Source organism: Mobula birostris, chromosome 6 (genome assembly GCF_030028105.1).
Source record: "Mobula birostris isolate sMobBir1 chromosome 6, sMobBir1.hap1, whole genome shotgun sequence".
Lineage (NCBI taxonomy): Eukaryota > Metazoa > Chordata > Chondrichthyes > Myliobatiformes > Myliobatidae > Mobula > Mobula birostris.
The window spans coordinates 130,373,210-130,616,777 of NC_092375.1; the positions used below are offsets into that span (position 1 = coordinate 130,373,210).

The following is a 243,568-nucleotide window of genomic DNA, read 5'->3' on the forward strand; positions in this document are numbered from 1 at the left end:
GATTCAGTGGTGAGAATGTCAGATGGCCATCAAAAGCAGATTGATCTCCAGTGCTCAGAAGACACTGACTGAGCAGGAGATTCCCAAGTCAAATTAATATTGACTGAATCATGCAGTGTAAGAAGACATATTGCATTGTTCAATGCATTCAGTGTAATCTGTCCACAGTTAAATATTTTTGAAAAGCAAACAACACATTGGAAGTCTAATCGCTTTTGCCATAACATTTTTTTGCTTGTATGAAAGCAAATGGCTAAAGTGAGCTATTGCCTGGGGACTTAGAGAAATTAATTGGCATTTCAAAATCATTCTGATCAAAGCAGTGACCCTGATTCATGCATAACTTTACTTGGCAAACTAGTTACACATTCACTAAGATTTGACTCTAATAGTCTAACACTATCAAATTACAAGGTGACAAAAAGGTTTCTGTGCCTCCTCTAATTTATATCAACATCTGCTGGATGGAAACGATTAATGGTAATTTATAGCACAACATTGGGCTTGCCAACTCTGCAAGTTTTGTCACATGACCTTCCTTCTTTAAACACCCTGCCTTGTCAAATAATGCATTTTCTCATCTCCAATTTTTCAGTCACTAATAAACAAAAATTCTTCAGAAGATGAAAACTTGTACTTTAGTTGTCCATGACATTGCAACATAATCCCCAGGTTGCTTGCAGCAGGCTTCAAATATTAACCTTTTCATGTCCAGACATTCCAAGGCTATTTTGAAGGTTTGAGAACCCAATAAAACATGGAAACAGGGATCTTATTTTTTGAAATTCAGAATGAAAACCCTGGATGACACTTCTGCTGCACAAGTGATGACACTTCTCTCAGTGGGTGAGCATCTGGGGGACAGTGACCACCACCCCCTGGCCTTCAGCATTATCATGGAAAAGGATAGAATCAGAGAGGACAGGAAAATTTTTAATTGGGAAGGGCAAATTATGAGGCTATAAGGCTAGAACTTGAGGGTGTGAATTGGGATGATGTTTTTGCAGGGAAATGTACTATGGACATGTGGTCGATGTTTAGAGATATCTTGCAGGATGTTAAGGGTAAATTTGTCCTGGTGAGGAAGATAAAGAATGGTAGGGTGAAGGAACCATGGGTGACAAGTGAGGTAGAAAATCTAGTCAGGTAGAAGAAGGCAGCATACCTTTTAGGAAGCAAGGATCAGATGGGTCTATTGAGGAATATAGGGTAGCAAGAAAGGAGCTTAAGAAGGGGCTGAGAAGAGCAAGAAGGGGGAATGAGAAGGCCTTGGCGAGTAGGGTAAAGGAAAACCCCAAGGCATTCTTCAATTATGTGAAGAACAAAAGGATGACAGGAGTGAAGGTAGGACCGATTAGAGATAAAGGTGGGAAGATGTGCCTGGAGGCTGTGGAAGTGAGAGAGGTCCTCAATGAATACTTCTCTTCAGTATTCACCAATGAGAGGGAACTTGATGACGGTGAGGACAATATGAGTGAGGTTGATGTTCCGGAGCATGTTGATATTAAGGCAGAGGAGGTGTTGGAGTTATTAAAATACATTAGGATGGATAAGTCTCTGGGGCCTGAAAGAATACATTAGGATGGATAAGTCTCTGGGGCTAGGATCTTTATGTCCTCGTTGTCTATGGGAATGGTACCGGAGGATTGGAGGGAGGTGAATGTTGTCCCCTTGTTCAAAAAAGGTAGTAGGGATAGTCCGGGTAATTATAGACCAGTGAGCCTTACGTCTGTGGTGGGAAAGCTGTTGGAAAAGATTCTTAGAGATAGGATCTATGGGCATTTAGAGAATCATGGTTTGATCAGGGACAGCCAGCATGGCTTTGTGAAGGGCAGATCGTGTCTAACAAGCCTGATAAGAGTTCTTTGAGAAGTTGACCAGGCATATAGATGAGGGTACTGCAGTGGATGTGATCTATATGGATATAAGTAAGGCATTTGACAAGGTTCCACATGGTAGGCTTATTCAGAAAGTCAGAAGGCATGGGATCCAGGGAAGTTTGGCCAGGTGGATTCAGAATTGGCTTGCCTGCAGAAGGCAGAGGGTCGTGGTGGAGGGAGTACATTCGGATTGGAGGATTGTGACTAGTGGTGTCCCACAAGGATCGGTTCTGGGACCCCTACTTCTTGTGATTTTTATTAACGACCTGGATGTGGGGGTAGAAGGGTGGGTTGGCAAGTTTGCAGACAACACAACCACAAAACCACGGTGATTGGTCTGGTCAGAGGGGATGACGAGACGGCCTACAGGGACGAGGTCTAGCACCTGGCCGCGTGGTGTGCCGACAACAACCTGGCCCTTAACACCCAGAAGACCAAGGAGATCATTGTGGACTTCAGGCATGCCAGGAGTCACACTCACGTCCCCATCTACATCAACGGAACTGTAGTGGAGCGTGTATCAAGCTTCAAATTCCTTGGTGTCCACATTTCCGAAGATCTCACCTAGTCCCTGAACTCCTCCATCCTGATCAAAAAGGCGCAACAGCGCCTTTATTTCCTGCAGAGCATGAAGAAAGCTCACCTCTGTCCCAGGATATGGACAGACTTTTACCGCTGTACCATTGAGAGCATACTCACCAACTGCATCTCAGTGTGGTATGGCCATTGTCCCATATCGGACTGCAAAGCACTCCAGCATGTGGTGAAAACTGCCCAGCGGATTATTGGCGCCTAATTGCCCACCATTGAGAACACCTACCACGAAAGCTGCCTGGGCAGGGTGTAAAGCATTGTCAGGGATGCATCTCACCATAACCATGGACTTTTTACTCTCCTCCCATTCAGTAGGCGCTACAGGAGCCTCCACTCCCACACCAGCAGGCACAGGGAGAGCTTCTTCCCTGAGGCCGTGACACTGCTGAACCTCACATCACAGCGCTAAGCAGTATTGCACCCATATTGTACTGTCTCAGTACTTATATATTTGTGTACTGTAGCACTTTTTTTATTCACAGTTATTTTGTAAATAACACTATTCTTTGCATTTCTGGTCAGATGCTAAATGCATTTCATTGGCTTTGTATCTGTACTCGGCACAATAACATTAAAGTTGAATCTAATCTAATCTAATCTAAACAAAGGTTGGTGGTGTTATGGATAGTGTAGAGGATTGTCGAAAGTTGCAGAGAGACATTGATAGGTTGCAGAAGTGGGCTGAGAAGTGGCAGATGGAGTTCAACCCAGAGAAGTGTGAGGTGGTACACTTTGGAAGGACAAATTCCAAGGCAGAGTACAAAGTAAATTGCAGGATACTTGGTAGTGTGGAGAAGCAGAGGGATCTGGGGGTACTTGTCCACAGATCCCTGAAAGTTGTCTCACAGGTAGATAGGGTAGTTAAGAAAGCTTATGGGGTGTTAGCTTTCATAAGTCGAGGGATAGAGTTTAAGAGTCGCGAGGTAATGATGCAGCTCTATAAAACTCTGGTTAGGCCACACCTGTGTCCAGTTCTGGTCACCTCACTATAGGAAGAATGTGGAAGCATTAGAAAGGGTACAGAGGAGATTTACCAGGATGCTGCCTGGTTTAGGGAGTATGGATTATGATCAGAGATTAAGGGAGCTAGGGCTTTACTTTGGAGAGAAGGAGGATGAGAGGAGGCATGATAGAGGTATACAAGATATTAAGAGGAATAGATAGAGTGGATATCTTCCCCAGAGCACCACTGCTCAATACAAGGGAACATGGCTTTAAGGTAAGGGGTGGGAAGTCCGAGGGGGATATTAGAGGAAGGTTTTTTACTCAGAGAGTGGTTGGTGCATGGAATACACTGCCTGAGTCAGTGGTGGAGGCAGATACACTGGTGAAATTTAAGAAACTACTAGACAGGTATATGGAGAAATTTAAGGTGGGGAGTTATATGGGAGGCAGGGTTTGAGGGTCGGCACAACAATGTGGGCCGAAAGGCCTGTACTGTGCTGTACTATTCTATGTTCTATGTTCTATAACCCAGAAACATGAGAGTAATGTACTAGCTGGCATGAATAAATACCACAAAGTTAGAACTATTCACACCAATCTATACAGTATTACAAATAACAAGCTGAAAATGGCTAAGATAATCTGATGTTGGCTGACCGATAAATGTTAGCTAGGACATTGTGGAAAACATAGCTGCTCTTATTGGCCATATCGCCCCTTGTGTTATCTTCCCAACTGAAAGCTGGCATCTCTAAAAGTGTAGGTTTTTGGTTATTGTCCTGGTGGTGTCAAACTGGACTTTCCCCTTATATTTCTAAATTAGAATTTCAACCATAAACTTGTTATACATCTATTGAGGTTATCCACTCTTCATACCAGTTTTGGCAGTAGTACAGTTGTGGTAGTGTAAGGAGGAATAAAAAAAAATCCTGCATTAACGTAAGACTCTTCCCAACTTTTAGGACATTTGGAAATGTTCAGGTAGTGAAATAGATGAATAAGACAGCTATGTTTTCAAGATCCTGTTGATCATTTAATCTATGTTTGGCTTTCTTGGTTAAATTACTTAATGTTGACAAGGGGGCAATAGAACATAGCGATGTTCTTCTAATAGCAACTAGAACTAGAACTAGACTAGAACTAGAGGTCATGGGTTAAAGGTGAAAGGTAAATGTTTAAAGGGAACTTATTCACTCAGAGGGTCATGAAAGTGTGGAATGAGCTGCCAGTAGATGTGGATTTGATTTCAACACTTAAGAGAAATTTGGATAGGTACATGGATGGGAGGGGTATGGAGGGCTATGTTCTGGGTGCAGATCAATGGGACTAGGCAGATTAAGGGTTTGGCACAGACTAGATGGGCCAAAGAACCTGTTTTTATGCTGTAGTGTTCTATGACTCTAATCTCTCTTACCCCTTGAACAGAGAGTGATTTGATTAAATATTTAAATTTCTCTGAATCAAATGCAGTAATTCCACACTTAGTTAAGATAGCAAACTCAAGGCTTACCATATGAAGATGCACTGTCATCTACCCAATGTACTCCTCAATATTTATCTCTGAAAATGGAAATATTTTACGTCCCCAAGTCCCGACTAGACACGCCACAGAGTCAGTACCGTAGATGTACTGAGGGCCAGCACTTTTGCGTGCATTTATCACTATAAATATCAGGAGATACAGGACTCCTGTGAAAGGACTTGTTGGGATCACGGAACATCAGATGTTGCTTCACTACTGGACTCTTCAAGGAACCTAGCAATGCACCATGAACATCCTCGTTTACCCTGTGGTTACATTAGAAAATTTGGTTACTAAATCAGACAAGTTAGGTCTAATGAAGTTCAATAAAATTATTAATTTTAATAGAAATGAGTGGCTAGAGAGAAGATATTCCATATGAACCCACATGTTTGAATTTTTTATTTAAATGTTCTTAATCACTTTAAATTGTTTCTGGTGTTGTTAGGCATTTCAATTTTCTAGAAGATCTTTAATAACTTGAAGTTCTACTTGCAAGCTCAACACCAGACTCCTTGAAAGGACACTCCATTCTGAGCTCTGCCACATCAAGAAATGACCAAGCGAACAGAGGAAAGATCCAAGGGCATTTTCACAGCCCCTTGAGCAATATTCCCATTGATTCATGGGAATTTCTGGCCCATAAGCACCTAAAATGGAGGAAGAGGTTTTAGGATGGTGTTAAGAACCTCAAATTGATATGTCAGCAGCACGGAGAAGCCCAGCATAAACAGTACACCATCTCACATACAAGATAGTAGCTACTTACTATCTTCTATTGTCAAGTACCTACTGCCTAACTGTGGCAGAGTTTGTGGGACGCATATTAGTTTCATGGGCCATGTCAAAAGCAACTGAGCAGGAATGGCTACAAATCATCCTTGAACATGAAGAACCACCTCAGAAGACTTGAGTATCAGTGGACAGCTCTTACAAGAAAAAGTATGGAAGAATACAACTTCTATTTTTGTAACCTTTGACCTTAGTGACTTGCGGATGGATTTCATGGTTACATATCCTTCCTCGCCCACTTCAGATCTACAGCTAGACTTCCTCTGTGTTGCAGGCAATGACCTGAGCCCTATTTTTTGTGCTGATTCACTAGACATGCAACCATACTTGAAGGCCTTGATCTCTTCAGCTGTTAAGTGAAGAGCCAGGATGAGGAGAAAGCTGCAAGTTGACCTTTGGCCTAACAACTAGAGGAAAACTATTGAAGGGACATTGAGAGGGAGCAGTGAGGAAATGGTGATCTCTGAAGGCATCAAACATTCAGGCAGCAGAACAGACAGGTCTCACTAATATAGTGATAGAGGTCAACTAAACTGCAAAACCCACAACCCTGAATAAACAGTGGGCCTTTGGGCTTTCTGGATGTTAAACATTTACTTAGATGACACAGTTGGGGGCATTGTCAGCATTTCAGAATTTCAGAATCTTTATTAAAAAAATAAATTCTAAAAGATTTATAGACTTTAGGTTAATCTCTTTAGAGCAGTGAAGGATAAGGACAGATTTATTAGGGTACGTTACTTAGAATGAATAAGAGTTTTGAGAGCATAGATAAGATTGAATTATTTCTATTGGCAGAAGAACTTGTTATCAGAAGATATGGATTAAAGATAATTGATTTTTAAAAAGGAAAAAAAACTATCTGAAGAACAACTTTTATGCAGCAAAGTGTTATTATCTGGCATGTACTGCCTGAAATAGTAGTGGAAGATAGGATCTCAGGAACAAGAGAAGGCAATTTAACCTCTCAAGGATATTCTACCATTCACTCTGCTGATCTGTAAATATCTATTTTTCCTATAATCCTATAATACCTTAGCGTACTAAAAATCTATTTGAGATTTTAAATGATCTGGCATCAACTAGTCTGCAGAACTGGGTTTCAAACTTTTGACATCCTTTTCAGAAATTTTGCTCAGGAAAATGCTGCCTCTGTTGCATATTTGAGTCCATGTCCCTGAGCTTTCAATTAAATAATTTCTCATATTGATCCATCAACATCCTTCTAGCATAGCCAATCAAATCATATTTAAACCTCCTAACTTCCAAGGACTATCACCTTTGTTTTTCTGGTTTCTTATTCTAATTTTTTCCACATAGTTCCAGTGAAATAGTTAATATATCCTTCCTCAGAAATTGTGTCCAAAACTGCTTTGAATAATCCATGTGTGATCTACAGAGCGTTGTATGGCTACAGTAAAACTTTGACTTGCTACACCTCAGTGCCCTAAAAACAAAATCCAATGCTCCAGAAGAAGGGTCTCAACCTGAAATATTAACAGTCCATTTCCCACTATAGATGCTGCTTGACCTGCTGAGTCCCAGCAATTTGTGATCACTAACGCATTCCTTCCTCTGGTTCCCTTCCTCACCCAATTCCCTTTATCCCAAAGTTCACTGTCTTCTATCAGATTCCATCTTCTTCAGTGCCTTTTCACTTCTACCCATCACCTCCCAGCTTCTTGCTTCAGTCCAACTCCCCCTTTCCCACCTGCTATTCTTCGCCCCTCACCTGGATTCCCCTATATCTGCCAGCTCTTGCTCCACACCCTCTGCTCATCTTTTTATACTGGTTATCTCCCCTCTTTCTTTCTTTCTAGTGCTGAAGAAGGGTCTCAACCTGGAGCATCGCCTGTCCATTTCCTTCCACAGATACTGCTTGACCTTCTAAGCTCCCCAAGCACTTCATGCGTCACTCAGTTTGGCTTGTATTCTGCAATTGTCCAAGATGGTTTTACTGTATCTAAATCTCCAAGTCACTTTGAAACCCCACTGTTTCCAACCTTTGGCCATTCAGAAGGAGTTCTATTCCTTTTTTTTAAGTCCAAAGAAAATGGCTTCACATTGCCTTCATTGAATCCATTCCCCGCAGATTTGCTATTCATTCAAACTGCATTGTAATTCTAACTCCATTGTAACTGCATTACTGTTCAGTCTGCATGACTTCCAATGCCACATACCTTGGTGGCATTTACAGATCTGGATACTTTGCATTCTAGTAATCACCTGAACTGTGGTGAACGGTTGTAGGCCCAACAACAAGTCTGTGAGAAATTATTAATCACATGCTGCCAATTTATCAACAAAGCCCACTTTGTGCCTCCTGCTGCTGCTCAGCCAGCCTTCTGGCCAGGGTAATAATTTGACTTTATTAAAGAGCTTCAATGTTAGCTGACAGTCTCAGAGGGACTCTATCAAATGCCTTCTGAAAGTCCATATGATTAATATCCAAAGACACTCTTCTGACCACTATTTCAAATATATATTCAGAACATGAGGTGCTTGTAATTTTACCAAGTCCTTCCCAGAGCAACGTTGATTATTTTTAAAGTGTTAGCTGCTCTGAAGAAAATACCCAACTTCAAATGGGAATTTTTTGAAAAGAAAACACTTGCAGACCTAGGAGGAGAAAGCAGGTGTATGGGGCTATTTGTACCCATTACTAATTTCACCAATCCTCCAAGGTCTTAATGCACTGTGGTGGAGAATGTGCTGAGCTGAGAATTAACATCTAGGAACAATTGAGAGAGTGGGGGTGGAGGAAGAGGTGCAGCAACAGTAAAAACTACAGAAAAGAAGTATTTCAATTCACAAACCTCTTGTCATTTAGGCTGATTGCAGAATTGAGCAGACAAGGCTCATTAAAAACATTCGTGCTCTGCCAAGATTCATCGAGAGTTTGCAGCATAATTCAAGAGGATAATCATTTCTGCGTGAAGCGTTAAGTCTTTTTTGTTTGGTATTTTGTTCTGGTTTTAATTTTGATTGGACTCCTGATTAAGTGATTACGCAGGCTGCTGTGGTGCAAAGATCTGTAAATTGGCTGTTTTGTGTGAAGTCTTACAAATTCTGTTCCAAGCACAGTCCTAATCCAAGTGTGAGAAAAGTGCTGGCAAAGTAGTTCATCATTTATCAGTAGTCAGTTGCATTTTTTTTGAGCTTATGTTTTAAAGATGTAAAAATCTAGTAGCCGCGAAGAAAGAGTGGGGGTTGGAAAACTGGGGGAGCAGGAGCTTTAACTCCAAGTGCCAGCGCTGAGAGGGTTTAAAATAATGTAGGAAATGAATGATAGAAAAACTAATGCTGAAAGAAAAAAAGGGAACTCTTTTAAATTGTTAATTATATGCATTTATTACCTTCTAATTCTCATCAGTTTTTCTTTTAAATCTGTTGATATTTTTTACTTAACTTTAACATATTTTTGTTGTCAACGGTGACAACTGTGGTTGAGTTGCTGCTGCTCCTAAATATATTTCAAGTCTCACTCTAGTACTCAACATTTCTGGTGCCGTACTGAAATCATACTATAATGCCACTGGGAGACTAAACTGAGATTAATGGCCCTCCACTCTGTCCTGTCCCACGTAGAAAACGATGCCTCATATGTACGTCAGGTTGCTGATCATTGACGTCAGCTCAGCATTTAACATGATCATACCTCAGAGGCTGGTGGATAAACTGTCCTCGTTGGAACACTAGTGGAACTGCAAATTAATTAAAATGGAATTGGACACTGGATCAACTGTTTCAGTCATTCCACAAAATGAACTTGAACAGCATTTCAAAGATACTGAACAAAAGCTTACAGATATCAACTAATACCCTATACTGAAGAAAAGAAAACTCCTGTGGGAATGATATGCGTAACAGTGATATACAACAACCAACAAGCCATATTGGGCTTGTATGTGGTAAAAACAGGGAGGCCAGTATTGTGAGATGTGATTGGCTGGAGACAACTACAACTTGATGGGAGGTCCATGCATCATTTACATGCCACATCCCCTGCAATAAATTCAACTGAAAGAGAATTAAGACAGGTACTGGATGAGGCCACAGCGGTGTTCAAAGGTGGCATTGGAAAACTCAAACATATCTTTGTTGTTTACATGATGCATTGTGGGTTATATGTAAAAGTACATAAATGGCATACATTACACTGCCACGTCATATGTGGACACCCCACCTAAAGTAAAATGAAAGCTAAGACCTGTTCTCCCGGGCTCACGCCTTTTTCTTCCAATTAGTTATATGCTTTAGAGTTACAAAACATAACATCTTTGATTTTTTCTGCACATAAATCCTGGTGTTCGAGAATGTCAACTCTCATTCTTTATTATACTGATTTTACCTTGATCGCATCACGTTGCTTTCCTGTATTAGCTCACACCAAGTCCCATTGACCATCTGCTCACTGCTGTAGAATGGTTCCAGATAAGTAACACTTCAGTTTTAAAGAGCTGATCTTGAGTCTATACGTTCTTTTTTGGCTTTTCCTTCCCTACCTCTCAATCCACCCTGCAATCCACTGTGATATCTATGCTTCTGCAGTCTAGCTCATGCACAATTTTAATTAGTGCTTGATTGGCTACGGACCTTCAACTGCCAAAACATTTAGTTGTATAAGCCTGTTCCAGAATATTTTTTCTTTCTTCTGTCTCTTTCAAAATACTCCTTAAAATCCACTTTTAAAGCAGGCTTTCAGTCACTTTTCTTAACATGTGGCTTGTTGTTAGACTTCACCATTCATGACTTGTTTTTTTTCCTTTCTATCTAGAAGCTTTCGTAAAAATGCAAGTTGTATTGCACAATATGTTGCCTCTTGGAAAGATGAACCTTTTAATGTCATTTCTTTCATAAAGGTTCTCAATGATAATCCCCCATGGGGAACATCTATCAAAAGCCAGGTTCAGGAGGTAACTGCTAAATTAACCACACTCTGCAAGCCTCACAGACCATTGGGGCAGAACTTAAAACCTAAAACCACATACAACTGTGCAAGAGTTCTTCTTCTTCTACATCTGGCTGTTTAGACGCATCTATGCGTATTACAGCCCTCCGCAGGATGTATAATTAATTATAGAACTTCAAGGAAATCAAATTCTCGAATACAACCTAGTCTCACGTATAAACTGAATGATAGACTCTTCAATCAGATGTTGATTCTCTTGATGGCCAAACAAAGATTTAATAGAAAACCAAAATAAATTAAGTCAGATAGCCTCTTGAACAACACGCTTCTTTCAATTTTGTATCGATTACAGCTCAGCAAAACATGCTGGACTGTCTCTGGACTACCACAGTCACATAATCCAGTGGGATGTTTTCCTATTATCTTTAAATAATAGTTTAGCCCACAATGCCCCTACCTAAGTCTTGTAAATTTCACCATATCTCTACAACTTAAAAGGTAACAGTCTGAGACCTTTTTAACTAGTGGGTGACTAGAAAAATAATGCCTGCCCCTTAATTCATTTTTCCAATCCTCCGGCCACTTCTTCTCTATACCTTTTTTAATCCTACTTTTCAATTCTGCTCTGCCTAGGGGAACTCTAATTTCTACTTGCCTGCTCTGTAAGGAAGACTTTGCAATGCCATCCACAATTTCATTTCCCTCCACCCCAGCATGCCCAGGTATCCATGAAAATCTAACTGCACAACCCATCTTCCCTACTCTAAACAACACTAAGAGAATCTCAATAACTAGGTCAGGACGAGCTTTTGATTTATTCCCTTTTATAGCCTCTAAGGCAGCAGCAGAAGCTGAACAGATGTTAACCCTACGTGGTCGAGGGTCTTCTATCCACCATAAGGCCCAGAGGATTGCTCATAATTCTGTTGCAAAGACAGGAACACCATCTGAAACCCGGTGACCAATCTTAACTCCAAGTTGAGACACATACATCCCAAATCCTGCCCTACTGCTCTCTGGGTCCACTGAGCCATCAGTAAAAATCATCAGATAAGATCCCCATTTATTATTTAAATACTCATTTATGATCAACGCTGATGAAATTGCACTGCTTCCTTGAAGCTGAAAAAGGAGGAATAGGTCTACTTCTGGTTCTGGAAAGAGCCAAAAAGGAATGGATGGCAAGCAAATTTGGTCAACTATGTCTTCCTCAGTCAGTTTCAATTTCACAGCCCAGTTATTAACCAAATCTAAAAATGGGTATCTTTTAATTTTACTTTGGTGCTCCAACTTCCCCTGCAAAAGACACTTTGATGGACAGCTGTGATTGAATCCATTTAGTTTTACCCAATACTGCAGGCCCAACTGAATTCGTCTTAAATGCAGAGGCACTTCTCCCATCTCCACACATAATGCCGGGACTGATGTTGTTCTAAAGGCTCCACAACAGAGTCTAAGTGCTTTGAACTGCACAGTGTCTTAGTTTTCCAAGCACTGCCGTAGCAGCTGAACCATAAGCAATACAACCATAATCTATATCTGATCTAATCATAGCTAGATATATTAAGTACATAGTTTCCCGCCCTGCTCCCCAGTTGCATCCAGCAAAATTTCTCATAACATTTAAAACTTTCTCACACTTTCCAATTGTTTTATCTATATGAACCCTCCAAGTAAGTCTTTCATCAAACCAGACACCTAAAAACTTGAATACCTTGACTCTTTCTAGTGGAGAATCATATAGACACAATTCACAATCAGGAATCTTTCTTCTAAAGCCAGAAATCATATAGATTAGATCATTAGATTAGATTACGAGGACACGCAGTCCTCTTTTATTGTCATTTAGTAATGCATACATTAAGAAATGATACAATTTGTTCCTCCAGAATGATATCACAGAAACACAAGACAAACCAAGTCTGAAAAAAACTGACAAAAAACACATAATTATAGCATATAGTTACAACAGTGCAAAGCAATACCGTAATTCGATAGAAGAACAGACCATGGGCACGGAAAAAAAAATCTCAAAGTCTCTCGAAAGTCCCATCATCTCACGCAGACGGTAGAAGGAACAAAAACTCTCTTCCTGCCATGAGCTTCCAGCGCCGCAAACTTGCCGATGCAGCACCCTGGAAGCACCCCAACAACAGCCAACTCTTGAGTCCGTCCGAAAACTTCGAGCCTCCGACCAGCCCTCCAATACTGAGCACCGAGCACCATCTCTGCCAAGTGCTTCGACCCCGGCCCCGGCAACAAGCAGTAGGCAAAGCCGAGGATTTGGGGCCTTCCCCTCCGGAGATTCTCGATCGCACAGTAGCAGTGGCAGTGAAATGGGCATTTCAGAAGTTTCTCCAGATGTTCCTCCGTGCTTCTCACAGCTGTCCACATCAAATCAGGATTGTGCACGGCATCCCACTTCACAAATACGACATCATCCTGAGCGGCCGCGCACACTGCGTTGTGCCGCCATCTTTTCCTCCCTCCTATATTTGGACTTAGAAGCAGAAATGCTGAAACCCCATTTATGAGCCCAGTTTTCAACTCATCTTAAAGCCTTTTGTACCTGCCTTAATACATACTTGATGTTTCTTCCTCTTTTCCAGATTGCATCATCGTCTGCAAACAAAGATTTGCCACATCCTGTCCCTACCTGATCAAAGATATCATTTATCAAAGCCAGGTTCAGGAGGTAACTGCTAAATTAACCACACTCTGCAAGCCTTGCAGACCAATGGGGCAGAACTTAAAACCTAAAACCACATTCAGCTGTGCAAGAGTTCTCTGTGGCCCACCTTCAGTGGTTCTGTGTGGTCCTGCTGCTCCTCAGTAATTGGTCAGAATAAAGGGTTATATCTGAATGATTCAGACAAAGCAAGCAACAGGCATTACAGCCTTGTGTGACCATCAAAGCAGGCCATAGTCTTATGCACACTTGCTTTATAGCACTTAAGTCTCCTTTTAAATGTACCATTCAAATAAGCACTTTTTTCCCTGAGCCATCAGAAAGTTTAGGTGCCTTAAGAAGAATACTGGAGACATTGAGTTTTTTGCAAGGTGGACGGGTGTGCTGGAAACCCAGAGGAGTGACAGTGAAACAAGGGAGCACCACGGTCAGTGATGTTTATTTTTATTTAGAGATACCGTATGAAAACAGGCCCTTTAAGTCCAATGAGCCCACACTGCCCAGTTACACCTGTGTATCCAATTAACCTTTTAATCCGTATGTCTTTGGAATGTGGGAGGAAGCCCACACTGTCATTGGCAAACGTACAGTTCACACTCCTTATAGGTAGCAGCGGAATTGAACCCGGATCACTGGCACTGTAACAGTATTACTCTTAGCACTACTCTGGCAACCCCAAGTTGCAGCAGGGTCTGTGGAGAGGAGAAAGTGACACATAAGACGCTGAGGCCGTGAGAGTAAATGGAGCATGGGAGAGGAAGTTATGTCAGAGAAAAAAGGTGGAATTAATAGCAAATATTGAAATTCAAGAGCTTGAACAGGAAAATATTGAATAAAGAAAAATGTAAAATAAAGCATATTTCATATAAACAGCTCTTGAAAGTGTTTCAAACTGTTAATCCGGCCTTCCTTCTGAAAACACTGTACTACTGGTATCGACCAATCATAAGGCTCACAGTTTAGTCAATAGCCGGTTGTAAAACTTAATTAAATATTAAAAGAAAATCCTAACCAGCTTCACTGGGGAGTCATTGAGTATTCTCTCATTTGATGGGAAGGTGCAGTCACTTACTTCTCTGTGAGAATCAAAAACTTCTGAACTGCAAACTTGGTCTTTCTTTGAAGCAATAGATGAAACACTTGTGAAATGTTCTTGCCCTCATAATATCTGAGTTACACACACAAAATTCTGGAGGAAATCAGCAGATCAGGCAACATCTATGGAAATTAATGAACAGTCAACATTTTGGGCCAAGACCCTTCTTCAGGACTGGAATGGAAGGGGGAAGATGCCTGAATAAAGAGGTGGTGGGAGGGGAAGGAAGATAGCTAGAAGGTGATATGTGAAGCTAGGTGGGTGGGAAAGGTAAAGGGCTGGAGAAGAAGGAATCTGATTGGGGAGGAGAGTGGACAGTGAGAGAAGGAGAAGAAGGAAGGTCCATCGGGGGGAGGTGATAGGTAGGTGAGGAGAGGAAGAGGTCAGATTGGGGAATAGAAAAAGAGGAAAGGGGGAAGAAAAAAATTACTGGAAGGAGAAACTGATGTTCATGCCATCAGGTTGCATGCCACCTATAAGGAATATGAAGATTTGCTCCTCCACCATGAGAGTGGCTTCATCATAGCAAAAGAGGAGGCCATGGACTGATATGTTGGAACGGGAATGAGGAGAGGAATTAAAATGGTTGGCCACTGGGAAATTCCGCTTTTGGTGGATGGAGCAGAGGCGCTCAATAAAGTGGACCCCCAACTTATGTTGGGTCTCACCAATGTATGAGAGTCTGCATTGGGAGCAGCGGTTACACTAGACAACCCCAACAGATTCACAGGCAAAATGTTGCCTCACCTGGAAGGACAATATGGGGCCCTGAATGGAGGTGAGGAAGAAGGTGAATGGGCAAGTGTAGCATTTCTGTTGCTTGCAGGTATATGTGCCCAATGGGAGGTTAGTGAGAAAGTAGGAATGGATATCATGAAGTGAGTGATCCTTGCGGAAAGTGAAGGGGGGGGTTGGTAAAGATGTGTTTGGTTGTAGGATGCTATTGAAGATGGCGGAAGCCATGGAGGATGATGTGTTGGATACAGAGGCTCATGGGGTGCTAGGTAAGGACAACAGGAACCCTATCCCTGTTAAGGCAGCAAGAAAATGGGGTGAGCGCAGATGTTCAGGAAATGGAGGAGATGTGGATGAAGGCAGCATTGATGGCGGAGGATGGAAACACCATTCTTTGAAGAAAGAAGATATCTTTGATGTTTTGCAAAAGAAAGCCTCATCCTGGGAACAGATGTGGTGGACATGAAGGAACTGAGAAAAGGGAATCACAACACGAGTCCTGCCGAGGGGTTTCAGCCCAAAACATCAACTGCACTTTTTTCCATAGATGCTGTCTGGCCTACTGAGTTCCTCCAGCATTTTGTGTGTGTTACTGAGAAAAGGGAATAGCATTTTTACCGAGACATGATAGGAAGAAGTATAGTCAAGATAGCCAAGGGAATTGGTAGGTTTATGAAAGATGGTGGTAGACCAGTTTGTCTCCAGAGATGGATTCAGAGGGATGAGAAAGGGGAGAGAGGTGTCCAGAACTGGACCAACTGAATTTAAGTACAGAGTAGAAGTTGGAGGCAAAGTTGATGAAATTGACAAACTTAGATGGGTGCATGAAGCAGCACCAACGCAGTCTGCAATGTAGCAAAGGAAGAGTTGGGGAGCTTTACCAGGGAAGACTTGGAATGTGGATTGCTTTAGGCCGCCAACAAAAAGGCAGGCAAAGTTGCGTCTCATGTGGTGTCCTGAGTCATTGAATTCTGAGTTCTTGTTTTCTGCTAGGTCAAAACCCGAAACATTGACTTCCCAGAAATTCCAGGGCAACTGGTCTATATGAACCATCAGTTCTACTATTCTTTCAAGTCAGACATTACCTTGACTTATACACTTAATGACAGTTCCTGTATTATTGTAGGGTCATAACCCTGGAGATTCATGTCATAATGTAGCAACACAAGGCTGTATTCACTTACAATGTAGATACAGTAGTTCAAGATGATGGCTCACCACTAATGTTTCAAGGACAACTGGATATAGGCAGGGCCTGTTGGTTCCACACATTGTGCAGAAATTATATTTTTAAAGAGAAGATATTTTGGCCAGAGTAATGCTCAGTTGGGAGTTGGTGGGACAAACCCTCAATGTGGCCTTCTACAAGCATATGTTATTGCAAAGTCAAATCAAGCAGGGACATGATTAATGTTTTCATGGCTCCGACGACTCAAAGGAGCCAGATGGATTCAAACTCTGGACCATTCGTCTTGAAGTCTGGTACTGATGCCACTGCACCACCAGCAGCAAACACCACCAGGCAGCTGACTATAATCAAGCGCTCGCAATACTGCATGATGCCCTCTCCAAACAAGAAACAGTCCATCCTGACGCATTTCAAATCATAGTCAGGGACTTCAACTAGGCTTAAATGAAGAAAACCCTGTCCAATTACCATCAGCATATAACCTGTAGCACCAGAAGTCCCAGCTCGAGACCACTGTTTTATTAAGATAAGGAATGCCTACCGTTCCATGCCCAGACTGCATTTCAGTAAATCAGATCACTTGACTTTCCTTTCTCCTACTTGCATAGAGGCAGAGACTAAACAGCAAAGCTCCAGAAATTAGGACAACAAAGGAGTGGTCACAGGAGACAGAGGATCGGCTACAGGATTGCTGTGAGTCAGTGGATCTGGACTGTCTTCAAGGACTCATCTGTGGATCTGAATGAATACACTATTGTTGTCATGGACTTTATTTAAACAGTTGTAGGCAAGCGTGTCTCCATAAAATCATTCAGAGTCTTCTCCAACCAGAACCCTGGATAAACCATGAGATCCGCTATCTGCTGAGATTCAGATCAGAGGCATTCAAGTCTCGTGAGTAAGACAAGGGATCTTGATACGATCTCCGGAAAGCCACAGTCTCTCACAGGCTAAATGACAATTCCGGACTAAACTTAAATCAATGAAGAATGCTTGAGAGTTATGACAGGGCTTGAATACTATCACCTCTTATAAATATAAATCAAGTGACATAGGCAACAACAGGGCTTTACTTCCAGATCAGCTCAACGCTTTCTATGCTCGCTTTGACATCAAAACATGGAGGAACAATTACGAACTCCCACAGCCCCCATAAATCCTGTGATTTTAGTCTGTGAGATGGATGTGTGAGCAGCCTTCAGGAGGGTAAACACCAGGAAATTGTCAGCCCAGATGGGGTACCTGGCCAAGTACCAAAAACCTGCGCTGACCAATTGGCTGGAATGTTCACTGAGTTCTTTAACTTTTCGCTTCAGCAGTCTGAGGTACCCTCCTGCTTCAAGCGGGCTTCAAGTATACCAGTTCCTAAGAAGAACATGATAACCTATCTCAATGACTGGCATTTCAGTAGCATCCACAGTGAAAAAGTGTTTTGAGAGGTTGGTGATGAAACTTATCAACTTCTGCCCAAGAAGCAACTTGAATCCACTCCAGTTTGCCTGCCAAAGCAACAGGTCCACAGCAGGTGCCATCTCATTGGCTCTTCATTCAATCCTAGAACAGCAACGATGCATACATCAGGATGCTTTTGATCAAATACAGCTCAGCACTTAACACCATCATCCCCTCAAAACTAATCAATAAGCTCCAAGACCTTGGCCTCAATACCTCCTTGTGCAATTGGATCCTCAATTTCTTCACTTGCATACCCCAGTCAGTTTTGATTGGGAACAACATCTCCTCCACAAACTTCATGAGCACAGGTGCACCACAAAGCTGTGTTCTCAGCCCCTGCTCTACTCGCTTTACACTTATGAATGCGTGGCTAAGTATAGCTCCAAAGCCATATCCGAGTTTGCTGATGACACCACTGTGTAGGCTGAATCAAAGGTGGTGATGAATCAGTGTAAAGGAGGGAGATTGAAAACCTGACTGAGTGATGCCATAACATCAACCTCTCACTCAGTGTCAGCAAGACCAAGGAGCTGGTTATTGACTTCAGGAAACCAGAGGTTCATAAGCCAGTCTTCATCAGAGGATCAGAGGTGGAGAGGGTCAGCAACTTTAAATTCCTCAGTGTTGTTATTACAAAGGACCTGTCCTGGGCCCAGCATGTAAGTGCAGTTATGAAGAAAGCACAGCAGCACCTCTACTTCCTTTGGAATTTGTGAAGATTTGGCATGATATTTAAAACTTTGACAAACTTCTATAGATGTGCGGTGGAGAGTATTTGACTGGCTGCATCACTGCCTGGTATGGGAACACCAATGCCCTTGAACTGAAAATCTGACAAAAGGTAGTGGATTCATCCCACTGTAAAAACACCCTGCCCACCACTGAGCACATCTACACAAAACAGTTTTACAAGAAAGCATCATCCACCATCAGGGAACCCCACCTTCCAGGACATGCTCTCTTCTTGCTGCTGCCCTCAGGAAGAAAGTACAGGAGCCTTAGGACTTGCACCACCAGCTTCAGGAACAGTTATCACCTGTCAACCATCAGGCACTTGAACCAAAGCGAAAAACTTCACTAAACTCCATTTGCCCCATCATTGAAATGTTCTCACAACCTGTGGACTCACTTTCAAGGATTCTTCATCTCATGTTTTTGCTATTTATTGCTTATTTCTTTCACTTCGTATTTGTAATTTGTTGTCTTTTGTGCGCTGGTTGAATGCCCAAGTCAGTGTGGTCTTTCATCGATTCTGTTATTGTTATGTTCTGTTTTTATGAATTTATTGAGTATGTCCGCAAAAAAAAGAATCTCAGGATTGTATATGGTGACATATAGTGTACTCTGATAGTAAATTTACTTTCAACTTTGAAATAATCTCTTCATTCCTTCAAGTATTACCAGAAAAAGGTTAGTAGCAGTTATTCCCACACATATATACCCACTGCGACAGTTTAGATACTTCAATCAAAGCCTAAAATTTGCTATTTATTTTAAGAAATAGATTACTTCAGCTCCCTTAATGTCACAGCTCCAATGGTTACCTATTCCAATCCAAGATGGTAGATGCATCAGCTGAAAGTAGTTTTCGAACTACATTCTGCATGACATTATACCATAGTTAAAAATAGAACTCCCGTGCTTTTTGACACAAATTGAAGTTCAGGCCAAAGAAGACATACATCAGACATGGGTTTTAAGGCACAGTAAAGGAGAAAAAATAAAAACTAAGTTTAAGGATGGAATTCCAGATCTTAGGATGATGATATCTTAAGGCATGGTCACCAATAACAGAATAATAGAAATCAGGGGTGGATGAGCCTAAGGTTGGAGGGACATGGAGATCAGACACGGAGTGTTCTGATTCAGGTGATTGTTGCAGAGATAGAGATTTGAACACAAGGATTGGAACTGTTGACCTCAGAACCACTGCAGGTCTCCAAGCCCAGGAGTAATGACTCAATGAAACTTGGTACTAGAGGTTGGAAGGAGAGTTATGAATCAACTAGAGTTGGTAAAGTATGCAGGTGGGGAAGCTTTCCACGTGACCATTGGAATAAGTCAAAACCGGAATCAATAAAAGGGTTCAATGAGATGTTCAGCAGCAAATGACTTGAGGCAGGTGTAAAGACTTCATATTATGAATGAGTCTTGGAGAGGAGCTGGCTAATAGAAGTTCAGATCAGGCTGGCTCTCAGGTTTACACCCTCCTGGTCTTGTGAAAACTTTTAACTGCCACCGGCTCCTAAATCAGTAATCTGCTAGGCTTTGGATTCCAACTAAGTGATCAAATGGTCATGAGAATCGTAACTGCAACAGCACAACTCAACTCCCCCAGTTGATAATGAATTACAGTTCTCACCTCTGGCTCACTCTGCAGCCACCTTTCTCCATGCCCTTCCCATTGCTTCCTCAAGAGTCAATACGAGTTACGAGATGTAAATACCACTGTCTGGCAAGCAGCCTGATTGGACAGTGGCCAGGTTTGCTGATCTATCTTGCAGAAATCAGAGAAAGATGCCACTGACCTGTGGGGCACATAAAGCAAGGTATTAAATAAAGACAAGGCACTCAATAAACAGTACTAGAATGCTGAAGGTAATATATTTCATCACTGTGGGAGCCATGACTTGCTATGTGCAGTCACATTTTTTACTGGGCTGAGTAGAATCCTATGGGAATGAATGGGAAGTACCATGTTCTGGTCCAAAGGAATTTTATTCATCAAAGAAATGTTTGCATTTGTGCAGTCCTTTGGATGACCTTGGCACATTGCAAAATACTTAGAGCCAATCAATTACTTTTTTTTTGATGTGTAATTACTGCTGTAATGCAGGAAGCACTGGAGCCAACAAATGATCACAGAGAAATATCAAGAATAACGTGGACAGTCTGTGCCACCAGTCCATTGATCCCCTACTTGAACTTCCAGCCCGTTCTTCCTCATTTCAATGTAATGCTGCATTCCCTCTGACACATTGGTATGTCCACCCTCCAGTAAATATATCTATACAGTTTTAATTTCAACCACATCCTTTTAAAGAGTATCACTGTTGTAGTAGTTTTTCATTCACAATTAGATGCCAGGAACATCAACATGATGACATTGCTAACAAGCCTCACTCTATGTCAAATGATTACAGGGTTAAGACCATACAAAGATCCTCTGGCGATGATCTTTGCATCATCAATGGGGACGGGAGAGGTTCCGGAGGACTGGAGGGTTGCAGTAATTGTTCCATTATTCAAGAAAGGGTGTAGAGGTAGCCCAGGAAATTATAGACCAGTGAGTCTTACTTCAATGGTTGGTAAGTTGATGGAGAAGATCCCGAGAGGCAGGGTTTATGAACATTTGGAGAGGCATAATATGATTAGGAATAGTCAACATGGCTTTGTGAAAGGCAGGTCATGCCATTGGACACTCAAAGCAGCTGTGCAGGTTGACTCTGTGGTTAAGAAGGCGTACGGTGTATTGGCCTTCATCAATCATGGAATTGAATTTAGGAACCGAGAGGTAATGTTGCAGCTATATAGGACCCTGGTCAGACCCCACTTTGAGTACTGTGCTCAATTCTGGTTGACTCACTGCAAGGAAATGTGGAAACCATAGGAAGGGTGCAGAGGAGGTTTACAAGGATGTTGCCTGGATTGAGGAGCATGCCTTATGAGAATAAGTTGAGTGAACTCAGCCATTTCTCCTTGGAGTGACGGAGGATGAGAGGTGGCCTGATAGAAGTGTATAAGATGATGAAAGGTATTGATCGTATGGATAGTCAGAGGCTTTTTCCCGGCTGAAATGGCTAGCATGAGAGGGCAGTTTTAAGGTTCTTGGAAGTGAGTACAGAGGAGATGTCAGGGGTAAGTTTTTTAGGCAGAGAGTGGTGAGTGCTTGGAATGGGCTGCTGGTGATGGTGGTGGAGGCGGATACAATAGAGTCTTTTAAGAGACTCCTGGACAGGCACATGGAGCTCAGAAAAATAGAGGGCTATGGGTAACCCTAGGTAATTGCTAAGGTAAGGACATGTTTGGCACAGCTTTGGGGGCCAAATGGCCTGTATTGTGCTGTAGGCTTTCTATGTTTCTATGTTTCTAAAACCCTTAATCCAACCTGACACGACTGCATAAATGTATTACTCAAGTTGCAAACATAGTATTGTTTCCTCAGTCACTTATGCTGATTCACATGGCCATGAAATCAAGCTTCACTTTTACTACGTGGGCTATGTCCTTCTCCTAACATCTCCTTTAGTCCCATCACACAAGAAATCTGAAGCCTTGCAAATGATAAAGACAGATACTACTGATCTTGTAATTAACTGGTGACTGAAAAGAATTTGCATTCTGCTTTTATGGGACCCCACGATTGTTTGCATCATATTTATATACTGTCTTTAACCAGGTGGGACATTTGGAGGGAGGAGGCAGGGGAGGTTGGAAAAACATCCATACAGTTCTGAAATAGAAAAGTCTATGCTGTTGGAAATTAGATTAATCCATAGTAGAGCAATTTTTATGCACATGTTTGGGTATCTTCCATTAAGAATCTTTCTCCATTATTCAGCAGGATTTTAGTTTTCTCTTACTCATCATTTCTGGTGTAAAACCCATTCAAATGATATCCACAGAAGTACAATCAGTAAAATTAACTGGTGGTAAATTGTCATTCCCACAGCTCTAACAAGTGATGGTTTTTAATTACCAACGGAACAGCCAGGTTTTGCTAACCCAGATGCCCCTGAAACTATGCTACATAAAGGGTGAATAGTTAAACTGTTCTGTTTGTTTCCCCATAGACTCTTGCAATCTTAAAATCACATTGATTCCTCTTCTCAGTGAGGTCAGGGTTGGGTCTGCTCTCATATCCCAGCTTCAGAATCATTCCCAGTGCCCCTGCTAAGCTAAAGATAGATCTTAAAGATTAGCTTTATTTGTCATATGTACATCAAAACATAGAGTGAACTGCATCATTTGTGTCAAATCAGATCAGCAACGATCGTGCTGGAGGTAACCCGCAAGTGTTGCCACTCTCCTGGCGCCAACATAGCATGCCTACAACTTACCATCCCTAACCATACACCTTTAGAATGTGTGAGGAAACTGGAGCACCCAGAGGAAAGCCACACAGTCATGGAGAGAACGTATAATCTCCTTACAGACAGTGGCAGGAATTGAACCAATATCAGTTGTCACTAACGTTATAAAGTAATTGTGTTGACCTCTATGCTACTATGTCACCCACATCTGGGGCACACACATCATCCTACAATCTGTTCCTCGTTGTTGCACTAGAGAGCTCACCCAATCTCCATGCTCAGGGAGAGATGATTTTGTCTGCCTTCCCTTTAGCCACAAGAGCAGGTGGAGCAGGCTAAGGTATCTGCCAGAGTTGACCAAAATGTAGGTATTCATGTCCTTACAGGGGCCTGGCTAGTTTTCTGGCAGTCACTATTCTCAAGCAGCCTCTGAGCTCCTTGCGAGCGTTCTCACAACACTCTCCCGCTGCCGCAACACCCATCCGTTTATCTGTAGCTGGAAATGTCAGTGTGGTCGGTGTCAGTACTGCAGCAGAAGGCATCACTTATGCAAGTGGAATCTCAGAGCTTTAGACTTGGGTTTCTATGGCAACTGGTGCAGTAATGAAAACTGAGGATGTGCAAGTGTTGCGAACTGAACAAATGCAGGATCTCAGGGGGTTGTGGAGGGTTACAGAAATGTGTTTGGGGGAGTGTGGGTGTGTGGAGAATAATCCCACAGAATGAGCATTATTATATCAGTGCATGGCTGAACTGCATGCCAAAGTAGGTCAGCTAGCAGGACTTGGAATGAACTGTGATTTATGGAGTGGGGTTTCGGATTAGTTTACGTTTACAAAAGTGGTGGGTGGGAGGTCTGCCAGAAGAGCATTCCGCAAGCTTTCCAGTGAATAACGCAGCATTACAACCCATCACTACAACAGATAAACAGAAGGTTTCTGAAATATAAACTACTGCCAGTGTCACCCAGTGATTTACATGGCCCAGTATCATGCAACAGTTCATTCCTAGTCCACTAATCCATCAAATCCCTGCTCTGTTCTATTTACACAAGGCACTGAATCACAAGCTCGCTTATGCAAACTGTCGCCATTTTGACTTAAATCCAATTGTCATCCACTTCCAACTAAAGAAAATAGGGTCACAAGGAGATTTCAAATCCCTTTTTCCTAAACTGATGTCTGATTGAAAACACTGGAATGAAATGATTAAGGGAGACCAAGATCTCCAATGATTAAATGCGAGGCTTTGGTGCCATCATGTGGTGAAATCATGGAATAGCAACAGCATCAAATACAACATTTATTCAAATAGCAGATTATTGTTCTCTTTTGGATTATCTTTTTGAGTTTTACATTGCACTTGAGTTTCAGAGGAGAAAAATATGGTCATCTGATGCAATAAATCATTCAGGGACGATGCACATAACAGCATCGAAACCTCAGCAAGACGCAGGTTATTCCTCAAAAAAGATGAAATTTCATTACAAGCACAACATTGGATTGGCAAAACTAGAGAAGACTTTTGCAGGTGTTATAACCTGAGAATCTGCTTTACAGCCAGTGGAATACTTCTGAAGAGTCGTCATTTTTGTAATATTAGAATTTGAACAATCCTCTTAACAGAATTTTTAAAATGCTGATTGTGTAATAAGTATTTCCCAGAGCACTGGGAGGGACAATTTGCAGTGCCAAAGCTACTGACATTCTTTCTCTAATTTCATCACAAACTATGTGCTGTGGATTCAGTTTTGCAAGAAAACTTGCTCTGATTACTCTGGGTGGTTCACTCATGGGAAAACCAAAGGATAAACCACTGCTGAATTCTTGTCGGCAAAATCTAGCCTCTGATGCATTGCTCACTGTTTTGGCAAGAGAGGTGGCAAACATTACACTGTAGATTAAGTAAGGGTGAATTGATTAACCAATAATTTCCTGGAAATGTTACACTGTTAAATCCAAGAAATCCATTTTAAAATGAATTTAAATAGAGTAATTGTGTACTAAACATTACTCTCAGATTAGCTGCAGCTTTCAAAGTGTTTTTTTACTGCTTTGTGAGAAGATTACTTAACATCTGGACCATAGCCCTTAGCAACTTCTGAACTCAAGATAGTCAAATTATTGATCCTTTGAAAGATAATGATTATTTTAGTTACAGACCACAATCAGGCATTTTAAAATAATTTTTGTTACGTTTGAGAATCAAAAGTAAATGAACTCTCCAATGGCTCTGAGATTAGTCTCTTCCAAAGTTATCAAACAAAAAAGTGTGAGAAACAGTTTATGCTGAAACAGTCAGTATTTTCAAAGGATAGATTTAATTGCCAAATGATTGTTGGGCGTCAGGTATTGCTCAGTGCACTAATCTTTTAGTTTGAAGTTATGGGCTCAAATCCTACTTCAGATACTCTAAAACAAAAACAAGACTGAGACCCATTACTAAAAGTACAAGGCTACGTAGTCATAGTGAGCTATTTCTGAGACAGGCAGATTTGGGCAGCCACCTCAGAGCACTGGAGAAATGCCACCAACTGCATAAAATCCCGCAAACTGACTGGAAGGGCAAACAAAGCAAACACTAGCAACCTCTCCTTGGCAAATATTCTTAGCACCAAGGCCCTAATTACACTCAGTCTACTCCAAAAGGCATAATATATTACCCACACACCCAACATCAGACTCCTGAAATGGGCACTCCATACTGAGCTCTGCTACGAGAAGAAAATTCAATGAATTTCCCCAAAGATTTCATGAAATATCGGTACCACCTCAGGGGATGGTCCATGATCAAAATGGAGAACAAGCATTCAGGATGACACTAAGAACTTCACTCAAGCCCATGCATCAAGATCACGCAGATGCCCATGGTAAGTGGCAGAATGAGCTTAGCACTTCCCAAACTACACACTTTCTCATCCCTTCCCTGTCCTTATGGACCTCCAACTTGCACGTGGCAGTGTCTGTGGACATTACATTGGCCTTATTAGCCACCTCAGAATGAAGTGAAAATAGGTCATCCTCAGTGCTGAGGGACTGACAAAAGAAAGGAGGAAGTCTGCTGGAGAACCAGCATTCTCGAGGCACAAAGAGGATTTTCTACAGAGGTGGGGATGGTGGCCAGAGATTGCATGGAATGAAGGGCTGTAGATATAAGGAGGCACACATTGGGTTTATTCTCATTGGAGCAAAGGAGGCTGAGGTGTGACCTTAGAGAGATTTATAAAATCTGAGGGCATAGATAAGGTCACAGTTTCTCTGTCCTCCAGGATAGGGGAGTAGAAACTTGAAGGCATAGGTTAAAGGTGAGGGGGGGATTTAAAAGGGGACTTGAGGTGCATGATTTTCACACAGATTGGGGAAAAGGTATATGTCTTAAGACATATGAGCAGAATTAAGCCATACGTCCCATCGAGTCTGCTCAATGCTGTGTGGAATGAGCTGCCAGAGGAAGAGGTAGAGGTGGTACAATTACAATGTTTAAAGGACATGGGATAAGTATAGAGATAGGGGAGTTTTGTAAGGATATTGTCCAAATGCAGGCAAGTGGGACTTGCTCAAGAAGGCACCTGGGTCAGCATAAACGAGTTGGGCCAAAGGGTCCATTTCCATATTGTATGACTCCATGAGTGCTGCAGTGCCTGAAATGCTATCTTGTTATGCGTAAGCACTGACTTGAAAAATCTGCGGCACAATTTCAAAGGACAGCAACTTTATCCTGGTCAATATTTAAGTTTTCACCAACATCACTAATAAAATCAAGGGTCTAATGTCAGGTGACTGGCCTGAAACATCAGTTCTCTTTCTCTCTCCACAGAATCTCTGTGAACTGTGTGTTTCTAGTATTTTCTGTTTTTATTATTAGGTCATAATCATTATGTGTTTTAAGAGAGTTTAGATCAAGTTTGGGGTGTATGGGGTGTCAGGGAGGGGGTCGCACCTCTGTTGGGGGAATATATCACGTCCTTTTCAAGGCGGTTAGTCCACCTTTGGTCCCCACCTGGCACTCAGCTCTCACCTGTGCCTCCTCGTAGCTGTTCGCATGTGACAGCGGCCACACCCCGGGCAACGGCTTCGACAAGCCGGCTAAACCAGGTTAGGGTAGCTGATGGGTCTCAAACCCTCGGTGAGATAGGGAGATGTCTATCCCAGCATGTGAAGACAGACTCCGGCGGATTGAGCGGAGTCAAGGCTCTGAGTCCCAGTCCAAGTCAAGGCTCCGAGTCCAGTCAAGGCTTCATGTCCCATCAAGGCTTCAGGTCCAAGTCCGTCTCCATGTCAAGTTTCCGTGCCTCTGTCTTGGACTTGGATCCGCTTCCTTCACTTCCTCAGCCGTCCATTACAACAGAACAAACCAGCCAAACACGGACCCAGCCGACATAGACACTGTCTTACAAACTCTCGCTCACCAGAGTCCCCTCCTCCCAAACCCCCCCCCCCCGCCCAGGTCGTCGGTAATCCGGGCAAACCTGTTAGATCACCTGGAGGCTCCCATTGAGGTGGGGGGGAGGGTGTACTGTCATGGTCCGGTCCGTTAACTACTCATTTCAGTTAATTTCCTTTTCCCTGTGTTCCACCGATTAGGGCACCTGATCTTCATCCGAACCAGCAGGATAAAAACCCCGTCTTACAGCTACTAGCAGCTGGTCCGTCACCGTAGCCAGGGTGGCGAAGAATGTTCCGAGCCACCAAGAATAAGGGACCATCTTCATGAGCTTCTCCGTGTCAAGGTACATCTTGTCTGTTGTTGTTTGTTTTTGTCATCTTGTATCCAGCTGAGTGTTGCCAGCCGTTTTGCCGCTGCTCCGAGCCGGGATGCGAGTGGTCCACCATTGTTTTGTTTTGAAGGCTCCGAGTCCCAGTCCAAGTCAAGGCTCCGAGTCCAGTCAAGGTTTCAGGTCCAAGTCATATCCTGGTCTGTCTCCATGTCAAGTCTTCGTGCCTGTGTCCTGCACTTGGGTCCGTTTCCTCAGCCATCCATTGCAACCCTACTGGAAACATCCTCTCCACATCCACTGTATCCAGACATTTCAATATTCGCTAGGCTTCAATGAGATCCCTTCTCATTCTTCTAAGCTCCAGTGAGAACAGATCCAGAGCTATCAAACGCTCCTTATAGGTTAACCCTATCATCCGTCATCCCCAGGATCATTCTCGTAAGCCTCCCCTGGACCCGCTGCAATGCCAGTAGATACTTCCTTAGGTAAGGGGCCCAAAACTGTTCTCCTACTGTGGTCTCACCAAGCCTCAGCATTACATCCTTGCTTTTATGTTTTTGTATTTTCAAAATGAATGCTATCATTGTATTTGCCTTCCTTACTACCAACTTAACCTGCAGGTTTACCTTTGGGAATCCCATACTAGGACTCCCAAGTCCTTTGTACCTCTGATTTCAGACTTCTGTCTCCATTGAGAAAATGGTCTATACCTTTATTTCTTCGAACAACATGCTTGACCATATGGTTCCTTTGCACTGTATTCTATCTGCCTCTACTTTGTCCATTTTGTCCAAATCCTTTTGTAGACTCTGCTTCCTGCTACCTGCCCCTCCACTTATCTTTGTATGTTCCGCAAACTTGGTCACAAAACCATCAATTTCACCATCCAGATCATTAACATATAGTATGAAAAATAGTAGACCCTCCTGCAGAACCTCACTAGTCCAACAGGTTCAGGCAAGATCTCCCCTCAAGGAAACCATGCTGTTTTTATCAGGTGTTTCATCCTTAATAGTGGATTTCAACATCTTCCTAACCACTGAAGTCAGGCTAAACGGCAATTTCTTGTCATTTGCTTCTCTCCCTTCCTAAGGAGTGAAACGACTAGTTGTTCTTGAAAGATTACTACTAATGCCTCCTTAATCTTTTCAGCTACCTTTTTCAAAACCGTGAGGTGTCATCGTCTGGTCCAGGTGATTTATCTACCTTTAGATCTTTCAGCTTCCTAAGTACCTTCTGTTTAGTAATAGCAACTACACTCACTTCTGCCCCTTGACACTCTCCAATTTCTGGCACACTGCTAGTGTCTTCCACAATGAAGACTGACACAAACTAAGTCTGTCATTTCTTTGTCCACCATTCTACTCTCCATTGTTATTTTCAATGTCCACTCTTTCCTCTCTTTTAATCTTCATATATCTGAAGAAAATTTTGGTATCCTCTTTTATATTACTGGGTAGCTTACCTTGATAATGCATCTTTTCTCCTCACTGTTTTTTGATTGCTTTCTGTCAGCTTTTTTAAAAATCCCAATGCTATACCTGCCTCCAAGCTTTTCCAATATTTCAAACCTTCTCTTTTACTTTTATGCTATCCTTGACATCCCTTATCAGTCACAGATGCCGCATTTTACCTTTAGGATGCTTTTCCTTTGTGGTGAAATGATCCTGCATCTTCTGAATTGCTCCCAGAAGCTCCAGGGTTCCTTCCAAGCAGCTGTGGCCAGCTCCTCTCCCATACCTCTGAAGTGACCTTAACTTAACTGTAATGCCAATGCATCTGATTTTAGCTTCTCTCTCTCAAACTGCAGGGTAAATTTTCACTACCTCCTAAGGGTTCCTTTACCTTAAGCTCTCTAATCTAATCTGATTCATTGCACAACAACAAATCCAAAATTTCTTTTCTCTGGTGGGCTCAAACAGAAGCTGCCCTAAAAAGCCATCTCATAGGCATTTTACAAATTCCTTCTCTTGGGATTCAATGCCAACCTGATTTCCTCACCCGGTACTTCTTTGAACTGTGGGAGGAAACCAGAGTACCCAGAGAAAACCCACACATTCCATGGGGAGGATATACAGAGGCTCCTTACCGAGGACACCAGGATTGAACTCCAAATTCCTATGTAGTAGCATCATGCTAACCACCACAATATTGTGGTGCCTAACTTATTAGATTCTCCCTACTTGTCACACTTGCAGTCACACCCTCTTTTCTCTGGCCACAAACCTAATTTGAAGTGGCTCATCTAAAGGGTGTGACTACCTCTTGAAACACAGCATCCCAATAACTCCTGATGTGTTGCAGTGTTTGAAGCTTAGATTCCAGGCCATCAACTTTGAGCCCAAGTCCCTTGAGCAACCAACATTTCTTGCAGATGTGGTCACTATAAACTACAATCGGCTCCACCAGCTCACACGTCATGCAGTTACAACACATCACCAGATCCTGCATCCCTACTTTATTTAATGAGTTGTAATTTGGTGTCTTTTTATTTAATTACTATGCTATCAGTAACCTCATTTAAGTGTCAACTATAAGCTGGCTAAGCAATTAGTCCATTTTAAGGAAGAAAGTTTAAGTGCCTTAGCTGGTCCTCTCTGAAGTTTCTCATGCCAAAGCCTCAAAGTCCCACTCTGACACAGGACCACTCCTATAGTGGCTGCTCCATTGTTCTTCTTCTTCTTCTTCATTAATGTTTAATGGCGATTGGCAGACCAACATAAGGTGCATAACCACCATCTACTGAGCATCATTCAAGCACACCAAATGCTTTTGCTCTAGAAAGGTTTCCTCCACCATCCCTTTCACATTTGTGTCACTACAACCTCACATAGTACTATGAGCATTAAATTCCCTTGACCATTAGCTAAAAAAAACTTCTTCAATAGGTTTCAAAGGTACATTTGATGTCAGAGAAATGTATACAATATACATCCTGTAATTCATCTTCTACACTGACATCCACAAAAACAGGATTGCCCCAAAAAAAGAATGACAATTAAATGTTACAACCCCAAAGCCCCCCCAACACCCCCTCCCATGCATAAGCAGCAGCAGAGCAATGACCCCCTTTCCCACCAGCAAAAAAGCATCTGCACCCTTCACCAAGCACTCAAGTGTGCAGCAAAGCATCAATAAAGACACAGATTTGCAGTACCCCAAAGACTACTTGTTCACCCGGTAATTCGACATACCACAGGCTCCCTCTCTCCCTAATAAGGGAAAAAAAGGGGTCCCCGTTTCACAGCGGGAGAGAAGACATGACAAAACAACCTGCTGACTTATGGTGTTAAAAGTCTGTTGCGTCGCTTTTTCCGAGCTCTGTGCCTAAAGGACTCGGGTCTCTAGGTACACAGCCAGCAGCCAGCTTGCTGCTTTCAATCTTCTGTGTACTCCCATGACACATCAGGCAGCGGCACCGGCCTCAAATCAGCCCATCTCCAGAGCCACGAAAATCCAGTACCCAGCACCAATGTTAGTCTTGCAGGCCGCGTGCTTGGCATATCGAAAAGTGGCTGGTAATGAGGCCCTGAGAGCGGGTCCCATTTCCGCAAAGAACTGAAGTCAGTGTGTAACTCCAGGTCAGGGTCTTCAAAAGAATGCTGGAAAGGAAAAAAAAAACATTTTAAAGATAGAAATAGAGCTGTTTCCAAAGATTCAAGCAAAGGAGTCGCCATTAGGCACCACCATCCTAAGCTGCGTCCCTCCTGCATTTCATTGTAGGATTAAAAAAAGGAAGGGAAAAAAGAAAAGGGAAAAAACATTAACAACCCTTCTCTGATCATTAGCTAACAAATTTCTAGTATTCCGTTGTAAAAAATTTGATTTCTGGTGGCAACTACAGCTGAACAGCTACAGCCATGGAAAATACAGTAAGCAACATCATTTCAAGGCAATTAAAAAATCTATAGCTACTCAAAGTTGATGAATCTCGGACAGCAGTCTCTGGTCGCAAGTGCTGTTCCCCTTTAAGACAACAAAAGAGAAGGAGCTGCGCTGGATTAAAAGTTCATTTAAGGAGAAGAAGGTTCCAACTTCCATTACTATCTGAGCAACACACACAAAATGCTGGTAGAACACAACAGGCCAGGCAGCATCTATAGGAAGAGGTACAGTCGACGTTTCGGGCCGAGACTCTTCCTGGGTGTCAACATCGCTGAGGATCTATCCTGGACCCAACATACTAATACAGTTACAAAGAAGGTATGACAGCAGCTGTACCTCATTAGGATTTGGTATGTGTAATGTATGCATCTATTTCTTTTAGAGCAATGACCCCCCCCCAAGCACTATATACTGATCTGTTGTCTACACGTGTGCATTGTTTTCTCTCCCTCTCTCTCTCTTTAACTCTCTCTCTCTCTCTCTCTCTCACACTGCAATGTGAATACACCAGTTTAAGCCATCACCTGTATGCATGCTTTTATTTAATGTATATGTAGTTGTGTACAGGCACAACAAATTGGCGCCAAGTACGAACCTGAATGTCAGAAAAATTCACCAACAGTTATGGGACAAAACTGCGAGAGTTAAACAGCAAGAGAAGGCCATCAGAGATGCTAACAAATGCGTGAGTACAGTGCATAGTAACAGTGAAAGACACGCTGAAAATAACGTGGCAATGGCTTCAGTCAGGAAAGTTGTCAAATTTGATAGCACCAATGAAGGCTAGGAGTCATATATCGAGATGGTTTAACTGTATTGTAACGCATACATCGTGGAGGAGCAAAAGAAAACCCCTACACTTCTTAGTTTAATGGATGCAAGTATATACAGTCTTTTACACGACCTGATAACCCCTGAAAAGCCAGCAAGCCAGCCATTCAACAAAGTTGTTGCAATTTTAGAAAATCAGTTGAGCTCTAAACTGCTGGCAATAGCTGAGAAACTTAGATTTTACATAAAAGCACCAGTCAAAAGATGAAAGCATTTCTGAATACATTGCAGAACTACGCAACCTCTCCCAGTACTGTGACTTTGGAAATGGATTTTCTGATACATTAATGGATAGGCTTGAATGTGGCATGAATAGTCAAAACACTCAGAAGATGCTATTATCAAAAAGAGACCTAACCTTAGAATGGGCATTGATTAGTGCAATATCATTAGAGACTGCAGCAAAGGATGCAACAGAACTACAGAAAATGAGGTTAGAATGTGAAATGCAAAAAATGCCCCAGAATGCTGCAAAAAGCCAAAGATGTTATTGATGTGGCAAATCCTCCCATGATATAAATGACTGTTGGCTCAAAGAAAAAGTCTGCAGAAGGTGTCACAGACAAGGTCACATAGTGAGAGCATGCAAGGCAGACAAAAAGCTCAACCGAGTATAAGTCTCAAACACAAAACTAAGCAAATGCATAATGTTACTGAATGTAAAACATAGTCAGAAAACACAGAGTCCGACAAAGGTGAACTGCCATGCCTAGAATTGCATAGTATAACTGAAACAGATCACAAAATCATCTGGATCACAATAGATGTGTCCAGTGTAAAACAGAGAATGGAGCTGGATGCAGGGTCAACTTTGTCCATAATTCCAGAGGCTGACTACAACAGACTGCTTTCTAAGATACCATTAGAGAAGACCTCAGTAATGCTAAACACTTACACAGGTGAAAAGTGTCTTTTAAAGGCAAACTGAAAGCGGAGGCCAAGCACAACAGTTACAGCTTGAAAAGTGGAGGCCAGCACTTTTCCGATGTGAAGGGCTGAGACAAATCCAACTAGACTCACACTCAATCAGAGCTCTCAGTGTGACTTCAACAGGCAACAGCAGCCCAAATGGTAGCACTAACCAGAGACTGGCATAACTGCTTAATCCTAGTGAGAAGGTGTTTGAAAAGGGGACTGGTAAACTCAAAGGCGTGAAGGTCAGAATTGAACTGGATTTAACAGCAACATCAAGATTCCATAAAGCATATCCAGTGCCTTAGGCACTATGTCCTAAAGTGGATGCTGAACTACAGAGCTTGGAGGTGCCTGGAATTCTCTCCAAGACTAAGTGGAGCAATTGGGTCACGCCCATTATCCCAGTGCTCAAGAAAGGGAAGGCTGAAGCCATTCGCATATGTGTGGATTTCAAGGTGAGTATCAACCCAGTGCTGTGTACTGTGCAGTATCCCCTACCATAAACAGAGGTTTATCAAAGATTGACTTGTTACAAGCCTATCTGCAAATGGGGATTGAGGAGTCAAGTAGGAAGTTCTTCACAATCAACACTCACAAGGGATTATTCCAGTATAATTGTCTCATCTTTAGCGTCAGCAGTTTGGCACAGTGCAATGGACCAAGTGCTCCACGATATCACAGGAACACAATGTTATCTTGATGACATCATCGTGACTGGCAAAAATGATGAAGAGCACCTCCAGAACCTTGGAAAAGTGCTTACCAGGCTGAGTGAGTATGGTCTCCCATGCAAAGTGAGAAATATGAGTTTTTCAAGAATGAAATTTCATATTGTGGACAAGCATGGCTTACATAAGTCACAAGAGAAGACTGCAGCAGTGCTACAGACACCTAAACCCAAAAATCTGTCACAACTCAGGTCATACTTTGGCCTTATAAACTGCTACCATCATTTTTTTCCAAACATTGCTGCAGTGCTGCACCCATTGAGCCTACTGTTACAGACAGGAGGAAAGTGGGAATGGTCAGAAAGATGTGAAAGGAAGGAAATAAAGAGACTAATAACATCTGATGAAATGCTCACCAATTATGAACCAGCCCTGCCCATCAGGCTGGAGCGCAATGCATCCCCTTAAGACATTGGAGCCGTTTTGTCACACTCTATGAAAGTCAGATCTGAAAACCTGATTGCATTTGCTTCAAGATCACTGATGAACACAGAACGTAACTATGCACAGATTGACCAAGAGGCCCTTAGTCTAGTATGGGGAATAAAGAAGTTCCACCACTACCTCTAAGGACAAAAGTTTACACTTGTGACAGATCACCAGCACCTTGTGTCCATTTTCAATCCCAGGAAGGGAATTTCAGTGACGACTGCTACCTGGTTACAACATTGGGCACTATTCCACTCTTAGACATAGAGTTCAAGGTTACCAGTGCTGATGACTCGTCACGACTTTTCTCTTCAGTTGCCAATAGTGGAAGACTTCATACTGTGACCTAGCAGAAGTGTTCCACACCACATTGATGGACCAATTGCCAGAAACAAACTCTGAAATACAAAGAGAAACAAGAAGTGAACTGACATTGTTAAAAGTCTATGAAATCATCATGCAGGGATGGCCAGCTTGTAGTAACCCTATGCTTCCAGAGTTCTCAGCAAGATGAGACTAACAGTTGGTATGTCAAAGAATGCTGATGTGTGGATCTGGTGTTGTGGTTCCCTCCAAACCGCACAACAGAGTGTTGGAAAATCTGCATGAAGGACACTTGGGTACAGTCAAGATGAAAAGTCTCGCCTGGAGCTATATGTGGTGGCCAGGAATAGATAAATAAATTGAAGACTTGGCCAAAAGCTGTTCAGGATGCCAAAAAGTTCAAAATGCACCCCCACAGGCACCATTACACCCATGAGAATGGCTGTCATCACCATGGCAAAGAGTATATATTGACTTTGGTGGGCCATTCATGGACTCCATTTTTCTGATTGCTGTGGATGCTCATTTGAAGTGGCCAGAGTTATACCAATGAAGTCAACCACCTCACCAAAGACTGTCTCTGCTCTGGGGAATATCTTTGCCAGAAATGGCTTACCAGAACAAATTGTGAGTGTCAACATACCACAAGGCACGTCAGAAGAATTCCAACTGTTCATGAAGAAATATGGCATCAGACATTTCAAGCCAGCTCCTCACCAACCAGCAATGAATGGTTAGCTGAAAGGTCTATTCAAACATTCAGGAAATCCATTAAAGCGATGGACAAAGAGGACATTTCTCTGCAGCACAAGGTGGACATCTTCCTTCTTGTGTATCTGAACTCTGTTCATGCAATGACAAATCAAGTACCTGCAATGCAGGAATCTGAGGTCTCACAAAGACCTCCTGAAACCAGACATATGGAGAGAAGTGCAGAACAAACAGTTCAGCCAGTTGCCAAGTGAAGCAGCAAGGAACTTCAAGATTGGACAGGAAATCCTAGTGCATGATTACTGAGAAGACAGGTGGACACCCGATGGCATAGCTACAGGAATGGGACCACTGATGTACACAGTGGATATTGGAGATTAGAAATGGAGACGTCATGTGGACCAGGTACAGAATGCTCAACTGAAGAACACACCTAAATCAACTACATTCCACAAGGCAGACATATTACAGTCACTGGACTGACCTCTCAGTGATGATGTCACTGACAGCAATGTGACACTGGAAACTGAGAACGTTGTCTTAGACAAGACACCTGCCAAACCTGATGCCACTCCACAGGTCCAGAAGCGTGACAAGAATGTTATCATTGACAAGACATCTGTCGAATCTGATGCCACTCGTCCAGAGGTACTATCCTGAAAGAAACAGAGTGCTGCCCAGAAGACTAAATCTTTGGAACTTTGAAGTTAGTTATGGACTGTAATTGTGAAAGCATATGTATTTGGAACATGGGTTTATGAAAGGGAAATTGAATGTTTTGTACACATACAGTTTTATGTTGCATTAATCTAAAGGTGGGGAGTGTAATGTGTGGATCTATTTCTCTTAGAGCAATGACACCCCCCCCACCCACCCTCTAGCACTACATATTGATCTGTCGTCTATGCATGCACGTTGTTTTCTCTCTTTCTTGCTGCAATGTGAATGCACCAGTTGAAATCATCTCCCTTGTGCATGCTTTTATTTAATATATATGTAGTTGTGCACAGACACAACAGTATGTCACCAAGGACACTTGCAAATTCATAGAGATGTACCCTGGAGAGCATACTAACTGACTGCGTCACCGTCTGGTGATGGGGTCACCACAGCAAAGGTTCAAAATAAGCTGCAGAAAGTTATAAACTCAGTCAGCTCCACCATGGGCATCCAGGACATCTTCAAGGAGTGATGCCTCAGAAAGGTGGCATCCATCATTAAGGAACCCAATCACCCAGGACATGCCCTCGTCTCATTGCTACCATCAGTTTTTATTATCATGTATTGCAATCTATGCTGCCACATAACCACAAATTTCATGACATATGCCAGTAATATTAAGCCCAATTCTGTTCTGATTAAAAAGAAAAGAAAAAGTCAAAGAAAAAGATAAAGGAAAGAAATGAAAAACATTAACAACCCTCCTTTGAAGTCTAAATATTATCTATCCCTCGATGGAGAGCACCATTAGTAACTTCTAGAGTTAAGTCTTTTCTCTCTAGATGTTTTTCTGTAGATTTTAATATAATTTTGTTTTTTTCTGTCCTACTTTTAGTTTGTGATGTACAGTTTACCACATCCATCATGAAAGTAACAAATTTTAGTTTATTAACAACCAATGAATCCTTTGTTATAAAACATGCACATTACACATTGACATTAATCTATCTGCATTTTGGATATTAATAGGTCCCATTGAAACTGCCTTCTGTATCCTCCGAAGAGCCTCTGTGTTTGAAATGCCCATTTCTACCCAAGCACCCTGCACTTCCTTATATATATATATATAGGACACTCTGCATAAGCAGAGCTATGTTCTCCGTCACAATTGCTAAATTTTGGCCAAATACCTTCTCTGCAATTACCATAATCATGTTCTCCACCACACCTATTACACCGCTTTTTACTCTTATACGCAGCTGCTACATTACCAATCTTCTGGCACTGAAAATATCTCAGAGGGACAACACATAGAATCAAACTGTATAACTCACATAGCCTGTTAACCCTTTCAGGCAACTTTTTTCCATCAAACTCAATCAACACCAATAAGCTACCTGTTCTTACTCCATCACAAAACTCTTTTAAACATTTAGTGTCTATAGCTCTTCCCCCAACCAAATTATTTTTAACTTGGTCCATTGATAAATCTAGAGGCACTCCCATAATCCTAAAGCCTCTCATTCTTGCTTCTGTAAAGTGAAACTCACCAGCAATGATACTTGCTGTTTTATGTCCCATGGTTATTCATAGAAGTTAACCATATTTTTAAAAAATCTCAGCTAAGGTAGGATTTAATAACTTCTGATATTCCAGAGGAAACAATCCAATTTTGTCCAACCTCTGATCCAAGCAGTATCCTAGCAAAGCTCACTGGAACCATCTCCAAAGCTTCCACATCCTTTCTTACAATGAGATAAGTATGACTCCACGCAATTCTCCAAGTGCAGCTGACAAATGTTTTATACAACTGTAACATGACTTTCTGACCCGTACTCTATACCTCTAGTGAGGAAGCATGGCTTCTTTACTGCTCTGACTGCTTGTGTTGCCATTTTCAAGGAAGTTATAGACTTGGACATCAAGATCCCTATGTACATCAAGGATGTTATTAACTGAATACTTTTCCCTTACCTTGACCTCCTGAACTGCAACACCCCACATGTGTCTGGATTCAATTCCATCTACTACTGCTTTGCCCGTAAATGTAACTGATTTATATACTGCTGCGTCTTTTGATTTACCTTCTTCACTGTCCACAACTCCACCAATTTTTAGTGTTGTCTGCAAACATATCAACCAATTCATCTAAATTTTTGTCCAAGTCATTATTGTATTACAAAGAACAGAGGTCCAAGCACCATTCTCTGTGGAACATCACTGGTCACAGACCTTCAGCCAGAATAACACCTTTCCATCACTACCCTCAACTTTCTATGGGAAAGACAATTCTAAATCCATCTACCAATTCACCATTTATCTTAATCTTCACGGTCAACTTACCATGAGAGATATTGTCAAATGCCTTATTGAAGTCCAATACTCACTGCCCTAGTCTCATCAAAAAGCTCAACCAAGTTTGTAAAATATGACCTGCCCCATACAAAGCCATGTTGACCATCCCTAATTAATCTATGTTCTTCCAAATTTGAGTTAATCCCATCCAGCTTCACTTGCCTATAATTTCCTGGATGTCCCTATTTACCTTCTTTGGTTACTTCTCAGTCCTCTGTGACCTCATCTGTGGTTTTAGAGGATACAAATATTTTCATCAAAGCCCCTGCAATCTCCTGTCTAGCCTATTTCAATAACCTGGAATAGATTCATTTAAACCCCAAGGATTTATCCATCTAAATTTTCTTCAAGAGATACAATCCCATCTCCTTCTTGGGTGGTTTCAAGAGGTGGTTGAATGATAATCTAAATGGTACTCACACTTTTCTTTAAAGCATAAATGTAAGATGGGGGAAGGACTGTTTGAGGGAAGTCCCATGTAGTTGAAGGCATAAGTGCCAATGGTGGAGCAAAGGAAATGTGGGAAATCTAAACCAATACAACTGGAAGATTGTAGAGAAATTGAAGGGTTGTGAATTTCTTGATCTGTACGAAACCATGAACCTTTAACGATACTTGAGGTATCATTGGGAAAACTTTAGTAGCAGTCAATCCTAAGAAAAGAGTAGTAGTGAATCATTTTATTTTAAAAATACAGCCTACAATTTGACATTTGTTCAATGACATTACTGATGGCCATGAGCTATGAGAGGGAAAAATCCAAATTCTAAATTACTGTCCACTGACTCCTGGTGACAAAAGGGGTGCATGCATAGAGATCCAATATTTAGAATATCAGGTTTGCTTGTGATGGATCCATAGTTAAAAAAAACTACTGAGACATTATCAGATTTGCACTGGAAGGATGGCCACTTATATGAAGCCACATACACTCACAGAGTTTTAGCACTGCAACTACTTTTTCTATGTGCATGTAGGGTTAAATTGACCTTAGAGTAGGTTAAAAGGTTGACACAACATCGTGGACCAAAGGGGCTGTACTGTGCTGTAATGTTCTATGTTTTATAGATGTTCTATAGCTCTGTCACCTTTATAGGCTATAAGTATCATTCCAAACATTTCATACGACATTGAAGGTTTGGCAATGCCAATTAATGTTCGTGGGGGTGACAGACACTAAATCATTATCTACAGTATGTCCTGAGATGAGATGACCAGCTTTGGCAAATGCAGTTTTGCCTTTGTACTTTATTCATTGGCAAGTCGTGAAAGGGTATTTTCTAACAAATTGGTCTGGTGCCAGGTTCAAATACCCTTCCACAGCTTCTGCAGAACATTTATTTTCTAAATGGTAAGAAACTAGAATTGGTGAAGAATACAACAATTTAGGAATTAGGGCTCAGAAACTACACACTTTCAGATAGAAAGAAAAAAATAACTTAAAAGAGAAATAGACACAGATAGCAGAGCTGCTGTCTCATTGCTCCGATGGGAACTGGGTTCAGGTTCAATTCTGAACTCCTACGCTTTTATGCACATTCTTCTGTGACTGTGCGTTTCCTTTGGGTGTTACATTTTCATCCCACATCTCAAAAATATGCAAGTTGGTCAGTTAATTAGCCACTGTAATTTTCCTCTAGTGAGAAGTTAAATGGTAAGATCTGTGGGGAACTAATGAGAATGTGGGAAGAATAAAAAATAGGATTAGTGTAGCACTCTAGTATATATGTAAATTTCCTGCAGTGTGCATGTGTAGGATCTGGGTGGGTGGAGGAAGTTGACGGGAATGTGGGGAGAATAAAATGGGATAGGGTAGGATTAATATAAGAATGAATGTTTGACGGTTGTTTTGTACTTGATAGGCTGAAGGGCCTGTTTTCATGCTGTATCTCTTCATGGCTCTAAAAGAGAGCACTGGATTCTTCCACATTGAGATTAACTAACAGACTTATTGCCTGGCCTTGAGAGCCTTTTAATATCTTCACATGTATCCACTTCAGTAATATCATAAAGCCTTCTATCACAGAAGCTTTCTGTAGATGTGTGGCCTGAAGATTCCCCAGCATACAACCAGCGCATCAGTCAGACAGAAGGGTGGAGCCCACATTGCGTGAGGACTTGAAAAAACCCTTTACTTTATGAAATGATCTGGAAATTACAGTGATGTGATATATTTAAGAAGTTAGGTTAAGAAGAACCTCATAGGAAAAAATGTAAACACACATGACTGTTCTGTTGCACTTTGTTCTTTCACAGTTCCCACTTTCTTAGTACAATAATGTAAGAGGTGGCAGGGAAGCATCACTCTCTTTGTAGATCTCGATTGTCTACAGAAGGCATCTCAAGGCACTATAGAAATGCTACAAGGTTATCTCCACCAAACCCGCCAAACCTACCATAAGGATAAACAAGGCAAGTTCAGCATCCTTTCCAGAATATCATGCCCAGCATTACTCTGTCAGCTACACCGGATGGGTCACGATGTTTGCATGCTGATGAGCCAAGCTCCTGCAGTAGGCTGTCTGTTCCAAGGTCTGCCTTGGGAATTACCAGACAGACAGAAAAAAAGATTCAAGGATGCACTAAAAGCTTCTACATGGAGATGCAACATGTCCACCATCTTTTGGGAATCTCTGGTCCATACTCAAGGTGGAGAAGGAACCTTTGTGGTACTTGAAAGTGAGCAGATAGGATGTGGAGTCAGTTCAGCTTTGAGGTGAATGAAGTTATCCATGCTGGTCCACGAGCCATAACTGTTCCTGAACTTGGTGGCCACGCTGTTCTGTATTTCATTTTGTGCTGTTCTGTGCAAGCTGCTTGTTTTCCGCTTATGCGTGGGTTACTCTTGAAGATAAGAGATAGGAGAATTGTGTGTCAACCAATTAGGATGGTTGGATTAAGGGGAGGTTTCTCTGGTGAGTGACACTAAGATTGGGCTTGGGGCTTTTGTTAGAGAGAGATGAAGAGAGAAGATGCCGGAGAGAAGAGGTCGTAGGGTTCGACCTGGAGCGGGGCTGTGATTCGACAAAGCCCATGGTGATCAGTGGATGATTGGCGATGGGGAAACCGTGAGCCTCAACTTGAGCACATTAGACTGTTTTATTAAAATGGGCCCCTTTTTTTGTTCTTTCTTCACTAACCCTTTAGTCAAATTAAGAATTATAAAGATAAATCGTTTAATAGAATACAGTGACTGTCTGTTATTTTGTGGCACTCATTCGTAACAGGTTAATAAATTACTCAGCATCCCCACAAACAGGGGGCTTTGGTTGGGCTAACACCTCAATCTCACACGTTTGGCAGGACCAGGGATTGTCTCTGCTAGACTTATGCAGCCGAAGGAACCGGAGTGTTTCATACCCTATGATGTGGTGGAATTTTCCTGTGATGGGCTGGACTATATCCACCACTTTTGGTCAAATTTTCCATTCCTAAGTATTGCTTTTTCATACCAGTCTGTGAAGCAACCAGCTAGGATACTCGCCACCATGCATCTATAGAGTTTTGTCAAAGTTTTAGATGACATGCTGAATCTATGAAAACTTCTGAGAAAGTAGAGGCGCTACGCATCACAACACAACTACTACCCATCCATGGGCCCTGTCAGCCAGCCCCTGCCCCATCTATGCAAGAGTCCATGTCCCACATCAGCCTCATCTTAGATCTTGCAAAACTGGATTGCAAGTAAGTCATCCTCAATTTCAAGAAGAAGGGAGTCTAACATTATGATCTGTGTTTGTAGTTAGACCAGAACACAGGGTTCAGCTACGTATGACTTATTTTAGATCAAATTTACAATTCATGCTGTCATTGACATTGGCTTCTTAGTTATTTTAACCTGTACTTTTAAAGAATGTTGGAAACTTTGATAAATGTTAACTATTGTAAAAAACTTAATTGTTCACTTAAACTTGTGTTTACCAAAGACTAGGCAGAGAACAACGTTATGTTTTGTATCTCCAGAATCTAATCAAAAGAATAACATAGGAGCTGGGAATACTCATGTACTTAGTTTTCTTCCAGTGAGACACTCACATATGACATGGTGGTGTAATGATGTATGCAATTGTAGCCCCCCTGGCCAGCCTCAGGGTCGCTCGGCTCGCTGCCGTCTAGGGAAACAGCCCTCGGCCCCGCCAAACTGGGTAATTAGTTTGTGTGGATGCTGTGTGATGTACCCCACCCCGTCCAAATAACAGACAATACACCAGATACGATTAAATGATTTACAGTTTATAGATATTACTGGAACTATATAATTAATAGAGAATAAAATATAAAAGGAAAATAAAAGACACCACACTTATCAAAGTTCAATCTCTTCATGCACAAATAGTTGGAGCTCAGGACCCTTCTTCTTCACCCTTCGACCCCTCGGACCACCTCGACCGGCCGCCTGGGACCAACAGCGGTGGTCGACCAGATACTCCACGCAAGTCCGTCTCCGTCTCCTCTCCTCGCCGAACGCCCTGCTCGGGGTCCGACCCCGTTAGCAGACTCACAGCACCTGTTCCATCCTCTGTCTCTCTCTCCCGCCTTCTGCCCCAAAACCCCACGCATACAATATCTTACAGACAGACCAAAAGCACAATAACTATTCCCAATTGGTTCGTAACATATTCTTATCACACTCTAACCCAAAACAAGCTGCTAGCGCAAGAACTTTCTCAGCGTTTAACATAACAAAGATGCATTCCCAAGTATAACATAACAAAGAAGCCATTTTAATTAGCCTACGCAGTAACATAAAAGACGAAACCCCCTTACACAATTCACATTATTTTACAGATAACACATAATGAATAATGTAATAAACAAAGGACGCTTAATAAAACAATATATTTACAATATTACTCAAATATTTATGAAATATTAAATACACTAAAGAGAAGCCAATAATTTGCATTTGTTTATGGTGCCTTTTATCATGCCTAGATATCTTAAAGCCCAAACTCAGCATTTATGTCACACACAGCAAGATCAAAAAATTGCTACAATAAATTGAAATGAAAAGAAAACCTTTCTGATCATGATGATATGATAAATATTGACCAGCACTCTGGGAACAAAACTGCCTTTCTCCTTTCATAAAGGCAATGCGATCCATTTCACCCAAATGAGAGGAGAGCTATAGCTGAAGCTCCATCCAACAGACAGCTACTCCAGTAATGCCTTTCCCAAAGATTTCTCATATATTGTAAATCAACAGACTGATAGAGTGTTCCTGTATCTTTTAGGAAACCACAAAACCCCTTACCAACAACTTCCTGTTCATTGCATGTAACAAGCGCAAAATTTACACTTAGTTCTATTCGGGTAGCTCCTCCAAATTCCCATAAAAGTTGCTGGTGAACACAGCAGGCCAGGCAGCATCTATAGGAAGAGGTAGGATGCTGCCTGGCCTGCTGCGTTCACCAGCAACTTTTATGTGGGTTGCTTGAAATTTCAGCATCTGCAGATTTCCTCGTGTTTGCGTCCTCCAAATTCCTCCTGATCCTTTGCCCAGCAAGCCAAACTTTCCCCAAGCCACCCTCCACTGCTATGCACATCTGCTGAGTCATGAACTCACATCTTTGTTTCATATTTCACCCGCCTCCATTCAAATACTTTTATCCTGCCCATAAGATCAACTTCCAACTCTCTCCTTATATAATTCTCACTAAACTGTCAAGCACTTATCATCTCTTCCTGATCACTATGCAACTAATGTTATAAAATTTCCCTCACATCGGACAGTAAACCTCTTTGTTATCAAATGTGCCTTCATCATCTCCTCTTCAAAAAAGCTTGCCTTAAATCATCCCAGCAGCTTCACCCCACCGCTAGCCAAACTCTTTGAACATGTTAAAATCTAAGAAACTAGATGTTGGAAATCTAAAAGGAAAACAGAAAATGGTGGAAACATTCAGCAGACAAGGCCGCATTTATGGAAGGAAAAGCAGTTAACAGTTTCAGATCAAAGATCCAATATCAAAATTGGAAATGGTTTGAAAATGTTGTTGGTTCCCAAACCAGTAACTAGGTTCCTTGCAACTTTCCATCAGTCTATCTAGTTAGGATTCCACCACCCCAAGCTGCCATGCACGGCATTATCACTCCGCAGTCTCCTGCAACATTATGCCTATCCCTCTCCGAAATCATTGGGATTAGCCTCAGTTAGGCTAAAATAAATCTCAATTTCCAACCTAATGCAGTATTGGTCTGTATTTTTTTAAACTTCATTTAATTTCCCATGACACTGAAACCAAATGTGCCTGTCACTTTAAGAATGTTGACCTGGGTGGAAGATTTCAGCAAGTGTTTGCAGATCTAAATTAAGTCACAGTTTCAGTGAAAGAAGCAAGAAAAAACATAACAATATGAAGTAGGCTTTATGGTCAAATAAATATAGCTTCAAATCTTTAGGAGCTATTTTAGTGAACAGCCACTAAATGATTGCTATTCTAAAAATACTTATGCTAGTGTGCAATTTTGTTCCTAGTTTCCAAATAGCATGATTTAAATTGCTTGCAGGTGTCAAAGAAGATGCCTGAACTGTATAACGTAATTTTTCTTGCATATCTAATCCCAGCTAACCCTATAGATCAGTCTGGTCCCTGAACCCTCCCTATGTTCTCCCACCTAATTCTGTAGTTTTTCATCTTCCATTTCCCCTAGGCCTTTATCACGTAAGGGCCCATGCACCCTAACCTTGGATGCAGCAGACAGCTTCCCAAAAGCTGATGCATTATCCAACTCCAATAATCATGATTACTAGGCTGACCTAATAACCCCGCCACCCCTCACAATGACCCAACCCTGTCTTCCGTAACATCAAACATTTGGGTGACACTGACATGCACCCTCCCCGGGCCCTGATCAAGCCTCTGACAACTAGACCTGTTATGTTTTGTAACTCCAGAAACTAATCAAAATAAAAACTCGGGAGCCAGGATATTTGCCTACTTAGCTTTTCATTTTTTTTAGTGAGGCACTCACATATGATGTGGTGGCATAATGAATTATGCCATTCACGTACTTCTTACATATAACCCATAATTAATTATGTAAACAAACAAAGAATGCTTAATCAAACAATATAATTACAATATTACTCAAACATTACTGACATATTAAATACACTGCACACCTCCCTGCTTAGCTATAAACATCAATCCAATATGGAATGCATCTGAAATCAAATCAAATATGTAATGTATTACTCTGAGATGGTTGGAACAACCAACCGGCTGACATTTTTTATAAAACTGCATAATAATGTAGCTGAGAGATTTGATGCAGTTTAAAAGCAAAGGGTAGTCACACCAAATATGGATTTGATTTAATTTTTTACTGTTTCCCACATCAGTTGCTCCAACAGCAGCTAGACAGTTTACGTGCCCTCACTGTCAACTAGAATCGGACTGTATGTGCGTGTGTGTACACATACACACACACACACACACACACACACACACACACACACATATATATACAATTACTATACAGACATCCACACCATAGTAAATTTTAAATTGCCCCTTCAGGCCTAAAGATTTAATTGCTATGCAGGATTTCCTATTCTTGTTGGTTAACATCTTTTCTGACAAGGGATTCACTCTGCTTGGTAGGTGCGATTTGTGGGGATAAAACAATCTGGGCAACACCCACAAAATTCTGGAGGAACTCAGCAGGTCAGACAGCATCTATCGAAATGAATAAAGAGTCGACGTTTTGGGCCGACGCCCTTCTTTGGTTCTGGGTCCCCCTCCGTGGTGGTTGTTGGAGTTGACGCTGGGACTGTAGGAAGTGGTTCTGACAGCTCTTGACACCTTTCTTCTCTACCAATTAACTCTGCTCTCCTCAACTGATCAACGTGTCAACTCCAGATGTCAACAGACAAACTTTCCACTGTGCAGGAGAGAGAATCTTTGCAAGTACCCACTTTTGATCACTGCTGTCCAGGAGTGAAACCTCAAACATCCTGGTTTGAGGATCCCTCGATTTGACTCAGCTATTTGTCCTCCTGAAGAGGTTCAAGCATGAGCGCGAGGGACAGCCCAGGAGCAGTTTAGTAGGTGATTTGTGGATTGTGGAGTGTGCCATATTGCAATATGCAAAGAAGAAATTAGTGAACTGATTCAGTGTAGAGCCTTCTGATGACATTGCTGGCAGTGCTTTCTTTAGACTCTGGACAAACTTTCCGCCAAGCCATTTGTAGATGGGTTGTATGCTGCAGATGTAATATGTCTTATTCCGTTCTTTTCCAAGACTGAAACTGTTCCACAACAAACTGTAGTTCATTGTCACTGACCAAGTGTTCTGGAACACCAGTCCTTGAGAAGAGGTTTCTCCACACATCCGCGGTGTGCAAGACTGTAGTGGAAACTATTGGGAACATTTCTAGCCACTTTGTAGCTGCATCTACTGCTACCAAGAAATTTGTGCTCATGAATGTCTGGCAAAATCCACATGAATCCTCTGCCAAGGCAATACAGGCTATTCACAGGGATGGAGAAGCTCTTGGCATCTTCTGGACATGTTGGCATCCCAAACAGTGCATGGCAAGCCGTTTGATCTGCTGATCTACTCCAGGCCACCAGACAAAGTCTCAACTCAATGCCTTCACTTTAACCATGCCTCAGTGATCAGTGTGTAGCTCCTCCAACACTTGGATGGTACAACTCTCAATCCCCACATAAACCACCCTCCCCAACTGTCAAGGGCAAGTTCATCACAGCACTAGTAAAAATGGGGGCACTGGAATTTCTGCTGCACATTCCAGCCATTTTGCGTTGCCATGTAGACCTGAGCCAGGGCGAGGTCTTTTCTGGTTTCCCAATGGATCATCTCTGCTGTAATAGGGAGACTTTCAATTTGCATTCGGAAGAATATGTCAAGAGGAGTGCCCCCTTTTGTAAATTTTTCAGATATTTCCTTTTCCAAAGGTAAATGGGACAGCATCAGCATTCCATGATTAGTTGTCCGCTTGAATTTGACCTTTTAATTGTGTCCACCAAGAGACAGCGCTCGTCTCTGCATTCAAACTGCTGCTGCTAGTGGAGCACCCTTCTGGGGATTGAAAATGGACACTGGAGGCTGACGATCAGTAACGAGTTTAAACTCTCTCCCATACAGGTACTGATTGAAATGTTTTACACCTCAACCAGACTCAAGGCCTCTCTGTCAATTTATGCATAATTTTATTCTGCAGCCGTAAGGGAACTTGATACAAAGGCTTTGGGTGTTACGAGACATTCCCAACCGCACCGGCTTCCGAGAATAAGATGCTCTAGCTCTCCAGAGTACAAATAGCTGGTGTGGCCCCTTTAAGGGTTCAGGATGGTCCTGCTAATTGGCAATCATGTCTTGGGTGCCAAGAACTGAGAATTTAAAAAGCGCCTGAACTGAGGTTCAGTGCTCAATTGTAAGCTGAACTAGAGATATCGTCTAGCGTCTTGATTTTGATCAGTTTCCGGTCCAGCTTTATACCGTGTCTTGATTCCAGTCTTGGATACTCCAGCACTTGGGTCTAAATCATTCTCATCAAGGTCTCTCATCACAATAGGACATTCCTTTCCATTATTCATAATCTGTAACATGACTGCTGCTATAGCATAAGGCAAGGAGTCATAGGCAAGCTTCGCTGGATGATATGGATCGTAATGTGTGAGTACAGTGTCTGACATCACCATTTCCCTTGCCTCTTGGAAAGCCACTTCACACTGCTTTGTTCATTGCTGATCTGTAGTAATGAGTTCAAGGGGTGGAGCATAGTAGCCAGATTTGGCAGGAACCTGTTTTAGCAATTTAAAGATCCTAAGAAGGACCATAACTGTGACACATCCTTTGGCCTTGGCATCCACCACTGCTTGAGTTTTCTTCGCACACATATGTAATTCTTGTATGTCAATAGTCTGACCAGAGTAAGTGATGATTGGTTTAAAGAATTCACACTTATCAGCTCATGCTTTGAGGCCATAATCTTCTAATCTTTTTAACACTGTCTTGAGATTTTGGTAATGTTCCTCGTCATTCTCACAGGTAACAATGATGTCATCCAGGTAATACTGAGTAGCTGGACAGCCTTGTAACACATAATCCATAGCTTTCTGCCAGTGTGCAGGTGCAGATGCTCCTCCAACAATAAGCCTATCATAGTGATAAAGCCTTTTGTGAGTGTTTATGGAAAGAAACACTTTGAACTCTTCTTCCATCTCCATCTGTAGGTAGGCATTAACTCAGTCCACTTTGCTGAAGTGTTCTCATCCAGAAAGGTTTGCAAAGATATCCTCTATCCTGGGCAGACAGTACTGATGTACTTTCAGTACTGGATTTTAAAATCATCACAAATCCTGACAGACCCATCCTTGTTCGTGAATGAGACCAACAGCATTGACCATGGGCTCCACTCAACCTGCATGCAATCTAGCTCACTAGCTATTTTATCATGGATGGTACAAGGAACTGGACAGGCTTTGTAAAACCGGGTGTGCCATTTCACTTAACACTACTTTACCTTTGATATCATTACGTTTTCCAATTCCATCCTTGAATACTGCTGTGGGATCATCCATTACCTGTCTTAATTTGCTTTCAGTTGACTCTACTGCAGGAGATGTGGCATGTAAGTGGTCCATGGATCTCCAATCAAGATGTATTTGTCTCAGCCAATCACAGCCCCACAATGCTGGCCTTCCTGTTTTCACCACATTCAATGTGGCTTGTTGGTTGTATATTTCACTGTTATAATTGCCATTCCCACAGGAGTTACCTTCCTCCAGTATAAGTTCTTAGTGGGATATCTGCAGGCTTCAGTTCAGTATATTTGAAATGCCATTCAAACTAATTTTTGAAAGACTGAAACAATCAAGCAAGTGTCCATTTCCATTTTAATTAATTTTCTGTTCACTTCTGTTGTAAGCCATGTTGTTTGTCTCTTGTTAGTTTTCACAATTTAAATCCCAAGGCTACACAGTCCATTATCACTTTTATCATGATCAGATTTTTCATCAACAGCGTGCAGATTAGTGCTCTTTTTGAAAATGCAACTTGACTTTTTATCTTTCTCTCTTCCCTGTGCAGTCCATTTATTTTTGTCTGCCTGACATGCTCTTTGTATGTGTCCTACTTTGTTCTATTTTCTGCAAGTTTCACCTTTAAATGTGCATTGGTCTGGTGAATGTGAACCCCTGTCACAACGGTAACACAATTTATTCAGCCAGGAAGGTTTCTAGTTAGACGTTGAAATTTTGTTGACGCTCACTTTCATTTGTGATTACTGATTCAGCAACTTCAACAATGATTTTCACTGAGTTGTGCTTCAATTAAGAGACAATTTTGAATGCTTTCTTGTAAGATTCCACAAACTAAATGATATCTCAGTGCATCATTAAGCCCATCACTGAACTGACAACGCTCAGATAATTTCTTCTATTCACCAACATAGCTGAAATGGATGTCCCATTCCTTTTGATTCACTTATGAAACCTAAAGCGTTCAATGATTAACAGTGGTTTTGGTTCTAAATGTTCCTGCATTGCATTCTTGATATCATTAAAGCTCATTTCTGCTGGCTTGGTTAGAGCAGTTAAACTTCTAAGAAAACTGCATGCTTTTCAACGTATTGCACTCACTAACACTGGCACTCATTTTTCATCCGCTATTTCATTTGCTTCAAAATACTGCTCAATTAGTTCAAAATCATTATCCAGTTATCTGTTGTCCAATCAAAAGTGTCTATCTTTTCAATGTAACCAGTAATTTTTACTTTTTAATTTTATTATTATTATCACCTGGAACTCAGTGTTTATGAACCTATGGCTGTACTTGTTGCTTTTTAATTTCATCCGTTTTCTGCCTTTTTTTTTAAATCAAACATCTCTCTGCCCTTCTGAAGAAAAACAAGTTGTGCTGCAACAGGTAGGCAGTTGTCTCGGGTTCATTTTAAAACTTCCTCATCACCACTGTTATGTTTTGTAATTCCAAACACTCAGGAGCTGGGATATTTGTCTATTTTGTTTGTTTTTTTTATCAGCTCACTTATGACTTTGTGGCATAATGATGTATGCCATGTATGTACTTCTTACACATAACCTGTAATGAATTATGTAAATAAACAAAGAATGCTTAATCAAATATTTAGAATATTAGTTAAATATTACTGAAAAATTAAATATATTCCAGGCTGCTCTTCCCCAAAGATCTGGACTCAGTCCCAGGTATCAAGTTTCCAATTACACTATAAGAATGTTCAATCACAACCGATGTTTGCATAGTGAGACCACAATTGAATCAGTTCTCAGCCATTCTAAGGAGTAAAATTGTAAGAACATAAAACACTCGAGTAGGAATGGGCTAATTGATTTCTAAAGTCTACTTTGCCATTCAACAAGATCATGGTTGCTCTGCTACTTCAACACCAGTTCACTGCACAATCTCCAAATCTCTAGAATACCTCTAATACCTAGAAACCCATTCATCTCTATTTTAAATGAAATCAACGACTGAGCCCTCTGGTGGAAAATCGCTGAGATTCTGAACCCTTTGAGTTGAAGAAATTTATCCTCATTTCAGTCCCAAATGGCCTACCCTTTTTTTTTATTTTGTGGCTATCACTGTTTGTTCCAGACTTTCAGCATCCAGCCTATCAATCTCTCTAACTATTAAATCTCAATGAGGTCACCCCTCATCTTTCTCACCACTAGAAATTACAGCCCTGGCTTTCCCTATTTCTGCTCGAAGCTGCTGTTTAACCAGTCTGGTGAATTTTTGCTGCATTCTCTCCTTTTGATAAGGGATCAAAATTTTGAACAATTCTCACCAAGTTGCACCAAGCCCCATTTACTGTAAGTATAGTAAGACAGCTTTACCCTTATACTTAAAATCTTTAGCAATAAGGGCAAACATACCTGACTGTGTGCTGTATCCAAGCTTTCATGCCTCTCTACATCACTGAAGACCCTAATCCCAGTTCTACCACACTGCACACTGGCAAATTTCAGCAATTTCCCTGAAGCCTTAACATCCTTCTTTCAGGATATTACATGAAATTTATAATAAGTTATCAGGGAACTGACTTTTCATTAATACTAATCAGTGGATGTGATTCTCTGTGCAAGTGATTACCCTGCACTTTGGGTGAACAAAGAAAACAAAATGAACAGAGGCTCAGGATCCCTACATAATTTCAGAAAGCAGAATTATCTCTTGGCCTGATGACAAGAAGTTGTTAATGATCTCTCCTGCACAACCAGCAACTCAAAACATTTCCCTAGCAGAGTAATTGAATTTCTGACACTTCCATTTGTCTATGTCTCATTGCTGCTGTGCTTGCACAAACACAGGTCATCTCCCAGCACAACAGGCATATCTTAATTTCGTTCCATGTTTTCATCATAACTGTTAAACAAAAATCCTGATGCGCTTGAGGACTCCAAGATGCAAATATTGCACAGTCACACTTCAATAAATTTCCAGACTGTGAACTTTCATTGTAATAAATCACATATTTTTCTTTAGAATTATTTTCCCTCTCTGTCTTGATTGCAAACCCACAGACACATGTGCATGTTAGCATGCACACGAAACATTCAAAATAATTTAGTCCTGTAATTAAATTAAATTGACATATGTTAAATATATTGCACATTCATGTTTCTCATTTCAAAATATTGGTTATAATATGAGTTACTTTAACATATTATTTTCTTACGTGTTCTCAATAGCAAATCTGTAAACAGGCTATGCCTCTGCTGATTTTAGTATTGTATCGTCTTTTCAGTCCTTACATACAGATAATGTCATTGCTAGGATTACTTTTTCTCCTATGTAGAAATTTGTATACAGGAATCAATATGATACTCAAGGGTGACAGTTGAAACCTATGAACAAGTTATTAAATGGAAGTAAATGAAGTTTGAGCAGCTTTCAGATGAAGTATTAAACCAAGATTGGGAACACTCGGCAGATCAGGCGGCATCTGTGAAAAGAGAAAGATAATATTCTGATAGAAGGTCCCAAATGTGCAACAGAGACCCTGTTTCTCTTTCCACAGACGCTGCTGACTTTCTGAGTATTTCCAGCATTTAAAAAAAATTTATTTCTAACATCCAGCATCTACAGTTGTCTGATTTACTTACAGTGGCAAGCAAAAGTTTGGGCATCCCTAGTCAAGATTTCTGTTACTGCTTTATTACCATCTTTTACAGTTTCAAAATAACAAAAAAGGAAAAGGGCCTGAAGCAAAAGTTTGGGCACCCTGCATGGTCAGTGCTTAGTAACAACCTCTTTGGCAAATATCACAGCTTGTAAATGATTTTTGTGGCCAGCTAAGGGTCTTTCAATTTTTGTTTGGGGGATTTTTGCCCATTCTTCCTTGCAAAAGGCTTCTAGTTCTGTGAGATTCTTGGGCTGTCTTGCATGCACTGCTCTTTTGAGGTCTATCCACAGATTTTAGATGAAGTTTAGGTTGGGGGACTGTGAGGGCCATGGCAAAACCTTCAGCTTGTGCCTCTTGAGGTCGTCCATTGTGGATTTTGAGGTGTGCTTAGGATCATCATCCTGTTGTAGAAGCCATCCTCTTTTCACCGTCAGCTTTTTTTTACAGATGGTGTGATGCTTGCTTTCAGAATTTGCTGGTATTTAATTGAATTCATTCTTCCCTCCACCAGTAAAATGTTCCCCATGCCACCGGCTGCAACACAAGCCCAAAGCATGATCGATCCACCCCCATGCTTAACAGTTGGACAGGTGTACTTCCAACAGTGTATTGAATGTGCAAAGAGTTTAGTGCTGTTTAGCTCTCACAAGCACCCAAAAGAGTTGAATTAATAGTACTCAGTTCTAACTTTCTGATACGCCATTCAGAAACTTAGTGCATTTCATATTTTCTTAAGGCATTGGAGACCACTCAGTTCACTGAGTCTATGCTACAGTTCAGAACAATTCAATCAATTAAATTCCCTCATTTTTTCCTCTCATATTCCCTCATTCTCCAGATTCCCTCATCTATTTTCTCTCATATCCCCACCAACAGTACACCAATTCTTCAACCAAACATCTGCAGCACAAGTAATTTGAAAAAATTAATTTATCTACTGACCAGCTCATCTTTGAGAGGTGAAAGAACTCTAGAGTATTTGGAGGAAACCATGCAGTTACAGAAAGAATGTGCAAACTCTATATAGATAGCGGCACAGACTTAGGATGCTGAATGCAGAAGCACTGCGCATTTATTATTAAAGTGTATATGTAGTATACAACCCAGAGATTCATCTTCTGCAGCCACGAAACAAAGAAACCCAGAGAACCCATTCAAAGAAAAACATCAAACCCCACCCCCATGTGCAAAAAAAAGAACAAATTGTGCAAACAGCAAAAAAAAGACCGAAAACACAGAATATAAAACATCAAAATACTAAGTCATCAAAACAGTCCAGAAATACTCAGTTTCAGCACAGTTTAGTTCAATCCAGCGCTGTGTCGTTCATTGAGTGCAGGCCGCAGAGCCGGTCCACCCCGATCAAAATCGCATAAAATAACAACAAAAAAAGGAGCAACCAGAAGCACATCATTTATATGAAAAACAGAGTCCAATCCTCAAACTGCTTCGATTAAACCTTGCCCAAAACCTAAGACTCTGGCACCATCCTCTGGCAGCAATGAGTGAGAGGGAGGGAGAGACCGATAGAACACAGACACCTTCCTCCAGGAGCAGTAAGTGAGAGTGAGAGAGAGACTGGTCACTTACAGGCAGATGGTGCTAAACACTCGCCTGCCTTCTGTTCTCGTCCTCACTGAGTTAAATCTTCCTCAACACTTTAATCAGCAAGATGGATGGGAAATGGAGTTGATCATGAGCTTGCACCCCGACTTCAGGCTTCTTGGCCTCCTAGCTGCACAATTCACTCGAAACCTCACCCAGCTCCCTTGGAGACAGCAAAGTGCTAGAATGCTCAATTGGCCTGAAAGAACACCAACAAAATGTAGATCACAGGTTCCAATAGTAGCAGAATCATATTTGAAAGAAGTAAAGGAAGTAAAAGAATTGTTTTGTGAACTGTCTGAAGGATGTCAGCTTTGGTCACATAGTTTGCTGGCACCAAAAGGCTATCTTATTGTTTTCCAGACAAAACTATAAATGTGATTAAGAGAGCACTAAGGATATTTTGCTGTTGCAGCTATGACTACATTATTTGTAGTGTGGACCATGTTGTCCCAAAATGCATATGTTAGCAATGACACAACCGAGACAATTCTTTGATGATAGAAACTGTCAATAAAGTATCCATAATGTACAGAAGGTCAGAATCAGAATCAGGTTTATTATCACCAGCCTGTGTCATGAAATTTGTTAACTTAGCGGCAGCAGTTCAACGCAATACGTAATATGGAAGAAGAAGAAAAACATAATGAAATAAAATAATAATAAATAAATAAATAAATCAATTTACAGTATACATATACTGAATAGATTAAAATTGTGCAAAAAAACTGAAATAATTGTATATTAACAAGAGATACTGTCGTGTTCACGGGTTCAATGTCCATTTAGGAAACAGATGGCAGAGGGGAAGAAGCTGTTCCTGAATTGCTGAGTGTGCCTTCAGGCTTCTATACCTCCTACCTGATGGTAACAGTGAGAAAAGGGCATGCCCTGGGTGCTGGAGGTCCTTAATAATGGACACTGCCTTTCTGAGACACCGCTCCTTGAAGATGTCCTGGGTACTTTGTAGGTTAGTACCCAAGATGGAGCCGACTAAATTTACAACCCTCTGCAGCTTCTTTTGGTCCTGTTCAGTAGCACCCCCCCCCCGCCCCATACCAGACAGTGATGCAGCCTGTCAGAATGCTCTCCACATTACATCTATAGAAGTTTCTGAGTGAATTTGTTGACATACCAAATCTCTTCAGCAACTCCTAATGAAGTATAGTGCCTTCTTTATAACTACATCGATAAGTTGGGACCAGGTTAGATCCTCAGAGATCTTGACACCCAGGAACTTGAAACTGCTCACTCTCTCCACTTCCGAACCCTCTAAGAGGATTGGTATGTGTTCCTTCATCTTACTCTTCCAGAAAGCCACAATCTCCTCTTTCATCTTACTGACTTTGAGTGCAAGTTTGTTACTGTGACACCACTCCACTAGTTGGCATATCTCACTTCTGTACGCCTTCTTGTCTCCATTTGAGATTCTACCAAGAGTGGTTGTATCATCAGCAAATTTATAGATGGTATTTGTGCTATGCCTAGCCATACAGTCATGGGTATAGAGAGTAGAGCAGTGGGCTACGCACACACCCCTGAGGTGCACCAGTGTTGATCGTCAGCGAGGAGTAGATATTATTACCAATCTGCACAGATTATGGTCTTCCAGTTAGGAAGTCGAGGATCCAATTGCAGAGGGAGGTACAGAGGCCCAGGTTCTGTAACTTCTCAATCAGGATTGTGGGAATGATGGTGTTAAATGCTGAGCTATAGTCAATGAACAGCATCCTGACATAGGTGTTTGTATTGTCCAGGTGGTCTAAGGCCGTGTGAAAAGCCATTGAGATTGCATCTGCTGTTGACCTATTGTAGTGATAGGCAAATTGCAATGGGTCTAGGTCCTTGTTGAGGCAGGAGTTCAGTCTAGTATGGCCAGATTTGGGAACAGCTTCTTTCCAACTGTGATAAGACTGCTGAACGGATCCTGACCCGGATCTGGACCGTACCCTTCAAATATCCAGAACCGCCTCTCAGTTTTTTTGCACTACCTTACTTCCCATTTTTTTATTTTCTATTTATGATTTATAATTTAATTTTTTAATATTTACTAATTTTAACTATTTTTAATATTTAATATTTGTAATCCAGGGAATGGGAAGCGCAGAATCAAATATCGCTGTGATGATTGTACATTCTAGTACCAATTGTTTGGCGACAATAAAGTATAAAGTATAAAGTATAGTCATGACCAACCTTTCAAAGCTTTTCATCACTGTAGATGTGAGTGCTACATAAGAACATAAGAAAAGGAGCAGGAGTAGGCCATCCAGCCCATTGAGCCCGCCCCGCCATTCAATAACATCATGGCTGATCTGTCCATAAACTCAGCTCCATCTACCTGCCTTTTCCCCATAACCTTTAATTTCCCTACTATGTAAAAACCTATCTAACTGTATCTTAAATATATTTAGTGAGGAAGCCTCAACTGCTTCCCTGGGCACAGAATTCCACAGATTCACCACTCTCTGGGAAAAAACAGTTTCTCCTCATCTCTGTCCTAAATCTTCTCCCCTGAATCTTCAGGTAATGTCTCCTAGTTCTAGTTTCACCTACCAATGGAAACAACTTTCCTACTTCTATTTAATCTATTCCTTTCAAAATTTTGTCATGTTTCTATAAGATCCTCTCTCTTTCTTCTGAACTCCAAGGAGTATAGTCCCAGGCGACTCAATCTCGCCTCGTAGGTTAACCCCTTCATCCCTGGAATCAACCTGGTGAACCTCCTCTGCACTGCCTCCAAAGCCAGTATATCCCTCCTCAAGTATGGAGACCAGAACTGCACACAGTACTCCAGGTGCAGCCTCACCAGTACCCTATGTAGTTGCAGCATGACCTCTCTGCTCTTGAATTCAATCCCTCTAGCAATGAAGGCCAACATTCCATTTGCCTTCTTAATAACCTGTTGTACCTGCAAGCCAACTTTTTGCTACGGGGAAATAGTCATTAAAACAGCTCACATTATTCTTCTTTGACACTGGTGTAATTGTTGCCTTTTTGAAGCAAGTGGGAACTTCTGCCTGTAGTAGTGAGAGGTTGAAAATGTCCTTAACTACTCTCGCCAGTTGGTTGGCATAAGTTTTCAGAGCCTTGCCAGGTACTCCATCGGCACCTTCTGCCTTGCCAGGGTTCACCCTCTTTAAAGGCAGCCTAACATCGGACTCTAAGACAGGTCTCTGATAATCCAGAATTTTTAGGACTTTTTTCTGCGGGACTACCAGATAATTTGGATCCCTGGACTCTACTCCTATTTCTCCAATACATATTTCAACATATCAAAATGCTGGAGGAACTCAGCAGCTCAGGCAGCATCTACGGAGAGGAGTATTCCAGATACTGCCTCCAACATTTTGTATGTATTGCTCTGGATTTCCAGCATCTCGTGTTTACACATATGTTTCATTTGTTACATGTTACATAATAGCATCATACATTTTCCTGAGGATCCAGTGAAGCCAGAAATCAAACCTGATGAGTTTCCAGCTTGCAAGTCTCAGTTTGCACTTTGAACAGCTGCACACTGACTGACACACACAGTTCACTTGCCAGCCCTGCTGGCATAGGGATTTGCAGAGAGCCAGAACTTAATGTACTAGTTAGTGAGCCAGGCACTGAACAGCTGGGATTTCTAAACAATCAGGTACTGGATAGTCAGTACATCTTATATTAAATGGCCATCATAGCTATCTTGCAGCTTTTGGACAGCAGGTTTAAATTTTTGTAAAGAGTGTTCTACTCTTATCTGTTACTATTTTTACTTGGGAGATATGAGGGTACCTAAGTGATACTTGATGAGTTTTAAATCACACAAATGTTTCATCATTAAAATAATTTACTTCTATCTTCCTGAATTTACGTTTTTTGCTGAACCTTCCATTGTACCTCTGGTACCTTCAGACCTTCTCCTTTATGAATTCCTAAATATTTTTAACAAATACTTATAATCTGCAACTTATATTCATAAGTCTATATTTAACACATTGAGCATGGATTCCTCCTTGATGCTGCAGGATCATACTGAGAGAGTGCTACAATAGGTTTTGATTGACACAGTAAATAAACCACCTTCTATCCTTTCAAATGGAGATAAAAGTTTCTGTGGCAATATTTCGAGGATATACAGGGAATACTTCTTGACTTTCTGGCCAACATTTGTCATTCACCATCAGTCCATAACAACATTGCTTTTTTTGATGCCAGACTATATGTGATGCAGTTGCAACATTTTTAATATTATTATTCTGACTATACGGGTGATGATTCAAAAATCATTAAATTATCGTGGAATGTCCCGAGTTTCTGATAGGACATAGAATAGTAAGCACAGGAACAGCCCTTCGGCACAAGGATATGCTGAATTGAACTCATCCATTTTGCCTACACATGATTCATATCCCTCCATTCCCGGCATATCCATGTGCCAATCTAAAAGCCTCCTGAATGTCACTATTATATCTATTTCCACTATCAACCCTGACACCAAATAAATCACTTACCGCACAAACCTGAATACACTTTTATTCCTGTCATTTTCCTTACTCTGCAAGCATCATACTCCAATTCCTTTGCTGCTTAATACTTAATTACTCTTCCCTTAAAACTGATAATTTTTAAAACTGCATTTTAAGTATTATATAACTATATTGAATGTTTGGTATTCTGAATCCAATGGACATGTGACCATTCAGTACAAAGAAATGTTTATCTATACATGTTTCACATGTTACTTTACCTTCATACATAGATCATCCCCTGATTAGGACAGTGTTCTGTTTCTAAGAAATGCTGTTAACCTGGACAATTCATAAGTTAGAAATAAAGCTCCTTAGCAGTATAGAGAAATAAAATCATAGACCAGCCAACAGCAATGTGTGGTTAAACCAGGGCATTCAACTCAACCATTCTGATTTCTCTGCAAGATATTGTTATTGATATTGTTGCAGGAAAACTATTATCCAAATTCTTATTTTTTTGCACAGTGCTTGCTTGTCAGTCTGTGTGTAATTCTTCATTGACTTTGCTGTATCTCTTTGTTCTACTGTGAATGCCTGCAAGAAAATGAATCTCAGGGTAGTATATGGTGACATATACTACCTATGACTGCGTTCCTGTACATGGTTCTAACTCCATAATCAAGTTCGCAGATGAGACCACGGTGATTGGCCTGATCAGAGGGAATGACGAGACGGCCTACAGGGACAAGGTCCAGCACCTGGCCACATGGTGTGCCGACAACAACCTGGCCCTTAACACCCAGAAGACCAAGGGGATCATTGTGGACTTCAGGCATGCCAGGAGCCACACTCACGTCCCCATCTACAAAAATGGAGCTGTAGTGGAGCATGTATCAAGCTTCAGATTCCTTGGTGTCCACATTTCTGAGGATCTCACCTGGTCCCTGAACTCCTTCATCCTGATCAAAAAGCCACAACAGCGCCTTTATTTCCTGCGGAGCATCAAGAAAGCTCACCTCTGTCCCAAGATACAGATGGACTTTTACCGCTGTACCACTGAGAGCATACTCACCAACTGCATCTCAGTGTGGTATGGCAATTGTCCCGTATCGGACTGCAAAGCACTCCAGCGTGTGGCGAAAACTGCCCAGTGGATTATCGGCACCTGATTGCCCACCATTGAGAACATTACCATAAATGCTGCCTGGGCAGGGTGAAAAGCATTATCAAGGATGCATCTCACCCTAACCATGGACTTTTTACTCTCCTCCCATCCGGTAGGTGCTACAGGAGCCTCCACTCCTGCACTAGCAGGCACAGGAAGAGCTTCTTCCCTGAGGCTGTGACTCTGCTGAACCTCACATCACAGCGCTAAGCAGTATGGCACCCATAATGTACTGTCTCAGTACTTTTACATTTGTATGCTGGAGCACTTACTTTTTATTTGCAGTTATTTTGTAAATAACACTATTCTTTGCATATCTGGTCAGATGCTAACTGCATTTCATTGGCTTTGTGTCTGTACTCGGCACAATAACAATAAAGTTGAATCTAATCTAATATACTGTACATAGAGTACTTTGCTAATAAGTTTGCTTTGAACCTTGGAACTCAGCAATGTCTGTACTCTGCATGATATAAAGGACTGGTTTGTTTCATTCATGGTAGAAGCTTCCTACAGCCCCACAGCAACTAACAAATCTATCCCATTGGCTTCCAAAATGCTTGTTGACATGTACAAGCTGTACACAGGTCAGGCATTTGTAACCTGTGGTGTGCACAAAATGGAATGTATCATTACACAATCATGCTTTGCTTTGTAAATCTAGGTTGTGAATCTCATCTTAAGTGACTCAAGTCTTCTTCTGTCTTTGATTTATTACCCATGCTGTGCTCTCTTCAGTTAGAAGTTAAAGCACAGTTGAGAATTTCTCCAAACATACAATTACAAAGAAAAAAAGCAGCAGGGGAATAAAATCCAACCCTTTGAGGCTGTTCCATGTTCAATATCATCTAATTCAATACCCTGCTCCTGTTTGACTCTTGATCTCTTTAGCCTTAGATTCTTCTTGAATAAATTTAATGTTTTACCTTCAACAGCTCTGTGTAGAGTGTTAGAGTGAGTTTTTGGGTAGATGATTCATTTACACTTAAGTGACGCTGGCCACCAGTCTTCTATTTGACAAAGTACTGTGGACTAAGTTCACAACAATGCATTTCCTAAAAGCTGTGAATACCAGACACTGCTGATGCCGTAGTTTTGAAGACAGCCTTATTTGTACTTTATAAATATTAATTGTCCTCTATGTTAGCACGTAAAATACCAAATAAATGTATTGTGGATTTGACTTGCACTCCTAAAGGCTGTGAGTACCAACCCAGACATGTTGGCGTCAGGAGGAAAGGATGAAGTCAGAAGGTGTGATGTTTTGTATGTAGCTTCAAAAGCAAGCATTGCCTATGCATTATCTATAACTTTGCAAGTAGCGATTGCCTTTTGTGTTTAGCATATAAATAGCAAGCCCACATTGGGCTAGCAGACCTTTCTACCGAAAGCGTCTCCATCCGTATGATGCCTGCTGTACGTTGTTGTGTCAAATAAAGAAGCTGCTTTGTATCTACCAGTGACTCTGTCTCTCCAGTGATTTCATCCATGCCACAACATAGAGCACCAGACATTCACCATTCTCCTGATCTCAATATTAAATGGCTTACCCTTACGCTCACTCCTAGTTCTGGGCCCTCTTGCTCATTTACTGTTTCTAGGTTACTCAGTATTATTAGAATTTTGTGGGTTTCTATGCGATTGGAGTACAAATATCAATGAGATTTTACGTTTATACATTTCATTTCTTGCATGCTGAGCATGCTGATAAAATGTTTAATATGTTAGTCCTGTGCTGTGTTACGTAGTCGGCAACAATGAAATATAGAATTGAGTCAGGTTTTATAAACAAACATAAACATTTATTAAACTCTGCTCAACAATAGTGAAAAGTAAACAAACGACTAACTTAACCCAAAGTTAACGGCTATATGGAAATTAATAAATAGCCAAGTTCTGGAACAGTTCTTAAAGTGGTAAATTCGAACGCAGTCTTAAAGTGGTAAATTTGAAAGTCCAAGTGATTTATACAGTCAGTAAGGAGAGACTTCCCTGAAAACTGATTTCTTCGAAGACTTGACGTTACTGCTGATGCCAGCCAAGAAATGCCTTGTCCAAAGAATTCACGACAAAGGAAATAAAACGGCTTAAAGGAACTGACCTTTTTCCTGGAGGGTGAACACTGCACAAACCTTCCTGATCTTGCAGGGGTTATCTCAGATGCAGGCCACTATTCCTGAACAAAGATTCAATAAGGTTGATCCTTTAAAAAACCGCTGAACGACACCAACTTTACACAACCCTTCAGGTTCCCGTACTTTGGTAAGGACTTCAGTCTTCAATACTAGACTGTAAAGGTAAATCAAATGTGCAACAAACAAGAACTGGCAGCGATTGGCGAAACTGCCGGCACAACGTTTTTGCACCTGACAATAGAAAGAAAAAAACTCCACTGTCAAGTCAAACTGGAGTTTCTAGAAAGTATTGGGACCTAGAGGCAAAAGAAAATAAAATTTAAAAGCAATAGCAAGAATCTAGTGATAGACTGGATGGAACCCACTGCCTGAGTGCTGCTTCTGCCCGGAATATTGGGTGGACCCCGCAGCATCCCAGCGGCAGTGCGGGGGTAGCGTTGGAATCTGCAGTAAGATGCTGAGCTTTAAATAACTTGAGAGACTGTTTCATGGAAAAGAGCACTGCTGTCACTGCGTTTTGGGTTAGTGCTAGCTTCACGTCACGGGGATCATCGCGTGCAGGAACTTCTGGGAAATGGCATGAGTTTTAAGAAGAGCTCGGGAACTTTCGGGAAGGGTTGCCTGATTTGAAAACATAACGGTCTATTAGGGAGCAGAGACCCTGCAGGTCAAATCCGTCAACAAAGTCTGGAGAGGCAGCCAGTTTTTTCACCTAATGACTAATGACTAATGTCTAATGGCTAATGGCTAATGGCTAATGGTTGATGGAACTAATGGAACTATCAAACTGCTGCACTTGCAAAAAATAAAAGGAGGAAAAAGGAAAAGTTGTTTGGTCATTGAGTGGAATCCAGTTAAAAAATCTTCGGGTAGATGCATTCAATCTCTTTCAAGTGGGAAAGCTGCACATGTTCAAAGAAGAAAAAGAAATCCGACTTGACAGTGAAAAAAATGGTTGACTGGGAAACTGGAGGACCAGGAAACAGAAATCCTGGAGCTTTGAGCTGGAACAGCAGGAGCAATAACCTGGATCCCTGAAAAAGGAAGAGAATCAAGTTAAGGTAAAACAACATCAAAGCATCACTAAAAAGTTGTACTTAACTTCTCACCTGTGAACATCCTGCAGAGGAAATCAAACATGGCTGATCAAGCTATTGGGAAATCAGTTGAGCAACTCAAGGTAGAGAGAATGACAGCAAAAAGATTATTTTCTTGCCTAGTCAACAGTATTACCAGGACCTATGAAGACATGTCTGAAGAGGAGCTCAGAGTCAGTTTCAATAAACTCACAATAGAAGCCGAGAAAGCCATGGAAGCCAATGATGATGTGGAGGCCGGATCATTGCAGAACTGGAGGCGGAGCTGAACAGAGAGGAAGTAGCTGTGTTAACTGAACAGCAAAAAGCCAACCTGGCAAAGACAGCAAATGAGTGTGAGTTGAAACTAAAGGAGGTCAGAAGCCCAATCCAGGAGACTCTTTGGACCAGCTTTGGAAATGTTGAATTGTTCACAGCACTACAAGCAGCAGAGGATGAATGTGAAAACGTCGCTGCTGTACAACCTGATGGCAACCAGGAGGCGTGTGACTTCATGTCTAACCACCAGGAAGGACTGGTAAAGACAGCAAAGGAGGTGCATGGTCAGTGGAAATGATGGATCCCTGCAGGGGATCAGAAGGACCTTCAGAGTCATCTAAAGGGGCTGGAACTCCACATCGCGAAGTTGGTTTCCAAGAAGGCCCACTTCATACAGGCAAGGAAAAAGGAGGATGCTGAAATACTGACCCCGATGGCGTGGGCTTTTCCTCCAATTTTCCCACGCCAGCCATCAGATTGAAATCGACGGCCCTTCCCAAGTTTACTGGCAGCAAACGTCATTTTCACAGGTGAGGAAAGGACTGAGAAGCACTCCAGAGGCAGGGAGAGCCGACCGGATCAAGAGGGGTGAAAAAGGTTCAACTACTGGACAGTCTTGATGACAAAATCAGAAGAGACCTTCGCCTCACTACTTATAACACTGCAGATGACATCTTCCATGTTCTAGAAAACCGCTATGGAAATCAAACTTGCATTGCTATTGAAATAGTGGAAAAGTTACAGAAAATGCCAGCTGTCAGAAATCATCAGTCACGGAAAATAGTGGAATTAATTCAAGCTGTGGAGAAGGCACTTCAAGACTTGAGTGACCTTGGAGACACGGATGCTGTCAAAAAGCCGCTGGTGACAAAATCAATTGAAAGTAAACTTCCAGAAACTCTCAAAAAGAAATGGCTGGTCTATGTCACTGACAAGAGAAATGCTGTGGCACCAGATAATCGGTTTGACTGTCTCTTGGAATTCCTCAAAGGGCAAGAGAGCACATATGAGCAGCTCGAGCAACTGAGGGATGAAGAGCCAAGTAGAAGAGAAACCAGGGCTGAGCCAAGACATGCCAGAACCAAGTCACCAAGTCAGGCGACGACCATGCAGGGTGTGTAGTCTGCGGTAATGGAAAGCACAAAAGGGAGCTCTATTTTTGCAAACAGTTTCGAGCACTAAAGCTACCAGAGAAAAAGGCTGCATTAAGAAAGTTGGGGGCATGCAAGAGGTGTCTCGAGGTTCATGATGACAGTTTATACTGCAAACCTGCCTATCTGTGTAAAAACCAAGACTGCAAGGATGAGCATACTCCTGAGCATCATTACTATCTGTGCCCCAATGCTGAAATAAAGAAAAGTAGCGCAGGTCAGAAAAAGAGCAGATTTGGTCCAGAGGAAGATAAAGGCAGGAAGAAATATACAGAGGATCAAGAGGAGTTCTTCAGCAAACTTTCACCAGAATTGGCCAAACAATGCCGCGATGTATTTTCAAACATTGTATCCAGAGCCTTCAGCACTGTGAAAGATAAACCGGGCCTTCTGACAGAAAGTGGATTGCAAGAGCTGCCAGTGATTATGATGCTTCTCGGGGTCACAGCTAATGCTGGGCAAAAAATTGGGACGTTAATTGACTTGGCTTCAGACTCCAATTATGTAACCCACAAGGCTGCAAGCAGACTGAACCTCAGAAGTGAGGAAATCACTCTTGTCATCCATGGAGTTGGGGAGATGAAGGTTCAGGTGGAGACAAAGCGGTACCTTCTAAAAATCAGAGTAAACACTCCCAAGGGCACTCTCAAATCACACCAATTGGTTTGTTATGGACTGGACAGCATTGCAAATATCCACAAGTATGTGACACTGAAGCAACTGCAGAAACTCTTCCCAGACATACCGCTTGATGAACTTGTGAGACCCAGAGAAATAAATTTACTCATAAGCCAAAGAGAAGGTCAGCTAGCACCTCAGAGAGCCAGAGCTGTTGGAGACCTCGTGCTGTGGGACGGACCACTGGGGAAGACAGTCAGAGGAGCACATCCTGATCTCTTTGAGGAGCTGTCTGTGTCGGCCCACATGTCCAAGACACATTTTGCAAGGTCAATGAGAACAGCTGCTGCAAAGTATGAGGAGCTCACCAGCAGAGTCCCAGAGCAACTTCCACCAAACAAACAGGATGGCATCAAGCTCCAGGAGTCAGGTACTTCAAGCACCAACCAGGACTTCCTAGAGTGGTGGAAGTGGGATAGTATTGGCGCAGGATGCGAGCCAAAATTCAGGGGTTGCCGCTGCGGAAACTGCCAGCTGGGTGACACAGGAATGACTCTTGCTGAGGAGAGGGAACTTGAAGTTGTAAGAAGAAGCCTCACCTATGTCACAGGTGACTGCCACAGCAAGGAACCACATTGGCACGCCAGATATCCTTGGTTAGAAGATCCAGCTTCCTTGTCAAACAATAAAAGAACAGTCGAGGCTACATTTCTCAGGATGGAAAAGCAAATAGCCAAAGAACCCAAGTGGAAAGCTGCCTACACTGCTCAAGTGCATGACATGGTCGATCGAAGGGCTGCAATGAAATTGTCCAAAGGCATGGTCATCAACTGGAACGGGCCAGTCTGGTTTGTGAGTCACCTTATTGCTCCGAACCTGCACTCTGTCATGTCCCCAGTGAGACTCGTGTGGAACAGCAGCCAAAAGTTCAGAGGCGTCAGCTTGAACGACCTGCTAATGAAAGGTCCAGATGTCCTCAACCAGATCCACACTGTCCTACTCAGATTCAGGGGTAGAGTATATGCTGCTCTGGGTGACATAAAAAAGATGTACAATTCGGTTTGGTTGGAAGACCGAGAAGAGCACCTGCATAGATTCCTCTGGTGAGACTCTGAGGACGAGGAGCTGGGGGAATATGCAATCACAAGAGTGAACATTGGAGATAAACCATCAGGGTGCATTGCGCAGCTAGCAATGCGCGAAACTGCTAACCTCCCTCCTTTCACCCACCTCAAAGAGGAGCGGCAGGTACTCCACCACAACAGCTATGTTGATGACATTCTCACATCCCACAACAACCTTGACCTGCTGAAATCCATCACAGCAAATGTGGAGCAGATCCTGAAGGCTGGAGGTTTCGAGCTCAAGCCTTGGGTCTTTTCTGGGCAAAGTGGGAGGAAGGAGTACAATGACAAGCTGGAGAAGTCCAAGACAGAAACCATGGTCTTGCCAAACCAAATGTGCGATGGTGACAACAAGGCACTTGGCCTGGGCTACACAGTAGAGGAGGACAAGCTCCATGTCATGATTGCAATCAATTTCTTGAAGAGGAAGGAAAAAATTAGACTTGGCCAAGACCTTCTACAAGAACAAATCAGGAACCAGACGCCAAACCCCCTGACACGAAGATAACTGCTCAGCCAAGTATCAGGGCTGTATGACCCAGTTGGCCTGGTAACTCCTGCTAAGTAGAAGGGAGCTTTTCTAGTATGAAGGGTGTTCTAAGAGGCAAAGGGTGAAAGGTGTCCAGTCAAAGACACATGGGGCATAGCACTCTCAGATGGCCTCAGAGAGGATACAATTAAGCTCTTCGAGGAGTACGTTCAACTTGGCAAGGTAAAATTCACCAGGGCACTGACTCCTCCATGCTTCACTAAGGAACCCTGGGCAATCATGTTCTCTAATGGAAGCAAGCATGCCTATGGAGCAGTGATGTACCTAAGGTGGAACTTGGACCAGGGCTCAATCGTCAGGCTGGCGGGATCTAAAGCCAAATTAGCTCCCTTGGATCACAAAGGTGATGCTGTCAAAGCAGAGATGTGTGGAGCAGTGTTTCCCGCACGCCTGAGAAAGTACACTGAGCTGCACAGCCAAATCCAAGTTGGGAGGTGATACCATTTCGTTGATAGCCAAACAGTCCTTGGTGCAGTACAGCGAGAAAGCTATGGCTATCACACATTCTTTGCACATAGGATCAGACAGATTCAAAACAGCACAGGGATCCAGGACTGGTGGTGGATTCCTGGTCCGCAAAATATTGCTGATGTAATCACCAGAGGAGCCAGCCCTCAAGACCTGGATGAAGACTCAGAGCGGCAAAATGGGCCAAAGTTTTTGAGTTTGCCAGTGAATGAGTGGCTGATGAAATCAGCCAAAGAACTAGCAGCCACTGCCAGGGAAAGCATCAACAAGTTGCAAAAGAAGGCATTTGTTGCGGCTTTGACAAGGGCCAAGGCAAAGAAACAAGAACCAGCACAAAAACAGTACCAGGTCAAAACAGAACAATGGAAACCGCCTGCAGCGTCAGCCATCCGAAGCCTTGCGGACATCAAGCGGTTCAGTGTTCTAACTCGACTAGTCTAAACAGTTGCATTGATCTGGAGAGCAGCAGGCAGGAGTCATCTCAGTAAGGGAATGAGAAGATACTCTAAGGGACATTTTTCTAGCAGCACAAGAGGGCGCAACCTTCCCAAGCACCACTACAGTCAGGCTGGTAGTCTACAAAAACCAAGACTCTGGGCTGTTGGTTTGCGGTGGCCGAGTACTAATCTTCAAAGGAGATCAAGTTGGTGTCCCCATCTTGCCCTATGGTGCCTGGGTGTCCACACTGTTAACTCGGGAGGCCCACAGTGAGAGTCATGACGGAGTGGTTGGAACTTGGCTCAATATGAGAAGAAAGGCATGGGTCATAAGGGGAAGGAAAATTGCCCAAAAAGTTGTCGATGGCTGCATGCTCTGCAGGAAGGCAAAAGCAAGGAAATATCAACAAGTAATGGGTGACTTGCTGCCAGAAAGAACTGAACCTGCTGCACCATTCCAGTTCACAACGGTGGACCTCTTCGGACCCTACCAAGTAAAAGATGATGTCAAGAAGAGAGTAACACTGAAAGTCTGGGCAGTGGTCTTTTGCTGCATAGCCAGCAGAGCCATCCACACAGAGTTGGTAAACACCCTATCAACCGATCAAAGGTTCACAGCAATCGGGGACATCCAAGAAAGCTCTGGTCAGATCCAGACACCAATTTCATTGGATCAAAACCAGTCTTGGAGGAGCTGTACTAGTTCTTGGACGGCCTGAACGAAGCAACCCTGCAGGAGACCGCGGCAAAAAATGGAACGGAGTGGATGTGGAAAATCCATCTGCCTGATTCTCCACACAAGAATGATGCTGCAGAAGCCGTTGTACGCATTGTAAAGGGAGCAATCCAGAGTCTTGGGAAGGAATCTGAGCTCAGTTACCAGCGAGTTCCAGACAACTGTTCACATAGCAGCCAACCTTGCCAATGAGCACCCAATTGATGCCAGGTACAGAGCCGGGAAGACTGCATTCAGTATGTCACACCCAACACTCTTCTACTCAGTCAAGCATCTCAAAGTGGGGATTTCAAAACCTTTGACTTTTCCAGCTACCCCTACAAAAGACTCCGAGCAATGCAGTCAGAGGTGACCAAGTTCTGGAGGTGCTGGAGCCAACTCGCTGGTCCCAGTTTGTTTGTCAGGAGCAAGTGGCATACTGCACAGAGAAACATCTGGTTACGCGACCAAAATGCACTGAGAGGACATTTCAAGCTTGGCAGAGTCGTCAATACTAATCCAGACAGCAAAGGCATCGTGAGGGACGTCAACGTCAGGATCTTCCCAAGCTACAGAGTTCCTGTGACAAGAACTCTGAAAGTAACAACAAGGCATCCAATCTCTGATGGGAAAAAAGACAGGATCCAAGCCACCACCCTTCACAGGGACGTCAGGTGGTTGGTTGTCTTACTACCTGCTGAGGAACAGATGGAAAGTCAAGTCAACAATACATCATAAGAACACCGAACTGGGACCACCAAGTTTGTCTTTGAAGCTGGCAATCTCCCCACTGTTTCCATGGGAAGATCGAGTGGGAGGTGTCAAGTCAAACTAGAGTTTCTAGAAAGTATAGGACCTAGAGGCAAAAGAAAATAAAATTTAAAAGTAATAGCAAGAATCCACTGATAGACCGGATGAAACCCACTGCCTGAGCACTGCTTCTGCCCGGAACATTGGGGGGACCCCGCAGCATCCCAGCGGCAGTCCGGGAGCAGCATTGGAATCTGCGGTAAGATGCTGAACTTTAAATAACTTTAGAGACTGTTTCATGGAAGAGAGCACTGCTGTCACTGCATTTTGGGTTAGCACTAGCTTCACGCCACGGGGTTCATTGCTTGCAGGCGCTTCTGGGAAATGGCGCAAAGTTAAAGAGAGCTCGGGAACCTTTGGAAAGGGTCGCTTGGTTTGAAAACATAACGGTCTATTAGGGAGTGGAGACTGTGCAGGTCAAATCCGTCTACAAATTCTGGAGAGGCAGCCAGTTTTTTCACCTAATGACTAATAACTAATGACTAATGTCTAATGGCTAATGGTTGACGGAACTAATGGAACTATCAAACTGCTGCACTTGGCGAAAAATAAAAAGGAGGAAAAAGGAAAAGTTGTTTGGTCATTGAGTGGAATCCAGTTAAAAAACCTTCGGGTAGACACATTCAATCTCTTTCAAGTGGGAAAGCTGCCCATGTTCAAAGAAGAAAAAGAAATCCGACTTGACATCCACTTTAAAATGAAACTGCGTCATGAGACGAATACGCAGCAAAACTAACTAACCAATTAACTGATAAACTAACTGTGTGGCAACAGGGGTTTCCCCTTTATATACCTGTGGGAACATGCCATCACGTGACCTCACACCGGTGAGAAAATTACATCATGTGACCTCACACTGGCAGGAAGATGACATCACCCCACCATCACAAGACAATTACATCATGCTCACAAGATACTCAATTACATCATGGTCACAAGATATGCATGAGGTATGTAACAGCTGATTAAAAAAAGTGCACATCCTATTGCACCAAATAATCATACAATCTTTGAATTCAGAATATCAATTATTGGATTAATCACAATGGAGATGGTGAAAGCTGTTAAAGGAAACAAGGGTATAAATGTTAAAGAGGATATATAATAGCAATGGACTAACAGAGCATAAGAGACACTGCTTACAAATGACTAAACACCACATGCTTTAATAAAATTTCACTGCTTGAAAGGTACAAGAAACTGCTGAACATGCACAACCAGTAGTTATCTCTAAACTACTGTACCAATTTACAGCTAAACTGTGATACTGCAATTCATGTGACCACATTGCTTCTCGATTTATGGTCTGCTTCTCAGACCATAAGAAATTATTTTTCAGCTAAGAGTACAGATCAGCACATAATTTAAATCTCATCTCTTGCAAAGATTCCTTCTGCAGCTCAGACCTGAGTTCATATCAAAATTAGTGGCTCAGGGCTGACACAAATCCCAAGGGATTGAGGGAAACTAAAAATTGCATCCACACACTTTGTAAAATTTGTGAACATAAATTAACTGCTCGTGAAGGATAGTTCAAAAGGATAGACAATAGAGATACGATGATACAGTGATTAATTGTCACGTACCTTGTGATGGGAATAAAGAACCAGCAGATATGGAAAACACTTTGGAGTCCAGTATTGCTATAAATTAATACTATTTATTAGTAACTACGCAATACAGTAATATAAATGTAGATAAATCAAACAGGTTAGCAATGATTATATATATAAGTAAGTAAGTATATCAGTGTGTGGAAATAGATGTATGAAAAAACCAAGCTTCTTTAAGTCTAGGGGTAAAAAGATACAGTCTTACGATGTTGAGTAAAGTTCAGTTCAGTTCAGTTCAGTTCGTGGTATTGAGTTGAGTAGTGATGGAGAGAAAGAGAGGGAAAGATCTGAATCTTCAGGTGAGCTGACGCCATCGATCTTCTCGTCCTTCGAAATCCTTTAAAAGTCACCGACTATGACTTTAACAAAGGGGACCGGTTTTCTGTGGTGGAGCTATCCCCCAGGCGGGGGTGGACACATGGACAACTCCCCACCAGTCAACCCCTTTCCTCTTTTCACTGAAAGAGAGATGGATTGATCCGCCTGATTGATCTTCCAAAACCCACTTTCTCTGCGGGCACAACAATGCTCATTCAGTGTCCAAACATGTGTCTGAGGTCTATCATCTGACCTCCTATTTTATTTTCCCGTGCTGAGCATCAACTGTCATTTAAATAACTGCCTTCCTCTCTCTGTGAAAGAAATGCAAGCACGCAAAAGTCCTTGAGAAGTATCAACAACCCGCCGAAAATCATAACATCGGTGTCCATTAAATACCGCTGCCTTCGGTCACCATAGCAACTTACAAGCTGCTTGGTGCTGTCTCCAACTCAGCAGAAATCTAAAAGTTAACCAGTTCTTTCTCATTCCTCAAAGTGACAGTCCAACAGTTAGTCTTCGTCTCTCTCTCTCTCTCTCTCTCTCTCCCTTTTCAAAAGCACAGTTAATAGAGGTACTTGAGCACAGTTCATAGGGGTCACTCAGGATCCCGTCACAGTAATAAATTCCTGTAACTTGCATTTGCATCTGCTTCAAACTAAAATACAAGATTAATATACTCAGCCTCTGGCTGACAAATGAATCCAAGTCTTTTAGCATTGGGTCTTCAGCACAAAACTAGCATAAACCCACAAAAAACAATATCCCAAAAATGTTTTGTGTGAGAAATAAATGTTATTGCCCTTAATGCAGTTTTTCTAAGGATCAAATGGAAGTTTTGAGAGGAAGTCTCAACTATGAGTTTCAATATAATTAGCTTGCTCTGTTAATTTGAACAGTCTGAAAACAAAGTACAAAGTAGAACTGAATAGAACTGTAGACTGTAAATCAGGAAAAAATCAATTTAGCCCAGATATCAATGCTGAACCTTATGCTCAATGTGACAAACCTCATCCTTAATTTAGTTATATTGATAGAGCACTGCAGCACAGGAACAGGCCTTTGGCCCATCTAGTCTGTGCTGAACTATTATTTTACTTAGTTCCATTGGCTCACACCTGGACCATAGCTCTCCATACCTCTCCCATCGATATACTTATCCAAACTTCTCTTAAACGTTGCAAATGAAGCTGCATCCACCACTTCCACTGGCAGCTCATTCCACACTTCCACCTTCCCCTAAGAGAAGAAGTTGTCCCTGAGGTTTCCCTTAAATAATTCAACTTTCACACTTAACCATAAACCTCTCGTTCTAGTTTCACCCAACATCAGTGGAAAAAGCCAGCTTGCTTTTAACCAATCTATATCCCTCATAATTTTGTATACCTCTATTAAATCTCCCCTCATTCTCCTGTGTTCGAGGGAATAAAGTCCAAACCTTGTCAACCTCAGGTCCTCAAGTCCCAGCAACATCCTTCTAAATGTTCTTCATACTTTTTCAATCCTATTGATATCTTTCCTGTAGGTAGGTGACCAGAAATGCACACAATAAACCAAATCTGGCCTCACCAATGTCTTATACAACTTCAACATCCCAGTTCCTGTCCTCAATACTTTGATTAATGAAGGCCAATTGCCAAAAGCTCTCTTTATGATCCCATTGCTGTGGTATTAAATTTTGTTTAAATATTAGATGAAAGCCTGACCAATTCCAAGTGATACTTTAGCTCTTTATGAGTTCACAGCATCTAGGTTGTCTGTAAAAGTTCAACAGTGTAGGCTTGTTAAATGCTTGTTAATAGTGGATGTATTCTTACCCTATAGATTTGTTAACACAAGGAATTCTGCAGATGCTGGAAATTCAAGCAACACACATCAAAGTTGCTGGTGAACACAGCAGGCCGGGCAGCATCTCTAGGAAGAGGTACAATCAATGTTTCAGGCTGAGACCCTTTGTCAGGACTAACTGAAGGAAGAGCTAGTAAGAGATTTGAAAGTGGGAGGGGGAGGGGGAGATCCAAAATGATAGGAGAAGACAGGAGGGGGAGGCATGGAGCCAAGAGCTGGACAGGTGATTGGCAAAAGGGATATGAGAGAATCATGGGACAGGAGGCCCAGGGAGAAGGAAAGGGGGGGAAGAGGGGAAAAACCCAGAGGATGGGCAAGGGGTATAGTCAGAGGGACAGAGGGAGAAAAAGGAGAGTGAGAGAAAGAATGTGTGTATATAAATAAATAACAGATGGGGTATGAGGGGGAGGTGGGGCATTAGCAGAAGTTTGATAAGTCAATGTTCATGCCATCAGGTTGGAGGCTACCCAGATGGAATATAAGGTGTTGTTCCTCCAACATGAGTGTTGGCTTCATCTTTACAGTAGAGGAGGCCGTGGATAGACATGTCAGAATGGGAATGGGATGTGGAATTAGAATGCATGGCCACTGGGAGATCCTGCTTTCTCTGGCGGACAGAGCGTAGGTGTTCAGCAAAACGATCTCCCAGTCTGCGTCGGGTCTCGCCAATATATAGAGGGCCACATCGGGAGCACCGGATGCAGTATGTCACCCCAGCCGACTCACAGGTGATGTGTCGTCTCACCTGGAAGGACTGTATGGGGCCCTGAATGATGTTAAGCGAGGAAGTGTAAGGCATGTGTAGCACTTGTTCCACTTACAAGGATAAGTGCCAGGAGGGAACCGCTTACAAGGATAAGTGCCAGGAGAGACTTTTTTACCCCCCTTCCCCCCTTTCCTTCTCCCTGGACCTCCTGTCCCATGATTCTCTCATATCCCTTTTGCCAATCGCCTGTCCAGCTCTTGGCTCCATCCCCCGCCCCCCCGTCTTCTCCTATCATTTTGGATCTCCCCCTCCCCCTCCCACTTTCAAATCTCTTACTAGCTCTTCCTTCAGTTAGTCCCGACGAAGGGTCTTGGCCCAAAACGTTGACTGTACCTCTTCCCAGAGATGCTGCCTGGCAATGTTTGCTAATAGCCTCTGGATTCTTTCTTAGCCTCAGGCACTCATGGCATGAGAACAAAGGAGTGAAGAATTTATCTGTCTCTGTGGCTACGCCCACACTAGACTGGATAAATCCGTAACCGAAGCTTTTTCTCTTCGTTTTGACCCTCCTTCCATAATGAAACGGCGTTTTCCTCCCCTGAAAATGGAGCTTTTCTAAAACGTTCTCCAGAGTGTTTAAATCTGAAATGCCGGTTGGGCGTTGTAGTGTGTACGGGGTAAATGGAGGTTTTAAAAAACCTGTCGTCCCTTTCATTGGTGAAGAGACTGTGGCTGTAGGAAATGTTTCCAGGGTGACCCCTCTGTGGGAGTGGGGAAGATGTTGGTGGGGCTACCTGGGGGTCTGTTTGTCCCCATATATGTAGCTATTGTAGTGGCTGTGAGGCTGGTATTGTGGCGGTGAAAAGTACTGGCGGGGAGCCATTATATTCCTCATCATTGCAAATCCCTCTGCAACAGAGTTAGTCAGTTTTTCAATGTTTGTAGTCAGCCGGGTCAGACTGTCCGTGAACTCCCTGTCAGTTGCCCCAATACGTTCCAGTATTTGTTTTTTCAGTTTTAAGCCCTCCTGTGCAAGAGCCAACAGCTGTCTGTCATTTGGCAATTTCCTTTTAAGTTTTTCTAGTCTACTGGACAAACACGCACCAAGTATACTGTTTCATCTTCGCTTGTTTTTTGTAGATGTATCCCTTATTTATTGGGGCACCTTTCGCTCAGTTCTTGGGACTTTGCCTGGACCAATGATCGCGATTGATAGGTGCCTAGGACAGACCCAGAATGATTTCCCGAGTCAGAATTCAGAGTTCCCCACCACAAAGGTGACAATCAAGTGGCGGCTGAGAATCGTGAGCTCTGAAATCTTTGTAACTTACTACATAGCAATTAGTGTGGTTTATTTGTGCTTTCTGTTTTATGATAATAAATCAAGCCTTAAGATATTTTGTTGTGCTTGTATGCTTATTACCGCATTTCCTGGACACTTGATTTGGTGTGGGTCTGATCACCAAGCCCATTACACCAATTTACCTCTGATGCCACTTTGAAGGAATTATGGATCTATTTTTTCTTTTTTCTACTGCACTTCTCAGTGTCTTACCATTCACTGTCTATGTCCTACCCTGGCTTGTCCTCCCAAACTATACCTCACATTATCTGCCTTAAATTCCATCTGCCATTTTTCAGCATGTTTTTCCAGCTGGTCGCAGTCCACTATGCCCCCATTCTTGGTGTTGTTCTGTAAATTTGCAAATCCAGGTTTCCATATTATCATTCAAATCATTAATATACTGTAGAACATAAAAAACAATGTACCCAGTAGTGATCCTTGTGACACACTTCTAGTCATAGGTCTTCATTCAGAAAGGCAACCATCTATTACCACTCCCTGGATTCTCCCACTAAGCCAATGTTGAATCCGAATGACTACTTCATCCTGAATGCCAAGCAACTGAACCTTCTGGAGCATGCTCCCATCCGGACTTTGTCAAAAGCCTTGCTAAAGTCCATGAGGACAACATCCAAGATATTTCATCCAAGTTAATTGATTTAAAGAAGACGGTGGCGTGACGACCGCGTGCGCGGCCTCTCTGGTGATGAATATCTGTTATCTGTCAAGTAGGGGACCGTACACAATTCTGATTTGATGGAGACGGACGTGAGAGTACAGAGGAACATCTGGAAAACTTCTGAAATGCCCGCTTCGCTGCCCCTGCTACTGTGTGGTAACCGGAATCTCCAGAACAGAAGGCCCCGAAGCCTTGGTTTTGCTTGTTTCAGTGGCCGGGGCTAGGTTGAAGGCGCTCGGGAGGCTGTATCGGAGGGGCTGGTCGGAGGCTCGAAGTTTTCAGATGGATGGACTTAGTATCGGTTGTGGTCGGCTGCTTCCAAGGTATCGGCAAGTTGATGGTGCCTGGAGGTTTATGGCAGGGAGTTTCTCCCTTTTGCCGCCTGCTATCGGGGACTTTGACTTTTTTTTTACCGTGCCCATTGTTTGTTCTTCATCAAATTATGGTATTGCTTTGCACTGTTGTAACTATATGTTATAATTATGTGGTTCTGTCAGTGTTAGTCTTTGGTTTGTCCTGTTTTCTGTGATATCACTCTGGAGAAACATTGTTTCATTTCTTAATGCATGTATGCATTTCTAAATGACAATAAAAGAGGACTGAGTGTTCTCATAATCTAATCTAATTACAGCATGGCTTAAAACCCTTACTGAAGTGCCATTGCCCAGGGGCACTCAGTACTAGTTCCATGAAAGATCACGGGGCCATGACATTCAGTCATACACAAGGATCAAGTAGTCACATGCAGTAAAATGGGCATGGCACAAGGAAACCTGCACTAAGTCTTTTCCACAGTGATTTCCTGTCATTACCAATTCTAGAGGAAGTATGAAGGCAGACTGAGGATAGAAGTTTTAACTGGTGGGATTTGGTGGGAAAGGTGACTGAGTGAACAGACCAGTGGGATGAAGGAGAGAATTGTGGGAGTTGGAGGGAGGATGTGATTATGAGTACTGTTGTACGGGGAAGATAATTGAAATGGGAGACAACCACAAGGTGGAGCTTGAGGACTCTGCTGTGGAGATAATTAAGGTGATGATAAGCGAGGTCCTAAGAACATGAACAGCAAGAATTGGGAGTTTTGGACTGATCATTAGCAAAGAAAACTTAAATAAGGTACCTATCTTCCAGAAGATGGATGTTTTAGGCTCCCAGCAATGGCCCAGGTAGGGCTGGGAAGCAAACCTCGAATTTCCAGTTTCACAGGTCCTCAGAATGTGAGGCCTGTGCCACCTGCGTTGCTTGTTTTTTGTGGAACAATTTTCAACAAATGGGGTCAAAACTGGTGCCGCATGCTGAGAGACAAAACCGAGCATGCTCTCTCTGTGTAACGATGAGGACCTGCATGTAATTTCCAGAAGTTTTCGATCAATACCCGAAATATTCAACTGTACTCGTCAACTGAGTTTTATAAATTTTCCATCATGTGACTCAAAAGTACTGCATTACATAATGGAATTTCTATGTTCTGAATGTCCATCCATTCAAACACTTGCATGTTAGACTCCGATCGCTTACCTGACAGTTTTCTCTTTCCTGAGGGAGGGAATCGCAGGTGGCTCAGCAATTCCTTTGCAACTATTTCAATAATAATAAATCCATTACTAAGCATGGTCTCTAAGGGTAGCTAAACAAATATTCTATATGCTTAGAGTAACTTATCTAAATTAAACCTTTGTGCCTAAATGAGCCACAATGCTTTTTCTGTATTTTTTTGTAAATTCTAGTGATATATTTACTTGTGCCTCTTTATCTCTTTGCTCTTCTAATCCACGTGATCATGGATTCTTCAAATTGAAAAGCATTTAAATTCTCTAATTTGAAGTCACAAGCATCATCAAAGACCCCTACCATCTAGGCCATGCTATCTTCTCACTGCTGCCATCAGTAAGAAGGTGCAGGTGCTTCAGGATGGACACCACCAGACTCAGGAATGGTTGCTACCCTTCAAAAATCAGGCTCTGGAACCAGAGGGGATAACATCACTCAACTTCATTTGCCTCATCACTGAACTGTTCCTCCAACCTATGGACTCACTTTCAAGAATTCTTAATTTCATGTTCTCAATATTTATTGCTTATTGTTTTTTTTTCTTTCGGATTTTTTACAGTTTATTGTTCTTTGTACATCGGTTGTTTGTCCTGTTAGGTGCGATCTTTCATTGATTCTATTGTGATTATTGGATTCAATGTGTATGGCCACAAGAAAATAAATCACAGAGTTGTATACAGTGACATATATTTACTTAGGTAGTAAATTTACTTTGAACTTTGAACAAGAGGTTGCAGATATTGGAATCTAAAGCAAAAAAAAAACAAACTGCTGGAGAACACGAGTCAGACAGTCTCTAAAAAGGCAGAGATAGTCAATATCTCAGGTCGAGGTCTGCATCTGGTTTGAATGCTATGGGGTGATAGTCAATAAAAAGAGGTGAGGTCTATATTGAAATTCATTTCCTAAATATCACACCAATTCTGCAAGGTTATTATGCTGTCCTGTAATTTATAAGCACTTCTTCGGTGTTAACAGAATTATTTAGTATCAGTTGCAAATTTAGTTCCAATCCCAGGGTCCAAATAGTTCAAGTAAATGTTTAAATATAGTGATCACTGTACTAATACTTGCAAAATTAAAAACACAGACACGAGGAAATCTGCAGATGCTGGAAATTCAAGCAACACACAAAAAATGCTGGTGAACGCAACAGGCCAGGCAGCATCTATAGGAAGAGGTACAGTCGACGTTTCGGGCCGGGACCCTTCGTCAGGACTAACTGAAAGAAGAGATAGTAAGAGATTTGAAAGTGGGAGGGGGAGATCCAAAATGATAGGAGAAGACAGGAGGGGAGGGGTGGATCTAAGAGCTGGAGCAGGGAGAGGACCATGGGACCGGGGAGCCTGGGGAGAAAGAGAAGGGGAGAGGAGAGCCCGGAGGGTGGAGAGCAGGCAAGGTGTTATAGTCAGAGGGACAGAGGGAGAAAAAAGAGAGAGAGAGAAAAATGGGGGAAAAATTTAAAAATATATTTTAAAAATATATTAAGTAAATAAACAAGGGATGGGGTGTGAAGGGGGGAAGGGCATTAGCAGAAGTTTGAGAAGTCAGTATTCATGCCATCAGGTTGGAGACTACCCAGATGGAATATAAGGTGTTGTTCCTCCAACCTGAGTGTGGCTTCATCTTGACAGTAGATGAGGCTGTGGATAGACATATCCTTCATCAACTCTGCTCTCAGAAAGAGGCTTCCCTTCCTCCACCATCAACTCTGCTCTCAAACGCATCTCTCCCATTTCACGCACATCTGCTCTCACCCCATCCTCCCGCCACCCCACTCAGAATAGGGTTCCCCTTGTCCTAACCTACCACCCCACCAGCCTCCGGGTCCAACATATAATTCTTCGTAACTTCCGCCACCTCCAACGGGATCCCACCACCAAGCACATCTTTCCCTCCCCACCTCTTTCTGCTTTCCGCAGGGATAGCTCCATACGTGACTCCTTTGTCCATTCGTCCCCCCCCCATCCCTTCCCACCGATCTCCCTCCCGGCTCCTGGCACTTATCCTTGTAAGCAGAACAAGGGCTACACATGCCCTTACACTTCCTCCCTCGCACCATTCAGGGCCCCAGACAGACCTTCCAGGTGAGGCGAAACTTCACCTGCGAGTCCACTGGGGTGATATACTGTTTCCGGTGCACGCTCTGTCCGCCAGAGAAAACAGGATCTCCCAGTGGCCACACATTTTAATTCCACATCCCATTCCCATTCTGATATGTCTATCCACAGCCTCCTCTACTGCCAAGATGAAGCCACACTCAGGTTGGAGGAACAACACCTTATATTCCAACTGGGTAGCCTCCAACCTGATGGCATGAACATTGACTTCTCAAACTTCTGTTAATGTCCCTCCTCCCCTTCACACCCCATCCCTTATTTATTTATTTAATGTATTATTAATATATTTTTAATTTCCCCCCCTTTTTTTCTCTCTCTCGTTTTTCTCCCTCTGTCCCTCTCACTATTACTCCTTGCCTGCTCTCCACCCCTCGGGCTCCCCTCCCCCCCTCTCTTTCTCCCCAGACTTCCCGTCCCATGATCCTCTCCCTTCTCCAGCTCTTGGCTCCATCCCCCCCCCCCCGTCTTCTCCTATCATTTTGGATCTCCCCCTCCCCCTCCCACTTTCAAATCTCTTACTCACTCTTCCTTCAGTTAGTCCTGACGAAGGGTCTCGGCCCGAAACATCGACTGTACCTCTTCCTATAGATGCTGCCTGGCCTGCTGCGTTCACCATCAACTTTGATGTGTATAATACTTGCAAAATCCCTGTTTCCATATTTTAATAATCTAAGCAGCCACCCTTAAATCCTACTTTTTTCTCTTACATAATTGATGAGAATTTATTTTGCTACTTATCCTCACCTCCACAGTAACAAATCTTCCATGCTGAAATATTTTGAAGATTTTTTGGAAATGCATTACAGCTTTAATATTGTGAAAAGTATTTAATAAGGTTGAACAAGCACAACTCTTTCTTTTGAAACACTCATTGACTACTTTTGTCAGATTCTGGGTGATTATTTATTACATTTCTGAGTTTAAAAAATGTATCTTTCTTGTTCAAAGGTCCAATTTAATGTCAGAGAGAAGTATACAATATACATCCTGAAATGCTTTTTTTGTCGCAAGCATCCATGGAAACAGAGAAGTGTTCCAAAGAATGAGCGACAAATAAACGTAAGGACCCCAAAATCCCCCAGTCCCTCCCCCCACCCCCCGGCGTGGAAGAGGCAGCGAGCAACAATCCCCCCCTCCCCTGCCGGCAAAAAAAAGCAAGCATTGGCACCATCACCAAGATCCAAGCGTGAGCAAAGCAATAGCAAAGACACAGACTTGCAGTTACCCCAAAGTCTTTGCACCCGTCATTCGGCCTACTGCAGATTCTCTCTCTCCCTAATAGGGAGAAAAAGGTGTCTCCATTTTCCCAGCGAGCAGGGAGACATAATAAACAAGTTGCTGGTTTACAATGTTAAAAAGTCCGTTACGTTGCTTTTTTCGAGCTCTGTGCCTGAAGATTGCAAAGATCCCAGGTCCTAGGGCCCACAGCAGATATCCTGACTCCCTCGACAACACACGGGTCTCCTGTCGTGACACCAACTCTCGGTCCGCCATCTCCAGAGCCTCAAGATCTTAGGCATCCGAATTCGAGCCAGGCTCTCTGGCCGAACCCTTGGCGTGCCGAACAACGGCCAGTCCTGAAACCCCAAGAATGGGTCCCATTCCTGCAAAGAACCGAAGTCAGCATGTAACTCCAGGTCAGGGTCTTCAAAAGAACCCTGAAAGGAAAAAATAAAGATATTAAAGATGGAAATAGAGCTGCTTCCAAAGATACAACCAAAGGAATTGCTGTTTAGTGCCATCTTAACTCCGCCTCCATTTCCAATATTATGCCTATTAGCCTATAATGCCCTGGATTTAAACTGTTACTTTTTTAACTACAACTCCTGCCAACCCTCTGCAAAGTTTTTAGATTTAGATTACGAGGACACTCAGTCCTCGGCTATTGTCATTTAGAAATGCATGCATGCATTAAGAAATGATACAAAGTTCCTCCAGAGTGATATCACAAAAAAAACAGGACAAACCAAAGACTAACACTGACAAGACCACATAATTATAACATGTAGTTACAGCAGTGCAAAGCAATACCATAATTTGACGAAGAGCAGACCGTGGGCATAGTAAAACAAAGTCTCAAAGTTCTGATCAACTCACGATAGTCCCGATAGCAGGCGGCAAAAGGGAGAAACTTCCTGCCGTAAACCTCTAGGCAGCAACAACTGCCGATGCATTGGAAGCACTCGACCACAGCTGACTCTGAGTCTGTCTGAAAACTTCCAACCTCCGACCAGCCCACCAGCCCCTCCGATACAGCCTCCCGAGCACCATCCTCTGCCGAGCGCTTCGACCCCACCCCAGCCACCGAGCAACAAGCAAAGCCAAGAACTCGGGGCCTTCTCCTCCGGAGATTCAGGATCACACAGTAGCAGCGGCAGCGAAAAAGGCATTTCAGAAGTTTCTCCAGATGTTCCTCTGTGCTCTCACGTCTGTCTCCATCAGATCAGGATTGTGCACGGCACCCTACTTGACAGATTACAGATATCATTCACCGGAGTGGCTGCTGCAAGCTGCGTTGTGCCGCCATCTTCTCCTCCTCCATTTATGCCAAGTTCCCTTTTCAAATGATTTTTTTATTAATATATGAAAACATATTGAGGAGAAAACAGTTACAACTGCCCAAAAGTGTACACTGTACTCAACACACACAAAATGTTGGAGGAACTCTGCAGGCCAGGCAGCATCTATGGAAAAAACCACGGTTGACATTTCACTTCCCATTCCCATACCGAGGCCATCTATGGCCTCCTCCACTGTCGTGATAAGGCCACTTAGGCTGGAGGAACAACACCTTATATTCCGTTTGGGTAGCCTCAAACATGATGGCATGAACATCGATTTCTCAAACTTCAAGTAATGCCTCCCCCAGCCCCCCACGACCCTCACCATTTCCTAATTTCCCATCCCCTTTTCCCTCTCTTATGTTATCTCCTTGCCCGCCCATCAGCTTCCTCTGGTGCTCCTCCCCCGTTTTTTCTTATTTCCATAACCTTCTGTCTGTTTCACCAATCAAATTCCGAGCTCTTTGCTTCATCCCTCTCCCTCCAAGTTTCACCTTTCGTCTGGTGTTTCTCTCTCCCCTCCCCCCACCTTTCAAATCTACTCCTTGGCTTTTTTTCTCGAGTCTTGCCGAAGGATCTCAGCCCGAAACATTGACTGTGTTTTTTTCCATAGATGCTGCCTGACCTGCTGAGTTCCTCCAGCATTTTGTGTGTGTTTCTCAGATTTCCAGCACCTGCAGATTTTCTCTTGTTTGTCAATGTATGTTTTGAGTGTCAGCTGTGGGAGCTATCGTCCTGTTCACAAGATAGGACTTGTGAGTTCAAGCATTATTTCATAGGTTCAGCTTAAAATATAAACTGACATGGAACTGCTGAAATAAAACAGAAAATGCTGGAAAAACAGCATGTTTGTTGTAAGAGAAACAGATTTATATATGATGACCTTTCATAATAACTCGTACAGTGGAAGTGCTCTTGCTTTAACAGGGCATTAAACTGAAAACTCACCTGCCCTTTTAGGAGGATATAAAGGTGTGTATAACGCTATCTGAAGGACATAATGTTCAGCCCATTGTAACTTACTTACCTCAAGGGGAATAGTGAGGCCAGAATTACTGACTTTGAAGTAAAAGTCTTACTTGGGCATTTCAAAGGGTTATAAAAGAAATCCACCACATTGTTCTAGGACACATACTGGGTCTGCTTAGAATTAGTCCTGACAGTGAACCTGATGGGGTTTTACCACAATTCAGAAAAGCTGCTGTCACCTTAAACTTGTCCCTAATGTTGACTATAAATTTAATATCAATTGAAATTTCTGAAATTATAGAGACACAGAAAGCTGCAAAAGCTGAAATCTGGAGCAACACATTATATTTCCAATCCTAGGATCCAAATAGTTTATATAAATGTTGAAGCACATAGATCATTATACTGAACAACAAACAATATGCTAGAGGAACTCAGCAGGTCAAGCAACATCTGTTGGGGGAGTGGGGAGTAAAGAAATTGTTGATATTTTGGATAAAAATGCTGCATCACGACTGAAAGTGGAGAGGGGAAATAGTCATCAAAGAGGGATGGGTGGGAAACCCGGTGAAAGAGGAGTCTGAGGTGATTAGTAACTGAGAAAGGGTGGAAGATGATGGATGGAAAGGGCAGGGCAGAGTTTGCGACAATTGCAGAGGGATGATAGATGGCTTCTTGCACCGATGATGGCTCTTGATTGGAGCCGAAAAATCTGCAAACATTTTGCCAAGCTTGGCGATCAACCAAACTTCTAAATAGCCAACTCCAGCTAACAATATTCTGCAATAATTCACAGCTCACAATCCCCATTTGCCTGAAGTGACTGGTTTTAAGGTGTCAGTAACATGCCTTTGTGCCTTCTCCTGTCAGTAGAAATGGTTCTGCCGGGCTTAATAGATAGTGGGATATTATTCCGACTGCCTCCCACCACTATAACAACCTTAAGAAATCAATAGTACAGAAATCTGATAAGTAAAAGGAAGTGATATTAGAACCATTAGGAGGGAGGTAAATGGCAGATGGAACCAGAACCAGATAGGAGAGAGAAGAGGTGAGGTGGGGTGGGGTGGTGAAATGCCTGTGGATGAACTGTATGTGTAGTCAATGGATGGAACCAGAAAGGATAGGGGGATGAAGATGGATGATGGGGGAGGGATAGGAGGCAGGAGGGTGTGTGGACAATGGAAAACATTGGAAGGGCTGGATTTGGGTCCAAAGCAGAGAGGGTGTACGAAGAAAGGATAAAACAACCAGAAGGGAGGGTTACTGAAGCTGGAAAACGTCATGATCATTATACCGTTACTTCTCCCTTTTCATATTCTCCCTTTTACTAACTTCAGCAGCTTTTTATTCCAGATTTAATTTTAGTTAATTGAATTTCAGCCCTAGCTTATTAGTACTGCTCTTCAATTAATAGTTTTCAACACAACCACAATGCTGCTCTACCCCTCATTTAACATAGTGAAGTATTTTTGTAAAGTTTAAAATCTCACCCACATGGAATCTGACAAGGTCTTCCAGGCATCCTCTGGATTCATGCTGCAAAATCTCAAAGCTGCTACAACACAACATACAATTTTTTAAGCTTATTGCAAAACATCTGATTGCAGTAAGAGCTCCCAGATTAGTTATCACATATGTGTTGGTATCAATGCTGCTTTTAATTTGGCATTATTCTTCTAGAAGTCTACAGAGTACAAATATTTTTCTTAAATTACGCAGAACTGTCCAGCTAATAACAGGTAATAAACCTTTTAAGTATATTCAAAATGTCTCCAGTTTAGAAGATGGAAAGAGACAGTTTAGAAGATGGAAAGAGAAAGCTGTAAAACAAAACCCATTTTACAATGAACCCCTGAACTTCATCCAGCTTTTTCTTACATTGCAAGAACCATGCTGGCAGGTTCATTAGCTACTGTATATTACATCGTAGTTTAGGCTAATAACAAAAAGAATCAAAAGGAACTTCATGTGAAAGAATAGGTTGTAGTCATGCAGAGTAAATAGGAGAGAGAATGAGACTAATGAAATTGCTCCTTGGGAGGTAGCATGGACGTGATGGTTAAATGGCTTCCTATTGTGCTATTGCTGGTGTAAAATAAATTTGAATGCAATCCAGATGCGATCCAAATAGCTATTTTTATTATATTTAGGTTTAATAAATAATATAATTTACAGTCAATTGTTTAGGAAATGGTACAAGATCAGTTGCACTGGAATGCACTTTCTGGAAACAGAGTTAACAGTAACTTTCCACAGAGAGAAATGGGCACACTCTTGAAAACAAGAAAAATCTCTAGTAAAAATTGTTACGTGGTCAGCAACAATGAATATAGAATTGAGTCAGGTTTTATAAACAAACATAAACATTTATTAAATTCTGCTCAACAATAGTGAAAAGTAAGCAAATGACTAACTTGACCAGAAGTTAACTGCTATACGTCAATTTAACAAACAGCCAAACTCTGGCATAGTTCTTAAGGTGGTAAATTTGAAAGTCCAACTGATTTACACAGTCGGTAAGGAGAGACTTCCCTGAAAACTGATTTCTTTGAAGACGTGATGGTACTGCTGATCCCAGCCGAGAGGTGCCTTGTCCAAAGGATTCACAACAAAGGAAATAAAACGGCTTAAAGGAACTGACCTTTTTCCTGGAGGGTGAACACTGCACAAACCTTCCTGATCTTGCAGGGGTTATCTCAGGCTACGTCCACACTAGACTGGATAAATCCGTAACTGAAGCTTTTTCTCTTCGTTTTGACCCTCCGTCCACACTGAAACAGCGTCTTCCTCCCCTGAAAACGGAGCTTTTCTAAGACACTCTCCAGAGTGTTGAAATCTGAAAACACTGGTTGGCCGTTGTAGTGTGTATGGGGTAACCGGCTAAATTTAAAACCGCTGTCATGATGTGCCGGAACAGATGGTGGCGGCAGCGCGGCATTTCATTGTTTTCTTGAACACAGCCTCCAACACCACAACAACAATATCTGACAATAGATGTGTAGCAGCCTAATGTAACCTTGTATGGAAATACAAGATAACACTGATGCAGACATGTTTTATACATTTAACAAGGTGCTTTATTAATATATTGCTCGTGCAAACATTCAATAGATGCAATTGTCACTTTTGCCCAGTAACTCGTTCTATTGCACATGTTAAATACAGCAAAATAATACACAAAGACATGGCAAAAGTAAAGGCAGACAAATGAGGTAACAGCAAATTTCACTTTTGCCCAGTAACAAGCCTTATTGCATTTAGTTGTAGCTGTCGTCCCTTTCATCGGTGAAGAGACTATGGCTGTAGGAAATGTTTCTGGACAAACGCGCACCAAGTCTTTCATTTGGCAATTTCCTTTTAAGTTTTTCTAGTCTGTAACTGGACAAACGTGCACCAAGTATAACGTTTCCTCTTCGCTTGTTTTCTGTGTGTCCTGCGCATGCCCAGCAGGAGGAGATTCATCCGAATATCCATTTTAATGTGGATGGAGGTATTTTCAAAAATGCCTGGTGTGGACGCCTATCGTTTTTACGCGAAACCGGCATTTTCAAAATTATCCCGTCTAGTGTGGATGTAGCCTGTAGATGCAGGCCACTATTCCTGAACAAAGATTCAATAAGGTCGATCCTTTATAAAACTGCTGAACGACAGCAACCTTACTCAATCCTTTGGGTTCCCGTACTTTGGTAATGTCTTCACTCTCCAATACTAGACTGTAAAGGTAAAACAAAGGTGCAACAAACAAGAACTGGCAGTGATTGGCGAACAGCCAGCACAACGTTTTTGCACCTTACAATAGAAAGTAAAAAACTTCACTTTAAAATGAAACTGCGTCATGAGACGAATACGGAGCAAAACTAACTAACAAACTAACTGCGTCACAACAGGGGTTTCCCCTTATATACCTGTTGGAACATGCCATCACGTGACCTCACACTGGCGGGAAAATTACATCATGTGACTTCACACTGGCGGGAAAATTACATCACCCCACCATCACAAGACAATTATATCATGCTCACAAGATACTCAATTACATTATGGTCATAAGACAGTCACAAGATACCCACGGGGTATGTAACAAAATGGATTGATCCTATAGTTTCTCCAAGGGCCCAAAAACATGATGGAGAAATTGGCCTCCTTTTACACTGCAATTTTCTATGAAATTTCAATCTGAAAGCGATTCAACAGGTTTCAAAAACGGTCATGCATGTTTCAGGAGAGTAAAGAAAGATCCTAGTGACGACGTTCCCTTTGCCAGACATTAGGTGCCACAATACATTTCTTTCTAACTTAGCTTATAACAATGCCTTAGAAAAAGGAGTAAGCCTATGGATCACAAAATTAAAAGGATATTAACACCAGAGGACCAAAACATTGATATTGAAAGGGAAAACAAAACACAAGAGAAGGCTAGTGAAAATGTGAATAAAGGCTGTGAGAATTTTTTAAATTATACAGTATATATAAGATTGACAAAGGTTAAAATGAGTTTGTCTTGACTTTGACAAAAGAAATGTTATTGAGGAATAAAGAAATAACAGAAATAAATATATATTTTGTTTCTGGCTTCAGGGAAGAAGATGGAAATACTGAAGAACAATTGTTTTATAGTAAATAAAAAGCTCGAAGAAAGTAGCATTCATAAAAACTAGCATTTTATGAACATTATGAAACTGAAATCTGATAAATTCCCTACAACCAGTATTTTGAAAAATGTGTCCATGGAAAGTTTGAATAATATACTGGTTGTCATCTTTCAGAATTCTAGTAAAAATTCCCACAAAGGTAGCAAATTTCATCCCATCATGTAAGAGAGGATTAAAGTCTGTCACGAGCCTTGTGGCCCATCAGGCCGGTGCTTATGCTGGTTTCCATGGCGTGAAGCAACTGAGAGTACAAGACTACTCCCCCCCACCCCCCATATAGGACACCAGTCTATCACGAGGTTAACCCCCAGCATTTTTGCCGGTACCCATTCTCAGCTGGGTAGACTGGAGCATGGCATGGTTAAGTGCCTTGCTCAAGGACATACACGCTGCCTTGGCCAAGGCTCGAACCCACAACCTTCAGATCGCTAGTCCAACGCCCTAACCACTTGGTAACGCGCCACACATGTAAGAGAGAAGGAAGACAGAAAAAGGAAATTAGAGTTTGTCTACATCAGAAATAAGTAAAATGCTGTAATAATATATTGTAAATACTGTAATAATAATAAATGGTGATAAGGCACTTGGATTGGACAGAATCATTGACATAAAAATAAAATAATGCTTGAAAAAAATTGTTGAAATTTTTTTGAAGTTGTAACTTACGAAAAAGAAAACAGCAAACCAATTAATGTAGTATATTAGGAATTTCAGAGGCCTTTGAAAAGATGCCACTCAAAATTATTAAACAAAATTGAAGTGTATGGTATTGGAAGTAATGTACAGAGGATTAGTTAAAACAATGAGTAGGAATGAATGAGTCATTTTCTGGTTGGAAAGTTATGAATAGTGGGATACCACATATTGTGCTGGTGGCCCAGCTGCTGCTCATCAATTGATATACATCAATGATTTCAACATAAGGACAATTGTAATATATCCATTTTTTTGAGGATGTTCAGCTGGATTGTGAACAGATGTAGAGGTGCTCAAGGACAATTCAGAATAAATAAAAATGCCAGATCATCTACTTTGGTGGTAAAAATGGGAAACTAATGCACACAAAATGCTGGAGGAACTCATCAGGTCAGGCAGCATCTATGGATACAAATAAACAGTTAACGTTTCAGACCAAGGCACTTCTTCAGGACTGGAAAGGAGGAAGATGCCAGAATAAAAAAGTGGTGGGGAGGGGAAGGAGGATAGCTGGAAGGTGATAGGTGAAGCTAGGTGGTAGGAAAAGTAAAGGGCTAGATTGGCAGGAATCTGATAGGATAATGGACCATAGGAAAAAGGAAAGGAGGAAGGGACCCAAGTGGGGGTGATAGGCGGGTGAGAAGAGTTAAGGAGCCAGAGTGAGGAACAGAAGAAGAGGGGAGATGGGGGGGGGGGATATTTTTTACTGGAAGGAGAAATTGATATTCATGCCTTTAGGTTGAAGTCTACCCAAATGGAATAGAAGGTATTGCTCCACTATCCTGAGGGTGCTTTCATCATGGCACAAGAAGAGGCCATGGACCGACATGTCAGAATGGGAATGGGAATTGGAACTAAAATGTTTGGCCACCGTGAGTTCTGCTTTTGGTGGATGGAGCAGAGGTACTCAACGAAGCAGTCCCCCAATTTACGATGGGTCTCATCAATGCAGTGAAGTGTTAACTCACCTAGAAAGACTGTTTGGGGCTCTGAATGGAGGTGAGGGAGGAGTGATCCCTGTGGAAAGTAGAGAGGAGGTAAAGATATGCTTGGTGGTAGGATCCCTTTGGAGATGGAGGAAGCTGCATAGAATGTTGGGTGCAGAGACTGATGGGGTGGTAGGTAAGGACAAGAGGAAGATGGGGTTAGTGCAGATGTTCAGGAAATGGAAGAGATGCAGGTGAGGGCAGCATCAATGGTAGAGGAAGGGAAACCCCATTCTTTGAAGAAGGAGGACAACTCTGATGCTCTGGAAAGGAAAGCCGCATCTTGGGAACAGATGTGGTGGAGATGAAGGAACTGAGAAAAGGGAATAGCATTTTTACAGGAGACAGGGTGGGAAGAGGTATAGTCAAGATGACTGTGTAAATCGGTAAGTTTATAAAAGATGGAGACAAAATGTCAATTTACATCTTTTATAAACCTACCAATCGAGAAAAAGGAAGGAGGTGACAGAAATAAACGAGGTGTGAATGCCTACACTCCAAAATGGCTGACAAATAAGAGTCTGCTAGTAATCCACTCATCAGTAAACAAACAAATTGGATACAACATCCCGTCCAGGTTTATACCATAATGAAGTCAGTGGAGAGTATTGTTTGGGGAAAAGTTTAATGGAAGAAGGTGAATGATTGCTAAAACCAGTTATCCTTTTAACTATGTCAATTTTTAGTGTGTTGGGGTGAAGCGGGGTAGGATATAGGTCAAGCATTTATTGTCCAAACCTATTTGGCCCCATGAAAGTGGTCATGAGCCACCTTCTTGAACTTCTGCAATTCTTCTGGTGAATAATGGAGTTGAATGGTTGGTGGGATTCCAGGAATCAGACACAGAAACAATGAAGGAAAAATGATAAATTTGGATGGTACATAATTTGGTGATATAACGTGAAGGTAATGGTGTTCCTATGCACTTGTGGCTCCTGTCCTAGGTCAAGAGGTCATATAAAGTTTGTTTATTGTCATAGATATACATGCCTGAGGTATAAATGTCATGAAGGTTTGCTTTTTGCAGCAGCAGCGTAGTACATTACAAACTGTGACAAATATAAGTTAACATTAACTTAAATTAAACTAAGCTATACAGACCTCACATGACAAAATAAACAAATTAAACATAAAGCATTAGTGCAAGCTGAAAGAATAGGAAGAAAGGAAATACAGTCTGAGGTAATGTTTGGGTTTCTTGGGCTGTTTTCACAGCTTGCTGGCAGCAGGGATGAAGCTGGTGTTGAACTTTGAGGTGCTTGGCTTCAGGGTGCTATACCTCCCGTTTTGAGAAGATGGCATGGCCAAGATTGTGTGGATCCTTAATGATGGATGTCAGTTCCTGAGACCTTGCCTCCTCAAATAGGCTGTGTCCCCTAGAACGGAGTCATTGAAGTTGGTTACCTCAATATTTGATCATATGTTTAAATGCATATGTTATATCTCTAGGAGATGCTATCAGAGGATCCCAGATGAGTAATTGCTGTGCAATTTGTTGACAATGGGCACTATAGGGACAGTACATTGGTGGTGGGGGGAATGAATATTAAAAGTGGTGAGCTGATGGACTGCTGTTGAAATGTTATTATGAGTTGCACTCAGTGATTGTAGAGAACATTTCATCACATTTCTGACCAGTGCCCTATAGAAGATGGACAAGCTTTGAGTGTGTCATTAGTCAGACACTGCAGGTTATCCAACTTCAAATCTGTGTGTGTAGCTACAATATTTATGTGGCTGTTCCATTCAATTTACTTGGTTTAAGGGGACGCCTGGATTTTGATAGTGCATGATTCTGGCAACAGAAATGCCATTAAATATCAACAGTGGTGATTACTTTTCTTGATATTACATTTCCTTTTTTGAGATGGTTATTGCCCAACAGTTTGCAGCTTCAATGGTTACTTTCCACATCAACCCATACCTGAGCATTGACCAGGACTTGCTGAATGCAGGCACCATTTGTTCAGAAATTGTAACCGGAATTGAATGCTATGCAATCGTGATTGAACATCCCATCTGAAGGTTAGCGATAGAACTGCAGACAATGTTTAGGCCTTTTTTGTCCTGAGGAACTCCCACAGTGTCGTCGTGGAGCAGGCTTGACTGTCATCCGATAATCACAACCACTATTCTTTGGGAGACTTGAACTGTCAAGAGTGCTTTTCCCTTTCTGTCCATTAACTTCTATTTTAGCAGGACTCTGATGGTGCAATCTGTTCAAAGTTCAAAGTAAAATTTTATCAAAGTGCATATATGTCATTATATACTACCCTGAGATTCATTTTCTTGCAGGCATTCACAGAACAAAGAAAAACAATAGTATCAATGAAAAACTACACACATAGAAAGATTGACAAACATCCAGACAAGATTCAGCATTCAGTTAAATGTTGCTTTAATGACAAAGGCAATTATCTCACTTCTGGAATTCAGCCTTTTGGTCCATATCTCTGATGCAGTCTAAAGCAGAGTGGTCTTGGCAAAACCTAGATTATTGGAGGGTAAGTGCTGTTTGATTGCACTATCAATCAAACCTTCTATCACTTTCATAAGATATTCTGCAGATACTGTAAATCCAGAGTAACACAGACAAAACGCTGGAGGAACTCAGCAGGTCTGGCAGTATCTATGGAAAGAAACAGTCGATGTTTCAGGCCAACACCCTTCATCAGGACACAAGCTATCACTCTGCTTGTGTTTGAGAGGAGACTGATTGGGTTGCCGCTGGCAGGAATAGATTTGTTCTGCTTTTTGTGGATAGACTATATCCTGGGAAACTTCCACACTGTTGAAAAGCTGCCAGTATTGTGACTGTAGTGGAACTGTTTAGTTTGAGACATTGCTAGTTCTGGAGCCAAGTCTTCAACCAGGAAGAATTTTGGTTCCATATCTTTTGCTGCATCTGAGCCCCATCAAATACCAATGAGGAATGATAGTGTTTTACTTCAGTCTTCCATTTCTGCTTTTCCTACTCTTTCAATTTAATTTCACCTAACTTATTGAATCTCAGCATTAGTTTTGGTTGTGTCCTGTTACCTGCATATGTCTTTACCATTTATTAATTTTCTTCAGCTTTCTGCTTAAGCATTTCCTGTCAAAGAACATAGCCTCCCACTTCACTGACATGATCATATTTGCCTGCAAGCACCAGTCATTCCAAAGGCTTGTATACATAAAAATTCAGAAATCACCAATTCTACAAAGCATTCTTGTTTATGCCTCTCATTTCAAAGAAGCTAAGGAACAAGATACTGTGAAAAAAAGCAATTTTTTGTTGATGATATTAAATTGATATTGTTTGATTTTAAATTTTAATGCAGTTAACTGGGTCTGACATTTACAGTAACTCCAGCTGACATCCACTTCAGTTCAGACATGCGTCAAGGACATAATTTTTTAAAACAAGACTTGCATTTATTTAGTCTATGGGATTACATCAGCATGTCCAAAGCACTTTACAGCTAACAAATAACTTCTTAAGTATCATGACTATTATAAGATGAGGCAAATATGTAAATCTGTGCACAACAGGCTCCCAGAAACAGCATTATAACAGCATCTTGAATTTTTTTTGTTATTCTAAAATAGTTTTGAGGTATTACTTGAGAGATAAATACCAATGACAACATCCAAGAGCAGTGCCAAAAAGTAGGAATAGATATTTCCTAGATTTGAGTGATGGGACCTTTGTTCTCATTATAAGCATCAATATTTTGAACTTGGAATCAGAAGTAACAAAATTTATAAGACTACATCAAATTGTCAAGTTTAATTAATAAAACATAAGTAGTTTGGGGATCAGAAGGGTAAGTTTTTCACACAGAGGATGGTAGGTATGTGGAACGATCTGCCAGAGGAAGTTGCTGAGGCAGGTAGTGTAACAACATTTAAGGCAAACAGCTACCCAATAATCCACGATCCACACCCAAAGTACTTAGGAGTCACACTGATCACACTCTCTCATACAAGATCCACCTTCAAAATGTTGCTAAGAAACTAAAATCTAGAACAGCCATGACCAGGAAGATAGCAGGAACCAAATAGGGTGCTAATCAGTTCATCCTACGAACATCTAGCCTAGCACTTTGTTTCTCGGTCGCTGAATATTACACACCCACCTGGGAGAGAAGCACTCACACAAACATCTTCAATACACAGCTCCCTACTTCTGTGGGAATAATCTCAGTAGCCCTAAAATCCACACCGTCCAATGGCTCCGAACAATGATCGGAATAGCACCCCTGGAGATCCGTAAGAGAGCAGCTTCAGCAAAATTCTACAAGCATATCCAAAATATGCCCAACAATATTCCAGTTCATAAACTTATTGAAAATGCACCTCCGACTTCTCAACTCAAATCCCGAAAACCTTTCTACAACTTGAGAAAAGCCTTGACTCCTATGACAAGCACAATGAATGGTGCTAATACTGGCACACCAAACCGCACCCCCCCCCATGTCAATCCGATTGATGACCCCACCTCGCTCCTCCTGGGCTTTACTACAGCTACCAGAAAAGGCTGGACAGCCGCAAATAGACTCAGAAGTTGACATGCCAAAACAGCACAAACAGTACATTGATGGAGAGCCCGACAAGCCTCAGCTTGCCCCTCTGGTGTCTCAACTCAGGACATCCTCTACCTGGTCCAAACATGCCCTGTCACCAAGATTCAAGATGGCTTTGCCGTGATCCATTAATGCGGCCACGAACTGGAAGAGTGGTTTGACAAAAAACAATCAGAAGTGTGAAGAGAAAAACACCTGCCATACGAAACAACAAAGCACTTGTACATGTATGAGGATAGGAAAGGTTTAATATTTAAAGATTTATTTAGTGATACAGCACAGAACACCTCAGCATCCCCTGACAAACCTGACTAATCCTAATCTAATCACAGACAATTTACAATGTAAGATTGTAAATTAACCAATTAAGCTAAGAAGTACGGCTTTGAACTGTGGGAGGGAACCAGAGGACCCGGAGGAAACCCACGCATTCCATGGCGAGTGCCTACAGAGACTCCTTACAGAACAGCGCTGGAATTTAACTCCAAAAGCCCAAATTCCTGAGCTGTAATAGCATTGCACTAACTGCAATGCCATTGTGGAGCTCCAATGGAACTAATTTATTAGGCACTTTATATATGGACACTTTTGCCCAAAAGGCCTATTTAGCATTGTACAATTATGACTCTAAAAGACAACAAAGTAACAACTTCAATAAGCTTGAGGAAAAAAATGTGTATCCCCCTAAGATAATTTCAATACCTAAACTATGAAGATGTATGTACATTCTGTTAGGAATAAATAGGTCACCTGTTGTTTTGACAGTTTGAATGGAATGCCTAAAGAATTTAGGATTAGAAATATACAAATAACATTAGTTAACGTTAAAATACATAAAGGCTAATTACAAGATTGGTGTTAGATTATAAATGACTAAGATTCAGTTCTAGTCAAAAAGTACTAAAAAGTAGGTAAATTACATCAAACTTCTAAAGGATATTGATTCCAAATGAATTGTTCTGATCAACATATTATGTAAGCACAGGAGTTGCTGAAAAGAAAAGATTCATAAAGCTAATACAAAAATTAATAGATTGCAGGCTAAGACATTATGAGGTTGTGTTTCTAGAAAATGATCTGTATTGTGATTTTCCATAACATAAAGCATGCATCTAGAAGTGCGATATGAAAAAATGTGGTTACTTATTTGCTTTCTTCATATAAATTATCTAAGAGTGATTTGAATTTCATATATCAAGGTATTGTATAGTGATTTATGAGCACTCTAAGGACAAATTTCCATTACCCGAATGGCTGTAAACACAAGCATCACCTGTTTTGCCATCAAAAAGTTTGCGTAATATGGAACTGTTTATCTCCAGGTGAAATGACTAATAAAATCATCAGATTTACTTTTAAATACGGGAGTGGGAAAGAAGCTTCCATTGCCAGAGACCAAATCTGGACGCTGTTAATCTCGCAAACAATTCAGGGCAATTTCTCAAAGCATGGTTGGAATTAAGAACTCGGTAAATGGAATAGCTTAAGACAAATAGCATGGATTCACTTCAGAAGAAGCTGGATATACTTAAGAAGTAAAGGTACAGAACAGCATGCTAAGAGTTCAAAGTAAATTTATTATCCAAGTACATATGTCACCATATATAACTCTGAGATTCATTTTCTTGCAAGCATTCACAGTAACTAGAAACATAACAATAATAATAATAATAAGTAAGCAATTAGGAGTCTGCACGTACTGCTATGGAATGTGTGGGTTTTCTCCAGGTGCACTGGTTTCCACGTATAGTCCAAAGACACACCGATTAGTAGGCTGCTATGTCATTGTAAATTGTCCTCTGATTATGCTAAGGTTAATCAGGGGTTGCTGGGCAGCACATTTTGAAGGGCCTGTTCAGTGTTGTATTTCAATCAATCAATCAATACATATTGAGAACATGAGATGAAGAGGCATTGAAAGTGAGTCCATAGGTTATGGGAACAGTTCAGTGTTGGGGTGAGTAAAGTTAGCCCCTCTGGTTTAAGAGCCTAATGATTGACGGATAATATCTGTTCCTGAACCTGGTGCTGTGGGCCATGAGGCTCCAACTTCCTCCCTGATGGCCGTAGCAAGAAGAGATGGTGGGAGTCCTTGATAACGAATGCTGTTTTCCTGCAAAATTGCTCCATGTAGATGTGCTCAAAGGTGGGGAGGACTTCATCCATGAAGGACTGGGCTGTATCTACTACTTTTTGTAGGCCAGGGAAGACTGATATGAACATCTATTTTTTTGTACTGTAGTCTTAAAATAACTCCCCTTATTCCAAAGAATTGCATCATAGAACATAGAATAGTACAGCACAGTACAGGCCCTTCGGCCCATAATGTTGTGCCGACCCTCTAACCTTCCCATATAAGCCCCCATCATGAACATCTACGTCTACCTGAAAGTGCACACAGGACAATGGGTTAAATTTACACCCAGACACAGTACCTCATACTGTTCCAAGGTGAGTAAAACATATTTATAACTATGTTTGTTTTGTCTTGCACTATTGTTATGTGTATTTTGGATATGTGTAATTTATGTTAATTTAAATGTATCTTAACTTATTCTTGTCCTCATCTGGTAATGTACTATGCTGCTGTCTCTATAGGCCTATAACAAGAACAAACCTGAACTTGAACCTGCAGTCACCTCAGGCTCAAAGAAATCTTTGTGTTAATTGTGTTCAGAAACTGAAGTTTTCAAAACACAGCAACCCTCGTAAATTAAAGAGGCAAACTGTTCTATAACCAACTGGATTTCCAAACATATCCACACTTCAAATGAAACTAAATTGCATAACCCTGGATTAGACTTTGCAGAGATATCAAATTGTTTTTATAGATATTGGTAACAATAATTTTCCTACATATGCATCATACTGGGGATTATGCTTCTGAGCACTGTCATTCTATCATTTTTTTCAGTGATCCAATACCTTTCTTAACTAGCAATAGTGCAATCCACAAGAGTTAACTTACGATTCATTCCTACATGCACTATCATTGCCTTTTCATAAAAAAGGCAACCATTACAGGTGAAGTCCAACAGAAATTAATACTAGGCACTCAACTAATTATGAAGTACAGTATAGTATTGAAAGAGATTAAAATAAGCATGTTATGGATCCAAATTTCCTTATAATACTAAACTAATGGGGAAAGAAGACCTAAACAATGCAGAAATTCTGTGCAAGGATTAAGTGAAATAGGCAAGAAGGCAGATAGAATATAATATGAGAACATGTGGATATGCATTTTAATAGAAATTAGAGGATACTTTTAAAATTGTGGTAAACTGGTAAATGGTTATCTACAAGGGGATCTTAATATGGTCATGAGATGTGCACAGTAAATGTGCAGCAAGTTATTAAATCCATGTTGATATGTTGGTCTTTATTGCAAGGGGGTTGGAGTACAAAATTGAAAAAAGTAAAAGGTGAAATTATACAGGGCTTTGACAGGAAATCATTTGGATTACCTTGTACAACCTGGACACTTTACCTGAAGTATATGCCTTATTTGAGTCAGTGCAATTCACTAAATCAATTCTGGGAATGAGTCCAATAAGACGATGTTAAGATTAGTTTGGGTTATTGTTTAGGGAGGAAGCATTGACACATTGTAATAGAATGTAATCACATGATTGGACAATGAATGTATTTCTTTATATTGTTATTTCCAATAACATTTTAAAATTAGACTTTAGTCACTGAAGTTTAGAAGAATGAAAGCTAATCTTGCCAAAAAATACAAGAATCTTTTTCCAACTTATGATCCCTTCAACTGCCAGAGCCGTTAACTGAAACCTACCAAATATGTTGAACACGCAACTATCTCATCTGGAAACAAACCCAATCCATTTTAACTGCTGCTCAGAAGCACCCATCAGGGAAGAGACTAGTGCATGTGCCTTCTTTTGGCTGGTAAGTGCAGAAGAATGAGATGAGAGATATTATGATGTACAAACTCCTGAAAAACAACACAAAAAATGCTACAGGACCTAACCAGGTTAACCAACACCAATGGAGGGAAATGGCAGTCAGTGATTCATGTTGAGACTCTGGACTGGACTGAAAGACAGACAGGAGATAACTAATATAAAAAGATGGATACTGTAATATGCTATCTTTCAGTCCAGATGAAGGGACTTATCCTGAACCATCAACTGTCTGTTTCCTCGATAGATGCTGCCTGGCCTGCTTTTCCTTCTGCCTTTTGTTTGTTGCTTTAAATTTCAGCATATGCTCTCTTTGGTCTCCAAACTCCTTAAAAGGATTGAGTAGATAGTAAGAGACTTTGTTCCTGAGATATTTAAAATAGTTAATAGATGGAGACAAGAAACCACAGATATTGTGATTTGGAGCAAAAACAATTGTGGGAGGAACTCAATGGTCAGGAAGCATATATGGAGGCAAAGCACCGTTGGACATCAATTTAATTACTCAATAATAGCTTCAGATTCTGGAACCAAGACAGAAGTAACAAATATTTTATTTTATCGAATGGAGCTGTATCTAGTGGAGTTCTCTATCTGTCAGAATTATGGATGATGAGTATACACAAGGCTCTAACTGAGAGTTCTTTTAGATACTGCAACAATCAGATGGAAAATTGAACATGCTACAAGATTGCCATGTTTTGACTTGATAGCAGACGCAGCCAGAAGAGCTGCATGAATCGTTCCTGATGTTAATTCTTATAACTCGTAATCATTTCCCTTATGCTAGTTCTTTTGGATTTACATTATCTCAGTGAAACTAGATTAAAGTCAACCTCTGCCACTGATCTGAGTGTCACAGAATTAAACGCACCACACCTCAAAACACATTCAAAAAAAACGCAAGCGTCGCGCATGCGCGACATGATGGCGGAACAGCACGAGGACAGAGAAGCATACGCATGTGCGGCGACTAGGCGGTTTCCTTCAGGCTGGGAGCGCGTTCTCGATTGCAATGGTTACTCCCGCGAAGATTAAAAAAATACAAGAATCTTTTTCCAGCTTATGATCCCTTCAACTGCAACAGCCGCTAACTGAAACCTACCAAATATGTAAAACACGCCACTGTCTCGCCCCATCCACCTCAGACGCCGCCCCCCCTCCTTGCTGGGGGAAGAGGCGAGTGCGCGTGCCCGTGCCTTCGGCCGGCTGGGAAGCGCAGGCGCGGGACCACAGGCCGCAGGCGCAGTGGGTTCGTCCCCGCCCGCTCTTCGGCGGGCCGTTAGTTCCGCGGGCGAGCGGGTGGCCGTGCGCGCGCGCGAGGGAGAGTCGGGATCCGTGCGCTGAAGCGGCTGCGAGCCAGTGGCTGGTTCGTTCAGTCAGTGAGGGAGAGAGTGACGCGGTGGAGGTGTAAGGGACTGACGCGGTGTTTACGTCTCGGTGTGAGTGTCCAGTGGCAGCAGAGAGAGCCGGGCACTGAGGGAAATAAAGCCGGTAAGACACAGAGAGTGAGACAAGCGAGGGCCCCGCAGGGTCGGAGGCCGGCTGCGAGGGAGGGTAGGTGTGGTGTGGATGAGTAACAGCAGTTTTCTCCTGGAACCGAACAATGGCGGCTGCGAGTGAACAAGGCTCCCAGACGAGTCTGGAGAGAGGGGAGAAAGGCTCTCTCAGTTTCTGCGGCAGTCTCTTGCAACGCTTACATTGAAAAGGAATTCCCCCCGCCCCCAACCTTTACAGGGATGAAAAAAAAACCCGCCAAAAGTCCTAACTAAACCACCAGCCATTTTCTCACTTGCGATTTTTGGCTTAGCGTGAAATAGTTTTTTTTAATATGGATGCAGCTAGCAAAAAACATTTCCCCCTGTCTTAAACTACTTTTTATAAGTGTTAAGGCCATGGGTGCCAGGCCCTAACTTAACATACTGCGAGACCACGAGTGCAGATTTCCTGTGCTCCTGGTATCATAACCACAAAAAATCCTTTGTACAATTTCTATTTCTTAAGGATTGAAAGTAGGATTTTGTTGTACATGTGGTCTCATTTCAAAAGTACAGAAATACAGATTAAGTTACATACGTAATTGCGTAGAATAAAATTTCTCGCATAGGAAACACATTCATCGAGAACAATTTTTAATATAAGTAAAATAATGCAGTTAAATTACTGTTTCTGATTCGTCATGCTGTTCATGGGAGTTGTAGAAAATGTTAACTGCACACAAAGTACAACTCCACATGAGTGGGACATAAAGGGTCCTTGGATTTGACAGTGTAAATGCTCTACGTGTTTAAAAAGTCTTCATCCGGTGGTCACGGCATCAAATATAAGGGACAAGCCATTTAGGATTGAAGGAGCAATTTCTTCACGCAGAAAGGGTGGTGAATCTGGAATTCTGCATGCCAGAGTGCTGTGAGAGTTCAGTCATTTTTTTTTGATATTTACAACAGATCAATAGATTTCTGGATGTTAGACGAAACAAGGGATATGGCAGGGAAATAGTGTTGAAACGACAACCATGAGCTTGTTGAATGGTGGAAGTGTGCTTATGGAACGGAATAGCCTGCTCGTTCTCTGATCTCTTGTGTTCCTTATTATGTATTTACGTTTGTAATAATGAGGAATTATGATGGCACACAGCCTAGCTTTTCTTTGTTGAGGGTAATGTTACCACAATAGCACATATTTGCTGTTAACTATATATTAAATTAGATATATCCAGATCATCAAAAATAACATTTTTGTACTGGCAAATTTTCTTGCAGCAACCAGTACATTAAGCTATCCTAATAAAATGGCTGTTGAGATCAATGTGTCTGACTAGGAGGCCCTTTGTCTTTGGAAACTGTTATTCACATAAAATGTTTGATATATTTTTGTTTTATTGAAATATTGTTTCTATAATATGTCATTGAACCAGTTTACTTAGTTGGATGTGAATATATTGGAGGCCTATTTATAGTTATTTCAGTTTCAAACTGGATGAGAAGCCATTCACACTTTCATGATCTTTGAAGAAAAGGAGCTGGAGCAAATTGCTATGAGTCAATTAACTGTAATTTTCTTAAATATAGACTTGGGAGTTTGCCTGGTCTTACTCACCTAGTGGCTGGAATCTGTTCTTCATCTGATTCAGCTGTCACCAGATCTAGTTGGATCAGAGCAAAACCTGCTGAACCCCTGTCTGACATTTGTGTATCCACACGGGTTATTTTGATATTCCATCTATTAAATTTCCATCTGACTTTCATTGGTACCATCACCTTGGATCCTATTAACCCTGGCAATACGAATGGTCATAGAGAAGTACAGCACAGAAACAGGCCCTTTGGCCCATCAAGTCCATGCCAAAACTGTTCCAGACTGCCTATTCCCATTGACCTGCATCGGGATCATAGCCCTTAATGCCCCTACTATCCATGTACCTATCCAAACTTCTCTTAAACGTTGAAATCAAACTCGCATGCACCACTTGTGCTGGCAGTTCATTCCACACTCCCACGACCCTCTGAGTGGAGAAGTTTTTCATCATGTTCCCCTTAAACTTCTCATCTTTCACCCTTAATCCATGACCTTTGGTTGTAGTCCCACCCAACCTCAGTGGGAAAAGCCTGCTTGCATTTGCCCTCTCTATACCCCTCATAATTTTGTATACCTTTATCTTTATCTCAATCTTTACGTTCTAAAGAATACAGCCCTAACTTATTCAATCTTCATTAGCTCAGGACCTCCAGACCCAGCAACATCCTTGGAAATTTTCTCTGTACTCTTTCAACCTTGTTTACATCTTTCCTGTAGGTAGGTGACCAAAACTGCACACAATATTCTGAATTAGGCCTCACCAACATCTTATACAACTTTAACATAACATCCCATCTCCTGTACTCAATACATTGATTTATGAAGGCCAATGTGCCAAAAGTTTTCGTTACGACCTTACCTACCTGTGACACCACTTTCAAAAAATTATGGACCTATATTTCCAGATCCCTTTGTTCTACTACACTCCTCAGTGTCTTACCATTCGCTGTGTAAGACCTACCTTGGTTGATCCTACCGAAGACCTCACACTTGTCCACATTAAATTCCATCTGCCATTTTTCAGCCCATTTTCCCAGTGATGCAGAGTCATGTTAGCCTTTCTCACTGTCCATTATATCCCCAAACTTGGTGTCATCTGCAAGTTTGCTGATTGATTCAGCCATATTACCAGCCAGATAATTGACACAGATGACAACAAAAGACCCAGCACTGATCCCTGTGATACACCACTAGTTAAAGGCCTCCAATCAGAGAGGTAACCCTCTCCTACCACTCTCTGGTTTCTCCCACAAAGCCAATGTCTAATGCAATTTATTACTTCGTTCTGAATGCTGAGTGACTGAATCTTCTTGACCAACCTCCCATGCAAGACCTTATCAAATACCTTACTAAAGTCCATATAAACAACATTCACAACTTTGTCTTCATCCACTTTTCTGGTAACTTCTTCAAAAAACTGATTGGTTATACATGACCTACCACACATGAAGCCATTCTAACTATCCTAATCATTCCCTGTCTATCCAAATACTTAAATATCTGGTCCATTAGAATACTTTCCAATAACTGATGTCAGACTCACCAGCCTATAATTTCTTGGTTATGTTTAGAGCCTTTTTAAACAGCGGACCAATTTTTGCTATCCTCTGGTACCTTTTCTGTCACTAAGGATGATTTAAATACCTCTGCTAGGGCCCCAGCAATTTCTGCCCTTGCCTCTGTAGGGTCTGAGGGAACACCTTGTCAGGTCATGGGGATTTATCCACCCCGATTTGCCTCATAGTAAACACCACCTCCTCTGTAATCTGTACAGGGTCCATGAAGTTGATGCACTTTGCCTCACTTCTATAGACATTGTGTCTGTCTCCTGATTAAATATAGATACAAACAATTCATTTAAGATCTCCCCTATCTCTTTTGGCTCCACATGTGAATTGCTATTCTGGTCTTCCAGAGGACCAGTTTTATCCCTTGCAATTCTTTTGCTCTTAACGTACTTGTAGAATTCCTTAGGATTCTCCTTTATCTTGTCTGCTAGAGCAACTTAATGCCTTCTTTTAGCCTTCCTGATTTATTTCTTGTGTTCTTTTGCATTTTTTTAGTACTCCGTAAGCCCCTTATTTGCATGTACCTGTTAGGGACCTCCATTTTTCTCTTAACTAGCGCCTCAATGTCTCTTGAAAACCAAGGCTCCCTGCACTTGTTATCTTTACCTTTTATTCTGACAGGCACACATAAGGCCTTCCACTTATCAAGTACAGCTTTGCCAGAAAACAGCCTGTCCCAATCCACATTTGCCAGACCATTTCTGAAAGCATCGAAATTGGCCTTTCTCCAATTAAGAATCTCAAACTGCAGATCTGATCTATCTTTATGCATATTTACTTTGACACTTATGGTCACTGGATGGAAAGTGTTCCCCTACACAAACTTCTGTCGCCTGCCCTGTCTCATTCCCTAACTGCGCACACTCTTCTTGGGACTTCTACGTACTGATGAAGGAAACTTTCATGAACATATATGAGAAACTGGCCCATCTGGAGGTTTTACAATGTGGGATTCCCAGTCAATATGTGGGAAGTTAAAATCATGTACTATAACAACCTTCTGTTTCTTGCAACAGTCTGATTTCTTTTCAAATTTGTTCCTCTAAATCCCTAGGACTGTTGGCTAGTCTGTAATATAGCCCCATTAACGTGGTCATACCTTTCTTATTTCTCGGTTTCACCCATAACGCCTCACTAGTCAAGTTCTCCAGTCTGTCTTGACAGAGCACTGCTATGATATTTTCCCTAACTAGTAATGCCCCCCCTCCTTTAAACCCTCCCATTCTGTCACATTTAAAACAAAGGAATCTTGGAATATTGAGCTGCTAGACCTGCCCCTCCTGCAACCAAGTCTCACTAATGGCTGCCATAGCATAATTCCAGGTGTTGCTCCATGCTCTGAGCTCATTCGCCTTCCCTACAGTATTTCCTGCATTGAAGTAGATGCAGCTCAGGATCCTAGTTACACCATGATCAATCTTTTGAATCCTGATTTTATGGTCTTCCCAACATCTGCCTCCACAACTTCTCCACTAACTGTTCTGGTACTTTGGTCCCTATCCTCCTGCAATTTCGTTTAAACCTCACTGGGCAGCAAAGGTCCTTCTAGCTGTATTGCTTTTCCTTGATTTCTTCCGACTGAAAAGCTACTACCCAAAATCCAACCCTGTTTTCTCATAAAACTATTTCCATGTTTTCATTTACCTGCTGTCCAATTCTTTGAGTAAGATATCACCTCCACCTGTTCTTTCAAAACCAAAACCATAATCTTGGGATTACTGCCTGTGCCACGTGAGAGTGAGTATAGAAATAGAATGAGATGGAGGATAAATGCGTGGCTGAGGGTTTGGAGCAGGGGGCAGGGATTCAGATTTCTGGATCATTGGGACCTCTTCTGGGGCAGGTGTGACCTGTACAAAAAGGACAGGTTGCACTTGAATCTGAGGGGGACCAATATCCTGGCAGGAAGGTTTGCTAAGGCTATTGGGGAGAGTTTAAACTAGAATGGCTGGGGGTTGGGAACCGAACTGAAGTGATGGAGGAAAGGGAGGTTGGCTCACAAATATAGAAAGCTTGGAGACAGTGCGAGAGGGAGGATAGGCAGGTGATAGAGAAGGGACCGCACTCAGTCCGATGGTTTGAGATGTGTCTATTTTAATGCGAGGAGTGTCATGAATAAAGCAGATGAGCTTAGAGCGTGGATCAGCACTTGGAGCTATGATGTTGTGGCCATTACAGGAGACTTGGATGGTGCAGGGGCAGGAATGGCTACTTCAAGTGCCAGGCTTTAGATGTTTCAGAAAGGATTGGGAGGGAGGCAAAAAAGGTGGGGGTGTGGCACTGTTGATCAGAGATAGTGTTACTGCTGCAGAAAAGGAGGAAATCATGGAAGGGTTGTCTATGGAGTCTCTGTGGGTGGAAGTTAGGAATAGGAAGGGGTCAATGACTCTACTGGGTGTTTTTTCATAGATAACGCAATAGTAACAGGGACATCGAGGAGCAGATAGGGAGACAAATTCTGGAAAGGAGTAATAATAACAGGGTTGTTGTGGGAGATTTTAATTTCCCAAATATTGATTGGCATCTCCCTAGTGTTTAGATGGGGTAGAGTTTGTTAGGTGTGTTCAGGAAGGTTTCTTGACACAATATGTAGATAAGCCTACAAGAGGAGAGGCTGTACTTGATCTGGTATTGGGAAATGAACCTGGTCAGGTGTCAGGTCTCTCGGTGGGAGAGCATTTTGGAGAGAGTGATCACAATTTTACCTCCTTTACCATAGCATTGGAGTGGGATAGGAACAGACAAGTTAGGGAAACGTTTAATTGGAGTAAGGGGAAATATGAGGCTATCAGGCAGGAACTTGGAAGCATAAATTGGAAACACATGTTCTCAGGGAAACGTACGGAAGAAATGTAGCAAATGTTCAGGGGATATTTGCGTGGGGTTCCAAGTAGGTAAGTTCCAATGATACATGGAAAGGATGGTAGGGTACAGGGACTGTGGTGTCCATAGGCTTTTATAAATCTAGTCAAGAAGAAAAGAAGATCTTACGAAAGGTTCAAAAAAACTAGGTAATGATAGGAATTGTGGAAGATTATAAGGCTAGCAGGAAGGAGTTTAAGAATGAAATTAGGAGAGCCAGAAGGGGCCGTGAGAAGGCCTTGGCGGACAGGATTAAGGAAAACCCTAAGGCAATATACAACTATATGAAGAGCAAGAGGATAAGACGTGAAAAAATAGGACTTACCAAGTGTGACGGGGAAAGTATGCATGGAACCGGAAGAAATAGCAGAGGTACTTAATGAATACTTCAGTATTCACTATGGAAAAGGATCTTGGCGATTGTAGGGATGACTTGCAGTGGACTGAAAAGCTTGAAAATGTAGATATTAAGGAAGAGGATGTGCTGGAGCTTTTGGAAAGCATCAAGTTGAATATGTCACCGGGACCGGATGGGATGTACCCCAGGCTACTGTGGGAAGTGAGGGAGGAGATTGCTGAGCTTCTGGCAATTATCTTTGTATCATCAATGAGGACGGCAGAGGTTCCGGAGGACTGAAGGGTTGCGGATGTTGTTCCTTTATTCAAGAAAGGGAGTAGGGATAGCCCAGGAAATTATAGGCCAGTGAGTCTTACTTCAGTGGTTGGTCAGTTGATTTAGAAGATCCTGAGAGGCAGGATTTATGAACATTTGGAGAGGCATAATATGATTAGGAATAGTCAGCATGGCTTTGTTAAAGGCACGTTGTGCCTTACGAGCCTGATTGAATTTTTGAGGATGTGACTAAACACATTGATAATGATAGAGCTGTAGTTGTAGTGTATGTGGATTTTAGCAAGGCATTTGATAAGGTACCCCATGCAAGACTTATTGAGAAAGTAAGGAGGCATGGGATCCAAGGGGACACTGCTTTGTGGATCCAGAACTGGCTTGCCCACAGAAGGCAAAGAGTGGTTGTAGACGGGTCATATTCTGCATGGAGGCCCGTGACCAGTGGTGTGCCTCAGGGATCTGTTCTGGGGCCCCAACTCTTTGTGATTTTTATAAATGACTTGGATGAGGAAGTGGAGTTATGGGTTAGTAAATTTGCTGATGGCACAAATGTTGGGGGGTGATATGGATAGTGTGGAGGGTTGTCAGAGGTTACAACGGGACATTGATAGGATGCATAACTGGGCTGAGAAGTGGCAGATGGAATTCAACCCTGATAAGTGTGAGGTAGTTCATTTTGGTAGGTCAAATACGATGGCAGAATATAGCATTAATGGTAAGACTCTTGGCAGTGTGGAGGATCAGTGAGATCATGGGGTCCGAGTCCATAGGACACTCAAAGCTGCTGCGCAGGTTGACTCTGTGGTTATAAAGGCATACGGTGCATTGGCTTTCATCAATCATGGGATTGAGTTTAAGAGCCGAGAGGTAATGTTGCAGCTGTATAGGACCCTGGTCAGACCCCACTTGGAGTACTGTACTCAATTCTGGTCGCCTCACTACAGGAAGGAGGTGGAAACTATAGAAAGGATGCAGAGGAGAATTACAAGGATGTTGCCTGGATTGGGGAGCATGCCTTATGAGAATAGGTTGAGTGAACTTGGCCTTTTCTCCTTGGAGCGACGGAGGATGAGAGATGACCTGATAGAGGTGTACAAGATAATGAGAGACATTGTGTGGATAGTCAGAGGCTTTTCCCCAGGGCTGAAATGGCTAGAATGAGAGGGCATAGTTTTAAGGTGCTTGGAAGCAGGTACAGAGGAGATGGCAGGGGTAGGTTTTTTTACGCAGAGAGTGGTGAGTGCGTGGAATGGGCTACCAGCGGTGGCGGTGGATGCGGAAATGATAGGATCTTTTAAGAGACTCTTGGATGGCTACATGGAGCTTAGAACTATAGAGGGCTATGGGCAAAGCCTAGGTAGTTCTAAGGTAGGGACGTGTTCGGCACTGCTTTGTGGGCCGAAGGTCCTGTATTGTGCTGTATGTTTTCTATGTTTCTATCTTTCTAAATGTCACTGGCCACATCCTCCTTCTGTATCATTACTCCTTAATTTTGTTCTCTAGTATCAGATTGGAATGTGGGTCACTATCAGTTGGGAATACTATTATATTCGGTATTTGTATTTGTACAGTGTGTTGTCTGCAAGCGATATGCCCCCCCCCCCGACACAAATCTATTTTAATCTCTATTGAATGAAACCAGTTGAATCACTCTATCACCAGCCAGTGGTCGAGTTCAAGTTTATTGTCATCTGACTTTACATGTATACAACCTGCAGATCACAGTGCACCCATAAAACATCATATATAGCACATAAAGTATGACCACTAATAAGTTAATAAAATATATAATTCAAAGTGCATGTAGCACACCGCACAGGTAATCAGTAAACAACTCATTATCCTTGTGATGAGACTCGGTGGTAGGGCATTCATTAGTCTCATAACCTGAAGGAAGAAGCTGTTACCCAGTCTGGTAGTCCTTGTCCTAATGCTGTTGTATCTCCTCCCTTACAGAGTTGGGACTTCTACCTGATTTATTAAATGGATAATTCAGAATTTCTTTCAGTTGAACATTGTTTCTATGGAGACCCTAATAAACTTTTTCCTTTTCTTCATTTTCAGTCATTGTGTTTGCTTGAACCTGATTGCAGCTTCAGTACCTCGTTTGACTTCAAAGTGTGCAGTTGCATAGCTTGCTTCCACTCCCAAAAGTACCTGCCTCCATCCTTCCCATTCTTTGAAATGGGTAAAATTCTTCAGAGGCTTGACTACGAAAGCTTCCCATGGGTGGGGTATTCAGAATAAGGGGTCAGTTAGAGAAGATAAATTTGATCACTCAGGTGCTGAAATCTCTGTCCAGGAGTGCTGTGGAGGATCCCTTGCTGAGATATTGAAGTCAACAATTGGTTGATTTTCTTAATATCTAAAAAAAACTGTATTAAAGTCTTGCATGAAACTGGTGCTATGGAAAAGGTTGATCATGATCTTATTGAATGGTGAAGCAGTCATGGGATTTGAGTAGTGTGCTATTACTTATAAAATGACATTCGGCTCAGTTGTCATTTTTAGGGTCAATTCTTTCACTGTTTTTGTGGTTGACTTTTCAATATTGGGCATAAACCTGTGCTATTTTTCTATATCTTTCTTAAGATCATTCTAGATACTTCCTTTTCCTTGTGTGCGTGTTTCTTTCTGTCTAAAGCTCACTAGAATGTTTATCTGTTTGGAGGAGGGTCATGCTAAATGCATCATGACGTATTGATGTCAACGAGAAATGGTTATCAAATAACAGTATTTCAGGAAATTAGGTTTCTGAATAGGAAGGCTTTTTTGGTAGATGTCACCATCAGAAAAGTATATAATCAATTTGAACTACATTTACTTCTACTTATAAGTATGTTCGTAATTTTACTGCGTCCTGAAATTGCCAGTTCCTTAAATGTTTGTAAATTCAGTTATTAATATCAGTAGAAAATATTATTTTCTAAAGATGCAAGTTTTTTCAAAATATATACAAACCCCATTTCCAGAAACGTTGGGATATTTTCCAAAATGCAATAAAAACAAAAATCTGTGATATGTTAATTCACGTGAACCTTTATTTAACTGACAAAAGTACAAAGAAAAGATTTTCAATAGTTTTACTGACCAACTTAATTGTATTTTGTAAACATACACAAATTTAGAATGTGATGGCTGCAACACACTCAACAAAAGTTGGGACAGAGGCATGTTTACCATTGTGTTACATCACCTTTCCTTTTAATAACACTTTTTAATCGTTTTGGAACTGAGGATACTAATTGTAGTACATTTGCAATTGGAAATTTTGTCCATTCTTGCTTGATATAAGACTTCAGCTGCTCAACAGTCCGTGGTCTCTGTTGTCTGATTCTCCTCTTCATGATGCGCCATACATTTTCGATAGGAGATAGATCTGGACTGGCAGCAGGCCAGTCAAGCACATGCACTCTGTGTCTACAAAGCCACGCTGTTGTAGCCCATGCAGAATGTGGTCTGGCATTGTCCTGCTGAAATAAGCATGGACGTCCCAGGAAGAGACGTCGCCTTGATGGCAACATATGTCTCTCTAAAATCCTATTACGCCTCAAAGTCAATGGTACCTTCACATACATGCAACTCACCCATGCCGTGGGCACTGATGCACCCCCATACCATCACAGATGCTGGCTTTCGCACCTTTCGCTGATAACAATCTGGATGGTCATTTTCATCTTTGGCACAGAGAACTTGACACCCGTTTTTTCCGAAAACTAGCTGAAATGTGGACTCATCTGACCACAGCACATGGTTCCACAGTCTTTTGGTCCATCTGAGATGAGCTCGGGCCCAAAGAACTCGCCGGCATTTCTGCATAGGGTTGATGTATGGCTTCCTCCTTGCGTAATACAGTTTCAAGTTGCATTTCTGGATGCAGCAACGGACTGTGTTGAGTGACAATGGTTTTCCAAAGTACTCCCGAGCCCAGGTGGCTATAATTGTCACAGTAGCATGACTTTTCCGTGCACTTTTCAATCTTATTTTAACTCTCCCAACTTTTGTTGAGTGTACTGCAGCCATCAAATTCTAAGTTTGTGTATATTTACAAAATACAATTAAGTTGGTCAGTAAAACTATTGAAAATCTTTTCTTTGTACTTTTGTCAGTTAAATAAAGGTTCACGTGAATTAACATATCACAGATTTCTGATTTTATTGCATATTGGAAAATATCCCAACTTTTCTGGAAATGGGGTTTGTACAATGGTTCATCACAATTTTTGCATGTACAGTGCATTTTGGTTAATTGTGACACATTGGGATCAATACATTTTGGCCTAATCAAGTGGCTGCCCCAATTAGCTGAAATTACATGGGAATGGTTTAAAAGACATAAAAAAGACCAACTACCGTTTGACTGAATAAGAAAATATATATTTAAATGAAATACAGAAAAAAAAATTGGAACACTAGCAATACTACTACACTACAACACGGGGTTAGCGTGGGGTGTCGGAGTTCAGTCCCAGCATCGACTGGCGTCTCCCTAGAGCAAGGGGTTTAGATGAGGTGGAGTTTGCTAGGTGTGTTCAGGAAGGTTTCTTGACACAATATGTAGATAAGCCTACAAGAGGAGAGGCTGTACTTGATTTGGTATTGGGAAATGGACCTGGTCAAGTGTCAGATCTCTCAGTGGGAGAGCATTTTGGAGATAGTGATCATAATTCTATCTCTTTTACAATAGCATTGGAGAGAGATAGAAACAGACAAGTTAGAAAAGCGTTTAATTGGAGTAAGGGGAATTATGAGGCTATCAGGCAGGAAATTGGAAGCTTAAATTGGAAACAGATGTTCTCAGGGAAAAGTACGGAAGAAATGTGGCAAATGTTCAGGGGATATTTGTGTGGAGTTCTGCAGAGGTACGTTCCAATGAGACAGGGAAGTTAAGGTAGCGTACAGGAACCATGGTGTACAAAGGCTGTCAAGAAAAGAAAATCTTACAAAAGGTTCAGAGACCTAGGTAATGTTAGAGATCTAGAAGATTATAAGGCTCACAGGAAGGAGCTTAAGAATGAAATGAGGAGAGCCAGAAGGGGCCATGAGAGGCCTTGGTGGGCAGGATTAAGGAAAACTCCAAGGCATTCTACAATTATGTGATCAAGAGGATAAGACGTGAAAAAATAGGACCTATCAAGTGTGACGGGGAAAGTATGCATGGAACTGGAGGAAATAGCAGAGGTACTTAATGAATACTTCAGTATTCACTATGGTAGAGGATCTTGGTGATTGTAGTGATGACTTGCAGCAGACTGAAAAGTTTGAGCATGTAGATCTTAAGAAAGAGGATGTGCTGGAGCTTTTAGAAAGCATCAAGTTAGATAAGTCGGCGGGAGCGGATGAGATGTACCCCAGGCTACTGTGGGAGGCGAGGAAGGAGATTGCTGAGCCTCTGGCGATGATCTTTGCATCATCAATGGGGATGGGAGAGGTTCCAGAGGATTGGAGGGTTGCGGATGTTGTTCCTTTATTCAAGAAATGGAGTAAAGATAGCCCAGGAAATTATATTACTTCAGTGGTTGGTAAGTTGATGGAGAAGATCCTGTGAGGCAGGATTTATGAACATTTGGAGAGATATAATATGATTAGGAATAGTCAGTATGGCTTTGTCAAGGGAAGGTCGTGCCTTACGAGCCTGATTGAATTTTTTGAGGATGTGACTAAACACATTGATGAAGGAAGAGTAGTATATGTAGCGTATATGGATTTCAGCAAGGTATTTGATAAGGTATCCCATGCAAGGCTTATTGAGAAAGTAAGGAGGCATGGGATCCAAGGGGACATTGCTTTGTGGATCCAGAACTGGCTTGCCCACGGAAGGCAAAGAGTGTTTGTAGATGGGTCATATTCTGCATCGAGGTCGGTCACCAGTGGAGTACCTCAGGGATCTGCTCTAGGATCCTTACTCTTCATGATTATTATAAATGACCTGGATGAGGAAGTTGAGTTATAGGTTAGTAAATTTGCTGATGACACAAAGGTTGGGGGTGCTGTAGACAGTGTGGAGGGCAACCAGAGGTTACAGTGGGACATTGATAGGATGCAAAACTGGGCTGAGAAGTGGCAGATGGAGTTCAACCCAGATAAGTGTGAGTGGTTCGTTTTGGTAGGTCAAATATGATGGCAGAATATAATATTAATGGTAAGACTCTTGGCAGTGTGGAGGATCAGAGGGATCTTGGGGTCCGAGTCCACAGGACGCTCAAAGTAGCTGTGCAGGTTGACTTTGTGGTTAAGAAGGTGTATGATGTATTGGCCTTCATCAATCATGGAATTGAATTTAGGAACCGAGAGGTAATGTTGCGGCTATATGGGACCCTGGTCAGACCCCACTTGGAGTAATGTGCTCAGTTCTGGTCATCTCACTACAGGAAGGATTTGGAAGCCAGCGAAAGGGTGCAGTGGAGATTTACAAGGATGTGGCCTGGATTGGGGAGCATGCCTTATGAGAATAGGTTGAGTGATCTCGGCCTTTTCTCCTTGGAGCAATGGAGGATGAGACGTGATCTGATGGAGGTGTATAAGATGATGAGAGGCATTGATTGTGTGGATAGTCAGAGGCTTTTTCTCAGGGCTGAAATGGTTGCTACAAGAGGACACAGGTTTAAGCTGCTGGGGAGTAGGTACAGAGGAGATGTCAGGGGTAAGTTTTTTACTCAGAGTCGTGAGTGTGTGGAATGGGCTGCTGGCAATGGTGGTGGAGGCGGATACGATAGAGTCTTTTAAGACAGCGGTCTCCAACCACCGGGCCGCAAAGCATGTGCTACCGGGCCACGAGAAAACAATACCAGTCAGCTGCACCTTTCCTCATTCCCTGTCACGCACTGTTGAACTTGAACATAGGGTTGCCAACTGTCCCGTATTTTCCAGGACATCCCATATATTGGGATAAATTGGTTTGCCCCATACAGGACTGCCCTTGTCCCGTACTTCCCCCGCTAAGGTAGAGCGTTCCTGTGAAACCTTTCGTGCCAAAATGGTGTAAAGCAAAGAAGCAGTTACCATTAATTTATGTGGGAAAAATTTTTCAGGGTTCCCAGACTCAAAAAATAACCTACCAAATAACACATAAAACCTAAAATAACACTAACATATAGTAAAGGCAGGAATGATATAAATACACAGCCTATATAAAGTAGAAATAATGTATGTACAGTGTAGTCGGGAAGATTAAGCGAAAACTGATTTGTGGGGGAAAATAATCAGTAGATATGCGCATGCGAACACAGGTGCCCGTGCAAGGCTTCATGGTCATGGTAGTCTTTCTTGGGGTAAACCCAAGTGTCTTATATTTGACTGCTACTTTTGTCCTTTGTTCAGGAGTGAGAAAATTGGCAACCCTAACTGTAAAAGACATGTTGAGGTGAGTTTAACCCTATTTGAGCACAACCCCCGCCACCGCCCCCCCCCCCCCCCCCCCATCGGCCGGTCTGCAAGAATATTGTCAATATTAAACCGGTCAGCGGTGCCAAAAAGGTTGGGGGACCCCTGTTTTAAGAGACTTTTGGATAGGTACATGGAGCTTATAAAAATAGAGAGCTATAGGTAAGCCAAGTAATTTCTAAGGTAGGGACATGTTCGGCACAACTTTGTGGGCTGAAGGGCCTGTATTGTGCTGTAGGTTTTCTATGTTTCTATTATCTGTAAGGAATGTGTATGTTCTCCCTGCCGATTGTGTGCGTTTTCCCTGATTGCTCTGGTTTCTTCCTACAGTCGAATGATGTATTAGGTAGGTTAATTGGTTATTGTACAGGTGGCCCCCGCTTTTCGAACGTTTGCTTTACAAAACCTCACTGTTACGAAAGACCTACGTTAGTTACCTGTTTTCGCTAACAGAAGGTGTTTTCACTGTTACGAGAAAAGGAGGGCACGATAAAAGGCAGTGTGCGGGAAAAAAAAGCTGCGCGCGCCCCGAGCAGCTGCTCTCCCCCGGATTCGGAACTGCATTCTAGCCGGCATTGCTCAAACACGTGCCTGTGAGCAGCCGTTAGCAAGATGAGCTCTAAGGTATCGGAAAAGCCTGAAAGAGCTCGTAAAGGTGTTAAACTTAGCATAAAACTAGACATAATTAAGCGTTTTGATCGTGGTGAACGAAGTAAGGACAAAGTGAGTTTGGCTTGTGGAAATTGACGAAGATGATGTTGAAGAGGTTATGGCATCCCATGGCCAAGAACTGATAAATGAAGGGCTGATGCAATTGGAAGAGAAAAGGATAACAATCAAAACCGAATGCAGTAGCGAACGGACCGAAAGTGAAGTTGTCCAGGAACTGAACGTGAGGCAACTACGTGAGATTTTCGCTGCAATGATAAAGTACGACTTTAATTTTGAAAGGGTACGTCAGTTTAGGGCATATTTGCAAGATGGTTTACAAAGAACTGTATGATAGAAAAATGCACGAGGCTAGCAGTCAAGCATACTGTTTTTTTTCAAGCCTTCCACATCAGCCACAGCTGATGACGAACCTCGACCTTCGACATGGAAGCAGTCTGACACAGAAGAAGATGACCTGCCTGCCCTGATCGACGATGAGATGACACCCCAGTGGTCCCAACCTCCGGGCTGCGGACAGATACCAATTCGCGGAGAATGCAGCGGTAGCTGGGGGGCACCCAGCACGTCTTTAAGAAAAAAGCCAAAATAAACATGCTAATTAATTAGCTTGTTTATTTCTGCTTTTTTCTTAAAGATGTGCTGAATGCGTCCCGGCTACCGCTGTACCCCTGCATTCTTCGTGGATCGGTATCGGTTCGCTGCCCGGAGGGTGGGGGCCACTGCACCACCCCAACCTCTGACGACTCAGCCTAACACACCATCATCAGTGTGCTTGGTGCTGTCTTCCCAATTCTGATAAGTGATACTACACTGTACATATGTTATTTCTACTTTGTATAGGCTGTGTATTTTTATGTATTATTTGGTATGATTTGGCAGCTTCATAGCTTAAAGGTTACTGGAGAGCACTTGCGTGAGATTTTTTGCCAACAGCGCTTGCGCTGTGTTTCTGCCAAGAGCGCTTACATGAGATTTTCGCTACGGAGAACAGTGCAGGCAGTCGTTGTAGAGAAGTATTTCTAATTTATATAGGCTGTGTATTTATCATTTCATTCCTGCTTTTACCATATGTTACTATTATTTTAGGTTTTATGTGTTATTTGGCATGATTTGGTAGGGTATTTTTGGGTCTGTGAATGCTCACAAATTTTTCCCATATAAATAAATGGTAATTGCTTCTTCGCTTTACGACATTCTGGCTTACGAACTGTTTCATAGGAACACTCTACCTTCAGATGGCGGGGGAAACCTGTAATTTGTTCTGTCATTGGGTTAGGTTTAAATTGGGGTTGTCGGTGGCTTTAAGGGCCGGAAGGGCCTATTTCACGCTGTATCTCCAAATAAGTAAAGAATAAATAAAACTATTAGTTCCTAATAGTTATCGATGAAAGAATTCATTCAGTGTATGCTGCCATGTTCTTATGATTGAATGTAATTCAACAAAATTTGCGCAGACACCTATTGTAAATAATCGGTCCATCATGCGATCCATTGCTTTCTTTGAACCTGATGGTGTTGCGTGTTTGTAGCCAAGGGAACCATTTGGAGTAGCATGATAAAATAAAGGCTTGTTTCATCAGCTTTGTAAATTTCCATGTTTCTGCACCTACAGCATCAGAATTGCCTTTATCGCAGTGTGCTTTCTTGAATTTAATGCGATGCCAACATTTCCATCAAGACAACAACCGTCCAGGTTTTAAAATCTTGGTGACCGGCTTCGCAGCTAGGTCCCCGACTTGTTTTTTTATAACATTAGTCTACTCGCAAGCACACCTCACCTAGTTACAATGGAAAACCATTGACTGAGGTCCTCTTTAACATATGGATCCTTACCTTCACAATTTTGCTTTTGGGATGTTCCATGTTGACTCTTGTGTAATGCTTGTTCTTCTTGGAATTTATCTTGCAGTTGTTTCAAATGTGCATTTGTAGATTTTGATTCTCCAGTTATCTCTGCCAGCTGATGATGAATGGTGTTAGGCAGATGGCTTTTAATTTGGTCCAGTGGGGTAATTTTTTCGTCTAGTGTCATATCTTTTTGTGGCATCTTGGCAAGAATTTGAAAATTTTTTAAGTCAAAATAAAAATCACAATGATCAAAAATCACTACTTTTTGAATCAGTATCCATCGGCCCAAATGGATAACATAATACAAGCACACACAACTGATGCTATTTAAAAACTGTTCGCTCTAAGTATCGTGTAGTGTCTAATGAATACACGACTGATGTTAGTTAGAAACTGTTCAGCAAGTTTCCTGTCCCAATTAAGTAGCACAATGTCCCAAATAAATGAAGGGAATCCCAGCTATTTTCTAGATTAGTTTTTGTTCTTTAAGACTTGTCCCAAAAAAGCAGCTGTCCCGATTAACCGATGGCCCAATTAACTGGAATCCACTGTATTTTTATTTTGAGAATCATTATACAAAATATATAGATTTTTATAACATTTTGAGAGGAGGTGCAGCAAAAGGGATAATTTTTATACAATGCCTTTTAATCTCCAAATGACAAACCAACATAATACAAACTTACAGTATTATTTTAGACACACAGCCTTCTGGCACAGCTGACTCCTTGACTGATTTTCAATGCTGAATGAGCAGAAATTCCTTTGGATTAAATCTTTGGAAGGTCACTGATATTGTCTTTGATATTGCCACAAACTCCAGTCTTCCTTGCTTCCAACTACTACCCAATACCTCATACTGTCTCTGATCTGTCCATTCATTCTTTTTCAGCAAGACTTTATCAGGGCTACGACCTTGAACTTCACTTGGTTGTATAAAATGATACATTCATTTTCCAGTCATTTTACTTGCCCAAACAGACACCCGTTCAAGCAATGCTTCAACTTTAAATTTCCTTGTTTTCAGATTCCTGCACATTCCTTCCTGTCTCAGTAATCTCCAGTCGAAGAATCTTCTGAGGTATCAACACTTCTTGAATTCAAGTTTTTTGATCATCATAATTTTAATTTCCTTAAACCCTTCTGTTTTTCTTTCCCAATTTCCACTTTTAAAATGTGAAACCCTTCTCTTTGATCAAACTTTTTTGGTTGTCTCATAGAATCATACGCATACAGCACCGAAGCAGGCCTGTCAGCCCAAGTTGTCCATGCCGAAAAAGAACTACCTAACTGCTGGTTTCATTTGCGTGTGTTTGGCGCATATCCTTCTAAATCTATCCAAATTGATTTGAATGTTGTAATTTTACCCACCTCTACCATTTCCTCTATCAGCTGATGCATATGTCCTGAAGTCTCTGAGAAAAGATGACCCTCAGTCCCTTTTAAACCTTTCCCCTCACACTTTCAATCTATGTTCTCTAATTTTGGACGCCTCTTCCTCAGAAAAAGATTCTGGCTATTCATCTCATCTATACCCTTCATGATTTTATAAAACCTCCTCTAGTGTATGCACTGGTGTGTTCTACCTCTCTTTCAACTCAAGCCTGCCAGTCCTGGTAATGTCCTCAAATTTCTTTTCATCCTTTTGTGTTTACTGACATCCTTCCTTTAACAATGCAACCATAACTGTGCCAAATCCTCAAGTTATGGTCCAATCAACATCTTTTACAACTATGAAATAACATCCTACTTCCTGTGCTCATTATTTTGACCAATGTAAGCAATCATGTTAAATGTTTTCTTCACCACTGTCTACCAGTGTCACCACTTTCAAGGAACAGTGTATTTTCATTCCAAGATCTCTCTGTTCTACAACACTCCCCAGGGCCTGGACATAACACATCACATTTGGAATAAGGTGGACAAACTTGTGGCGCAATTAGAGATATGCTGTAATCTCTGCATGCCAGAATTATATTCGGGGGGCTTTTCATTGCAATCTGAAACAAGTTTTTCTAACCTTCACATATCATTGAAAAGGCTGTTTTACATTATTTTGTTAAGTTCATCATCTGAAGTAAAATTTATAGAGTTGTATAGCGCAGAAACAGACCTTCCAATGCACCGAGCTGACATAACCCTCAAGCACCTCATTTATACTAATGTTAAAGCAACCCATTTAATTAGACCATACAAAATAGAACAGTGCAGCACAGTACAGGTCCCTCAGCCCGTAATGTTATGCTGACCTTTTAACCTTGTCCAAGAACAATCCTTGCGGTGGTATGGGACCACTATTTACAGTGATAGAATTAACATCAAATGCATGGTGAGAAGAGTGAGATTCTAGGATTTGGGGGATCCAAGTTCTGAGAAGAAATTTCAACCAGAGCTTATTTTTTTAGTTAGACTAAGATAGAGGGACAACTCACATTTTGAAAACACTGAAAGGACTCCATGCAGTAAATGCAAGTTAGTCACTTAACTAAGAGCTAAGGCAGGATTTGGAGTTATTCTAATTCATGTCTCTTAAGTCAGCTCAAGTTGTAAACACATGGAATAATGTTTCCACATGAATCAGTGAGAGCAGTGCTTCCCAGTGTAGGTGATATCACCCATCTCTCCGCCCCGGGACTGTTGGTTGTTTCTAAGGGGTGATAAAGATAAAGGAGGTGGTGGGTGTGCTCGGTAGCAAGGGGGCTGCTGAGAAATTACAGGCTTAATTTAAGAAATTAATTATTTACAATGATTACATAATTTCATCTCTTGCAAACTCACTGTTCTCTTACAGTGGTATTAGAAAGTTTGTGATCCTTTAGAAATTTGTTTCTGAATAAATATTAGATCTTCACGCAAATCCTAAAACTAGATAAAGTGAACTGAATTAAACAGATGTCACAAGAACATTGTACTGTTTCATTTATTTATTCAGAAAATTGATCCAATATTACATGTATTCGTTGGAAACAGTATGTGAACCTTTGTGGTGTTGACTGCCTTGTAGTAACTTCTACCAAAAGTTTCCAGTGACTTGACCAGTCTTTCACATTGGCTCGGAAGAATTTTAGGCCATTCCTCCTTACAAAACTGCTTCAGCTCTGGGATGTTGGTGGGCTTCCTTGCATGAACTGCTTGTTACAGGTTCTTCCACAATATTTCTATAGGATTAAGATCAGGACTTTAGATTGGTCATTCCAAAACGTGAAATTTCTTCTGCTTTAACTATTCTTTGGTAGGCTGACTTTTGTATTTAAGAACATTGTCTTGCTGCATGACCCAATTTCTCTTGAGCTCCAGTTTATGGATGGATACCCCAACATTTTCCTGTAGAATTTACTGGTACAATTCACAATTCATGGTCCCATCAATGATGGCAAGCTGTCCTGGTCCTGAGACAGCAAAGCAGGCCCAAACCAGGACAGTACCACCACCATGTTTCACAGATGTATTGAGGTTTATGTGCTGGAATGCAGTGTTCGCTTTTCGGCAAACATAACACTTCTCATTTAAGTCAAAAAGTTCTAATTTGGATTAATCAGTCAACAGAACATTCTTCAAATAGCCTTCTGGCGTATCCACATGGTCTTTAGCAAACTTTAGATGGGCAGCAATGCTCTTCTTGGAGAGTAGTGGCTTTCTCCGTGCAGTCCTGCCATGGACATCATTGTTCTATGTTTGCCTGATAATAGACTTATGAACACTGACAATAGTCAATGCAAGAGAGGTCTGCAGCTCCTTAGACATTACCGTGGAGTTCTTTGTAACCTCCTATAATATTACACACCTTGCTCTTGGTGTTTTTTATTAGTGGACCACTCCTAGGGAGAGTGACAACTGTGTTGAATTTCATCCATTTGTACACCATCTGTCTGATTATGGAATGGTGGAGCCCAAACTCTTTAGAAATAGTTTTGTATCCTTTTTCACCCTGGTGAGCATCAACAACCTTTTTTCTGAGATCCTCAGAAATCTCCTTTGATCAAGACATGGCACACTTCCAAAAACGTGGTAAAAATCATATTCTGATAGTGAAGACCCAGATTTATGTTCTTTAAATAGGGCAGGGCCTTCCACAGCTACACCTGATTGTCAGTTACACATTGATTGAAACACCTGACTCTTAATTTCCCCTTTAAATAAACTTATAGACCTCAAGGTTCACATACTTTTCCCAACAAATATATGTAACACTGGATCATTTTTTGCAATAAATAAATGAACAGGTATAATGTTTTTAGTGTTATTTATTTAATTTGGTTCCCTTTATCTAGTTTTAGGACTTACACGAAGATCTGATCACATTCTAGGTCATATTTATGCAGAAACGGAGAAAATTCTAAAGGGATCACAAACATTCTAGCACTGTAGACTTTGCTCAAAGCGTGTTATAGTTGCTGAAAAACAATGTGACACATCTGTATTTTGCATATCATGAGAAATTTGGACTGAAGAAATTGTTATTTCTGGGCCTGGCCTGCACGTTATTGCTGTTCACCTTACAGTGTTAGCTAGTACGATTCCCATATTCTAATCATGCAGTGAGGTAATTCCTGTGAATTAGGGTATGGTATTCAATGGAATAAAATTAAGAAACTGCCCTTTTGAATGGTCCTGACTGCATTTTTCTAGCCCATGGCCCAATCAAGCTATTTCTGCCCAATTTTATGTACCTTCGAGCAGAATCAGGTTTTGTGTTTGGCATGATGATGTCATAACTTCCCTTTGTCATAACAACCACAGTGCCCGAGGCTGGATTTAAACAATGGGTGATTGACCATGGTAGTTTATTCATAATGGAAACAGCAGAAGCAGAGCAAATGAAAAAGTGTAGACAATATAGTGTGGTGTATCTGAAGTATGGATTTATACCTGCAGCAAGGAATTAACACCAGCCAGTATATCTGTTATGTGGAAAAAATTCTCTTTTTACGAATGAGGCAATGAAACCATTCAGGCTCCTTGAACATTTGAAGAGAATACAATCTGATAAAGCAAACAAGTTCTTGGCTTATTTTCAGTCACCATGAAAACCACCAGAAGCGGAAAACGCTTCAAAACGTTTGCCAGCACTTCACAACAAAACAGTGATGGTTAACTTGCTTCATACAACATTTCATTGCTCGTTGCTAGATCTGGAAAGCCCCATAAATTAGAGAAGAACTGATTTTGCCAGCAGTAAGGGAGATTCTGAGAACAGTTTTGCACAAGTCAACCAGACCAGACAATTAAAATGATTCTGCACAACGACAATTCATTTCAAAGACCAAGTGATGAAATGTCTGAGAATGTGGAACATACTTGGGACCCAGCAGATTTTTTTCTGTGGTTAGAAGAGTCAACTTTCCCAGGCAAAGAATCTTTGCTTCTTAATAAAATATGAAAACTGGATTCAAAAGTTCCTATTTGCAAGGGGACCAGAAATAGATAAATGGGGGGAAGTTAATATTTTGGGTTGTTGAACAATTTTTCAAAGAGAAGGACATTCCACTCACCAGCATTCTTGCTTGTGCAACAGATTGGATATCATCAATGACAGGACACCACCTGTCATTGATGAGTTATTACTTTCTTGAAAAAAGCTGTATCCGGCATATTTACCATTCCCTGGTTAATTCATAGATAGCATCTTGTCGCAAGAATCCGAAGTGATTGGCTGTACAAATCATTAAATACTGTTATCACAGCAGTAAATAAAATAAAATCCCCTGCTCTCAATTCTAAACTATTTCAAAAGGTTTGTATTGAGAATGATGGAATAGTTTGAATGCTTGTTGTTACACACAGAAGTCAGATGGCTTTCAAAAGGAAACTGCCTGAGACAATTAAGAGCTTTATGAAACTGATCCTTTGAAGACTTGAATGCTTCATTCAGTAATCGACGTAAGAATATTGTCATGACGTTGCTTATTTCAAATGGTTCAAATGGTTCCATTTATTATCAGCGAATGTATACAGTATCCAACCTGAAGTACTTGTTTATGCAGATGTCAATGAAAACCCCCCCAAAAAAAGATAGAGAAACATTAGAACCCCAAAGTCTCCTGTTCTTCCTCCCCCGTGCAAGCATCAACACATCAAACTCCCCCTCCCCTGCCCATTTCAGCAAAAAGCATCAGCGCTGACCACCCACCAAGCAACAGCAAAGCACCCAAAGAGAGACCATGATCTGCAGCCAACAAAAACTATTGTTTACCTGACGGTTTGACATGCCACAGGCTCCCTTTCTCATTAACTAAGGACAGAGAGATATAATCCATTTCACAACGAATGGAGAGACGTTGTTACGGTGTTGTAGTCTGCCATGTGACTTTATTCCAAGATTCACAACCTGAGAATTGGCGGCAAATTTCCCCCCTCCCCCCGCCCCATCGAGAGGAAAAGAGAAAGAATGCGACTGCTCAACTACAGAATCTACGTCCATAAATTCGTCACAGTGAAATCCTGATATTCTATCTCCTGTGATGCCTCAGTCTGCAACACTGGCTGGAATCGGTCATCCACAGGCTGCACCCCTAAGGCGCAGTCTTCCAAGGTGTGCCTGGATGATGTCAGAAAATGGTCGGCCAACGAGCTCCAGGAATGGGAATTCATCTACTGTTAAAAAAAAAATGTAGTTTGAGTGCCACTTGTAGATCAGGACCTTGATAGAACCCAAACTATTTTGAAAAGGGAAAAAAGTGGCAGTTAAGAGAAGAATTTAAGCTGTTTCTGCAGATGAACTTGAAGAGGCACCCACTTGGCGCCATCTTAACTCTGTCCATTTGTCCGAATTATTTGCAAAGTTTACTGAAATCAGTCTTCAATTGTAAGGAAATGATGTAAATCCTATCAAAGTTATATCAGTCACCTCCATAGTACTGTCTAAGTTAACCCTATATTAGTGCCACATTGGCTGTCATTGCCTTTTCTAATTTCTGAGTCCCCCTGAGTTGGAAGAGAAAGAAAGAATATCCAAAAACGATTGTCAAGACATACTGTACCCACCTGGGTGAGCTGCACAAAGACATCAGGGAGATTTGGGGATCTCTCTATCCAAATTCCAGATTGGGCAATCAATCCAGTCCTGAACACTTGTAATGAGGAATCAACAGGAAGAATGGAGGAAGAACTGACCTTACTACAAAATGACTTTGTTGCAGAAAGAAATCTTTGAATGCTATCCTGCACTGTGCAAAAGGTCAAAGCGTTTATTATTGCCTTTTCAATGTCAAACTTTATACAGTATACTTTCAGTGTGGTTGCTTAACTCTTTTAGACTGCAAATTACTGAATGGGGGTGGGGGGAGGGAGGGAGAAATCTGAGACTCCTGAGTGACATGCAGCCTGATGTTGAGAAGGTGATATCACTGCACCAAACCCATCCATCTCATTGAAAGGTGAAAAAGCAATGAAGTAGTGAATTGTTGGACGACTAATGTACGCTCTAAAATTGTTTTTACTGTCATTAAATAAATTTTATTTGTAACTTTAAATAGATTTGAATAATTTTGCAATTATTTGTTACTGCTTTGAATTTGTAGATCCTGTTTTCTTTCACTGCGCTCAGTGAATCAAAATTCTCTGTAGTTTTTATATAATGGCTGGAAAGGCGGGGGGGGCGCGGTCATTAGGGATGTGGTCTGGGAGCCAAGTGGAGTGGGAACCACTGGTGTATAGAGATTAAAGTAGCAGACAATGAGTTGTCATTGAGGTGTGCCTGCATTCTTTGTCAGTGAAGAGGAAGACAGTGAAGAGTAAAGGTCTTTGAAAGGGCCAATATGAAAACATTTTGAACAGTTAGTTTAAAAAGACTGCCGCTCCTCCAGGTTACTATCTATTTTGCCAGTAATTGGGTGAGATTCTCTGTTGGTCAGAGTTGACCATGGATATTGCGTCCTAGCTGTCTAGATACACAAACCTGGGCAGTACAATATGGAGAGCAAGCTGTTGCCCATGTAGCAAGCTCCCGCTTTTCACACATCTGTTGTACCCGGTGAATCGCAGAGACAAGTACAGTTTCGCAGGAGTTGCCAGACAGCATTGAACTGAATGTAGGACTGCCTTAGGGACTTCAGCTCTGGATTTACTCCCGAAGCCTTCCCCGTGAGTGGGTATAGTCACAAGGCAGTGGAGGTTTAAGATCAGAGTTTTCCTTCTTCTAGTTGAGCTGCCATCCACGGCTAGCGAGCCCCATCTGCCTGAAGCAACTGGTTTTAAGGCACCAATAACCTGCCTTTGCCCCTTCTGTTAGTAGAAACAGTTCTGCCAGGCTTAGTAGCTAAGCCACACGTAGCCAGGAACTGGACTCAAAGGCTACTTGAGGTGTACGCCATTGAGAGCATTTAATAGGTAGTGAGATTTCCCCAGCAAAATTTTCCTTGTTCTCTAAACCCTTATCTTCCAGCAGACTTCAGGTACTCAGCACAGACCTCGGAGTGAATCTGGCAGTTTTCTAGTATGTATGACTCTTCCATAGTAGGTAATGGATTTCACTTCATCTAGACGAGGACTCTTCACCCCACAGCAATGACCCCTTCTCCCGTCTTCAACCCTTCTCTTCTTCCTGGACACCCCGCCCTGGTCATCTACCTGCTGTGGACCTGTTCATTGCCAACTGTTGACAGGACATCAACCGTCCTGACTTCAACACTCCTCTCTCCAATTTCAACCTCACTCCTTACAAATGCTGTGCTCTCCGCTCCCTCCATACAAATCCTAATCTCACCATCAAGCTCATAGAAAAGTGGGGTGCTGTAGTAGTCTGCTGCACTGACCTCTACCTTGCCCAGTGCCAGCTCTCAGACACTCTTCTCACTTGCCTCTCGAACAGGACCCCACTAAGGAGCACCAGGCCGTTGTCTCCATACCATCACAGACCTTATTTGCTCTGGGGATGTCCCATACACTGCCACCAACCTCACGGTTCCCGCACCCCCCTCCTCCTGTTTCTACCTCCTACCCAAAATCTACAAACCCACTTGTCCAGATAGACCCATGGTTTCAGCTTGTTCCTGCCCCACTGAACTCATATCTGCATACCTTGACTCAACATCCGTGACGCTTACATGCTTGGGATCTTTTCAATGATTTCAAGTTCCTCGGCCCCCATCATCTTATTTTTACTGTGGATGGCCAGTCCTTATACACATCCATACCTATCAGGAAGGTCTCAAACCTGTCGGTTTCTTTCTGGATGCCAGACCCAACCAGTTCCCCTCCACCACTCTCCTCCGTCTAGCAGAACTTGTCCTCACTCTTAATAATTTCTCCTTTGGCTCCTCACATCACACTCAAAGAAATAGTGTAGCCATAGGCACCCGCATTGGCCCCAGCTATGCCTGCCTTTTAGTTGGTAATGTGGAACAGTCTATATTCAAGCCTACTTTGGTGGCTGTCCACTACTTTTCTTACGCTATGTCGATAACTGCATGGGTGCAGTGGCTCACTGCACCCATGAGGAACTCGTTGACTTCATCCACTTTGCCTCCAACTTCCACCCTGCCCTCAAGTTTACCTGGACCATTTCCGACACCTCCCTCCCCTTTCTTGATCTCTTTGTCTCTTATCTCTGGAGACAGGTCATCTACTGATGTCTGTTATAAACCCATGGACTCTCAGAGCTACCTGGACTATATCTCTTCCTATCCTGTTACTTTTAAAAACCTTTCTCTCAATTCCTTCATCTGTGCTGCATCTGCTCTCAGGATAAAGCCTTTCATTCCAGGTCAAAGGAGGTGTCCTGCTTTTTCAAAGAAAGGGGCTTCCCTTCCTCCACCATCAACGATGCCCTCAACCGCATCTCTTCCGTTTCATGCACGTCTGCTCTCACCCCATCCTCTTGCCACTCTACCAGGGATAGAATTCCTCTTTTCCTCACCTACCACCCCACCAGCCTCCACGTCCAGTACATAATTTTCCATAACTTCTGCCATCTCCAATGAGATTGCACCACTGAGCACGTCTTTTCCTTCCACCCACTTTCTACTTTCCGCAGGGATCGCTCCCAATGTGAATCTCTTGTAAATTCGTCCCTCCCCACTGATCTTCCCCCGGCACTTATACTTGCAAGTGGAACAAGTGCTACACCTGCCCCTGCATTGCCTCCCTCACTACCAACATAGATTGGGAGACCGCTTCACCGAGTACTTATGCTCTATCCACCAGAAAAACAGGATTTCCCAGTGACCACCCATTTTAATTCCATTTCCTGTTCCCATTCCTATTCTGATATGTCTATCCATGCCCTCCTCTACTATCATGATGAGACCACACTCAGAATGGAGGAACAACACCTTATATTCTGTCTGGGTTGTCTCCACCCTGATGGCATGAGCATTGATTTCATGAACTTCCGTAGTGCCCCTTCCTCTTCATTTTTCCCTCTCTCATCTCATCTCTTTGCCTGCCCATTGTCTCCCTCTGGTGCTGATGCTGCTCCCCCTACCCCCTTTCTTTCTTCCATGGCCTTCCGTCCTCTTCTGTTAGATTCCCCCTTCTCCAGCCCTGTATCTTTTTCAACAATCAACTTCCTAGCTCTTTACTTCACCCCCTCACCTATCACCTTGTGTTTCTCCTCCCCCTCCCCTACCTTTTAACTCTACTCCTCATCTTTATTTCGCCAGTCCTGCTGAAGGGTCTTGGCCCGAAACATCGACTGTACCTTTTTCCATAGATTGCTGCCTGGCCTGCTGAGTTCCTCCAGCATTTTGTGTGTGTTGCTTGGATTTCCACCATCTGCAGATTTTCTCGATTTTCTCTTGTTTGTGATTGGATCACTTTAACTAGGCAGGGTGATGTTAAATGTTAAACATTTTCTTACCACATAATTTTTGTGTAATATTTTTGTAGCGCTATGTGTTTTACTGGGTAATTTCTCTTCCTTAAAAGAGTTTAAATTTACAGCAATTTCCTAAATTTATTTACTTTTTTAATAACTCCATGCAAAAACAGTTGTAGTGTGTTATTAATGAGTTGCATCAAGTTCTGGATAGCTTAATGGACTTCCTCAGGTCTTTAAAAGTTTTTAATCATGTCATTGCTGTTCACCTGGCAATCTGACATCTGCAAGAATCTTAAGCATTGCACAGAACTGGTACAGTTCAGAAAGTTGAATAATTCCTTTTGTTCAACCTTGTCAGATTTCTCAAATATTTACAGATATGGGATTCTCATGGATGTATTTTAGACAAAGGCATCTTTAAAATCAGTGTTTGAAATAGTTTCCACAAAGTTGTTAGTAATGTGATGTGCAAATGTGATTTATGTGTTGAATAATAAATGTTAGGTCAAACCTATCTCCACAATTAAGTTTAAAATACCTTCATCGTAAGTTATACTTTCAATAGTGATCATGATTAGCAAGAGCTAATCTTTGTAGCCTCTGTGAAAGACTAAGAAACTTTTAAAAGTATATTTAATCTATTTCTTAAAATTTGTTACAGTTTCGAAGTAATTTGATACTACGCACTACAGGTTTTGTGACAGGTTTTGTCACTTTTATATGCCTGTTAATGTATAACACAAAATTGCTAATATTTCTGCCTTGATCAGTAATAGCCAATATTTAGCACCAATACTTGAGCAGTGCTGTTGCTAAATACTGATTTGTGTTGATTAGAATCAAAATTAGACAAGTACAATAGTAAGTGAACATAGGTATATAATAGGAACATGCCATTATGCACATTCAGTACATGTCCATTTCATTGCACTTCCTACTTTCTTCTGGTAGATCTGTCTTCCTGCTGCATGTATTTGTATAATTTCCCCTAATATGCATCTGTACTAATCACTGCATTCATTCCCTGTGCTATGAAGTTCCAGATTTTTGACACTGTTTAGTTTCAGTTGAACTGCCTAATTGGATTTTTTTGGATGACTTTCTGAGATGGATAGCAGTCTTTTATATTTTTCCTCATAGATGGACATAATCCATCTGATAACATTCTATCTAAATATTTCATAATTCCAAAGACTTGGTACATCAGCAGTCATCCTTTCTCATCTTTGTTCATTTCCTAATTGGTTTATCCTGCTATCAAGATGGTTATCTGTACAAATTTTCTGTGTATTTTTATGTGATTACTAGAACTGCATGCAGTACTCTGAGGTGAGTTCAAGGTTGAGTCAAACTTCTTTTCACTTCTGTTCCATTAGAAACAAACCGTAATGCATGCTTTGTTTTATGGCCTTTGTAATCTGTGACTCAACTGTTAGTGTTTCATATATTTGTAAGCTGTGATTTTTCTTCCGCTAACCTACCTCAATTCCCATCTTCCAAGTAACAAGTGACTTCCCTATCTTCATTTCAAAATGTACCAGATGTATAGTGAGCTGTAGAAGTGTATAACAGTGCCAAAGAAAATGTATTAAAGTCAAATCCCAATGTCTTTACAAATTCTACCATGGTATATTATATTGTGGAAGATATGGTGTGAATTTTGTAAAACAGAGGCTTTGTTAAGCTATTGAATAAATTCTTTGTATATATTTTCATTGGAGATATTGTTCTAATACCACTGTAAATGTGGAGATTAAGAAATTGTATAGCATAAAGAAAAATGAGAAGTTACTTAAAGGATTCAAAGAAACTGTTCAATAATTTAATGTCAGCTGGTTGCCAGATTATCGAAGAGAATTTGCACATCTTCTGGATGCAATCTCTCAGTTCTCTTTGATAACACACTGATATCCAAAGGACTGAAAGATTGCATTCCCACAGGAAGATGTATGCAGTGATAAAACGAGCTGTCATAGGCCAAACAGGGTGTTCATGGGAGTAAGGAAACATTTAGACAACATGGTCTAAATTTATGATATCGCTGCATCTTTTTGCACTTGATTTGGTAATAAGATTTGATAATTGGTTTATTATTGTCTTAAATACCATGGTATAATTTTAAAATATTGTTATGCATGCTATCCATACAGATCATTTCTCAAATATATTGAGGTAGTACAAGAGAAAAGCAATAGCGGAATGCAGAATATAGTGTTACAGTGAAAGTACAAACAGATAGTAAGATGCTAGACTCAGGTCAAGAAGCCATCTTATTACACCAGGGGACCATTAAATAGTTATAACAGGATAGTACCTGTTTTTGTGCCTGATGGTATGTGCTTTCATTTCAGGCTTTTGTACCTCCTTAGTGCAAAGGTGGGGGGAGGTGAAGAAGAGAGAATGTGTGGGGTGGGAGGGGTCATTGAGGCAGGAAGAAGTATAGGCAGAATCCATGGGGACTGGTTTTCATAATAAGCTGAACTGTGTCCATAGCTTCCTGCAGTTCCTTGTGCCATTGTTGCCATGGTCTGTAACAAAGGATTTCTGTGGTGCATCAATAAAAAAAATCAGTGAGGTCAGTGGGATCATGCATAATTTCCTTAGCCGCCTTATGCAGTTGTGGTGCTAGTGCACCTACTTGGCCAAGGTGTCTACGTGGTTGGGCCAGGACAAACTGCTGGTGATGGTACACTTAGGAACTTGAAGCTGTCAACCATCCTTGACAGATTGTTTGCTTGTCTGATTAGAGATTTTATTCTTTGTTAGGATATGAGCATTGTTAGAAAGACCAGTGTTTGTTTTTTTATTGCACCTGCTTGGTCCTTTAGTTGGTCATGAACTGCCTTCTTGAACAGCAGTGGCTCAAGGTAAGGATGCACTCTTTGGTGTTCTGTAATCTCTACCTGGATAGCGTAAAACTTGCTGGGAAGTGAGCTTGGAGCTTATCAGGACAAAGTTGCACAATTGAGACATTCTGTTGAAGTTACCAAGCAGCTACAGTCCATCCTCTTGCACAACTTTCAGACACAATTGATAATGTAGAAGGAAAGCCAATCAAGTAGTTAGCTTTGACCTGTGGTTGAGCTTCTTGAGTGAGGGAACTTTTTAAAATGTTTTTCAGATTGATGTACGAAAAATGAACTTGAACTAACAGAAACTAGATAGAAGAGAAATTAATTCTTAGGTGATATATTTATTTAGTATCCATAAGTGTGGCGTGTGGCCAAGTGGTTAAGGCGTCGGTTTAGTGACCTGAAGGTCGCTAGTTCGAGCCTCAGCTGAGGCAGCGTGTTGTGTCCTTGAGCAAGGCATTTAACCACACATTGCTGTGTGACAACACCGGTGCCACGCTCTATGGGTCCTAGTGCCCTTCCCTTCGACAACATCGGTGGCATGGAGAGGGTAGACTTGCAGCATTGTCTTCCATACAACCTTGCCCAGGCCTCAGTCATCATCGAAAATCGACGGACAGCCGAAGAAGAAATAGTATCCATAAGAAACAAGTGATGATTTAGTCACCCACACATCAAAGTTGCTGGTGAACGCAGCAGGCCAGACAGCATCTCTAGGAAGAGGTACAGTTGACGTTTCGGGCAGAGACCCTTCGTCAGGCTAACTGAAAGAAGAGCTAGTAAGAGATTTGAAAGTGGGAGGGAGAGGGGAGATCCAAAATGATAGGAGAAGACAGGAGGGGGAGGGATGGAGCCAAGAGCTGGGCAGTTGATTGGCAAAAGGGATATGAGAGGATCATGGGACAGGAGGCCTAGGGAGAAAGAAAAGGGGGAAGGGGGGAAAAACCCAGAGGATGGGCAAGGGAAATAGTGAGAGGGACAGAGGGAGAAAAAGGAGAGAGAGAGAAAGAATGTGTGTATATAAATAAATAACGGATGGAGTACAAGGGGGAGGTGGGGCATTATCAGAAGTTTGAGAAGTCAGTGTTCATGCCATCAGGTTGGAGGCTACCCAGACGGAATATAAGGTGTTGTTCCTCCAACCTGAGTGTGGCTTCATCTTTACAATAGAGGAGGCCGTGGATAGACATATCAGAATGGGAATGGGACGTGGAATTAAAGTGTGTGGCCACTGGGAGATCCTGCTTTCTCTGGCGGACAGAACGTAGGTGTTCAGCGAAACGATCTCCCAGTCTGTGTCGGGTCTCGCCAATATATAGAAGGCCACATCGGGAGCACTGGATGCAGTATATCACCCCAGCCGACTCACAGGTGATGTGTCGCCTCACCTGGAAGGACTGTCTGGGGCCCTGAATGGTGGTAAGGGAGGAAGTGTAAGGGCATGTGTAACACTTGTTCCGCTTACAAGGATAAGTGCCAGGAGGGAGATCGGTGGGGAGGGATGGGGGGGGACGAATGGACAAGGGATTCGCGTAGGGAGCGATCCCTGCGAAAAGCGGGGGGGGGGGGGAGGGAAAGATGTGCTGAGTGGTGTGATCCCGTTGGAGGTGGCAGAAGTTACGGAGAATAATATGTTGGACCCGGAGGCTGGTGGGGTGGTAGGTGAGGACAAGTGGAACCCTATTCCTAGTGGGTTGGCGGGAGGATGGAGTGAGAGCAGATGTGCGTGAAATGGGGGAAATGCGTGTTGCTTGAATTTCCAGCATCTGCAGAATTCCTCGTGTTGATGATTTAGTTTAATAAATGTCCCTTCACTGGTGACTTAATGTAAAGCAGGCCATTTTAGGTCTTGCTGTCCTTGGAGATGTTTTCATAGAGCAGCTGCCCGCATCTTAGAGATTTCATTCATTTATAACAACATTGTCAGACAACTCCAGATAAGCTTCCAAACCATTCCAAAATTATGCCCAACAGTAAGATCAATTACTTCCCTTTAGATTAACCCTTAAGTGGTTCTTGCTCATTCATCCTGTCCTCTTTTTGCCCACTCTCCAATCTGTTCCTTCAGACTTTACATATGCAAGGGGCGATTTACGGAAGTCAATCAATCCTGTTGACTCGCATCCTTAGGAGTAGGTTGAAACCAGAGCACCCTGAGCAGTCATGGGGAGAACGTAGAAACTACATTGATAGTACAGGTGGTCAAGATTGAACTTGATGGCTAGGGCTGCAGCACAGGTATTCTTTGGGTTATGAGCACTTGCACAGAAATGAAGCTGTATGAAATATTTACCCCCTCAACAGTATCTTTGAGATTGGTGTTTTCTCTTGCTGCAGTTAAACTCTCAGTAATACTTAAGCTGTATAGCCTTAACTGTGTTTACCCTGTCTTGTAATGCAGAATGTCCATTTTGAACCTTGAAAATGTCATTAATTTTATAGAATGACAACCATCAGCTCTCCTGATGTAATGCTTGACTTAGTTCATTGGTACTGTTTAACATCATAAAGAATGAAGGAAAAATCTGTATTTCAACCTCAGTATATCCAAAAGTAGTTTCCAGTCATTAAAGTTTTTGAAGTACAGCTTTCGCCTGCTACCTGAAGGTGAGCGTTCCTGTGAAACGGTTCGTAAGCCAGAATGTCGTGAAGTGAATAAGCAATTACCATTTATTAATATGGGGAAAATTTTTGAGGGTTCTCAGACCCAAAAAATAACCTACAAAATCATGCCAGATAACACATAAAACCTAAAATAACAGTAACATATAGTAAAAGCAGGAATGATATGATAAATACACAGCCTATATAAAGTAGAAGTACTTTTCTGCAGCACTGTTTAGCGCAGCGAAAATCTTGCGGAAGTGCTTTTGGCAGAAACACTCTCTCCAGTAACCTTTAAACTATGAAGCTGCCAAATCATACCAAATAACACATAAAAATACACAGCCTATATAAAGTAGAAATAATGTATGTACACAACAAAAACAACAGGAATTCTGCAGATGCTAGAAATTCAAGCAACACACATCAAAGTTGCTGGTGAACGCAGCAGGCCAGGCAGCATCTGTAGCAAGAGGTGCAGTCGACGTTTCAGGCCGAGACCCTTCGTCAGGACTAACTGAAGGAAGAGTGAGTAAGGGATTTGAGAGGGGGAGGGGGAGATCCAAAATGATAGGAGAAGACAGGAGGGGGAGGGATGGAGCCAAGAGCTGGACAGGTGATTGGCAAAAGGGGATATGAGAGGATCATGGAACAGGAGGTCCGGGAAGAAAGACAGGGGGGGGGGGGGGACCCAGAGGATGGGCAAGAGGTATATTCAGAGGGACAGAGGGAGAAAAAGGAGAGTGAGAGAAAGAATGTGTGCATAAAAATGAGTAACAGATGGGATACGAGGGGGAGGTGGGGCCTTAGCGGAAGTTAGAGAAGTCAATGTTCATGCCATCAGGTTGGAGGCTACCCAGACGGAATATATAGTTCCCACACCCCGCACTTCCCGTTTCTACCTCCTACCCAAGATCCACAAACCTGCCTGTCCTGGCCGACCTATTGTCTCAGCTTGCTCCTGCCCCACCGAACTCATCTCTGCATACCTCGACACTGTTTTATCACCCCTTGTTCAATCCCTTCCGACCTATGTTCGTGACACTTCTCACGCTCTTAAACTTTTCGATGATTTTAAGTTCCCTGGCCCCCACCGCTTTATTTTCACCATGGATGTCCAGTCCTTATATACTTCCATCCCCCATCAGGAAGGTCTTAAAGCTCTACGCTTCTTTTTGGACTCCAGACCTAATCAGTTCCCCTCTACCACCACTCTGCTCCGTCTAGCGGAATTAGTCCTTACTCTTAATAATTTCTCCTTTGGCTCCTCCCACTTCCTCCAAACTAAAGGTGTAGCTATGGGCACCCGTATGGGTCCTAGCTATGCCTGCCTTTTTGTTGGGTTTGTGGAACAATCTATGTTCCGTGCCTATTCTGGTATCTGTCCCCCACTTTTCCTTCGCTACATCGATGACTGCATTGGCGCTGCTTCCTGCACGCATGCAGAACTCGTTGACTTTATTAACTTTGCCTCCAATTTTCACCCTGCCCTCAAGTTTACCTGGTCCATTTCCGACACCTCCCTCCCCTTTCTAGATCTTTCTGTCTCTGTCTCTGGAGACAGCTTATCCACTGATGTCTACTATAAGCCTACTGACTCTCACAGCTATCTGGACTATTCCTCTTCTCACCCTGTTTCTTGCAAAAATGCCATCCCCTTCTCGCAATTCCTCTGTCTCCGCCGCATCTGCTCTCAGGATGAGGCTTTTCATTCTAGGACGAGGGAGGTGTCTTCCTTTTTTAAAGAAAGGGGCTTCCCTTCCTCCACTATCAACTCTGCTCTTAAACGCATCTCCCCCATTTCACGTACATCTGCTCTCACTCCATCCTCTCGCCACCCCACTAGGAATAGGGTTCCCCTGGTCCTCACCTACCACCCCACCAGCCTCCGGGTCCAACATATTATTCTCCGTAACTTCCGCCACCTCCAACGGGATCCCACCACTAAGCACATCTTTCCCTCCCCCCCCCCCTGCATTCCGCAGGGATCGCTCCCTACACAACTCCCTTGTCCATTCGTTCCCCCCATCCCTCCCCACTGATCTCCCTCCTGGCACTTATCCGTGTAAGCGATTCAGGGCCCCAAACAGTCCTTCCAGGTGAGGCAACACTTCACCTGTGAGTTGACTGGGGTGATATACTGCGTCCGGTGCTCCCGATGTGGCCTTTTATTTATTGGCGAGACTCGACGCAGACTGGGAGACCGCTTTGCTGAACATCTACGCTCTGTCCGCCAGAGAAAGCAGGATCTCCCAGTGGCCACACATTTTAATTCCACATCCCATTCCCATTCTGACATGTCCATCCACGGCCTCCTCTACTGGAAAGATGAAGCCACACTCAGGTTGGAGGAACAACACCTTATATTCCGTCTGGGTAGCCTCCAACCTGATGGCATGAACATCGACTTCTCTAACTTCCGCTAAGGCCCCACCTCCCCCTCGTATCCCATCTGTTACTCATTTTTATGCACACATTCTTTCTCTCACTCTCCTTTTTCTCCCTCTGTCCCTCTGAATATACCTCTTGCCCATCCTCTGGGTCCCCCCCCCCCCTTGTCTTTCTTCCCGGACCTCCTGTCCCATGATTCTCTCGTATCCCCTTTTGCCAATCACCTGTCCAGCTCTTGGCTCCATCCCTCCCCCTCCAACTTTCAAATCCCTTACTCACTCTTCCTTCAGTTAGTCCTGACGAAGGGTCTCGGCCTGAAACGTCGACTGCACCTCTTCCTACAGATGCTGCCTGGCCTGCTGCGTTCACCAGCAACTTTGATAATGTATGTACAGTGCAGTTTCACTTACTGGAATCGGGAAGACTCCAATAAATTGCTGTTTCGTCGCAGTTAAACACTTGTTTATATGAATAACCACCTGACGCAATCGGCAATTGCCTCTGATCTGGGCTGACATTTACATGCCGAGCGGCACCTAATTAATTAGCTTGTTTATTTCGGCTTTTTTCTTAAAGCTGAGCTGGGTGCGTTCTGACTACCGCTGCACCGCTGCATTCTTCGCGGCAATGTATCGGTCCGTGGCCCGGAGGTTGCTTAAATTATGAAGCTGCCCTCGCCTCAGAAACCAATCAAACCACTCATGACTTTTAAATTCCACTTTCGCAACACTTTCGTCACCGTCATCCAGTGCCTTCTGTTTCAGCTTATTAAAAAGACTGACTGATTTCTCCTTAAGTATATGAAAACTTAACAGAACACCACGCTTTGTACACCCATCAATCCACTCAAGCAACAGACTTTTCATTTTATCCATTATTGGATGCCGACTAGGAGAGACCACTTTGCTATGAGCAGAACCAACAGTAACATTGGCAGCTGTCAAAATGTTTTCCCTTTGCGTTTGAAAGAAGGTGGGAAGATGGCGGCGTGATGCAGCTCGCAGCAGCCACTCCGGTGGTGATGTCTGTTATTTGTCAAGTAGGGTGCTGTGCACAATTCTGATTTGATGGGGATGGATGTGAGAGCACAGAGGAACATCTGGTGAAACTTCTGAAATGCCTGCTTCACTGCTGCTGCTACTGTGTGATCCAGAATATCCGGAGGGGAAGGCCCCGAGTCCACGGCTTTGCTTGTTGCTCAGCGGCTGGGGCGGGGTCGAAGCATGCGGCAGAGGATGGTGCTCGGGGAGGCTGTGTCGGAGGGGCAGGTTGTAGGCTCAAAGTTTTCAGATGGACTCAGAGTCCGATGCGGTCGGGTGCTTCCAATGTTGCTGCATCGGCGAGTTGGCAGCACTTGGAGGTTCATGGCGGGGAGAGTTCCTTCCTTCTACCGTCTGCATGAGATGATAGGGCTATCGGGACTTGAGACATTTTTTTAACTGTGCCCATGGTCTGCTCTTTATCAAATTATGGCATTGCTTTGCACTTTTGTAACTATATGTTATAATTATGTGGTTTTGTCAGTTTAGTATTGGTTTGTCCTGTGTTTTCTTGTGAGATCATTCTGGAGGAACGTTGTATCATTTTTTAATGCATGCATTTCTGAATGACAATAAATGAAAACTGAACTGAACTGAAATAGTGCGAATGGTGGACGCAGGCAAGTTCAACGCACGGACAGTGTCCTTACTTCGTTCACCACGATCGAAACACTTAACTATGACTAGTTTTACGTTAAGTGTAACACCCTTACGAGCTCTTTTAGGCTTTTCCGATACCTTAGAATCATCTTGCTAACGGATGCACAAAATAAATCGAGATAAAACACGTGTTTAAGGATTGCCGGCTAGAATGCAGTTCCAGGGGAGGAGCTTGGCTGTTCGGGCATGCGCTGCCTTTTTTCGTAACAGTGAAAACACCTTCTGTTAGCGAAAACAGGTAACTAATGTAGGTCTTTCGTAAAGCGAGGTGTTGTAAAGCGAACTTTCGGAAAATGGGGGCCACCTGTATAGACTGTTTAAATTTGGAACAAGTGCTATGGACAGTTCTTACTCAGCTATCTCCCACAAACAGGAGAGCTTGTCAGTCTTTTATTGACATAATTTGAGGGATAAATACTGCCCAGGACATTGCTTCCCAGTTTTCAGTGAGGCTGGGGATTTTTAAAAAATATATGCTGTATTGAAGCTTGGAGCATTGCATTGTACCAAAATGATACATTATGATATTACAGGCAGCATGTCAACAAGTTCAAACCTACAACACTTACCTCAGAATGCCTAGGTATAAATTTCTATCATTTTTGCAGTTGCATTTTGTTCAAGAAAATTATTTTTGCCTGCTACAGATCCATTCATTTCCCCTGTTAGTGATCCAGACCACCACCGTTGTTGCCCTGGTGGAAATAACTTGGGGTTTAGGGAAGAAAGGAATCCCATTATTTTTCTTGTTGGAAGGTTCATGTTTATGGATATTGGTGCAAGCAAGGCTAACTTTTGTGATACTTCCATGACCAATAAACTCTTGATTTTGATGTCATTATTTTGTCCTGTGCTTTGTCACCCTATTGCTTCATCTCTTTCTAATGTAGTTATTCACTTGGATGTAGTTCCATGGGTGATAGTAGCACTTGGACAATTTTTATTTATTTTAAACATTTTATATATGATCTCTTACTACTTCTGTGACTAATGTGTAATCCTAATAAATAGACTGTCTGTAAAAACTAAACAAATCTGGATAGATTTTGAGTACAGCAAAACTCAATAATTTGGCACCATTGTGGTTTGTCTGGTCCAACACATTTTCTAGGCTTTTTGGATGGACTCCTTTTTTTTTCGTCACTTTTTGTATTTAGATATCATACAGTAGTAGAATAAATTTTCCATTGAGTTTGAACGAAAGGAGAAATATATAACTACCCTCTACCCTCACTCCAGCTAAAAACTTACCCACATCAGTCAGATGCCAGATCATCAGGATTTCAGAGCAACTGAATGCAGGATTATCTAAGTTATACTGTAGCAGTAAAAGCAAAAAAAAAATGCAGATGTCCTTGCAGGCCAGGAAATGCTTACAATCCCAGGGTGTGACCTATCATTAGTTAGAAAATGTCGCAGGTTAAAGAATCACTTTTATTCATTTATCTATTATTTTAGTGACACAGTGCAGAACAGGCCCTGTACCCCTTTGAGCCATGCTGTCAAGAACCCCTGATTTAACCCTAGCTTGATCACCGGACAATTTGCAATGATCTACTAACTGGTGTATCTTTGGACTGTGGGAGGAAACCAGATCACCTGGAGGTAACCCACACATACCATGGGGAGGAAATGCAAACACCTTACAGAGGATGCTGGGATTGAACTCTATACACAGATGTCTTGGTCTTTAATAGTGTTGAGCTAACTGCTATGCTACTGTGGCACCCAATCATCAGCATCATTTGCCAAAAAGAGTATAGTTGACATTTCGGCCAAGACCCTTCATCAAGACTTCTCCAGTCCCGAAGAAGGGTCTTGGCCAAAACATCAACTATACTCTTTTCCATAGTTGCTGCCTGGCTGCTGAGTCCCTCCCACATTTTGTGTGTGTTGCTTGGATATCCAGCATCTGCAAATTTTGCTGTCATCTGCGTCATTCTCCAGTTCTGACAATTGCTCACAGTCTTGAAACATCTACCTGTGTTTCCAACATTGTTTTGGGCTTCTATCATTGATGCTACTTTGCCTTTCAAATTGTATTAAAATTCATTGCTTGAACTTGAATCAGTGAAATAAATGCTTCATTAAATCAGGAAAGCAATGCGGGAAAAATGAGAAGCAAAAGTCTTAAATGAAAACTTAGTTCTGTTGTTTAGAGTTCAAAAACCAATTGGGTTAAGTGGCAAATGAAGCTTCAGTTATTGTACATAGTTAGATAAACAGGTAAGAAAGGATTGACTGATCAAACTGTCAGAATGGGTATCAACTAACAATACTGGGTTGTTCAGAGGGTTCGAAGATGTTGTCTGTTATATTGTTGCCAACTAAAACATAGTTAACAAATTAAGTCTAAACCTACACTTGCTACAATGATTGTTAGGGGAGGTCAGCATTTATGAGTAATGCTTGATTACATATCAATATTTTGATTTTATTTTCATATACAATTTTATAATTATCACCTAGACATTTATTAGAGAACAGAATTTGTTTCCTAATTTGACAGTGTTATTGAAAAACTACCTCATTTGTGGGTGACTAAAATTATAAAATGCTAGAATATTCAGCAGGCCAGGCATTATCTGGAGAGATATATACATGAATTGACTTTACTGCTGAAAGGTCATTGATTGTTTCTTCCTCCACCTATTCTTCTTTGACCTGAGTTCTGTACATCACATGGGCTTTTTTTGCTTCTAGGTTGTAGCTCATGTTCATTTCCGTACCCGCTACACATGTGGCATCTTGTCAAAGACATTCTGAAAGTCCAAATACACAACATCCACTGCATCCCCTTTATCTATCCTACTTGTAATCTCTTCAAAGAATTCCAACAGGTTCATCAGGCAGGATTTTCCCTGAAGGAAACCATGCTGATGTTGTACTATCTTGCCCTGTGTCACCAGGTACTCCATCACCTTATCTTTAACAATTGGCTCTTAACATCTTCCCATCTACTGAAGTCAGGCTAATATTTTCTTTCTTAAAGAGTGGAGTAAAGTTTGCAATTTTCCAGTCCTCTGGCACCTTGCCGGAGTCCAATGATTTCTGAAAGATTATTTTTAATGCCTCCACAATCTCTATCGCTATCTCTTTCAGAACCCTAGGGTGCAGTTCATCTGGTCTGGGTGACTTATGTACCTTTAGGTCTTGCAACTTTTTGAGCACCTTCTCTCTTGTAACAGTAACTGCACTCACTTCTCTTCCTTCACACACTACAACATCATGCACACTGCTATAGTATCTTCCACAGTGAAGACTGACGCAAAGTACTTATTTAGTTCAGCAGCCATCTCCTTGTCCCCTGTTATTATTTCTCCTGACTCATTTTCTAGCTGTCCTATATCCACCCTCATTTCTCTTTTTAACAGACTTGAAAAAACTTTTACTATCCACTTTGATACTATTTGCAAGCTTGCTTTCATAGTTCATCTTTTCCCTTCTAATGATTTTTTTAGTTGCTCTCTGTAGGTTTTTAAAAACTTCCCAATCCTCTATCTGCCCACAAATTTTTGCTTTGTTGTATGCCCTTTCTTTGCTTTTACAATAGCTTTGACGTCCCTTGTCAGCCACGGTTGTACTATTTTGCCAGTTGAGTATTTCTTCATTTTTGGAATACACAGGTCCTGCACCTTCCTCATTTTTCCCAGAAACACACGTCATTGCTGCTCAGCTGACATCCCTGCCAGCAGCTCCTTCCAATTTACCTTGGCCAACTCCTCTCTCCTACCACTGTAATTTCCCTTACTCCAATGTTACATCAGACTTTACTTTCTCCTTATCAAATTTTAAATTGAACACAATCATATTGTGATCACTGGTTCCTAAGGATTCTTTTACCTTAAGTTCCCTAATCGCCTGCAGTTCATTACACAACACCAAATCCAGTATAGCTGATCCCCTAGTAGGCTCAACAACAAACCGCTCTAAAAAGCTATCTCTTAGGCATTCAATAAACTCACTCTCTTGAGATCCATTACCAACCTGATTTTCCTAATCGACCTGCATGGTAAAATCTCCCATGACTACCATAACATTGCCCTTTTGACTCACCTTTTATATTTCCTGCTGTAACCTGTGGTCCACCTCCCAGCCATTGTTTGGAGGCCTGTATATAACTGCCATCAACGTCCTTTTACCCTTGCAGTTTCTTAATTCAACCCACAAGGATTCAACATCTTCCGATCCTATGTCACATCTTTCTATTGATTTGATGCCATTCTTTACCAGTAGAGCCACACCACCCCCTCTGCCTACCTTCCTATCCCTCCGATATAACGTATAACCTTGGACATCCAGCTCCCAACTACAACCATCCTTCAGCCATGATTAAGTGATGGCCACAACATCATACCTGGCAATCTGTAATATTGCAGCAAGATCATCCACCTTATTTCATATACTACGTGAATTTAGATACAACACCTTGAGTACCATATTTGCTGTCCTTTCTGACTCTGCACCCCAAATGATTTGATCCTCAGCCTGTTGACTGCAAGTAAGCCCCATCACCTGCCTGCCCTTCCTGACAATCTGACTGCATGCTATCTTTACTTTTAACCTTCCATCCTTTCCTGACTCCGTTCACTCCGGTTCGCAAACCCTGCCAAATTAGTTTAAGCCCTCCCCAACAGCTCTAACAAACCTGTCTGCAAGAATATTGGTCCCCCTTGGGTTCAGGAGCAACCCGTCACTTTCGAACAGGTCATACCTCCCCCAGGAGAGATTCCAATTATTAAAGAACCTAAAGCCCTGTCCCTGCACCAGCTTCTCAGCCACGCATTTATCTGCCAAATTATCCTGCTTTCACCCTCACTGGCATGTGGCATAGGCAGCAATCCTGAAATTACTACTCTGACCAAGAATAAGGTGAGCCACAATTACTTTATGTAAGTCCTTTGCAGACACAGGACCATTGATTTCATTCAGTCAGTCTAATTTCATATTCAGGCATAAAAGATTGCTGTTCAAACACTGCAGTATCCAGACTCTGAAACGCATACTGTATTATAAATGGAGCATTTTCATTAATTCAAGAAGACTTGTTTGTGAGATTGAAGAAAATTCCACAAGTCCACTAAATAATTGACATAGCAAGATAAATCAGCTTGTATTCCTTTGGAAGAGCATCTGATGATTTTTTTTTGTGCTAGCAGGATACCAGGAAGCATCAAACTAAAGTTCACCCAGTAACTTTAGTCTGATACATTTAAACTTGTCCTTCATTGATAAAGATGATGTGACTTAACAGAATCCTGGTTCTTTCTTTCCAACTTTCATGAGCTTATGATGCCTAAAAACCCAGTAATTCTCAAGAAGAGTGTCAAAATATATGTACCTCCAAAATTCTTTGCATTCAATATTAAATGTTGTGATTTCATTCATCTGAATAGATGTGAGAAATCATGACAAACAATAATATTTTGATAGCATTTAAGTAACAGATTGAAGATTCAGCTAGATCACTGTTTTTATATAAGGAAGGTGTTAATTGTTAAAATTGGTGTGGGAGGGCAACATACAGCTTACTGTGCATTTATATACTTCCAGTTTTCTCATGACTTATTCTTGTCTCATTTATCCTGAATGCTATCTGTCAACTTGTCACATGGAAAGTTCCCACTGGATGTGCTGCAAAAATTGCCAAGAGCTAATAAAAACATAACAAGGTTGAAAAGACAAACTTTACACTTGAGTTTAGACAATACACACACACAAAAAAAATCAAGTCCTCAAATAAATTGAAGGATTTAAACAAAATCTTGAGATACTCATAGTCAATCAAAATCCCTTCACTGATTTCAATAAGTTCCATTGAAATCAGTGAAAGAGAGATCACTGCTTCCCTTCCAACCTGGGGCATGTTTATCGAGCAGAATACCCAATGTAAGTACCTAGAGTTTTCTGCAATCTCCTACTCCACAACTGGAGTCCTTTTTCTAGATGAAGATCAGAACTGGCAAACATCTCTTGGCAATTCACTCTTAGTAATCCCATGCTGAAAAGGCCTGAAATAGCTAACATTTTTATGGGGAAGTGACAAATAACTTTTGCATGTTTGTCCAGTTCTTCTCTCCTCCAACTAAACAGTTGATCTTTAATCTCTTAATGTAGTTTGCTGTTTCTGTTTCTTGTATTGGATATTATGCTTGTCTTTTCCTGATATTCTTTATATATGCTTGCATTATATCCGTTTCCTTTTGTTGATTTTTGCATTCTCCTAATGCCTAGAAACATGACTTTATTTTAATCTTTTTAGGGCTGGTATTTGTTCTTCCACATTTTTTTCTTTGTTTCTTTTTTACAATTTTACTTTTTGCCACCATGGAAATCTGGAAGGTAGCTTGGGCCTCTAAATTTCTGATAAGTAATGGAATGATCTTAATTTTATAGGAGCAGTAGGAAGATGATGTGAGGGTTAGGGCTGAGTGGGCCCATTGCAAAGTTGAAACTGATTGTGAAGCTGCATGGAAGCAGGGTGTGGAAAGCATAAATTTGTAGGACCTTTTAGAAAACAAAGGGCAAAATCTTGCCCAATTAAGGAGAAAAAAATGGGTAGATTTTCATAAAATTACTCAGATCATCAGTTATGATATTAAATGAACATTAATATATCTGTTTAAGAGAATGATTTGAGTTAGTTGGGACCAAAAGGAAAGGGAGTCTTTAAGCTCTTCTCACTCTAGGAAACCCATTCATGACTGAGTCTACAGCAAACTGTCCTCAGGGAAACTAGATTATTTCCCTGCTAAATTGTAAAGTGATGGATGATTGCATAACACAAATTATGTGCAGAATTGGTCCCACGTAAGTAAAGGAGTAATTATCAGAGGGATTATCTAATCATCTCCATTCTGATTTAAAATTATTGTGGAATATGTGCAGAGATCCCTTTTAGTCCATGCTAAATTATGTGAACAGCTGGGCAAATCAAGACAGTTGGTTCTGAAAGCATGAGAAAGCTGCAAAATTTTACTGCACTAGCTTGACTTTGAGGTCTTTGAAAGCTTAAGCAGGATTTAATTGGTGAATTGAAATCTGTTCTGGAATTAACTATTTACTACTTAAAGTTTGAGGAGTTTATCTCCCTTTATGCCTTTTCTTCTTGGTCTGTGTTTAGGTGCTCATTCTGCTTCAGACCCAGTTGTAATTTGCTGCTGAGCGTGGATTATTTTAGCGAATAGTTCATGTATACAGGTCTGTTGAGATTAACACAATACCATACTGGTATAGCCAAGTCACTCTAAAGTGGGTGCAATATCCATGGGTAGAAGTTTATTACTTTGTACTTCTTGAGCATTGTGTTGGTGGACGTGGGTCTCTCTGTAACAGTAAATTAAGGTATCTGAGAGCAAAGTGGGAATATGTGGTGAGTAAACAGTGAATGAAGTAGCCTGGAGGTTTTGAAGGAACTGCAAGAAGAATAATGGTATTTCTTTGTTTAATCATAACAATAAAATCAATTTCTGGATGTGTATTGTTAAGATGAAATGCTTCTTTGAGTTTGGTTTGGATTGTAAATTTGACTTTACTTACAAGAATGTTGTGCATCTACTACTTCAGTCAGAACCTTCTTTTATCTTGCCCTGATTGCTTTCATAACTAATGTTAGTTGCTACCGGTGTCCTCAACCAAGCTCTTCAAATCACCTTCTTGCATCTTTCCCACCCCACCTCTCGTCATCATTTGCTCAGTCACTGGCAGACACACCAAGTTATTATTATGTCATAATCACTCTGAGCCCAGCCTGTGAATCTTGTTGCTTGAAATATTAAAACTTTTTACCTACACTTTCAAATAGGGTTAAGTAGGGTTAGATACAGCTGTCTAGTGAGAGTTAGGCAGAGGGAACATCTGTTTTAAGGCAAATCATTATGCTAAATGAGCAAACTAATGAAGGGCAACTTAAAAATGTGCTTTCTCCAGAATCTTGTAAAATTTATTAAATTAATGGTTGCTGAGTTTAATTGCAACCTCAGCTCATAGTTTAAATGTAATATCTGCTAAACATCATGACTTTGTTAAGATTAAAATCTTAAAGAAGGTGGAACTTGTAATAATTCATTTATTACTGCAAAAATAAAACTTGTACTGGCAATTTACTTGGACTAGCAAACTGAAGCACAAGCAATAGCTTTTATTTTGTGAACTTCAAATATTTCTCTCTACCTGGATACTTCATTTCCTATATTTATGTTTATTTATTTATTTAAATAATGGTGCAAAAAGAGAGGGGAAATATAATGCTGGCGTAGTGGACATGGGTTTGTTGGCCATTCTAAAATCTGATGGCAGAGGGGAAGAACCTGTTTCTATTATACGGAGTGTTTGTCTTCACACTCCTCTTGATAGTGCAATGAGAGACAGGTATGTCCTCGGTGATGGTGTCCTTAATGATGGATGCTGCCTTTTTGAGGCATTGTCTTCTGAGGATGTCCTCGATGCTGGGCAGGTTTGTGTCCGTGATGGAGCAGGTTGAGTTTGCAACTTTCTGCAGCATTTTCCCATCCTGTACAGTGGCCCCTCTGTGCCAAATGGTGATGCAGCTAGTTAGAATGCTCTTTACAGTACATCTGTAGAAATTTGCTGGAGTGTCATACCAAATCTTCTCAAACTCCAAAAGAAGTATAGTTGCGGTCATGCCGCCTTTGTAATTGCATCAATATATTGGGCCCAGGATAGATCTTCAGAGATGTTGACACCCAGGAACTTGAAACTGCTCCACCTTTCCACTGATTGTCCCTTGATGAGGTTTGGTGTGTATACCCTCGACTTCCCTTTCATGAAGTCTACAATCAATTCCTTGGTCTTACTGACATTGAGTACAAGGTTATTGTTGCACCACCACTCAACCAGCTGATCTCTCTTGCTGTTATACACCTCCTCATCACCAATAGCTCTGCCAATAGTTGTGTCATCTGCAAAGTTATAGATGATGTTTGAGCTGTGCTTAGCTGCACAGTCATGGGTATAGAGAGAATAGAGCAATGGGTTAAGCACGCATCCTTGAGGTGTGCCGGTGTTGATTGTCAGCAAGATGAAGATGTTATTTCTGATCTGCACAAACTGGTCTCTCAGTGAGGAACTGAAGGATCCCGTTGCAGAAAGAAGGTATAAAGGCTCAGGTTTTTTAGCTTGTTGGTTAGTATTGCAACCTCAGCTCAGTTTAATTTTAATATCTGCTAAACATCATGACCATGTTAAGATTAAAATCTTAGAGAAGGTGTTGAATGCTTAGCTGTAATCTGACGTAGGTATTGCCATTGTCAGGTGGGTCCAAGGCTGAGTGGAGAGGCAGTGAGATGGTATTCACTGTAGACCTATTGTAGCAGTAGGCAAACTTTAGCAGGTCCAGGTCCTTGCCTAGGCAGGATTTGATTCTGGCTGAGACCAACTTTTCAAAGCCCTTCACAGCAGATGTGAGTGCCTCTGGGTGAGAGCCTTTGAGGCAGCTCCTCCCTAGTCTTGGGCACTGGTATGATTGTCACCCTTTTGAAGCAGCTGGGTACTTCTGACTACAACAGTAAGGCATTGAAGATGTCCATGAACATTCCTGCTATTTGGTTGACATAGGTTTTCAGTGCCCTACCAGGACTCCAATGGGGATCTGACCCCTTGTGAAGCTTCACCCTCGTAAAAGGTGTTCTGATGTTGGCCTTCAAGTTCAATTGTCATTCAACCATACACATGAATACAGCCGAATGAAACCGTATTCGTCTAGTGCCAAGGTGCAAAACAGAGTACAAACATACAGCACGTATAGCTACAATAGCAGAAAAACATACAGTCACAAAATAATATATATCTAAAGCCTAAGTCCCTGAGTATTTTGGCAGATGGTACAGCAGTCCTCATCATGCACTAGTGCAGCTGCAGACCAATGCATTCCAACTGCTCCTCCACCGAGTGAACACTTGCAGGCAGCATCAAGGGGAGGGGCCAGCTCCAACCCAACAAGACTCCAGATCTCTTCCACACCAGTGCCAATGTCTCCTTCCCTAGGAAGCTGCAATAGGCCTCCTTATGGCACAAGGGTATTGCTCGTGCAACAATCGAGGCCACGCAGCTCTCCTGCTGTTGCTGTTGTCAGTGAACAACAAGCTTCAAGACAGAGATCATAGGATCACCAGATACTGCAGGAATTTACACAAGTGTAGTTTTGTTCTCCGTTTGAAAGTGTGCATAAAAGGCTTTGAGCTCATCTAAGAGTGAAGTATCTCAGCCATTGATGATATTAGGTTTTGCCTTGTCGGAAGTAATGACCTGCAAAGCCTGTCAGAACTGAAGTTCATCAGATTCCATCTCTAACTTCAGTCAGAATTGTTTTTTCACTCTTAACATGGTCTTCCATAGTTTATACCTGGGCTACTTGTGTAGTTCTGGATCACTGCCACAGATCCAGCTCTCTGCAAATTATGAACCTTCTGGTTCAACCATAGCTTTTGGTTTGATTATGGCCTGTATGTTCTCAAAGGCGCACATTTCCATATAGGTCTAGATGAAGTCAGTGACAACTGTAGCATATTGTTTCATATTCAAAGATGAATCCCAGAACTTTGCCCAGTCAACTGATTCAAAGCAGTCTTGTAAGTGCTCCTCCACTACCCCTGACCATACCCGTGTGGTCCTCACCACTGGTGCTGCGGTCCTCAGTCTCTGCCTGTATGATGGAAGTAGAAGCACAGCCAGATGATTAGACTTTCCAATGTGAGGTCATTGGAAGGCACGGTAAGCATTTCTGATGGTGGTGTAACAGTGGTCGAGTGTGTTGGCTCATCTGGTTTTGCATGTTACACGTTAGTGATAGGTGGTCAGAGACTTTCTCAAGCTATCGCAGTGATAGAGAAGGCATCAGGGTGCGCTGTTTTGTGATGGCTGATCATGGTGCTCAGCTCCTCCAGTGCCTGCCTGACATTAGCTAGGGGTGGAATATGCACTGCTACCTGGATGATGACAGAAAACACCCTCGGCAGATAAAATATTCCAGGTCGGGTGAGCTGGACTGAGACAGAACTGCCACGCCTGTGCAGCATGATCAGTTTATCACGAAGCCCTTGGGCTGCAACACTACACCTGAAATTTATTTATTTACTTAGCAATACAGCGCGGAGTAGGTCCTTCTGGCCCTTAGAGCCACGCCACCTCAGCAACTCCACAACCCTTAATCACAGGACAATTTACGATGACCATTTAACCTATCCGGTATGTCTTTAGGTGCACCTGGGGAAGCCCCATACATTCCACGGGGAGGGCATACTGAGACTCATTACAGAATGATGCTGGAATTGATCTCCAAACTCTTGAATGCCCTGAGCTTGTAATAGCCAGAAATGGGTTAACATTCTTTGTGTAATCAGAATCTCAGTGTTAAGAAAAGTTTTATATATTTATTTAGCAATTCAGCATAGTGCCAGCCCAAAGAGCCTGTGCCACCCAATTACATCCGTGTGACCAATTAGTCTACTGATCCTTATGTCTTTGGAATATGGGAGGAAATTGGAGCACCCTGAGGTAGCTGATACAGTAACAGGGAGATCGTACAAACTTTTATAGATAGTGGTGGAAATTGAACCTGGGTTGCTAGCTCTGTAATAGCGTTATGCAAACAACTACCCAACAATTGGTGTCATTCAGTAGAGATTGAAATTGATTTGTGTGTCGGTGTATGTAACTTTTAGACGTGTTAAGAAGTACAGGTACCCCATTATGTGTGTAGAAGAAGGCTGCAACGCTATGTAATGTTCACACTACATCGCCCCTGCTTTTAAACTGTCTTGCTCAGCTGCTGGTGCTGCCCAGCATTATGCTGTGTTCATTCTGAACTTGATGATCTCTTCACATAAACCTTTTAAGCATCTCAGGTGTAATAATGCTATGGTTTCATTTAAAGGAACACAGGGAATTTCTCATTGATGTTTTGGGCAGTTTTTATCTGTTAACCAACATCGTCAAAACATTAATCACAGTCACCTTGTTATTTGCTGAACTTCACAGTGCGTACATTGGCTGTTGTGTTACCTGTATTCCAAAATGTTTACTTTTCAAAACTAATTAATTAAATTAAAGTATTTTGTTACTGTATAAATGCACATCTTTCAAAGTGTTATTATGTAGATAATGTGTCAGAATAGCTTAAAAAAAAGTGGAGTTAATTCTCAAGAGGAGTGTATGATGCAGTGATTATATTTGTTATTAAGATAATTAGGAATTAAAATGGTAGCAACATGACCTTATATGTTTTGAGATGAGTACAGCATTTAATGTCATAATTATATTGGGGTAAATTGTAGCCATTTAAACTTTTGATAACATTGCAGCTTTTTTATTATATGAACACTTTGTGGGAAAATGTGTTTTATTTGATCAGAGTGAAGTTTTTCCAAAAGTAAAATGTCAATTCACTGACTAAAGCATGCAGAGGATTGTGTGGTCTGCAGCTCTGAACTTGAAGACACTAGTTGCAGTCACTGGTGGTGGACCAGTGCTCCTTTTCACAGATATTGACATCAGTATTTGTTTAGGAATTAAATTGTGGTTTTCTTAGGATAATTCTCCATTTTTGGTGTAGAGAGTAGGCATGGTGAGCAGGTGCAACTGGAGATTAGCTCCTTGTGTTGGCTTGTGCCATCATTATCATTGTGCCCAAAGTCTTTTGCATCATAGAAACACTTTTAGGTGAAGCATTTGGCATGTCACAAAGTTGCAGCTTCAAGCCAAAGAGGATCTTGGCCCGAAATGTTGACTGTACATTTTTCCATAGTTGCTGCCTGGTCTGCTGAGTTCCTCCAGCATTTTGTGTGTGTTGCAAAGAGGATTGTGCTTTTTGTCTTCTTGATGCATGTTAGTACTAACATATACAAGGCTCAAGACAACTGCTGAAAACCTAATACAAAGTAAAATTGTGCTGTTGAGTGTTTAGCCTTTGATTCTGTAGTTTTTGTTCTCCGTTTCCTTAATATACGGTACTATGTAAAAATCTTATACACATGTATATAGCGCTAGGGTGCCTAAGAGTTTTATAAAACCAATAGACATAGGAGCAGACATTGGCCCACCAAGTCTGCTTCACTATTCAATCATGGCTGATTGTTTTCCTCCTCAGTCCCACTCCCCAGCCTTCTTCCCATGACTTTTGATGGTGTCCAATCGAGAACCTATCAAGCTCTGCCTTAAATACAGCCAATGACCTGGCCTCCACAATGCCTATTGTAATAAATTCCACAAATTTACCACCCTCTGGCTAAAGGAATTTCTCCACATCTTTGTTTTAAAAGGATACCCCTCTATCCTGAGGCTGCACCCTCTTGTCCTCACTTCCCCCACCATGGGAAACATCCTTTCCACTTTTACTCTGTCTAGGCCTTTCAACATTCAAAAAGTTTCAATGGGATCCCCCCCCTCATCCTTCTAAATTCCAACAAGTACAGACCCAGAGCTGTCAAACATTCTTCGTATGATAGCCCTTTCATTCCCAGAATCATCCTTGTGAATATCCTCTGAACCCTCTCATTTGCTAGCACACCTTTTCTTAAATGTGGAACCCACATCTGTTCACGATACTCAAGGTGAAGCTTCACCAGTCCTTATAAAGCCTCAGCATCATATCCTGCTCTTGTATTCTAGACCTTTTGAAATGAATGCTAATATTGTATTTGCCTTCCTCACCACCTACTCTACCTGCAAGTTAAACTTTAGGGTGTTCTGTGCAGGGATTCCCAAGTCCCTTTGCACCTCAGATTTTTGGATTTTCTCCCTGTTTAGAAAAAAACGGGGAGAAAATCCAAAAATTTTTACAATCAAAATGCATGATCATGCATTTTCCAGATTCATGTTTCATTTGCCATTCTCTTGCTCATTCTCCTTTTGCACAGTTTTGCATTTGTCAATGTGGAGCAGAGAGCAAGTTTGTAAATCTGGTAGGAGCAAAGGATGTTGTGAATGGTGAGGGTGGAGCACACAGGAGGGGTGTGGGACCGGTGGCAGAAGGAGGGACAGGAGTGGGGGCTGGTGGTGCGGGTGCAGACAAACCCAACCCTGAGACACCAGGCAAGGACATTTGATTCCAAACAAATGGTTTATTGATCATTACAGCTTGCCTCTCTGGTGCTTCCTGCTCCCTCCCGTCTCTCTTCCCCTTTTTCCAACCATGACTCCCCATTCCTGACTCCTTCCCACTCTCAGTTATAAAAGAGACCCATATCAGAATCAGGTTTATCATCACTCAATTAAAAGTTTTATCAAAGAAGCAAATACGAAAGAGTACCATGGAGGAAATAGGCAGAAGGGTTTGGGGAGATAATTCCAAATATTGTGTCTAAAACATTATGATACAACCTCCAGAAGTGGTCAAGAAAATTAGGGATACATAAGAGGACAGAATTAAAGAAGTGCAGGAATCTCGGGGCATTGTAAGCAGGTGATAGCAAGGCTATAAATGATTTTCCTTGAGAATTTTAAAGTTAAGCCCATTGGCATTCCCGATTGCACTGCAGCCAAGTGGTTGACTATTTAATTTCTGATACTAGCCTAATTGTCTGTAGAAGATGAAAAGCGGACTCTGTGTTGAGGTGAGATGGGGGGAATTAAACCAGCACTACAATTTCTTCTTTTATATAAAAACAGTTCAGGAGAGCATGTTTCTAATGTCAGGAAAGGAGCAGTGAATTTTAAAGGAAACAGCTATCTCACATGGAATCAGCTGAGGTTTTATAAAATGTTCTTGAACCATCTCCTATCCATTGTATTCTCAGTATTGAGTGGATTATCATTGACAAGAAACTGAACCAGAATAGCCATATACAAGAGTAGATCAGACGGAGAAGTTAAGAATCCTGCAGCCTTCTAACTCCCCATCACCACTTAATGGCTACCATCTGCAAAGCTCAAGTCAAAAGTGTGATTGAACATGCTCTGCCTGCCTGAAAGTGTGCAGCTTAAACAGCACTTCAGAAGCACCACATTTTACAGGACATACCACTGATGTGCAGAAGCAGCGGGTTGTACCATCTACAAGATGTGCTGCAGCAGTTGATCAAGACTATTAGGATAGCACATTCCAAGCCCACAATTTATGCTGGTTAGTAGGACAAGGACTGGAGGTCGTAGACCACTGATGTTCCACAGAGGTCAATGCTAGGACCTCTTGTTTGTGATGTGATTTGCATGAAAATGCAAGTGGGTTGATTAGTTAGTTTTACAGAAATAGATTAGTTAAAAATATAAGTGGAGAAATGGACCTGTAAGAGGTATTGTACCGTGGGAGGTCAAATGTAAAAGGAAAGTATATAGTAAATAACATGACCCTTAAGAACATTGGAGTACAGAGGAATCTTGGGGTGTGATTCCATCACTCTCTGAAATTGACAACACAAGTGGATAGAGTGGTAAAGAAAGCATGTAGTATATTTGCTTTTATTGGTAAAGGCATTGAGTATAAATTAGATTATCGTGTACTGCAGTTCTGATCATCAGACCTCAGGAAGGATGTGGAGGCTTTGGAAAGTTTACAGAAGAGGTTCACCCAGATGTTGCCTGGATTAGAGAGTTGCTGTAAAAAAATGGTTAGACAATTTGGCTTGTTTACTCTGTACCATTGGAGATTGGGGGGCAACCTGATGGTGTATAAAATTAAAAGGCCTAGATTACAGTAGTGCCAATCTTTTTCCCAGGGTGGAAATGTCACATTCTAGGGCAGGGGTCCCCAACCTTTTTCGCAATGCGGACCTGTTTCATATTGACAATATTCTTGCGGACCGGTCGACGGGAAGTGGGGGGAGGGGAGGTAGGGTTGCCAACGAACAAGAGTAGCGGTCAAATACGTTGGGTTTACCCCAAAAAAGACTACAATGACCATGAAGCCTTGCACATGCGTGTATGTGCTGATTTTTTTCTACAATTTGTTTTTGGCGATTCTGTTCGGGGGGGTGTTAATCACGAACACAATATAGGTGATAAGTGGCTAATACGCTCAATTTCGTTTCTAAAAGGGGTTTACCTAACGAATTTAATATTAAACACAGCGCATATTTTCCTCGCATGAATATAGTGATAAGTCAATTATCAGGGGAGCTTGAAGTAAGTGTTGAACGAACTTCCAGTAGAAGTGGTAGAGGCAGGTTTGATATTATCATTTAAAGAAAGATTGGATAGGTATATAGACAGGAAAGAAACGGAGAGTTATGGGCTGAGTGCAGGTCGGTGGGACTAGGTGAGAGTAGCGTTCGGCACGGACTAGAAGGGCAGAGATCGCCTATTTCCGTGCTGTAATTGTTACGTGGTTATATAAGTCAATAGCATCATAACATTTTAAGTAACGATTGGATATTAAACACACAGCACATATTCTCCCCATATGAACATATAAAATCATTGCAACACACCAATATCGCTGAATCAGTGGGAGCCCTGGGCTTGTTTTCCTGCAACAACACCGTCCTATCGAGGGGTGATGGGAGACAGCGATACTCGAACGGGGTTCCTTATGTCTGGTCTATTCCGCAATTTAGTTTTCGTTGCATTCATTGCAGAGATATGTTGGAAATGGAAACAACGTTTTCAGTGATTTCGTGGCTATCTTAGGATATTTAGCCTTAACTTCGATCCGGAATGCCGGCAGAGATGTTATGTCAAACATACTTTTCAGCCCGCCGTCATTTGCAGGCTCGGGGAGCTGATCTTCTTCCTGCGCTGACATGGATGGCGCGTGCGTAATGACCTCGTGTGCATTCAAGCTCAACAGTGGGCGTGACAGGGAATGAGGAAAGGTACAACTGACTCCTATCGCCAAATCATATCGTTTCCTCGCGACCCGGTAGCACATGCTTTGCGGCCTGGCACCGGTCCGCGGCCCGGTGGTTGGGGACCGCTGTTCTAGGGTGTGTTGATTTGCGGTGGGTTTTAAAGAACTGTGAGGCAAGTTTTTTTTCACAAGGATTGTGGTAGGTGCATGGAACACTACCTGGGGAGGTGCTGAAGAAAACAGATACACGAGCAACTTGTAAAGAGACATTAAGACAAACACATGAAGAGATGTGATGTAGCGATGTAACCCAAGTGTGAACAGATGGATTTAGTTTAACTTGGCATGATCGGCTTAGTCGTCATGGCTGAAAGTGTGTGTCCCTTTGCTGTGCTGTTCTATGTTCTATTTAAAAACAAGGGAACACCTGGAGGTTGTTCTCTAAGACACACCATTCTGACTTGAAAAAGTATTGCTGTTTCTTCACAAACACATGCTCAAAATCCTGGAATTCCCTGTCTAACAGTATTGTGAGTATACTGCACCCCCGCTGCAGAGGTTCAACAAGGCAGCTGACTGTCATTTCTCAAGGACAATTAGGGATGGCCAATTAAACGCAAGCGCAGCCTGCAAAATCTGCATTCTTTAAATGAATAAAATGACTTTGTACAATATTACAAGTTATGATGACTTGTACGTTAAAGGGATTGTAAATTCATAATTAAATTAGATGCCCATTTAAGTGCCACTGGTAGAAGAGGTTTTAGGCCAAGCAAGTTTGAATTATTCAAATAAGAAATAATTGAACAATTGATATTTCTTAATTGTAAGATTTTTACAAATAACTGAAGGGAGTTCCCAAGTACTATATTAAGAAGTAACTTTATTACTTCCTGAAGCTGCTTCATTAAGGTCTCTGTCATGTACTTCCATATTCTGGACAATGTTCCCTTGGCTGAACAGAGGAGCACTTTCATTAATAGACTAAGTCAACTGTGCTGCTCCAAAGAGCACTATAAGAGGTCATTCTTACCCTCGGCCAGTAGTCTCTATAATGAGTCAACCTATAGCTAGTTAAGTGATGACCCCCCTCTTGTTAGATTGTTATTAACCTCTGCTTAGCAGAGCTCTGTTTAAACTTTGTTTAGCTCTGTTTACCTCACCCTACTATCATGGACACCCTGTGCAATACTACCATCACTTTTTATCAGGACAGTGTGAATGTACACCCATTACTGTATAATATTACAGTAATTCTTGCACTACAACCTTATCCATGTGAACTTGAAAATCTTGTAAATCTTGTCATCTTTGACTTAAATCTTGTGCATCTTATTTTTAAGGTAACTTTTATTCTTCTTCTCTTCCAATATTTCTACATCTGTGTACTTGTAACGCTACTGTGACACTGAATTTCCTTTGGGATCGATGAAGTATCTATCTATCTCTATCACTTAAAAGCAGCAATTTGTATAAGCAAGGGCTCGTGATGGAGTCCTTCTGCTTTGCTGAGTAGTTGACTGATGCAAACAAAACTTACTGCCACAATGCTAATTTAAAAAAAATCAATAACCTTTTGAGAGCAGGATTTTCTGTATATCTATTAACATGTTATGCATGGAAAAGTTTTTTTTCTGTTTACACTCTAAATTCTGTCAGTCCAAGGTGCTTTTTTGAGGTTTGACCAAACCTTTGGTCATTGGTTATCAAAGATTTGTTTCTGTCGCTGATTTTTTTTCTGTTTTTAACTTGCCTTTGGGGGTGTTTCATTGTTGGGAATTTCACTTTATTTAAAATATCAAAGTATTTTTACATAAGATTGAGGAACTAAAATCCTGGCTTACACACAGGTTGCCTACATATTATTTTAGTGTGCTACTTTGTCTCACAGCATATGTGCAATTAGTATATTCCCTGACCATTAAATACAGGATTTTTCTGCGATATTTAGCATTCACATTGCAATTATCAGTTATTTGATAAATGTTCAATATTTCCAGTTACCTGTCCTCTGTTTCCTTAATATCTACCTCTTGCCAAACCTTTGGATTTCTGTCCTGATTTTATTTTTTGAGTAGTTCAGTGTACAATCTTTTTGCTTTCTTAGCATCTCGTGATGTTTAAGATGCAAGGGCTTTTTGCTGTATTATCGAACAATTACCAGTAAACATATATGATGGAGGCATTAAAAGTTATTAGTATGATGTTCTGATGAAGGTTTGATGTATCATCTTGTTCCTGAAATGTGTCTCTATAAGTTGCTACTTGCTGAGTGTTCCCAACATTTCATCTTAATTTCGGACACTACATTTTTAAAACTGATTTCTTGTGTTCCACAAGTGACCAGTAAATCTACCAGAAGACACTACTTAGACCATTTTTGGCCCGTAGTGAACTCTGCACAAGTTTTGTTCCCTGTTTTCCCTGGCTCAGGATTTAATCTTTACATTGTGTTCAAGCTATATAATCTGTTGAGTTTGTGAATTATTCAACCTTGCAGGAATTCAGTAAAATTAGTACAAGGAAATTACTTAGTCTGGCTATTCCATAGTAATAGGAATGCTAGGAGTAATTGTATTCATCTAGTACATCCATTTGTGGTTGATCTATTTCAACTCTGTCAAGTATATTTTGCCCGTATCATTTTTATATTTATGTTGTTTTGTTAAGAAACTTTATTGTACTAATTGGTTGCTGCATAGAGTCATCAGGAAATCTAGCACGGAAGCAGGCCCTATAGCTCACAAGGTCTATGCTAATGTGAAGTCTGTCAAAACATGGAGGAACCATCACGAACTCCACAGCCCCTGATATCCTGTGATTTTAGTCTCAGACGCTAATGTGCGAGCAGCCTTCAGGAGAGTAAATCCATGAAAAGCATCCAGCCCAGATGAGGCAACCTGGCCTAAAGACCTATGCTGATCAACTGGTGGAGTATTCACTGAGATCCTTAATCTCTGGCTTCACCAGTCTGAGGTACCCACTTGTTTTAAGTAGGCCTCAATTACACTGGTGCCCTAGAAGAATTATGGTAACCTGCCTCAATGACTATTGTCCAGTAGCACTTACATCCACTGTGACGTGTTTTGAGAGGTTGGTAATGAAACATATCAGCTCCTGCCTGAGAAGCAACTTGGATCTGCTTCAATTTGCCTACTGGAGCAACAAGTCCACAATAGGTGCCATTTTATTGGCTCTTCACTCATCCCTGGAACATCTGGACAGCCAAGGTACATACACCAGGATGCTCTTTATTGATTACAGTTTGACACTCAATACCATCATCCCCTCGGAAGTAATCAATGAACTTCAACACCTTGGCCTGAATACCTCCTTATGCAATCGGATCCTTGATTTCCTCACTTGCAGACCCCAGTCAGTTTGGATTGGCAACAACATCTCCTCTGCAATCTCCATCAGCACAGGTGCACCACAGGGCTGTGTGCTTAGCCCTCTGCTCTAATCACTTTACATTTATGACTGTTGTTACCTGTCCCGTGAGTATCTCATGAGCATGATGTAATTGTCCCGTGATATTGGCATGATGTAATTGTCCTGATAGTGGGGTGATGTGATGTCACATGATGGCATGTTCCAACCGGTGTAAAAGGGGAGACCGCAGTTAGTTGCGTAGTTGTTTTTGTTGGGGAGTCATAGTCGGTGGTTACGTAATCGTGGAAAGAGAGAGAGAGTGAAGAATGGCCAGCTTCGTATGAACCCAAGAAATCAACGGCGTTCAGTGATTGACATTTGGTATGGTCCATATGGGTATTGTGGCACACACTTTTGGTTAACCCCTGCATGGTCTTGGGTGTTGTGTGGTGACCACCTCCGGCGAAAGATCAGTTACTGTGAGAAATCTTATTCTTCGTGATTTCTTCGGACAAGGCATTTCTCGGCTGGGATCTGCGTCAGTAGTTTCATCTTTTCTTTATCACTGGTTCGGGAAGTCTCTCCTCTCACTTATTTCATAAATCACTTGGACTCTTTAAACTACCACTTTAAGACTGTGTTTGAGTAAGATCTGTTAAGAATTGTCTTTAAGTTTGACTGATAACTAAAGACGCCTAACACTGTTAGCTTCCGTTTAAGTTAGTCGTTTGTTTACTTTTCTATGTTTTTGAGTAGAGGTTAATAAATTTCATTAACATGAGGAAATCTGCAGATGCTGGAGATTCAAGCAGCACACACAAAATGCTGGTGGAACGCAGCAAGCCAGACAGCATCCATAGCAAGAAGCACAGTCGACATTTTGGGCTGAGACCCTTCGTCAGGACTAACTGAAAGAAGAGATAGTAAGAGATTTGAAAGTGGGAGGGGGAGATCCAAAATGATAGGAGAAGACAGGAGGGGGAGGAATAGAGCTAAGAGCTGGAAAGTTGATTGGCAAAAGGGATACAAGGCTGGAGGAGGGAGAGGATCATGGGACGGGAGGTCCAGGGAGAAAGAAAGGGGGAGGGGAGCACCAGAGGAAGATGGAGAGCAGGCAAGGAGTTATTCTGAGAGGGACAGAGAGAGAGAAAAAAGGAAGATAAATAAATAAATAAGGGATGGGGTAAGAAGGGGAGGAGGAGCATTAACGGAAGTTAGAGAAGTCAATGTTCATGCCATCAGGTTGGAGGCTACCCAGGCAGAATATAAGGTGGTGTTCCTCCAACCTGAGTGTGGCTTCATCTTGACAGTAGAGGAGGCCGTGGATAGACATATCAGAATGGGAATGGGATGTGGAATTAAAATGTGTGGACACTGGGAGATCCTGCTTTCTCTGGCGAACAGAGCATAGGTGTTCAGCGAAACGGTCTCCCAGTCTGCGTTGGGTCTCACCAATATATAGAAGGCGGCACCGGAAGCACGGGACGCAGTATATCACACCAGCCGACTCACAGGTGAAGTGTCGCCTCACCTGGAAAGACTGTCTGGGGCCCTGAATGGTGGTGAGGGAGGAAGTGTAAGGGCATGTGTAGCACTTGTTCCGCTTATAAGGATAAGTGCCGGGAGGGGGATCGGTTGGAAGGGGTTGGGGGGACAAATGGACAAGGGAGTCGCGTAGGGAGCAATCCCTGCAGAAAGAAGCGGGGGGGGGGGAGAGAAAGATGTGCTTGGTGGTGGGATCCCGTTGGAGGTGGCGGAAGTTATAGAGAATTATATGTTGGACCCGGAGGCTGGTGGGGTGGTAGGTGAGGACCCCTATCCCTAGTGGGGTGGCGGGTGAGGATGGAGTGAGAGCAGATGTGTATGAAATGGGGGAGATGAGTTTGAGAGCAGATTTGATGGTGGAAGAAGGGAAACCCCTTTCTTTAAAAAAGGAAGACATCTTCTTTGTCCTGGAATAAAAGACCTCATCCTGAGTGCAAATCTGGTTGAGCGGTGCCACAACAACAACCTCTTATTCAATGTCAGCAAGACCATGGAGCTGATTATTGGCTTCAGGTGGAGGAAACCAGAGGCCCATGAGCCAGTCCACATTGGAGTATCGGAAGTGGAGAGGGTCAGCAACTTGATGGTGTTGTTATTTCAGAAGACCTTTCCTGGGCCTAGCACGTTAAGTCCAATTACAAAGAAATAATGCCAGTGCTGGCTCCATCACAGACTGGTATGGAATCACCAATACCCTTCAATGGAAAATTCTACAAAAAGTAGTGGATACAGTCCAGTCCACATTGTGTAAAGTCCTCCCCACCAATGAGCACATCTATATGAAGCATTGTTGCAGGAAAACAGGGATCATTGGTGATTCCATACCAGTCTGTGATGGAGCCAGTCAATATACTCTCCAATACACATCTACAGAAGTTAGTTAAAGTTTTAGATGTCACGCTGAATGTTCACAAAATCTTAAGGAAGTAGAGTGCACTCAAGACATGCTCTTTTCTTGTTGCTGCCATCAGGAAGAAGGTACAGGAGCCTCAGGACTCACAGCACTAGGTTCAGGAGCAGTTATTAACCCTTAACCATCAGACTCCTGAACCAAAGGAGATAACTTCACTTGCCCCATTATTGAAATGTTCCCACAACCTTCGGATTCAAGAACTCATCTCATGTTCTCAATATTTGTTGCTTATGTATTTATTTTTGTATTTGCACATTTTGTTGTATTTTTGCACACTGATTGAATTCCCAAGTTGGTGCAGTCTTTCATTGTTTCTGTTATGGTTATTATTCTATAATGAGTTTATTGAGTAAGCCCACAAGAAAATGAATCTCAGGGTTGTACTTGATGATGTATATGTACTTTGATAATAAATTAACTTTGAACTAACCAACCAGCACTCCAGTACGGTAATCCTACATTAACCCACTTTATTTTTTAAACATTTCCATCAATTCCCCCAGATTTCTACCCCTGCCTACATACCAAGTTCAGTTAACAATAGCCAATTAATCTAACACCCCAGACATTTTTGGGATGTGGAAGAAAACCAGAGCACTACCTAATAGTGCTACCTAATAATAATAACCAGAGCTCACCCAATAGTACAAATTTCACTCCGGATTGAACCCAATTCATGGTGTGGAAGGCAGCTGCAGACAGAATTCATAACATAGGAATGCTGAAAAACTGCTATCACTTTAAAAGATCTTTGGGTCCTCTGAGAGTGCACTATAGAAAAGCAAGTTTCCTTCAAACATTAAGGTGGCTGTTCATCTTGGGGTTGCATGTGCAATTATGTATGTTGAGCTCCATTCTTATAATTTTAAATGATACATTCCCCCAGGAATTTCAGAACAATTTTTTTTTAAATTATTTGCCACTGTTTTGGGAGAAAGTGATTTTGTTTAAAGATGAGATAAATATTCTTAAGATTGGCTTATTTAATTACCATGTGTTGACCATTTAAACACTGTACACAAGACAGTATCAGGAATGTAGTTATACTTGCAGCACAAAATGACCACCATGTAATATTCATAAACTTGTCTTTGTGATGTATAAAAATGTTACAGCTCTTGACTTATAAAAGAAGAATAAATTTGCTGAACATATTATGTGAATTACTTGACCCAGTTAAACCTGGAAACAAAGAGGTCTGTATATTGCAGTGGTAATTGAAGTTGTATCAAAATATGTGTGGCGCTTCTCCAATGGTTTGCAAAATCTTTTCAGAACTTTACAGCAATTGACATGGATATATTTAATCTTTTCATTAATTGGGTGCTTGACAAAATTTTATTTTGTGTCTTCTGGGCTTGAAACATTCTGCTTTTTATTTATTTACTTTTTTTTCGTTTATAATTTATTATACAGCGTGGAGTAGGCCCTTCAAGCCATGCCACCCCAGCAACCCCACAACCTCAGTGACTCATAACCTAATCACAGGACAATTTACAACAGGCAGTTAACCTACCCTGTCTATCTTTGGACTGTGTGGTGAAACAGGGAAAACCCACGCAATCCATGGGGAGGACATACATGTCACAGAAAGGCACTGGAGTTGAATTCCAAACTCCAGTATGCCCCGAGCTGTGATAAAGTCACTATGTGGTCCCATATAATTTTTTTTACTCCTATCCAGGAGTCTCTGAAAAGACCCTATCGTATCTGCCTTCACCATCGTTGCCAGCAGCCCATTCCATGCACTCACCACTCTCTGCGTAAAAAAAAAAATAACTTACCCCTGACATCTCCTCTGTACCTGCTTCCAAGCACCTTAAAACTATGCCCTCTCGTGTTAGCCATTTCAGCCCTGGGAAAAAGCCTCTGACTATCCACTCGATCAATGCTTCTCAACTTTGATTAATTTCAAAAGATGTATTTGAATTATATCAAATTGGTGGTAACATTTGTTTCACCTTGAATATTTATTAATAAGTATCTTATTTATTTGATGGTTCACCCTAATTTCCGTCTGTTTTCCATTTCTGGCCCTTTTCACTTCTCCCGTAGTACTGACTCGGGTCAGTATTCTCACAAGTAGGATTAATCGGTAGCTTGTATTTTAAAAGCCAGATATGGAATTTAAAAATAATGAAAATACTAATTCTGCATGGCTGACATTTTTTTTACAGGCACAATTATATTAGTAGAAATAAAACTGCATGACTTTACCCATAGGTGTTCGGTGATGCTTTTACAATATTTATTGGTTAAAACTAGAACAATCAAATCCCATTTATTTTTTAATGGTGGAGTTGTTGGTCATAAAGTGACCTTTATGTTTGCTGTGCTGAACAGTGCAGACACAAAACACATGATAAATTTGAAATTCTACAAGATTCCAGGTCCTATTTTCCTTTTACTTGGCTCCATTCACACCTTGCAAGAATAAATAATTTCTTTGTGAAATATGGTTTTAAAAATGATATTTGGTAAAAGTGACTGCAGATAAATGGACTGGGATAAATGTGGTTGTAAGATGTTTAAGACACTAAAATGGGTAAGTGGTCTTTTTATAAAAAGAGTCTTGATACACGAATTATTGGCAAGTCAGCTTTTTTTGACTTACTAGAAAATTTTAGAGGGCAGTTAAGAGACAACCTCAAACATATGTAGGTCTGGAATTGCATAAAGATTAGAACTAGACGAAAATGAACATTTTACTAGATCCAGTGTAATTCAACGAGGTGCTTTGTCAACATTTCCAATGGTATTTTTCTTGTTGATTAATAATTTAATTAACTGAATATAATTTTGAATCTCTGAATGTGCAGCACCCTAAAGTAGCTGCCATAATGTTAGTTATGAAACAAAAAAGTAGAGTTGTTTCAGATATTGTCTTGTTGCATCATCCAACCTCTATTAAGCTTCACATGACAGACTGCTACCTTGACATTCTGCTGTAAAATGGCTTGATGAAATTTTGCATTTATTGTTTGCTCAATGATTGCAAGCTGTCCAGGCCCAGAAGCTCTAAAGCAACCCCAAACCATGATGCTCCTTCCACCATGCTTCACAGTTGGGATGAGGTTTTGGTGTTGGTGTGCAGTGTTCCTTTTCTTCCAAACATAACATTTCTGTCATAATGTTCAACTTTTGTCTCATATGTCCACAGAGCATTGTCCCAGAAGTGTTGTGGAACATCCAGGCAGTCTTTTACAAACTTAGACATGCAGCAATGTGTTTTTTTTTGGAGAGCCGTGATTTCCTCTGTGATGTCCTTCCATGAACACCATTTTTGTTCGGTGTTTTTCTTATAGAGGACACGTAAACAGAAACTTAAGCAAGTTCTAGAGATTTCTGAGATTTTTTACTGTTACCCTGGGGTTCTTTTTCACCTCCTTTAGCATTGCACGTTGTGCTCTTTGATCTTTGCAAGATGCCCAATCCTAGGGAGAGTAGCAACTACTGAAATTCCTCCCTTTGGAGACAATTTCTCTTACTGTGGATTGATGAACACTCAGGTCTTTAGAAATGCTTTTAGAATCTACAATTCTTCTGAGGTTCTCTGCAAGTTGTTTTGATTGAGCCATGGTGCATGTAAACAGATCTTTCTTGAGAAGAGCAGGTTCTGTCAGTGTTTTTTTTTGGGCAGGGCACCTCTACAAGGCACACCTTGAATCTCATCTCATTGATTGGAACATCTGGCTTCAAATAGCTTTTGTAGAAGGCATTACCCCAGAGGTTCACATACTTTTCTGAACCTAAACTGTGATTGCTTAAATGGTGTATTCAGTATTGATGAGAAGTACAATTGTTTGTGTGTTATTAGTTTAGGCAGATTGTGTTTGTTTATTATTGTGACTTAGGTGAAGATCAGACCACATATTATGAGTGATTAATGCAGAAAACCAGACATTTGCAAAGGATTCACAAACTTTTTCTTGCAACTGTATATTTAAGTCATTTTCATTGGATTGCTGTAATATGATGTAAGATCTATAAATTACTTGCTTTGAGATTTGGAATCAACATGGGAATATTCAGAAAGCTGTGTGGTAATATTTCACCCTCCCTCCACCTTCTTCCTCTGATTCCTCATCTTTTTTTCTCCAGTCCTGATGAAGGGTCCCAGCCAGAAGTGTCAACTACACCCTATCTTCGTTATATGCAGGGGATACGTTCCTTGAAGTCGACACATAATGTGAATAATTATTTAAATGGAGAAAATAGGGATGCGTTCTGGAGGCTTCCTAAATATGTTTTATCTGTAATTTATTCACATTTTCATACCAATACGACACAAAAGCAGTACCACAAGGCAACATTTGTATTATACTTCATCAATTTAAGGTAATATTCAAGGTAATATTCAATGTAATAAATCATAGAAAGTTAACATACTAGGGTGTACAGTACTCACCAACCAACAGTGGCAGGTGTGTTCGCTCCGGGAGATGAGTGGTTGTGCAGTGGTGTCAGGCAGCTTTACATGGATAAGGTGGATGGTTATTTGTCGTCAGGATCATCAAGGACAGCAAGGGGTGAAGGAAGACTCACAGAACTCTCAGAACTGCCGGCAGCAGGAGGTGACATCGGTTTGAAGAAAGTGGTGAGGGTTGTTTGCTTGGCAGCATTTTGTTTTTCGGCATAAATTTGCTTGTAGGGAAGATGCTTGACTGCAGGGAATGACTGAAATGCTGACTCCGTTCTAAGCTTGGGTCCATGCCCATCGCCATTTGTGCCAAGTATTCCACAGCCTTAAAAAATTCTGCCAGTTGTTTTACTGTAAAATCCTTCACCTGCAGCTTGACACTTTCTTCTTCATCGTTATCACCTTCAGTCTGAGTTAAACGCAGAAGGTCATCTACACTTAATTCTTCATCATGAGAATCCAGGAGTTCTACCACGTCAGCAGTCTCGAGATCTGAGAATCCTTCCCCACCAATTTTACGACCCAGGGTCACACAATCCTGGACAGGTGCAGTGACGGCAGGAAACCCTTTGAGGGTGTGCACACACACTGCCCAAATTGATTTCCACGCTCCATTGAGAGGCTTCTTACTCAAACCCTTAAGAGCATGGGGGTCTAGTGAATGGTAAACTAAGAGAGGCTTCATCTTACAGTTTTCTTCGGCATTGGAACACATAAACAAAGTCAATCTATCCTTTGCTGCCTTGAAACCTGACGCAGTTTTTTCATCCTTACTTATGTAAATGCATTTTGGCATACACTTCCAAAAAAGCCTAGTCTTGTCTGCATTAAACACCTGCTTTGGTGTGATACCTAACTCAGCTATTATAGCCCGCAACTGCACAGAGTAGCATCCCAGAGCTTGTTACCTTCACCTGTCGCCGCCCTGTTTATAATTTCCAACACCTTTTTTTCAAGTATTAAAGCGGTTCTCTGTTGCTTGGCTGATGGCCCAGGACTTGACATCGGATGCTTAAGAGGCATAGTTAAATATTTCAAGCACAAAATCACTGCACCGTAGGTACAATGTAGATTGGGAGACCGTTTCATCGAGCATCTACACTCTATCCACCAGAAAAAGTGGGATCTCCCAGTGGCCATTCATTTTAATCCCACTTGCCATTCCAATATGTCTATCCATGGCCTCCTGTACTGTCGTGATGAGGCTCCACTTAATTTGGAGGAACAACACCCTGTATTCCATCTGTGTAGCCTCCGACCTGATGGCATGAACATTGATTCCTCAAGCTTCCAGGAACTTCCCCTTGCCATGAATAAAATTAGCACAGTTAATGAGGTGACAAAGTGGGTGTGGAAAGTGTGTTGGAGGCTGTCTGGTAGCAAAAGATCTAATGTGGAAATCTGTTCTTTAATATCTTATAGACAATGTAATGTGTTTTATATTGCCTTTGGGGATATTTGTTTCCCAGAATTTCAGCCCTTTTGATTTTAATAGGCATGATTAAATGTAAAGACTTGCATTTTTACTAATTTCATGCATTCAGTGTGTGATGGTCCTAATTTATTGCTATTAATTCTTACTTTCCAATTCCTTGCTCAGAATTCTGTGATTCTTTTTTCCCAACCCCAAATATATTTATATATTCCTTTCTGAAAGCTAAAATTCAATCTATCACCATCATCCTTCTGGCTATTCTATTCTGGATTTTCTGCCCTCATGTTCTAAAAAGAGTTATTTTCTCACTTCTGGCTCTTAATTGCCTGCAATCTTTGTCAGTGGAAACAATTTCTGCTTTTACACACATAACCTTTCGTGTTGTAAAGAAAAGAATATGAATGTGTACACATTGGAAAGTAATCAAGTTTTGTAATAACTTGTCAAATAAGTAATTGCAGTCACTTCCTGCTTGACTCTGCAGTATATGCTGCCAACTTTGCCTTTTAACATGATTTCATTCCACATTTTCTGGTATTGCAGGTAACTATGGATTCCAGTACAGAAACTCAGCATGGTGACACTGCAATTTCAGAAGCAGAAACTCACCAGCTAGCGGTGCAGACACAAGCACAGCTTGCCACTATAGCACAGGTATATATTTTCAGTGTTATTTACAAATAGTCTTGTGTGATCAGTGTCTGAGTAAGTATTCAGATCTTCAATGCAAAATCAGTTGAAATATTTCTCAAATCTATTTATTTAAAAGAAAATCGAGTCTTCCCTCGCCCCCCCCCCCCATGTATTGACAACACTTTTTCCCAACCTGCATCACTAAAACAGTTAATCTTACATTGTTTTTGGGGCATTACTAGTGCACATTGGATGCCATGTTTCTTGCATGACATTTCAAAGTAATTTGTTAGGTGTAATATAATTTGTAACACTTTGAGGTTGTTTGAATTCTAGTCTATTAACTGTGTAGAAGAATGGTGGCAAAGGCTGCATAGCTGTAACTTTCCCCATCGAAGTGATCTATTACCTGAAGATCTGTTTATTGCATTAACATCCAAGAGAGAATTGTGGGAACTTACTGGATACAAATTGATTATTGGCTGTAGCTGTCAATGAAACCATGATTCCAGAAGAACAAGCATGTGCGTGGGGAGCAATCTTAATCAACTTATGAATTGTGGGAAAAAAAATTCAAATTTCCTGTAAGTATTTCCCCCTCACCATAAAAAGATTGACCGTCTCTGGTATCTATGCCGCTTATAATTTTATAAGCAGCTAAGGTTAGCCTCTTAGCCTCCTGTGTTCCAGTGAAAACAATCCCATCCTATCTAGTCTCTCCTTGTAACTAAAGCCCTCCATTCTTGGCAACTTTCTAGTGCTACCACATCCTTTCTATACTATGGTGACCAGAACTGCATATCACATTGTAAGTGGCCTAACCAATGACTTGTAAAACTGCAACATGATGTCCTAACTCTAATCATCAATACCCCTGTCCATGAAGGCAAGCAAGCTAAATGTCTTTATTATTCACCTATTTTCAGAAAGCTATGAACTTGCACTCAAGGATCCTGCTGTACATCAATGCTCCTAAGGTCTTTCCGATTTACTTTGTATGTCTGGCCAGCATTAGACAATCCAGAATGCTTGCCTTGCATTTGTCTGGATTAAATTCCAATTATCATAGATGCATCCAATTTTCCAGCTGATCGATGGCTCGCCATATCCTTAGACAGACATCCTTGCTGTCTACAACTCCACTAATCTTTGTGACTCAAACAAACATGCTTATCATTTGCATAACAACAAACTCTCTTTTTTAAAAAAATAATGGTAGCTACAGAGCATGTTGAACTTCTGGAAACTTCAGTTCCATCACTTGTTCTTACGTAGTTTCTTATAAGTATTTAGAAGAAAAAAAATCATTTGGTTCTGGAGCATAAGATGTTTTTTTTCCCACAGGATAGTTAGCAAACCAATAAAGTTCAAGATGGTTTATTTAGGAAGATGATATACATTGTCCCTCCTTGTCTTCCTCAATGGCTCAATAACATATTCTGCCTCTGTTGACAAGAACAGTGCTTTCATTCTTGTATAGTTATGGCTTGCTCTTTCGTATTGATTTTCTGATGACACAGCGGTTTATGTAGAATTCACGCTTACCTATCATATCATCAAATTTTTTAGTCATAAGATTGTACTGATATTGTTGTTTCTCACTTAACATTTTGAGGTTACTTTTACCCAAGTGTTTAACCAAATCAGTATCACAAATCATTTCAAAATATATGAGCTAGCACGGTGAAACAAAGCAAGTTACATTGGCAGAGCTACTGCTCATCTCTGAATTGTTATCCCACATCCTCCCATTTTAAGCACCCAAGGTTCAACTGTGTGTGAATGTCTTGTTTTCAAAAAAGTTAAGAGTTGCTGGAATTGCTGCTTAGTCTTGACCTCCCCTTTTGAAAACAAAATGTGTTGGCATTTTACAAAGCAGCCAGCTTCTCCCTTTTCAAAAAAATACCTCACCATTAAGGTGTTTTTTAAAATAAAAACTTAAAACTCCCTTTTCCAAAGTCTTGAGTCTATCAGCTGAAGTGTGAGCCCATCTCTCCTGCAGTCTCAGTTTAGATGAATTACCCCTTTCATTTGCATCAGAACAACTATATAATACTCACTCCCTTCCTTTTCCACCTTTGAATCAATTTAACCATGTTGTCCTCCACCAATGCCATTCCTTCAATGGAGTGCTTGGTTATCCTATTCCATGATTGCCTGCTCATTTGTAGAATTAGCATCTCTATCTAAATATCTCTTCTCACTTCAAAGGCACCCAATCTGTTCACCATGGATTCATCTGTGCCCATAATACTTGTTAATTCTGCATTCCTCCTCCTACTCTCTCCCCTACACCCACATACATGCGTACGCACACATTCTCTTTACTGTCAGGCACAGAAATTAGGGGTGTGAACTGAAGATTAATTTAGAATATTAAAATTTTAAGAAGACAAAGAAGGAAAATGAAACTGATTTTCAAAAAAGATTCCAGAGCTTATGATCCAGACTGATGAAGAAACATCCTCCAGTTGTGGGCGAAAGTAAGTTAGAATACATATGTACAATGAATACCAGACAAGAATCCAGAAACCTGGATTAACAGTCATCCTCCCTCAGCAGATGAATCAGAGCTCCTCTATGTTGAGCAATCCTTAGCAGAAGCCCTGAAAGAAGACAGTCACAAGAGTGGCTTTGCAGCACCACCTTAGACCAAGCTAGCCAAGTCCTGAAGTACATGATGCCAGACCAGATTTGTGGCCGGTAATGAGTTGACCAGTACAAGGAATATCCCTACGTAACCTTGCTTATTTACCTTTTGCAGGCTGCATCTCCCAATGATAGCCTTGGTGGAAGTAACCACTGATTGGACTTGTGGAAGCAAAGTCCTGTATTCACATGAAGGACGCCCTTCAGTGTCTTATGAAATCATGAATATGCTAATTGTGAAAGTATTTAAAAAATGCAAACTCAAAATGCAGGACAAATCAAATTTAATCTGGCTAATTGTTAAACACTGTGTCTACACTATATCAGCAAAGTGGTAAAAGTCATTGTCAAGGGGTGCTTTCTCACTGGTAACCCAAGTTGGCATTGGTGGGTAGGTTTAGTCAGAAAGACCAGCTCCATAGCTTCAGCTGTTTCAAATCGGACTAAAGAATTGAACTCCAGAGATGAGGTAAGAGTAACTTTCCTTGAGATCAAGGGAACATTTAACTTAATGTAGCATCAAAACACCCTGGTAAAGCTAAAGTCAAGGAGAAAGCATTTTAATGGATCAGTTTGTAGTTCATCCAAAGGTTGTTTGAAATCAGTCAGTTCCAGGACATTACTACAAGTGTTCCAGAAGATGGTGCCCTGCGAGCTATGATCAGTTGTTTCATCACGAGCTGGGAAGTTGCAATGTTCAATTCCATTACCAACTCATTGGAAAATAATATAACCCATGTCCGCATGCATATAACAAGGTGCATAGCCTGAAATCTTGTAGATAAAATTAATTCTACAAAAATATCAGGTTATCACCATCTTCAACAAAACAAAATCTGACTACCCATCCTTAATATTCAGATGCTGAATTCCACGCTGTGTTTCACCATTATTTAGAAACTCAACTGGGCTAGACACAGTAACACCCAAAAAACTGATGACAGGCTGGGTGTCCTACCATTAATTGATTTGCCTCTTGATGGTCCACTGTCATTTTACAACCAACAGGACACATATCAGGAGTGTGATTGAAATATTCTCCACTTGCCTGGATTGGTGTGGCACCAAAAAATCTGAAGAGAGTGAAAACAGCCAACTTGTTCAGCACCTCATTAACCAACCTAATTAATAATTCTCTCCACTAAGCTGCAGTGTATGTCCTCTACTAAAGGCACTGTAGTTGCTCATTCAAGTTGTGATCACACCTCCCAAAAAGAACAAGAGCAATAGGCTTGAGGGAACACCACTGTCTTTCCATTCTCAGAAATACAGTATATCAGCGGTCTCCAACCACCGGGCCGTGGACTGGTACCGGGCCACAAAGCATTTGCCACCGGGCCGTGAGGAAACGATAAGAGTCAGCTGCACCTTTCCTCATTCCCTGTCATGCACTGTTGAACTTGAACATAGGGTTGCCAACTGTCCCGTATTTGCTGGGACATCCCGTATATTGGGCTAAATTGGTTTGTCCCGTATCTCCCCCGCTAAGGTAGAGCGTTCATGCCGAAATGGTGTGAAGCGAAGTAGCAATTGCCATTAATTTATATGCAAAACATTTTTGAGTGTTCCTAGACCCAAAAAATAACCTAACAAATCATACCAAATAACACATAAAACCAAAAATAAATAACATTAACATATAGTAAAAGCAGGAACGATATGATAAATACACAGCCTATATAAAGTAGAAATAATGTATGTACAGTATAGTCGGGAAGATGAATGCAAAACCGATTTGGGGGAAAAAATTGGTACGTACGCGCATGCGCACACAGGTGCCTGCGCAAGACTTCATGGTCATGATAGTCTTTCCTAGGGTAAAGTGTCCCGGGATTTGACTGCTACTTTTGTCTCTTATTTGGGAGTGAGAAAGTTGGCAACCCTAACTGTAAAAGACATATTGAGGTGAGTTTAACCCTACTTGAACACCCCCCCCCCCCCCCCCCCCGGTTGGCCGGTCCGCAGTGCAAAAAAGGTTGGTGACCCCTGCAGTATATCACTGCTTCCTCATTGTCACTGGGTCTAAATCTGCAGTCCCCTCTTCAACAGCACTGAATGGAGTTTTTTCACAAAAGGGAGAGCAGCAATTCAAAAAGGTAGTTACGGCCAACTTCTCAAGGGCAATTAGGGATCAGCAATAGAAGTTACCCTTGTTGGTACCAAGATTTCAAAATAAACAAGTCAAGAGAGGAAGAGCACAGCATTTGAGATGTATGTGGTTGTGTAATTTACAAAGCTAGAGTACATGGAGGCATTTTTACACAGATGAACAATTTAAGGCATTGATGGGGTGAGCCAAAGAGATTGTAAGTTGAAGAGCAGAATTGCTTTGGGGCTGATGAGTGTATCTTTTTTGAAGAAGGTGTCTCCTAGCAGCTTTCGCACTTCATTGTACTGAGCCTCTTTCTTTACATAGATGTGCAGAATATTTACATTGCTTGAATGGAACGCAGTAATCAAGATTTTTCCCCCCTCATCTTTGCAGGTAACCATGCCTGGGATCCAGTCAACAACCAGTCCAACAGTAACTTTAGTGCAATTGCCTAATGGCCAGACTGTTCAAGTCCAAGGAGTCATCCAAGCAGCTCAGTCATCAGTTATACAATCACCTCATGTTCAGACTGTTCATGTAAGTACTGTGAAAATAACGTAGGGTAATGTAATTGGGAGAAATGTACATAGTTCACAACCATTGACAATGAATTGAGGTTTCACTTTAAGAGGCTGGTCTGACGTACTGGCGTTTTGCAAGGATTTTTCACGTGTTCTTGTGTTTAGGTTTTGGAGTTCAATAAAATGTTATGGGTTTCATTAAGCATAAAATGCCTCACTTTGTTTCATTTGTGAAAACTCTCAATAGCAATATTCTCTATGGTGTAGGCACAGATATATGGTGTTATCCAACGTTGACACCAAATAGTTTATGTTCTAAGGTTTGTTATATATAACATATAAAACGTGTTGCATATATAACATGAAATACATATAATAGGAATTATTTTCCTGGGATAATTTTTAGATCAGGAGCAGGTCAGGGAAATTGGTTTAATATAGAACATAGAAAGGACATATGTACCACATAACCTACTGTATATTATGGGACTACTTCATGTTGTAGTAACACGTCGTTGCATGCACTATTAGGTGCATATTGATCTGTACATGTGTGTTCAATTTGGTTTCAGTCAGTAAAGAACTCTGTTAACTTAGCTCCCGTCTCCAGCTTTGTTGTGTAACCCGGCCACGTACACAACAAATAGGCGACGAGGTTAATGAACCTACATCATATCAGAACGCTGTGTTTTAATTGATAATGTCACTTGGAGGAAGAGCGCAAGGTACAAGCCAAGGCAGAGCGAGGCTGCGAGTCTGAAAGGAAACGGAAGCACAGCCGCAGGTCAGGAACGTTGGGAGACCAAGAGACACAGTCGGAGCCGCAGCACGTCCAGCCAAGACCACTGCCGGCATTGACCTCAGGGACTGAGGGTCTACCTGCCCCAGAAGGGAGATAAAAAGAAGCGACACACACATCTAGACAGAGTGCACTCGTGGCGCTAGTAAAAAGGACACGTGAGTCAAAAAAAAGGGAAATAAGGGGAGAACAGGGCTTAATTAACATAATAAAGATGGTGATGATTGGAACCATTACAGCATTTGATAGTGGCATTGAAGACTGGGCAACTTAGGCTACGTCTACACTACGGCGGATAATTTTGAAAACGCCGGTTTCGAGTAAAAATGACAGGCGTCCACACTAAGCATTTTTCAGATATCTCTGTCCACATTAGACGGATATTTGGGCGAATCTCCTCCTACTGGGCATGCGCAGGACACACAGAAAACAAGCGAAGAGGAAACGATATACTTGGTGCGCGTTTGTCCAGTTACAGAGTAGAAAAACTTAAAAGGAATTACTCCTGGCTCTCGCGCAAGAGGACTTAAAACTTAAAAAAAACAAATACCAGAGCGTATGGAGCCAACCGACAGGGAGTTCATGGACATTATGACCCGGCTGACGACGAACATTGAAAAACTGACTAACTCTGTTGCATTAATAAAGCACCTTGTTAAATGTATAAAACTTGTCAGCATCAGTGTTATCTTGTATTTCCATACAATGTTACATTAGGCTGTTACACATCTATTGTCAGAGAAGTACTTGCATAAGTAGGTGAACCACCTTCATACAAGCAAGGACAGAAAACAGGGCAAAGTGAGTATACTTATTTATTCAGTAAGCTATGGGTTAAAGTATTTGGTGAGTACATTTCTAACTCTTCTGGCTTCAGTCTCGTTGCAGTCTGTTCTGAAATTGTTAGGTTCTGCGAAGTGCAGAATCAAATATTGCTGTGATGATTGTAACTCTAGTATCAATTCTTTGGTGACAATAAAGTAGTAATAATAATAATAAGAATAATAGTAAGAGAACAATGAAATGCCGCACTGTTGCCATCTGTTCTGGCACGTCATGACAGCGGTTTTAAAAAGCTCCGGTTACCCCGTACACACTGCAACGGATATTAGGCGTTTTCAGATTTATTCACTCTGGAGACTGTTTCTGAAAATCTCCATTTTCGGGGGCTGAAAATGCCATTTCAGTGTGGACGGAAGACCAAAATGAAGAGAAGAAGCTTCGTTTTCAAAATTATCCGGTGTAGTGTGGACGTAGCCTTACTTTGAAAGAGTGGATTTATATTGTGAGGCTAATGGTGTTAATGATGAAAAGAAAGCCAGTGTCTTACTCAGTATTATGGGAGCAAAAACATACGGGCTGCTACGGAGTTTGTTAACCCCTAAAAAGCCAGCTGACAAAACGTTCAAGCAAATAGTAGACACCCTCCAACAGCACCTAAACCCCAAACCACTGGTCATTGCTGAAAGATTTAAATTCCATAAACGGAATTAGAGCAAAAATGAAAGCATTTCTGAATATTGTGCTGAATTGCACAAATTACCAGAACATCGTCAATTTTGAGGGACAGGTTAGTGTGTGGCATGCACGTGAAACCACACAAGAAGCTCCTGTGTGAAAAAGACCTTACATTTGAAAAAGCGCCAAACATCTCAATATCAACAGAAACAGCGGCACAGGGTGCTTCCGAGATACAACAAAAATCTCTGGAATATGCCACAAATAAAATGTCACTGAACAGAAATGAAGGAAAGAAATGTTACCGTTGTGGGAACAGGTCACATGACCCTGATGATCATTGGTTTAAAGATAAAGAATGCAGAAACTGTGGCAAACAGGGCCACATTGGCAGATTATGCAAAGCTAGTAAACAGCAGAATAAGGACAAAATACAGAGAAACAAGAAACCCCAGAAAGGAAAATACAACAATGTGCACAAAATGAAAGAAAGCAATTCTGATGAAAACGACTCAGACAAATGTGAATTGTCTTGTCTGAAACTTCACAGCATGGAAGGGACAGATGATTGAAGAGTAATATGGATCACTCCACAAGTGGCAGGCATGAGACTGAAAATGGAGTTGGACGCAGGCTCAGCTTTAACAGTGATATCTGTACACAACTACAAACGACTGCTTTCCCACATACCTCTGAAACGAATTAAACTACTGCTAAAGACTTACACAGGACAGAAAGTGCGACCCAAAGATAAAATTAAAGTGGCGCGGTGACCTACAGAGACAAAACACAGCAGCTGAACCTCTATGTACTGAAAAATGGAGACCGCCGTTGCTGGGACATGAATGGCTCAGGAAAATTCAGTTGGATTGGCACACCATCAAGGCACTAGATGTGTCAGCAAAGGAGGGCAGCAAGGCTACACCTGAGAGACTGTCACAAATAATTGCTGACTCTGAGCAAGTGTTCATGAAAAGAATAGGAACACTTCAGAGCATGAAGGCAAAGATTGAGATTGAGGAAAATGCATGTCCAAAATTTCACAAAGCCGGACCAGTGCCAAATGCAATCCGTCCTACAGTAGAGGCAGAGCTGAGAAATCTGGAGCAGACTGGGGTCCTGTCAAAGGTGGATTGGAGTGAATGGGCCACGCCTGTTGTTCCAGTGATGAAGAAAACCTCCAGCACAAAACCAGGAAAACCAAACAAGGTGCGCATATGTGATGACTTTAAAGTGACTGTTAACCCTGTTCTCCGTACAGTATAGTATCCCCTACCCCGAATTGAGGACATTTTTGCTTCCTTGTCAGGAGGGGAACATTTCACAAAAATCGACTTGACCCAGGCTTACCTCCAAATGGAAATCTATGAAGCATCCAAGAAATACCTGACAATAAATACACACAAAGGGCTTTACCAGTACAACAGGTTGGTGTTTGGGATGGCATCAGCGCCTGCAATCTGGCAAAGGGCAATGGACCAGGTCCTGCAGAGGATTCCAGGGTCTCGTGTTACCTGGATGACATCATCGTCACTGGCAAAGATGATGACGAACGTCTTTCTAACCTAAAATAAGTGCTCACCGGGTTACGAGAATAGGGGCTCAGAGCTAATGGACAGAAATGTGAGTTTTTCAAAAAGGAAATCTCATACTGTGGGCATGTGATCAACAAGGATGGCTTACACATGTCTCAAGACAAGATAGAAGCGGTGCTTATGACACCACCACCTGAAAATGTGTCTCAGCTGAGAGCATATCTTGGTCTACTGAACTACTATCACAAGTTCTTGCCTAACCTATCCACAGTCCTACACCCACTAAATGCATTATCACAGACAGGGACACAGTGGAAGTGGACTGAGAGCTGTGAGGAAGTGTTTCAAGAAACTTAAAGACTCATAACTTCAAAAGGGGGGCTCGCGCACTTTAACCCCTCCCAGCCACATACACAACAACATAGAAAAACTACAGCACAATTCAGGCCCTTCAGCCCATAATGTTCTGCCTAACATGTACTTACTATAGAAATTACCTAGGGTTACCCATAGCCCTCTATTTTACTAAACTCCATGTACCTATCCAGGAGTCTCTTAAAAGACCCTATTGTATCTGACTCCACCACCGTTGCTGGCAGCCTATTCCACGCACTCACCACTTTCTACGTAAAATAAAAACTTACCCTGACATCTCCTTTGTACATACTTCCAAGCACCTTAAAACTGTGCCCTCTCATGTTAGCTATTTCTGCCCTGGGGAAAAAGCCTCTGACTATCCACATGATCAATGTCTCTCATCATCTTATACACCTCTATCAGGTCACCTCTCATCCTTTGCTGCGCCAAGGAGAAAAGGCCGAGTTTACTTCAATAATTGCAAGTATGTGTTTACAGATTGATTAAGTTCGTAGTCCTTCTTTATTAAGCTTATTTTTGCTTACTTTAGTGAGGTTTCTGGTAGTGCTTTGTACTTTTTCAACAGTTGGATTTCCACTTATTTCAGAGAAATCTTTGTTGTAAATACAACACAGATCAACAGTGATTTATTACCATTCTCCCTTTGTTTTCCTGATTTTATTGGTGGTGCTGAAATGAGCAGTAGCATTGATGTTATTGTAGGCGCTTTTGAGATAAGTTCCAAGAGGCTAGGGCAGTTAAATGAAACTTGAGTTAACATAAAACTTCACTTCTATGATTTTATTTGCTGAGCATGTATTTGGATTTATTGTAATTGGACTCCATCTCTCATTAAATGTCTGAATTGGCAACTTCTTCTTATCTTCAGGAATGTCTTGTCACAGTTTTCTCTTCGATGAAATTACTATAGGAGAGGAAGTTGCCACTTGGCCCATTGAGTCTGCACCAGTTTGTTATAGGACACTTGTATCTGTTTCATTTTCCCACACCCCTATGAAGTTATTTTTTCACAAGTGATTTTTCATTTACTTGCTGCAAACATTTTCTTACCACATCCAAATGAAAAAAAAGTTCAGGTAAAAATATTGTTTTAACAAAAGCTTCCCTACCTGCCACCCTCCTCATATTTTGTGTCCATATTTTAAATCTGTACTCCTTGGTCCTTGAGATATTGATTAATTCAGCCAACTTCCCATTATTTACTCTGTACAGACAAGTCATAATCTTCTAAACTTCTCTCCTTTGCTTGAAGGAGAACATCCCTAAATACTGCAAACTTGTATCAGTAAAACGAAAAAAACTGCAGGTACCGAATATCATGAAGTAGGTTTATTGTCAAAGGACATATATGTTACCATATACTACCTTCAGATTAATTTTCTTACAGGCATTTACAGGAAAAAAGAAACCCAATACAGTTTCATGAAAAGCTATGCATAAACAAAGACTAACAGCCAATGTGCAAAAGAAGACAAATTATGTAAAAAAAAATTGAGAGCAAGGGTTTGTAATGAGTTCTTAAAAGTGAGTCTGTAGAACATACAATTGGTCTAGAAGGCTGATGGTAGTAGGATAATAATTGTTCCTGAACCTGGTGGTGTGGGACCAGGTGTAAAGTGAATAAAGCAGGGGGCTAATCACACAACCTTGTGGTGCATTTGTGCTGATGGAGTTCATGAAGATATTGCCAATCCAAACTGACTGGGGTCTGTAGGTGAGGAAATCGAGGATCCAGTTGCACAAGTAGATATTGAGGCTAAGGTCTTGAAACTTATTAACTAGTTTTGAGGGGATGATTGTATTGAATGCTGAGCCGTAGTTGATAAAGAGCATCCTGATATATGCATCTTTGCTGTCCACATGTTCCAGGGTTGAGTGAAGAGCCAATGAGATGGCACCTGCTATGGACCTGTTGCTCCAATAGGCAAATTGGAGCGGATTCAAGCCACTTCTCAGGCAGCAATTGGTATGTTCCATCACCAACCTCTCAAAACACTTCATCACTGTGGATGTTAGTGCTACTGGATGATGGTCACTGAGGCAGGTCGCCACACTCTTCTTGGGCACTGGTGTAATTAAAGCCTGTTTGAAGAACATCGGTACCTCAGACTACTGAAGTGAAGGTTAAAAGATCTCAGTGAACGTTCCAGCCAGTTGATCAGTGCAGGTACCTGGGCTGGATGCTTTTCATGGGTTCACCCTCCTGAAGGCTGCTTGCATATCGGCCTCAAAGACGGGAATCGCTGGATCATTGGTGGCTGTGGGAGTTTGTGATAGTTCCTCCATATTTTGATGGTCATAGGGATCATTGAAGCCATTGAGCTGATCTGGAAGTGAAGCCCTGCTGTCGCCTATGTTGTTTGATTTTCTTAAGATTATGAAGACATGTAGTCCCCTTTTATTGTCATTTATTAATGCATGCATTAAGAAATGATACATTATTTCCTCCGGTGTGATATCACAAAACACAGGACAAACCAAGACTGAAAAAACTGACAAAACCACATAATTATACAAGACAGTGTAACAATACCATAACTTGATGAAGAAACTCTGTGAGCACAGTAAAGTTCAAAGTTTCTCAAATGTCCCACGTTTCACACAGATGAGAGAAGGAAGAAAAACTCTCCCTGCCATGCCGACCACAATCCGGCTCTGAGTCATCCGAAAACTTCGAGCTCTGATCAGCTGTCCGACACCGAGTACTGAGCAGCATCTCTGCCAAACGATTCAACCTCCTTCTCGGTTGCCAAAAGCAGGCAAGGCCGGGGATTTTGAGGCCTACTCAGAAAGATTCCCGACCACACAGTAACGACAGCAGCGGACGGGCGTTTCAGAAATTTCTCCAGATGTTCCTCTGTGCTTTCACGTCCATTCTCCATCAAATTAGATTTGTCCACGGCCCCTATTTAACAGATAGGACATCATTTTTCACCGGAGAGCTGCGCACGTGCGGCACGCTGCCATCTTCTCCTCCCGCCAAGACTTTAACTTTATAAATAGTGATAGTACTTAAGCCCTGCCACAGCTATTGAGCATCCTTCTTTGATTTGACTTTAGTACGGAATTGCTACTTTGCCCGTGAAATAGCTTTCCAGAGATCATACCTGGACCTCTTATAACTTTTTTGGTTACCAGACTTGAACACCTCAGATCTGGCTCTCAGCAGATTGCAGATCTGATGGTTCATCCATGGCTTCTGGTTGAGCAAGACTGAAAGATTTTGTGGGGACACACTCATCTACAAACGTTTGTACAACCAGTTTAATAAAGTCAGTGACAACCTTGGTGCATGCATTGAGATCTGTGGATGACTCTTCGAACACGGCCTAGTGCACTGATTCAAAACAATCCTGTGGCCACTCCTCTGCCTCCCATGACCACCACTTTGTTGTCCAGGTCTTTGCAGCTATGTTCTTTAGATTCTGCCTTCATGCAGGTTGAAGAAGGACAGCCAAGTGATCAGATTCACCAAAATGCGGTCTGGGCATGGAACTACAGGCATTCCTTATCTTAGTAATATAGTGGTTTAGTATGTTGAAGCCCCTGATACTACAGATTGTATGCTGATGGTAATTGGGCAGGGTTTTTTTTCCAAACATTCCTGGTTGCAGTCCCCAACTATGATTTGAAATATGTCAGGGTGGACTGTTTCTTGTTTGGAGATAGCATCATGTGGTATCTCAAGCGTTTGATTATCATCAGCCACTGATAGTATGTAAACTGCAGTCAGGATTATGGAGAAGAATCCCCGGTAGGTAAATAGAATGGATGGCTTTTGACCATTAGGTGTTCAGGTTCGGGGGAATACGAATTTGACAAAGCCACCACATCGGAGCACCACCAAAGAGCTTATCATGAAACGCACAACTCCACCTTTTGCCATTTCCAAATCAGCAGTTTGGTCCATTCTGTGAATCGAGAAGACTTTGGGTCTGTTCACTCTATCTGGCGTGCTGAGAGTAAGCCACATCTCCTTAAAACATAAAACACAACAATCTCATTTCCCTCTGATACAGCAATCTTGCCCTCAAATCCTCAATTTTGTTTTCCATTGACAGCACATTTGCTAACAAGATATTGGGTAGATGGGGTTTCATCCCTCTGTGATTCAGCCTGGCTTGTAGCCCCTCCCCCTGCTTCACTTCCTGCCATAGTGATGAGCCTTTGTCCACTTAGAGATGCCATACTTGCTTGCTTAAGAGTTAAGTCCGCCAGGTCCTTCATAAGATCATGAAATGGGTAAATAAAGTAAATGAAACAGATGAACAAACAGCCAATGTGTAAAAGAAGACAAACTACGCAAGAACAAATAAAGACAAATAAAAAATAATTAATCTGGGGACATGAATTGTAGCACCTTGAAAGTGAGTCCATAGGTTTGAAATAATTTCATTGCTGAGGTGAGTGAAGTTATCCACGCTTGTTCTGGAACCTGATGGTTGAAATGTTTTTAAATTTGGTGGTGTGAGGCTCCTGTACCTCCTTCCCTATGACAGCAGTGAGAAGACAATATGGTCTGGATGGTGGGGGTACTTGGTGATGGATGCTACTTTCTTGTGGCAGCACTCTTTGTAGATGTGCTCACACTTTTCCTGTGATAAACTGGGCTGTATCCACCGCTTTCTATAGACATTTCTATTCCTGGCCATTGATGTTCCTGTATCAGGCTTGTGATGCTCTCCACTGTAGATCCATGGACGTTTGTCAACATTTTAGATGACTAGCTGTATCTGTGCAGACTTCTAAGAAAGTAGAGGTGCTACATTACCTCCTTTGTAAAGACACTTGCGTGCTGGGACTATGACAGAACCTCTGAAATGATAATGCAAGGAGCCAAGGAATTTAAAGTTGCTGATCCTCCCTACCTCCAATCCCACGATGAGAACCAGCTTATGTACATCTTACTTCTTCCTTATGAGGTCAATAATTAGCTCTTTGGTTTTGCTGATGTTGAGTGAAAGATTGTTGTTGCAGAAGTTGCAAAATGCAGAGCAAGAGGAAAGCCCAGCAGAGAAGAAACAAAGAGGAAAATAAGCAGATCTATAACATTATAGTTTGATTACAGATAAACTGAGGAATCAAGTTGGAAGTGCGGGGAAGCGTATGTGCTGTAAACGGGAGCAAAAAATAACTGTTTGAAGAACTCTGCAAGTTAAGTATCATCCAGGAAGGTACAGGAATAATCAGTGTTTTGCATCAAGAGCTTGATTCAGGGCTTGCTGAGGATACCCCTGCTCAGAGGTAAGCAAGTTTCTCATCTTCCATGATCCAGTGGAGAGCAAAGAAAAAGTGTGGACCGTACATATTTGAGAAAGATAGGTTTGGAACTCAGATGGAGACAGGGACAGAAGGTACTGAAGCATGGCAGAGATGTTGGAGCATAGGATATGGAAGGAAACCTGTTGTAGAGAAATGGTAAATTGGTTGCATATACTTAAGATCCTGGAGGTCGTGAGAGGTGATGATGGCAAAGCCTAGTGCTGGGAAGGACTCGTGACTGTGCTAGCAAGAAGCTAAATCAGCTGTAGAAACCACACAAGAGGAGCAATGACACAGGGACTTGCAGAACTCCTATCAAAGGAAGAAAAACTTCTTCAAAGTGGGTATAGCCTGAAGAGACTTCACAATGAAGAGGTAAAATGAAAAAGACACAAGAAACCGTAGAGGCTGTAATCTAGAACCAAAATGGCCTGCTGATGGAACTGAGCAGGTCAAGCAACATCTATTGTGGCAAAGAGATGGCCATGTTTCAGTTTGAACCCTGAGCCAATCCTGATGCAGGGTGTCAGCTTGAAACATTGGCCATGAATGGCAACCATCTCTTTGTTTACAACAAATCAAGTTATCTGAAGTTGTATTATTCAATATTGAGCCCAGAAGGCAGAAACATGCCCAGGCAGAAAGAGGTGTTGTTCCTCAGGCTCATGTTAGCCCTCACTATCACAATACAGGAGGCTACAGACCAATAGGTCAGAGTTGGATGGGTAATTAAAGTGGCAGGCAGCACAGGTCCACCCCACTGACTGAATACAGATGTTCCATAAAATAATCACCCAGTCTCAGTTTGGTTTCTCCAGTGCAGAGACCACATTGAGAACACTGAATGTAGTACGCAAGATTGGAAGAAGCACAACTGAATTAGTGCCTCACCTGGAAATTTTATGTGGGTCCATGGACAGTGGGAAGGGAAGAGGTGGAATCACTTGTAATTGCAAGGGAAAGTGCTGTCAGAAAGGAGGTGGTTGATGAAATCCATTTTAAATAGCATGGTACTTCTAAAAGGCTTGGTGGGAATTTATATCTCTGGCCTTCACCTCGAGGCATATTGTACATGTACCTAACAACATGTTCTGTCTTCATAAGCAACCCTATTTCACAGAATTGAAAATAACTATGCTGCATCACTTTGTCAGTAATTTATAGTTTGAATAACGCCATCTGTTTGTTGAACTATTTACAACAGCGCCAGCATTGGAGAACAAACACAGCTTTGGGTGTAATATTTATAATACTCAACACTACTGAAATGACCAATTTGAGTAAAGTAGTACATAGCTTATACACCATATGAACCGCCTTCCAGTATACTGTATTTGAGCGCATCACTAATATTCTATTGGCTTCCCCTTATGCAAGTGAAGAATATATATGAAATACTATTGCCATTCACACTTGAAATGTGAATGCTTTCTCCTAAGATAACGCCGATAAGTAGTAACTCACATCAAAGTTGCTTGAATTTCCAGCATCTGCAGAATTCCTGTTGTTTGCCGATAAGTAGTGATGCGTTGTGTGCAGCTCCAATGGGAATCAACAAATATTCTCGTTTAGGACTACTGCAGCTGAAATCCAGTCACAGTAAGCAGCATTGCTTTAAGATATTGTAAAAATCTATCGATACTCATAATCAATGAATTCCAGACTGCAGACTGGGGTTGCGAATGCATTTCCCCTTTAAGAAAACGAAAGTGCAGAAGCCCAGCCAGCTATAGGTAGGATTGAAACACCAAGGCCTTAGACCCCCACTCCCGACTATCCTGCTGGCGAGTGTACAGTCCCTGGAAAATAAAACTGAAGACCCAAAGCAAGATTGCTGTATCAGAGGGATATCAGTGACTACTATGTAATTAGCTTCATGGAAAAGCTATCCCTTACCATTTTGGATGCAGTGCTGTAGACTGATATGTTCACAATTTTCTGCATAGACAGGACAATTCAGTCTTTTAAAGGTCGAGGAGGTGGAATATGCTTTATGATGAGTATTGTGGTGCACAGATGTGGCGGTTCTGTCGCAGTCCTGCTCACCTGAGTACTCAAATGTCATCCATTTTATATGCTGGCTGTCTGCATTCCTCAGGCCAATGCCACTAGAGTAGCTGAGCATCGTAATCAGCAGGCACAAAACAGCGCACCCAGATGCCTTCCCTATCATTGTGGGGATTTCAACCAGGCCAGCTTGAAGAAGCTTCTGAACAATTACCATCAGCACGTCAACTGTGGAACCAGATGAGCCAATAAAATTGACCACTGTTAAACCACCATCAAGAGCACTTATGCCCACACCTTGGAAAATCACTTATACTCATACTCCAAATGTATAGGAGAGACTAAAGACCGCAGCACCAGTGGTGAGAACCAAGAAGGTATGGTTGGTGGGGGAAGGTGCGGTGGGAGTGTTGGAGGAGTGCTTACAGGGTAGCTTTGAATTGGTGGACTGAACAATATTCAGGTATTCATCTTTGAATCTGAATGGATATGCCACAGTTGTCACCAACTTCATCCAGACCTATGTGGGTGAGTGTGTGCTTTTGAGAATCTACCGAAGATTCCAAAACTAGAAACCATGGATGAGCCAAAAGATTCATAGTCCGCTGAGGACCAGATCTATGGCATTCAAGACCAGTGTTCCAAGGCTATACAACAAGGCCAGGTAAGATCTTTGGAAGACTGTTCTAACAGCGAAAAAGCAATTCCAATTAAAATTAGACACATAATCTGATACATGTCAACTCCAGCAGGGTTTGCAGGTCATTATTTCCTACAAGGCGAACCTAACATCAGGAATGGTTGTGATGTTTCACTCCCAGATTAGTGCAATCCTTTATGCATGCTTTGAAATGGAGAATAAACTACACCTGTGTAAATCTCTGCAGCATCCAGTGACCACGTGATCTTCGTTTCGAAGGCCGACATCAGAACATCTTTCAAGAGGATGAGCCTTCTTAAGGCATTAGATAGGGCTCTGAAAATATGGGCCAACCAACTGGCTGGAACGTTCAAGGACATCTTCAATCTCTCACTGCTACAGAGGTTCCCACCTGCTTCAAAAGTGCGACAATCATATCAGTGCCCAAGAAGAGCAGAGTGAGCTGCCTCAACAACAATTGCCCAGTGGTATCTACTGTGATTAAGTACTTTGAGAAGCTCGTCATGGCTAGAATCAAATCCTGCCTTAGCAAGGACCTGTCCTGCTGCAATTTGCCTATCACCACAATAGGTCTACGACAGATGCAATCTCACTGGCATTTCACTCGGCCTTGGATCACCTGGACAATGGCAATTGCTATGTCAGGCTGCTGTATATTGAATATACCTCGGTGTTCAACATAATCATGCCTTCATTTTTAATCATTAAGCTCAAAAACCTGGGCTCTACACCTCCTTTGGTGTTCCTGTCCATGCAGATTGGAAATAACATCTCATTGCTGACAGTCAACACTGGCACAGGTCAAACACCACCTATAAATCTGCAGATGACACAATTATTGTTGACAGAATTTCAGATGGTTAAGAAGAGGCATACAAGAGCATAATAGATCAGCTCGTCGTGTGGCATCACAACAACCTTGCACTCTGCATCAGACTAAGATTGTGGTCTTCAGGAAGAGGAAGTTGAGGGAACACACACCAGTCCTCATTGAGGGATCAGCAGTGGAAAGGGTGAACAGTTTCAAGTTCTTGGGTGTCAACATCTCTGAAGATCTATCCTGGGCCCAACATATTGATGCAATTGCAAAGAAGGCATGACAGTGGCTATATTTCATTAGGAATTTGAGGAAAGTTTATGTGTCACCAAAGACACTCGCAAATTGCTACAGATGTACCATGGAGAGCATTCTAACTGGTTGCAACACCGTCGGGTATGGAGGGACCACTGCACAGAATTGGAAAGAGTTGCAGGAAGTTGTAAACTCAGTCAGCTCCAACATGGGCACCAGCCTCCCCAGCGTCGAGGATACTTTCAAAAGGTAATGCTTCAAAAAGGTGGCATCCATCATTAAGGATCCCTATCACCCAGGGCATGTCCTCTTCTCATTGCTCACATCAAGGAGGAAGTACAGGAGCCTGAAGGCACACACTCAACATTTCAGGAACAGCTTCTTTTCTCCCACCCCACCGTCAGATTTTTGAATGGACAATGAATCCATAACCGCCATCTCACCATCTTCCCTCTCTTTTTGCACGGCTTATTTGTTAAACATATTTATTATATATTGCAAAGCACTGCTGCCACAAACAACTAATTTTCCAACATTGCCTGTGATATTAAACCTGATTCTGATTCTGATTCCTTTAAAAAAACCATTTTGTCTTTAACACTCCAGAATTTTATAAAATGTGTCATGAGAAAGGAGTTACGGTTATGAATAGAGGAATGCGGTGGGAAATCATTGAATGTGACAAGGTTGAGCAAGGGGCAGTTTGAAGACGGAAAGCTATTGTAGAGGTGGAATACTATTTGTTCCAGCTGGAACACCTTTCTTTCTTTTCAGTTCCAGAAAATGTTGCATTAGAACTGGCTCCCTTCCAATTGGCACACTCTTACTTAATCCATTTTTCTTCTGCCTCTTCTAGTTGCCCTGTTATTGAAAACATTGCCTAACCTAATTCATTAGCACAATGCAAGTACTGAGGTGTAAGCATTAATCCTTGTAGCACTCAATCAGTTTCTCCTGACCTTCCAAAAGTGACCTAATTATTGTGTTTCTTTTCATTGCCTAAACTCCAATACCATGAACTCAAAATCACGTATATAATGCTGCAGCTGCAGGAAATCGGAAATAATGTTTAAATGATGTAGATATACTTTATACTTTACTGTCGCCAAACAATTGATACTAGAACGTACAATCATCACAGCGATGTTTGATTCTGCACTTCCTGCTCCCTGGATTTCAAATATTAAATATTAAAAATAGTAAAAAATAGTAAATATTGAAAATTTAAATTATAAATCATAAATAGAAAATAGAAAATGGGAAGTAAGGTAGTGCAAAAAAACCGAGAGGCAGGTCCAGATATTTGGAGGGTACGGCCCAGATCCGGGTCAGGATCCATTCAGCAATCTTTTCACAGTTGGAAAGAAGCTGTTCCCAAATCTGGCCATACGGGTCTTCAAGCTCCTGAGCCTCCTCCCGGAGGGAAGAGGGACGAAAAGTGTGTTGGCTGGGTGGGTCGTGTCCTTGATTATCCTGGCAGCACTGCTCGGACAGTGTGCGGTGTAAAGTGAGTCCATGGACGGAAGATTGGTTTGTGTGATGTGCTGCGCCGTGTTCATGATCCTCTGCAGCTCCTTTTGGTCTTGGACAGGACAACTTCCATACCAGGTTGTGATGCACCCTAGAAGAATGCTTTCTACGGTGCATCTATAAAAATTAGTGAGGGTTTTAGTGGACAGGCCAAATTTCTTTAGTTTTTTCAGAAGTAAAGGCGCTGTTGGGCCTTCTTGGCAGTGAACTCTGCTTGGTTGGACCAAGTCAGGTCATTTGTGATATTGACCCCGAGGAACTTAAAGCTTTTGACCTGTTCCACTTGCGCACCACCGATGTAAGTTGGGTTGTGCGGTGCGCTACTCCTTCTGAAGTCAATAACCAATTCCTTCGTCTTGTTGACGTTGAGGGATAGGTTATTGTCTTTGCACCATGCCACCAAGTTCTTAATTTCCTCTCTGTACTCAACATGTTAGGTAGTTTTTATAAATAGAGACTCGCATTTGGATTGCTTTTCATCGGACCCCTAATGCCCTTAATTTTGTGCACTATCCTCTATTTCAACCCTCATCATTTGCCACCAGAAAATTCACATTTAGTGTTGACTTGTGTCCTTCACTTTTGAAAGCAATTACTTTTTTTTGTTTCAATCTGTCTCGATCATTAAAGTGAAGAATGTGGTGTACTTAAACCAGAGCTGGACCTAGCTTCTTTGTTTTCTTACATTGTTCTCCTTAATTATTCTTGGTGTGTTAATTTAGCCTTCTGTTTGATAATGATATTCTTGGCTGCCAATTTAACAGAGGGAGGTGAGGGTCAGGGTGAATGGAAATTAGAGATTAGTAGGAAAGAGGCAGAACTTGCAAAAAATATGGGAAGTGTATTGAAGGTGGATGTTGTAGCATGGAGGGATTTGTACACAATTTTCTATTATGTTTTTCAATGTTTTTAATCATTCAGATTTTAAGGTAAGGCCTTTCCATTTCAGAATTCAAAGTTTTGGCACTCTTATGCAATTAAAGCTGCAGTAACTTGTATTTTGTTAAAATGCTGGAACAACCACCTCCTTCAGTATACACAGGCATGTTGGATGAACGTCATTTGTCAAACTGAGTTTTTAAAAACTTGTATGTGTGGTCTGAAGTTTATAGTTTGTGTTGATCTTTTATTACTAGACTATTTGTCTTGTAGCTAAATTGTAAACTGAAAGTAAACAAGGTTTGGAAAAACAATTGATTCTTTTTATTTCAGATTTCCACTATACCAGAAAGTGAGGACTCCCAGGAATCTGTGGATAGCATGACGGACTCACAAAAACGTAGAGAAATTCTGTCAAGGCGGCCTTCGTATAGGTAACAGAACTACACAGTTGTACTTTGTGGCTGATTTGATTTAAGATTGAGCCATGGCCTCATGATGTTATCCTCTATGGTGATTTCTTTTATTTTATGCATAGGATTTAATTGCTATCAGATAAACACTATCCACTTTTTTCCTCCTATTTTAAAAAATGCATCTAAACAGGCTAAAGGAAAAGTAGGTTTCCTGTTGGCGTATGCTGGTGTCTAAAATTACTGAACCTGGCAGATGCTGTTGGAAGTGCATTCCAAGCCTGATCTCAACCAGAGCAGGGGATATTGCTGAATAATTGATCTAGTGAGTTGTCTGAAAGATGTATACCATCTGTAGATCATGATTTTCTATCTCATAACATCTGAATGTGGACATTTGGTAATGATACTGTACTTTCTTGTCACCTTTTATACTGGCTGCATGCATTCCAATATGCAAACTATATGTTTCAGTTAAATTGGAAGAAGGATGTACAGATGTAGTCGCTAGTGCCGTAGAATGTGTTGCAACATGTTACATAGTAGCCAGCTGTATAAATTATTTATCTTTGTGAGTCATATCGGCCATCAGTAAAAGTCAGGAGCTTTCCCAGTTATATGTAACAGTCTGTGTGGAAGTTAATCATTAGAGACTCTGCTCATGCCTTTTATATTCTGTCTCAAAATTGCTTTGAAGATTTTACATGACACTTGGCAGTTCGTGGAATGTATTATTCGTAATCTGCTAATGGAGAACTTAAAATGTCAATGTGCTTGGACGATATGATTTATGAAAGGGAGATTGTGTTTGAGCAAATTGCTAGAGATTTTCTTTGAGATTGTAACTAGCAGAATAAACAAGGGTGAATAAATTGATAAGCAATGCATGAACTTTCAAGGAGCATTTCATAAGGCTGCCATGTTCAGTTTACACATTTTGGTCACATGGACTGAAGATGATTTAATGCATAAAAACAATGATAGAAATAGTTGGGTCATTTTTAGGATGGCAGGCTGTAGATAGGATCTGCATAGATTAGTGCCTGATGAAACTGAACTATCCAAGATAAGTAATGAATAATATTTTCACTCAGAGGGTGATGCAAATGTGGAACGAGCTGCCAGTGGAAGTGGTGGGTGCAGGTTCAATTGCAACAGTGAAGAGAAGTTTGAATAGGTAAATGGATGAGAGGGGAATGGAGGGCTATGAAACAGGTGGGGGTAGATGGGACTAGGCAAAAAACCAGGTTGGCATAGACTAGGTGGACTGAAGAACCTGTGCTCGGTTTACGTTTACACTGGAAAGTTATATGGGAAAGTGAGCTATGTGGAGGATTTGGAGGGATTGTAACAGACTAGAGATAGGTTAAACAAATGGACAAGAATGTGAGAGATAAAATATAATATGGAGGAATGTGAAATTATCACTGGAAAAATAGAAAATATGTTTTTTTATGTAAGGTCAGATACAGGAAACCTGGCAAGCAACCAGTTTCCCCCGGGATCAATAAAGTATTACTATGACTATCTTCCCAGTAGTGAACAGCAGGGTAACACCTCTGTAGTTTGAGCAATCCGATTCCTTCCCTTTGTTCATGTACAGGGAGACAGTTACGGTGTCAAGTTGGTCATTGGCACTGAACCTTTCTCCCAACAGAGTATGAACAGATTTGTGAGTTTGCTCAGGAGAATGTCTCTGCCCATTTTGTACACTTCTGCTAGGATCCCATCAATCCCTGGAGCTTTATGGTATTTCAGCCTGGAAATAGTGGTTTTGACCTCCTCCAGAGTTGGCAGGCCATCAAGCTTAAGCCTAACCTCATGCTGGGGGACCATTTCAATGGATTTTTCTTGTACTTGATGATTATCCCCAAAAAGGCTCTCATAGTGCTCTGTCCATCACCTCCTAATAGTTTCCTTGTCTTCTGCAGGCTGGAGCTGGCAGATGAGCATAGAGGGGCTTGACTCTGTCAAGTCGGGCCATGCACTACATGCAGCAATTCGTAGAAGGCTCAAGTGTTGCAGATGTCTATGTAGTACTGGTTCATTCTGCTAGGGCAGTCCACCAATCTGTCTCAGTTTGGCTTGGAGGGTGCTGCATGCATTTCTGTATTCTGCTTTGGCTGCTTGGTCATCGGGTCTAGACAGCACCACTTGATGGGAGAAGCATTTCTCCTGGAGCAGGTTCCAGATTTTAACGTTGTTTTCATCAAACCAGAATTCATCAATTCTCGCCAGAATTCTCTTGGACAGAATCATCCCTACCATTGCCAAAGGCAACCTCACAAAGAGTCAGTGTGGATTCAGAGTGAACAGGGGCACATTCGACATGACCTTCATCCTGCGCCAGATACAAGAGAAGTGTTATGAACAGAACATGGGACTGTATGTGGCATTCATTGACCTGACCAAGGCTTTTGATACAGCCATCCATGATGGTCTCTGTTAGATTCTGTCCAAGTTCGGCTATCTCCCAAAATTCCTCATGATCCTGCAGCAGCTCCATGAAAGCAAAAGCATTTGGGTTAAGCACAACTGCATCCTATCTGACCCGTTCCCCATCAGTACAGGTGTGAAACAAGGCTGTTTTTTGGTACCAACGCTATTAGCTATCTTTTTCAGCATGATGCTGCAGGATTTAAATGAAAGAGACCACCTCAGAGAACATCTACACTCAGTTCCACACCGATAGAAGTATCTTCAACCTCTGAAAATCAAGCAACAGCCCATTCTCAAGCTACTGTATGTTGACATCTGTGCACTTCTCACGCACTCAGACGATGTGCTACAGGCTGCAGTCACTCAGTTCACCAAGGCTGTGAGGGCTTTCGGGTTAATGGTCAGTCTGAAGAAAACTGTGATCTCCATCAGAAGCCCCCTCGTGGCATTTACAACCCACCTCGGATCACCATTGACAACCACCCTCTCACTATGGTTGAGCAGTTGACTTACCTGGGTAGTGTCTTCTCCAACGATACTACGGTAGCAAAGGATGTTGACAATTGACTCACCAGAGCTAGCAGTGTCTTTGGGTGCCTTCAGAAACGTGTGTGGAAGAAACGCCAGCTGCCGTCATCACAATGCTGCTATACAGACCGAAACCTGGAGCTTGTACCACAAGCAAATCTGATTGCTCACTATTCCACTAGTGCTGCCTCCACTCCATCATGGGTATCAGCTGGCAGGATTGTGCCTCCAACAACAAGGTCCTGGAGAAGGCTCAACTTCCAAGCACTGAAGCCACTTTGCTGCTCAGGCAGCTCCGCAGGTCATGCATGGACCACTTCAGTTTACCGAAGGCTGTACTCTATGGAGAACTCTCTCAGGGCAAGAGAGATTGTGGTGCCCCACGCAAGAGGTAGAAAGACCAACTTAAGCAGCAGCTCTCTCGGGAAAATATTGGGGTCAATGAGTGGTAGCAGGCAGCTTGTAACAGAGATTGCTAGAGAATGCTGATCCATGGAGCAGCCAAGAATTTTGAGGAATCCAGAAGAGTGATTGCTGAAAAGAAGAGGAGACACAGGAAAGATCCCAAGCACCTACATCCCAGCTGTTCCCATGTCCCTACTGCTTTGGAGTCACCAACAATTGTGCCATCGCTCACAGGACTCTTCTTCGCAAACAAAGAACCAGCCATCGTCATCAGATACGGGAGTGTTTGTTATTATCATAAATTTAACATGGAGATACAACAAGCAATCAGAAAGCAACTCATTTATTACAAAGAAGATTGGACTAACAAAATGAAGAGGTCTTATGACTATTAATTATGATCTTTATGAGACAAAATTTGATGCACTATGTACTCTTTTAACCTTATCTAAGAAATGATGCTTCTGCATTAGGCAAAGAAATGGCAGAAGTGTATGGTTATGCACTTTGGTAAAAGAAATTAAAGAGTTGACTATTTTCTAATGAAGAGAAAATACAAAAAAACTTAGGTGCAAAGGGACTTGTGAGTCCTTGTGCAGGATTCCCTAAAGGTTAATTTCCAGGTTTGAGTTTGTGGGGAGGAAGGTAAATGTAATGTTAGCATTCATTTCGAAAGGACTAGAATATAAAAGCAAGGATGTAATGTGAGCAGTTTTGGGCCCCTTATCTTTGAAATGATGTGCTGAAACTGGAGGGGGTTCAAAGGAGGTTCATGAAAAAGATTCCCGGATTGAATGGCTTGTCATAATGAAGAACATTTGATGGTTCTGGGCCTGTATTCACTGGAATTCAGAAAAATTAGGGGTGACCTCGTTAAGTCAAGTCAAGTTTATTGTCATTTCGACCACAAGCTGCTGGTACAGGTTTCCCCCGTCACCCGAAGGTAGAGCGTTCCTATGAAACGGTTTGTAAACCGGAAGGTCGTAAAGCGAAGAAGCAATTACCACTTACTTATATGGGAAAAATTTGTGAGTGTTCGCAGACCCAAAAATAACCACCAAATCCTGCCAAGTAACACATAAAACCTACAATAACAGTAACATGTAGTAAAAGCAGGAATGATATGATAAATACACAGCCTGTATAAAGTAGAAATACTTCTCTACAATGATTGCCTGCACTGTTCTCCGTAGTGAAAATCTCACGCAAGTGTTCTTGGCAAAAGCACGGTGCAAACGCTGTTGGCAGAAACACGGCACAAGCGCTCTCAGCAAAGACATGGCGCAAGCGCTCTCTAGTAACCTTTAAGCTATGAAGCTGCCAAATCATACCAAATAACAACTAAAAATACACAGCTAATATAAAGTAGAAATAATGTATGTACAGTGTAGTATCACAGGAATCAGGAAGACATCGAGCACACCGATGATCGTGTGTTAGGCTGAGTCGTCGGAGGTTGGGGTGGTACAGTGGCCTGCACCTTTCAGGTCGCTGACCGATACCGATCCGCAAAGAATGCAGCGGAGCCGGGACGCACCCAGCACATGTTTAAGAGAAAAGCCGAAATAAACAAGCTAATTAATTAGGTGCCGCCTGGCACGTAAATATTGGCCCAGATCAGAGGCGACGCAGTCGGCAATCGCCTCTGATCTGGGCCGACATTTACATGCCAGGCGGCACCTAATTAATTAGCTTGTTTATTTCGGCTTTTTTTCTTAAAAGATGTGCTGGGTGCGTCCCGGCTACTGCTGCATTCTCCACAGATCGATATCTGTCTGCAGCCAGGGGGTTGGGGTGGTAGGACACTGAGGTGTTGTCTGTTTCCATCAGGGCAGGCAGGTCACCTTCTTCTATGTCTGCCTGCCTCGATGTCGAAGGTCGAGGTTTGTCGTCTGCTGGCTGATTGGAAGGCTTGCTTGACTGCTAGCCTCATGCATTTTTCTATCATACAGTTCTTTGTAAGCACTCAAACCATCTTGCAAATGTGCCCTAAAACTACGTACCCTTTCAAAATTAAAGTCGTACTTTATCATTGCCGCGAAAATTTCACGCAGTTGCTTCACGTTCAGTTCCTGGACGACTTCACTTTCGGTACGTTGGCTACTGCATTCGGTTTTGATTGTTATCCTTTCCTCTTCCAATTGCATCAGCTCTTCATCTATCAGTTCTTGGTCATGGGATGCCAAAACCTCTTCAACATCATCTTCGTCAACTTCCAGAAGCCAAACTCACTTTGTCCTTACTTCATACACCACGATCGAAACGCTTAATTATGCCTAGTTTTACACTAAGTGTAACACCCTTACGAGCTCTTTTAGGCTTTTCCAATACCTTAGAACTCATCTTCCAAACGGCTGCTCACAGGCACGTGTTTAAACAATGCCGGCGAGAATGCCGTTCCAAATCCGGGGGAGGAGCGGCTGCTCGGGGCACACGCTGCTTTTTTTTGCGCGCTACCTTTTTTTGTAACAGTGAAAACACCTTCTGTTAGTGAAAACAGGGAACTAATGTAGGTCTTTCGTAACAGTGAGGTTTCGTAAAGCGAATGTTTGAAAAGCGGGGGACACCTGTACAGTATACAGTAAAAAGAAAACGTTCCTCCAGGACCCTGGTGCTACATGAAACAACACAAAACTACACTAGACTATGTGAGACAGTACAAGGCTACACGACACTACGCAAAACAACATAAAAACAGCACTAGACTACAGACCTGCACAGGACTACATAAAGTGCACACAACAGTGCAAGGCAGTACAATAATTAATAAACAAGACAATAGGCACAGTAGAGGACAAATTACAATATAATAATAAATGATATAGATGTCAGTCTAGACTCCTGCGTATTGAGGAGTCTGATGGCTTGGGGGAAGAAACTGTTGCATAGTGTGGTCTTAAGAGCCCGAATGCTTCGGTACCTTTTGCCAGATGGCAGGAGGGAGAAGAGTTTGTGTGAGGGGTGCGTGGGGTCCTTCACGATACTGTTAGCTTTGCGGGTGCAGAGTGTGGTGTAAATGTCTGTAATAGCGGGAAGAGAGACCTTGATGGTCTTCTCAGCTGACCTCACTATCCGCTGCAGGTTCTTGCGATCCGAGAAGGTGCAGTTACCGAACCAGGCAGTGATGCAGCTGCTCAGAATGCTCTCGATACATCCTCTGTAGAATGTGGTGAGGATGGAGGGTGGGAGATGGACTTTTCTCAGCCTTCGCAGAAAGTAGAGATGCTGCTAGGCTTTCTTGACTATGGAGCTGGTGTTAAGGGACCAGGTGAGATTCTCCGCCAGGAGAATCTTGTTGAATGGTGAAAGGCCTTGATACAGTGTATGTGGAGAGGATGTTTCCTATGGTGGGAGAGTCTGAGACCAGAGACCCTCAGAACAGAGATGAGGAATTTCTTTAGCCAGAGAGTGGTGAATCTGTGGAATTTTTTGCTACAGGCAGCTGTAGAGGCTAAGTTTTTATATATATTTAAGGCAGAGGTTGATAGATTCTTGACTGGTCAAGGCATGAAGGGATACAGGGAGAAGGCAGGAGATTGGGGCTAAGAGGAATATTGAATTAGCCATGATGAAATGGTGGAGCAGAGTTGATGGGCCAAATAGCCCAATTGTGCTCCTATATTTTATGGTCCTGTGGTCTAACACAGATTCACAGGACTACTGCTGTTCATGAAAAGACTTTCCCTCTGAGGTGGGATTGAGTGGAGAAGGTTTTTCTCTTGGATTCAGAGTTAGTCATAGGATACTGAAACAGGCCCTCTAGCCCACCTGCCATGAACTTCTGTGTCTTAGTGATTCAAGTAATTGCTTAAATCCTATTTAAATCTTGTGAGAGTATTTCCTCCTCCACCTTAGTCAACACATATCTGGACTCCCAACTATTCTCTGAACGGAAAAATCCCCTCTTGAATCCTTTCTAAACCTCCTAGTGCTCAAATTAAATGTATACCCCTTTAAACACAAACCATTCCAGGAAAAGCAAACCTTGCCTAGCAGGACTCTTCAGTACAGGTGTAATGTTCCAATCCAGACAACATCTCCTCTGTGCCCTCCAATACAATCATAGCCTTCCTAGAGTGTTGAACCATGCAATACTCCAACTGTGTCCTAACCAAACTTTCCTTTCATATTCTGTGCCACAGCCAATGAAGGCAAGCCCTGGAGAATCAATGAACTTGTATCCAAGTTCCTTCTGTTCATCAAGACTCTAAAGTCCTGTCATTTCCAGTGTATGCCTTTATCCTTGTGTTACCTTTTGGAAAGACAAAGCTTACATTGTTCTGGATTAAATTCCATTTGCCATTATTCTTTTAAATTTTTAAGTTAATCAATCTTGTGCTACAGTCTTAACTGACCTTCCTCGCTATCTATATCACCAATATCGATCAGTTTCAATTGAGCACATTTAAGTCAAAAGCAGTTTTGTACAATACTAGGAAAATTAAGGGGATATGGTTGCAGTGAGAAGGTGGAGCTAAGTTGAAAGATCAGATGTAATCTTAATTGAATAGTGGAGTAATTTTCAAGAGCCAAATGTGCTTCACCCCATTCATAATTCTTTGACTTGCCATTTAAGAGATAATTATGAATACTAATGCAGATCCATTCAGAGCTGCAGCAAACATAAGACTGAGACCAGATTTATTTTCAGGTTTAGCCAGAGTTGGCTTATTCCAGAATGGCTTTAGCTTGTTTTGACATAATTATTTCTTGGTCTTAGAGCAGATGATTGGAAGTGATGTCACTGGAATGGTCAGCCGTAAAACAAGCATTTGTCTATCACCATTGGAAAATTGATTGCACAGACTGTTAATTTTTAATTGGATTCAGACTTCCATATTTAACATGATAAATAGTTCCACGCATTTATGGCAGCATTAGCAGAATATTTCGACAGCAAACTGATAAGATATTAGATTATGAGGACACCCGGTCCTCGTTTTTTGTCATTTAGAAATGCATGCATTAAAAAAATGATACTATGTTCCTTCAAAAATATATCACAAAAACACAGGACAAACCAAGACTAAAACTGACAAAACCACATAATTATATAGTTACAACAGTGCAAAGCAATACAGTAATTCAATAAAGAGCCAACCATGGACACAGTAAAAAAAAAGTCTCAAGTCCCGATAGCCCCATCATCTCACGCAGACAGTAGAGGGGAGGGACTCTCCCTGCCATGAACCTCCAAGCGTCACAAACTTGCCGATGCATTGGAAGCACCCGACCGCAGTCAACTCTTGAGTCTGTCTGAAAACTTCGAGCCTCTGACCAGCCCTCCGACACCGAGCACCATCTCTGCTGAGCGCTTCAACCCCGCCCCGGCCGCCGAGCAACAAGCAAAGCCGAGGACTTGGGGCCTTCCCCTCCGGAGATTCTGGATCACACAGTAGCACCGACAGCGAAACAGGCATTTCAGAAGTTTCACCAGATGTTCCTCCCTGCTCTCACATCTGTCACAAATCAGGATTGTGCACAGCACCCTACTTGACAGATTTGGACAATAGCCTAAAAGTTTGGTTAAAGAACTAAGATTTGCAAATTTATCACTGAGAAAATTGAAGAGGAAGATTTAGGGGAGAAAAATTCAAATGCCAGGGCTAAAGTGAATCAAAGCACATTCCTAATTTTGAATGAAGGAAATTGGATAGAAGGCTAGAAGTCTGGGAATGCCAACCTTTTCGAAGGTTGGGACAGAACAATTCACAACATGGATGTTTGAAAGAACTAGAATTATAAATATTACCATTGGTCACCTAAATGTTCTCTGATTTAATATTTGTTTGAACAGGTTCAAAGGAATTGATAATTAAGCTTTAAATTACTAACCAAGATAACTGGAAAAATAAGTTCTGTCCCTAGTTAATTTTTATACTTGCATAATGACATAAATGTTGGAGAAAAGCATGACATAATGGCCTACTGATTGCTTACTGATGGAAAACTGCAAATCATTTCCCCAGGCTGCAGTAATACATATAATTTTAAATGTTAGATGATACATAAATTACAGTATTCTTTCTTTTGATGCTCTGTGTAACAGATTTGAATATTTTCAGGGCTACCTAAAATATTTCACCAAATGAATTAGTAGTCAATGATGATTTAGGCAAAAGTGCCAGTTCTTCCTCGCATGGAGATTACACAGCAACAGAAAAATAAATAAGTAGTTAACATTAGGTACATGAGAAATATTAGATATATAGGAATACAAGTCACAGGTTACATTCAATAAGATGATTAATATTGTTAATGGTTGGGTTTAATTTCATGAATCTTCTCTATCTATTGAGAAAATTGGTTGCACTGTTCTGAATGAGGTATTCTGAATAATCATAATTTTTAAAGATATTTTGTACTCAGCATCTTTCAGGAGAAATTGAAATTGTGGAGCCGCTCTTAATCTTTTTTTCTGTTCTTTTACACTAATTACTAAGAGGTGTGCAAAAGTACATTTGACCTTTATAATTAGCTTTCCCAGTCACCTCTCTGGGAAACCCTGGCTGACTCTTGGATTGTTTTCTCAATTTTACTTTCTAATTATTTATTTTATAATGCTTTGAGTAAATAAATTGTTCCTATACAGCACTTCTATTTACAAGAGAATTGAGGTATTGGGACAGACGACCAAAAGCTTTGTTTTCATAATGAATTCTCTTGAAGTAGGTGAAGAGAGATTCAGAGACTTAAACCTCAACTTTGAGTCTAAGTACAGGTAATCCCTGCCCTCATTCAGACTTGGGCTTTTGTAAATGAATTTTCGAAATCCTGTGATTCTTATAATTCCAGATATAAGACAATACTATGGAGTCTAATTCTTTAAAGAAGGCTGATATGGTAATGAATAAAATGAAATATTATGCAATCCATCATGAAGATTTGGCAAGGTAGTTTTAACCAATTGCTTGCTTTAGCTTTGTGTTGTGGAATGTTTTCTGAAGGAAGTTAAATATAGTGGAATGTTTGATAAGGTTGATTTCCTTGTTCAGCTTAAGAGATTTTATTACAACTCTCCAACTAAATTGCCTTGTTTCATTCCTTTTCAAGGAAAATCCTGAATGAACTTTCATCTGATACCCCTGCTGTGCCAAGAATTGAAGAGGAAAAATCGGAAGAAGAGTCTGCTCCGACTGTAACTACAATGACAATGCCAGCACCCATCTATCAAACCAGCAGTGGACAATACAGTATGTACACATACAATTTCCAGGCCATAGAAAAAATTCTATCTCTTTACTCTAACTCATTTTACAGTACTGGGAACTCTCCAGTTACATGCATGGAAATTGTACATCATCAACACGCATTGTAAAAATGACTACACTTCAAATGTCTGAAGTTGTCCTGGTATGTCCTGTTTACAAAAAGCAGGACAAATCTAGGCTTCATTCCAGCATATTAGACTCAAGAGCATAACTAGAGGAGAGGTGTGCCTTTGACATGAAGGCAGCATCTGATTAAGTATGGCATCAAGGAGCCCTGGTAAAACTTAATTCAATGGGCATTAAGGGGAAAATACTCTGATTATGGTAGTCATGACTAAGGAAGTTAGTTGTGGTTGTCAATCATCTGAGCTCCAGAGCATCACTGTAGGAGTTCTTCAGGACAAATCTTGGGGTCAGCCATCTCTAGCAGCTTCAGCAAGGCATTTCTTGTATAGTAAGTCGGATGTTTGAATTTAATTGCACAATGTTCATTTTCATTTATAATTCTTTAGTAAATGAGTCAATTTATACCTCCATATAGCAAAATCCAGAAAGCATTTTGGCATGGGCTAATATACAAAAATAAGCAGTATTCACATCACAAAAGTACATGCTGTTGACCGTTTCCAGCAAGAGAAAGTAATCAACTGACATTCAAAGGCATTACCCAAAGGATTTACCTCTGATCAGAAACTCAGCCAGACCAACCACATAAATACTGTGGGTATAAGAGCAAGTTAAAGGCTGAATATCTTCTAGTAAGTGACTCATCTCTGACACTTAGAGACCTTTCCCCAATCTGCATTACATGTCAGAAGGTTAATGAAATATTCTCCATTTGTCTAGATGAAAGAAGCTTAACAGTGACCAGACCAAATCTGTCCACTTGATTGGTACACCAGTAACCATTCTGAACATTCATTCCCTCCACCAACAAAGCATAGTTCCAGCAGCATTTACTACCTGCAGAATGCATGGTCACTACTGCAACAGCTCCCAAACCTGGACAAGGATAGCAGTCACATGGAAGCACAATCCAGACTGAGCCACAAGAAATTTTATAGATGGTGGAAATCTTGAGCAGTACAAACATTGTATGTGTTGCTCAAGATTTTCACCTGCTGACTTCCTCCAGTATGTGTGTCACCATCATGACTGATTCTTGTGGTCAAAAGTCCTGGACTTTTCCTATTCAACACCCCTAAGAGAGTGTGTTCCTCTGAAGGTCTGCAATAGTTAAAGAAGATCACAAATCCGCAGCAAGATCCAGAAGAATACATTTTTTAAATATGCCTGGTGCACTTTGGGACAATTTGATTGTAAGAGATACAAATCTTTTAAGTATTTTTACCTAGAATTTCCACTGCAACAAGCTTTTCGATCCAACACTCACAACATGCTGGAGGAACTCAGCAGGTCGGGCAGCATCCGTGGAAACGATCAGTCAATGTTTCGGGCCGGAACCCTTCGTCAGGACTGTAGAGGGATGGGGCAGAGGTCCTATAAAGAAGGTGGGGAGAGGGTGGGAAGAAGGAGAAGGCTGTTAGGTTCCAGGTGAAAAACCAGTAAGGGGAAAAATAAAGGGGTGGGGGAGGGGAAGCAGGGAGATGATAGGCAGGAAAGATGAAGAAGGAATAGAGGAAAACACAATGGGTAGTAGAAGGAGGTGGAACCATGAGGGAGGTGATAGGCAGCTGGAGTATTGCTTTGACCCCAGCATCTGCAGAGTATTTTGTGTTTAAGCTTTTCAATCCAACTGATCTGACCTTAGGTGAAGGAGGTAAATGAAAAATGGGAAGAGTGCAGCAGAAGGGAGACCACTAGGATGCAATTTCAAGTCCAAGTTGCTGTAGATACTTAGACTCCAAAGTTAGAAAGTTTTTGGTTCAGAACTTGAAACATTATGATCACATACTTTAACTCGAGGGAGTTATCATTCTGAATTGAGTAAGTGGTCTTATTCAATGAAAGTAAACAAAAGTAATCTTTGATTACTTTCACCACCACCCCCCCATTTTTCTTTAATTCTTATTTCCAAAAAGTAACAGCAGAGGCATCCATTGTTTAGGCACATAATTGGATAAGATTATTCTGGAACTTAAGACATTATAGTATTTCATTACAGTTCTCAAAGAATACTATATTTGGATGAGGCTGACAAGTAGTTCACACATGGTTATCAAATACGTTAGTGCTGTTTAAGAAGGAGTGAATTATTCCCCTGATTGCCTAGCATATATTCTTAATAGTGGAACAGAATTAACATCAGTCATTTTGTTGTTTGTGGGAATCTATTGTGTGACAAGAGGCTGCCAGATGCAAAATTATAGGGAAATGCCTGTGTGATGCCTGAATAAAATTGGTTTGTCCAGGGGTCTTGCCATCACCATTGATCAGATGTAATAACTGCAGTTCTAATAAACAGTTGTTAAGTGTCAAGCACTGTGAATTCTCTAACATTCCAAAGAACTGTACTCTGGTTCTAATTGAATATTGCACTCTGAACCTTTGCAGGGCATAACTTTTACCTTAAGTATCATACAGTAAACTACAAAGAGTCATGCAGTACGGAAAGAGGCCTGTTGACTTATTAATCTTCATGCTGACCACTCTATGCCTCTTCTTACAAGAAAGATAAAGATTGGGTTTATTTGTCACGTGCTTCGAGGCATACAGTGAAATGCATTGCTTGCATCCATAAGTAACACAGTCCAAAATGTGCTGGGGGCAGCCCATGTATGTCGCCATATTTCTAGCACCAACACCGCATGGCCATAACTTATAACCCTAACCCGTATGTCTTTGAAATATGGGTGGAAGCCAGAGCACCTGGAGGAATCAATGATCACAGGTAGAACATACAAACTCTTTACAGGGTAGCATTAGAATTGAACCCATTTTGCTGATGCTTTATAAAGCATTATGCTACCGTACTGTCCTATTCCTGGCTCTACTTTATTTACTATCACTTGCTTCAGAGCCTTCTGTGCCATGACAATTCAAGTGCTTGTCCAAATACAAAAATTCCTACAGTACCCTCAGAAGTGTATTTGATTCCAACTATCCCTGGGTGAATAAGTTCTTCCTCTGATCTCCTGTAAGCTCTTAGCCCTTACCTTAAATAAATGCACCACCCCACTTCAGTTTATATATCAGATATCTGCTTCACAGTAATGGGAAAGTACTTCGTGTATTTTGTCTTTTCATTATTCAGCCATAAAAACATGAGTATGGTGACGTTATCAGCCACAGACTGTCCTCCAAAATTGAAAGCAACCACTAACCCTATGCAAAAGGATAATCACAAGATAAATGACTGCTCAAAAAATGGTGGCAATTTTTTTTATTATTAACGATGGATAACCATGTTGTAATACACTCACGTTCAGTTTTAGGTTTTCTTGAGTCCTTCTGTCTCAATTATGCAGCATAAAGGAGATCATTGGGTCTATCTTTCATGTGCCAGCTCTTCAAAAGAGGTATCCATTCCCAATGAAAGACATACTTCTTCCCACAGCTATGCAATTATTTTAAGCTTGCCTAACAAAAAAAAATCACTGAATTGCTATCTTTATACCTTTTGGTAGTATTTCTATTCATAGCGAAACAATTTTTTCTCTTTTACCATCTGGTTCTTCTCATTTATTTTAAGAATGTATCATTAGAACCAGCAGCAGTAGTCGTCTAATCAATCTCGTAAGCCTGTTCTGCTAGTCAGCATTGTCAGGATCAACCAATCAGAACTTCAGCATAACATCTCTACTCTCTCTTCCATGCCACTTCTTTGTAGTTCAAATGTATGTCAGTCTCTTAGAATATATTCATTGACTGTGCCTCCACAATTCCCTAGAGTAGAAAAAAATCAAATTTCCAAAGCTTTGTCTAAAATGGTTGAAACTTATTCCGAAGCTATGCTCCCTTGTTCTCATTCTTCTACACTATAATGGGTCTCGGCACATTTTTCATGTGTCAAACCCTTTCATACCAGGAATCAACCTGGTGAAACTTCAGTGCAAGTATATCCTTCCAATATGGAGACTAAAACTATACAATTCTCGTTTCTCCCATACCAACTCTGATAGTGGAAGTAGTTTCTTCATGTTTCCCTTATTAAAGCCAATAATAATTTTAAAGGTTATCATATTTCTTCTTAAATTTCTCTTCTCAACTACTCCCCTACCTTGAATGATCAAAAGGCCACAGGCCTTAATTATTCTGAAAGGTTTGGACTCATGCTTGATGGATACCAATGCCAACCTTTAAGTAAAACCCAGTTACTTCTGTTTTGTCACACTGCTTTTCCATTCATTCTGCTGGTGAAGGATATTCAGATTAAGCAATGAACATTAATATTAGCGTCTTCTGGAAGCGTAGCAGTCACAGTTATCGTGTTGAAGCACCAGTAATGAGACAAGGTTGAGAAAAAGAGGAAGTTTTATCTCAGCTTTCTTTTAATCCCTTTATTGCAGAATGCAACCCTTTAAAGAAGTAAATGCAACCTTCCCATCTAGAAACCAAAGTCCCCAAACTTACTGGGTCTATAATTTCAGCTAGAGTTCAAAAGTAAGTTTTCAGGAACCGCGCTGTCAATTTATGTATGTGGGCTCCCACACTTACTGCAGTAACATGCATCAAGAAATGCAAGTGGAAAAGAACTTTCTTTTTTTCACCCACAGATTTCTTAAGTTAATTTTTAATTTGTATCCGAGTTTTTTTGGTGTGATTTATGAATTCAAATTTCTGTGACCGGACAGCCATAATTATCAAGGGGGGGATTAGCTTGCATTAACAGTACAAAATTATATCCAATTTTGGCCCTTTCTATGTCCCCATTTTTCATTAGTTCCATCAATTGCAGTTATGTCTCATGTTGCCTTAGGTATGGAATTCCTTCACTAAAGTTTCCACAGCTTTGAGTCCCTTTCATATCTCCTTAAAATCTATCTCTTTTCATTAGACACCTGCATTATAGTAATATAAACTATATTATGTTTAGTTTGATAATTCTCATTTAAAGTGTCTTGGGACATGCAAATATTAATTAGATATTTTCATAGCAAATTTCCAAATATTTAATTTTTACATTTTAATGGCAAGTCCTTTTCCAAATTACTGCTCTGCTGTTATTTGGAAAGAGCAGAAATGAAATATCTGCTTATGTCTCAGCCCATCACTGAAGAATAACTGTTTATAGCTATTTCAGTCACAACTGAAGAGAATTTGATGAACCTTTGTGAATGTGTGGCTCTTGGATTGCAAGTTTCCATTTTTCTTTTCATTCTTTGCTATTGGCAGTTGCCATCACACAGGGAGGTGCGATTCAGCTACCCAACAACGGCACAGATGGGGTTCAAGGACTCCAGACGCTAACAATGAGTAACACAGCAACAAGCCAGGGTGGAGCAACCATTGTACAGTATACCCAGAGTCCTGATGGGCAGCAGATTTTTGTGCCGAGCAGCCAGGTGGTTGTACAAGGTGAGTCTGGGATTTCTCAAAAATAATATGGTTCACTATCTTGGGGGTAGCTTTCACTAAATATTAACACGATGTAAAACAAGCCAATTCACTGAGGCTGATTGTCAAGTCACTCTTGCTGTTGCCATTGCTGATGTGGTTCGTCATCTGAGCTAATCAGAACTGATCAGTAGGAATGAGGGTGTGAAATGCTATGTGATGTTTAATGCTGCCAGTGCACATTAAATATCTGAGAGCAAGAACTATGAAAGATATTTCTCTGTTTTGTGCTCCCCTAGCGCGATGGATAAAACTGTTGCAACAGGGTTGTTTAAAATTTCTATTTTTTTGATTTTCTTGTGTGACTTTCCCCCTACTTGTAGTGGATTCTGTTTTGTTTTTGTTGGCATGGTCTTGGGCCATTTGGCCTCCTATATTGTAAGGAAGTGAAATAGACAGGGAGAGCTTGTGGGCTGACAGCATTGCACAGACCTAATTTCTGGGAGCATCTCATCTCCTCTGTAACCAATGGACTTGGCATGCTGGACTCAAGGCCAGATACTTGTGTATCTTGCTCTTGCCTGAAAAATGGGATTTCCAACGTTAGTGGAAGTGGGAAGTTTTTTCCCTTTTGTTTTCGAATATTAAAAATAATGATTGTTTAAATAGATTTAGACTTTTTAAATGATATAAATCTACTCAATCTGTTTTTAAATGTATCAGCTGATCAGAGACCTTGAGAAACTTTAAAAAAGGGCCCTTTAAGCCTGAGCTGCTAAAAGACCATCAGCATATTATGGGAGCAGGGCCTCAGGATCATCTTCCTGGATAGATCCACAATCCTGCAAAACGTTTAGCATCATGAAGGATCACACCCACCCATGGACTGTTTGTCCCACTTCCATCAGGGAGGAGGTTTTGTAGCATCCTCACCAGGACCACCAGGCTCAAAAACATTTATTTTCCCTGAGGAGTAAGGCTGATCAACACCTCCACCCATTAACCCACCACTCCATACCCCCAACCACCACACCCAAATCATCATTTCCTGTCTGTCACCTTATGTACAGGCACTCCTGCGCCTAGTGTCACTTTTTGGACATGTAATCAATCTATGTGTATAAGCTATCTTATATATAGTTGCAAGAAAAAGTTTGTGCACTCGTTGCAATTACCTGTTTTTCTGCATTGATTACTCATAAAATGTGGTCTGATCTTCACCTAAGTCACAATAATAGACAACCCCAATCTGTCTAGACAAATAATGCAAAAAAATTGTACTGCTTCTCATCAATACTGAATACACCATTTAAACAATCACAGTCCAGGTTCAAAAAAGTTTGTGAACCCTTGTATTTAAAAATTGGTAGAAACTTGTTTAGCAGTAGTAAACTCCATCAAACATTTCTTTTAGCTGCTGATCAGACTTGCACAATGGTGAGGTGGAACTTTAGGCTATTCCTCCACGCGAAACTTTCAGTTCATCAATATTTCTAAGATACCTCGCCTGAGCAGCACTCTTCAGGTCATACCACAGCATCTCAATTGGGTTAAGGTCTGGACTCTGTCTTGGTCGTTCCAAACCACAAACTTTCTTCTTTTTAAACTACTGTATTATTGATTTACTCTTGTGTTTTGGATCATTGTCTTGTTGCAACATCCAACTGCTATGAAGATTCAGGTGATGGACTGCTACCTTAACATTCTCCTGTAAAATGTCTTAGTGAAATTTTGAATTCATTGTTCCCTCAATGACTGCCAGCTGTCCAAATCCTGAGGCAGCAAAGTTGTCCCAAACTATGATGCTCCTTCCACCATGAGTTGGATGAGGTTTTGGCTCCAAACATAGTGGTGTGCACCTCTGCCAGAAAGTTCAACTTCTGTCTCTTTATGTCCATAGCATGTTGTCCCAGAAGTGTTGTGAAACATCTAGGCAGTCTTTTGCAAACCTGAGACATGCAGCAGTGGTTTTTTTTTGAGAGCAGTGGTTTCTTTCGTGTTGTCCTTCCATGAACACCATTCTTGTTCAGTGTTTTTCCTATAGTGAACACATGAATAGAGACTTGAGCAAGTTCTAGAGATTTCTCAGATCTTTTGCTGTTACCCTTGGTTCTTCTTCACCTTCAGCATTGCATGTTGTCTTCTTGGTGTGATCTTTACAGGATGCCCACTCCTAAGGAGAGTAGCAACCTCTGAATTTCCATATTTGTAGACAATTTCTCTTATTGTGGACTGATGAACAAGTCTTGTCAAAGTCAAATACTTTTGCAGCATTTTTCAGCTTTGTGAATCTCAACAGTTCTGGTCCTCAGAGGAAGTTGTTTTGATCAAGTCATGGTGCACATTACCAATTCTTTTTTGAGAAGAACAGGTTCTGTCAGCAACCTGACTTTGTGTGTGTGTTTTTTTATAGGGCAGGGCACTTCTACAACTTCTACAACCTTATCTCATTGATTGGAACACTTGACTCTAGCTTCAGTAGAAGCCATTGCCCTCAGGGGTTCACGTATTTTTTGAACCTAGACTGTGATTAAGTGGCATAGTCATTATTGACAAAAAAGAGTACGATTATGTTACCTGTCCCATGAGTGTCTCGTAAGCATGATGTAAGTGTCTCGTGATATTGGCATGATGTAATTTTTGTGATAGAGAGGTGATGTCATGTGATGGCATGTTCCAACCAGTATAAAAGGGGAGACCGCAGTTTGTTGTGTAGTTGTTTTTGTTGGGGAGTCACAGTCGGTGGTTACGTAATCGTGGAAGGAAAGAGAATGACAGTGAAGAATTTGCCAGCTTCGTACGAACCCAAGAAATCAACGGCGTTCTGTGATTGACATTTGATATGGTCCATACGGGTATTGTGGCACACACTTTTGGTTAATCCCTACATGGTCTTGGGTGTTGTGTAGTGACTACCTCTGGCAAAAGGTCAGTTACTGTGAGAAATCTTATTCTTCGTGATCTCTTCGGACAAGGCATTTCTCGGCTGGGATCTGTGTTAGCAGTTTTGTCCTTTCTCAACTGCTGGTTCAGGAAGTCTCTCCTGTCACTTATTTCATAAGTCACTTGGACTCTTTGAACTACCACCATAAGATCTATTAAGAATTGTCTTTAAGTTCGACTGTTTGATAACTAAAGACACATAACACTGTTAACTTCCGTTTAAGTTAGTCGTTTGTTTACTTTTCTATGTTTTTGAGTAGAGGTTAATAAATTTTGTTGTTTATTTATAAAAACCCAACTCAATTTCATATCTATTGCTGCTGGTGCATAACAAAAATTGGGGGCTCGTCCTGGATATGAGCAAATATGGAGCTTATTGATTGTTTAATTGTCGATCTGATTGAGGATAAGGGACATACCCGATTCCTTTTGTTTGATTGGTTTGTGTGTGGTAATCAGCAGCAATGGATGTTGGGAGCTTTCTGGAATCACTAACCCCTGCGGTATTAGAAAAAGCGAAAAAGGATGCGGTGCTGGAAATTGCTAAGGAACTGAAGCTTACAGGGATAATGATGGCTACTACAAAGCCAGAGATTCAGAGGAAAATAGCTGAGCATTATATAGCTATGAAAGTGTTTGAAGAAGAGGTTTTAGAGAAATTTCCTGGAAGGAAAGATGTGATCCGGTTACAGCTAGAACAAATAGCATTAGAGAAGCTTAAAATTGAGGCTGGGGACAGAGAAAAACAGGCGGTATGATGCTAGAGAAGCAGACAGACAGAGGGAAGAAGCCGAAAGACAAAGGGTGTTTGAGCTAGAAAAGATAGAGAAATTGAAGCAAAGAGGTCTAGCAGGAGACTCTGTTGTACTGTTTGTTGTTAGTCAGGAAGTTAAATTGGTTCCTCCATTTAATGAGGCAGATGTTGATAAATACTTCCAGCATTTTGAGAAGGTTGCTCAGAGTTCACAGTGGCCGAAAAAGGGCTGGCTTGTCCTTTTACAAAGTGTATTTAAAGGTAAAGCACAACAGGTTTATACGGCCTTAACCAGTGAACAGGCAGCTGATTACGATACTGTGAAGCAGGTTATACTTAAAGCTTATGAATTAGTTCCAGAAGCTTATAGGCAGAGATTTAGATGTCTGAAGAAATCTGTGAACCAGACTTATGTGGAATTTGCCAATGACAAATCTGTGTGTTTTGAGCGCTGATGCACCTCTAAATATGTGAATGGAGAGTATGACAACTTGAAAGAGCTGGTTTTAATAGAGGAATTTAAAAGGTGCATCCCTGATGGCAATAAGGCATATTTGGATGAAGAGGATCCTGCCACGTTGCCAGAGCCTGCTAAATTAGCAGATGAGTTTGCTCTCACCCACAAGAGTAAGTTTACTCCCAGTAAGACTTTCCAAAAGAGTGGCATAGATAGTCAGGGTAAACCGGAAATTAAAGCGGAAGCTAGTGATAAAGGTAAGGATGAAGGAAAGCAAGTGAAGGAAAAACATTTTGGTCCTATTTGTCACTATTGTAGGAAATCTGGTCATATTATGGCTAACTGCATCCGTCTGAAGAAGAAGGAAAAGGAGACAGTTCCGGATGCCTGTGTCCAACACCTTGAAGCACCCGAAAACCCGCAGGGTTCAGGACATTCAAAAGAAGCTCTGCCAAGGTCTGACCAAGTTAGGAAGGGATTCAATCATTTTATGTCAGAGGGATGTTTCCATGAATGAAGGGTCTACTCAAGTGCCAATAAAAATTCTTCGGGATACTGGGGCTTCTCAGTCACTTATGTTAGATGGTGTTCTAGAGTTTAGTGATGAGACTGACACTATTGAAGCAAATCTTATATGAGGTATTGAAGGCAACCTTACGCTTATACCTCTGCACAAGGTAATTTTAAAGTCAGGGATAGTTTCAGGACCTGTTAAAATCGGACTACGACCCAGTTTACCGGTGGATGGTGTTTCTTTATTGTTAGGGAATGACCTAGCAGATGGAAAAGTTGTTCCTGCAGTGCAGCTGACAACTAAGCCAATCATTGATGATCCAAAGATGGATTCTAACATGTATCCCTCCAGTGCAGTAACCCGAGCTATAGTCAAAAAGTCTGCCAGGGCAGATGGTTCTGTGCAGCCTGGGTCTACTACCCATGACAGCTCAAGTCGGGATTCAGATTCTGATGAATTGTCAGTAACTTTCCTACCTTCCTTGTTTGATGAAGATCCTTGTAGTGAGCCCAACCATAAAGACTTGGTCTCTGTCTAGGAAGGATATTATAGCGGAGCAGAGCAGAGATCCTGAGATTGCCACCTTGAGAGAGAATGCTCTCCCAGATAACGAAATTGAGAAGGTGTCAGTAGTGTATTATTTCAAGAGTGGAGTGTTAATGAGGAAGTGGAGCCCACCTGAGATTCCTGCAAATGAGGATTGGGCAGTTGTTCACCAGGTAGTCGTTCCTAAAGTCTATAGGAGTGAAATTTTAACTTTGGCTCATAGTATGCCCTTAAGTGGCCATCAAAGTGTGAAGAAAACTGTGAACAAAGTTATGAAACACTTCTCCTGGCCTGGTATGAGGAAAGATGTGGCGACATTTTGCCGAACTTGTCACATTTGTCAGGTTGTGGGTCAACCTAATCAAGTCAACCCAGTGGCCCCATTGCAACCTATTCCTGCATTTGGTGAACCGTTTTCTAAAGTTATTGTAGATTGTGTTGGCCCATTCCCAAAAACTAAAGCTGGACACCAATATTTGCTGACCATCATGTGTACAGCATCTAGGTTTCCAGAAGCAATACCTCTCAGGAATATAAAAGCCAAAACTGTGACGAAGGCTCTCAAAAAGTTCTTTACTTTATTTGGGTTGCCTAAAGAAATCCAGTCTGATCAAGGAAGTAATTTTATGTTTGGGTTATTCCAGCAGGTAGTTTATAACCTGGGAGCCAAACAGATTATATCGTCTGCGTACCATCCAGAATCACAGGGGGCCTTAGAAAGGTTCCATTCTACCCTCAAAGCCATGATTAGGACGTCTTCTGTTGAAAATGAGAAGGATTGGGATGAGGGAGGTCATTTGCTTTTGTTTGCAGTCAGGGAGTCTGTGCAGGAGTCCCCTTTGAACTTGCGTTTGGAAACAGAGTCCGAGGACCTTTGGCATTGTTACAAGAACAGTGCGTTAATAAAGAATTACTACTAATCTGCTGGATTATGTCTTGAAATTTAAGGAAAGATTGCAAAAAAGCTTGCAGTTTAGCAAGGGAAAATTTAAAATCTGCTGAAGAAAGAATGAAAACTTGGTATGACAAAGAAGCTAGAACGAGGTCGTTTAAGCCGGGAGATAAGGTGTTGGTTCTTTTCCCTGTACAAACGAACCCTTTGCAAGCTAAATTTCATGGTCCTTACGAGATTATATCTGAAGTTAATAATGTGGACTATGTGGTTAAAACACCAGATCAAAGAAGGCCAACGCAGCTTTGACATGTAAATATGATAAAACCATATTATGAAAAACAGTCCTTTGCTATGACTGTTGTCATCAATGACAATGAGTCTGATCTCCCTGGGAACTTAGTAGCTGATCCATCTGAGGCTTATTTTAAACCGAACATTATTTCCGCCAGACTAACAAATTTGACAATTTTAGAAAATATTGATGAGAAATTGGCTCATCTACAGCCACAGCAGCAGCAGCAAATGAAGCTGTTAATTATGAAATTTAGGGATTTATTTCCGGACGTTCCAAAAAGAACCACAGTAGCCTCACATGATGCAGACGTTGGAAACGCCAAACCCATAAAGCAACATCCATATCGAATGGACATGGAAAAATGTAGAATTGCTGAACAAGAAATAGAATATATGTTAGAAAATGATATTATTAGACCTTCTACTTCAGATTGGAGTTCATCTTGTGTCATGGTAGTATTCGATTTTGTACTGATTACAGAAAGGAGAATGCTGTAACAAAACTGATTCATATCCAATCCCTAGGGTAGATGATTGTGTGGATAAGGTTGGAAAAGTTAAGTTTCTTACAAAGATCGACCTGTTAAAAGGATATTGGTGTGTTCCCTTGACGGATAAAGGTGGAGAAATTTCTGCATTTGTAACGCCATCTGGGTTATATGAATACAATGTTCTGCCATTTGGAATGAAGAATGCTCCAGGAACCTTCCAGAGAATGATTAATTCTGTAATTCAAGCGTTAAAACATACAGATGCCTATATTGATTTAGTCACAGGAAATTACACTTGGGAAGCACATATCTCTGCAGTGGAAAAGCTGTTTGAAAGGCTTTCAAAAGCCAACCTTACCATTAACTTAGCTAAAGTGAATTTGGCCATGCTCCTGTGACCTATCTTGATCACTTTGTAAGTCTGGGCTTGGTTAAGAAAAATTATTAGGAAGACAAATCAAACCCCAATTAAACAACAAAGTTTGATTTTACAAGAATATGATGTCATAATAACTCATGTTAAAGGCAAAGGTAATGTAAGTGCCGACTGTCTGTCCAGATGTTGAACTTGCAATGTAATTTTTTTTAATGGAGTGGAATGTTGATATTTGTATACACTCCTGCCATATGTTATATTAGTACTGTATGATAACTGTATGTGTATTGTGCATTTTATAAACTTTATACGTTTGTCTAGTTTGTAAATTGTAGTTAAAATTTTGCTCTTGAAAGATCAAAATTTTCTTTTCTTGAGGAGAGGTGTTACCTGTCCCGTGAGTATCTCGTGAGCATGATGTAATTGTCTCGTGATAATTGGCATTATGTAATTGTTGTGATAGAGAGGTGATGTCATGTGATGGCATGCTACAACCAGTATTAAAGGGGAGACCGCAGTTTGTTGTGTAGTTGTTTTTGTTGGGGAGTCACAGTTGGTGGTTACGTAATCGTGGAAGGAGAGAGAGCAAGAGTGAAGAATTTGCCAGCTTCGTACAAACCCAAGATATCAACGGCGTTCTGTGATTGACATATGGTATGGTCCATACGGGTACTGTGTCACACATTTTTGGTTAATCCCTGCATGGTCTTGGGTGTTGTGTAGTGACCACCTTCGGCGAAAGATCAGTTACTGTGAGAAATCTTATTCTTCGTGACCTCTTCAGACAAGACATTTCTCAGCTGGGATCTGCGTCAGCAGTTTCGTCTCTTCTTCATCACTGGTTCAGGAAGTCCCTCCTGTCACTGATTTCATAAATCACTTGGACTCTGAACTACCACTTTAAGACTGTGTTTGAGTAAGATCTGTTAAGAATTGTCTTGTAAATTCTACTGTTGGATAACTAAAGACACATAACACTGTTAACTTCTGTTTAAGTTAGTTGTTTGTTTACTTTTCTGTGTTTTTGAGTAGAGGTTAATAAATTTTGTTGTTTATTTACAAAAACCCGACTCAATTTCATAACTATTGCTGCTGGTGTGTAACAAATTGTTTGTGCATTATTAGTTTAGGCAGATTGTGTTTGTGTTTGACTTCGATGAAGATCAGACCACATTTTATGAGTAATTAATTCAGAAAACCAGGTAATTGCAAAAGGTTCACAAACTTTTTCTTGCAACTGTATTTATATTTATTCTGTACTTTTTATTATGTTCTTTATCTTGCTGTGTTTTTTGTGCTGCATCAGATCTGGAGTTAGAATTATTTTGTTCTCCTTTACGCTTGTGTAATGGAAATGAGAAACAATCTTGAATCTTCACGGGTGAAAGATAAGATTAATGCAGCCCATGCTTCTTTTTACATAATGGATTCAGCTGAAGTTTAAAAAGTGTAATTCTCCATATTCATAAATAAGGTCATTTGAAAATATAAATGGATTAGCGTGGGGGCAAAGTTCTGCCATTTGTGAAACCCCTGAGAAGTGTTTTCAGGGTGCTTTATGAGAGGGCAGTAATAGTGGGGAGGGCACTAAAAACACAGGAGGTGTATCATGGGGAAGAAATAAACTTTGAGTAAGATATCAATGGGAACATAGTCTCTAGATGGGGTAGTGATAGCAGTATTTTGTTGCTGGCATGGTGAAGTTGGTTAAAAGTACAAGAAAATCTATCTTGCATCGCGAAATTTATTAATGGTGCTTTAACATGAAAGTGCTGTTAATTAATGGGATTAATATTTAGTCTCAGGACCAAGATTACTGTTCTTGCCTTTAGTACTACATGCTACTTATGCCACATGAACAAGTTCATTACAGACTTCAGTGTCGACTAAAATTAATGAAGATGAAGCACTCAGTATTCAAGGAAAATTTCACCTTTCATCACTTGGCACATATTTGTAGCTTTGCAGTGTTTAATTTTAAAATCTAAAGAAATCTGTTTGCAATTAGTAAGTGGCATGAAAAGGCTATCCTGCTTAATTATTTGCAGGATTGCAATTTTCTGGTTAAGCAAAGTTGACGAAATTAAAGTTAATTTAAAACAATTAAGCAAGTACATTTTGTTATAATTTAATTTCTGCAGAACGTTTATATGGACAAAGATAATTCCTTAATGAGTTCAAATGGCAAAATTGATATTTTATTTCTTGCCTTTTTTCCATATTTTCTCTCAGGTGCCACTGGAGATGTCCAGACCTATCAAATCCGTACCACTCCAAACTCCACTACTGGTCCAGGAATGGTAATGGCATCATCCCCTGTACTTCAGAATCAGCCACAGAACGCTGAGGAAACCACTCGCAAACGAGAAATCCGCCTCATGAAAAACAGGTAGTTTTAGAACATAGAACGGTATAGATCCTTTGATCCATGACGTTGTGCCGACCTTTTAACGTACTGCAAGATCAGTCTGGTACTTCCCTCCCATATAGTCCTCCATTTTTCTTTTATTGGTGTACCTATCTAAGTGTCTCTTAAATTACCCTAATGTATCAGCCTCTTTCACAACCACTGGCAACGTGTTCCACTCACCCACTACTGTAAAAAAAAACATACCTCTGGCATCCCAATTCCAGTGACCCAAGTTCAGTCCTGATCTACTGGTGTGTGTGTTGAGCTTGTATTTCCTGAGATTGATATTTATTTATTTATCACATATGCAGTGAAATGCTCATTTGCGTGAACAACAACAGAAACTGAGGGCAGCCCACTGGTGTCACAACACATTCTGGCGCCAACATAGCATATCCACAGTCTGCAGGGTGTTGGACTGCTAGACCCTCCAGAATATAGCAAAAACCAACAAGAGGAACGCCAAGGTCTCCTTCCCCCGCCATTTGTGACATTTACCTGGACTTTTGCAGACAAAATGCCCAAAGCATTGTTGAGGATCCCTACCACCCATCCCACAATCTCTTTGACCCACTACCATCAGGAAGGAGATACAGAAGCATCAGGACTAGGACTGCCAGACTGGGTAAAGCTTCTTCCCTCAGGCTGTGAGACAAGTGAATACCTCGCCACCACCAAAGTCTCGTCACTTGGACAACGAGATGTTTACTGTACTGCTTACCTGTGCTACATACTTCACATGCATTTTGAATCAGAATCAGGTTTATTATCACCAGCGTGTGTCGTGAAATTTGTTAACTTAGCAGCAGCAGTTCAATGCAATACATAATATAGAAAAAAAAATTGCAGTATACCTAAAATTGTGCAAAAACAAATAATATACAGTATATTTAAAAAGTGAGGTGGTGTCCGAAGGTTAGGAATCGGATGGCAGAGGGGAAGAAGCTGTTCCTGAATCACTGAGTATGTGTCTTCAGGCTTCTGTACCTCCTATCTGATGGTAACAGTGAAAAAAGGGCATGCCCTGGTTGCTGGGGTTCCTTAATAATGGAAGCTGCATTTCTGAGACACCACTCCCTGAAGATGTCGTGGGTACTCTGTAGGTTAGTACCCAAGATGGAGCTGACTAGATTTACAACCTTCTGCAGCTTCTTTCGGTCCTGTGCAGTAGCCCCTCCATACCAGACAGTGAGTCTATTTGAGTGTATTTGTTGACATACCAAATCTCTTCAAACTCCGAATGAAGTACAGTCGCTGTCTTGCCTTCTTTATAACTGCATCAATATGTTGGGACCAGGTTAGATCCTCAGACATCTTGACACCCAGGAACTTGAAACTGCTCCCTCTCTCCACTTCTGATCCCTCTATGAGGATTGGTATGTCTTCCTATTGTCTTGCCCTTCCTGAAGTCCACAATCGGCTCTTTTGTCTTACTGATGTTGAGTACCAGGTTGTTGCTGTGACACCACTCTACTAGTTGGCTCCTGTAGGCCCTCTCGTCACCAACTGAGATTCTACCAACAATGGTTGTATCATCAGCAAATTTATAGATAGCATTTGAGTTATGCCTAGCCACACCGTCATGGGTATATAGAGAGTAGAGCAGTGGGTGAAGCACACACCCCTACGGTGCACCAGTGTTGATCGTCAGCGAGGAGGAGATGTTATCACCAATCCGCACAGATTGTAGTCTTCCAGTTAAGAAGTCGAGGAATAATTTTGTTTACGTGTAGTGTGAGATACATGTTTTGTTGGGTACAACATGGTCCAGAGGAACATTGTTTCATTTGGTTGTACAGTATATATGTACAATCAGATGAAAATAAGCCTGAACCTGATCCCTCACTCCCTGCAGTGCTCTGAAAATCATCTCTAAAAAATTATGAAATTTGAGCCTCTACCTCAAGAGATGTTGCATCTGGGCACCGTCTTGACCAAAAGCCTTTGCAATTATTTGGGCTTTCCCCCATGTGGTCTGATTTCTTTCCACATTTGAAAGATGTGCTGATTGATAATTGACCAGTGTAAATTGCCCTTAGTGTAGGTGGCTAGTGTATTTGTGGGAATGTGGAGAGAATATAGATTATGGGATCAATTTATAGGTAATGGGATATGCTCTGAGATCTGCCATTGACTTGATGGGATGAACATCTTATTATATTTTAAGGAAATATTTCAATATGGAAGGGTCCTTCCTTTTGAATCTATCTTGACCACAAATAATTGTATATATCCCAATTAAATTTCCCCATGGCTGCTGTTATTCTAAATAAAACAGCCTTGCCTAGACAAATTCTTCTAACTCAAATGCTCCAGCCAGTTAATACTCTTGTAGATCTCCTCTGACTCATTTAGAGATACAGCACAGTAATGGGCTCTCCTAACCCCATGAGTCCACGGTGCCCAATTACACCCATGTGACTAATTAACCTACTAATCTATACTTCTTTGGAATGTGGGAGGAAACTGGCGCACCCAGAGGAAACCCACTTGGAGAACATACAGACTCCTTATAGACAGCGGTGGGAATTGAACCCAGGTTGCTGGTGCTGTAACAGTGTTATGTTTGCTGCTATGCCACCCCCTGTACTCTTTTATTGTGATCCATGACCAGTATAGGGTGGCACGGTAGCATAGTGGTTAGCACAGTGTTTTACAGCACAGGCGACCCAGGTTCAATTCCTGCTGCTGCTTATAAGAAGTTTGCACATTCTCCCTGTGGTTTCCTTGCACAGCCCAAAGATGTACTGGTTGGTTAATTGGTCATTGTAAATTGTCCATAAATTGTCCCGTGGGTTAAATCAAGGTGTTGCTGGGCAGCAATGCCTATCCACATTGTATCTCAATAAATAAACAAGCACACAATCTTTAATGTTGTCGGAAGTTCCTTCATCACTTCCACTTTTACATTCTATTCATCAGTCAGAAAAAAAGCAAAAAAAAGACTACGTTTCTGTAAGTACCATATTCACCTGTCTTTCTGCCCACACAAATCTGCAAACATGCATTCCAAGATCTCCTCCTTTTCCACAACACCGTCAATTTTATATCATAGTCAAAACAGCACGGAAATGGATCCTTCAGTCACTGAATCTGCAACCATTGTCACATACCCATTTGTGCTAATCCTGCAGTAATCATGCTTTTATTCTGTCCAGATTCCCACCAACTCCCAGCAGATTCTTCACACAGCTATGCAGTGAGGACAATTAACACTGGCCCATTAACAAGTCCCTGAAATATGGGAGGAAACCAGGACAACTGGAGAAATTGTGTGCTATCACAGAGAGAACATGCAGATCTCATACAGACAGACCCTTAAGTCATGATTGAATCCAGGTAGATGATGAAGTAAGACATCATCCTTGTTAGCTGTGCCACCCCATCTTCAAATTTAAATGCAATTTTTTATGTCCAGATCATCAGTGATCTACAATGTAAGTTAAAAGATCTAGTATTGTATACTGTTTTTTAATCAGTGCAACTACTGTTGACCACATGACTTTCTGGTATTAAGTCAGTTTTGTATTGGATTTCATTCACATTTACTTTTCTGATCATTTTAGCATTTGGATAATTAAGAAGTTCCTTTTGTAATCCATGTGTGGTAACATCAAATACATTGCACTTACTGATTCGTTTTAACCCATATCAAAGCCATGCTGGTCATCCTTGTTGAAACTGTGCCTTTCTAAATGATTTTATGCTGACACTCAGAATGTTTTTTCGATGATGCTAATCATTGACATGATACCGACAATTTGCCATTGATGTTGAGTTTACTCATCAGGGTTTGCTGCTTTCTTTAAACCTTGGGAAGAAAAAGAATGATGCAGAAGTAGCTTCCCCCTCCCCCACCGCCAATTCTCTGTATAGCCTTCGATTTGCCAAGTGGTAAATCTGCATTTCTTGGGTTAAAAGGGTGTTTCATTCAGGTATGGATAAAAATATAGATGGCCATTAAACACATTCTAACTAAACAGCCATGTGGTTCAAGATTTCCCAAGACATTTCACAGGAAAAGTATTTTAACAATAATCCATATTAGCCACACAAGGTTATGAGCAATTTGGGTGAAAATTACAGATTTTGTGGAAGAGTTGAAAGGAAATGATGAGGTTGATAATTAAGGAGTGAAATTAGAGGTGAAGGCCTGGCAGTAATGGTTGATTGAAATGTACAAGAAACCAGAGTTGAAAGAAGATAGAGAACTTTTGGATAGAGGTGTTGGGAGAGAGTATTGGATGCAGGAGTTGTGACAGCATGCATCTTTGCTTTAAGGTGGGATAAAGGAGTTGCTTGTGAGGACTGATGGCATCTTCTAATATTTTCGCTTTCCCCATTTCAGGGAAGCAGCAAGGGAGTGTCGTCGTAAGAAAAAGGAGTATGTGAAATGTTTGGAAAACCGGGTTGCTGTGCTGGAAAATCAGAACAAGACGCTTATTGAAGAACTCAAGGCACTCAAGGACCTGTACTGCCATAAATCTGACTAGCACGCCCCTGTCATTCTTGTGACTGAGAAACGGACTTGCCCCAAAAGACTATAGGCATGAGCTGGGCGACTCTGCTACCTTTTCTAATTTCTCTCCTGCACGGGAGGAAAAAAAGCAAAACTGCATGGATGCAGTTCAGGCAGCTGCATGCCCATGCACCAGGAATCGCGTATTGGATCGCAGGATCAACCTGGTCTAATCTATCTTGTTCGGAACTCAAAACAACCTGGAGCCTGGTTTGGACAATTGGTTTTTTTTTTCCACATGAACAATTTTATATAAAGACTAACTTATTGGTACAAAAAATTATTGTCTAGTGTGACCAGGAAAAAAAACACAAGCAAAATTTTAGTTTAGTGTGATAATTTACCCGACCATACCACTTTATATTTTCCTTCTCCTTGTTGATCTGAGCACAGTGTTTTGCAATCATACCTTCAGGCAAAGTATTATCTTGCATCTTCAGCCATGGCCTTGTCTTTGAAGCACCTGCAGGCCAATGTTATTCAAGATGCACACTTTTGAGGCAGAACAGATGACTATACTGTCCCTTACTCAACTGTGCCGCTTGTAGAATACTTGATTGCAGCCCAGCAACAGTATAAAACCACATCAAACAATTTGGTAAGCCCACGCTGAGGCTGAAACTCCTTTTTAACCAGAGAGTAGTGAATGTCAAGCGCCTTAACTGCTTTGCTTACCTGCCGTTTCAATTAGTCTACTTTTATTTTTAAAACTTAGTAAGGATTTTAAGAGTTGTTGGTTTGCATTATGTATCTATTATAGATATTTCTCTTCTTTTCTCTTTCTCTTTAAATGGTGTTGTGATCAAGCCAGATTTTTCTGTCAATGAAATTGAACTGACTGAACTTATGGCCAAAGGAAGGTGAGGCTAGAAGGAATGCTAGTTTTGTATTTATCATTCAGTGAAGAAGTATGTGATGGATCAAACCATAAAACCAATTAATACTGTAAAGCAATACCCATGGTGATGTGGGTGGAATGAGCTGTTTATTTTGAGCAGGGTGGGAAAGTATAATTATTGTAAAACTGGTCACCTTGTTGAATGCCTTTGCACTGTATTAGTAACACTTTACATTTTTATACTGTATATATATTTCTATAAGCAGTGTGAATTCTGCAAGGGAAAAGGAAACTAAAATTAGACCAAGGACATATGCAAATCCGTGGACGCACTCTGTATGGAGAGCAATGCTGTTCTGTTAATCTAAGATTCAGCATCTTTTCCCCACTCAGTAAAATAAATTAGTCCAGTGCAAGTTTTAAAAGAGCGACGTGCTTCTTCAAATATTCCTTTTTAAAGGTTCAAAGTTCAAAGTAGAATTTTATTATCAAAATACTGTACTTATATGTCACCATATACAACCCTGAGATTGATTTTCCTGTGGGCATAGTCAGCAAATCTATAGAATAGTAACTGTAACAGGATCAATGGAAGATCAACCAGAGTGCAGGAGACAACAAACTGTGCAAATACAACTATAAATAAATAGCAATAAATAAAGAGAACATAAGACAATGAGATAAAGAGTCCTTAGGGTGAGATCATTGGTTGTAGGAACATTTCAAGGAGGGGTTGTGGGGTAGTAACTGTTCTTGAACGTGGTGGTGCGAGCCCTGAGGCTCTAGTACCTAATGGCAGCAGTGAGAAGAGAGTATGAGGTGGGGGGGGGGGGGGGGTGTCTCTGATGATGGATGCTGCTTTCTGACGACAGCGTTTCATGTGAATGTGTTCAATAGTTGGGAGGGCTTTACCCATGATGTACTGGGCCAAATCAACGATCTTCTGGAGGATTTTCGGTTCAAAGGCATTGGTGTTTCCATACTAGACTGTGATGCAGCCAGTCAATATACTCCCTACTACACATATATAGAACTTTGTCAACTTTTTAGATGTCATGCCGAATCTCCGTAGACGCCTAAGGAAGTAGAGGTGCTGCCGTGCCTTCTTCACAATTACACTTACGTGCTGGGTCCAGGACAGGTCCTCTAAAATCATAACACCTGGGAATTTAAAGTTACTACCCCGCTCCACTTCTGACACTCTGCAGACTGGCTCATGGACCTCTGTCTGGTTTTTCTCCTGAAAGTGATGTACAAATGGGATAAACCATGCAATGCAGAGTATTGAATGAAAAGACTTGTGCAGCAGTCCATACAAAATTAAGTGTTCTGAGCGGGCATGATATCTTTGTCATAAGCAGTTCATCAATGTCTTGCTACTGGGCATGATGTTAGCATGTTCTAATTATGCAATTCTGCCATGTAAAAAGGAGTAGCTTTGACTAAGGACAAAGTCCACCATAAACTTAACACTGAGCAGTCAGTCTTGGTATAGTTAGGTTTACTGTTGCCCACTACATGACTTGGAAATGTTCAAACTACTTTAGTGTAGAATATTTAAACTGTTCCAAAAGAAAATTGCAAAGGGAAAAAGATAAAAGATTAAGCATGCATGTATATAATATCATGTCCTTTGGGCAATGACCTAAGTGCTTTATGCAGTAAATGAAGTACTGTGCTGAAGTATAATCATTGTTTTACATGAAAAATTTTGTAGCCAACCTGCTGAAAAATGATAATGACCAGATAAATTATATTGGTACTATAGATAAAGGGATGAGTTCCTTAGTGAAAAATCCCTTTTCAAATAATGCTATGGCATCTTTTATTTCCTATCCTGATTGAACCTCTGTTTAATACGTTAGTTGAAAGAAATTATATCTGGCAACAAAGTATTATAACAGTATGGCAATGAAGTGTCAGTTTAGTGTGTGTGTTATGTAGTGGGACGTTAGCACATGACCTTAAGATTCAAGAATAAAGACGGAACCATGGAGCTGAAGAAGTCGCTTCTGACTAACTTCTGCAAAACGTTTAAGTTTGGGCATTGATCTTGATGGGTGTGTATTGACAGGATATTGGAAATGCATCTTTAAGAGGGTAACAAATGTATTGATTTCATTTATCATCTGAAAGTGGCACTGCTGCATACTATTTTTCATTCTTAGCTCATCATTTTCTCTTGGATCTCCTGAATTCACAGCATTCTGAAAATATTAGTTGCTGAAATACAGCCGATACATTTTGGAGCAATTCAGTGATAGAGAAAGAAGTGAAGAGACAGAGTAATGTCAAGAAGACATGGTTGGGGGTTATCTTCTTAACAGGTTTGGAATAGTGCATATTAAACTCAATACCTCACACAAGGAACTTCTTAATCTCTTCTCAGAAGCTAGTCCATGAGTGAGCAATTACCTTTGCCGTCTTTAACACTAGCTGGTGTGAAGTATTGAACGTTCTTTAAAATTTATTGGTGCAGATCCATGACTCAGTGGCTCCATTGAACCTAATTTCTGCATCATAACAACCTGCCTCCTCTGCCCCCTTTTCCTCCCTTTCTCCCATGCACATACCGAGTCAAAGTTTATAACAGTGTATTTTAGTTAACATACTAATCACTCCAACAAAGCCAAGCACAAAAATTGATCTTCATCTTGTATCAGCGGCTTATCTAAATCAGAGTAAGAGACTGTCATCTCAGGCCAAGTCACTTAAGTGTTAATTAACTACTTTTAAAATACAGTCATGTTGTAGTTTAAGCAATATAGCAGCTAAAGCTCAAATTAGTTACAACAGCAGTATGATAATAACTTGATATTTATTTTGAGTTTAATCATAGATCATATTAGTCAGGATGATCCTCTTGGAATAGAACACTGAATTCTGGTGCCTTGATTTAATCTCACTGAATGGTAGTGTCAGCATTGCATTTAAATATGATGGTTTATTTTTTAACAATATTAACTGTTAAAAATAGAATTCAGAGACCAAGTGGAATAATACAGCCAGTTAGTAGATATCTAGATAGATGGACAAAAGCATAAACAAACATTTTAAGATGAATCTCAGAAGAGAGGAACATCGACTCAGACCATGAGAGGCCTGTGTCGGGCATTTTCATGCCTTACAAGGTGCAGATTGGAAGTCTGTGTGGGGCGCCACACCTCGCACAGACTAGAGCAATGGGTGATTAAGTGCCTTGCTCAAGGGCACAAACACGCTGCCACAGCTGAGGCTCAAACTAGCGACCTTGAGATAACTAGACGAAAGCCTTAACCACTTGGCCACGTGCCCTTCCTTCCTTATAAAAGAGAAAGTGATATAGGAATGGAATTTCAGGGCTTACGATCCTGGTTAAGCCACCAAAAAGGAACCATTCAAACTGGGGATGTATGAGAGGGTATCCATGGAGAAAAGCTATGACCACCTATGGTTTATAGGATTGGAGAAATTGGAGGTGGAATGGAGTTTACCCCTGTAAGAATCTATAACCAAAAATCAGAATCTTAAAAAGAGTTGTTGAAAGTGGCGGTCAGTGAGTCTAGGGTTGACCAGTGCAAAGGGATTTATGGTAGAAATAGATAAGCAGAGCTCAAGGTTTATGTATAGGAAGAAAGTGGCCAGGTGTGTATTGGAATCTGTAAATCTGGAAATAGCAAAATCTTGGTATTCCAGCAGTAGATAAATTGAGATGAGAGTTGAAATGAGTATGTTTCTGGAAATGGGTCATCATTGCAGACTGTTACACCTCCAACAATATCACTTTTACACAGTCAGTTATTATCTCTAGTGTGTTTCTTAAATAGGGCTGTAGAAGCAAATTTAACAAGAACTTTGAAAAGGGAATTAAATAAATTTTAGAAAGGTAAAGGACCCAGGTTTGGCATTAATTGGATGGCACTTTGAAGAGCTGTCAGGCATCAGAAGCCAAATGCCTTCTGACTTTGCTGTATGATCCTTTTAAATCCATTTCCAAAAATAATTCTTTAAAAATGGGGGAAAAACTAATATATAAAGGAAATTGACCTTTCAAAACTACAGTGGCATGCAAAAGTTTGGGCACCCCGGTCAAAATTTCTGTTACTGTGAATAGTTAAGTGAGTAGAAGATGAACAGATCTCCAAAAGTCATGAAGTTAAAGATGAAACATTCTTTTCAACATTTTAAGCAAGATCAGTGTATTACTTTTGTTCAATTTTAGAGTGGGGGGGGGGAAAAAGGAAAGGAGCGCTATGCAAAAGTTTGGGCACCCCAAGAGATTTGAGCTCACAGACAACTTTTACCAAGGTCTCAGACCTTAATTAGCTTGTTAGGGCTCTGGCTTGTTCACAGTCATTGTTAGGAAAGGCCAGGTGGTGCAAATTTCAAAGCTTTATAAATACCACCCTCCTCAAACCTTGTTCCAACAACCAGCAGCCATGGGCTCCTCTAAGCAGCTGCCTAGCACTCTGAAAATTAAAATAAATGATAACCACAAAGCAGGAGAAGGCTGTAAGAAGATAGCAAAGCATTTCAGGTAGCCGTTTCCTCAGTTCATAATGTAATTAAGAAATGGCAGTTAACAGGAACGGTGGAGGTCAAGTTGAGGTCTGGAAGACCAAGAAAACTTTCCAAGAGAACTGGTCGTAGGTTTGCTAGAAAGGCAAATCAAAACCCCCGTTTGACTGCAAAAGACCTTCAGGAAAATTTAACAGACTCTGGAGTGGCGGTGCACTGTTCTACTGTGCAGTGACACCTGCACAAATATGACCTTCATGGAAGAGTCATCAGAAAAAAACCTTTCCTGCGTCCTCACCACAAAATTCAGCGTCAGAAGTTTGCAAAGGAGCATCTAAACAAGCCTGATGCATTTTGGAAACAAGTCCTGTGGACTGATGAAGTTAAAATAGAACTTTTTGGCCATAATGAGCAAAGGTATGTTTGGAGAAAAAAGGGTACAGAATTTCATGAAAAGAACACCTCTCCAACTGTTAGGCATGAGGGTGGATCGATTGTGCTTTGGGTTTGTGTTGCAGCCGGTGGCACGGGGAACATTTCACTGGTAGAGGGAAGAATGAATTCAATTAAATACCAGCAAATCCTGGAAACAAACATCACACCATCTGTAAAAAAGCTGAAGATGAAAAGAAGATGGCTTCTACAACTGGATAGTGATCCTAAACACACCTCAAAATCCACAATGGACGACCTCAAGAGGCACAAGCTGAAGGTTTTGCCATGGCCCTCACAGTCCCTGGACCTAAACATCATCGAAAATCTGTGGATAGACAACAAAAGAGTAGTGCATGCAAGATGGCCCAAAAATCTCACAGAATTAGAAGCCTTTTGCAAGGAAGAATGGGCAAAAATCCCCCAAACAAGAATTGAAAGACTCTTAGCTGGCTACAGAAAGCGTTTACAAGCTGTGGTACTTGCCAAAAGGGGTGTTACTAAGTACTGACCATGCAGGGTACCCAAACTTTTGCTTCGGGCCCTTTTCCCTTTTTGTTATTTTGAAACTGCAAATAAAAAAGAAATAAAAAAGTAATCTTGCTTAAAATATTAAAGAAATGTGTCATCTTTAACTTTATACCTTTTGGAAATCAGGTCATTTTTTTACTCACTTAGCTATTCACAGTAACAGAAATTTTGACTGGGGTGCCCAAGCTTTTGCATGCCACTGTATCTTGCTTGTTTCTGAATTTGTAATAGCTATTCTGGGCTGGAGATCTGTATTTGAAATGTACTATCCTGTAGAATTCCAAGTTGGTTTAACTCTCCTAAAGCCCCTCTTTAACTTCTCATTACAGTATATGATTTTTGATTCCAGAGTTCAAACAGCATTATTAATTGTCAAAATAAAACAAAAGGAACTTTGGACACCTGCAGCTAAAAAGTAAACTGTTACATATCAGAAGGTAAAAGTTAATCTTACTCAAGAGTAGAAGTCTGTATGGACAGGAAATTAAAATAAAACAAAGGGCTAGAAATACTGAACAGCTCGAGCAATGTTATCTCACTTTACCACAACATTGGGTATTTGAAAGTCCAAGTTTGCTTAATCAGGGACTTGAGAGACAGAAAATCAGTAGTGGCGATGGGGGATGAGTAAAATCAGAATAAATAATAATGAGTTTGGTGAACAATTATTAGCTTTTCCTTGGAAGAGGATTATCATATTGCACAGCACAGAGGGTGGCTAATTCACCCATACCTGTGTCACCACTGAAACTTATCCTCTTGGTTTCACTTTTCAGCTTTTTGCCTGTAGTCCAGATGGATTATTTTTATTGCAAATACCATTAAACTCTCTTGCACTCTAAATTTTCATAATTTCAGATTGTATATATTTTTTAAAAACTCATCTCCCCTCTAGTTTGAAAACGAGATAATCCGCAGATGCTGGAGATCCAAGCAACACACACAAAATGCTGGAGGAACTCAGCAGGCCAGGAGGCAACTATGGAAAAAAGTAAACAGTTGATGTTTTGGGCGGAAATGTTTCATCAGGACTGCTGAAGAGTCTCGGCCTGAAACATTGACTGTTTACTCATTTCCATAGATGCTGCCTGGTCTGCTAAGTTTCTCCAGAATTTTGTGTGTGTTCCCCTCTAGTTTGATTACTTGGTTACTGACTTGCAAGGAAGCCTTCGTGTGCTTTGGAACACTGCATTTTGTTCAGCTATCTTTGCTTTGTTTATCATCACTGTCCCTGATTCCAGAAGGGATTATAGTCCCTTACATTTGAAGTTTTCAGGTTCTTCAGCATTCCTTTGAGTATAATGGTAATGTTAAGAATTTAAATTACACCAATGTTGATTGATTATAGTGATAGGGAGGAGGAGTTTGTGAAATATATTTAGAAGGATTCCTTGATCAGGTCGCTTTCGACATAGTACAGAGGACACTTTGGTCCAGTGCTGGGTAAGAAGTGGGCCAATTAAGATAATATATTGGAAGCAATAAGCATTGGATAATAGTCGGATTAATAATGGAGAAACAGGGAGCCACTTTAAATTGAAGGAGGGCAAACTAATGGATTGACAAGGAAACATGCAGGGTAAAGTGGAACAAATATAGATGGGAAAATTATAAAGAAATAATGACTTCCAGTGAGCTTTTCTGGGCATATTCACACAAGGGAGAAAGGCAGGGGAGTTGTAACCAAGATTCATGGTTGATATGAGAGAGAGAAGATAAAGAAAAAGGTATGAAGCATGTCAGGTGGACAACTCTGACGAAAAACAGTCTAAATAGTAATTTTTAGCATTCTGAAAATTCACTGTTCATTATTGACCACAGCTTACATTGATATACCATCTTTAACCAAATAAAAACATCCAAAGACACTTCACAGAAGTGTTACCTAATTTTTAAAGCAAAGTTGTCAGAGATGCTTGGTTAAAAGTGTTAAAATCTGGAGTGTTTTGAAGGAAGGTGGAAATGTAGCAAAGAAGGAATCCGTGGCTTAGAGACTTGCCGACCAATTACTTGTCAGCCAGTGATGTTGCAATTAAATCCAGGAGTGTTTGAGAGTCCAAAATTCGAAGACTAAGAACGGCAAGATTAAAGAGTCCTTCACCCTCCCCATACTGGGTGGGAATAGAATTAAAGATGAAAGCATTGAATAATTGCCTCTTCTGTGACCAGCAATATTCTTTCAATTATGCAGCAGGCAAATACAACTGTTCCTAAATAAAAGTTATTTCAAGGCCAAATCATGAATGGTGGTGCTCAACAGGTGACAATTTGAGATATGACTGCATGAAAGCTATTTCACTTAAGATCAATAAGATGTTCAGAGGCAGCTATGGTAGCATCTCAATATGAAGGCACAGAAATTTAGTTTAATCGTGTTTTAGTTCAGTTTACCCTGGAAAAAGCAAATGAGTATTATCCCAAGAATTCTCAAAAGGTTCCGTAGGAGATATTGTAAAGAGATTTTCATTTTAAAGACATGAATTCTTTAAAAAAACAACTTTTCAATAACCAAACAGCTGGATGTTATTTTGGCATCAATAAACTATATAGAGAAGGAGCTTGGCTTTGGCAAGAATTTGAGTTTTCTGGGAATTCCTGTTTCTTTTAAATTTTACACTTCTGCTACCATCGAGGTACCTACACTGCTTTAAAACTTCCATGGTATTTTCACAGTTGGCTGTACAATACCAAAGCTTGTCCACCAGAGGATGAGGGGAAGCAGAGCCTGGAGAAAGATTAATTCCCAAATATTTACTGTATTTTATTTAGTGATATAGTGTGGAGCACGCCCTTCCAGACCAACAAAACACACTACCCAGAAACCCACCTATTCAACCCTAGTCTAATCTTAGGACAATTTACAATGATCAGTTAACCTACTAACCAATTAATATTTTTGGAATGTGAGAGGAAAAGAGAACACCCAAAGAAAAACCACACGCTCACAAGAAGGACGTATAAACTTCTTATAGATGGTGTCCAAGTTGAACTTTGAACTCTAATGCTGCACTGTAACAGTGTTGCACTAACTGTTACACTACCATGGCCTCTCATATCTGAGAACAGTGAAAATACACAAGAACAGTAACCATTCTTGACTTTAGAATGGATTTACTTATATGTCACTTGGTACTATTTTTTTCAACAAATTAGTCTAAATTTATAAATAAATGCTGCTGTCAATAGATTTTTAATGTGAAGGCAGTACTAAAATCTCTCAGAAGAGGAAACTGGCAATGTAACTTGTTTCCTGTTTTAAAAAAATGTTTTGTCTTCCGTTTCTAATATTAGCTAAAGTGCCAGATCTGAAAGCTTCTCAACATCCTACTCACTTTAAGCACCTTTAAAATAAAACCACTCGATTGTTTCACAGGTGCTTAACCAAACACAATTTCACAACTTCGCATGAAAAGATTTAGTGCACATAAAGAAGAATTACATCAAGCAGTAGTAAATCAAGGCACTGGACTTGCTGTGTTGTTGAGAAGAAGCCTCTATTGCTGTACCTTTAAACAACTCTCAGAGTTTATAAGCTGGAAAACTACTCACTGTGAATCATCTAGACAACACAATCCAGTTGCCTTGACTTATTACTGCTTGATATACAATGACCTGGATGACTGAGAGCCTTCATAGTTATATAAAGAAGAGTTATGTTTTTGCCAAGAGGAACTCGGGAAATGAGGTGTTTAGGGCCTATGTGAGCAAATGTGCAGCTATCAGTTGATGGTGGGTTAAGGGAAATATACAAGGCTAGGCTAGGATTTTAATCATCCTGTGTATAAGAATATTAGAGCAGCAAGTCATTGTAGGGTTGAAGAGGAGTTTCACGATGAGCTTTGCATCAAAAATGAAAATAGCAGAACTTTATCATTTTGGAAAGCAGTTCCACATGACGATCTACAATGTGTCATGTTGGAGGGGCTCCAGTGTTTTCAAGGGCAGGTGGCAGATAAATTCCTCCCCCACCTACAAGATGGTAGCTATAATACAATTAGCAGGCTATATCATTCTAGCATTGTCTCCTCTAATTTTTTTTATGGTTCAGTCAACAGAGATTTGTCATATATAACTGAAAGAGCAACATAGAGGCAACAGCTTGCAGAACTTGAACTGGATTCACTCTTGTCCTCCATTCTTATCTTAGTGAAGTTTGCACGTTTCCATGTGATCACATGGGCTCTGCCCTAAAACTATCAGAATCAGGTTTAATATCACCAGCATGTGTCATGAAATATGTTCACTTTGCGGCAGCAGTACAGTGCAATACATGATAATAAAGAAAACTGTGAATTACAGTATATATAATTCAGGCTTCTGTACCTCCTTCCTTCATGGTAGCAATGAGAAGAGGGCATGTCCTGTGATGGAGGTCCTTAATGATGGACATCACCTTTCTGAGGCACTGCTCTTTGAAGATGACCTGAATACTGTGTAGACTAGTGTCCATGATGGAGCTGGCTAATTTTACAACTGCAGAGCTTAGATCGATTCTGGGCAGTAGCCCCACCCACCCTACCCCGCCCCACCCCATACCAGACACTGATGCAGCCAGTTAGAATGCTTTCCACCTTACATCTGTTGAAATTTGTGAGTGTTTTTGGTGACATATCAAATTTCCTCAAACTCCTCATGAACTATAGCTGCTGTTTTGTCTTCTTTATAGCTGCATCAATATGTTGGGTCCAGGTTAGGTCTTAAGAGGTATTGACACCCAGAAACTTGAAATTGTTCACTCTCTCCATTTCTGATCCCTCTCTGAGGACTGGTGTCTGTTCCTTCACCTTACTCTTTCTGAAGTCCACAATATCTGAGACCATGTAAGAGCTTTTGGTCAACCCCTCTGCTGGAGGGAGGGCTGTGCACAGTTTGGAATCTTGACCAGATTATGACCTTTGCATTGAACTCAAGAATGGAAAGATCCATGACTATGGTGGGTGGACAAGTCCTGCAACTTTCAGGAATCTGAAAATGTGCTTGAATCTCATGTTCCTCATCATTCTTAGATTACTATAATTTATTGCATGTTCATTTCTCCCTCGACCCCATCAGAAAACCATTAACTTTTACCTCTCCATTTAGAGTTCTATCTGCCATAAAGGAAGCTGTGAATTCTTGTAGATGACCAGTAAGGCTGAAATGGAAAGACTTTGCATTCAATATACAATGGAGGGAAATGGTCATTATTATTATTTTTTTTTAGATAATGAGGACACTCAGTCCTCATTTATTGTCATTTAGAAATGCATGCATTAAAAAATGATACAATGTTCCTCCAGAAAGATATCACAGAAACACAGGGCAAACCAAGACTAAAACTGACAAAACCACATAATTATAACATATAGTTACAACAGTGCAAAGCAATACTGTAACTTGATAAAGAGCAGACCATGGGCACGGTAAAAAAAAGTCTCAAGTCCCGATAGCCCCATCAACTCAGGCAGACGGAAGCACCGCAAACTTGCTGATGCATTGGAAGCATCCCGACCGCAGCCGACTCTTGAGTCAGTCCAAAAACTTCGAGCCTCTGACACCGAGCACCATCTCTGCCGAGCGCTTCAACCCTGCCCTGGCCGCCGAGCAACAAGCAAAGCCGAGGACTCGAGGCCTTCCCCTCCAGAGATTCTGGATCACACAGTAGCAGCAGCAGCAGCAGCGAAACGGGCACTTCAGAAGTTTCACCAGATGTTCCTCAGTGCTCTCACATCTGTCTCCATCAAATCAGGATTGTGCATGGCACCCTACTTGACAGATAACAGATATCATTCACCGGAGTGGCCACTGCAAGCTGCGTCGTGCCACCATCTTCTTCTCCCTCCAACCAATTTGTATTGGTTATGTTATTGTATTGCTGTTCGAGGGAGTTGGCTATGGTACAGCATTGATTACTCTTCATGATACAGGTCGCCCTGGCTTTTGAATACCCCTGCATATGAATGAGCTCTCATAATTAAATTTGAAAGTCCAACATGTGTACTTACATACAATATGTTCCAACAAATGGCAAAATTAGTTTCCTCTCTCCACTTCTAGTATTTTTTAATCAGTCTTGTGTGCTTTTGAATCCTTTTGTTGCATTACTGTGGGGGTATAGTTACTATTTTGAGTGGTTTTAATGTATTTTCTAACTAATGGACAAAATCGACTTGCAAGCATCTGTGAAATGGAACTCATTCGTTAACTGGGGACAGCCTCTAGTGCTTGGCTAACAGTAAGTCCATTGTGGTTTCTGAATGCTTTCACTGCTGTGATAATTCAGATTATTTTTAGTAACATAGTATACTTGTAAAGTTTGTTACTGTCATAAACCTTACACACTTTTGAAGAGACTACTGAGGCCAAAACAAATGCTCGTTTGTTAGTCTTGGATATCACTTTCTGCAACTATGTCAGATTTAGTTTTCCAAAAATACAAAGTCATTCCCAGTTGCACGGGCAAACTGCTTGGGAGAACAGTCACAGAAAAATACATTCTTATCAGCAACTAGAAGTTCCATTTGCAATTTCCCCGTATTAAATGAAGAAAAGGATTAAACTGATATAAAGCTATGCAGATGATCAACAGTTGTGCACTTGGCCTGGCGTACTGCAGAACCATTAGTTCAACTGTTGGCCTGTGCTAACTTAACTGACTTCCCACTGGTTATGTGCTCATAGTACTGTTCTTCATTTTAATATGCAGTTACCCAAAATGTGTTCCCAATGGAGTGGAACCTACAATGTTGGTATATAATGTAGTAGAGTATATTGTACTTGGAGAAAGTGCAAATGAACTACTGCTTTACTTGCAATGACATTTTGGATGCCTGGTCAGTTGGAGACTATGAGGTAAAAGTCAAGACAGTGCATCAGTTTTTGCATGGGAACAAGCTCCAGGAAAGGGAGTGGTTGATGGAGATGGAAAATCAGAGGAAATGGTCCCTTTGCAATACAAAAAGGGGAAGAAAAATTGTGTCTAGCTGTGAAGCTCTTCTGAAGGTATCAGTAATTATGGAGTCTGTTAAGGTGGAAAGTGAGAATAAGGAATTTTTAGGTAAGAGGAGAAGGGAGTGAGCTCAGAAGTTTGAAAATTAGAGATGTGATTAAGAGCTCCATCCATTGTAGTAGAATGGAAGCCATGGGTAGGAATAAGGGAGGAATTTTACAAGTGCTGTTGTGGACAGTTCGATTATCAGAACTAATGCAACAGCAAAAGAAATGGAAAGAATGGCATCAAGACCTTGGAGGAGGAGGGTGGGAGCAAGCATAGTCAAATAAGTTGTTGAAATGAATCAGAGTCAGGTTTATTATCACTGGCACGTGCCATGAAATTTGTTAACTTAACAGCAGAAGTTCAATGCAATACATAATATAGAAAAAGAAAAAAATTAAAATTATAATAAATAAATTGCAGTACACGTATAATGAATAGATTAAAAATCATGCAAAAACTGAAATAATATATGTTAAAGTGTTCACGGGATCAATGTCCGTTTAGGAATTGGATGGCAGAGGGGAAGAAGCTGTTCCTGAATCGCTGAGTGTATGCCTTCAGGCTTCTGTACCTCCTACCTGATGGTAACAGTGAGAAAAGGGCACGTTCTGGGTGCTGCAGGTCCTTAATAATGGACACTGCCTCTGAGACACCTTCCTTGAAGATGGCCTGGGTTCTTATTAGGCTGGTACCCAAGATACAGCCGACTAAATTTATGACCCTCTGCAGCTTCTTTCAGTCCTGTGCAGTAGACCCACCATCTGCTCCCCCCCCCATATGAGACAGTGATGCAGACTGTCAGAATGCTCTCCATGGTACATCTATAGAAGTTTGTCAATGTTTTTGTTGACATACCAAATCTCTTCAAACTCCAAATGAAGTATAGTCGCTGTCTTGCCTTCTTTGTAGCTGCATCGATATGTTGGGACCAGGTTAGGTCCTCAGAGATCTTGACACCCAGGAACTTGAAACTGCTCACTCTCTCCACTTCTGATCCCTCTGTGAGGATTGGTATGTGTTCCTTCGTCTTACCCTTCCTGAAATCCACAATCAGTTCTTTCATTTTACTGACTTTGAGTGCAAGGTTGTTACTGCAACACCACTCCACTAGTTGGCATATCTCGCTCCTGTATGCTGTCTCATCTCCATCTGAGATTCTACCAACAGTGGCTGTATCATCGGCAAATTTATAAATGGCATTTGAGCAATGCCTAGCCCTACAGTCATGGGTATATAGAGTAGAGCAGCGGGCTAAGCACATACCCCTGAGGTGCGCCAGTACTGATCGTCAATGATGAGGAGCTATTATCACCAATCTGCACAGATTGTGGTCTTCTGGTTAGGAAGTCGAGGATCCAATTGCAGAGGGAGGTACAGAGGCCCAGGTTCTGTAACTTATCAATCAGGGTTGTGGGAATGATGCTCCTAAATGCTGAGCTATAGTCTATGAACAGCATCCTGACATAGGAGTTTGTATTGTCCAAGTTGTCTAAGACCGTGCGAGGAGTCATTGAGATTGCATCTCCCATTGACCTATTGTGGCAATAGGCAAAATGCAATAGGTCCAGGTTCTTACCCTTATTATTTCAGCTAATATCTTAGTGCATTTTCCCAGCTGTCTGGACTAAGGATGAGGCTGGAAAAACTCACTGAGGTCTGAAATAAAATACAGAAGGAACTCTGGATGCAGTTGCTCATCTTTGCCATTCACTTTCATTTCTCTGTATTTGCAATAATTACCGTTTCATCATTACCATTTGATTTGGTTCCAGCAGCCTTTTAGGAATGGATTTTGGATCACAGGAAAACATAGTGAGTAAAAGAACTTCCTTGTGTCTTTCTGCCTATTACCTTAAACCTGGGTAATCTGGTTGCCAACCCTTGTGACACTGGAAACATTTTCTTCTTATTTGCCTTCTCAGCTCCATTTTTAATCCCCTTAAGGAGAGCAGCCCCAACATTCTCCAGTGCCTTCAAATAATTGCATACAATAACTAAACTTGGAAGAATAAATAATTATTCACTAGGAGACTGGAGCAAATCCATCAAATGCCTGGCCTATAGTAGACTAATAGGTATTCAATTGAATTGACGTTATTTCTTACGTGCTTTACATACATGAGGAGTAAAAATCTTTACATTACGTCTCCATCTAAATGTGCCATGTGCAATCAGTAATTTATAATAATTTATAACAAATAGAACAGTCAATGTAATATAGAGTACACTCAAGTCAGCGTGAGTTAATCAGTCTGATGGCCTGGTGGAAGAAGCTGTCCCGGAGCCTGTTGGTCCTAGCTTTTATGCTGTGGTACCGATTCCCGGATGGTAGCAGCTGGAATAGATTGTGGTTGGGATGGCTTGGGACCCCAAATGATCCTACGGGCCCTTTTTATACACCTGTCCTTGTAAATGTCCTGAATCATGGGAAGTTCACAACTACAGATGCACTGGGCTTTCCTCACCACTCTCTGCAGAGTCCTACGATTAAGGGAGGTACAGTTCCCATACCAGGTAGTGACGCAGCCAGTCAAGACGCTCTCAGTTGTGCCCCTGTAGAAAGTTCTTAGGATTTAGAGGCCCATAACAGACTTCATCAACCATCTGAGGTGAAAGAGGCGTTGTTATGCCTTTATCACCACACAGCCGTACAGACCAGGTGAGATCCTCGGTGATGTGGATGCTGAGGAACTTAAAGCTGTTCACCCTCTCAACTCCAGACCCATTGATGTCAATAGGGGTTAGCCCGCCTCCGTTCCTCCTGTAATCCACAACCAGCTCCTTCATTTTTGCAACATTAAGGGAGAGGTTGTTTTCTTGACACCACTGTGTCAGAGAGATGACTTCTTCCCTGTAGGTCACCCTGTTATTGTTTGAGATAAGGCCAATCAATGTAGTGTCATCGACAAATTTAATTAGCAGATTGGAGCTGTGGGTGGCGATACAGTCATGGGTATACAGGAAATAAAGGAGGGGACTCAGTACGCAGCCCTGAGGGGCTCCTGTATTGAGAGTCAGAGGGTTGGAGGTGAGGGAGCCCACTCTTACAACCTGCTGGTGATCTGACAGGAACTCCAGGATCCAGCTGCACAAGGCAGAGTCAAGGCCGAGGTCTCTGAGCTTCTTGTCGAGCCTAAATGGAACTAAGGTGTTGAATCCTGAACTGTAGTCCAAGAACAGCATTCTCACATAAGCATCCTTCTTCTCCAGATGTGTAACGACAGTATGTAGAGCAATGGCTATTGCGTCGTCTGTCGAACGGTTATGTCGGTAGGTGAATTGTAGGGGGTCCAGTTTGTGTGGTAACCAGCTGCAGATGTAAAGAGGGATGTTGGGATTTGAAAATGGTATTGCTTTGCACTAATTGGTGAAACAGTAAAGAACAGCTTTCTCTGCGAGACCTAATGGTAACAATGTCTATCCACGAATAAAAGTAACATAACTCAAGCCATTCCAGGTCTTTGGAGAATACCCCCAAATCTCTTCTGAGATTGCTGTTCAAGTGGAATGGCCATACTGGTAAGGTCAGCATTTAATTGACATTGAAAATGTGGTAAATTGCCTTAGCTCTCTCTTTTAGTTTCTGACGTGCATTCTTCAGAGTAGTGTTCTGACATTAACGTGATTCTCAAAATAGAGGCTTAACCAGTGTTTACATTTATCATAACTTCCCTGCTGTATTAAGCTAAAAATGTCATTTACTTTTTTAAAAACTTTCAGTTTGCCTTAACACCTTCAGCTATTTGTTTACATATACCCCAGGTCTCTCTGTTCCTAAAACCTGTTTAAAATATACTGTACAATCTTATTTTCATTGCCTCTAATTCTTCTTACCTAAGTGTATAATTTCTCATTTCCTTTGGTGTCATCTGCCATGTTCAATTTGAGTTTTTATGATGCCTCACTAGACAACAAATTTTTTCAGTACTGTTGCTTCCTCAGAATTTATTTTTCTTTATGATAGACTGCTTGAAGCTGAATACAAATATAATTTGAGACTACTTGTATCACATAGGAATTTGGAGAAACAACAAATTAACTTTTATTAAATATAGTGTGTTTAATTGCATACATTCAACTGCACTAAAAATGGTCAACAGAGTCCTGATGAAGCTTCTCGGCCTGAAGCATCGACTGTTTACTCTTTTCCCTAGATGCTGCCTAGCTTGCTGAGTTCCTCCATGATTTTGTGTGTGTTGTTTGGATTTCCAACATTTGCATATTTTTTCTGTGTTTGTGCCATAGAGGGGAAGCTGGTTTTGTGAAGGACTGCAAAGTACACAATTCTCATTCTATGATGTATCTGTAACAGTTGTTCAGGGTCAATGGGAACATGTAGAATTTCAAAGTAATTCCTTAGCCTTCTTAGAGAGTAGAGGCACTGATGTTCTTTCTTTGCCATAGCGTCTACGTGGTTGGACCAGGATAAACCATTGGTTATGTTTACACCTAAGAACTTAAAGCTCTTAACTCTCTCCATCTCAGCACCATTGATACAGACAGGAGCATGAGTTCCACCACACTTCCTGAGGTCAATGACCAGCTCTTTTATTTTGACATTGACTGAAAGGTTATTATCTTTGACGCCTTTCCATTAGCCACTAAGCTCACTATTTCCTTCCTGTGCTCCATCTTATTGTTATTTGAGATATGGCTCAGTACATGGTGTCATCTGCAAATGTAGACAGAGTTAGAGCAGAATCTGACCATGCAGTTGTGAGTGTGTAGGGAGTAGAGTAGGGAACTGACGATGCAGTTCCAACAGACTCTCACAGCTACCTAGACTATACCTCATCCCACCCTGCTATTTGTAAAAATGCCATCCCCTTCTCTCAGTTTCTCCGTCTCTGCCACACCTGCTCTCAGGATGAGGCTTTTTACTCTAGAACAAAGGAGATGTCCTCCTTTTTCAAAGAAAGGGGCTTCCCTTCGTCCACCATCAACACTGCCCTCAACTGCATCTCTTCCATTTCACACATCTGTTCTTACCCCATCCTCTCGCCACACTACCAGGTATAGGGTTCAACTTGTCCTCACCTACCACCCCACCAGCCTCCGTGTCCAGCACATAATTCTCCGGAATTTCTGTCACCTCCAACTGGATTCCACCACCAAACACATCTTTCCTTCCTCCTACACCGCCCCCCCCACCCACGTTCTGCTTTCTGCAGGGATCGCTCCCTATCCAACTCCCTTGTCCATTCATCCCTCCCCACTGATCTCCCTCCTGGCACTTATTCTTGCAAGCAGAACAAGTGCTTCACTTGCCCCTACACCTCCTCCCTCACTACCATTCAGGGCCCCAAACAGTCCTTTAAGAGTGAGGCAACATTTCACCTGTGAGTCTGTTGGGGTCATATAGTGTTCAGTGCTTCCGGTGTGGCCTCTTTTATATTGGTGAGACCTGACGTAGATTGGGAGACTGCTTCGCCGAGCATCTACGCTCCATCTGCTGGAACAAGCAGGATCTCCCAGTGGCCACCCATTTTAATTCCACTTCCCAATCCCATTCCAATATGTCCACCCATGGCCTCCTCCACTGTCGTGATAAGGCCGCACTTAGGTTGGAGGAACAACACATTATATTCTATTTGGGGAGACTCCGACCTGATGGCATGAACATCGATTTCTCAAACTTCCAGTAATGCCTCCACCTCCCTCACCCCCTTCACCATTTCCCGACCCTTTGTCCCTCTCTCATGTTATCTCCTTGCCTGTCCTTTTGCCTCCCCATGGTGCGCCTCCCCCTTCCCTTTTTTCTTTCTTCCATGGCCTTCTGTCTCTTTCACCAATCAACTCCCGAGCTCTTTGCTTCATCCCTCCCCCTCCGAGTTCCACCTATCACCTGGCGTTTCTCTTTCCCCTCCCCCACATTTCAAATCTGCTCCTTGGCTTTTTTCCCCAGTCCCGCCGAAGGATTTCTGCTCGAAACGTCGACTGTACTTTTTCCCACAGATGCTGCCCGACCTACTGCATTCCTTTTGTGTGTGTTGCTCAGATTTCCAGCATCTGCAGATTTCCTCTTATTTGTGAACTGAAGATGCAGCTTTGCGGGACTGCAGTGTTGAGCATAATCATGCCAAAGGTGTTGCTGTCAGTCCTTGCTGATTGTGGTCTGTTAGTCAGGAACCCAGTTGCAAAGAGGAGTGCTGAGTTCTAGATCTAGGAGTCTGGAGATGAATCTGTTTGGAATCATGGTGCTGAAAGCAGAGATGTGGTCAATAAATGTTGGTGCCATTGTTATCCAGTTGTCCAGAGATGATTGCTGGGCCAGGGAAATAGCTTTTGCCATGGATCTGTTTTGGCAGTAAGTGAATTGTAGTGGGTCAAGTTGCTGGGAGACTGAAGTTGACAAATGCAATGAGCAGCCTCTCAAAGCACTTTGTGATGGTGGTTGCCAGAACCACCTGGCAAGTCACTGAGGCAGGTTTCCTTACTTTACTTTGATGTTGGGATAATAATAGTCTTCTTAGAGCAGGTAGGAGCCTCAGACTGGAATTGGGAGAGATTAAAAATATCTGCAAATACTCCTGCCAGCTGATCCACACAGGATCGGATGATGTGGATGTGACTTCATGAGGGCCAGATGCTTGCCACAGATTCACTCTCAGAAAGACTGATCTGACGCCAGCAACAGTGACTCTGGGTCCTATGCATTGGAGTAAGAGCTGGCGGCATCATTTCACTGTCCTTCTATTCAAAATGTGCATAGAATGCTCTGAATTCATCAGGCAGGGATGCATTGTTGCCAGTCCTACATCGTTCTGTAGCCCATCTTAGCATTTAAGTCTTGCTGAGTGGACTAGGACTCTATTTTGGACTGGGATTGTTGTACCTGTATAGGTCAGTGTTGCCCAGTTTGAATGCTACGGACCTGGCCTTCATGAGGGAATGGATTTTATTTGTTTATTTATTCAGAGATACAATATGGAGTCGGCCCTTTCGGCCCAACAAGCTGCATCACCCAGCAACCCACCTATTTAACCCTAGTCTAATCACAGAAGAATATACAATGACCAGTAAGTCCTGATAAGTATCCCAGCCTGAAACATCGACTGTTGATTCATTTCCATAGATGCTTCCTGACCTGCTGAATTCTTCCAGCATTTTGTGTGTGTTGCTCTGGATTTCAAGCATCTGCAGAATCTCTTGTATTTATAACCTTACATTTTTGAAATGAGGCAGGAAATGTTGCGCCCGGAAGAGTTCATGGGGAGGAATGTGCAAACTCCTTCCAGGGTGACATTGGAATTGAACTCTAAACTCTGTGCTGTAATAGCATTGTGCTAACCGCTATACCACTGTGGTGCCCTCTCAGTTCCCTCGTGAATCTCTCGGTTATTCCCTGATTTCCAATTGGAGAACCCCAAATTTACCTCTTTGCTGCACTGTCCTCTATGCACATGATGATATACTCCGTGATGGTGGTGGCATACTCATGAAAGTTGGCTGCTGAGTCTTGAATATGGGCCAGTCTACCCATTCAAAATAGTTGTGAAGAAATCCATCTGTTTCCTCAGACCAGCACTGAATGGCATTCTGTTTGGGATCCCTTATATTCCTGTTTGTACAAAAGGAGAAGCAGAAGAGCCAGATGGACTGATTTTCAAAATGGGGGTGGTGGAGTGGATTGGTAGGTGTCTTTAGTGGTTGTGTAACAATAGTCAGGGGTATTTGAGCCCCTGGTGGGACAAGAATCATACAGATACTACTTTGGTTTCGCACTCATGAAGTTGGCCTGGTTGATGTCACCAGCTTTGCTGAAGAGGACTTCAAGGTACACCATTTCAAGGCAATTGATCATAGTATAGGTCATTGAGTGCAATCTTCACAACCGCTTGGTAAAATGTAAGCTCTCATCAGGACAGCTGAAGTGAATACCTGTGGCAGGTAGTACAGATGGCACTTCACCATTAGATATTCCAAGCAGGAACTCATTGGGACCATTGTGTTCAAGTATCACAGGTCCATGAGGCCAAGGACAGACTATTTTTATATATTATGCAGAGCAGTAGTCCAGATACTGATAAATAATGCAATGAAAAGGAATCATTATTTTCTGTGCCTTTAGACAGTTTTGTCTCTTGTCACTATCCCTTAATCCCATCGTTTTAATATTCAAAGTGATTTTCAAATGAGAATTGTTACTGTCAGTGTTCACACAGGAATGATGAGCAGTAGTACTGGACTAACCCGATGATAGGTCATTAATTGGAAATATTGATCCTGTTTCTCTTTCCATAGATGCTGCCTGACCTGCTGTGTTTCTGGCATGTTCCAAAGCTTCAGTTTTCCAGCATTTGTAGTTTTGCTTTCAGCAGTGGACATTTTATTGTGCAGTGCCATTTTGTCACAAAGGATGGCGCTGTTGCACTTGTTCATAGCCGCAATAACCACTCTGAATTGAAATATCAAAACTGAAAACGCAAAGAATTCTGCAGATGCTGGAAATTCAAGCAGGTTTCCAGAAAGGTCTTGGCTCGAAGCGTCAACTGTACCTCTTCCTAGAGATGCTGCCTGGCCTGCTGCGTTCACCAGCAACTTTGATGTGTGTTGCTCGTATATCAAAAATGATTTGTGTTTATTACATACTTCACAATACAAAACTTTCCCATAAGACTTAGCAAAAAGTGAAGTACTTTTGCAATGCAGTCACTTGTGTTAGAATTGCAATGATGTATAGCATAATCTCACAAATGACATAGGAGCAGAATTACGCCATCTGGCCCATCGAGTCTGCTCTACCATTCAATCATGGCTGATCCTTTTTTTTTGTTGGTGGAAATTATTATTAGCCAGGATTCTGGGGGAGTCTTTATTTTCATTGATTGCTGTTAAAATGATTCTTGCAACACCTGTTAAGGTCAGCATTAAATTCACATTGAGAAGGTGATAATGGGTGAGGCTTTATTGTGAAAGTGCTTCCAGGGTGCTGTTTGATAGAGAGTTCCTGGGTTTCGACATAGTGGAAAATATAGGAACAGCAGTATACTTCTACAAGAGGATGGCAGTGAATAGAAATTTCAGGGTATTTCCATCTGCATATTGCCCTCCTCCTCCTCAGTGGTGGGGGTTGGGAAGTTGCGAAGGGTTGTTAAGTAAGCTTTAGCAAGTCATTGCAGTGAATCTTGTTTTTTTTTGTGCTGCATTGGATCTGGAGTAACAATTATCTCATCCTCCTTTACACTTGTGTACTGGAAATGATGGTAAACAATCTTGAATAGTTAGCGTAGTTTAAAGGACCAGAACATCAAGTTTATTTGATACCCTAAGAAGAGAATAACCATTATCCAATAAGAGTCTGTTAGTAATCTTGGATTTTCCCTTTGTTTTCTGCTCTGTTTGAGACCCAGATTCCAACTCTAAACTATTTCTTAATCAAGATTAGTTAATAGCACATAGCAAGAGCTGAAGGTTAGGATCATAAACACTGACAGTGACTCAGTACGGATATTCAAACATCAGAAGCAGCTGTAAGTTCTAACTGTACTTAAGAAATTTCAGGTTCACTCCCCATTGCAGTATTGAGTGCTGAGCTATGAAAGTTGTAATCTTCCAAATAAGAAGCCAAACTCTGGTACTGCTTTCACGTACAAAAGGTCTTGCAGCAGGGCAGCGTTGGAGATCTCTCCGATGTGTTCTGACCAATACCTAACCGCCCATCAACATCTCTTATGCAGATTACTCAGCTATCTGATTAATGAATTGCTGTTTGTGATGTGTAAGCAACGGTTCCTGCATTTTCTTCTTTGCACTTATGGCTGCACTTCAAGATGTACTTCAGCTGTGAAGAACGTTTAAATGTTTTAAGATCATGAAAATGTGAGTTTTATCTTTGGAGTCTTTCTGTTAGCAGACTGTGTCAATATGTTATTAATAAGCATACTAAAATATGGGATGCATGTTTAAGAACTGTCCTTGAAATCAAACCTGCTTCACATTAATAGGTTAAAAACTGCTCCAAGAACAAAGGGTCAGGAGTTGACAAAATTATGGTTGGTTTCTAACCTAGTTCTATATTTTCACTTTTCTCCTATCACTTCATCCAGCTGTTGACAAAATCCTCACAAGGCTTTGATTTTAAATTAACAATTGACCTGCTGCTTGTGAAACAGCATTCCAGATTTCTACCATTCTCTATATTTAGAAATTTTCCTTAACTTCACCCTTGAAAGGCCTGTCCATAATTTATAGACTTTTCCCTCCAATCTTGCACTCCTTAACCAGTAGAAATAACTTCTGTCTACCTGATCAGTTGTATTCAATATCTTAAAAAAGAAAATAAAACAAATTTCCTTTCAGCCTTTCAAATTCCATGCAATGCAACCCTTGTTTCATTAGTTTCTCTTCATAATTGAACCTAAGTTTTTTTTTCAGATTGTTTCAGGACATCAAGCTGCAATTGCGCTAATATTGATAGACCTTCCTTGCAGTATGTCCTACAGAGCTGTTCATAGTGCTTGGTTTGTAGTTAAACCATGGCTTTGTAGAGCTGCACTAAAACTGAGCCTACCTATTCCTTTTTAATATAAAGACCTGCAGTCCATTAACTCTGGATATTTTGAATACTCTAGCTATCTATGATACTGCAGCAAAGTTGGTGAATGTGTCGTCAGGATCTCCATGGTTTCTAACTTTTGGACTGTTACCTTTTTTGTCTTTTCTGTCCAAGTGAATAATTATTCTTTTGCCTACATTGAAATCCATTTGCTCTGTTTTTTCGTGTTCATTCAATCTTATGAAATGTTTTTGCAATTGAACATTTTTCATCTAAACTCATTAAAATTCTTCCTAATTTTGTGCTATTAGCAAACTGTACATGTGTAACACACTCAAAATGCTTGAAGAATGCTCAGCAGTTCAGGCAGCATCTGTGGCGAGGAATAAACCGTTGATGTTTCGGGCCAAGACCTGGTATAGTTGCTGCCTTAGTTCCAGAGACCTGGATTTAATCCTGACCATGGGTATTCTCTATGTGAAGTTTGCACATTCTCCCAGTGGCCGATTGGGTGTCCTCTGCATGCTCTGATTTCTTCCCACATAGCCATGGAGCTATGTAGCACAGAAATGGGCCTATCAGCTCTGCTTGCCCATGCTGAACAATTTGCCTAGCTCAGCTAGTCCCACTTGTCTGTGTTTGGCCCAAATCCCTCTAAAACTTTCCAATCCATGAAACTGTTCAAACGCCTTTTAAGTATCATAATTGTACACATTTCTGTTACTTACTCAGGAAATTTGTTCAATATAATCACCATCCTGTTGATGAAAATGTTGCTTCGCAAATCATTTTTAAATCTTTCCCTCTCACTTTAAACCTATGACCTCTAGTTTTGGACATTCCTACCCTGAGGAAAAGACTTTGGCTATTCCCTTTATCTATGCCTCTCATGGTTTTGTAAATCTAAATACTTTTCCAGGGACATGCAGATTGGCAGATTAAATGGACACTCTGAATTGCTCCTGAGTGTGTAGGAGAATGGTAGAATCTGGGGCAAGATGATGAGAAAGTAGGTAGCATAATAAATGGGATTAATGTAGGAATAGCATATATGGATGATGGACAGAGCAGACTTGATGGGCTGGAGGGCATATTCTGTCATGTGTCTCTCTAGGACTCTATAAATGGTGAATAGCTGCCGTTCTACTGCAGGTCCTCATTGGTACCCCATTAGCTGAATCCTGCCAATTTGAGTGCTTGGTCATTTTCCCGGCTGTCTGACTTTTGTTTAACCAATTTCCAGGCAAAGTCAATAATTTGCTTTCAGTTCCAAGAGCATGATGAACATGCATTGCTTCTAAGTGTGCATGGGCCTAAACACCAGCACCATTCTATTCTGCATTCACAGTGCCTGGGCATCAACCTCATAGGCCGTGACTGGCTAGTCAGAGGAATGAAGCAACAATGTGCTGCCAATGAATTTACCAGGAGACAATGTTGGAGCACACAGTTGTGTAATTTAACCCCATCCATAAAGAGGGGAAGGCATGAAAGGTGGGCCAGTATTCTGAGGGTTAAGACATTTAGCAGGAAAAAAATAGTTATGACCTAGAATGCATTTCCAGTAGCATTGAAGAAAGCAGGTTCAGGAGTATCTTTAAAAAGTAACTTGGGTATAAAACTTTGCAAGGCTCTTTAAAAGGAAACAGAACATTGAATATAGGATTTGGGCCATTGTATTGTATTTCTACAAAATGGTGAGGGAGCATTTGGATGACTGTGGATTGTTGTGTAATAGGAAAGACAGTAATACAGCTGGGAAGGGCCAGTTTTAATACTGTATTACTTTATAACCCTAAATGTGATAGCTATCGGAAGACACTGCCATTGTCTGTAAAGTCTTATTCAGTGACATAGGTTGAGACATACAGTGGCAAGGGCACTGGTGCGAAGACTGAATTTCTTAATGGATCAATTTTGCATGTTCTTTTACTGAATCTGAATGATTCAGTCTTGATTTCATGTCTGATTTGAAAGAAGTTCAAAATTCAAAAGTTCAAAGTGAATTTATTATCCAAGTATGTATATGTCATTATATACTGCTCTGAGAATTATTTACTGTGGTGAATCACAGTATATACAAGAAACACCAAAGAATCAGTGAAAGACCCCACCCAACAGAATGGTTAACAACCAACGTGCAGACAAAAACAAACTGTGCAAACACAAAAAGTAAGAGGAAAAAAGATAGAAATAATAGTAGTAAATAAGCAATTAATATTGAGATCATGAGATGAATCCTTGAAAGTGCATCCATAGGTTGTGGGAACAGTTCAGTGATGGGGTGAGTGAAGCTACCCCCTCTGGTTCAAGAACCTTTTGGTTGAAGGGCAATAACTGTTCCTGAAGCTAGTGGCATGGATCTAAGGAATTTAAAGTTGCTGAACCTCTCCACCCTCTGATCCCCCGATGAGGACTGGCTCATTGATCTCTGGTTTCTTCCTCCTGAAGTCAATAATTATCTCCTTGGTCTTGCTGACATGAGTGAGAAGTTGTTGTGGCACCACTCAGACAGATTTTCAATCTCCTTCCTCTCTGATGATTTGTCACTACCTTTGATTCAGCCAACAGTGGCAAACTTAAATATGGCATTGGAGCAGTGCTTAGCCTCACAGTTATAAAAATAAAGTGAGTAGAGCAGGGGCTACAGACGCAGCCTTGTGGTGCACCTGTGCTGAAGGAAATTGTGGAGGAGATGTTGTTGCCAATCTGAACTGACTGGGGTCTGTGAGGAAATGGAAGATCCAATTGCACAAGGAGGTATTGAGGCCAAGGACTTGAAGCTTATTGATTAGTTATGAGGGGATGATAGTATTGAATGCTGAGCTGTAAGAAGGACAGCCTGATGGATACATCTTTGCTGTCTAGATGTTCCAGGATTGAATGAAGAGGCAATGAAGTGGCATCTGCTGTTGACCTGTTGTGATCCAAGTCGTTTCTCAGGCAGTTGATGTGTTTAATCACCAACTTCTCTCAAAGCACTTCACAGTGGATGTTAAGTGCTGTTGGACAACAGAAGGAAACCACCATCAGTGCGGCACTCACTCCACTGGATTTTGTGCTCAGGACTTTTAGAGACAGAACATGCAGCGGTGGGCTCAGCACACAGCCTTGGGGACACCCATGTTGAGGATGATGGGGAAGGAGGAGCGGGTGTGCATCTTGACTATCTGAGGACTGTTGCTTAGCAACTACACTAAACTGCTACTGTTTAAGAAAACTTCCTGCTT

General features: G+C 41.4%; 1 protein-coding gene and 1 long non-coding RNA gene across 3 annotated transcripts; one reads left to right on the top strand and one right to left on the bottom strand.

The window, feature by feature from the left end:
- Nucleotides 1–80,450: 80,450 nt before the first annotated feature.
- LOC140199887 (uncharacterized) lies at nt 80,451–98,859 on the bottom strand. Its single transcript, XR_011886519.1, has 3 exons — nt 98,771–98,859; nt 91,096–91,387; nt 80,451–80,962 (listed from the first exon to the last, which is right to left on the bottom strand). It is a non-coding gene; the product is annotated as an uncharacterized lncRNA (long non-coding RNA).
- A 58-nt stretch (nt 98,860–98,917) lies between these two features.
- On the top strand, nt 98,918–218,196 carry creb1b (cAMP responsive element binding protein 1b). Of its 2 annotated transcripts, XM_072261301.1 has the most exons (8): nt 98,920–99,159; nt 164,982–165,092; nt 170,206–170,349; nt 186,248–186,348; nt 196,753–196,892; nt 202,206–202,388; nt 211,870–212,026; nt 216,396–218,195. In XM_072261301.1, the coding sequence occupies exons 2-8, from the start codon at nt 164,988–164,990 to the stop codon at nt 216,538–216,540; spliced, it is 975 nt and encodes a 324-aa protein (XP_072117402.1). In that variant the 5' UTR covers nt 98,920–99,159; nt 164,982–164,987; the 3' UTR covers nt 216,541–218,195. The 2 variants fall into 2 exon arrangements, with proteins under 2 accessions (XP_072117403.1, XP_072117402.1); XM_072261302.1 differs by lacking the exon at nt 164,982–165,092 and having other exon boundaries at nt 98,918–99,159; nt 216,396–218,196.
- Nucleotides 218,197–243,568: the final 25,372 nt, after the last annotated feature.

What these genes read in the sequence shown, in the direction of transcription:
- creb1b (XM_072261301.1), top strand. Translation starts at nt 164,988, where the DNA reads ATGGATTCCAGTACAGAAACTCAGCATGGTGACACTGCAATTTCAGAA. An exon ending in TCAAGGCGGCCTTCGTATAG is followed by an intron (nt 186,349 to 196,752) that starts GTAACAGAACTA and finishes TTCCTTTTCAAG; the next exon opens with GAAAATCCTGAATGAACTTT. An exon ending in CAGCCAGGTGGTTGTACAAG is followed by an intron (nt 202,389 to 211,869) that starts GTGAGTCTGGGA and finishes ATTTTCTCTCAG; the next exon opens with GTGCCACTGGAGATGTCCAG.